The sequence below is a fragment of the Cetorhinus maximus genome, chromosome 2, assembly GCF_964194155.1.
Source record: "Cetorhinus maximus chromosome 2, sCetMax3.hap1.1, whole genome shotgun sequence".
Classification (NCBI taxonomy): domain Eukaryota; kingdom Metazoa; phylum Chordata; class Chondrichthyes; order Lamniformes; family Cetorhinidae; genus Cetorhinus; species Cetorhinus maximus.
In genome coordinates this window covers 30885468-31129260 of record NC_135880.1, presented here as the reverse complement: position 1 = coordinate 31129260, position 243793 = coordinate 30885468, and the positions used below count along the sequence as shown (strand labels likewise).

At 42.7% G+C, this 243793-nt stretch overlaps 4 protein-coding genes and 1 pseudogene across 8 annotated transcripts; 2 read left to right on the top strand and 3 right to left on the bottom strand.

Annotated features, from left to right (window-relative positions):
- Positions 1-1461: 1461 nt before the first annotated feature.
- On the bottom strand, positions 1462-94570 carry LOC144693029 (cytochrome c oxidase subunit 7C, mitochondrial pseudogene; annotated as a pseudogene). The gene is made up of 2 exons (XR_013579445.1): positions 94317-94570; positions 1462-1492 (listed from the first exon to the last, which is right to left on the bottom strand). The product of XR_013579445.1 is annotated as a cytochrome c oxidase subunit 7C, mitochondrial pseudogene (transcript).
- On the top strand, positions 2184-37992 carry cfap97 (cilia and flagella associated protein 97). 3 transcript variants are annotated; one of them, XM_078562288.1, is made up of 4 exons: positions 2184-3545; positions 9944-10206; positions 32820-32949; positions 37606-37992. In XM_078562288.1, exons 1-4 carry the CDS (start codon positions 2465-2467, stop codon positions 37665-37667), a joined length of 1536 nt encoding a protein of 511 aa, XP_078418414.1. In that variant the 5' UTR covers positions 2184-2464; the 3' UTR covers positions 37668-37992. The 3 variants fall into 3 exon arrangements, with proteins under 3 accessions (XP_078418414.1, XP_078418433.1, XP_078418424.1); XM_078562307.1 differs by having other exon boundaries at positions 2204-3215; XM_078562298.1 differs by having other exon boundaries at positions 2204-3281.
- On the bottom strand, positions 59878-69548 carry LOC144692982 (ADP/ATP translocase 1). The gene is made up of 4 exons (XM_078562205.1): positions 69331-69548; positions 64575-65061; positions 63460-63600; positions 59878-60510 (listed from the first exon to the last, which is right to left on the bottom strand). Exons 1-4 carry the CDS (start codon positions 69439-69441, stop codon positions 60353-60355), a joined length of 897 nt encoding a protein of 298 aa, XP_078418331.1. The 5' UTR covers positions 69442-69548; the 3' UTR covers positions 59878-60352.
- LOC144693001 (EF-hand calcium-binding domain-containing protein 6) lies at positions 82204-202135 on the top strand. Of its 2 annotated transcripts, XM_078562255.1 has the most exons (19): positions 82204-82287; positions 100720-101060; positions 124363-124469; positions 128926-129026; positions 129134-129211; positions 134843-135016; positions 135989-136126; positions 152430-152572; positions 155533-155675; positions 156424-156620; positions 159102-159209; positions 163464-163529; positions 186240-186350; positions 192830-192944; positions 194097-194221; positions 194429-194672; positions 195244-195416; positions 200390-200546; positions 200994-202135. In XM_078562255.1, the coding sequence occupies exons 2-19, from the start codon at positions 100721-100723 to the stop codon at positions 201249-201251; spliced, it is 2778 nt and encodes a 925-aa protein (XP_078418381.1). In that variant the 5' UTR covers positions 82204-82287; position 100720; the 3' UTR covers positions 201252-202135. The 2 variants fall into 2 exon arrangements, with proteins under 2 accessions (XP_078418381.1, XP_078418371.1); XM_078562245.1 differs by lacking the exon at positions 82204-82287 and having other exon boundaries at positions 100336-101060.
- A 22079-nt stretch (positions 202136-224214) lies between these two features.
- helt (helt bHLH transcription factor) lies at positions 224215-226304 on the bottom strand. Its single transcript, XM_078557637.1, has 4 exons — positions 226278-226304; positions 225864-225968; positions 225621-225717; positions 224215-224696 (listed from the first exon to the last, which is right to left on the bottom strand). Exons 1-4 carry the CDS (start codon positions 226302-226304, stop codon positions 224215-224217), a joined length of 711 nt encoding a protein of 236 aa, XP_078413763.1.
- Positions 226305-243793: the final 17489 nt, after the last annotated feature.

The following is a 243793-nucleotide window of genomic DNA, read 5'->3' as shown; positions in this document are numbered from 1 at the left end:
TAACACTCTAGGACACCAGCCGCAATGATTGTTACCGTGGTTTTGCCAGTCTTGTCTTGCCAGCCCTTTGTGACACATACATACATTTTTTTCATGGCTATTGACGACAGTCTGATCACATTGTTTTCCTATCAGATTGTTTGCTTCAAATGCCTTCTAATGAATTATCTTAATTGGGTTGAAGTTCATTTTTAAATGTCACATATTAGTATCCATCTTTGATGAAAACTAGAGTGTAATTGAATCATCACAAAAAGAATCAATGCTTCAATGTGCACAATACTACCTCAGTTGAACCTATCATTTATATCGTATAAACTGATAAAACGATTATAATGTCCTTTATGCTGACTTTTGTATCAGGTCAGTTTTAATTGTAACCACTAAAATCTCCCCATTTTTGAAAAAAAACTCATATACTTGCCTTGGAGGCAGTACAGCAAAGGCTCACTAGATTTGGCTCCTGGTATAAGAGAGTTGTACTATGAAGACAGGCTGAGTAAATTGGCCCCATACTCTCTGGAATTTAGAAAAATGAGAGGTTGTCTCATTGAAACATACAAGATTCTGAAGGGTGGACACTGAGAGGCTGTTTCCCCTGGCTTGGAATCTAGAACGTGGGTGTAGAACTTCAGGATAGGTGGTCAATTATTTAGGATTGAGATGTGGAGAAATTTCTTCAGTCAAAGGGTTGTGAATCTTTAAAATTCTCAGAGTGCTGTGAATGTCCTATCTTTGAATAAATTCAAGGCATGGATGGATAGATTTTTGATCCCTCAGGCAATCAAGGAATATGGGGAGTGGGCTGTAAAGTGGAGTTGAGGCAGGTCAGCCATGATCGTGCCAGATGATGGAGCAGGCTCAAAGGTACTCCTCCTTTTATGTTCTTAATTGCCTTCTTGGAGCTGCATGAAGGCACAGTCTATCATCACATTCAGCGATTCACCACTGGACTTTCTCTCGTAGCTGGCTCACCCCAGGGCCCATAAAGTTTGCAACATGGCTTGCCACATCTTCTATGAAGTTACGGCAGTGAAGCAAGCCAGAAAAAGCTCTCTGCGTCTACAACAACTTGTCATACCTGTTGCCATGAACTAAAAGGAGCAGGACGACCCATTCCTGATGGAGGAGCCAAGTGACAAGGAGGAAATGGTCTTCAGCTCTGAAGATTAGTCCAACAATGATGAATTTCCCAGATAAATATCTGATTCTCAGCTCACCAATATAACAGGTTTAGTCCATCCTTTAGATTCCCAATTTCAGTACACACGAAGATGGAGCAGGAGTAGGCCATTCAGCCCCTTGAACCTGCTCCACCATTTAATAAGATCATGGCTGATCTGACAGTAACATGAAATCTACATCCCACCTACTGCCGATAACTGATTCGCTGCCGATAACCAAGAATCTATTCCACCTCTGCCTTAAAAATATTCAAAGACTCTGCTCCCACCACCTTTTCAGGAAGAGAGTTCCAAAGACTCATGACCCACTGAGTGAAAAAAATTTGCCTCATCTCTGTCTTAAATGGGCAACCTCTTATTTTTAAACAGTGACCCTGAATTCTAGATTCTCCCACAAGAGGAAACATCCTCTCCACATGCACCCTGTCAAGGCCCCTCAGGATCTTATTTGTTTCAGTCAAGTCGTCTCTTACTCTTCTAAACTGCAGCGGATACAAGCCTAGTCAGTCCAACCTTTCCTCATAAGACAACTCACCCATTCCTGGTATTAGTCTGGTAAACCTTCTCTGAACTGCTTCCAATGCATTTACATCCTTCCTTAAATAAGGTGACCAATACTGTACACAATACTCCAGGTCTCACCAACGCCCTGTACAACTGAAGCATAACCTCCCTACTTTTTTTAATTCAATTCCCCTCACAATACATGATGACATTCTATTAGCTTTCCTAATTACCTGCTGTACCTGCACATTCGTGTACAATTATAATCGGCAGTGGCACTGACAACAAGCTTTCACACCCTCAGCAAAACACAGATATCGGGCGGTTAAACAAATTCAATACCATTTACAGAGTGCAACGAATTTCGAGAAGTGAACTTCCAGGAATAGGTAGAAGCTTCCACCTCCTTTTTGTCATTGATGCACCGCATAGCAAAAGCGGAACACTTGTTCGCGGCGCCGCGTTTCCGGGGAAGACTGACTGCGGCGCACGGCGCAAAGGGAAGTGACGTTGTTAGTAACGTTCCTAAGAAACCGGAGCCGAAGACGAAACAACTGTTAAAATAATAAGGGGGAGAGAGAGGATAACGTGGGGGTTGGGCTCAGGGTTAGAGTGTGCGTGACCGGAGAGGTCAGCCTGGGGGTCAGAGGGCGAGTGACGGGGGTCAGAGGGTAAATTGACGAGGGGTCAGGCGGTAAGTGACGGGGTCAGATTGTGAGGCCTTTGGACGGCGGCTGCAGCAGTGGAGCCGAGCAGCGGGCACTGAACGGCCGCCCATGGATAGCGACGCGAACCTGGAAGAGGAGGTGGATCACTCCTTCTTCGACAGCGACTGCGAGGGGGACGCGGTCGGGGGGATCAAGCGCAGCAGCCCCCGCCCCCGCCCCCGGACGCGGCCTGCCAGGTCCGGGAAGCCGGGCAGCGCGGCTGGAGAGGGCCGGACGAGCCGGAGCCGGCGGGGCCAAGGAGCGGCGGAGACTGGCCCTGAGGTCGCGGCCGAGGACAGAGCTCGGCCGGGAAGCTCCGCTTCGTCAGCCCCAGCCTCCACGTCCGCCTCCCCCTCGCCCCCAGCCTCCCCGTCTCCCTCATCACCAGCTTCCAACTCGCCCTCACCCTCAGTCCCTGCCTCTGCCTCTCCCTCTCCCCCAGCCTCCCCGTCCTCCTCCTCCTCATCCAGTGGAAAAGGGACCAGTTTCCCAGAGGAGCCCCAACTGAAAACCACAGGCTCTCCCAACAGTTCGGCAGATGAAGCAGGAAGTAGTGAAGAAGGACAAGGGGATATTGAAGCTAGACCTAGTTCCCAGAGGAGTGTGCCTGGGAACCACTCAAGGTCTGATGAAGCTGCTGATTCCGATCCAGACTTAGACATTGTCGGTTCCAAGTTGGATTGCTCCTCCTCATCTTCATCGGGGAAACAGTCTTTATGTGCCCCCGCATCCCAGCGCAAACCCAAATCTTCCTCAAAGTCAAGGAAAGGGCATATCAAAGACTCCCGCCAGGGCAAGAACCAAGATGACGACGCAGAGGGTACAGTAACTGACGTGACCGCTCTCTCGAGTCCAGATAGCAGTCCCATTCATACTGTTCGCCGATGTAAGCAATCAAAAGTTAAGTCCCGCAGAAAAAAGAGCCACAATAAACAGGAAAATATTAGCCAGGAAATCTACAGCAGCCTGGACTCGTTAAGCTTTGATAGGGAAAGGGGTCAAGGGAGGGAAAGATCACGAAGGCAGAGGGAAGCCAAGTCTAGCAATCTCTCTTCAAAGTCAGATTCTTTGGAGCCCAAGAGGTTTTGGAGCCCAAGACATAGCCAGAAGATCCTCAATGATGCCACTGACCTAAACCAGCTACTGAAAGGTGAAACTTAAATGTTTCCTTTTGTAAAATGAAGGCTAGTTCTTATGCCATTAATAGTATTTATTTCAGTTCTGGCATGGATTTGATGGGCCACATGGCTGCCTCCTGTGTCATAATGACTCTTTAAGAAATGGGAGCAGGCTGAAATACCCTGGTTGATCTTTGACCTCAACTCCACTTTCCTGCCTGATCCCCTAGCGTCCAAAAATCTATCTATCTCTGCTTTAAATATACCCAACAATAGAGCATCCACAGCTCTCTGGGGTAAAGAATTCCAAAGATTCACAACCCTTTGAGTCAAGAAATTTCTCCTCATCTCAAATCCTAAATGGCTGACCTCTTATCCTGAAGTTGTAAACTCCCCAGTCAAGGGAAACAGCCTCTCAGTATTTACTCTTGTCATGCTCACCAGTTATTTTTCATGTTTCAACGAGATTACCTCTTAATTCTTCCAGGGAATATAGGCCCATTCTACTCAATCTCTCCCACGATGAATGGGTTCTCCTATGAGGAATCCATCTAGTGAACCTTTGTTGCGTTCCCTGTAAGGCAAGTATATCCTTCCTTGGGCACAGAGACCAGAACTGTACCCAGTGCTCCAGGCGCGGTCTCACTTCTACAATTGCAGCACGACTTCCTTACTTTTGTACTCCAACCCTTTCTTTGCAATAAAGGTCAACATACCATTTGCCTTCCTAATTGTTTGCTGTACTTGCAAGTTCACTTAGGAGCCCTTGCAAAAGAAACACAAAATCCCTCTGAACGCCAACACTGAATAGTTTGACCATTTAAAAAATATTCTGCTTCACTATTCTTCCTACCAAAGTGAATAATAATCTCTCATTTCCCCATGTTATACTCCTTCTGCTGCCTCCTTGTCCACTCACTTCATTTGACTTTACTAACAGCAACAACTTGTCTTTAAGTAATGCCTTTGATCAAATGTCCTAAGGCTCTTCACAGGAGCATTATAAAGCAAAATTTAACACTCAGCCCCTTAAGGCCATATTAGGGATCATGGCCAGAAACTTGATCAAAGAGGTAGATTTAAGGAGTGTCTTAAAGTAGGAAAGAGGGGCAGAGCGCCTGAGACATTTAGGGAGGGAAATATTTCCCACCCAGCTTTGTATCATCAATTAATTTGGATTAATTACGCTTGGTGCCTTCATCTAAGTTACTAATATAGATTGTAAATAGCTGAGTCCCCAGCACTAATCTTCGTCACACTCCACTAATAGCAACCTGCCAATCCGAAAATGACCCATTTATTCCTAAAAAATAGAACAATACTAGTAATTGTCCAACTGTGAACCCTATCCTATATAATCTATCTCTACATCAATTAATATATTGCAAATCTAGTACTTTCTGTCTGCAAAACCTTACTTTTCTGTGCAGTGGTCTTGAGGAAACATGATGTGCAGCATTTATACCCTTCTGCCGGTGATGCTGCTGGAGCATCTCAGTTTTGTATCCTCCAGCCCCTCGTCCTGTATGCAGAAAAACCCAGATGTACCAACCAGCTGTACTTCACAGCTTCCCAAAATTTAATGTTTTACTGTAATATAAAATCCAGATGTTAAACCAGATGAGGTCAGAATGTATCGCTGTCTTTAAATTAGGAACTGAAGTATGTTTGAGTTTTAGTCCAATTAGCCTTGTCTCTAACCTCTCCCTTGAAAACTATACTTTGTCTTGACTCCCTTTGTGTAATGCCAAGGCATTACCTTAGATTGATTGTCTTGAAAGACAATTGGACATTCTGATGTGTTTTTTCTGCCACAGCTATACTTTTGCAAATTTCTATTTTGTCACATTTCAAGAAAAGTTTTTAAAAAAAAATTCTCCCTGATCTTTTCAGGACCTCATTACTTTTAAATGTTCCTCTGTTCACGTATGTGTTTGTCTCTGCAGAACATTAAGAACATAAATAGGAACAGGGGGAGACCATACAGCTCGTGGAGCCTGATTGACCGTTAAATATGGTGATGGTTGATGTTGGTTTCCACTCCACTTTCCCATCACTCCCCATATCCCTTGATTCCCTGAGAGACAAAAAGTCTGTATATCTTGGCCTTAAAGGGATGATGCTGCATCCACAACCCTCTGTGGTAGAAAATTCCAAAGATTCACAACCCTTTGAGTGAAGAAATTTCCCTCAAGGAATTATCCGTTATCAAACTGAAGAAACAATTTAACTTGTCACTAGCTATAATGAGCTTATTACTATCAATGCCGTATAAGGTACAAGGAAGACACTACACTTTAATGGTGTGGCAATATGTTGTTTGTGATGTTTATTTAATGCCTTCAATTTTTCCACCATTATCACCACCTCTGTTGATGTACTATATTACCTTGTTAAAATACCCTCCCCTGATGTGCAGCAACAGTATCCAATTGTGCTGGTTGGTTGGGTGGTTTTAAGTGAGCACCTGAAAATTTCATATGCCCACCATTAAAATGTGCTAAAATCCTGGTAATGATAAATGCATCGCTAGTGTGGCAATTGAACTTTTACGCCCACCATTACATTTTACTAAAATTCTCCTGAAAACATTGTCTAAATTTGCATTTGAGCAATTTTATTTGCTGACCAAAGACTGGTTGTAAAACATTTTAAATTATGAACTTCAAGTAATCTCAACGCTATTGTTTAAGGAGCTGGAAAGGAGAATAATAAGCAGCAATTCAAAGGTAACAGTCTCTGGATTGCTCCCAGTGCCACACGCTAGCGAGTATTGGGTCACACCTCAACATGTCTTTGCAGGGCGGTTTGATTGTGCTGTTGGGGTGGGTTTAAACTAATTTGGCAGGGGGAATGAGAACCAGGATGTAGCATTAGGAGAAACAAAGTGCACAAAGGCCTGGGCGAGCCAGATAGCAGAAGAAAAAGAAACATTAAGGTATTAGATGGGGTCAAACTAAGGCAGAATATACAAGAAAGTCTACAGTGCATGCACGAAGAAATGTGGTTTAAAAAAAAGATTGGTGAGCTATAGGTGCAAATAGCCATTTGGCAGTATGATGTTTGGTGATAACAAGAGACCTGACTCAAAAAAGGTCAGGACTGAGTACTAAATATTGGCTAGTGTTCAGGAAAGAAATGAGTGGTGGTAGTATTGTTTAAGGAGAATATTACAGAGCTAGGGAGAGAAAAGGTGTCCTGGAGGGGGTCAAGGAGAGAATTTATTAGGTTAAGAGTTAAGAAACAAAAAAGGTACCATTACACCATTAGATGTATTCTATAGGCTGCCAATTAGTGGGAAAGATATTGAGGAGCACAATTTCAACGAAATAATGAGGTGCAAGAATTTATAGAGCAGTGATAATGGAGAGCTTCAATTATCCTAATATAGACTGGGATAGTAATAGTATAAAGGGTAGAGAGGGGGAAGAGTTTCTGAACTGTGTTCAGGAGAGTATTCTTGATCAGTATATTTTCAGCCCAATGAAAGAGGAGGCATTGCTGGATTTGGACCTGGGGAATGAGAGTCAGTAGGGGAAAATTTAGGAAACAGTGATCTTAATAAAATAGGTTTAGGTTAGCTATGGAAAAAGGAGAGGGGGCAATATTGAGTAAAAATAGTTGATTGGGGTAGGGGCAATTTCAGCGGGTTGAGAGTGGATCTGTCCCGAGTAAATAGGAATCAAAATATGGCAGGCAAAGTAGTAATTGAAGAATGGACTGCCTTTAAGGAGGAGATGGTTCAGGTGCAGGTGATGTACATTCCCACGAGCAAAGGTAGGACAACTAAAACCAGAGTACCCTGGATGCTGAAAGAAATAGAGGGTGAGATGAAGCAGAAAGAGGGCACATATGGCAGACGTCAGGTTAATAATACAAGAGAACCAGCCTAAGTACAGAAAGCTCAGAGAGGAAGAGAAAAAGAAAATGAGATGTAAAGAGAGAGTATGAGAAGAGGAATCCAAAAGTCTTCTAGTCCTATATACCTAGTAAAAGGGTAGTCAGAGCCAGGAAGGACAAGAATGGGATCTCTGTGTATAGGCAGAAGGCTTGGCTGAGGGACTACGCGAGTACTTTTGTCTTCACCAAGGAAGAAGATACTCCCAAAGACGTAGTGAAAGTTGAGACATCTGAGATGCTGTATGTGCTTGAACTTGATAAAGAAGATATATTAGAATAGCTTAAAGGTGATGAGCTGCCAGGATCCTATGAGGTCATTTGAAGATGCTATGGGAAGCAAGGGTGGAAATTGCAAAGGCACTTAGCATAGACTTCCAGATCTCCTTAGGTACAGGGATGGTGCCAGAGGACTGTAAAATTGCAAATGTTACAGCCTTGTTCAAAAGTGGGTGTTAGTATAAATTCAGGAACTAGAATTCAGTCAGTTCAACCTCAGTGATGGGAAAACTTTTAGAAATGATAATCCAGGACAAAGTTAACAGCCACTTGGAGAAATATGGATTAATTAACAAAAGCCAGCACAGAAAAAGGCAAGTTCCTGATTGAAGCCAGCTGCTGAGAGCCTGTTCCTGCCTAGGGGCTGAAACCTGAGACCTGTTACAGCTGCCTGGGTGCAGTGGCCTGGAGCTGCGAGGCCTGAGGCCTAATACAAGTGCCACGCAAGAACACAAGAAATTGGAGCAAGAGTAGATTCTTTGGCTCCATTCGGAAATGGTGCCATAGTGGTAACATCATTGGATTAGTACTCCAAAAGGCCAAGGCTAATGCCCTGGGGACATGGGTTCAAATCCCACCACGGCAGCTGTTAGAATTGAAATTCAATTAATAAGTCTGGAATATGAAGCTAGTCTCAGTAATGATGACCACAAAAACTGTCATTAATTGTTGTAAAAACCCATCTGGTTCTCTAATGGTCTTTAATGAAGGAAATCTGCTGTCCTTACATGTGACTCTGGATCCACAGCAATGCAGTTGATTCTTAATTGCCCTCTGAAATGGTCTAGCTAGCAACTCAGTTCAAGGGCAATGATGGATTGGGGCACCAGATGCTGGCCCTGCCAGTGATATCCATGATCTGATTATGGCCTAAACACCATTTTCCTGCCTACTACCTCCACCCTCCCCCCACCAACCCTTGCTTCCCTTGTCAACCAAAAATCTGATTAACTCAGCCTTGAATATATGCAATGAACCAGTCTCCACTGCTCTCTGGGAAAGAGAATTCTGAACACTAACAACCCTCTGAGAGAAGAAATTCCTCTTCATCTCTATCTTAAATGGGCAATCCCTTGTTTTGAAACTGTCCTCCTTAGTTCTAGATTCCCCCACGAGGGGAAACACCCTCTCAGCATCTACTCTGTCAAGCCCACTCAATCATACATGTTTCAATATGTCTCACTCTTAGTAATAGACCCAACCTGACCTCAATCTTTCCTCATAAGACAAACACCTCAAATAGGCCTGTCGACAACGTTAAAACACAGGGGACGGTAGCAGTACGGATACAAAGTTAATTGAGTGACAGGAAACAATATTGGTAAACGGTTGTTTTTCATTGCTTTTTTTGATATATTAATGACAGACTTGGGTGTAGAGGGCACAATTTCATGATTTGCAGTTGACACATAACTTGGAAGTGTTGTGAACTGTGAGCAGGACAGTGATAGACTTCAAGAGGATGTAGAAAGGCTGGTGGAATAGACAGACATCTGGTAAATTAAATTTAATGCATAGAAGTATGAAGTGTTTTGTTTGGAAGACTGAGGAGAGGTGCTATAAAATAAAAGAATTCTGAAATGAGTACAGAAACAAAGGGACCTGAGGATATATGTGCACAAATCATTGAAGGAGTCAGGACAGGTTGAAAAGGTAGATGGGATACTGGGCTTTATAAATAGAGGCATAAAGTACAATAGCAAGGAGGCTGTGGCGAACCTGTATAAAACACTATGTGCCTCAACTGGGGTATTGTGTCCAGTTCTGGGCACCAAGTTTAGGAAGCATGTGAGGGCATGAGACGGTACAGAAAAGATTTGTAAGAATGGTTCCAGGGATAAAGGACTTCAGTTACGTGGATTGGTTGGAGAAGCTGGCGTTGTTCTCTTTAGAGAAGGTTGAGATGAGATTTGCTGGAGGTTTTCAAAATCATGAGGTCTGGACAGAGTAGATACGGTGAAACATTGGTGGAAGGATGGAGAACCAGACGATGTAGATTTAAGGTGATTGGCAAAAGAACCAAAAGATGAGGTAAAACTTCTTTACATAACAAATGATTGGGGTTTGGAATACACTACCTGAGACTGTGGTGGAAACCGATTCAACCTTGGCTTTTGCAAGGGAATTAGATAAGTACCTGAAGGGAAATAAAATTACAGGACTATGGGTAAAGGGAGGCAGGGGAATTGGGAGCACAAGCTCAATTGGCAGCATGGACTCCTTCTATGCTTTAACCATTCGATGTTTCTTTCAGCTATGATGCATTTGGAAAGGAGAGAGCTGCGAAAAATAGTGGCTGATTTTCCTGTGCGGAAAGACAAGAAAAACTACACCTTCAGTAATGAAGAAGCAAAGCGGATTGATCATGAAAATCAAAGATTGTTACACGAATTGACCCGAAAAGCCACAAAACCAGTAGTTGTCACTTCAAAGGCAATCGTGCCTTCACCGGTCCGAGTCTACCACAGCACTGTGAACAGACAGCGGGAGCAGGAGAGGATCGAACGAGAAAACTTGGTGAGTAATCTATGTAGCCCAGAGACAGAGAAGCAGGAATGCCTAGAAAATTTGAAAAGGTACATAAGGTCTCTGCTGAGTTAGCCTGTCAGAAAGAATGATGTTGTGATTCAGTCAGTCTCAGCCGATCAGGATTCGTGAAGCCTCCACTCGCTGTGGTTGAACAGTGCACTGATACTCTGTTCAGGCTCATGCATGTTGAGTGATTAATTGAGCAAAACAACAGGGGGATGCTGCTGCTCAGGGAACCATAGGAAACCAAGAAGGATAAAATAATGAACAAAAACAAAAATTGCTGGAAAAACTCAGCAGGTCTGACAGCATCTGTGGAGAGGAAGACAAGAGTTAACGTTTCGAGACGGTATGACTCTTCATCAGATGCTGTCAGACCTGCTGAGTTTTTCCAGCAATTTTTGTTTTTGTTTCAGATTTCCAGCATCCGCAGTATTTTGCTTTTAAAATAATGAACACTTTGGTAATGTTTTTTAATTCAACAGATTTGGTAGAACATGAATAGTTTAATTTTGATCAAATAACTTGGAACTTTTTTTGTAGTGTTCCATATGCCTTGTCTGAAAACACAATTCAGTTATAAATCTAATGCACCCATAATCGGGTGTAATGGTTCACAATTTGGATTATTTACATTTAAATGTGTAGGGTAACTGTAGAAATGGTTGTGTGAATGTCTTTATGCGCAGTAATAACATGGACAGTAATTAAACCCAAAAGTTAAAACAGTACTCAATAAATGGCATATAATACTTGACATTGGAAACATCATCACTGTAAACAGTATCGCTACAGTGGAAGTGGATATCACAGTTGGGGGGTTTTAAAAGCACAGTTTTCTTATTTGTTTTAAGAATTAGATTGACACCTCTAAATAGTGGATTATTCTCTGCCAATTTATTAAATGATGCATATAAAGCAGCATTTAAAACTTGTCTTGTCTTAAGGTAATTAATCACACAACTATGTTCAAGGGTGTAATCATAGGGGTGAACTAAAAACTATTGTTGAGGTCTTTTTAGACAAATGCCGATAGGACCTGCTGTTATGTTCTTGGTTAGCAACAGGGGGTGCTAACATTCGACAAGTAAATGCTATTCATATAATTCTCTCTCTAATGGAAGAGTGCACCAGGATCAGTCCTTTTTGGATTGCTGAGAGGAGTGAAGAGGTGAGAAAAATTCTTTGCAGGTGGCAGAAACAGTGGAAGACAAACTGTTGAAAGTGGAGTTAGGTGGGGTGGCAGGTGAGGACATGGGGGTTGGAGAGAACCCCATCACATTTCTGAGAAGGAGGTGAGGACAGAAATAAAGGAAATGGGATGACCAAAGGTCTTAACAACCTCTCTTTCCTTTCACTGGAATCCTAGTTGGTGGAACCTGCTCTACTTCACCTGTTTTTCATACACCCCATTCTAATTACCTGTCTATTTAGTTTTTCTCGCATTCTCTGTATCTTGTATATGCCTTTTATTTTTCTCGTTATGCTTCTTTTTGTCTCCTGTGCATTTTATTTCTGAACTTCAAACATTTTGTGTCCCCACCATAGCACTTTATAGGCTTTTCTATGCATTTTCCTGTGGGAATGTTGGTAGTGGTCTGTTTCTCTACCTCTATTCTGTTCCTCCTTAAATGCTGGTAGCCTGTAATAGTCTTTTAGTACTGAAGAAGATTTTATATTTCAAAAGTTAACTTTCTTATTCATACATGGGATGCAGGCATTACTGGCAAGGCCAGCATTTATTTCCCATCCCTAATTGCCCTTGAGACTGTGGGCCTCCGCCTTGAACTGCTGCAGTCCATGTGCTATTAGGGGGGGAGTTCCAGGATTTTGACCTAGTGACAGTGAAGGAGTGGCAATATAGTTCGTAGACGGGATGGTATGTGATTTGAAGGGGAACTTGCAGGCGATGGTGTTCCCATGCATCTGTGATAGAGGTCACAGGTTTGGGAGGTGCTGTCGAAGAAGCCTTGGTGAGTTGCTACAGTGCATCTTGTACATAGAACACACTGCTACCACTGCGTGCCTGTGGTAGAGCGAGTGAATGTTTAAGGTAATCAATGGTGTGCCAATCAAGCGGGCTGCTTTGCCCTGGATGGTGTCAAGCTTCCTGAATGTTGTTCATAAGATTGAGAAATAGGAGTAGGCCATTCAGCCCACTGAGCCTAATCCGCCATTCAGTAAGATCATGTCTGATCTGATTATGGCCTTAACTCTACTTTCCTGCCTGTCCTCCATAACCCTTGATTCCCTTGTCAATCAAAAATGTAACTCAACCTTGAATATATTCAATGAGCCAACCTCCATTGCACTCTGTGGAAGAGAATTCCAAAGACTAACCATCCTCTTGAGAGAAGAAATTCCTCCTCCTCTACAGCTTAAATGGCAGACCCCTTGTTATTGAACTATGCCCCCTAGTTCTAGATTCCCCTATGAAGGGAAACATCCTCTCAGCATCTACCCTGTCAAGCCCCCTCAGAATTTTACATGTTTCAGTAAGATTACCTCTCGTTCTTGTTGGAGCTACACTCATTCAGGAACATAGAGTATTCCACCACACTCCCAACTTGTGCCTTATAAATGGTGGAGAGACTTTGGGTGGTCAGGAGGTGAATTACATACCACAGAATATCCAACCTCTAACTTGCTGTTGTAGTTGCAGTATTTATATGGCTGGTCCAGTTCAGTTTCTGTTCAGTGGCAACCCCCAGATGTTGATAGTGGGGATTCAACAGTGGTAGTGTCATTGAATGTCAAGGGGAGATGTTAGATTCTCAGTTGTTAGAGATGGTCATTGCCTGGCAGTTGCATAGCATGAATCTTACTCGCCACATCAGCCCTAGTCTGAATGTTGTCCATTAGACATTGTTGCATATGGGCACTGGCTGCTTCGGTATCTGTGGTTCTGAATGGCACTGAACATTGTGCAATTGTCAGCAAATATCCCCACTCCTGACCTTATGGCAAGAAGATCTTGTTAAAGCACCTGAAGATGTTGGGCCTAGAACATTACTCTGAGGAGCTCCTGCAGCGATGTCCTAGGCTGAGAAGAGTGGTCTCCAACAACCACAGCCATCATCCTTTGTACTGGGTATGACTCCACCACTGGAGAATTTCCCCCTGATTTCCATTGACCTCAGTTTTACCAGGGCCACACTTGATCAAATGCTTGATGCCAAGTGGTCATTTTCACCTGACCTCTGAAATTCAACTCTTGTCCATATTTGGGCCAAGGCTGTAATGAGGTCTCTCTCACATTCATACTCAGTCCTGGCAGAACCCAAACTGAACATCAGTGTCTGCAGAGAGGAACACAGTTAACGTTTTGAAACGTTAACTGTGTTCCTCTCCGCAGATGCTGCTGGACCTGCTGAGTTTTTCCAGGTATTTTTATTTTTGTTTTGGATTTCCAGCATCCGCAGTTTTTTGCTTTTATCTGAACATCAGTGTGTTGTTTATTTGGTGAGTAAGTGCTGCTTAATAGTGCTGTTGTTGACACCTTGCAACATTTTGCTGACGATTGCGAATAGACTGATGGAGTGTCCTGCTTTTTGTGAACTGAACTTAACTGGGCAATTTTTCACATTGTTGGGTAGATTCCAGTGTTGTAACTTATACTGGAATAGCTTGGCCAGAGGCATGGCTGGTTCCAGTGCACAAGATGGCTGGAATGTTTTCAGGATGCATATCCTTTGCTGTAGCCATTGTACTAAGCCATTTCTTGATATCATGCGGAATGAATCAAATTGGCTGAAGACTGTCATCTGTGATGCTGGGAGCATCAGGAGTAGTCCTGGATAGATCATCATTTCAGCATTTCTGGCTGATGATGGTTATGAATGCTTTAACCTTCTCTTTTGCTCTTACATGCTGGGCTCTGCCATCATTGAGAATGGGCATGTCTCCTCCCATTGTTTAATTGTCCACCAATATTCCTGACCAGATGTGGCAGTGGTGCAGGATTTTGATATGACCTTATAGTTGTTGGATTGGTTAGCTCTGACTATAGCATGCTGTTTACCATGCCTGTGGTCCTGTGTTACAGCTTCAAGTTGGCACCTCATTTTTAGGTATGCTTGGGGCTGCTCCTGGCATGTTCTCTTGCGCTCCTCATTGAGCTAGAGTTGGCCCAAGGAATATGCTGGGCCATGAGGTGACAGAATTGTGGTTGTATACAATGCTGTTGCTGATAGCCCACAGCACCTCTTGGATGCCCAGTTTTGAGTTACTAAATCTCTTCTGATTCTATCCCATTTAGTGTGATAGTAGTGCCACATAACATGATGGATGGAGGGTATTATCAGAGTGAATGTGGGACTACATTTTCACCAGAACTCTGTAGTGGTTACTCTTACCAATGCCGTCATGGATAAGTGCATCTGCAACAGGCGGTTTGATGAAACAAGATCAAGATGGTTTTCTTTCTGACATGTTGTTTCTCTTACCACCTGTAGCATTCAGTTTGAGAGTGAGAAATTTAGTTTGGAAACATCTGTGTTATAAGGGTAATTACAAAGGAATGAAGGCAGAGTTGGCTGGAGTGGACTGGGAAAGGAGTTTAGCAGAAAAGACAGTTGATGAACAATGGTAGGCATTTAAGAAAATAATTCATGACTCACAACAAAGATACATCCCAGTGAGGAAGAAGGATTGTAGGAAGGGGATAAACCAACCATGGTTAACCAAGGAAGTTAAGGATAGTATCAAAGTGAAAGAAAAAACATACAATGTGGCAAAGATTAGTGGTAAGCCAGAAGATTGGGAAAGCTTTAAAAACCAACAGAAGATGACCAAAAAAATAATAAAGAGGGAGAAAATAAACTTTTAGGGTAAACTAGCATGTAATATAAAAACGGACAGTAAGAGCTTCTTTAAATATATAAAAAGGAAGAGAGAGGCCAAAATCAATAAAGGCCCCTTAGAGAATGAGGCTGGGGAAATAATAATGGGGAACAAGGAAATGGCAGAGGAGTTGAATAAATACTTTGCATCAGCCTTCAGGTTAGAAGACACTAAGCATACCAAAAATACTAAATTATCATGGGGCAAAACGGGGGAGGAAATAAATACAAGAATTATCACTAGAGGAAAAAGTACTAGGGAAACTAATGGGGCTAAAGGCTGATAGGTCACCTGGACCTGATGGGTTGCATCCTAGGATATTAAAGGAAATAGCTGCAGAGATAGTGGATGCACTGGTAGTAATCTTCCAAGAGCCCTTAGATTCTGGAAAAGTCCCAGAGAATTGGAAAACTGCCAATGTAACACCCTTATTCAGAAAGAGCGGGAGGCAAAAAACAGGTAACTATAGGCCAGTTAACTTAACACCTGTCATTGGGAAAATGTTGGAGTCTATTATAAAAGATGTAATGGCAGAGCATTTAGAAATGCATAATCTAATCAAGCAGAGTCAGCATGGCTTCATGAAGGGGAAATCATGCCTGACAAATTTATTAGAATTCTGAGGAGATAGTAAGCAGGATAGATAAAGGGGAACCAGCAGATGTAATATATTTGGATTTCCAAAAGGCGTTCGATAAAGTACCGCACATAAGGCTACTTAATAAGGTAAGAGCCCATGGTATTGGGGGATATTAGTATATTAGCATGGACAGAGGACTGGCTAACTAATAGAAGATAGAGAGTTGGGATCCGGGGGTCATTTTCAGGATGGCAACCTGTAACTAGTGGAGTGCACAGGGATCACTGCTGGAGCTGCAATTATTTACAATTTTTATTAATGACTTGGATGAGGGAAATGAATGTATTATCGTCAAGTTTGCGGTTGACACAAAAATAGGTGGGATGGCAAGTGATGAGGATGACAGAGTCTACAGAGGGATATAGACAGGTTAATTGAGTGGGCAAAAACTTGGCAGATGGAATATAATGTGGGAAAGTGTGAGGTTATGCACTTTGGCAGGAAGAATAGAAGAGCTGAATATTACTTAAATAGAGAAAGACTGAAGAAAGCTGCAGCACAGAGCGATTTGGGGGTCCTCGTGCATGAATCCTAAAAAGCTAGCATACAAGTTCAGGTAATAGGTAAGGCAAATGGAATGTTGGCCTTTATTTCAAAGGGAATGGAGTATAAATATAGAGAAATCTTGCTACAACTACACAATGCAGTAGTTAGACCACACCTAGAATACTGTGAACAGCCTTGGTCCCTTTATCTAAGGAAAGATTTAATGGCATTGGAGGCAGTCCAGGTTGATCTCGGGTATGGAGGGATTTTCTTATGAGGAGAGGTTGAGTAGCTTGGGCCTGTACTCATTGGAGTTTAGAAGAATGAGAGGCAGCCTTATTGAAACATATAAGATGCTATGGGGACTTGACAGGGTAGATGCTGAGAGGTTGTTTCCCCTTGTGGGAGAGCCTGGGACCAGAGAGCATAATCTCAAAGTAAGGGGGTGCCCACTTAAAGCAGAGATGAGGAGGAATTTCTTCTCTGAGGGTAGTCAATCTGTGGAACTCTTTACCGCGGAGGGCTGTAGAGGCTGAGTCGTTAAGTATATTCAAGGCTGAGATTTTTAATCAGTAAGGGAATCAAGCGTTATGGGGAAAAGGCAGGAAAGTGGAGTTGAGGATTATCAGATCAGTCATGATCTCATTGAATGGCGGAGCATACTCGATGGGCCGAATGGCCTGCTTCTGCTCCTTTGTCTTTTTATGGCCTTATTATGCTGCAAGGCCCAGTCTGGCAGATATTTCCTGACTTAGAAATATATCGTCATTCCTTCTCTGTCGCTGGATCAAAATCCTGGACCTCCCTTCCTAATAGCACTGTGGGTGTACCAACACCACATGAACTGCAGCGGTTTAAGAAGGCAGCTCATCACCACCTTCTCAAGGGCAATAAATGCTGGCCCAGCCAGCGAAGCCCGCATCCCATGAATGAATAAAAAAAGATATGTCCTTCAGTGCTCAACCAGCTTAGTCAGTCTTGGTGCTACTAAGCTTCTCTTGGTGATAAACATTGAAGTCCGCCACCCAGAGTGCATTTTGTGTCTGTGCAGCCCTCAGTGCTTCTTTCAAGTTGTGTTCAACATAGAATACTAATTCATCAGCAGAAATGGGCTGGTTGGTGGTTTCTTTGCCCATATTTGACCAGATACTGTGAAATTTCATGCAGCCCAGAGACAAAATTGAGAACTCCCTTGCAACTGTGTACCAATATGCTGCCACTTCTGTTGGTTCATCCTGCTGCAGGATGGTAATGGAGGAGTTTGGGAATGTTGGCTGGAAAAATATAATTTGGTGAGTATGACTATCAGGTGATTGCTTGACTGGTCATTTTGGCACAAGTCCCCAAATGTTCATAAAGAGTTGTAGTGTTGGCTGGGCAAGGTGTGCCTTTGTTGTCTCTGGTGCCTCAGTCCATGCCGGGTGTTCCATCTGGTTTTATTTTTATTGTACTTTACTGTTGCAGTTTGATCCAACTGAGTGGCTTGCTAGGCCATTTCAGAAGGCTGTTGAGAGTTAACAACATTGCTGTGGCTCTGGAATTGCATTTAGATCAGACCGAGTAAGGATGTCAGATTTCCTCCTCTAAAGGACATTAGTGAAACAGATGGGTTTTTATGACAATCTGGTAGTTTTCATTGTCACCATTGCTAAGACTTGCTTTTTATTCTAGATTTATTTATTTCATTGAATTTAGATTCCCCAGTTGCCATAGTGGGATTTGAATTTGTGCTTCCTTTCACTAGTCTAAGCCTACTAGTCCAGTAGCATACTAACTATGGTACCATTCCTGCACTGACTGCCAGGTCCTCTCTTCCCAACTCACAATGGCCAGCCTTCCCGGGGAGGAGAAAGAAAACATTTCAAAGCCACTCTGAAGCTCGCCTTGAAGCGCCACAGCATTGACGTTAATGACTGGGAGGAGCTTGCTACCAATCGCTCACCGCGGACGCATAGTGGCATCAGTGTGTACTATCTACAAGATGCAATGTAGCAACTCACCAAGGCTCCTTCGACAGCACCTTCCAAACCTGCATCCTCTACCACTTAGATGGACAAAGACAGCAGATGCTTGGGAACACCACCATCTCCAGGCCACACACCATCCTGACTTGGAACTACATCTCCATTCCTTCATGGTCGCTGGGTCAAAATCCTGGATCTCCCTTCCTAACAGCACTGTGTGGGTGTATCTACACCAAATGGACTGCAGCAGCTCAAGAAGGCAGTTCACCACTACCTTCTCAAGGGCAATTGGGGATAGGCAATAAAAATGCTGGCCTAGCCAATGAAGCCTCACGCCCTGAGAGAATAAAAAAAGGCAGCAACTTGTCCGTCAAGCTGCATCATGCTCCAAGTCCAAACAACCTGATGATGAGGCAGAGCAATGGAAGAGAATGAAATAAAACAAAGCAAATCCTGCACTCCAGATCCCACTACCTCATTGAGTGACCTGCCCCACATGTCCAAAGGTCTATGGGTTGTGAATCAGCCTCTTCAGTCACATGAAGACCAATGGCAAAAACTGAGTAGACGCATCCTCAAATTGGGGGACAGTTGAAGATGACTGACACATTTTCCTGAAGGATGCCGAGTGTCTCCAGTGTTGCTGTTTTTATTTTCTGAAAATTGTGGATTTATAATGGTTTCCAAAGACAATATTCTTGACAATCAGATTGAGTGGAACAAAATCCCTTACAAGTATTATGTATAAGTGGAGAGAAGCTCATGACTTATAGACATCTGTTTTTAGAGAGCTTCTTCCATGCATCATCAAACTCTGTCAGCCGTGACTCAATTGATAACTGTCTCACCTCTGACTCTCCAGTTTCCAGGTTCGAGTCCCATTCCAAGACCTGAGCTCAGAAATTAATGCTGACACTCCAGCGCAGTACTGAGGGAGGCCCTTTTTGCCTGCTCAGGTGGATGTAGAAGATCTTATGGCACTATTCTGAAGAAGAGCAGGGGAGTTATCCTTGGTGTTCTGGCCAATATTTATCCCTTAATCAACATCAAAAAAATGGATTATCTGGTCATTAACACATTGCTGTTTGTGGGAGTTTGCTGTGCACAACTGGGCTGTCACCTTTCCTACATTGTAATGGTGACTACACTCCAGAAAGTACTTCATTGGCTGTAAAGTACTTCAAGCTGTCTGGTAGTCATGAAAAGTGCTATATAAATGCAAGTCTGTCTGTCCTTAACCCACTTGTAAGCGATACTTATTTTTTTATGTGGGTTTTAAAGTTGTAAGTTTGTCTTTTTGATTGCTGCTCATCATTGCTGTGGATTTTTGCCATGCAGTCCTTTTAGATGACAGGAAGAAGGCATGTTTTACAACATGGCAATAACTCAGGGTAATAGTAGTCCAACTGTCATAATTGTTGCTTAAAATACTGAATCATTTTTGAGGGTTTAATATACTGCTGTATGCTTTGGAATAGAAATTTAATGCAATAAATTGACACAAAACTGGATGGGAGGGTGAGCTGTGAGGAGTTTGCAGAGATGCTTCGGTGTGATTTGGACAAGTTGAGTGAGTGGGCAAATGAATGGCAGATGCAGTATAATGTGGATAAATGTGAGGTTATCCACTTTGGTAGCAAAAACAGGAAGGCAGATTATTATCTGAATGGCTATAAATTGAGAGAGGGAAATATGCAACAAGACCTGGGCGCCCTCGTACACCAGTCGCTGAAGGTAAGCATGCAGGTGCAGCAGACAGTAAAGAAGGCAAATGGTATGTTGGCCTTCATAGCCAGGGGATTCAAGTACAGGAGCAGGAATGTTTTGCTGCAATTATACAGGGCCTTGGTGAGACCACACCTGGAATATTGTGTGTAGTTTTGGTCTCCTTATCTGAGGAAGGATGTTCTTGCTGTAGAGGGAGTGCAGCGAAGGTTTACCAGACTGATTCCTGGGATGGCGGGACTGACATATGAGGAGAGATTGAGTCAGTTAGGATTATATTCGCTGGAGCTCAGAAGAATGAGGGGGGACCTCATAGAAACCTACAAAATTCTAACAGGACTAGACAGGGTAGATGCAGGCAGGATGTTCCCGACGGTGGGGGAGTCCAGAACCAGGGGTCACAGTCTGAGGATATGGGGTAGACCATTTAGGACTGAGATGAGAAATTTCTTCACCCAGAGAGTGGTGAGCCTGTGGAATTCGCTACCACAGAAAGTAGTTGAGGCCAAAACATTGATGTTTTCAAGAAGGAGTTAGATATAGCTCTTGGGGCGAAAGGGATCAAAGGATGTGGGGAGAAAGTGGGAGCAGGCTATTGAGTTGGATGATCAGCCATGATCGTAATGAATGGCAGAGCAGGCTCAAAGGGCTGACTGGCCTACTCCTGCTCCTAGTTTCTATGTTTCTATGACACACCCATTAATATCAACAGTTAACATTTTGAGATTTTTTTTAAAATCAAGCACACAAACTAAATGCAGCATGGTGCCATAGTCTTTTCTATTTTACCGTAGAAACTCAAACACTTTGGTCCTCTTCATGGAAACACTGCTTATGATTTAGCACCATATTCTGTAAAATCCTTCCCCTGTCTCTTAACAGCACGATTGTAGTTAATGCTGAGTAAGAACATAACATAAGAACTAGGAGCAGGAGTAGGCATTTTAGCCCCTCGAGCCTGCCTTGCCATTGAGTATGATCATGGCTGATCTCATTTCGGCCTCAACTCCAATTTCCTGCCCTCTCCCCATAACCTTTCAACCCGTTACTAATTAAAAATCTGTCTATCTCCTCCTTAAATTCATTCAGCGTCCTGGCATCCGCTGCACTCTGAGGTAGTGAATTCCACAGATTCACAACCCTTTGAGAAAAGTAATTCCTCCTCACCTCTGATTTAAATCTACCACCCCTTAGCCTAAAACTATGGCCTCTCATTCTAGAATGCCCCACAAGGGGAAACATATGCCCCACGTCTACTTTGTCTATCCCCTTTAACATCTTATATACCTCAATTAGATCTCCCCATATCCTTCTAAACGCTAGCGAGTATAGGCCTAAACTGCTCAATCTCTCCTCAAAAGACAAGCCCCGCATCTCTGGAATCAATCTAGTGAACCTCCTCTGAACCGCCTCCAATGCAGCTACATCCTTCCTCAAGTAAGGGGACCAAAACTGTGCGCAGTACTCCAGGTGCGGTCTCACCAATGCCTTGTACAGTTGCAACGACACGTCCCTATTTTTATACTCTATTCCTTTAGCAATAAATGCCACAATTCCTTTGCCTTCCTTATTACCTGCTGTACCTGCATAGTAGCTTTCAGCAATTCATGCACAAGGACACCCAGATCCCTCTGCACTGAATCATTCTGAAGTTTCTCTCCATTTAAATAATAAGTCGTCTTTTTATTCTTCCGACCAAAATGGATAACCTCACACTTATCCACGTTAAACTCCATCTGCCAAATTTTGGCCCATTCACCTAACCTGTCCATATCCATTTGTAAATTTCTTATTTCTTCATTGCAACTTACTTGCCCACCTATTTTGGTGTCATCTGCAAATTTAGCTATAGTACCTTCTATCCCTGAATCTAAGTCATTAATATAGATTGTAAATAGTTGGGGCCCAAGAACCAAACCCTGTGGCACCCCGCTAGTTACAACTTGCCATCCAGAAAGAGACCTATTTATCCCGACTCTCTGCTTTCTGTTGGGGCACACAACTGGGCAATTGAGCGTTGTGGAATTGGGTCTAGTGTGCATCAGTGAGCAGGGAGTTATGAAAATCTCAGCAACCTGACAACTGTATTTCTTCAGTTACTTATATTTGCTTATCTAGTAATGAAGCAGTTATAGATCTGATGAAAATTTGTTTTGAGGAGATGGAAAACTCAGTCTTCGATATTTATGAACAAATGTTCACATTAACCAAATATCCCTACTGCACGCTGTTAGATATGAGAAATCTACAGATTTTTTTCAGTTTGTATTTCAATATCTAAAATGTAACTGTTAAAGATTGAAATGAAATCTAGTGACATTTGCCAAAATTGCATGCTGGCTTTTACAAAATTGCTGTTGTATTCTGTAGTACCGTGGACAGTATGAGATTATATTAGCACCTGTTAGTCTGAAGGTTGTCATGACCTTCAACAGACATGCCATACAGTGAGAGTTGATTTTGATTGGACCATGTGACGCCAGACCTTTAGGACTCGGTCATTATGGTCATAGCCTACAAACGGGTCACAAGATCCTTTATCCCAGGCGCACTCATAAAACCTTTCAGGTCTGTTCTTGCAGTCTTCTGTTCAGGCCTGCTCAGAGTGACATTTTATTTTGAAAATTAACTTAGGCAAAAAGGTTTGTATCAGATGTAGGTGCAGTTTCTGTTAGATATGAGAGTTGCATACAAGTTGTTGGCTTTGACAATATCACTCCATGTAATGGTTATGTGGCATAAGTGCTACACTATAGAGGAAAAAGAGCCAAAAATTGAAAGTTACTTAGCTAACAACAGGAGTTGCGACATTAGAATTGGGAATCTGCTTGATCAAACAAAGCTGACTTGGATATATATTGAAGGGGAACTTGCCTGCAACTGTATAGTGTTGAATTACAGAGTGAAAATTTCAATAACTCTAAACTTTATTTTATTAATTAGAATTAAAACCTTTTCTTGCTGCAGTAATGTTTAACTACCACCACCTAGAGGTGATCTGGGAACAGAGCTTTGTGTCAGAGTTTTGGTTCATGGACTTAACGCCACTGTCATTTACACAGATTTCCACATTGTACACGTTGTAGAGACAAGGGCAAGGAACCCATTCACATTGCCACAGCGCCGTGCAGCAACCATAGAATTGTATAAAATCTACAACAGAGAAATAAGCCACTCGGTCCAATAGCTGTATTTTATGTCAATTCTTATACTCTATATGGACCTCCTCCAACTCTAATTACCTGTTTCCACTCCACCCATGTTTTCTGGAGAGAGTACAGAGAAGATGTCCAAAAATGCTGCCAGGGCTTAAAAATTGCAGCTATGAGGAAAGATTGGATAGGCTAGCGTTGTTTCCTTAAAACAGAGGAGGCTAAGGGGTGACCTAATTGAGTGTACTAGGTGCTGAAAAGTGAAGTAAATGAGCGGCTAGTTTCTTTTTCATCTTTTCTGATCAACACAGACATGATGGCTGAATGGCCTCTTTCTGTGCTATAACATTTCTATGGCTCTATTGGAATTTAAATGAGAATATTGACAAAATGTCAAATTATAAACCTATAATAATGCCCAGTGCTTAAGAGATATATGGTGACCTCGTCCAAGGGGAGGCCATGATTCTGGGAATGGATGTAGGTATAATGTAGGAAAGGAATTTCAGGTTATTAATATAGTCCATGGTATATTTTATAACTGAGAACAACTGGTGAGGAAAGAGGGGAGGAGAACGTATTAGTTATCAGTGTTGTACAAAAAAAGTTGTATTACAATTCGCAATAGTAAAGCTACCATTTAGACTAAAAGTTTTAATCCTTACTCTGAGTACACAGAAGTTTTCTTGGTATTGCAGTTCATGGCTCTGTTCTAAGATTAGTGAAACAAAATACATGTGTTGGCCATCCCATGCAGTCCCACGTGAATGTGATATGTCGTCATTATGTAACCAAGGCTGTTGCCTAAAATAAGACTGAAGTTGATGTTCAGTAAGAGAAAGCCGATGGTGCATGAAGCAGTACAGCCCATTCTTGCTGGATTGTGTATCTTCTTTCCTATGCTTATTTTGAATGAGAACGTAGAGCACCAGATGCTTCTGAAATAGGACTTTTTGCTTTGTTGCGAAGAAGGCAGGAACACATTGTTTCAGAAGAGCAGGAGGAGGAGAGTGCTGAAGAACAAAATTAATTCTAACCCTATTTATTTTATTCAGAGAAGCAATATAATTTCCATTCTAGGAAAGTAGAAACCAGAAAATATCTGTTGCGTTTTTATTCACTCTACACTGTAAGAGTATAACCAGTCTTGAATCGATCTGGTGAAATTATATGTTGAAAATAACGTCATGGCATTGCATATTGTCTTAAGCATGTAATGTAAAGCTACAAAACTTGTATCCTTGCAGTATTTACTTTCTCCCAAACTCCTTACAAAAATCTGGGACAGTGCTCAGCCTCTCAGCCAAGAGTGGGTCAGATGGAACAGTTGTTAGAGAATTTAAAATTCTGTTGACTTATCCAACCTGTCCAGGTTTCCTACCAGCTATGACATATCAACACATTTGGTTTCAAATTATTAAACTCCAGAAAATATCACATTAGGCTGCATACAAGAGGAAATTAAAAAACTGCTCTTTAGCTTGTAAGGTACCATCATTGACACACTGCAGCTGCCTAGAGGGCAATGCAATAGCAAATAAAATAAAGAAAAACAAACATTGGGACGCCACAACACCAACTTGCAATTATGTACTGCCTTTAATGTACAAAAATGTCCCAAGGTGCTTCAAAGAAGTCTAGAGAAAAGGTGGATCCAAAGAAAGAGTGATGACTAAAGGATTGATGAAAGAGGAGATGGTTTTTAAAGGAGGAGAGGGAAGCACAGAGCTGGGTTTAGGGAAAATGCTGCTTAGGCTGCTGAAGCCATAGATTACTGTGGTAAGGCAAAGGGTAGGGTGGGGTGGCTGAAGGCAAATGAGCGTTTTGGGGAATGGTAGCACTAGAGGAGTTTATAGAAATGGAGAGGGATGAAGGCATATACAGCAATTTAAATACAAGAATGAGAATTTGAAATTCGAGGCATGAAGGAACCAGGAGCCAGTATAGGGTAAGCAAGGATATATGGCGGTGAATGGGCCAGATTTAAAGGATAGGATACAAACAGGATAGAAGCAATGAAGTTTTGGATGAATGGAAGTTTGTGAAGGCTGGCTAGGAAAGCACTGAAATAGTCAAGGCTAGGATTTTGGATTGAGAATGGATGCGGAGATTATAATTGACAGCAGTTAACAGGGATGTGTCTCCTGTACAAACATTCCTAGTTCTTATAGCCTCTTATGGCTTGGAAGTGCATATAAAATGCACCTTGCATTCATCTTTCTCCTCTCTCCTGTTTCCAGTGATACTCTGAAGATACCACTAGCACATTACTCAAATACCTTATTATTTATACCCTTATACATTTCTGTGGATTTACCACTACATTGTGCTTAATGTGACCTATTAGCTTATGCCAACATCCCTTGTTTAAAATCTTGCGACTGGGGAAAGAGTCCTGTGGACAGGAGATCCATTTTTTGCTAGCTATAGACAAAAGAGACCATGGCGTTGTGGTAATGTCACTGGACTAGCAATCCAGATGCTCAGGCTAATGGTCTGGGTCATGAATTCAACTCTACCATGGCAGCTGGTGGAATTTAAGTTCAATTAATAAATCTGGTGTATAAAGCTAGCCTCAGTAATGGTGCCCTTGAAACTATTCTCAATTGTTGCACAAACCCATAAAGGTCTAATGTCCTTTAGGGAAGGAAATCTGCTATCCTTACCTGGTCTGGCCTGCATGTGACTCCAGATCCACAGCAATGTGGTTGACTTTTAACTTCCCTCTGAAATAGCCTAGCAAGCTACTCAGTCCAAGGGCTTTTAGGCACGGCAACAAATGCTGGCCTTGCCAGTGATGCCCACATCCCATGAAAGAATAAAGAAAAAAAGTGAAGGCGTAACTGGATATGGTGGTATAGTGGTTATGGTACTGCTTTGGCAACTTGTGCAACTGAGTAGAATCAGTATGGTAATTTGTGGGCAAATACTAAAAACATGACCACAAAAGCTACTGAACGTCATGAAAGCTCAATTGCGTCAGTAATGTCCCTCCTGTCTGGCCGTAACTGAGTAGTCCAAACTATGTGTTTTACCCTTAATGCTATTTGAGGTAGTACAAATTCTGACAGTAACCCACAAAGAAGGACCACCAATGTCATTTCAGGGTAACTAGGAATGGGCAATGCATGTTGCTTTGCCAGTGCCCCCACATTCTGAGAACAAAATTTTAAAAATGTATAACCTGTGTTCCTGTGCAGTGACCTATGGTATTACTCTCATGAAAGACTGGTGTCCAACCACATCTGTAATTTAGTTGTCCTTATCCTGTCAGCCTACTTGGCGGTGATTAAATTGTGTTCAATCCAAGGAGTATAGATACCTTCTCTTTGTTGCTTTATGAAGGCCAATAACTAGTGCTTAAAGTACACATAATTCTCCTGTAACTTGTAGCATGTCCCTAGAAATGGGAATTAAAATGCTACCTTGTCAATTAAGAATTATTTGCAGATTGTGCCTCAAGTCCACCTCGTAACTAAAACAATTTTAATTTCTGGAAGATTTTGGTGTAACAACACAAAGTTCACTGTTCTCCAGTTGCTTAGTTTGTGATTCAGTTAAAGATAATTAGTTGCTTTAGAGCTGGGATGTGTGCACAAGCATTTAAAGTTTACTACAGAAGTGTAAGTCACATTTTTAATGTGTTCTAAGATTTCATATTCTGGAATGCACTAACTCCCTGTACAGCCTATTTCAGGCAACAGCGCTTCCTCTGGCTTGTGCTTAGCTAGTTATTTCCATTTGACGCCAAAAAATCTGGCAGCAGACATGAACGCTTGTGACATGTACCTTCAGATCCAAAGTGATTTTAACTCTTGGTGTGCTGTGTACTTTAGAATTAAGAACGTGGTTTTAGAGATGATAGAATTAAGTACAATTTGTTTGTAGTTCTAAAATTAATTTCTTGACTGTTCACAGTTTGAAGTTCCAAATAAAAGTTATTCGTTTTGAAATTTGAAGATTGTGAAAGACGAAAATATTGACATTAGAAATAGTTTAATGATATGTAGGCCACTACTGTGCTTTATTGTTTCAGTTCTTCAGATGCCACCCCAACTTTCCTATGTCACAGCCCTTTCCATTTAACTCACGTATTGCTTTGCTTAGGAATCAAAGCAGATGTCTGTGTTTGTCCAGCAAAGCTATATGAGCAGAAACTATTTTCTGTAATAACACACAAAGGGGGTAGAGTTTCTGCCACTTTGTGCTAGCATTATCAGGGCAAAGTAGATGAAATCACCTGAAACAGTGCAAAAGATTGAGTAATCTTAAATTACTTCAAGTTTCTGTCTAAAAGCCATTTTGCTTGAAGCTGGCCCCACTACAAAACGGGTCACGACCTTGGATAGAAATAACAAGCATGGCGAGTTTCCACCAATTGCGGCCTCTTCAAAATGAGCTTGTTTTTGCAGGGCATAGGCACTAGTCAGAATATTTTTAAAATGTTCACATATTATGAAATATTTAATTTACTAAAAAGCTAACTTTTGTACACCAGTGAAACTGGTTAAATTGCTCAGTATAAATGTTTTGTCATTTTCACTAATTTAACATCAGGTTACTCCGGTGGACAACCAGACATTCTTATTAAAAATGCTTTTTTTAATTAAACCCATTTTCAGTAGCATTAATAAGACTGCACCAAATTACCACTCTTGACTACCTCAATGAGTGTGTTTAATGCAAAGGAAATATTGCACTGACTGATTGTGTTGGCCCATGGAAAAATTTATACAAATGTCTTCGCAGATGAGTTTAGGCCAAAACTTGAACCAGAACTTCATTTTGGAAAAGCAGTGCAATTTCAAGCACAGCTGTGCCAGTTTGCCAATTGCACGCAAAGTGGACACTCTAACCCAAATAATTAAGCTTACTTTCTATTAAAGTCTGCATGCATGTATGTTTGACCTGCGCAGGGTGCACTTAGTGGAAGCAGGATAAACTAGCGTTGTGCTTGTGGAGCTAACAAATATAGTAATATAGTAGCTCAGGAAGCTATAGCCTCACTGTGTAATGGCCGAAGCTTTAACATGTATAACTTTCCCCATCAGACCATTATGACCCTGGGGTAAATTTGAAATATTTAGCTGAGAATTTAAAATATTTGACAGACCCTCAAGCCTGCCCAAAGGTAACATGTAAATAAAAGCAAAGCTTGTATTGAGACTACATTTCTTCATTACTGTCAACTCTGTCCAAATTTGTTTTTGAAATAAAAGAATCAGCAATTCTGACCCAGACTTAGGACATTGCTCAGATAGTTATCATATTTTTAAAAAGTTGAATTGCATTGCACATCCAATGATTTATTTGGGAAGTACCACGTAATCATGATTGCTGAGTTTTGATTGCAACACAACTCAATGTAAAGATAATTGTGTTGATGGTTTTAAATTATCAATGCACTCTCAAGTAGTACCCAACCTAATTCGTTCAGGTGAATAAAAATCAACTTCAGGAGAAGGCCCTGTATGAGAACATAAGTACTCATTAGAAGCAGTTCATCAAATCACAAACCTACTTGTGTCAATTTTAAAGATGGCATCAGCTTTTGTTAATGGATAACGAATTAAAGCTCTGCTGAAACCAACTAGATTAAGGAAAGGAAAACAGACGAGTAGTTTAATTTAACTAAATAATTCTTATTTTTACTCTAAAACACTTTGAAGGAAGTTGCTGTAAGAGTATAAAGTGCTGCAGCCCTGTCTTTTTCCATAGTTGGCTCTAGTATTGTATGGTATTTAACACCTCTGCTTATTATTGGTTTGACTTGCATGTAGAAAATGAATTCATTTTATTCCATTTTTCTATATTTATTTACCAGTTGATGAAATTGGCTGTAGCGTTAAATCACTAATGGCATTGCTCTCTACAGATACTAGGTTATTTTTTGGATATACAAACCCTCTGTACTCAGTCAAGAGACTTAATTCTGCTACTTTTTTCATGGTAGCTACTGGATGTGTTCCAACCTGGTATAACATTTGCAGCAAGCTTCTACTATCATAAGATTTGAATAATCATAATTTAACTATATAATATCTATGGCATAGTCATTGTGATTACATGATATATTTTTTAAATTTCTGTGACCCATTGCAGAAAATATTACATTTCTTATTCTAATTCTTGGGCAATTATTTAAAATAAGACCAGATAAATGTACAAGAACATGAAAAGTGGCCAGTGGGAGCATATGAATGGATATGTTAAAGTAGTCTCTCCTGCAAATTATTTATGTATTCTGTGTTGGCCCTGCTAATGACAAAATGCCATTTCCATTGTCTGGGCCTGATTGCACTCCTCTATTGTCCTACTGATTTTGGTCTCAACCTCCTACTCCCAATACCACCTTCTAGGTCATTAATAAAGACCGTGAAGAATAGCAGGCCTAGGACCAATACTGGGGATACTACTAATAATATGTCACCAAGCTGAGCCATATCCATTAACTGCTTCTTTCTGATTGTGGAATTGGAACCAATTCCTGATTCAGCATTTCAAATTTCCTCAAGAACTTGAGAACATAAGAAATAGGAGTAGGCCATTTGGCCCATCAAAGCCTGCTGTGCTGTTTTGTAAGATCATGACTCATTCCAGACCTCAACTCTATTTTTCAATCCAATCCTTGATTCCCCTGAGAATCCAAAAATATATCCACCTCTGCCTTGAATATATTCAATGACTGAGCAGGCACAGCCCTCAGGAGTAGAGAATTCCAAAGGAATCAGAACCCTATTAAGCGAAGAAATTTCTCCTCATCTTGGTCCGAAATGGCTGTCCCCCTTCCCTGAGACTACACCCCCTAGACTCTGCAGTCAGGTGAAACAGTCTCTCAGCATCTAAACTATCGAGCCCCCCTAGAATCTTACATTTCAATGAGATCACCTCTTATGCTCCTAAACTCCAGAGAAGTTTAGGAAGCCCATTCTACTCAATCTCTCCTCAAAGGACAACCCTCTCATCCGTTGAATAAATCTAGTAAACCTTTGCTCTCCCTCTAATGTCAAGTATACCCTTCTTCGAATGTGGAAACCAAAATTGTACACGGTGCTCCAGGTGTGGTCTCACCAAAGCCCTGTACAATTGCAGCAAGGCTTCTTTACTTTCATACTCCAACTCCCTTGCAATAAAGACCGATATTTGCTTTCCTCAGTGCTTGCTGTATCTACATATTCATTTTTCTGTTTTATGTACAAGGACATCCAAATCCCTCTGAACACCAACATTTAATACAAAAACAGAATTACCTGGAAAAACTCAGCAGGTCTGGCAGCATCAGCGGAGAAGAAAAGAGTTGACGTTTCGAGTCCTTATGACCCTTCAACAGAACTGAGTAAAGTTAGGAGAGGGGTGAAATATAAGCTGGCTTAAGGTGGGGGGTGGGGTGGGGGGAGAGAAGTTGGGGGGGGTGGGTGGTAGTAGGGACAAGCAAGCAGTGATAGGAGAAGATAATCAAAAGATGTCACAGACATAGGAACAAAGACGTGTTAAAGGTGGTGATATTATCTAAGAGAATGTGCTAATTAAGAATGGATGGCAGGACACTCAAGGTACAGCTCTAGTGGGGGTGGGGTGGAAAGACTGACCGGGCATTACAGGTATAGATTTAAAAATAATGGAAATAGGTGGGAAAAGAAAAATCTATATAAATTATTGGAAAAAACAAAAGGGAGGGGGAAGAAACAGAAAGGGGGTGGGGATGGGGGAGGGAGTTCAAGATCTAAAGTTGTTGAATTCAATATTCAGTCCGGAAGGCTGTAAAGTGCCTAGTCGGAAGATGAGGTGCTGTTCCTTCAGTTTGCGTTGGGCTTCACTGGAACAATGCAGCAAGCCAAGGACAGACATGTGGGCAAGAGAGCAGGGTGGAGTGTTAAAATGGCAAGCGACAGGGAGGTTTGGGTCTTTCTTGCGGACAGACCGCAGGTGTTCTGCAAAACGGTCGCCCAGTTTATGTTTGGTCTCTCCAATGTAGAGGAGACCGCATTGGGAGCAACGAATGCAGTAGACTAAGTTAGGGGAAATGCAAGTGAAATGCTGCTTCACTTGAAAGGAGTGTTTGGGCCCTTGGACGGTGAGGAGAGAGGAAGTGAAGGGGCAGGTGTTGCATCTTCTGCGTGGGCATGGGGAGGTGCCGTAGGTGGGGGTTGAGGAGTAGGGGGTGATGGAGGAGTGGACCAGGTTGTCCCGGAGGGAACTATCCCTACGGAATGCCGCCGGGGAGGGTGAAGGGAAGATGTGTTTGGTGGTGGCATCATGCTGGAGTTGGCGGAAATGGCGGATCCTTTGAATGCGGAAGCTGGTGGGGTGATAAGTGAGGACAAGGGGGACCCTATCGTGTTTCTGGGAGGGAGGAGAAGGCGTGAGGGCGGATGCGTGGGAGATGGGCCGGACACGGTTGAGGGCCCTGTCAACGACCATGGGTGGAAAACCTCGGTAATTCTGTTTTTGTTTTGGATTTCCAGCATCCGCAGTATTTTTTTGTTTTTACCAATTAATAGTTCTTCCCACTTAAAAGCATTGGAAACCCTATTTCTGACCCCGATCAGACGAAAATAATGCACAGTTACCTTCCTCTGATTTTTCTGAGTGATCTTCCAATGGAGGATCCTTTACATCTGACCCGGTGCAGCAAACCTGGTAGAGCACAGTGCGGAGAATCAGTGCAGAAGCCACGTCCACTTTTTACAGCACTAACTGCAGTATTTTGGTAAGCAGAATTTAAATGTCCCAATGCTGCTTTGAAAATAGCTATGGAGAGGAGGTAAGAGGTTAGGGTAGCAGGTGGGTGAGGTGGGGGAAGCGGATATGGTGGCAGGTAGGTGAGGTGGGCGAAGCAGGTAGTGTGGCAGATGGGTGAGTGGGTTGGGGGGGGAATTAAGTGTCAAGTGGCAGAGGCTAGTCAGGTCAGGCCTGGATCTAGTCAGGGGGGTTGCCGTGGGTTGAGGAGGTTGGGGGTCAGTGGGGTGAGTGATTGGGAGGTCAGCTGTATAGTTACCCAGGTGTTAGACTAGGTTTTTTCTTGTCTAGCATTTCGTGGAGATTGATCCAGATAGCAAGTCAGAACCATCTGAACGTAACTCAAGAGTTGGAGACTTTTTCAGAAGGTCCCAGGGAGCAGGGGAATTGCCCATCGGAAGTTCAAACTTCCCAGGCAATTGCTACAGAGTCCTTGCATTAAAGACAGGACGATTTGGGGCATTCTTTTCTATTCTTCCTGCCAAATTGAATAACCTCACAGTTCCCTTTATTTTACTCCATCTGCTGCTTTGCCCATTCACTTGACCTATCCATATCCGTTTGTTAACTCAGCATCCCCCTCACAGCTTACTTTCCCACCTAGCTTTGTTTTATTTATTCTTTATGATTAATCTTTACTTTTATGAGAATATGGACCTCATCTTTAAAATTGTTTCCATGAGACAAGGTAGCCACTGGAACCAATATGGTGTTGACTAATTGCTGTGGGAATTCAAGAACTGGCCCTCTAGTGAACATTTTAATGTATGTCATAAACCATTTAATCTGTTGTCAAACATTTCAACTTTTTGGTTTTTGCTCTTTGTTAAAATTTAAATACACCTTAGCTGATGTCCGTTCTATGACAATATGTCACTTTCAATTCTCAAGAATTGATATAGGTGGAATCACAGCAGTAATATTAATAGTTTTAACAACAGTTTTGTGCCATTCTAGTAATTCTATTCATTATTATAATGGAACAATATGTTGCATGTTCTGTGAAATGAAAAGTGTTTGTATTAAACTTGACTACCGTTCTGAAAACTGCAGGCTTTTCTGAAGAGATTGGAGGCAGTGAAACCAACTAAGGAGCTGAGGCGCTCTAATCAGCTGATGGATTACCAGCGACAAATGTCATTCATGGAGTCATCTTATTCACAGCGAAGCAGGCCATCAACAAGTGGGAACATATCACGTTTGTATATTTAAATCGCACACTAGAGTAACATCATCTGTAGTGGCATTCCATATACACTTACTGTTCTTTGATAATTGATAATGGTGCTGGAAAGAGATATGTTGCCGTAGCTTTTTGTCTTGTGTACATTAGGACAGATGCAAGAATGCCAAATTTCAAATGATCACAACAATTTATACTACAGGAGAAAAGGGTGCTGATTGGTTGGTAAGTCGACTCTGATTGGCTGAGGTATTGCCATGGAGAATGCAACAGGGAACTGTTGACTCTGCAAGCTTCTGGGAATTCGAAAAAGGCCCAAGGCTCGAACATATTCCTTTTGCTTGCAGAGAACAGGTCCCTGTGTATGAATGCATGTCTCTTCTAGTAAACATGAATGAGCCATGTTATGAGCTCGACTGATTATCTTAATTGATTCTTAGTGTAGCTCTTAGAGCACTCAGGTTTCTTTAGCAAGTGCTGCCCAATCAGGAAATCGCATCTAACAATAGTAGTTTTGTTTTGAGTTTTGCAAGTGTAGGATGATTGAGTACAGTCTGTTCTATCTATTACGATCAACCGAAGGAATAGGCTGTTTGATTCAATCAGCCAATCGTTGTGACGTATGGCCTATATACCTGGCGTTGCACTGGCACTGAAATTCATACACAATGTTGCTCAATTGTGTAGTAGGCAGAATGTCTTTTTGGATTGATGGCAGCGTCTTGTTATTGGAAAACTCGCATAAACACTGCATAGTAACAATGTGAAACAGCTTACTTAACCTGTTCAAATTTTTTGAGATATTTAGCCTTTCCAGGGTAATTTGAGATAAACTGGGCACTTCTCATGTCTAGAAGTGGCAGTCTTGGTGAATTTGCGTGTTACACAGCAATCAATGATGAATGGAATACTCAGTAAGAACTGGCTGTAGTAATTCACTCAATGCACGTATGGGCTGCCGGAGACACACACAAGTAATGTCCCATTCTGCCCCATTTTTTATCAATGACCAGTTCTGCACAGCATGAATTGGTCAGTTCTTAGTGAGTTTTCCATTTACACAATAAAGGATTCCTTCACCTTTGCAAAGACTATACGTGACCAACATATTGATAGCAATGTCTTGTCTATGTGCTCATTCGACCTTGTGGGCTTATTTATGAATGTGCTGCTGAAGGAAGCCATCGACATTTGCACCACGTCATTAGATCATGGCAATATAGACGTGCCACCATTTTCTGAATCTATTTATTGAACTTATGAACTTAGCAACTTATGTGGTTGAGTTCAGTTTTAATGTGACCACGTGTGCCCAAATAGATGGTGCAGCCATGGGATCCCCTCTAGGTCCAATGCTGGCTAACATTTTTGTCAGTTTCCATGGGAAACGCATTTTGATGGATTGAGCCTAGGTGATATGTTCATGATCTTTGAATCTGCAGCTGCATGTAAGGATTTCTTTATACACCTTAATACGCTCCACCCCATGCTTAAATTCACTTTTGAGATGGAGCAGTCTAACACTCCCTTTGCCTAGTCGAGAAATCCCCAAATTAGTTCTCCACTACTGTCTACCACAAGCCTACCTTCACTGTCAATATACAATCCCAATATGCATTGGGATTGTTTTGGCTCCACGCGCTGTAACATTGTCCTTATCAGAAATCATGTGAATGGCACCCTGGCAATTTTCTCACCTTGCAAACTTAACAAAGAAATAGAGCGCATCAAACCTATCCTGCAGGATAGTGGCTATCCTGATCAGATCATTGCTGTGTATTGTGCAAACATGCAAATGAGCCTAAGGCTGCCAGATTCGGACCTGAAAAGTGCCTGGTCTACCTCAAATTACTCTGGAAAGGCTAAGTATCTCAAAAAATTGAACAACAGGCGAAGCAAGCTGTATCACGTTGCTGCTGTGCAGTGGATATGCGAGTGGTATTTTCCGCTACAGGATGCTGTTTGTCCAAAAAGACCTTCTGCCTACCTCACAATTGAGCAATGCTGTGCATGAATTTCGGTGCCATTGCAATGCCAGATATGTGGGCCATACCTCCAAACGATTCACTGATTGAATCAAACAGCATGTTCCTTCGGTTGTTCATAATAGACAGAATACAGACTGTACTGAACCAGCCTGTGCTTGGAAAACCCAAAACAAAAACATGTACTGTTAAATGTGATTCTGTGTTTGGGCAGCACTTGCCAGACAATCCGCAGTACAGTAATAGCCAATTAATATAATCAGTTGAGCTTGTGACGTGGCTCATTACGCTTGCTAGAAGAGACATACATTCATACCAAAACAAAAGGAATATGTTCAAGCCTTGCACCTTTTTTTGGATTACCCAGGAGCTTGGGGAGTGGAAAGGTCCCTGTGGCTTTCTCCATGGCAATGCCTTGGCCAATCAGAGTCAACCTGCCAACCAATCAGGATCCTTTTCTCCTGTAGTATAAATTATTGTGACCTTTTGAAATTTGGCATTCTTGCGTTTGTCCTGATGAGTGCACGATGCAAAGCTTTGGCAACATATCTCTCTTTTCAGCAATATTCAAGTTCTGTACTACCAAGTGACTGTTTGATAATGAAATGCTTCCTTTCTCCACCCTCAAACATTCTGTGTTTACTGTACCACAGTTAGCAAGAGAATTAATACAACTTTTTTTTAAACAAAGCAAAAGATCAAAACTAAGAACAATACACATTATACAGAATAAATCATGATCAAGCATTATCACTAAATAAAAAATATGTTGGGTCACTTTGGTACTTGTGTTCCTTGAGATAGATGCATGTTTGCAGCACACAGGAACAATACAACTGGATAGCTTTGCAGGGCCATGCAAGACAAGGGGAATATGTGCCCATTTAAAACAGACAAGACTATAATGGACAGTAAAGACATAGGCCTGTTAAATTTTTATTTATCTATTTTTCTACTGGGGAAAGAGTTTAAAATAAAAAGCAGTGATGGGGAATTGAAAATAAGCCAGGTGGGGGGTAGGTTTTAGTGAATTTAATGTAAGTTTTTAAAAATTGTGTTAGATAAAATCATGGTGCTTGAGACAAATTCCCAAGACCTAATGGTTTCCCTTCCAAGGAATTAAAATAAATGTGTAAGGAAATTATAGCCATGTTTGTCACAATCTTTCAACGTTCCCTCAATTTAGGAATCATGCCTTTGAATTGAAAATTTGCATTATTTTATAAGGGCTTGAGGGAGAAGCCAGGTAACTACAGATCAGTCAGTTTACCATTAGTTGTGGGGAAGTAATTCAAATTTTATCAAGGACAGAGTGACTGAGCACTTGGACAAATATGAACTGATGATTAAAGGGTGTCAGCATGGATTTGTAAAGGGTGGCCATGTCTTACACATCTTGTTGAGTTTTTCATGAAAGTCACACATGGTCAATAGGGAAGCGTGAAGGAATGTATTTTGGAAGTAAAAATGAGGAGAGGCAATTTTTGCGAAATGGTCTACAAGTTTAAGCAGAGTTGCAGAAATAGACCGAACTAACCCTCCCGAAACAACCCCCCGCCAACTACCCTCCCAAGCACCCCATGACCCGACCTGAATAGCGCCCCCCACCCGAACCAACTACCGCACCCCGCATCAGACCTGACTACTCCTCCCAAACTGACAGGACTACCCTCCAGACCTAATTACCCACTCACCCACATATGCACTTCACCCACTCTACCTACCCCACCCACCCACACCCCTACCTACCCATTTACTCACTCACCCACTCACTCATCCATTCGTTAACATTCAGACTGGATCTTTTAACTTATCATACGGCAGCTAGTGCTGTAAAAAGGGGGCGTGCTCTGACTTCCCCTGACCCTACTCTGCTCCGATGGAGTTCCCCTGTGATCCCAGAAGAAATGTGCAGCAGTGTTGGGTCGGGGGAATTTTCGAGCGCAGTGGCTGTCCGACCATCATTGTGCTGCTCGGAGGACCCAGGCCATGGAGTACAGAAGGAAGGAAGTTATGTTAAACCTTCATAAATCACTAGTAGGTCTCTAATTGGAGTTGCAGCATTGTGCCCTATTCTTGGCACCACATTTTAGGAAGGAAGTCAGAGCCTTCGAGAACCTGCAGAGGAGATTTACTAGAATACCAAGGCTGAGGGACTTCAGCCATATAGAGATACTTGGAGAAGCTGGGACTGTTCTGAAACCATTTCCACTGGCAGAAGTGTCAGTAACCAGAGAACACATTTAAGATAAGTGACAAAAAAATTAGAGGTGAGATGAGAAACCCTGCTTCTCTTGTTTGAGATTCTCATATTCGGCAAGAAACAAAATAGGTAGGATGTCCTGCATTGTGCCAAGCTTTTGAAACCTGACGCAGACTTCCATTAGATAGCAAGTTCACTTCCATGGCATATCATCAAATAGAAATGAACTGTTAATGGAAGTTAATGCCTCCCTCACTTTGTATATCCAGCAGTTGGATTTGGAGTGATGCTGGAAGCGGCATTGCAGATATGCCCAGCAGCTACCAATCCCCTCAGTTGGAGTTGAAGTTGTACAAGTATGCAAAGGATAAAATGGATCAAAACAAACTCCAAAGTTAAAAATCATTGTATTCTATTTTAGCATTCATCTGATGCTACTTTTTAATACACATTTTCTCTTTACTCTAGGACATAGTTCAAGATCATCCAGCCGCAAGAATATTCATCCAGTGTCTAATTCAAGTGCCTGAGATTCAGCCAAATCATCCAAACCTCTTGTGCAGCCTAGTCATAAATGTTTAACTGAACTTAGCTATTTGCTATTGTTAAGTGACTTGTGTTCTGAGGCCACATACTGTATGTTTAAAACCATTCTTAAACTGTATTTTAAACATAAACCGAGCTTCAATATTTCTGTCAAGTTGAGGTGTGTTTTATAAGTGTACAATGTGATGTGATATATCTGCTAATAAGTTTTGTATAGTAATTGACATGGTTCTGAGCATTTTTATAATTGAGCATTAATTTGAATAATTAGCCCAATATTATTTCTAATAAAGTGTGAAATTTACAGTACTTCAGTTTTTTTTGGAAAACATTGTTTGTAATAGAGCATAGTGTTATGCACAGTTGAAACATTTTAAATTGATCTAAGACTTGATTGCATATGCAATTATTCCCAATTGTGCTCTACTGTACTGACTTTCAGCAGGCAAAATTATCTTGTGAATAATAATTGGAGGTGTTAATTTAAACTATGATATAATGGTGTGGTGGACGTTGGGCCTGGGGTTCAATTTGTGCTTCTACAGATTGAGCAGGTTGGACTGTTCTTGCTAAACAATATATTCACAGAATTGTGACAACACAGAGGGAGGCCATTCAGCCCATCGTGTCTGCCACACTCTGAGCAAATCACGTAGTGCCATTCCCCAGCCTTCTCCATGTAACCCTGCACATTCTTCCTATTCAGGTAACAGACTAATTCCCCCTTTGAATACCTCAATTGAACCTGCCTCCTCCACAGTCAGGCAGACGTTAGCCATTTGCTGTGTGAAAAAGTTTTTGTCATGTCGCTTTTGTTTCTTTTGCCAATTACTTTAAATCTGTGCCCTCTTGTTCATGATCCTTTCATAAGTGGGAACAGTTTCTCTCTGCCTACTCTGTTCGGACCTCTCATGATTTTGAATACCTCTATCAAGTCTCTTCTGTCAAATCTGCTTTCAGCCTTCTCTTCAAGGAAAACAGTGTTATCCAGCCTATCATCATAACTGAAGCTCATCTCTGGAGCCATTCTCATGAATCTTTTATGCACTCTCGTCAATGTCTTCACACCCTTCTTAAAGTGCGGTGCCCAGATCTGGACGCAGTACTTCAGCTGAGGCCGAACTAGCAAATTATACAATTTCAACATAACCTCTTTGCTCTTGTACTCTATGCCCCTGTTAATAAAGCCCAGGATACTGTATACTTTACTAACCGCGCTCTCAACCTGTCCTCCCACCTTCAATGATTTAGACACATATACATGCAGGTCTCTCTGCACCTGCACCCCATTTAGAGGTTACCCTTTATTTTATATTGTGTCTCCATGTCCTTCCTATCAAAATTAATCACTTCACGTTTTTCCACATTGGACTTCATCTGCCACTTGTCCGTTCATTCCACCAACTTGTCTATGTCCTTTTGAAGTTCTACACTATCCTCCTCTCAGTTCACAATACTTAAGTTCCATTGCATCTGCAAATTTTGAAATTGTGCCCTATACGTCAGGGCCCAAGTCATTAATGTATATAAGGAAGAGCAAGGGTCCCAACACTGACCCTACAAGCCTTGCTCCAGCCCGAAAAGCATCTCTTAACCACTGGTCTCTGTTTACTATCACTCAGTCAATTTCATATCCAGGTTGCTACTGTCTCTTTTATTCCATGAACTATAATTTTGTTCACAAGTCTGTTGTGCGGCACTGTATCAAATGCCTTTTGGAAGTCCATGTATACCACATCAACAGCATTGCCTTCATCAACCCTCTCTGTTACATGTTAACAAAACTCCAAGTTAGTTAAACGTGGTTTTCCCTTAACAAATCCGTGCTGGCTTTCCTTAATTAACCCGCATTTGTCCATATAACTATTAATTTTGTCCAAACATTTTTCCAAACCTCATGCAGACAGCTCCACATTGATGTGCCAATTATGAGATTAGTATCAGTATATGAATGAGATTATGGCTCAGGTGATAAATGTACAATTGAAGAAAATGAACTTTGTAATATGTACAAACTGAGGATGTGGACCAAAGCAGCAAGGCAGAGGTCTGACGTTTGTGCTGGAGGGGAATGTTTCTGAGGCACTTGATGCTGATCTTGGATGTTGTAGCCAGAGTCAATCAGCCAGACTTGTGGTCTGGCCAATGACCAACTGCACATTGGAGACTTTGAGGGTGGGAACATTCATGGTCAACTTTATATAAGTAACATACAGCAAGAATTACAAATCCCATGAAGGGTCATCATGACCCGAAACATTAACTCTTTCTTTCCATAGATGTTGCCTGACCTGAGTGTTTCCAGCATTTTCTGTTTTTATTACAAACCCCATGTTGGGAGTTGGTGAATTTGACATTTCAGTGCAGTACTGAAAAGAGTGGTTGGAGATGTCATTCCATGGTTGAGATGTTAACCTGCCTGTTCAGGTGGATGGTAAACATCCTCTTTTTCTATAATAAAGTAATAAATAGCAATTGTACATTTCATGTTTAAATCTATAGCTTTGATAATGTTTCCCTCTTTGATCAGACAGCAGTTTATCTGTTTTTTTGAAACTAATCAGTCTTAAGATTTACCTGGTTTGGGATATTGTTTTTAATGAATTGCCAGAAGTCTTCTGATTTGTTAGCAATCTTCTCATTTCTGGTGAACATTATTGTACAATACCAGGAGAAACTAGGGTCAAAAATCTCGTGTCAGGAAATTGCTAGCATCTATGATTAAGGATAGGGTAACTGAACACCTTAAGCTATCAACTGATCAGAGAGCCAGCATGGATTTGTAAGAGGTGGGTCATGCCTGACAAACCTGATTGAATTTTTTGAAGAAGTGACTAAATTAGTGGACAGGGATGTCTGTGGATGTTTTTATATGGACTTCCAGAAGGCATTTGATAAAGTTTCTCATAAGAAACTATTAGCTAAAGTTGAAGCTTATGGAATGGAAGTCAAACTATTGACCTGACTACAGAGAGAACGGAAAATGGGCCGGTACTCTAATTGGCAGGATGTGACTACTGGTCCCCTACAAGAATCTGTGTTGGAGCCCCAATTGTTCACTGTATTTATTAACAACTTGGATACAAGGCCTTCTATCCCATCATCTAAGTCTGCTGATTACACAGATAGACGATATTGTTAGCAATGTAGACGGAAGCTTAAATTACAAAGCGGTATTGATAAATTAAGTGAATGGGCAAAACTGTCAAATGGATTTCAATGTAAGCAAAATTGAGCTCATCCACTTTGCTGTACTCCAGATAGCCAGGTGGTGAAGCATAGATCTGGAGCCTAATTTTACGCACTTACAGGCTTTTATTTATAGGAGCACATATTAAAAACATGCACCTCCTAACCCCAACCACCACAGTTTCCGTCTGCTCCTATATATAGAACTGTGAATCCCAGTTAATGCCCATCACCTGAATACAGTTAAACAGAACAGATACTCTTTCTAAAGAACAATTAGAATTCATGCGCAACCAAAAATGTCAAATCAAAAAGCTTCCATATTTTGTGAAGTATTACATTGTGTGACATCACTCCTCTAGGACACCTAACACTTTCTTCATATCTGTATTTCTTTTAGTGAAGCAATCTGACAGTTTCTGGCTTGAATCCATCCATTTAATTTTAGAGTCTTCCATTCTCTCCAGCATTTGTTTCAACCGGGCAATGTCAATCTGTGACCTTTTCACACTTTCAAGCCTGACTCCCGATTTTAAATTCTACTCTAATCTTAATAACACATTCATAAAGTGTACATTATCCCACATTGATTTAATATTCAATGGGCACGCTGTCTTCTGTACACCCAGAGAGAACTCTGTAGAGAATCTCATTTAAAATCATAGTCATTTATGGCACAAAGGAGGCCATTCGGCCCATCAGCTCTATGTCAGCTCTTTGTAGAGCAATCCAGTCAATCCCACTCTCCTGCTTGATCTCTGCAACCCTGTGAGTTTCAAGTGCGCTTCCAATTTGCTTTTGAAATCATGGATTGTTTCCACTTCCACCACCCTCATGAGCAGTGTGTTCCAGGACAATACCACTCACTGCATAAAAAAGTTCTTGCCCACACCCCTCCTGCATCTCTTGCCCAAGACTTTAAATTTGTGTCCCTTAGCCCTTGTACCATCAGCTAGTGGGAACAGCTTTTCCTTGATCATCAGTCACAATCTTGTACACCTCTTATCAAATCTCTCCTCAATCTCCTTTGTTCCAAGGATAACAACCCCAACTTTTCCAACCTAACATAAATAAAATCCTCCACAACACTGGAAGCATTCTGGTAAATCTCTGCAATCTCTTAAGGACCCTCACATCCTTTCTGAAGTATGGTGACCGGAACTGGGTGCAGTACTCTTTGGGGCCTAGCCAGCTCTTTATAAAAGTTCAGCATAACTTCCCTGCTTTTTGTACCCAGTGCCTCTATGAAGTAAAAGGTCCCAGCTGCCCAGCAACTGCTTCCTTCAAAGATCAATGTAATTGAACCCCCAAGACCACCTGTTGCTGCACATTCTTTAGAGCTGTGCCATTAAGTCTATATTGCCTCTTCCTATCCCTTCTGCCAAAATGCATCACCTCACACATTTCTGTATTAAATTCCATCAGTCACTTGTCTGCCCATTCTGCTAACCTGTCTACGTCCTGCTGCAGGCAATTCACATCATCCTCACTGCCCCTCCTCCAAGTTTGGTATCATTGACAAATTTTGCTCTATATTCCAACATCAAAAACATTTCTTTATAGCAAAAATAGGAGTGGTCCCAGCAGTGACCCATGGGGAACGCCACAGCCTACCTTCCTCCAGTCTTAAAAAAAAACATTTACCATGACTCACTGTTTTCTGCCCTTGAACTAATTCTTTTATCCAATTGGACACTGACCCTTGTATTCCATGAGCCTCAGTTTTGTTAACCAGCCTTCAATGTGGTACCTTGTCAAAAGCTTTCTTAAAATCCATATATACAACATTCACTGCATATGTTTTTTTTCATTTGTTCATGGGATGTGGGTGTCATTGGCTAGGCCAGCATTTATTGCCCATCCCTAATTGCCCTTGTTCAGAGAGCATTTAAGAGTCAACCACATTGCAGTAGGTCTGGAGTCACATGTAGGCCAGACCAGGCAAGGACAGCAGATTTCCTTCCCTAAAGGGCATTAGTGAACCGTATGTTTGACAAATAGAATCCTATATATACAAAAGCCACACAGTAAGAGGTGGGGATTTTTAAAAATCTTTCATCAGATGTCATTGCTGGCAAGGCCAGCATTTGTTGCCCATTCCTAATTGTCCTTTAGAAGATGATGGTGAACCACCTTCCTGAACTGCTGCAGTCCATCTGGAGCAGGTAAACTCACAGTGCTGTTAAGAAGTGAGTCCTACGAATTTGGTCCAGGAACAATGAAGGAATGTCGATATAGGGGCAAGTCAGGATGATGTGTGGCTTGGATGAGAACTTGATGATGGTGATGTTCCCATACATCTGCTGCCTTGTTCTTCTAGTTGGTAGAGGTCACAGATTTGGAAGGTGCTTTCGAAGGAGCCTCACTGAGTTGCTGTAGTGCATCGTGTAGATGGTACACACCACTGCCACTATGCTCCAGTGGCAGGATGAGGTTTCCAAAAGCAAATAAAAATCAAATAAAAGTTTTAAAATTTAATTAATAACATGTCCCTGCTCATGTTTTATTACATTCTTATTTTCTTTTTTTTAACAATGTTTCATGTCCCTGAGGCATTTCTGTGCCTCAGGGAGATTATGAAGCGCTCACTCGCGCACATGCGCAAAGTTCACGCTCATCCTGCTCGTCCTCCTACCCCCGCTCGCGCAGGCAGCCTTGAGCGCTACCACTTGTGTTTCACGCTGGGCGGGCCTTAATTGGCCCATCAGCGTGAAATCGCCTTTCAGCCTCGATTGCAGGCAGCGGCCGGCTTCCTGACTGCCCCCGCTGAGCCCGCCCACCAAGGGCAAAGACTCTGCCCCAGGTTACTAAGGGAAGTTGGGGTAGTGATAGCGGAAGAGTTGTCATAATCTCGTTTAGATACAGGGAGAGTGTCAAAAGATTGGAAAGTGGGAAATGTGACACCCATATTCAAGAAAGGGTGTAAAGACATTTGTCTTTACTACAGACCTGTCAGCTTAACACCAGTGGTGGATAATGTTTTAGAAATTATAATCTGAGGGAAAATCAACAGTTACATGGAACAGTTTGAGGTAGTTAAGGAGAACCAATATTGATTTGTAAAAGGAAAAACCTGTTTGAATAATATAATTGGTTTCTTTTGAAGTAACAGAGGGTTGGTGAAGGGACTGCAATGGATGCTGACTCTGGATTTTGAGAAAGCTTTTGACAATGTGCCACATAAGAGGCTGGGCAACAAAATTGAGGCTCTTGGATAAGAAATTGGTTCAAGGACAGATAACATTGGAGTTGTGGTAAATGGTTATTTTTCACACTGGAGGAAGGTAGAAAATGGTGTCCCCAAGGTTCGAGCTAGGGCCACTGCTTTTTTGTCATATATAAATGGTGTTAATATTGAAATACAAAGTAAAATTTCAAAATTTGCCAATAATAAACTTTGAGGTGTAGCACATAGGATGATACCAATCGACAGGAACACGATATAGGTGGACGAGCAGATGGACAAAGAAGTGGCAGATGGAATTTAACACAGAAGTTTGAGGTGATGCAGAAGGAATATGGAGAGGCAATATGGGACTTAATGGCACAGTTCTAAGGAGTGTACAGATATGTGGGACCTGAGGGTTCATGTGCAGAGACATTTGAAGGTGGCATATTGAGAGAGTGGTTAGCAGGGCATATGTGATCTGGGCTTCATAAACAGAGATATTGAATATAAAAGCAGGGACACTGAACCTTTATAAAGTTCCAGTTAGGCCACAACTAGAGTATTGCATCCAGTTATGGTCAGAATACTTTAGGAAGGATGTGAAGGTCCTCAAGAGGGTATAAAAGGAAATTTACCAGAATGATTCCAGAGATGAAAAATGTTAGCTACAAGGTGAGGTTAGAAAAGCTGTAGTTTTACTCCTTGTTGCAAAGGAGGTTGAAGGGAGATCTGATAGACGTCTACAAGGCTATGGTAGGTTTAGATTTTTTTTCATTCCTGGGATGTGGGCATCACTTGCAAGGCCAGCATTTATTGCCCATCCCTAGTTGCCCTTGAACCACTCCAGACCATATGGCGTAGGTATACCTACAGTGCTGTTAGGGAGGGAGTTCAAGGATTTTGACCCAGCCACAGTGAAGAAATGGCGATATATTTCCAAGTCAGGGTGGCATATAGCTTGGAGAGGTACTTGCAGGTGATGGTGTTCCCATGCGCCTGCTGCCCTTGTCCTAGATGGTAGTGGTTGTAGGTTTGGAAGGTGCTGTCTAAGGAGCTTTGGTGAGTTCCTGCAGTGCATCCTGTAGATGGTACACACTGCTGCTACTGTGTGTCAGTGGTGAAGAGAGTGACTGAGGAAGGGAAGCCAATTAAGTGGGCTGCTTTGTCCTGGATGGTGTCAAGCTTCTTGAGTGCTTTTGGAGCTGCATTCATCCAGGCATATGGAGAGTATTCCATTATACTCTTGACTTCTGCCTTGTAGATGGTGGACAGGCTTTGGGGAGTCAGGAGGTGAATAACTTGTCGCAGGATTCCTAACTCCTGACCTCTTGTAGCACAGTATTTATATGGCCTGTCCAGTTCAGTTTCTGGTCCATGGTAACCCCCAGGATGTTGATAGTGGGGGTTTCAGTGATGGTAGTGCCATTGAATGTCATGGAGGGATGGTTGGATTCTCTATTGTTGGAGATGGTCATTGACTGGCAGTTGTGTGGCACGAATGTTACTTGCCACTTGTCAGCCCAAGCCTGGATATTGTCCAGGTCTTGCTGCATTTGGACATGGACTGCTTCAGTATCTGAGGAGTTGTGAATAGTGCTGAACATTGTGCAATCATCAGTGAACATCCCCACTTCTGACCTTATGATGGAAGGAAGGTCATTGATGAAGCAGCTGAAGATGGTTGGGCCGAGGACATTACCCTGAGGAACTCCTGCAGTGATGTCCTGGAGCTGAGATGACTGACTTCCAAAAACCACAGCCATCTTCCTTTGTGCTAGGTATGACTCCCACCAGCTGAGAGTTTTCCCCCTGATTCCTTTTGACTCCTTGATGCCACACTCAGTCAAATGCCACCTTGATGTCAAGGGCAGTCACTCTCGCCTCACTTCTGGAGTTCAGCCCTTTTGTCCATGTTTGAACCAAGGCTGTAATGAGGTCAGCCAGTGTTGTAGCTGTACTGGAACAGCTTGTCCAGGGGTGTGGCAAGTTCTGGAGCACAACTCTTCAGTACTATTGCCGGAATATTGTCAGGGCCTATAGCCTTTGCAGTATCCAGTGCCTTCAGCCATTTGTTGATATCAAGTGGAGTGAATTGAATTGGTTGAAGACTGGCACCTGTGGGGACGTCTGGAGGAGGCTGAGATGGATCATCCACTCAGCACCCCTGGCTGAAGATTGTTGCAACCACTTCAGCCTTATCTTTTGCACTGATGTGCCGAGCTCCCCCATCATTGAGGATGGAGATATTTGTGGAGCCTCCTCCAGCGAGTTGTTTAATTGTCCACCACCATTCACGACTGGATGTGGCAGGACTACAGAGCTTAGATCTGATCCGCTGGTTGTGAGATCGCTTAGCTCTGTCTATTGTATGCTGCTGACGCTGTTTGGCACACATGTAATCCTGAGTTGTAGCTTCACCAGGTTGACACCTCATTTTTAGATATGCATGTCATGCCCTCCTGCACTCTTCATTGAATCAGGGTTGATCAGGCGAGGTGACAGTGACTGCCCTTGACATCAAGGCAGCATTTGACCGCCTGTGACATCAAGAAGCCCTAGCAAAACTGGAGTCAATGAGAATCAGGGGGAAAACTCTCCCCTGTTTGGAGTCATACCTAGCACAAGGAAAGATGATTGTGGCTGTTGGACGTCAGTCATCTCAGCTCCAGGACATCACTGAAGGAGTTCCTCAGGGTAGTGTCCTAGGCCCAACCATCTTCAACTGCTTCATCAATGACCTTCCTTCCATCATAAGGTTAGAAGTGGGGATGTTCACTGATGATTGCACAATGTTCAGCAGCATTCATGACTCCTCAGATAATGAAGCAGTCCATGTCCAAATGCAGCAAGACCTGGACAATACCCAGGCTTGGGCTGACAAGTGGGAAGTAACATTTGCGCCACACAAGTGCCAAGCAATGACCATCTCCAACAAGAGAGAATCTAACCATCACCCCTTGACATTCAATGGCATTACCATCACTGAATCCCACAATATTAACATCCTGGGGGTTACCATTGACCAGAAACTGAACTGGACAGGCCATATAAATACTATGGCTACAAGAGCAGCTCAGAGGCTAGGAATCCTGCAACGAGTAACTCGCCTCCTGATGCCCCAAAGCCTGTCCACCATCTACAAAGCGCAGGTCAGGAGCGTGATGGAATACTCTCCATATGCCTGGATGAGTGCAGCTCCCACAACATTCATGAGGCTTAACGCCATCCAGGACAAAGCAGTCCACTTGATTGGCACCAAAACATTTACTCCCTCCACCACTGACGCACAGTAGTAGCAGTGTGTACCATCTACAAGGAGCACTGCAGGAATTCACCAAGGCTCCTTAGACAGTACCTTCCAAACCCACGACCACTACCCACTAGAAGGACAAGGGCAGCAGATAGATGGGAACACCACCACCTGGAAGATCTCCTCCAAGTCACTCACCATCCTGACTTGGAAATATATTGCCATTACTTCATTATTGCTGGGTCAAAATCTGTGAACTCCCTCCCCAACATCACTGTGGGTGTACCTACACCGCATGGACCGCAGCAGCTCAAGAAGGCAGCTCACCACCACCTTCTCAAGGACAACTAGGGTTGGGAAATAAATGCTGACCCAGCCAGCAAAGCCCACATCCCGTGAATGAATTTAAAAAAATCCTCTGGCTTGGTGGTAAAGTAGTGTGGGGGATATGCCAGGCCATAAGGTTACAGATTGTGTTCAAGTACAATTCTGCTGCTGCTGATGGCCCACAGCGCCTCATGGACAGCTGCTCGATCTGTTTGAAATCTATCCCATTTAGTACGGTGGTAGTGTTACACAACACGATGGAGGGTATCTTCAATGTGAAGTCAAGACATAGTCTCCACAACAACTGTGCGGTGGTCACTCCTACTGATACTGTCATGGACAGATGCATCTGTGGCAGGCAGGTTGGGGAGGATGAGGTCAAGTATGTTTTTCCCTCTTGTTGGTTCCCTCACCACCTGCCGCAGACCCAGTCTAGCAGCCATGTCCTTTAGGATTCGGCCAGCTTGGTCAGTAGTGGTTCTACCGAGCCACTCTTGGTAATGGACATTGAAGTCCCTGACGCAGAGTCCCTTCTGTGCACTTGCCACCCTCAGTGTTTCCTCCAAGTGGTTTTCAACATAGAGGAGTACAGATTCACCAGCTGAGGAGGAGCGGGGAGGTAGTAGGGCGCGGTATGTGGTTATCAGGAGGAGATTTCCTTACCCATGTTTGACCTGATGCCATGAGACTTCATGGGGTCTGGAGTCAATGTTGAGGACTCCCAACATAACCCCCTCCTGACTGTATACAATGTGCTGCCACCTCTGATTGGTCTGTCCTGCCGGTGGGAGAGGACATACCCAGGGATTGTGATGGTGGTGTCTGGGACATTATCTGTAACGATAGATTCTGTGAGGCTATGTCAGGCTGTTGCTTGACTAGTCTGTGAGACAGCTCTCCCAATTTTGGCACAAGCCCGAAATGTTAGTTAGGAGGACTTTGCAGGGTCGACAGGGCTGAGTTTGCCGTTGTCGTCTCTGGCGCCTAGGTCAATCCCCTTGGTTTGATTCCTATTTATTGACTTTCTAGTGGTTTGATACAACTGAGTGGCCTGCTAGGCCATTTCAGAGGGCATTTAAGAGCCACCTGTAGGCCAGACCAGGTAAGGACAGCAGATTTCCTTCCTTCTCGAAAAGGCAGCAATCAACAATGGTGTCATGGTCATCATTTGGACTTTTCATTCCAGATTTTTATTGAATTCAAATTCCACCATCGCCTGTGGTGGGATTAAAACCCCAGCCCCCAGAGAATTACCCTGCATCTCTGGATTACTAGTCCAATAAGAATGCCACTATGCCACTGTCTCGCCTAAAGAATAGGAATCATAATATACTGCAAGAGTTCCAGAAGGGTCTAGATGGAACCGATGGAGCAAAGAGCATATTTCTGCTTTTAAAGGTCCAAACTTGTTAATTCCACAAAGAATAAAATTTGATGCCAAAAACAGAGCAAAATAACACGAGTCTTTCTCATTTGTTCTGGTTGGAGTTCTGTATATGTATATGTGCTGGAATTGTACCATTGATTTTCACCAGTGAAATCGAGCTCTTAGCTTGTGAGCTGAAAGGATGAGTGAGTGTAGTTCTGTCTGATCTGGTCCTTATTTTGAAAACTCACTGTCTACGAGGTTGATGGTAGAAGAGACAATCAATAATTTCAGAAGGAAATTAGATAGGGACTTGAGGGAAATAAACTTGCAGAGCGAAGGGGATGGAGTCAGGGAATGGGACTTACTGAGTTCATACCGCTCTCTGTAGAGCAATCCCATGAGCCGAATGAATTGTTTCTATGCCGTAATGACTCTATGGCTCTTTTTCAACAGAGTACTTTTAATAACCCTTTTTTAAATTCTTTTTTTAAACTTCCCAAGCTAAAGGACAAAAATGTGCCCCATTCTGACCCATCAGGAATGCTATGAAGCCAGCTACACTAGAATACCCATCAGGAAGATAAACATTTGAAGCATCGCTAAAAATGACTAGCTTCATGTTCTTCAGATCACCCAAGCTTGGGAACTGAAGTACACATTTATCCAGATTTAATATCCTTAATGTTTTATTTGACCTTAAAACATTCTCTTCTTTAGGGTGTTTCATTATAGTACCTAATGCCAAAATGTCAAAACTAGAATGTTTTCTGGTCTGGATACACAACCTGTTCTACTGTGCAATTCTCTGCCCAGTAAGAATACCACTATGTCAGTGCCTCGCCTGCTACCATTCCTTGTGGTTATAAAAGCTAGACCTACTTTGCTTAATATCAAACCCAATATATTTAAAAGCTCCACAAACCTGACTTCCAATTTTAAATTCTACTCTAACCTTAACATATTCCTCAAATTCCACAGTACCATCCCATAAGAGATCAATATGCATCATGAAGGTGAAAACAGAAAATGCTGGAAAAACTCAGCAGGCCTGACAGTATCTGTGGAGAAAGAAACAGTTAACGTTTCAAGCCTGTGTGGCCGCACTGAAGAAGGGTCACACAGACTTGAAACATTAACTCTGTTTCTCTCTCCACAGATGCTGTCAGACCTGCTGAACTTTTCCAGCATTTTCTGTTTTCATTTCAGACTTACAGCATCCGCAGTATTTTGCTTTTACCATGCACCATGAAGATGCCTGACTGTTTTCCTTTATGATACCATGAGATCCGCTTTTAGTTCAACGCAACCTATTTTCAGCAAAACAGATCTCCCCGATAAATAGCATACCCTGGAAGCATTATTCAGGCCGTGGACACATTTGTTTAGTTTCCAGAATTTTCTTTCTGCATCTGCTGCTTCTTAAGGCAGTTTCAGAAACACTTGTCTCTGGAAAGTATAACCCTGCAGAAATGCGGCGATTGACTTACATTCCCATGAATCTGGCCAAAAGAACCAAAATGATTTTAAAAGTTACTTTTCCAGCTGTGGAAGAGTCCACTGTAACATCTGTATCCCCCAGTCACTCTTCAAAACCCTTAGCTACTAGCCTTGCTTTAGCCTCAAGTCCCATCTGCTAGGATTAAGTACAAATCCACCTAACCCACAAAACTGGTTGCCCCTTATCTCGTACCTCAAAAGAAGCTTCAAACGTTCTCCAACTACCTAACTCCCTTTGTTTTTCCTCTCTTATGCTTTGCACCTGATGACATTAATAAATGTCTAACAAAATGAAAAATATCAGGTTTTCTTCAGAGGATACAGTAATGCCCTGGCTGAGTAAAGTACATCAACTGATATTGCAAAATTAATTGTTTATCATGCTCCACATCAGGTTTCACCTGTGCCTTTCTCATAGCTTTACTCAACAGCACAGGTATCTCACTAAAGAATATATCAGCAGTTATAAAATGACTTATTCCATCTATTTTACATTGAATTACAACTCTCTTTGGTGACCTCAAGGTGTTGTCACCACCAAGCCTAAAGTAAATAGTACTTTTATATTTCTTAACCATGCATCAATGCTCATTACTTAGTGAATCAGGATAACATTTTAACCAATCTGTCCCACATACTGTTGAAGTACAGGCACCGTCTAATTTTTTAAAAATTAATTTATGGGATGTAGGCATCGCTGGCTGGGCCAGCATTTATTGCCCAGTCCTAACTGCCCTTGAGAAGGTGTTGGTGAGCTTTTTTCTTGAACTGCTGCAGTCCATGTGGTGTAGGTACACCCACAGTGCTGTTAAGGAGGGAGTTCCAGAATTTTGACTCAGCGACAGTGAAGGAACGGCGATATCTTTCCAAGTCAGGATGGCGAGTGGCTTGGAGGGGAACTTCCAGGTGGCGCTGTTCCCATCTATCTGCTGCCCTTGTCCTTCTAGATGGTAGCAGTCGTGGGTTTGGAAGGTGCTGCCTAAGGAGCCTGCATATTTAAAAGAGTCTATTAACACATTCAACACAGGACTTAAATTCCTTGTGATCCATATAATTTGCTTGGATTTGTCATTATCTTCACCCTCTTCCTCAGAGTTCTCTTAATCATGTCGTTTTGAGGAGCCTGCCTCTTCATTTAGGGCAGTTTACAGTATAAATGATACTTAATAGATGATTCATGTGTGGCTTTAACTGTTCCTTGGGCATTCCTGGGATTCATTTGCCCATTATCATTGTTATAAATTTGTCTTCTGCTGTAATTTAGACCTGCTAAAGGTGCTTTCATCCTCATTTTGCCTGTCTTTAATCCTTCCATTATATTGACACCTGCATCCAGTATCTAGACTATTTCAGAATCTTGTATTCATTGAGCCTTCATTCTTTGTGTTATAGCGGAATGTGTCATTTGTTCCATGATGTCTGAAGGAAATGGCTGTGCCCCTAGGATTTATTTTAAGGCAACAGGCATCTGTTCATTAGAATCTCCTTCTCAGAGAACCAAATACCAGTTATAACCAGTTGCCTGTCCATATGAGACACCATAGCACAGTCCAGTAACTTAAACACTAATACCTTTCAATCCAGGAATCGTCAAATTAAACTTTGTCAACCTTTCATGCAACCAATAAAAGTCCATGATATATTTTTTCCATAGAATAGCCATCCTTTTTCTGAAATCTATCAAATTCTGACTATGCCTCATAGGTCATTTTGCCTTAAGTACCATAATGAAACACTCTAAAGAAGAGAATGTCTTAAGGTCAAATAAAACATTAAGAATATCAGATAATCTTTCTTATAAATTTCATTGAGTAATTTTATTGGAAGGTTCAAACCTTCATCACCATCCAACTGACAGTTATTCATCTCACAAAATACTTCTGATTTTACTTTTTGTAGAATTGGCAATGCCGAGGCCACATCTTGTTTTCTCTTTGATAGAGTTATAACCTGTGTCCACATAACCTCTTCATTTTTCCAGTGGTCATATGGTTCACAGTTGGAGAATTTCAGAGGGGAATCACACTCTGACAAATTTGCACTTGCTATTTTCGACTAGTATGGCCACTAAGAATTTAGCTTTATACCTGAGCAGGTTTTTCATAATTGCCAACCTTCACCTTTAGGCAACCATTCTCTGTTACCATGTTCAACTCTAGATAGCCAGTTAGTGAAGGATAAAACTAGAGCCTAATCTTTATACACTTGAAAGCTTTTATTTAAAGACACACATTACAAATATGCACTTCCTGACCCAACGACCACAGTATAAATCTATCATAAATACGAGCCCAGATAATGTCTGCCACCTGAATACAATTAAACACTCAATGAATATACAATTAATCCACTTTGGACTTGAAAAGAATAGAACAGGGTACTTTCTGAATGGTGTAAAATCATAAACAGTGTAGGTCCAAAGAGACTCCAGGTGCACAGATCATTAAAACGTCATGTACAGGTATAGAAAATAGTCAAAAAGATTAATTATGAGTCTTTTCTATCTACAGGACTAGAATACACAGGGATAGAGGTCATGCTTCAGCTGTATAAAGACCTGGTTAGACCTTACCCATAGTACTGTATGGAATACTGCACCTTAGAAAGGATATATTGACCTTGGAGGAAGGGCAGAGCAGATTTATCAGAATGATACCAGGATTCTAAGGATTAGATTACGAAAAGAGATTGCAAAAACTAGAATTGTATTCTCAGCAATTTACAAAGTTAAAGGCTGATTTGGTTGAAGTTTTCAAGGTATTAAGGGGAACAAATAGGATGGATAGGGAGAAACTATTTTTATCAGCCAAAAAGCCTAGGACTGGTGGGCATAGTCAAAACTTAGTGCCAAGCCCTTCTGGAGTGAAATTAAGAAACACCCTGCAAAGAATGGTAGAAGTTTGGAACTCTCTTCCACACATGGAAATCAGGGAAGTTAGTTAAACATGATATGCTCTCGATAAATCAGTATTGGTTTCCTTAATTAGTCCACATTTGTCCAAGTGATTGTTAATTTTGTCCTTTTCCACTGCTGAGGTTAAACTGACTGGCCTGTAGTTGCTTTGTTTATCATTTCACCCTTATTTGAATAAGGCTGTAACATTTGCAGTTATCCAGTCCTCTGGCACCGCATGTAAGAAGTACTGGAAGATTATGATCAGTGCTTTCACAATTTCTACACTTGCTTCCCTCACCATCCTTGGATGCATCTCATCTGGTCCTGGTGACTTATCAGCTTTAAATATAGCCAATCTAATGCTGCCTCTTTATTAATTTTTAGTAATCCAATGCCTCAACTACCTCCTCTTTCACTATGATTTGTGCAGCCTTTTCTTTCTTAGTAAAGAACAAATGCAAAGTACTCATTTTGTACCACAGCCATGCCCTATGCCTGCTTGCCAAAATCAATCTTTTTGCTACCTAATCAGTGCCAGTCCTCCTTTTACCACATTTTTACTGTTCATATGCCAATTGGAGACTTTTGGATTTCCTTTTGTCTTATAAAGCAAGATTTGATACAGAGTCAATTGAAGGGAAGTTAGGGCAGGTGGCCAAAATCTTGGTCAAAGAGGTAGGTTTGAACAGTAAGTGAAATGTGGAAAGCAAGGTAAGAGAGGCAGAGAGGTTTGGGGAGGGAAGTGCAGAGCTTAGGGTCTAAGCAGCTGAGGGTAGAGCACGGCACAGCCACCTATGATGGAGCAATTTCAATTTGGAATGCTCAGAAGGCTAGGCTTAGAGGATCAGACTGTTGGCGATTGGGGTATGATCTTCAGGACTGCTGAACTGTGAGGATCATGGAATCTTTTCAAAGAAAGACCAATCCAAGGGAAAAAAGCGAAGGACACCAACACTTGCTCTCTCATGAACGGGAAGAGGATAGATTAGGATTTGCTCATAAATCTTCTGCTCCCTCTTAGCACACTGGAGAAAGGCCTGAGAAATGCAGCATCTTCAACTCCAGTGAAGAATTCCACAGCTATATCATTCACAGTTGCATTGAGGACGAATAAGGTATTCAACCGCTAAGATACAAGTGAATCTGGACAACAAGAAGAAAAACGACAAAACTCCCATAGGCATTGCAGGAAACAAAGAAGATATGACTTCCCGACAACACTTCAAAATGACTTTCACTTTCCGTAGGCACTTTCATTGCCACACTTTCCTCGGTGTGAGGCTGCTCCACTGTAGGCAATGGGAAGACTGTGCCAGGATAAGAAGATAAGACAACAACATTTTCAGCAATGGAATGAATCTCCAGAATGACATAAAGACAAAATGCTTGTACAGGACTCCTAAGCTATAGAAACTCTGAAGGTTTGGCCTTGGCTTCTGCGCTGAAGGACAGTTTTAATGGGAAGAAGGTTTTCCGATGAGACTGAAGTGTGAGCATCAACTTACTTTCACTCAAGCTACCAGGCTGTAGCAACATTCTGACAGTGTGATCCTCTATGGAATCAAGCATGCTGTTCTCCCTGGATAACTCTTCATGGTCAATCGGTGAGATACAAGGCATTGCATTGGTGGGTTCAGTGGGACAAAGATACGAATGCTGCTCTACCACAGCAAACACGACTGACTCCTCAAAAAATAAACCAGAGACTTCACATGCTTCAGCAGCAGGTTCGAATAGCACACCAACCTCTAAGACCTCATCTTCTGACTAATCACTTGATGCTCCAATGGCTTCTTTCTCATGATCTTCTTCAGGAAAGAACCAACCCAGGACCAAAAGATCTTCAAGTGGATCGCCAGTGGCTACTGCAGTGCATTCTGTACCTGCACCCTCTGGTTTAGCTTCAAAAAGAACTAAGAGATCCACAATCGCAATCTCCACCGGAGGTCTAGTGGATGCTGTCCCTGTGATGGACAGTGAATCACGGCTCAATGAATAAACCTCATCAGCTGCTGTAAGATAAAAATCCATCGGTTCTACACATGACTTTGGAAATCCCTCCATGAAAGGCATCCAGATGTCCTGTTGTACCTGCTTTTTCCAGAATGTGCAGTTGTATACAGACATCTCTACTCATTAAAAATATGCTTTGATTGTAGACAACAATGAGGGTTGTGACAATTTGTTGCCCCTTGTACTGAAGGATGGTGACTATCTGACTTTTTAACCGGAAGATTTGTGCCGCCTGGACCTTGCAATTTAATACATGATGGATCGAGGGGTACTGTTTGGAGCCAGTCCAGGTGATCAGCTAGTATTGTAACTCCAGTTCCAGTATCAATTTTAAAGTCAGGGTTAAAGCCTTTAACTTCCACTGTGACTGACCAATAGGTTTGATCATGACCAATTACTTCTCCGAGGAATTCTGTAATTTTGTATCCAACATTATTTCCAATTTCTTGAATAGGAATAGTTTGCATTTCATAAACGTCTTCCTGTCTTTTGCCTGTATTGAAATTGTTAGGCTAACAGAACTGCTTGAAGTATCCGATCTTTACGCACTGGAAGCACTCTGTGCCCCCAACTGGGCAATCCCAACATCTGTGCTGTTTCTTCGCGCTGTAGCGTAAGAACCTTAAGATGGCTGCTGTAGGGTTTCCCGCCCTTTCACCTGTTTTGGCATGCTTTTGAGTGGTGGGGCTGCCACCGTTGGGTCTGCCCAGCTAATGGAGTCATCTAGAACCTTGGTGTCACGACGGATTATAGCCTGATTTAGCTTCCTGAGTAAGCCAGCCTTGCGTATTGAACTGCTTGATTGGGGGTGTGGTCGTCTTGCAACTGTACAAAACCTGAGAGCTTTTCACCGTGGACTCCAACAACAATGTGGTCACGAATATGTTCCTCTTTTAATGCACCATATCTGTAAGAACTGGCTAGGCAATATATGTCTGTAAGAAATAACTCGACGGATTCTCCTGGTCTTTGGGATCTCTGAATAAATTGTGCTCACTCACTCCCGAGGTTTCTTTTCAGACTGAAATATGTGCTGAATGCTTTTTGGGCAGTCTCTTCTATCCCCTGTCTCAAGAGGACATCATCAGCAACAGGTCCTACGGCGCAGAGGAACAAACTAACCTGGTTCTTCTCTCTAGGCATGCTATCCCAATGCTGCTCAATACCTTAGGAAGTGTTTCTTTCATATCTCCCAGTGTTGGCCTCTCTGTGGGCCCTTGAGACTTTTGAATAGGCGTGGAAGGGGCAGTGACCGTTCGCTGGGTGCTGACATCGCTACTGCTTCTCAGTGTCACTCCCTGATAGGTAAATGTTCAGAGTCTTACTTCCAACAGGTCTTCTTTCACTTTCTTGCCATGGATGTTTTATCGATGGCACCAAACCATTGTTACATTGGTGTTGCTACCATGTTTAGTGTGTTGGCCTACTCTATACTGGGAAGGTTTCCCTTTTACTATGAGTAACTCTGATCTGACTCAGGTAGCCTACTTCAAACTACTTTATTAACACTATATACAGAGTAGGTACATAAAAGCAAAATATTGCGGATGCTGGCAATCTGAAATAAAAACAGAAAATACTTTAAAAAACAGGTCTGGCAGCATCTGTGGAGAGAAACAGAGTTAACATTTCAAGTCCGTATGACTCTTCCTAATTCACTGCCTTAGAAGGACATCTACCTACACTGTTCCATCTGCTCTACAGAGTGTCTAGCACATGACTGCTGATTTCACTGTTACATCATGATGCACGTCACTAACTCATTACCATTACTATTAACCCATTATACTACAAGGGGTGCTTTGGAGTAGTCAAGTCTTAAGTTAATGAAGGTGTAATTCAGGGTTTCAGCAGCAGTTGAGCTGCGACAGGGGTGAAATTGGGCAATGTTACGAAGCAGCACCCCTCCCACAAACATTCACTCCCTCCATCACTGACGCACAGTAGCAGCAGTGTGTACCATCTACAAGATGCACTGCAGGAACTCATCAAGACTCCTTAGACAGCACCTTCCAAACCTGTGACCACTACCATCTAGAAGGACAAGGGCAGCAGATAGATGGGGACACCACCACCTGTAAGTTCCCCTCCAAGCCACTCACTATCCTGACTTGGAAATATATAGCCGTTCCTTCACTGTCACTGGGTTAAAACCTTGACTCCCTTCCTAATAGCACTGTGGGTGTACCTATACCTCATGGTTCAAGAAGGCAGCTCACTACCAGCTTCTCAAGGGCAATTAGGGGCTGGGCAATAAATGCTGGCCCAGCCAGCAGTGCCTATGTCCCATGAATGAATTTTTTAAAAAAGTGGTCTTAGTGATGGCACCAATATGTGGTCAGAAGCTCATCTTGGGGTCAAATATGACACCACGGTTGCTCACAGTTGCTAATTTTAGACAGATGCCAGGGAAAGGGGTGGAGTCGTAGCTAGGGAATGGAGTTTGGAGCAGGAACCAAAACCAATGGCTTCAGGCTGAGTCGTTGAATATATTTAAAGCTGAGTTAAATTTTTGATTGACAAGGGAGTCAAGGGTTAGGGGGACAGACAGGAAAGTGCAGGTGAGGCCACAATCAAATCAGCAATGATCTTATTGAATGGCAGAGCAGGCTTGGGGGGGTGCCGAATGGCCTACCCCTGCTCCTAATATTTGTTGCTTTTGTTCTTGCATTCCCAATATTTAATTTGGGGAAATTTCTGCTCATCCAGAACTGGAAGTCAAACTAGCAGTGTGGTAATTTAGAGACAATGGAGAGATCGAGAGAGATAGTGTTGAGCTAACCAGGAGCTAATGTAGGTCAGTGAACACAGGGGTGATGGGTGATTGGGTTTTGATGAGCATTAGGATATAGGCTGCAGAGTTTTGGATGACCCCATGTTTACCGAGGATGGGAAGTGGGAGGCCATCCAGGTATGTTGGAATAGTCAAGTCTAGAGGTAAAGAAGACATACATGACAGTTTCAGCAGCAGATAAGTTGAGACAGGGGCAGAATCTGGTAATGTCACCGAGTTGGAAGTAGGTGGTCTTAGTGATCATGCAGATATGTGGTCAGGAGCTCAACTTGGGGTCAGATATGACACTCAGGCTGTGAACAGTCTAGTTCAACCTCAGACAGTTGCCAAGTAGAGTGGGAGGGAGCACTCACTAAGTTGAGTCTGTCAGTGTGGAGGCTTAGCTGAGTCATGAGTGCTTTAGATCTGATTTGTAATAAGAAGTTTTTTTGTCCTTTCCTTCTAATTCACTGCCTTAGGAGTAGGCCATTAAACCCCTTGAGCCTGTTCCACCATTTATTTGGATCATGGCTGACCTGTATCTCAACTGCATTTGACTGCCTTTGTTCCAAATCCCTCAATTCCTTGGAAAAACTCAGCAGGTCTGGCAGCATCGGTGGAGAAGAAATCAGTTGACGTTTTGAGTCCTCACGACCCTTCGGCAGAACCACCTAACTATACCTCAGTTCTGCCGAAGGGTTGTGAGGACTCGAAACGTCAACTGATTTCTTCTCCACCGATGCTGCCAGACCTGCTGAGTTTTTCCAGGTAATTCTGTTTTTGTTTTGGATTTCCAGCATCCGCAGTAGCTTTTAGCTTTTTGTTTTTATCCCTCAATTCCTTACTCACTAAAATTAATTTACCTCAATTTTGGTGGCTTCATTTAACCTAACCATCCACACCATTTTTGAAGAACAATTTGCAGATTTCCAGTATGCTTTGTCTGAAAAAGTGCTTCCTGATTTTAGTCCTAAATGATCTAGCTTTAATTTTAGGATTATGATTGTTGTCTAGATTTCCCCACTAGAGAAAGTGGTTTCTCTAAACCTTTTAACCCTTTTATCATACTAAATGCCTGAATTAAATCACTCCTCAATCTTTTATCTTGGGGAGAACACAGCCATGTTTATGCACCTGTTTGCATAATTCAACCATTTAAGCCCAATTACCATTCTGGTGAATGTGCACTGAACCCATTTGAAGACCAATATATCTTTCCTGAAGTCTGGCACCTAAAACTGAACAAAATACTCCAGATGCTGTCTAACTAAGGTTCAATTCAGTAGCATCACTTCCTCACTTTTAATTTCCAACTCTTTTGCGTTAAAAGCCAACAATTTACTTGTCAAGGTAATTTTCACAATTTCCTGATGTCAATGTTCGAGTCATTGTAATTGTTTGACTTAAATGCAACATTTCTTCAAAATAAATTCCTGTCTTGCCTTGTAAACTCTTTCTTATCCTTCCTGTCAGTTATCACATGGCCTTCCACAAAGGCAACATTGATGGTTATCTAATTTCATTTCAAATTGCTCTAGCTATGATGCAATGGATGCCTCTACCTCTCCCGCTCATCATTCACCATTATTCACTTTTTTGCTATAATTCCATTCTTGATTCATCAGTGATTACATAAAGTGGTTTAAAAGCATACACCATATTCACAACTATACATATGTTTCAAAGTTGTTGAGTCAATATAAACACCAGCTCAATTCAAAACAGGAAGTTTTATTGAAAATTGTATACATTAGGCAGTCTTAATAAATACATTTGATTTAATTAGGACCATAAATACATTTGTTTGGTTAGGATCAATTCTAAACAATGTGCATATCGGTAGTAATTAGAATATAACCATTCCTGGAGTACATGTATTAAATACAGAAATTCATCACCACCCACAAAAAAACTGGTAAAGCCATAAGTGAAATATGTACAGTTTGCATGGGGATAAGGCTATGGAATTTAATACATGGATAACAAACCCAAAGGCTCACCTTGACTTTTTATTAATGCATAAATCCCTTTCACATTCATTCTGACTCCCCAACCTGCAACTGTTTTTGTTCAGATATCTGAATCCTCAAAGGTACAGTCATGATTGTTAAAACCATTGTTCCTGCTACAATAAATTACAGTTTTCTAACTTTGTGTAATTTTCAGTGTTGGGAAGGAGTTGGACCTTAGGCATATTTCTTTATTTCATCGTACAGTACCAGTACAAAAGCACCACCCATTCCTCTCAATACATTCGACCAGGCACCTTTGAAGAAAGCTTTACCTCCTTCATCTTTTAAAATTTTCCTCCAGCAGTCGATTGTGCCCGAATACATAATATCAGCTGTTAAGACATTACAACAATAATGTTAGAATATATATTACCCGCTCATAGCAAAATATACTCTATTCACTGGTAAAGATGTGATGGATCCCAATGTTTCTTCTCTCAGACGAAATAAACTGGCCAGTTTTAGTACATGCAGAACTCAATCATTGGCGTCTAGGTATTTTTTTGTACCTATATAGTCTTAATGTCAGTAAGGGAGAGGGTTGTGGGGCGGTTAGCTCAGTTGGCTAGTGTGTGGTTCAGAGTAACACTAACAGTGCGGGTTTGATTTCTGTTCTGGCTGTGCTTCGTACATTTAGGACCTGCCCTCTCCACCTGCCGTGAGAGCGGAAGGCAACAGCAAACAACCACTGACAAAAACTTCCAAGCAAATAGCTCAGGATGAAGTATCAGCAGACAATGAGTCAAGGACCTGCCTTTGGGCAGAGGATACAAGGCATAGTCTTAATATTAGATTTCCTCCTTTTAAGAATGCACAATAATGAATACGAAGGAATGAGTACAATCTTATAATTTAACTTAAGAGTCAAAGAAGAGAACATTTTGAATGGTTTGTATATCACTTGTACAGCATAATTATTTAAGTAACTGGCATGTTGATAATCCACTTCCACTGACTCACTGGTATTTTATAATAAATAGTTTTCCAATATTTTTATTGTTGATGGTGGGGTCTAATTGGTTTTAGTGATGGTAGTCAGTGGACTTATTGCAGACATATTCTATATCCCTCTTTAAAATAAATTATTTCAGCTGTATATTCCCTATTTTCCTAATTTTCTTGGTCTTCCTGCACCATCCTGTTCAAAAGGATGCACATGTTACCTGTTCTGAGGTGCCTAATACTAAGTCTGTATTGTCAGCCATAAGGATATACTCAACAACTAGAATGGTTATGTCTCCCTCCTTTTCTATGGGGAAGTGCCTGGCTCAACTGAGATCAGTAACTCAGAATCTGGGGAATTTTAGGCACAAACTTATAGCAGAGTGCTTTGGAGCCCTAAAGGTGTAGTGCTCCACGTCTTTGATGCAAGATGATGGTCAAACATAGTATTAATGCCCATGCCACATTATTAATGCTAGTTTATCCAGAAATGATCTGTAACTGGTCATCAGAATATTGTTTCAAGTATATTAAGATTTATAATTCAATAAGGTTCAGAAAAGCATTTTGTGTTAACTGCTATTTTAATGCGTTTAACAAAATGTATCAAATAAAGGTACATTGTCATCTTTTTCTAACCCACCAATGAATGATTTTCTCGTAGTAATTATATAAATGCAAGTTGTTGTAATGCTAAATGGAGAAGATACAAATAGTAACATTGTTTATTTTATGATTCTTCACTTAATAATGAGTGTTAAAGACTGATGTCCAGCTGGTTCAGTAGATTGAGCCTTGGCTTTTCATCTCTGGTCTGGATTTAAACCGAACTCAAAGTGATGCAACAAAAACTTCCTCTGTCTACAGCCTGTAAGAGCCCCCTGTGTGAAATGAGTTTGAGCAGTCTCATCCTAGTTTCCAGTAGGCTTGGATCCACAGCATTAAGTGGCAATCTAACTGTGAGAGGCCCAAGGGCAGCAGGAGCCCGAAGTGAAAAAACGTCGTGGGCAGGATTTTATCATCGGCGATCGCGTCCGCGCCTGCCCGCGATTGGGTCAGCTCCGCCCGCCTGACGAATGGAAAATTCAGCCCCGTGTGTGCAGTAAGGATTGTTATTAGCACCAATAAAGTACAGCAAAGGAAAAAGGCCATTTAGACCATTATGCCTGTGTCTGCTGTTGGAATTGAGACACATTCCTGAAGAGAGTCATGTTTCTATTTCTGTGAGTTTCTAAGTTCCAATGCCTCCTTCTGTGCTTTAATTTTTTCTAGGTTTTAAACATGTTAAGACGCGTCATTCATTTTCTCAGGAACACCCCTTCATCTTTTGGGACCATAATATGTTGGTGTTAATACTCACAGCATTGTGTTACTAGTGAGTTTGCAACAATGCTCCTAATGCAAAAAATTCCTAATCTTGCTCATGAAGTAAGGTCAAACGTAGCACACAGGAGGGTGAAAGAAATCTAGAAGATATTGTGCAAAGAGGACTAAAGAATGGTATGGGGAGAGGAGTGAGGAAGAAGTGCATTTTAAAATATGGGAGAAACTCATATAGATATGTGTCATCTGTTAAGAAAGCAAATACAGACCAGAGACACGTTTGCATTCAAGTAAGAGGGTTTCTGCGTTCAGTAAAATAAACATGGTAGTATATGTCTGGATTAGATTTACCTCAGGACTCAACTGTTGTGGCTTTCAAACCTAAAGTACAAGTCACAGGCTGCAGTGTAAATTGCTGCACCGTGTTGTAAGAGATGGTGGCGTAGTGATCATATCAGTAACCAGTACCCCAGGCTAATGTGTTGGGAGCTGGGGTTCAAATCCCATCTTGGCAGCTGGTAGAATTTTTAAAAATGAAAGCTAGTCTCAGTAGTGGTGACCATGTAATATCATTGATTGTCATTAAAAACCCATCTGGTTCACTAATAGTTCTGCCCTCCTTACCTGCTCTGGCCTACATGTGACTCCAAGCCCACAGCTACGTGGTTGACTCTTAACTGCCCTCTGAAATGGCCTAGCAAGCCCCTCAGTTGGGCAACAAATGCTGGCAGTATCCCACGAAAGGAATAATAAAAAAAACAAGCTCAGTTAAAGAAGAAATGCCCGTTTGGCATGTCTCCGATGTTTCTGAGACTGAACAGGCTTGGCAGTCTCAAAGGGAAAAGCTGAGAACGGGAAAGCAGCAGTATAACTCCAGTCAATGCGATTGCTACACCCTCAGAGGTCGTTTTATTATTCAATCGCACAGAGAGGTTTTAAGATGTATGTGCGTTACCTCATTTTACTTGCAGTTAACTATTTTTCAGCAGATTAAAATTGAAAGGATTCATTCTTACCACTCTTACGACCCGACTGCATCATCATGCGCCGGCGGACAGTGTCAAACGGATAAGACACCAGGCCTGCCACCGCTGTCACAGACTGGGCGATCATCCAACTGATCAGAATGTGCACGTTCTTGGGATCCGGCATCATACCTGAGATTAAAAAAACTCAAGACTTAACAGCCAGCTCATTCGTTTGATCTTCACTGATAAATGACAAACTTGACTGGTTTCTTGCAAATACGTTTTTAACAATGTCTAATGACTGACTTTCATCGTCAGCCTTTCTGGGAATCAGGTTGGATGGACGCAGGCAGGTGGAGGAAAAGGCAATTTGTATTGAGTGCCGCCTTCCCCCCCCGCCTGCTCTCCAGCCAGCGGGACCCTGTCATTCACTGCTCCTTAGTTGGCAAGACCCCACCATTTCATTACCCGTCCCCGAGATCTGATCGTTAATAGATGGGGTAACTGTACACCAGTGTGGCACCGTCATAGTGTGCGGCTTGCAGTTAACAGTGTGAATGGACTTGGACTTGCTGACATGGAGCAGAGTTACCTTAAATAGGTGATCATAACTTTATAACTGGAAATATGCATTGTCTGGCTGTGTAAAGTGGATGCCAGTCAAGAGGATATGAAAAAGTGACGGAAATCAATAAAAAGGGAGTTTTATCCACTGGGTAAAACATTAATGTGTAAGAAAGATATTCCTGAATAAACACATTGAACTCTTCTTCCATTATCAAGGGAATAGCACAGAGCACGTCCCCCTTCCGAATCTAGCTTAAATGTTTGGGGTCCTTTAGGACATGTAATAATTAGCTAGAACTTTCTAAAATACCTTAGCAGATGAGGTTGACGAGCCCTGGCATAACGGGGTGAACATGAGTCGGTTTTTTAAAAAACTAAAATAATCCATAAATTTTAATAAAAAATCTCAGCTGTTTCTAAGGGGATTCCTGATTTCTGCGTTTTTCTAGAGATGGGAAATGATTTTGGTGAAGTCCACTTTTCAAATGCATCATTGTAAATTAAAATTACTGCGATGAGTATGTGTGTGTGTGTGTGTGTGTGTGTGGAAGTGTTTCAGGACACATGGGCTGCAATCCCTACAGGTCCCTCCTCACCTTTCGCTGTGTCGTAGATGCCAAAGTAGGCAGCTCGATAGATGATGATGCCTTGGACCGAGACGTTGAATCCCTGGTAGAGGCCCTTGATGCCATCCGACTTAAAGATTTTCGTGATGCAACTGGCCAGGCCAGTGAACTCTCTCTCGTTCAGGGCCTTGCCCACATCGGCTGCCAGCCGCGTTCGGGCGAAGTCCAGCGGGTAGACGAAACAGAGCGAGGTGGCACCGGCGGCTCCGCCCGACGCCAGGTTCCCGGCGAAGTAACGCCAGAACTGGGTCTTCTTATCGACGCCCCCGAGGAAGATCTGCTTGTACTTGTCCTTGAAGGCGAAGTTGAGAGCCTGAGTTGGGAAGTACCTGATCACGTTGGCCAAGTTCCCACGCCAAAACGATATAAATCCCTGCTCTTTGGGAATACGGACCACACAGTCTATGATTCCCTTGTACTGCATTTCTGCTGTAATCTGTTTGCTGGCATGTTGGACCTGAAAGAGTTTTTTTAAAAAAAAGTTTAAGAAATCATCGTTACCTCAGGCTCTTGCGGATTTTGATCCTTCCTCATATTATTAACCTGGCATTACAACCTCGTCCTAAAAAAAGATTCGAGGAACATTATCGCCCGATAGCAGAATGCGTGGCAGGAATTGAGGAATCGAGAAAGAGAAGGATTTTGTACTTGTATAACTCCTCTCACTGCCTCAGTCAATGAAATATTTTTTGTGTTGGAATATGGGGGAACGCGTCAATTTGGACGCAGCAATGCGATAACTGACTAGTTCATTTATTTTACTGATGTTTCTTACAATCCAACGTTTCTGCTAACATGTTGCGAAACCTGGTTCCGACTTGACCTCCAATCTTTCCATTTTAAAGAAATCAGAATGTCACTTTGTTTGTTCTTTCACAGGATGTAGGCGACGCTGGCTGGGCCAGTATTTATTGCCCATCTCTAATCGCCCCCCAGAAGGTGGTGGTGAGACGCCTTTTTGAACCGCTGCAGTCCATGAGGTGTACGTACAACCACAGTGCTGTTGGGGAGGGAGTTCCAGGATTTTGAGCCAGCGACAGTGAAGGAAGATTCGGGAAGGGGAGCTGCACTCATCCAGGCAAGTGGAGAGTATTCCATCATACTCATGAGTTGTGCCTTGTAGATGGTGCCTGGATGAGTGCAGCTCCCACAACACTCAAGGAGCTTGACACCATCCAGGACAAAGCAGCCCACTTGATTGGCACCACATCCACAAACATTCACTCCCTCCACCACCAACACACAGTAGCAGCAGTGTGTACCATCTATAAGATGCACTGCATGAATTCACCAAGGCTCCTTTGACAGCACCTTCCAAACCCGTGACCTCTACCACCTAGAAGGACAAGGGCAGCAGACACATGGGAAGGCCACCACCTGGAAGTTCCCCTCCAAGCCACTCACCATCCTGACTTGGAAATATATCTTATTTCCTTCACTGTACCTGGGTCAAAATCCTGGAACTCCCTTCCTAACAGCATTGTGGGTGTACCTACAGCACATGGACTGCAGCAGTTCAAGAAGGCAGCTCACCACCACCTTCTCAAGGGCAATTGGGGATGGGCAATAAATGCTGGCCCAGCCAGTGAAGCCCACATCCCGGAAATGAATAAAAAAGAATGATGAGCTCTTGTGTCACCATCATGTTACCCGCCTCCTAAGTATATGACCTTTCCTGCTGGTTAAAATTAAACGTCAAGGTCAAACAGTATAATGGAAGCTGACCTTCACTGTCACCTTTTCGAACTGCCCTTGATATTGATGGATACATATTCAAGCGTTTTACTACGGAATCCTTAACAGTTTTAAAACCAAAGATGAGAGGCGCTGAAGTGAGACCAAAAAAAAAACAGGGACCTGGGGAAAATTTGGAAAACACCCAAGGAAGCCTGCTAACTCCGCACTCGATATAATCCGCACTCAACATATCTACACAATGGCAAAGTCATAGGGTCACACAGCACCCCTTCAGCCCATGGTTGGTTAAATCTAGAGATGATGCTGATGCTGGAGAGTTACGCCTCCACCTGAATCCTGCAGATGTATCTCCACAAAAGTGAGGAGTCCTCCTGGCAGCAGGAAAACCCATCAATCTGCAAAATGGGAAGAGCTCTCTCCCTCTCTCTGCATTTATATGTGTCTGCTAGGCCGTTTTAGCCTGGAAATGAAACATCCAGAGGAGACCTTGTTAAGATTCATGGGATAATGAAAACAAACCCCAAGCGATCCTGTCCTGTCAGCTATGTGGGAGCAGTAGACAAGAGAGCATAGGTTCAGGACTATGGGAGGCAAGCTGAGGTCAGAAATGAGCAAGTTATCCCTTCACACAGAGGGCGCTTAACAACTGGAACTCGGCCGCCGGGAAGGGCATTGGAGAGCGGGACACTGGATCGATTAAAGAAACAGCCAGACGATGTGCTGGGAAGAGGGTAGAATTGGTATTCTGAAAGAACTTTCATTTTTCACCTTGTGAACAAGTGCGCAGTCATTTGGAAAGTATCGAATATAGAAAGATCTATCTGAGAAATAAAGTGCTGGAAATACTCAGCAGCTCAGGCAGGTGGTGGGGTGGGGTGGTGGTGGGGCGGCGTGGGGTGGTGGGAAACAGAGGGAATGTTTCAGGTGACCTTTCATCACAACCCGAAGTGTCACCGAACTTGTTTCTGTCTCCCCAGGTGCTGCCTGAGCTGCTGAGTATTTCCAGCACTTTCTGTTTTTAGTTATTTCAGATTTCCAGCACTATCCTGCATGTGTAACAAATAACTCAATGGGCCGATGAGCTCTGCTCTGGGCTGACGACAAACTGCGCCGCCGTGGGTAAAATGCGACCAAAGGGCCTAAACTTTACCCCTTGACAGGAAGGGCACAGAAACGGGACCGGCTAATTCAAAGCGTGCAGCTCTATTCTTCAACGTGAACACCAAGCCGCCGGTTTGCTGGCTCACCCACGGGTGCTATACAAATGACGCGTCAGCTTTCATTGAGAAGTTACAACAGACAAATCCTTCCAAAGTGAACACCAAAGTGCCGGGTTTAATGCCTGTGACAGTCCAAACAGGGACCTGATGAATTCGAGATTTTGGTGTGTACGCCCCATAATCGACAACCCGGAGTTTTTTTGGGAACTTATCACCGAAACAGCATCAGGACTACTGGAGTCAGTGTTCGGTTCCCTGTGCATATTTTGCCAAGCAACAATTCTACATATGAAATGACATCTTGTGTGACAAGGCTGCTGCTATTATCGTCTCTCTCCGGCCTGGCGACCCATTCGTCCTCTTCCATCTGCAGTTAGGGCTGTTTCTGTCTCCACTTAGACCCATGTGATGACCCAGCTCCATGTGATTTTCCATCTCCAGTTTGCCCATGGCCATATTTCGCCGAATTTGATTTAATTTAATTAAACAAAAAGTTTAATCCCGATCCATTAGAGGTGCTGGATCCGTTTTAATAGATTGGATTACATCGGATATAGGGCACAGAAACAAGCCATTCGGCCCGACCAGTCCATGCTGGTGTTTATGTTCCACTGGGGCCTCCTCACATCTTTCCTCATCTGCGTCCAGCATCTAATCAAATCCGCTCCTGTAAAAGTTGCTCGTGAGAAACCAGCGGAGACTCACTGGAGTCTCAGCGTTTGGTTCAAACCCTGATTCTAAAAACGGAAGCTGGAAAAGAATCCAGTGAGTGAATGAGACGCGCGCTTCTTTTTATAGCCAGTCACTTCGGCTACCGTGGTGCTCTTTGACTTGGGCCAGTAAGTTTGCAAGCTCTTTGACAACCCTCTATTCCCTTCTCCCCCATTGGCTTGTCTAACTCCCCTTTAAACGTATCAATGTCATTCCCTCCAACCACTCCCTCTGGTAGTGGGCTCCACATTCTCACCACCCCTTTGGGTGGTTGCCTCTGAATTTCTCATTGGATTTCTCGGTCCTATATCCATGACCTCTACAGTTATACTCTTTCCCACAAGAGGAAACATTCTCTTGACTATTGGTACAAAACTTTTGGATGATCCCCTCACGCTGTAGGGGGTAAAAATGGAGAGCAGACACAGTGACTTGCTTCTCTGAAGAGAATGGAAAGTCCATGGCGCTTGAAATCGGAGAACCCAATGGGCTTCCCAAAGAGCCTCTGGCGCTCCAGTTGGGACCAGTTGAATAACATTCCTATGGGTCCTATTTTTAAAACGGTGATTCGGTGTCAGTTAAAACCCCCATGGTTTATAACACCCCCCCCCCCACCCCCGTTTATAAACCCCCTGGTTCATAACTGCCCAGGCAAACCAGCAAAATCAAGCCAAGGTCCAGCAGAGTTAGGAAATGGCCCACCCCCCACATGTCTCCAGCAAATCTGCTCCTGTAAAAGTTGCACGTGAGAAAGCAGCGGAGACTCACTGGAGTCTCAGCGTTTGGTTCAAACCCTGATTCTAAAAACGGAAGCTGGAAGATGATCCAGTGAGTGAATGAGACGCGCGCTTCTTTTTATAGCCAGTCACTTCGGCTACCGTGGTGCTCTTTGACTTGGGCCAGTAAGTTTGCAAGCTCTTTGACACGACTTCTCTCGGCTTTACCAAAGTTGCTTTGGGGCGAGGCCGTTCATTTCAACCGGAATCGTGGATTTCACGGACCTTGACTGAATGTTTTACAACTCCAGCTTTATTCGGTGATATATATTTATACACACACACACACACACACACATACACAAGTTCTGTCCCTCTTACCTGCAACAGCAATTTCACCCTCTCGATGGGCGCTACTGCCGTCTTGGAAATGGCAGCGGCAATCCCGCCGGCCATAAAATCCTTGATGAAGCTGATCGCGTAGTCACCCATCTGGCGGGTTAAAGGACGACCTTTCCGGCGAGGGAAACTGAAGAGGGAAAGTGCACGCCCGCAGCGACCTCCGGGGATATTTGCAGCGGACCAAATGGACGTCTCTCCTCCTTCACACCTAATATAAGCGTCCCATATATCGCGAGAAGGGAAACTGGGGCAAGAGCCGCTGCGCCGAGGGCTGGCACCGCTCGCATTGGTGCGATTCCATAAATTTCCTGTGTCACAGTTCAGAAGAGGCGTCGTGATTGTCAAAAAAAAAGGATAGCGGAGTACACTGGGGACATTTAAAGGACACCTTTGATCAGGAACAAGTTTAAATAGTCACAATGTCGTGACCCTGTGGCCGCAAACGCCGCTTGGCTGTTTAATTTGGTCAAATATTTAATAATCAGTAACCGTTTTTCGAAGTTCTGTTTTTGATTAACAATTTAGTTAACAGTTAACCAAATATTCAAAAATAAATACAAGTTAAAGGTTACAAAGCGAAATAACTTTAATAAAGCGGTGTCCGCTTCGACGAAATAGTCGCCTTAACTATTTTTAATGTTTTAATTTTTTTTTGCATGACATTAGAGCTTTTGATCTCTGAGATTAAACTGCACTTTTTGTCCATTTCTTTTTTTTTTAAAAAAAAAGCAGCAGAGTGTAGCTGGGCTCCGGTGTAATGATAAGTTCACTGGGTATAAATGCTGTAGCTGGTGGAAGTTCAATAACACGGCACAATGTGTAACACAGGGAGATATGAATTAGTGCGAGTCTTCAGTTATTGGCATTGGAAAGAAATGCCTGGGGAAAAGGCGCCAGCGAAGCTCAATTCAGCCAACCCGACGTTTGAACCTCGATGTGTGGATACCGTTTAACTACAATGATCTTCGGAAAATCGTTGGATTGTCACTTTTGGTTGTTGCGCTTGACTTTGGACATGTCCTGCAAACCCTGAACGGTATGTGGAGAATGCTCAGACTGTATTTGGCCCCCTAACTTGGCCCATTCCCGCAAGGCCTGGCCATATATTTCTGTATATGGGTCCGTGAGGCTTATTTACAACGGGTGGCGGTAACTGTGATATTTATAGGGCGGAGTAACGATTTCCACAGCCAATTGGAAACGCGTGGACCTGCATTTGGCCAGGCTAGAGTAAAACAAACACCAAAGAACCCTCACTTAAGAGAAGGGAAATAAAGATTGACGTTAAAATGTGAAACCAAAGCGAGTCGATACCCTGAGATAAAAGCAAAATACTGCGGATGCTGGGAACCTGAAACAAAAACAGAAAACTCAGCAGGTCTAGCAGCATCTGTGGAGAAAGAAAAACGGACTCTCCTCTAGTAAGGACTCGAAACGTTAACTCTGTTTCTCTCTCCACAGATGCTGCTAGACCTGCTGAGTTTTTCCAGCATTTTCTGTTTTTGTTCTAGTAGATACATTGTCCTGCGATGTGTAAACTTGGACTTGGTTAAAGAGGTGATGAGCAAGAGATACACAGCACTGGAACCTGACTGACATGCTGGGAATGCCAGAATAAGACGGGTTTGAATGTTTTGAGCTGCAGTAAGACAATCTCTGTGGAGATTGAATGCACAACACTACGTCATATGGATGAAAAAACTGTCATGGGAGTCATCAAACCGCACACATATGGTAACCAAACAATGGCACCCACTCGTGATTAACGTGAAACGTAAGTACATACGAATTGGGAACAGGAGTAGGCCATCGGCCCCTTAAGCCTGTTCCCCATTCATTAAGATCATGCCTGATCTGATTGTAACCTGCTTACCCAAATAACCGTACACCCTCTTGTTAATCAAGAATCTATCTACCTTAAAAATATTCAAAGACTCTGCTTTCACCGCCCTTCGAGAGAGTTCCAAAGATTCACGACCCTCTAAGAGAAAAAATGTCTCCCCATCTCTGTCTTAAATGAGCGACCCCTTATTTTTAAACCGTGAAGCAACTCAGATATCCAGGGAGGTGTAGTGCTCGCGTGAGGGTGAAAGGATGCTGTGAACTTGCTGCACAGGTTTCCTTTGATACAAGGGGGAAAAAATCCATAATACTTACAGAAACACATTTGGACAAGTTAACTTCAGTGGCAGGAAATACAGAAAATGGTCACCCGCCATGTGCATGTAAGAATATCTACCACATCGGCTACTAGTCTGCACATGGTAAAAAAAACTGTTTCAGATTATGATTCCAAAAAAGATAATGCACATCATAAAATATCCAAAACGTGGAACTTCGCCTGTTGTGCCAGCAATGCTTTCAGAAAGTCTGATTTCACACAGCAAGAGTACTCCAAAAGAAAAATGACCATCAAATCCTCCTCCTTCCTCCTCCAGTTACCACAGACTTCCAATGGCTTGGTCCATAATTATGCTTGGCAAAGTGCTGCAGTCGTTTGCCATTACCATTTGCGGTATGCCTGACCAGGAAACTCTCCCAGTCTTACTGCCTGCCATCAAGTGTTTTGGAAGGATTTACAGGCTGATAATCAACCTGTTTGGCTAAGGTATAAACATACCTTCCATGGTCATCAAGTCCTAAAGTGGGATTTGAACCCAGAACTTCTGACCATAAAATAGCTGTCAATGACATTGAAAGTGAATTGACACTGCCTGAAAAGCAGGAACTAAAGGGCACAAAGAAAGCCATGACTGAAGCTCCAACAAGGGGACGGCAAGAATTGGAGAAGCTCAGGGAGGAACAGTTATTCAACCAACATCTACAAACATCTTCTTGATGCCAGCATCTCCTAAACGGCCATTTGGACCACGAACAGTTTTGTGAAGTTTCTCATCTGATCCATTGTAACAGTTCCCAAGAAATCCAGACAGTCAGATGCACCTCTTGCTGCTCTGGGGAGTTGGCCAAGCATGGCTTATTGGAAGTAAAACTCCACAAAGCATTGACCTAGAACACAAAACAACATTTTCTTAAAGCTCTACACAATTATAAACATTTAACATAGTGAGCCATGTGCTAGTGATTTCCATATGTTTATGTAGTCATACTCAGATTAATACAAAAACAGAATTACCTGGAAAAACTCAGCAGGTCTGGCAGCATCGGCGGAGAAGAAATCAGTTAACGTTTCGAGCCTTCATGGCCCTTCGGCAGAACTGGAGCATAGTTAGAAGAAGGGAGAAATATAAATTGGTTTAAGGTTGGTGGGGGGGGGGGGGGGGGAGAGACACATTGAGGGTGTGGTGTGGTGATTGTGGAGATGAGGAGATAATCAAAAGATGTCACAGACAAAAGGGTCAAAGAGGTGTTGAAGGTGGTGGTATTTGTCTGAGAAAAGTGCTAATTAAGAATGGAAGACAGGATATTCAAAGTACAGCTCTAGTGGGGGTGGGGTGGAAAGACTAAAGGTTTTAGTTTTAGATTTAAAAATAATGGAAATAGGTGGGGAAAGAAGAATCTATATAAATTATTGAAAAAAAAGCGGGGGGGGGGGGGAAAGAAACGGGGTGGGGATGGGGGGAGGGGGAGTTTAAGATCTAAAGTTGTTGAATTCAATATTCAGCCCGGAGGGCTGTAAAGTGCCTAGTCGGAAGATGAGGTGCTGTTCCTCCAGTTTGCGTTGGGCTTCACTGGAACAATGCAGCAAGCCAAGGACAGACATGTTGGCAAGAGAACAGGGTGGAGTGTTAAAATGGCAAGCGACAGGGAGGTTTGGGTCTTTCTTGCGGACAGACCGCAGGTGTTCCGCAAAACGGTCGCCCAGTTTGCGTTTGGTCTCTCCAATGTAGAGGAGACCGCATTGGGAGCAACGAATACAGTAGACTAAGTTAGGGGAAATGCAAGTGAAATGCTGCTTCACTTGAAAGGAGTGTTTGGGCCCTTGGACGGTGAGGAGAGAGGAAGTGAAGGGGCAGGTGTTGCATCTTCTGCGTGGGCATGGGGAGGTGCCATAAGTGGGGGTTGAGGAGTAGGGGGTGATGGAGGAGTGGACCAGGGGTCATCTCCACAATCACCACACCACACCCTCAATGTGTCTCTCTCCCCCCCCCCCCCCCCACCCACCTTAAACCAATTTATATTTCTCCCTTCTTCTAACTATGCTCCAGTTCTGCCGAAGGGCCATGAAGGCTCGAAACGTTAACTGATTTCTTCTCCGCCGATGCTGCCAGACCTGCTGAGTTTTTCCAGGTAATTCTGTTTTTGTTTTGGATTTCCAGCATCCGCAGTAGCTTTTAGCTTTTTGTTTTTATACTCAGATTAATGTTTACCAGTTAAAATTGTTGAGAGCGATGTTGCCTCAGCAAATTTTGGATATCCCAATAGCTGACAGGAAAGAAAATAGTCGAACATAATGCACCTGTAATAATGCTGCTTTCATATTCCTCAGAGCTAACTGGCCAGTTAACCAACAGAGATGTTGTTACACAGCAGTGGAAGGTGTAAAACTGGAAAGTAATGCCACAGCAAAATTTGAGAAAGGTCTAATTCACAAATTTTTGTGGATTGTGTAATGAAGAAATGGGCTGACCTTATTGATGTGCCCAGGTAGGTGACAAATGCACATTAGCAATACCAGCAGTAGGCAATTCATTACCGAGTATTACATTTGGGCTTGATAACTGGGGAGGTTTGGAGTTCCTTCTATGAATTAAGAAAGGGCACCAAAATACTGTAATCCAATTTGGCCTATTACTGTTTCATCAGTCTACTCTCGCTCATCAGCATTGTAATAGAAGGTGTCGTTGACAGTGCTATCAAGTGGCACTTAGACAGCAATGACCTGCTCACTGATGCTCAATTTGATTCCCTCAGGGCCATTCGACTTTGACCTCATTACAACCTTAATCCAGGCAATGAGAAAAGAGCTGAACTCAAGAGGTGAGGTCAGAGTTACTGCCCTTGACATCAAAGTAGCATTTGACCGAGTCTGGCATCAAAGATCCCTAGCAAAATTGAAGTCAACAGGAATCAGGGAGAAAACTCTCTACTGGTTGGAGTCATACCTAGCACAAAGGAATATGGTTGTTGTTGTTGAAGGCCAATCATCTCAGCTCCAGGACATCACTGCAGGAGTGCCTCAGGCTAGTGTCCTAAGCCCAGCCATCTTCAGCTGCTTCATCAATTACCTTCTCTCCATCATAAGGTCAGGAGTGGGTGTGTTCACTTATGATTGCACAGGTTCAGCACAATTAGCGACTCCTCAGATACTGAGACAGTCTATGTCCAGATGCAGAACAATCTGGACAACACTCAAGCTTGGGTTGATAAATGGCAAGCAACAAATGTGCCACACAAGTGCCAGGCATTGACCATCTTCAACAAAAGAGAGCGTGGACATCTCCCCTTGACATTCAATGGTATTACCATTGTCGAATCTCCCATTATCAACATCCTGGGAGTTACCATTGATCAGAAAGTAAACTGGACCCGCCATATAAACACTATGGCTACAACAGCAGGTCAGAGGCTGGGATTTCTGCAGCGGGTAATTCACCTCTGTCACCTCACAGTCTGTCCACGACCCTTTGAGAAAAGTAATTCCTCCTCATCTCTGATTTAAATTTACCCCTAAGCCTAAAACTAAACAAAAAATTGGAGTTGAGGCCGAAATTAGATCAGCCATGATCGTAATGAATTGCGGGGCAGGCTCAAGGAGCTGAAGTCAGGAGTGTGACGGAATACTCTCCAATTGCCTGGATGAATGTAGCTCTAACATGTTATAAACACAGAGTTTATAAGTTTTTATAAGGCAGATGTAGTTTAATGTGGATAAGTGTGAGGTTATCCACTTTGGTCAGAAGAATAAAAAGGTGACTTATTATTTAACTGGAGAGAAACTTCAGAATGCTTCAGTGCAGAGGGGTCTAGGTGTCCTCCTGCATGAATTGCTGAAAGCTAGTATGCAGGTACAGCAGGTAATAAGGAAGGCAAATGGAATTTTGGCATTTATTGCTAAAGGAATAGAGTATAAAAATAGGGAAGTGTTGTTGCAACTGTACAAGGCATTGGTGAGACCGCACCTGGAGTACTGTGCACAGTTTTGGTCCCCTTATTTGAGGAAGGATGTAGCTGCATTGGAGGCAGTTCAGTGGAGGTTCACTAGATTGATTCCAGAGATGTGGGGCTTGTCTTATGAGGAGAGATTGAGCAGTTTAGGCCTATACTCGCTAGAGTTTAGAAGGATGAGAGAAGATCTAATTGAGGTATATAAGATGCTAAAGGATAGACAAAGTAGACGTGAAGCGGATGTTTCCCCTTGTGGGGCATTCTAGAATGAGAGGCCATAGTTTTAGGCTTAGGGGTAGATTTAAATCAGAGATGAGGAGGAATTACTTTTCTCAAAGGGTCGTGAATCTGTGGAATTCATTACCTCAAAGTGCAGTGGATGCCGGGGCGCTGGATAAATTTAAGGAGGAGATAGACAGATTTTTAAATAGTAACGGGGTGAAAGGTTACGGGGAGAGGGCAGGAAATTGGAATTGAGGCCGAAATTAGATCAGCCATGATCGTAATGAATTGCGGGGCAGGCTCAAGGAGGTGAACTGCCTACTCCTGCTCCTAGTTCTTATGTTCTTATGTTATGTTTTGGGACTCTGTATAAGTTTGAAGTAAAATGGATTAGTGAAGGGGGTCATGTAACTTGTTCTGAATTCTGCCAGACAAAAAGCCTGGGTGGCCTGGTTATTAATAGTTACAGTGAAGGCCATATTGATTTACTGGGAAGAAGGCGTAATATGTTCACATCTGTAAACAATGACTACAGCATCTCTGATAAGAGTTAGTCTCCAAGTTTCATATGGACGTGTTAGGAATGTCACGTTTTGTAAATAGTTGCACTTTAAATAGTCTATTTAATTTCAAGACAGAATGGGTTTTGGGGTCTAAAGGATAGCATTTCTATCTGGATACAAACCCATGTGATTCACAATGCCATCGAGATGGGCTTTGGGAAGGTAGAAATCCATAGGAAGACATTCCAGGATTGGATGGCAGGCTTTCTGAAGAGATCCCTGAACCTTGCAGACATGATCAACCTGCAAGAATCTGAGAGAGAGCAGCAAGATAGAGGCAGCCAGTCTCTATTGGTCACCATGTAGAATATGGGTGGGAGCTCGTGTTCTGATTGAAGTGACAAAGTTCATGAGGATTTAAATCAGCTGGAAGATTCACCTAGCTTTGGCTTCAAGGAAGGAACCTTCACCATGAAAGTCAGTTCAGGGATGAGAAGTTATTCTTCTGGAAAAGGGAAAAGGAAGCAAGCCATTGGCAGCTGAGAACAGCTTTGAACTGGTTCCTGGAGAATGAAGTGTCCATTTAGGGGACAGAGGAAAGTATAAAATTGGAGGGGGATTTTCAGTCATTTTAAAGGTTAAATGAGGGATATTTTCTGTAGTTTAGAGTATAAATTGCCTACTGCATAGTGACAATGGAGCATTTAGTTGTTTATTACAGCTTGAAATTTTATCCTGTGATCCTTCCAGTCTTTGGAAATTCAAATATCTTTTTAAAAGTTATTGGTCTCTGTGGGGATCATAACAAACAACACTCAAGAAGCTCGACACCACAAAGCAGCCTGCTTGATCAACACCTCACCCGCCACCTTAAACATTCATCCCCTCTACCACCACTGCACAGTGTGTACCATGTACAAGATACGCTGCAGCAACTCACTTAGGCTCCTTCAACAGCGCCATCCAAATCCGCAACCTCTACCACCTCGAAGGACAAGGGCAACAGATACAAGGGGATCTGAAAGTTCCCCTGCAAGCCATACACCACCCTGACTTGTAACCATATTACCAATCCTTCACTGTCACTGGATCAAATCCTGGAACCTCCTTACAAACAGCACTGTGGGTGTCCCTACACCACATGGACTCCAGTGTTTCAAGAGGAAGCTCACCACCACCTTCTCAAGGGCAATTAGGGATGGGCAACAAATGCTGGCCTTGCCAGTGACACCCATATCCCAAGACTAAAGAAAAAAGTCAAGATCTTCCACTTCTCTTAATAGCGCAATAAAGCATATTTATGATGAAGTAAAGTTTGACACTTCAAGACTATCTACATTGACTGATCAGACACCATCAAGACAAATCCAAATTGCAGCATATCCCTTTCTTTTCCATCTTCTTGGCAGTGTTGGATTGCAGAGTAAATTAATTCAACAATATAAGAACAGTGACTGGCCCTAGTTTTTGCATTCGTTGCTTCGTTTTATCTTTTCCACATATGGTAAATATATAACCATAACTGAAAAATGAGATTAGCTTGGAATAGGCTCAAGCATGGAATAAAAAGGTTAAAATCTCTTCATTGGGACATCTTTCAGACACTGGCCCAGGATTTTCCTGTCAACAGGGTAAGAGTAGTGTTGCACTGAAACTTACCACAGAAATTTGCACACAAGTGACTTAGGTTGATTCTACACCAAAATCCCTTGGTGCAAATTTCCATCATTCGTGCCACTCCCAAGTTACTGTTCTCAGCTCAATACCATAGCTCCGTCCCACTCAAAAGTTTCCTGCATTTATACCAGTTCTGAATGGGCATAAATTTACACCCAAAACTTGAGGCGCAGCTGGAAGTATTTCTGCTGTATTGAAGTAAACTTTTTAGGAATCTTTCTTATTTCTCCTTACTGAGTTTTGCGCTGTGTTTTCTATATATTTGAATGCTTTTTTTAAATATCACACCAGAACCTGTTATATAAAAAAATGTTGAACAGAACGTTTCCTGTCTCTGAGTACCAGGGAGGTTTAGGTGGACATGAAAGATCCCATACTGCTAGTTGAAGAAGGGATCTTGTTGAACATTTCACCCTCAAGCAATACCTCCAAAAACAAATTAGCTGACCATTCATCTAACTTTTATTTGTTGGTTCTTCTGCTTCAAAGTTTCAACACAGCTGTTATAAAAATGAATAAGACACAGGAGTTTAAAACATCACAGAATGGGTATAGCACCCACTACTGTGCCTGTGTATTAACGTAACATGAGTGGAGGGTAACCTGAGAGTAGAGAGGTCACAGGAGGTTTATGATCCACATAACAATCCACCCCAGGAAATTTACCTGTTGTACCAAGGGCACAGTGAAGTATTGGATTAGGAGGGAAGCTCTTACTGACATGTGTCCTTCATCAATCAAGTCTTGCAGGGGCAGCCAAATAGTACCAGTGGCAATTAAAATTTCAAGCAAGTAGTGCTCCGTAATACACAGCAGAATACCTAAAAGGCTAAAAGTGGAATTGCACCAGAAAACCTATGAGAAGGAACGCGCACAGGCGGCCTGTTTCTGTGTTGTAGATTCTATGCAATTCTTCACAGGCAGTGCCACAAAGCTGATGTACCAGAAAGGCAAGGTCATATTTCAAACATGAAGCAAAAAGTTGCGATTGCTGAAAACATCTGTTCTGACGAAAGGCTGTCACCCAGATCTTTTTTGTCAAGTTGTTTGTTCACTCCAGACCTGTTGTGTTCTCTCAGTATTTTTAGCTTTTTGCTTCTTTGGAACTTTGAAGGGGATTATCTATTGTCACAGCTTTCGATTTTGTAGTGGGTGTTTCTTTGGAACCAAAGCTATTGGTTACTGTTGTAAATGTATTATTCATCTCAACAACACCAAACAGAATAGTTGGTTATTCATCTCTTTGAAATTTTTGGGGCCTTTATGTGTGCAAATTGGCTGTCCATGTTTGGAATGCATTATAGCGATTCCAAATATCTAAAAAAAAATTGAATAATATGTTGCATGTAAAATAATCTGCTTTTGTTGATTTTGTCTCACTAGAGTGCTTTTCAATCATCCCTTTGTTATGATCACAGCTGAGATTACCCCTGGACAAGCCTGATACCAGGGTGGAACCCAGCTCAGTAGATCCTAACTTTTATTTGTTTGTTCAGATACATAGAGAGGGGCTACTGAACAGAGTCACCGAAGTCAGCTAATGAACTTATAACAAAAGCATGAAACATTTATTAAACAAGAAAAGATGAACTATATTATAATACTCCTTTATCCACAACTATACATTTACAGATATAAACAGATTTGTAAGGATAACACAAGTTACAAAAGCTATCTTAATGTTCTCAGTAAGTACACCGTCCAGGTAAACCAATTGGCAACCTGTGATCAGACACACCACACTCTGAAACCAAGTGGCAAATGCCACCCCAGACAGATGCTGTGGATCTCTCCTTAACTCCCCCCAGACACTTGTTACATTGTGAGCCAACCAGCCTCACTGAATTCCATCTTTCACACGAGGGTCTCCAATCTCCACTCTCCAAGGACTCGCCTTGGAATCTTCTCCCAAATTGATGCTTTCTCTCTGACGCCCTCTGCAAGGGTTCACCTCCAGGGTTTCGAACTCTTCTTCTGATGTTCCTCTCCCCGGGTCACCACATGCATTCAAGCTTTCTTCCACGCACTCTCTCACCGACTCAGCTGCCAACAGTACACCACTGCTTCACATGCCCACAGCAAAGAGCTACAGACCTTCAGCCATCTCTTTGGACCTTCTTGTCTCTTGCAGGCTGTTCTCACTTTAAATCTGCTTTCTGCAGCTTTTTCCTCTTTAAAGTTGAAGCTTGGAGCCTTTCTCTCTGCCCCTCACTCTTAACTTCACTTAACAGGACCTTTTCCAGATTCCTGAACTTCCCTTTGACCAGAAGGTCTGCTTGGGACTGTCTCCATTCCCCTGGATTTTGGGGCCTTTTCTTTGGCTTGGGGCTGGCTATCTGTCCCCTTTTGCTCCAGGTACTCTGGCAGGTACTTTCAACTGACTTTACTCAAATAGCTTCCAAATCAAACTGCGGTTTCTAGTTTCATCTGTGTGATTCTGTGGAAGGGACCTGCCTCTCTGGGCCCCTGTTGCTAGGCAACAGCCCAGGTTTTTAAAAAAATCTTGTTTGTTTAACTTAGCTTAGAGTCGTAAAACTCTCATTAGAAATGCAGGCACCTTTTAAAGTGAAACTAAAACTCAATTTGACCTTTCTTAACAGACAGATACAGAAATACATATTAAACTTAAACTTTAAAGGTAAAACTCATTCCTAACACCCACAAATACAAATATAACTTACTCAAACTATCTATTTTTCCTAACACCTTAAAATGATAGGAGAACAAATAAAATAATGCATGCAAGATCACAGTATCTTGTACATATAATCAGGTCTCTTAACTGTTACTTTCACTCAGTTATGCTATTGTTTAACTAGATATTAGGCAGTAATGGTGCCCTCCAGAACATAGAGGATAGGGAACGAAATTCACTTTCAAAGGTATTCAAAGAAGCTGAATGCCAGAAAATATCTAATGTAGACTTGAGAATTTGTTACAGGTTTATTTTCTTTTATTTTGGAGAACCTAAACTTTGCTTTGATAGTTAAAATCCTTATAGGTTTCAATACATGCAGATGCATTGTCAATAAATGGAACTGAGAGAATAAGATCTGACAATGTATTTCCCATTATTTGTGCAATAGCAAAGCTGGATACCTGGGATGCCTGTTAGAATCTGACACCCAATGTTGCTATGGTGGCAAAGGCGGTGGGGGGGGCTTCATTTTTTTAACAAACAGAACTCTAATACCAACTGTTTGGAGAGTGGTCAATGGCACAGGCTGGGGGCTGGTGGGGGTGGGGGTTGGGAGGATCATTGTGGTGGGGAGAGGGGAGGTGGTGAAATTTAAAACAGTTCGAAACTTTTTTCAACGTTTCACCAGTAGTTCAGAAGATGCTGACATCTCGATGTTGCAGATATCTCTGTCCACACACCAACCAGGCTCCCTGGCAGAGGCCGGGGAGACTGTCTGCAATATATTCCTAACCTTGAGGCTGGATGATTGTCCGGGAGCCAGGGCATATTTTGTGATGGAAGTCCCTTCATAATGGATCTCTGCCCCAAATCCGCAAAAGTGCAAAATTGACACCAATATATTTGAGTATAATTGTACCCACAGGCTGATTTCCCATATCGTGGCATATAGCTGTAATATTTAAACTTCTACTGCCTCGTTTAAGGTCACAGTTTGAGTAAAAATCCAAACAGGCCCTGAGATCAATGATAGGCTATTGTTGGAAATTGCTGTAGTTTGGTAGCAGCTTGGCTTGTCTCTTTGTTATCTTGTCATTGACAACCTGTCCAGGTTAGCTTAAAGTCAGAAAGCCGCTGAAATTAATTTGTTTCTTTCCTTATTTTTGAGTACATTTTGGTTAAGATTGTTCAGCTATGACTTGTGCTGTTTTATAAAAAGCATGATGTCTGGAATGTGACATGCAGGCAAAGATTTTGCATAAAAGTAGATATTGGTTTCCCCTTTTTTAAAAACACGTTAAAGTGAATCAGAAATCAACCATTTCCAGTACTGACAAAAGTGGAGTTCATACCAGACATATTATTTATAGGTTATATGTTACTGTATATGTTGTATGTTATTGTACAGGTCATATATTATGCATAATGTTCCCTCCAATTTTCTCCTCCACTCCTAAGCTAATCAAGGTAGATTTTCAGGTAATGGTAAAATTCAATGCGGAATGGTTAAGAACTGAATAAAATCTTAGTTCCAGGTGCAGCTTTGGATGTCTACAAGGAGGTAGCTTAAGGGCAAGATTGGAAAATTGTAATTGAGATGAAGTTTAATGGGATGCAGGAACTTAAAAGAATGTACAGTAGCAGAATATAGCAGGGGTTGGTGCAGCAGATGTGGAATGGAATTCTTAGAGCCTTTGGGTCAGCTCAAAAGGCATTTCAGTCTGTTCACAGCCTTTGCAAAGATTTAAGGAGCAGAGGGGATAGAAGAGACAAGCAAACATGAAGTGAAAGGAAGCCCAACAAGGAAGCATGAAATAGAGTCTGCAGGTGAGTGACAAAGTGGCTCAGCATCCGAATCCCTATTTGATTGTTGCTGAAGTGGAGGTGGTACAGCCTGAGTTGTTACAAAGAGAGGGACTGGCTATCACTCCTTGGCAGCCTTTCTCTAGGTCAACACTGCAGCATTTTTGGAAGGAGGTGGAGTCAGTTTTGAGGCCACAGCAGACTGTCACTATCACAAGCTATCCTACCCTTACGGTGATTTCCTTGGAACAGATGAGGCAACTCTGCATTTGGTTTTCTGCTGGTCTACAACCAAGTAGGAAGTTCTCTTTGGTTGTTGCCAGATGGGTATGTCTGTGCCTATGAGCATGTTTTTAAATACTCACAGATGTGGTATATCAGCATCTATGGACAAGATGTATCAGAACCAGTAGATGTGGTGGTCAGTACCTGTAAACATGCGTGTCAATACCTAGAAATGTGGTTGGTAGTATCTTGACAGTGTGGCCAACTAGGTTATGTGGCTGTTGATTCAGAAAGCACAATTAAAATATTACATCGTGATTGGGATATTTTTGAAGAATCACACAGCATTAGGTTTAGTCAGACCTTTATATATCATATCTGTACCAGTGTGTTTCTGTCACAGGCTCCTCTGGGAATTGTCATTTTTCATGTACTAATTTGTTGCCCAAAGCAAGGTGTGTGTATTTGTGTCCAAGTTATTGGTGGGTATTTCTTCCTCCACAAAACATACATACAGGAAGATTCCCTTTGGGAAATTGTAGAGAAAGAAGGCAGCAGCGGAACAATTGCCACAAATACTCCTAAAAATTTAAGAAGCTGTAGAGAAAATACAATCCCCCGCTCGCCCCCACCACCAACGAAATCATTAGGTGGAATTTTATGTTCCATGTTCAGGAGCATTTCCTACATTGTGGAGCATATTGTGTGACTTGATGACATTCGGCACCTTACCTAATGTCATCATGCTGGTTTTAGATAATACCATGCACGGGCAGGTCAAAAAGTTGGGAATCCACCCACGTTATTCAAGTATCAATTTGAATGTCTATTGAGGCAATTATCAACCACTCTGACTGAAATAATACGGGCGGAAGGCAATAATACGCCATCAAGGTCAGATTGCCATCAGATGGGAAACCCGTTTTTTTAAGGGCTAGCTTGGTTGGGCGGATTTTTAAAATGCAGCTGAGAGCAAAGTCTTAGTCTTGCAGTTCAGAAACCTTCAGCTGCATGGAGTGCTCATTTCATGGGGCACAGTAGAATTTTGGATATTGTCTCTTCAGGAGGACTCTCCTCTCATTGAGAGGGGTCTTCTGAAACCTTATTTAAGGTTTCAGAAGACCCCTCTCAATGAGAGGTCACAAATGGTGGGTCATGCAGGTGGGTGCCGGGTATATATTCTCAGGAATTTTCACATTCCTGATCTTTTCGCCGGCCCGAATGCATTTAGTCTACACAAATATCTGATATGAGAAAAATATGTTGAGTTTGCACCCTCATTTTGTCAAATCCAGTGTTCCATTGGGTTACTAAATACCCCAAATGTGCTTTGTATCCAAATTGGGAATAAGTTCCTACAGGTCCTTGAGGTCAGAACCAGTTCAAAGACCAGGTTTCAATGGCCAACAAATGGGCATGTGTTCATCATTTTCAAATCTCAATGCCTATCAAAACATACCAAAGATACTTTTCTTGCCCAGAGGTTTGTTCAAATGTTCCCTATTGTTACATTCACATTTTTAAGACAACCTTATCGTCGCGATCAACGTAAGGGGAAGAAAGAAGCACTTCATGGAATGGGAGGGGTGGGGAGAGCTAGAAATTGGGGGAAAGGGAATGGGTCGTACATGTGTTGATATTGTCTCCTACAAGTCAGCTCTGACAATCAACTATAGACTAAATGGGTAATTTCCAAACAAAGAGCTGCAAGGTTGGATTCAGAAGCAAATTCAGAAGCCACTGAATCCAACATTCTTTTCTCACATGAAAACTCCAAAGTCAGAATTAGTCCATTTCTAGCCTAACCTGAGCTTCAGTCTACTGCATAAATTCCCACATCAAGTGTATGTACATCAGATTGGAAATTAGGGGCTTATTGATCACATGCCAACATGATTCAGTCACATAATAGGGAAAACTCAAATGGACCATTTGCAAAGTACTACAAAACAGCAAGAGATTTCTCCAAATAGTTGAACAATCAATTGCTTTAAATAAATACAGCTACTTAACACTGAAGCACACACCATTACCTTCACTTTCAGTTGTAGTTTCCTGATGGCATTGCATTTCAGTGTAGGTACTTAGATACAGTACACCACTGTTTGCTCATCATTCAGTCCAATCCAAAGTTTACACATCTCCAGGAAACTGGAAAGACATATGGTAGAAGTGATATAGGGTTTTTGAAGTGCAGTTTATTAAGCAAATCTGTGCAGCTCGTAACTATTTTATCAAGATACTTTATATTCTAATTTACCCTTTTGTGCTATAATTTAGCAAAAGAAGCAGTTTATGGGGCTCAATGTTTACATAAATGTCAGAACACATCAATAAAAATGATTTGTTTGTATTGTTGGCAGAATTACAATGTTAAAAGGCATCCGCCCTCACGCCTTCTCCTCCCTCCCAGAAACATGATAGGGTCCCCCTTGTCCTCACATCACCCCACCAGCCTCTGCATTCAAAGGATCATCCTCCGCCATTTCCGCCAACTCCAGCATGATGCCACCACCAAACACATTTTCCCTTCACCCCCCTGGCGGCATTCCATAGGGATCGTTCCCTCCGGGACACCCTGGTCCACTCCTCCATCACCCCCTACTCCTCAACCCCCACCTATGGCACCTCCCGATGCCCACGCAAAAGATGCAACACCTGCCCCTTCACTTCCTCTCTCCTCACCGTCCAAGGGCCCAAACACTCCTTTCAAGTGAAACAGCATTTCATTTGCATTTCCCCTAACTTAGTCTACTGCATTCGTTGCTCCCAATGCGGTCTCCTCTACATTGGAGAGATCAAACGTAAACTGGGCGACCGCTTTGCAGAACACCTGCGGTCTGTCCGCAAGGAAGACCCAAACCTCCCTGTAGCTTGCCATTTTAACACTCCACCCTGCTCTCTTGCCCACATGTCTGTCCTTGGCTTGCTGCATTGTTCCAGTGAAGCCCAACGCAAACTGAAGGAACAGCACCTCATCTTCCGACTAGGCATTTTACAGCCTTCCGGACTGAATATTGAATTCAACAACTTTAGACCTTGAACTCCCTCCTCCATCCCCACCCCCTTTCCGTTTCTTCCCCCTCCCTTTTGTTTTTTCCAATAATTTATATAGATTTTTCTTTTCCCACCTATTTCCATTATTTTAAAATCTATACCTTTAATGCCCGGTCAGTCTTTCCACCCCACCCCCACTAGAGCTGTACCTTGAGTGTCCTGCCATCCATTCTTAATTAGCACATTCGTTTAGATAATATCACAACCTTCAACACCTCTTTGTTCCTTTGAATGTGACATCTTTTGATTATCTGCTCCTATCACTGTTTTCTTGTCCCTACAACCACCACCCCCCCCGCCCCAACTTCTCTCCTCCCACCCCCCCACCTTAAACCAGCTTATATTTCACCCCTCTCCTAATATTACTCAGTTCTGTTGAAGGGTCATGAGGACTCGAAACGTCAACTCTTTTCTTCTCCGCCGATGCTGCCAGACCTGCTGAGTTTTTCCAGGTAATTCTGTTTTTGTTTTGGATTTCCAGCATCCGCAGTAGTTTTTTGTTTTTATCTCTAATGTTAAAAGGTTGTTTTGTATCAGGTAAAAACCATGGTTTCAGACATCATGCAGCAGCTATAGTAATGAGGCAATAGTGCGTCGCGAAACTGCTTCTGCAGGAGCACAGTGTATTAAAGGTTAGGATAAGCTCAATTAATCAAGCAAAGAAATATTGGCATGAGACCGCAGAAGCAATAAATCAGTATCACTGTTTCCATACAGATCTACTGTGAGCAGTACAAAATGAAAGGGTGCAGTTACTTTGTTATTGGTCTGTGTACTTGCAAAGACAATGTTAGAGTTCCTTTCCAAATTTTATTACTAAGTATTGAAATGCAAACATCTTCAGTATTTTCTGTAACTAAATAAAAGATAACTGCCACCTCTGCATAAAATATAATTCAACAGGAGTTCAAATATCAGCCATGAGCCTGAAGTTTAAGCACTTGTTCATTACCTGAACCATCGGACTGTTAATTATAATATATACTAGATAATCCATTTTCTTTTTTTTAATAACCATGTAGTCATTTAGCAGTACAGAGCTTGAGTATTGCTGAAAAAGAGACATGCTGTTGAAACTTTTCCTTTTGTACTCATCAGGACAGATCAAAAGATTAACAACAGTAAAGGGAACAACAATTTATACTGCATGAGAAGAGAGTGTTGATTGATTGGCAAGTGGATTCTGATTGGTAGAGGCGTTGCCATGGAGAATGCAGCAGGGAACAGTTAGCTGCCAAGCTTTTGTTCAAATTCAAACCAGACAGTTCAACTCTGATTGGTCAAGGCATTGCCATGGGGAGTGAACCAGAGAATGACCAGGCTTATGCAAGGAAGAAGGAGAGACAGGCAGAAATAAAGAATGAAAGAAATACAGAATGTTCTTCATTACATCTCTTAGAAATATCTCAGTGCGCCACCTATGACTAATTACTTTGAAATGCAATTCTTACTGTTATGTAGTTATTAACAAATGTAACGACAATAATACTAATGAAGAGTATAAATTAAAATCAATTCTGGACAGCTGGCTACTTCTGATTCATGAACAGATATATTTGGAAGGTTAAGAATGTGAAGATATTTCTAATAAGAAATAATTGCAACAGAAAGAGGGTAAGGATGAAATAGGAATTCAATGGATAACTAAGAATTTGAGCCCAAGATGCTAGTTACAATGAAGGAATGGGGGAACCGGTAGACGTTATATGCTTGATCTGTTCATCCTTTTATCAAAGGAGAGTTTGTTCTAGAAATCTTGATAGCAAATCCTTTGCAGGAACAGAGTATTCTTGAAATAGTTCATGAGCACGACAAAATCTAGTCAATATATTGTGACTTAGGGAGTTAAGGTATTACATTCCTTAAATCATGGTGCTTGCATAGGAAACAGAACCATGATAAAATGAAGAAAAAAGCCTTTGCTCTCCAGTTAAATGGATTACCATTATGCCAATTTAGGTGAGGAGACAAGACTTATTTAGAAGTCAGATTAGACAATATATAGATGTAATTTATGGCAATTCTTGTACTCTGATGCCTTTTGGCACTGACCTCAATCCAAGAACACTCTAAGATGGGAATTCCCAAGTAAGAATACATTGCCCTGAACACAAGAGCACAAGAATTAAGAGCAGGAGTAGGCCATTTGGCCCCTCAAGCCTGCTCTACTTTTCGGTAAGATCATGGCTGATCTGATTGTGGTCTCAACTCCACTTTCCTGTCCGCCTCCCCATAACCCTTGACCCCTTTGTTGATCAAAAATCCATCTAACTCAACCTTGAATATATTCACTGATCCAGCCTCCCCTGCTCTCTGGGGAAGAGAATTCCGCAGCCTAACTACCCTCTGAGAGAAAATTCTCCTCATCTTAGTCTTAAATGGGGACCCCTAATTTTTGAACCATGTCCCCTAGGTCCAGACTCCCCGACAAGGAGAAACATTCTCTCCCTGCATATATAGTATATGTAATCTTTCCTCATAATCTAACCTTTGGCGTCCTGGTAACACTCTGATGAATTTGCATCACACTCCCTCCAATTTGGCTAATATATCCTTTCCAAAGTGTGATGTCCAGAACTACACAGAGTACTCCAGATGTGGTCTAACCAGGGCTTTGTATTGCTGTAGAAAATCCTCCTTCCCATTATATTCTAGCCTTCTAGTTAAAAAGGCTAAAATTCCATTATACATTTTGATTACTTTTTAATACATGGTTACTACCTCTTTATTCATTTGTTCATGGGATGTGGGGCTTCGCTGGCTAGGCCAGCATTTATTGCCGATCCCTAATTGCCCTTGTTTAGAGGGCATTTAAGAGTCAACCATATTGCTGTGAGTCTGGAGTCATATGTAGGCCAGACCAGGTAAGGTTGGCAGATTTCCTTCCCTAAAGGACATTAGTGAAATTTAATGGTCTGTGTAAATGGATCAATAAATCTCTATGGCCTTTCACTGTTCCTACCTTTTCATCGCTTAAATAATACTTAAATCTGCCCTTTTATGATGGATGACCTCACACTTACATGCACTTGCCACAATTTTGCCCACTCACATAATCTATCAATATTTCTTTTAATTGTACACTCTGGTTTATTCGACTTAATATATCACTAATCTTTGTGTCAGCAGCAATCTTGGATAATTGTTTTCCATTATGTTCTCTAACTCATGAATAAGTATAGTGAATAGTTGAGACTCCAGCATAGGTCCTTGTGGGATATCAGTAGTCACCTCCTTCCTATTCAAGTACTTACCCATTATTCTGAAACTCTGTCTTCTGCTATCTAATCAAACTCCTAACCAGGTTAATGATTTCCTTTCTGTGAGTTTTGATTTTAGATAACTGTATCTTATGAGGAACCTTATCAAAGGCTTTCTAGATGTTCATATACACCGCATCCAGAGACATCTACCCTATCTAATGCAACTTTTAACCTCAAAAAATTCAAGTAGGTTTGTTAGACATGACCTACCTTTTACAAAGTCATGTTGGCTCTAACAGAGTACTCAGGAAGGAAATTAAAGGACGAAGTCGAGAGTTAGAATGACAGGCCAGGATTTTACAGCCCCTCCCACCCAGTGGGAAATTATGGTCCCGTCAAACTGAACGGAGATTTAAATGGCTCACCGCATCCACTGGGGGCCGACACGCCATGGCAGGGCCGTAAAATCCTGGCCATGGATTTGCATGAAGAGGGCTCTAATTGTGCATTTTGCTGGTTATAAATCAACTCTGTGCACAGTTCTTCAGATTAGCAAATGTCCTGGAGGGGATTTTTCCACTTTTCTTATAGAGGATTTTGCACTAGATTCATTGAAAGGACATCTATGCAATGGTAATAGCTGATTCCTTATAATTTTGGCAGGTATTTCTATATTACCTATTGAAAACATACTTTTTTATGGTTATTCAAATTCTCAGATTCCCAAGGTGGAATTTGAAATCACAACATATGAATTATTAGTCAAGACCGCTGGGTTATTAGACTTAAACACTATCGCACCATACCCACTCCAGGGAGATCTGATATAGATAATTAAAATAATGAAGGGACTAGGCTGTAGACACATGGCAGTGCAACTATGAATCTTGTGCATTTAACACCAGATTAAGTGAGTGGCGTTTAGTAGTATTGTCCAGTATCATTGTCTAAAATCTGAACAGAATCATTGCGTGAGCCCCTGTAAGGCAAACTCTGTCTCTGCCTCAAAACACATGCTATGAAAATGTAAATAAATGTATTAAAATTTTTTAATATACTCTGTGTATCTGCAATTATTGTACCATCTAATCTAAAATGTAGCATTATCCAAAAAAGCATGTAAACTTTACAGAATTAAAGATAAATTTTTAAGATGATTCTGACCTATTGCTCCGTGGCAGGTAGTGAGGGAACCAACAAGAGGGAAAACATATTTGACCTCATCCTCACCAACCTGCCTGCCGCAGGTGTATCTGCCAATGATAGTATCAATAGGAGTGACCAATGCACAGTCCTTGTGGAGGCAAAGTCCCATCTTCACATTAAGGATATCTTCCATCGTGCCAAATGGGATAGATTTCGAACAGTTCCAGCAACTCAAGACTGGGCATCCATGAGACGCTGTGGGCCATCAGCAGCAGCAGAACTGTACTCACCCACAATCTGTAACCTCATGGCTAGAAAAACCTCCACCAAGCCAGGGGATCAACCCTGGTTCAATGAAGAGTGCAAGAGGGCATGCCAAGAGCAGCACCAGGCATACCTAAAAATGAGATGTCAACTTGGTGAAGCTACAACACAGGACTATTTGCGTGCCAAACAGCACAAGCAGCAAGCAATGGACAGAGCTAAATGATTCCACAACCAATGGATCAGATCTAAGCTCTGTAGTCCTGCCAGATCTAGTCGTCAATGGTAGTAGACAAATAAACAACTCACTAGAGAAGGAGGCTCCACAAATGTCCCCATTCCCAAAGATGAGACAGCCCAGCACATCAGTGCAAAAGATAAAGCTGAAGCATTCGCAACAATCATCAGCCAGCAGTACCGAGTAGATGATCCATCTCAAACACCTCTGGAGGACCCCAGCATCACAGATGCCAGTCTTCAACCAATTCAATTCACTCCGCGTGATATCAAGAGATGGCTGAAGTCACTGGATACTGCAAAGGATACTGGAAACTGTTTGTGAAGAGAATGCTGATTGGTTGGCAAGTGGCGTTGGCATGGAGAATCCACCATTGATGGTGACTGACAATTAACTGCCAAGCATTGTTTGAAATTTAAACCAGGCAGCGTGACCCTGATTGGTGAAGACTGGTGGATCGTATCAAACAGCATGTCCCAGACACTGTCCACAATGGGCAGGGTACAGACCGTACCCAACCAGCTGTGCTTGCAAAACCCAAAACACAGTGTCCAACATTAGATGTGATTCCGTGATTGGACAACATTTGCTAAATAATCCTCAATGTGCTAAGAATTACACTAACGACCAATTTAAGATTGTCAGTTGGGCTCGCAGTGTGGCTCATTTGTGTGTACTGAAAGCTACACATATTAATACACAGGGCTCTGTTCTTTTCAGAGAGAAAGAACATGTACATACACTGCACCTGTTTCAGTTCAACAAAATGGGAGACAGCCATTCATTGACTCATTCCTCAGGGCAATGCCTTAACCAGTCAGGGCCAAGCCGCCTGGTTTAAATTTCAAACAATGCTTGGCAGTTACTGTTAGTCACCATCAGTGGTGCATTCTCCATGGCAACGCCACTTGCCAACCAATCAGCACTCTCTTCACATACAGTATAAATTGTTTTTTACCCTTTATATTGGTATTCTTGCGAGTGTCCTGATGAGTGCAAGATGAAAAGCTTGCCATCTGGTTCACTAATGGCCTTTATGGAAGGAAATCTGCTATCCTTATCTGGTAGGCCTACACGTGACTCCAGACCCACGGTAATGTGGTTGACTCTTAAAATGCCCTCTGAACAAGGGCAATTAGGGATGGGCAATAAATGCTGGCCTAGCCAGCGATACCCACATTCTATGAACGATTAAAAAAAAGCCTCTTTTCAGCAACATCAATGCTGTGAATTTTACTCCTTGTCTATTGAGAAACTCTACAGGATTAAACTGAGATTTTTTTAAAGAGAAGTTCTCATTAATATAACAAATGTGCAAAGAAAATGAAAGATAGAAGACAGGAAAAGTCCAGCTGCTCAATGGAGTCTATCTCACACAGTCATGGTGGCCTAAACATAGTTGAACACTGACAACACTGTCCACCACTCACCATAGTTCAAGTGATCTCCTCAGAGAGGCAAACAGATTTAAGTAGAGTGAATATTGACACCTCTGCAAATGGGATGATGCCCATATGTGTGATCTCGCTCCAGCCAGGCCCAAATGTTAGTGCTTTCCTGTGTTGAAGCACTATACATTGTTGAGTTCTGCATTTAGCCATATTGAGAACTTCAGCAGAGAGCTTAAATATGATAGTCAGTCTACAGTCTGACTGCTTCAAATTGCACATTAGACATACATGCAGACTTTATTTCATTTTGACTTTGCATACAGGGGTTTCTCACCATCTCTCTCAAAGCATTGGCAAGAACTGGGGCTATGTTTAACATCTGACACAATTTTAATTGAAGGGTCCCATCAATGGGCCTTTGTACAATCCCACACTGTAGTGATGACTGCATCAAGTTACACATTCCCGGCAAAGTTTAGGGTGATTATTGTCCTCCCACTGCCTGGCAGTGCAACCATGAATGTTGTTAATTATGTCAGGTGGTGTCACTAAATACAGACATTATTGGGGAGACAAAACTCTGAAAAACTTCTCTCCATTGCCTATCCCCCTTAGGTGATTATTACTAGCTCAAAATCCCACATTAATCACAATTTAAATTACGTATTATCCCACATACCTTTTATGTACAGTGATTTCTGACCCTGTGAGGAACTGGTCTAGGTCTATTTTGAAGATTCTGAAGTGAACCTGTAAGTGCCTGTAGCTTGTTCCAAAAGTTTACTATGCTCTCAAAAGAGAAGAGCCTCCTGACATCCCCCTTACACAACTAACCAATCTAATTTCATAATCTATCAACATGTCTACAGTCTAGTCCCTTCATTATTTTTGTTGCCTATGGCAGATCTCCCTGGAGTGGGTATGGTGGGATAGTAGTTAAGTCTTGTAATTCAAAGGTCTTGACTAATAATTCATTTATTGTGATTTGAAATTCCACCTTGGGAGCCTGAGAATTTGAATTCAGTTTGAAAACTATGGAAACAAAATAAAGCTGCTATCGGTAAAAGCATTAATGAGGCTTGTTGCGATGTCCTTTAGGGAACATCATCTGCTATCCTTAACCAATCTGGCCTATATGTGATTCCAGTCCCTACCGGTGTGATTGACTCTTAACTGCTCTCTTAAACGGCCTAGGAAGCCATTCAGTTGTATCAAGAAAAAACTGCAGTAGTTGAAGAAGATGACTACTCAGGGCAACTAGGGATAAGCAATAAGTGCCAGCCTTTCCAGTGATGTCCACATCCTGAAAATGAATTTTAAAATCAATGAGTTGTCAGTGTTAAACTTCACTATGGGTCGATGTATTTCAAATATTCTAAGTAGACTCAGTCTCTTAAGTCTATCTGTTTATTTTATGTGGGTATCATTCTTTTGGCTCTTCTCTGATCCTTTTGCAAAGCCTCACTATCATCCACAATTGAGCCATAATTAAGGGCAATGGTGTGCATCTTGGCAATGCAACTTAATATTCTATTTGCATTGGCTATCACTTCTTAGCAGTGGTCATGAACTTTGTGGTAAGACCTGTAGAGCAGAAGCATATTTGCCATTGTCCTGTTCATTTGCACAACACTACATTTATCTAAATTAAATGATACTTGCTAAACACAGGCCTATCACATCAAAACCTGCATGGAATAGTTTATTCTCATCTACAGTCCTAACACTCAAACAGATCCTCAAGCTTGTGGACCATTTCCCACAACACACACTTTAAGGTCATGAATGAAGATAGTGAAAAAGAACATTGATCCATGTGAGATACTATTGGTAACAGGCCTCAAAGGAGATCCACACTCATCACTAATCATAAACAATGTAGCGAGCTCTTAATCCACTGTAATAATTTACCAATTTTTAAAAATTCATTCATGGGATGTGGGCTTCGCTGGCTGGGCCAGCATTTATTGCCCATCCCTAGTTGCCCTTGAGAAGATGGTGGGGAGCTGCCTTCTTGAACCGCTGCAGTCCATGTGGTGTAGGTACACCCACAGTGCTGTTAGGAAGGAAGTTCCAGGATTTTGACCCAGCGACAGTGAATGAACAGCAATATATTTCCAAGTCAGGATGGTGAGTGACTTGGAGAGGAATTTCCAGGTGGTGGTGTTCCCAACTATCTGCTGCCCTGGTCCTTCTAGGTGGTAGTGGTCGTGGGCTTGGAAGATGCTGTCTAAGGAGCCTTGGTGAATTCCTGCAGTGCATCTTGTAGATGGTACATACTGCTGCTACTTTGCGTTGGTGATGGAGGGAGTGAATGTTTGTGGATGTGGTGCCAATCAAGCGACTGCTTTGTCTTGGACGGTGTCCAGCTTCTTCAGTGTTGTAGGAGCTGCACTCATCCAGGCAAGTAGGGAGTATTCCATCACATTCCTGACTTGTTCCTTGTAGATTTAAAAAAAAATCTGTTAATACTTCTATTTACATGAACATCTCACTGGAAAGATTGACAGCGAAGACTCTCATGAGGACTTAAGCTGCACAGCAGACATCACACTACAGTTGACTTGGAGTTCTCTTGAATAACAGTCTCATTTCTTGAGCATTTGGTGCCAGACTAAAACAAATGGAGCAGAAAAACCAGATACAAAGAATATTGCCATCATCACCAATAGCCTCCACTTGTTCTCCACAGAAAATGGCAAGTTCTTTCCTGGGCTTTCCTCATAGTGTGATCTGCGGATCAGCGAGGTACTGAAGTTATGGACTGTGCGTGCCCACAACATGTAGATGGTGGACAGGCTTTTGGGGAGTCAGAGGATAAGTTACTCATAGCATGATTCCTAGCCTCTGACCTGCTCTTGTAGCCACAGTATTGATATGGCTAGTCCAGTTCAGTTTCTGGTCAATGGTAACACCTAGGATGTTGATAGTGGAGGTTTCAGTGATGATAATGCCACTGAACATCAAGGGACGATGGCTGGATTCTCTCTTGGTGGAGATGGTCATTGCCTGACACTTGTGTGGCGCGAAAGTTACTTGCTACTTGTCAGCCCAAGTCTGGATATTGTCCAGGTCTTACTGTATTTGGATATGGGCTGCTTCAGTATCTGGGGAGTTGCAAATGATGCTGAACATTGTGCAATGATCAGCGAACATCTCCACTTTTGACCTTATGATAGAAGGAAGGTCATTGATGAAGCAGCTGAAGATGGCTGGGCTTAGGGCACTACCCTGAGGTGAGAGTGACTGCCCTTGACATCAAGGCAGCATTTGACTGAGTGTGTCATCAAGGAGCCCTAGCAAAACTGGAGTCAATGGGAATCAGGGGGAAAACTCTCCGCTGGTTGGAGTCATACCTAGCACAAAGGAAGATGGTTGTGTTTGTTGGAGGTCAGTCATCTCAGCTCCAGGACATCAGTGCAGGAGTTCCTTAGGTTAATGTCCTCGGCCCAACCATCTTCAGCTGCTTCATCAATGACCTTCCTTCCATCACAAGGTCAGAAGTGGGGATGTTCGCTGATGATTGCACAATGTTCAGCACCATTCACGACTCCTCAGACACTGAAGCAGTCCATGTCCAAATGCAGCAACACCTGGACAATATCCAGGCTTGGGCTGACACCAGGGGTAACTCACCTCCTGACTCCCAAAAGCCTGTCCACCATCTACAAGGCACAAGTCAGGAATGTGATGGAATACTCCCTACTTGCCTGGATGTGTGCAGCTCCTACAACACTGAAGAAGCTGGACGCTGTCCAGGACAAAGCAGCCTGTTTGACACCACATCCACAAACATTCACTCCCTCCACCACTGACGCACATTAGCAGCAGTGTGTACCATCTACAAGATGCACTGCAGGAATTCACCAAGGCTCCTTAGACACCACCTTCCAAACCCATGACCACTACCACCTAGAAGGACAAGGGCAACAGATAGATGGGAACACCAGCACTTGGAAGTTCCCCTCTAAGTCACTCACCATCCTGACTTGGAAATATATTGCCATTCCTTCACTGTCGCTGGGTCAAAATCCTGGAACTCCATCCCTAACAGCACTGTGGGTGTACCTACACCACATGGACTGCAGTGGTTCAAGAAGGCAGCTCACCACCATCTTCTCAAGGGCAACTAGGGATGGGCAATAAATGCTGGCCAGCCAGCGAAGCCCACATCCCATGAATGAATAAAAAAATACCCTGAGGAACTCCTGCAGTGATGTCCACATATCTGCCACCAATTCCACAAGATTCTACCTTGTATGGTACATAACTTAACGTGAGGTATCTCACCAAAATCTTTCTGAAACCCTGTGCAGCATATAATTGTCTTTATGTTTACCTTTGGCCAACAACCTAGTAACTCAGCCACTTCCACTACAAATGATTTTTTTTTACTTTACAGTAATTGGAGTTTTTTTTTACCCCCAGTAATTGCAGTCTGACATCTTCCTACCCCATGTCTGAAGCCAAGGCTCAATGAGTTGAAATTGGTGTAGTTTTTTTGACAAACAAGTTAACACATTTGTATGAGGTTCATCTGGTTACAGTTTTAACACAGGCTGGTGGAAGGAAAATAAACATCAAATGTAATGAAAAGAAACAAAGGATGTGATTGCACTGGAGAGAGTGCAGAGGAGATTCACCAGGATGTTGCCTGGGATGAAACATTTAAGTTATGAAGAGATGTTGGATAGACTTGGGTTGTTTTCGTTGGAGCAGAGAAGACCTAGGGGTGACCTGATTGAGACGTACAAGATTATGAGGGGCATGGACAGGGTGGATAGAGAGCAGCTATTCCCCTTAGTTGAAGCGTCAGTCACGAGGGGGCATAAGTTCAAGGTGAGGGGCAGGAGGTTTAAGGGGGATGTGAGGAAAAACCTTTTTACCCAGAGGGTGGTGACGGTCTGGAATGCACTGCCTGGGAGGGTGGTGGATTTTAAAAAGTACCTGGATGAGCACTTGGCACGTTGTAACATTCAAGGCTATGGGGCAAGTGCTGGTAAATGGGATTAGGTAGGTAGGTCAGGTGTTTCTCACGTGTCGGTGCAGACTCGATGGGCCGAAGGGCCTCTTCTGCACAGTGATTCTGTGAAAGTAATAAAGCTGTTTGGTGAAGCTGAGAGACCTAGAAAAGAAATGAAAGCAAACTAAAAATCCAGGGGTCAGTGAGTTGTCAGTATTAGACCTCCAACACTGGATCAATAATTTTCATATGTCCAAACTATTGAAAATACATCAAATAAATTAATGAAACAGCTTTATTGTTTCCTAGCTTTGCCTGGCTGTGTTCACACTTTAATATATACAGGAAACCAGGCAAGAAACAGACTGGTAGTGAAAGAAAAATACAGAAAAAGAAATGTGGTGTACAGCAGGAAAGAGGCTGGTCATGGTGCACAATTCAAATTGTGAAAGGTCTTTCTTCATGACTTAAAGTAATCAAATTGAACAGGTGACTACAAGCTCTGCTGCCAAATATAAAGAATAATATTGCTTTGGTGTAAAGTGATACAAAGATTAAGTACAATTAGTGGCCAAGTATCAGGCATGTTTGCTGATGAATTCAAGGTAAATCTGGAGTCATGGAGCCAACATCCAAACAACAAACACAACCATAGATACTGTGCTCTCATGACATTTAACCTCCATTGCATTTATTACAATCGTATCTGATTTTTGCAGTGCAAGTTGGCCCTTCCTTCTAATTTTATCTCCTATTTCGTAAGCCATTAAAGGTGGCAGGATAACATAAATCATTGAAGGTGGCAGGACAGATAGAGAGAGCTGTTTCTAAAGCATACAGTATTCTAGGCTTCATTAATAGAGGCATAGATTACAAGAGCAGGGAGGTTATGATGAACTTATATAAGACACTGGTTAGACCTCAGCAGGAGTATTGTGTACAGTTCTGGGCGCCACACTATAGAAAGGATGTGAATGCTTTGGAGAGAGTGCAGAAGAGGTTTACGAGAATGGTTCCAAGGATGGGACATTTCAGTTATGAGGAAATGTAGAAGTTGGGACTGTTTTCCTTGGAGAGGAGAAGGCTAAGAGGAGACTTGATAGAAGTTTTCAAAGTCATGAGGAGTCTGGACAGAGTAGATAACGAGAAACTGTTCCCGCTTGTAAAAGATCGAGAGCCAGAAGGCACAGTTTTAAAGTATTTTACAAAAGAAGCAAATGCAAGGTGAGAAAAAACTTTTTCACACAGCGAGTAGTTATGGTTTGGAATGCACTGCCTGGAAGTGTGGTGGAGGCAGGTTCAATTGAGGCATTCAAGAGGGCATTGGATAATTATTTAAATTGAAACAATGTGCAGGATTACAGGGAAAAGGCAGGAGATTGGCACTAAGTTAAAATGCTCAGAGAGCTGGTGCAGACACAATGGGACGAATGACAATTCTGTGATTCTGTGAAGTGGCTTATTTCCACGCAATAACTTACTTCAGAAGGATCTAGTTCAATCCTAGTTTTTAAAGACATTCCTTTGAGCAACTCTGCAGGTCAGCCCTTGATTTATGATTCTTAAACTCTGATTTCTGAAGTCTTGCTCTAAAAAGAATGCAGGATGAGCACCACATGCACTGAAAATCATCTCAGAGGATCTGAGCCAGATGGCATGGGTCATCCTCAGTGCTAATCTGTGAGAAGATGTTATAGAGATAGATAGGTTGCCATATGGGATATATGAGATATATAGATTACCACTGGGGAGGTATGAGATATATGAGATATATAGGTTACTATATGAGATATATAGGTTGCTTTATGGGAGCAGATCATTAGGTTCAACCAGCCAATGTTTACCCTCCACACATCAAATAACTAATAACATCTACCTAACCTGTTCTTATATCTCTTTAACCTCTTTCCCTGCAACTCCCTAGAAAATCCAACCTTGAATATTGATATACATTCTGCATCACCCACTTAAACCTCAAAGTGAATTCCAGAACCTCAGAACTTTTTTTTCATTCATTTATGGGATGTGGATGCTGCTGGCTAGGCCAGCATTTATTGCCCATCCCTAATTGCCCTTAGGAAGATGGTGGTGATCTGCCTTCTTGGCCCGTTGCAGTCCATGTGGTGTAGATACACCCTCAGTGCTGTTAGGGAGGGATCTGCAGGATTTTGACCCAGCGAAAGTGAAGGAGCGGCGATATATTTCCAAGTCAGGATGGTGAGTGGCTTGGAGGGGAACTTCCAGGTGGTGGTGTTCCCATGTGTCTGCTGCCCTTGTCCTTCTAGACGGTAGCAGTCGTGGGATCAGAAGGTACTGTCTAAGGAGTCTTGGTGAGTTCCTGCAGTGCATCTTGTAAGTGGTACACACTGCTGCCACTGTGCATCAGTGATGGAGGGAGTGAATGTTTGTGAATGGGATGTCAATCAAGCAGGGTTGCTTTGTCCTGGATGGTATCAAGTTCCTTGAGTGTTGTGGGAGCTGCACTCATTCAGGCAAGTGGGGAGTATTCCATCACACTCCCGACTTGTGCCTTATAGATGATGGACAGGCTTTGGGGAGTCAGGAGGTGAGTTACTCACAGTTACTCATGGTTAGTCCAGTTCGGTTTCTGGTCAATGGTAACTACCAGGATGTTAATAGTGGAGTGATGGTAATGCCATTGAATGCCAAGGAGCAATGGTTAGATTCTCTATTGTTTGAGATGGTCATTGCCTGGCACTTAATTGTGTGGCGTGAATGTTACTTGCCACTTGTCAGCCCAAGCCTGGATATTGTCCAGGTCTTGCTGCATTTGGACATGGTCTGATTCAGTATCTGACACTCTCTGTGTGAAGAAGTTTCTCTTGCCCTTTACCCCAAACCTCTTACATTTAATTTTGTATCTATGACCCCACAACTACTGGAAGCAGGCTACTTCTATCTAAACAGTTTCATCCTTCCATAATTTAAAAAAAAACACTATGATATAGCTCCATAATCTGTGATGTTCTAACACAACTGATGCAGTTTTACACATCTTTCTTCATATTTATCTTTCCTCATACCATACAACATTTTAATGAGCTTCACACAACACAGCACTAGACTGAGTGGCACTAGGAACATCAGTCTTATCCTTTCTGGCATAGAGGCCTCTGGACCAATCAAACATTTAAGGCTTGAGGTCTGTACTGAATGAATAGTGGAATGACATCTGCAGATTCAAAATGACACAATCACTCCTGCTCTCCCACTAATTGTGGGCACTCAGATCCAGGACCAGTCACAAGCCAAATGCCTGCCCCACCCCCTGTTCTGTTGGCAGCTCATGTAGCCTCTCCAGTTCTTCCAGTTAACTCTGTCTTCCTCTCCACAGATGCTGTCAGACCTGCTGAGTTTTTCCAGCATTTTTTGTTTAAGAACAGCTTGAATTGCCCCCAAGTTCCCTTCCGACTTCTCTGTTTCTATCTGTGAAATAGCCAGCTTAGTTGATTCATGCATGTTTTCATCTGCAGATTTTGGAGGCAGTTTCAACGTTATTAATACGCCTCTGTTTCTATTGTAGTTAGTATTCACTTCATCAGTTGTCCCCGATGCATCTGGGTTTATTCAACCAGCTAGTTGCTCAAATACTGTTTCTCAAAGCTTAAAACTCGAGACCACTTGAGCTCGCCTGCGCTGCAGTAATAAGACACAGATTGGTAGTGCTGCTGTAAAAAATGGCATTGTTTGTAGTTCATTATCCCAGTTTCCCTGTGTGTGACACTGCCTGAGCCTTACTCCCTCCTGCTTTCTGAATGCAGAAGCAATTTAATGAAAGGGATTTGGGCTTACTCTGTCGCCTATAGCAACGCCTGCTTGTTGATCCAGAGGCACGAATCTTTTGAGTCGCTAACTCTGGGAAAGTTGATGCAGTCTGGTTACATTTCCCTGGGAGTTAAAGTTAACATTTTTGATCCTCGATTTGATTTCTTTTTCTTCCTTACTGAGGATGGCAACTTTAGGTGGAGTGTCCCGACCCCTCAGCCAGGCTTCTCCCCGGCTGCAGCATATCCAGCACCCGCTGTCCCGCCTCGGGGACCCAGAGACTATCAGTGTCCGGGGCTTCTCCCGGGCCAGCGACAAGCCACTGGCCGATCCGCCCCTGGTACCGGACAGGCCGGCACTCAGTGACCGCAGTCGTGGCAAAGAGCCGATGGACTCGCCTCACAGCGGCCGCCGCAAGGAGCTGGAGCCCAACCGGACCCCCCGGGGGTCGCTGCACCACATCCCCGAGGGCGTGGAGGTGACATTCGGGACTGACCCTGACAAACCCCGGCTGCCCATCTTCGGTAAGTCGACTCTCGGGATCAGGGGCACAGTTGGGCGAGAGAAGTGGCAGAGGTAACCATACAGACTCAGGGAAATATACTGACACGGGGAGACGTACAGACAGAGACAGCTGGACAGAATAAGGGGAAAATACTGACACAGGGAGGTATGGTGACAGAGACAGCTATACAGACACAGGGAAATATACAGACAGAAATAACTGTACAGACATATGTATGTTCAGTAGTTCTCATGAAGAGGCCCCGAGCCTTGTTTGGTGGAACATTAAGTGTTTATTCTAAACAATGTACATATATACAGGGTATTGCCCAAGCTATGAGCTAACTCCATGCTTGCTTAGAGGCAGGTCTTTGTCCAGTCCACAACTGACCCTAGTCACAGGTCGTGTGTCTGTTTACATCGCACTGTGTACGGTACTGTTTCCCAGTCCCACATTAACCCTTGTTATGGCAGATACCCTTATACTACACCTCCCCCAAGTCTTTACTTAATTTATATTACAATCGTGGTACCCCTTCTCCCCTACTTGTCTTTAATTTTATAGATTCAGATGGTCTGGAGGCTTGACAATTCTTCCGGATCGTATTCTGGTCACACTCAGAGGAGTGGTGGGCTCTGATCTGGGTAACCTTTGTAAGTTCTGAGTTTGAGCTCTAGTCTGTGTTTCTGGCGCTTGGTTGTCATCTTCTGATATGCTTTTTCTGCTCCTTGCAGTTGAACTTCTCTTTGTCAACTCCTCATTTATTCTGCTGAGGGGACACCAGCTTGTCCTGTTCTATCCAGAGAGGGTGTTCACTCCATTCATTCATGGTACAAACCTGGTTTTTCTTTTCCCGTGTGGTCTGCTGTGGTCTTTGTGGGTGTTGAAGATGTCTCTCCCTGTCGTTTGGATGTTCCTTATCAGTGGGCACCTTGCAGGTTGGCATTTATCTCAACATTGTGTTCTTCCACGTGCCTCTGTGCCTCACTAAGGTGGCAGGTTGATGGTCACTAGTTCCTTGCTCCAGCATCATTTTGCAGCTTTGTGTGTTAGCTGGAGGTTGCAGTGTCGGTGCCGTGGTGGTCACAACTAGCATGACAGCAACTGTTGGAGCCTGGGGTTGGGGCTCATTTTTCTGTTGCTGCTCATTTTCCTTCCACTCGAGGTACAGTGGTAATTATCTCAAGGTTTGGCTGGTCTGTCCAAAGAGGAGCTTCTGCCACTTGCAAAGCAATTGGTCAAACTGGCTCTGCGAAGAGTGAAGATAATTCAGAGCTGAAGTTCCAGTCGAGAGTCTCTTTCCTGGTGGGCCTCTCGGGAACGTGCAGTTCCATGTATTTGACGACGGAGGTTGTTTTGACATCGCCTGCCATTTCAAGAAGGTTAAGGGCCACACAGGCATCTCTAATCAAGAGAGGCAAAGATTGGTTTTGGATGATGTACATGACATTGAATATTTGCTTGTTGCCATACCTTAGTAGTTCTAGGATCATGCCTATGACCAGAAGGTGGATTCCTCCAGGCCATTAGAGTGGTTTGCCTAAAATAAAAACAGAAAATGCTGGAAAAACTCAGCAAGTCTGACAGCATCTGTGGAGACAGAAACAGAGTTAACGTTTCAAGCCTGTATGACCCTTCTTCAGAGCTAAAGAGAAGTAGAAATGTAATGAAATCTATACTGTTTAAGGGGGTGGAGCAGGTGAAGCTGGATAGAAGGCCAGTGATAGGTAGGGGCAAAGGAAAGATTGACAAAGATGTCATGGACAAAAAGACAAAGGGAGCGTTAATGGTAGTGGTGAGGGCTAAAGAAGATGCTGATAGTGGCATAAAGGTAAGAAAGCAGAATGTGTTAATAGCAGAACAAGGGCCAGCACACTGTGAAAGAACAACATGGAGCACGTAACAGATGGTCCTCTTGGGGGTGGGGTGGGGGGAGGGGGTAGTGGTTGGGGAAAAAGGATGGAAAAAGGGATAAAAGGGGATTTTAAAAAAGGGATAAAACAATGAATAAATTAATAAAAATGAAAATAAGTGGATAAAAAAATAAAAAAACATTTTTAAAAAGGGATTTAAAAAGGGGTGAAGATAGAGGAGAGTGTTCATGGTCTGAAGTTGTTGAACTCAATGTTAAGTCCGGAAAGCTGTAAAGTGCCTAGTCGGAAGATGAGGTGCTGTTCCTCCAGTTTGTGTTGAGCTTCACTGGAACATTGCAGCAAGCCAAGGACGGACATGTGGGCAGGAGAGCAGGGTGGTGTGTTGAAATGGCAAGTGACAGGAAAGTTTGGGTCATGTTTGCCGACAGTCCGAAGGTGTTCCGCAAAGCGGTCACCCCGTCTGTGCTTGGTCTCCCCAATGTAGAGAAGACCACATTGGGAGCAGGGAATGCAGTAGACCAAATTGAAGGAGGTGCAAGTGAAACGCTGCTTCACCTGAAAGGAGTGTTTGGGCCCTTGGATGGTGAGGAGGGAGGAGGTAAAGGGGCAGTTAATGCACCTTCTGCAATTGCATGGGAAGGTGCCGTGGGAAGGGGATGAAGTGTTGGGAGTGATGGAGGACCAGGGTGTCCCGGAGGGAACAGTCCCTACGGAATGCTGACAGAGGGGTGATGGGAAGATGTGTTTGGTGGTGGCCTCATGCTGGAGTTGGTGGAAATGGTGGAGGATGATTCTTTGAATGCGGAGGCTGGTGGGGTGAAAAGTGAGGACAAAGAGGACCCTATTCAGTATTTAGGAAGGACAGACAAAAAGGAAAAGGCGGTGGAGTTGCATTGCTGGTTAAAGAAGAAATTAACGCAATAGTGAGGAAAGATATTAGCTCCGACGATGTGGAATCTGTATGGGTAGAGCTGAGAAACACTAAAGGGCAAAAAATGTTAGTGGGGTTGTATATAGACCCCCAAACAGTAGTGGTGATGTTGGGAATGGCATTAAACAGTAAATTAGAGGCTTATGCAATGGAGGAACATTTGTAATTATGGGTGACTTTAATCTGCATATAGATTGGGCAAATCATATTAGTAACAATACTGTAGAGGAGGAATTCCTGAATTGTATACGGGATGGTTTTCTGGACCAATATGTTGAGGACCAACTAGAGAACAGGCCATCCTAGACTGGGTATTGTGTAATGAGAAAGGAATAATTGGCAATCTAGTTGTGTGAGGCCCCTTGGAGATGAGAGAACATAATATGATAGAATTCTTCATCAAGATGGAGAGTGACTTGGTTGATTCTGAGACTAGGGTCCTGAATCTTAATAAAGGAAACTACGATGGCATGAGGTGTGAGATGGCTATGGTGGATTGGGAAATGTTACTTAAGGGGATGATGGTGGATAGGCAATGGCAAATGTTCAAAGAGCGCATGGGTGAACTGCAACAATTGTTTATTCCTGTCTGGCGCAAAAGTAAAATAGGAAAGGTGGCCAAACCATGCCTTACAAGGGAAATGAGAGGTAGTATTAGATTCAAGGAAGAGGCATACAAATTAGCCAGAAAAATAACAGACCCAGGGATTGAGAGCACTTTAGAATTCAGCAAAGGAGGACCAAGGAATTAAATAGGAAGGGGAAAATAGAGTACAAGAGTAAGCTTGCGGGGAACATAAAAACTGACTGTATAAGTTTCTATAGGTATGTGAAGATAAAAAGATTGTTGAAGACAAATGTAGGTACGTTGGGGAACAAAGAAATGGCTGACCAACTAAACACATACTTTGGTTCTGTCTTCACAAAGGAGGACACTAATAACATACCAGAAATGTTGGGGAACACAGGGTTTAGTGAGAAGGAGGAACTGAAAGAAATCAGTATTAGTAGGGAAATGGTGTTGGAGAAATTGATGGGATTGAAGGCCGATAAATCCCCAGAGCCTGATAATCTACATCCCAGAGTACTTAAGGAAGTGGCTCTAGAAATAGTGGATGCATTGGTGGTCATCTTCCGAGATTCTATAGACTCTGGAACAGTTCCTACAGATTGGAGGGTAGCTAATGTAACCCCACTATTTATAAAGGGGGGTAGATAGAAAACAGAAAATTATAAACCTGTCAGCCTGATGTTGGTAATGTGGAAAATTCTAGAGTCCATTATAAAAGATTTAATAGCTGAGCACTTGGAAAATAGTGGCAGAAACGGACAGAGTAAGCATAGATTTATGAAAGGGAAATCATGCTTGACAAATCTACTGGAATTTTTCGAGAATGTAACTAGTAGAGTTGATGAGGGAGAACCAGTGGATGTGGTTTATTTGGACTTTCAGAGGCTTTTGACAAAGTTCCACATAAGAGATTAGCTTGTAAAATTAAAGCGCATGGGATTAGGGGTAGTGTATTGAGATGGATGGAAAACTGGTTGGCAGACAGGAAACAAAGAGTAGGAATAAACAGGTCTTTTTCCGAATGGCAGGCAGTGACTAGTGGGGTACCACAGGGATCGGTGCTGGGAACTCAGCTATTCATAATATATATTAATGATTTAGATGAGGGAATTGAATGTAATATCTCCAAATTTGCAGATGATACAAAGCTGGGTGGGAGGGTGAGCTATGAGGAAGATGCAGAGATGCTTCAGTGTGATTTGGACAAGCTGAGTGAGTAGGCAAATGCATGGCAGATGCAGTATAATGTGGATAAATGTGAGGTTATCCACTTTGGTAGCAAAAACAGGAAGGCAGATTATTATCTGAATGGCTATAAATTGAGAGAGGGGAATGTGCAACGAGACCTGGGTGTCCTCATACACCAGTCGCTGAAGGTAAGCATGCAGGTGCAGCAGGCGGTAAAGAAGGCAAATGGTATGTTGGCCTTCATAGCGAGAGGATTTGAGTATAGGAGCAGGGATGCTTTGCTGCAATTATATGTGAGACCACACCTGGAATATTGTGTGCAGTTTTTGTCTCCTTATCTGAGGAAGGATGTACTTGCTATAGAGGGAGTGCAGTGAAGGTTTACCAGACTGATTCCTGGGATGGAGGGACTGATATATGAGGAGAGATTAAGTCGGTTAGGATTATATTCACTGGAGTTCAGAAGAATGAGGGGGGATCTCATTGAAACCTATAAAATTCTAACAGGACTAGACAGGGTAGATGCAGGAAGGATGTTCCCGATGGTGGGGGAGTCCAGAACCGGGGGTCACAGTCTGAGGATACGGGGTAGACCATTTAGGACTGAGATGAGGAGAAATTTCTTCACCCAGAGAATGGTGAGCCTGTGGAATTTGCTACCACAGAAAGTAGTTGAGGCCAAAACATTGATGTTTTCAAGAAGGAGTTAGATATAGCTCTTGGGGCGAAAGGGATCAAAAGATATGGGGAGAAAGCGGGAGCAGGCTATTGAGTTGGATGATCAGCCATGATCATAATGAAAGGCGGAGCAGGCTCAAAGGGCCAAATGGCCTACTCCTGCTCCTATTTTCTATGTTTCTATCATGGTTCTGGGAGGGAGGGGACATGGGTTGGACACAGTTGAGGGCCCTGTCAACCACAGTAGGTGGGAAACCTCGGTTAAGGAAGAAGGAAGACATGTCAGAAGCGTTGTTTTGGAAAGTGGCATCATCAGAACAGATGCGAGGGAGGTGAAGGAACTGGGAAAATGAGATGGAGTCCTTACAGGAAGCAGGGTGTGAGGAGCTGTAGTTGAGGTAGCTGTGGGAGTCAGTGTAATGAATATTGGTGGACAGTCTGTCACCAGAAATGGAGACAGAGAGGTCAAGGAAGGGAAGGGAAGTGTCGGAGATGGACCATGTGAAAGTGATGCAGAGGTGGAAATTGAACCAAAATTGATTAATTTTTCCAGGTCCAGGTGAGAGCATGAATGGCACCAAAACAGTCATCGCTGTAGTGAAAAATGAGTTGTGGGAGGGGGCCTGAATAGGACTGGAACAAGGAATGTTCCAGATACCCCATAAAGGGAAAGGCATAACTGGGTCCCATGCGGGAACCCATAGCCACACCTTTTATTTGGAGGAAGTGAGGCAATTGCTCAGTGAGAGAACATGTTCAGCCAGACGGAGGAGAGTGGTGGTGGAAGGAGATTATTTGGGCATCTGTTCAAGGAAGAAGCGGAGAGCCTGCAGACCATCCCGGTGGGGGATGGAGGTGTAGAGGGATTGGACTTCCATGGTGCATGGTCCATGGAGGAGGTTGGGGCCAGGACACTGGAAATTGTTGATATGACGTACGGCATTAGAGGAATTGCAGATGTAGGTGGGAAGAGACTGGACAAGGGGAGATAGAATGAAATCAAGATAGGAAGAAATGAGTTCCGTGGGGCAGAAACAGGTTGACACGATGGGTCTACCAGGTCCGTCATGTTTGTGGATTTTGGGAAGGAGGTAGAAACGGGCTGTCCGGGCTTGGGAGACTATGAGATTGGAAGCTGTGGAAGGAAGATCTCCAGAGGAGATGAGGTCAGTGACACTCCTGGAAACAATGGCTTGATGTTTGGTGGTGGGGTCATGGTCCAGGGGGAGGTAGGAAGAAGTGTCTGAAAGTTGGTGCTCAGCCTCTGCGAGGTAGAGGTCAGTACACCAGACAACACCAGCACCACCCTTGTCAGCAGGTTTGATAACAAAGTCAGAGTTGGACCTGAGAGAATGGAGTGCAGCAAGTTCAGAAGGAGACAGATTAAGAGTGGGTGAGAGGAGCAGAGAAATTGAGACGGCCAATGTCACGTCGACAGTTCTCAATGAAAAGATCAAGAGCAGGTAAGAATCCAGAGGGAGGGGTCCAGGTGGAGGGAGAACACTGGAGGCGGGTGAAAGGATCTGTTGAACTGGGGGTGGACTTCTGCCCAAAGAAGTGAGCACAGAGATGAAAGTGGCAGAAGAAGAGTTCAGCATCATGCCGAGCCCAGAATTCATTGAGGCGAGGGCGTAAGGGTATGAAACTGAGTCCTTTGCTGAGTCCAGAAATTCAGCATCAGAGAGGGGAAGGTCAGAAGGTATGGTGAATATATGGCAAAGGCTGGGGTTAGAAGAAGGGATGTGGTCAGAGGGACGGGAAGGGGTGGAAGATCCTGGATGGATAGTAGAGTGGTGTGCCTGTCGGTCACAGCCAAAAGTTCCTTACCTGCAAGGACCATAACACTGGCTCCCATGTCCCATTTGAAGTTGGTGAGGTGACCATTGACTGAGATGTCTGCATTCCAAAAAGAGAATCCAGGGCCCTTGACCTCACCCAGGAACCATGGCTGGGCCTCTTCCTGGTGTGGTACCTCAATGATTGCCCACCCTCTTGTGGTTGATTTGGGCATTGCCAAATAGATCAGTGCTGTTGGTGGATTTCAGACTGTCTGACTATTTGGATGGCCTTTTCTAGAGTCAGATTTTCCATGGCCTGCAGTATGCCCAAAAGGGCATTGTCTGGCACTCTGACAACAATCCTGTCCTTTATGAGTTCTGACTTAAGGACACCAAAGTCACAGCCTTGAGCTAATCTGCATAATTCATGTATAAAAGATTCAACCAGTTCTCCAGGCTGTTGGAGACACTTGTTGAATGTCGCTCTCTGTAAAATTTTGTTGCTTCTTAGATTAAAATATGTATCTTGTTATGGACAAAGAAATAGACAAATTGCAAAAAAATGTTTTGGATTGTGGGAGAACGGATCTTAGTAAAATAAGGCAGGATCTGGCCAAGGTAGACTGGGAACAGCTACTTGTGGGGAAATCTATAGAGAAGCAGTGGGGGGCGTTCAAAAAGAAAATGGGGAGGGTATAGGCTCAACACGTTCCCTCTAAGGTGATAGGAAGGAGTAACAAGCCCAGAGAACCATGGATGACCAGAGATATTCAGGATACGATGAGAAGGAAAAGAGAGGCTTTTAGCAGGTACAAGGGAAGCAAATCAGCAGAGGCATTAGTGGAGTACAGAAAGTGCAGGGTGGAGCTTAAGAAAGCAATTAGGAGAGCAAAGATGGGATATGAGAAAGCTCTGGCTGGTAAAAGTAGGGAAAATCCCAAGATGTTCTATAAGTGTATCAATGGGAAGAGGATAACCAGGGAAAGAATAGGGCCCATAAGGGACCAAGGGGGCAATCTATGGGTGGAGCCAAAGGACATCGCTAGAGCGTTGAACGAATACTTCACATCCGTCTTCACCCAAGAGAATGAGGGTGAAGGTATGGAACTCCGGGAGAGAGACTGCAAGGTTCTTGGGCAAATTGATATAGGGAGTGACAAGGTTTTGGCGGTGTTGGCAGGTTTAAATGTGGACAAATCTCCAGTTCCAGATGATTTGTGTCCCAGACTGCTGATGGAGGCAAGGGAGGAGATCGCAGGGGCTGAGACCCAAACTTTTAATTCCTCTCTGGTCATGGGGTTGGGGGGGTGCCAGAGGACTGGAGAACAGCTAATGTGGTTCCGCTATTTAAGAAGGGTCGTAGAGATAAGCCAGGGAACTATAGGCCAGTGAGTCTTACGTCAGTGGTAGGGAAACTATTGGAGAAAATTCTGAAAGAGAGAATCTATCTCCACTTGGAGAGGAAAGGTTTGATCAGGGATAGTCAGCATGGCTTTGTCAGAGGGAGGTCATGCCTAACAAATTTGATTGAATTTTTTGAGGAGGTGACCAGTTGTGTAGATCAGGGTAGTGTAGTTGATGTAGTTTATATGGATTTCAGCAAAGCCTTTGACAAGGTCCCACATGGGAGACTTATAAAGAAGGCAAATGCACATGGGATACAGGGTAATTTGATAAGGTGGATTCAAAATTGGCTTAGTTGTAGGAGACAGAGGGTGATGACAGAAGGATGCTTTAGTGACTGGAAGCCAGTGTCCAGTGGCGTACCACAGGGATCTGTGCTGGGTCCCCTATTATTTGTCATTTATATAAATGACATAGATATCTACATGGGGGGTGTAGGATTAGTCAGTTTGCGGATGACACAAAGATTGGCCGGGTGGTTAACAGTGAGGTTGAGTGTCTTGAGCTACAGAAAGATATAGATGGGATGGCCAATTGGGCAGATAAGTGGCAGATGGAATTTAATCCTGAAAAGTGTGAGGTGATAACCGTGGAAGGAATAATTTGACAAGGAAGTATTCAATAAACGGCATAACACTAGGAAGTTCTGAGGAACAAAGGGACCTTGGCGTGTGTGCCCATAGATCTCTGAAGGCGGAGGGGCATGTTAGTGGGGAGGTGAAAAAGGCAATATGGGACACTTGCCTTTATCAATCGAGGCATCGATTACAAGAGTAGGGAGATCATGCTGGAGTTGTTTAGAACCTTGGTGAGGCCACAGCTGGAGTACTGTGTGCAGTTCTGGTCACCACATTATAGGAAGGATGTGATTGCACTGGAGGGGTGCAGAGGAGATTCACCAGGATGTTGCCTGAAACATTTAAGTTATGAAGAGAGGTTGGATAGACTTGGATTGTTTTCGTTGGAGTTGAGAAGACTGAGGGGCGACCTGATCGAGATGTACAAGATGATGAGGGGCATGGACAGGGTGGATAGGGAGCAGCTGTTCCCCTTAGTTGTAGGGTCAGACACAAGGTGACATAAGTTCAAGGTGAGGGGCAGGAGGTTTAGGGGGGATGTGAGGAAAAACTTTTTTACCCAGAGGGTGGTGACGGTCTGGAATGCGCTGCCTGGGAGGGTGGTGGAGGTGGGTTGCCTCACATCCTTTAAAAGGTATCTGGATGAGCACTTGGCATGTCATAACATTCAAGGCTATGGGGTAAGTGCTGGTAAATGTGATTAGGTAGGTAGGACAGGTGTTTCTCACGTGTCGGTGCAGACTCGATGGGCTGAAGGGCCTCTTCTGCACTGTGTGATTCTGTGACTTTAGAACTTCATCAAATTTATCTGATTTATTCCTTGCCTTGCAATATTATAATCAGCTATTGGACCTACTGAATAAAGTAGTGTATTTACTTGTTCAGTTTCTGGATTTTTATGTAACCCTGAAGCTATCATGTATCTTAAGAATCTTTTCCACCAACATCCCCAAGTTTCTGTTTGGTCTGGCCCTTGGATCAGCCCAAATTGTTCTGGTAATGTTGTTTTGTTGTCCATGGTTGCTTTAAAGTTCAAGTGAGTACAGCTTTAAATGCTGTGCCGGTTTTAACGATGGCACCACAGCAGCTGTTTTTCTTCCTGCGCTTGTCACTATTTGGTGAGCCCCCACTGCAACAGTGATCCTGACCTCTTTGTCTTTAGTTTTGTGCGGTGACTTACTCAATCCCTTCCCTGCGATATCGGAGGACTTGTGGGCGTTCTACAATTGATTCTCTGCTTTGGCTGAGGTTTTTAAACTTGCTGCTTCTTATTTTTTAAATGAGCTCGGCCGCCACATGGTATGGCACTGATTCTGAAGCCAGGACGGCCGTGGGTACTTTCAGAAACATGCTGCTCTGACATTTGTACAGCTCTGAAGTTTTTTACTAGCCCTGGCTTAGAACTGAATTTTCTTTTGCTCACCCTTGGCTAGGTCCTTTGACTGCACTCTGTAGGCATTCACAATGGACCTTCAGCAGATCTTGTGGAGCCCTCAGTCGCACAGTGGAGTTTATTTCTTCTACCTTTCTGCTTCCAATTATGCAATGGAGCTTCTTTGAGGCAATCTCCCTCTGTGTCTTCACTTCAGGTGCTTTCAGTCAGGTCAGAATGCTGTTCCGTTAATTTTCCAGGTTTTGAATTTCTGCTCCAGCTCCTCTGAGGTTCTGGGTTTTTCCATTCGCTGCCACCATGTTGTATGTTGTATGTTCGGTAGCTTTCACAAAGAAGTTCTGAGTCTTGTATGGTTGAACATTAAGTGTTTATTGATAGCACATAACTATGTACATATATACAGGGTACAGCCTAAGCTATTATCTAACTCCATGCTTGAGTCTACGCTGTTCTCTACCCAGTCCACACTGACTCTAGTCTCAGGTCATGTGTCTCTTTATATCACACTGTGGGCGATACTGTTTCCCAGTCCCACTTTAACCCTTGCTATGCCAGATGTCCTTATACTACAACACAAGGAGATATACTGACACAAGGAGATGTACAGATACAGAGAGATATACAGGCAGAGTTAGTTATATAGACACAGGGAGATATACTGATGCAGAGAGATGTACTGTCACAGGGAGGTATACAGACAGAAATAGGGACTGGGATTTTCTGGCCTCATCGTGGGCAGGACCCACCGCGGGCGAGGCAGCGCCCCAGCCAGAAGTTCATTGACTTGTGGCAGGACCGGAAGATCACGGCAGTGGGCAGGTGCGGAAAATCCCGCCCAGGTATACAGACACAGGGAGATGTAATGACACAGGGAGATATTTCTGACAGTGATATAAGCTATACTGACTCAGAGCGAGCTACACACATAGTGGGGAGTATATGAACACAGGATAATGGGGGCATGGTGCGGGGGAGGTTCACTGACACATCCTGATTAATTAGCTTTCTGAGCTGCCAGTTTTACTTCACTTATGTGAACTCTATGGTGATTTCAGTTAACTGCAGAAAGCTTGATGCATGTTACAAGGGGCTGTGTCCTCATATTGATGCACTGGATGTGGTTTTGTTCAATGATTAAACTCCAGACAGTGTAAGAAGCCAAATCTTAGCTCAATAAAGTGAACTTTATTTATTTATACAATTAATATATGAAAACTGATCAATAGGAGGTTGGTGAAATTCTAGTTATTCTGCAGTTTTGTAAGCTGCCTGACTGTGGATGTCTGTAGACGGTAGAAGGTGATGCAAACTCACAAATGGACAAAAGAACGTCTCTTTCGAACCTGAAAAGTGCTCGGTCTACCTTAAATTACCCTGGAAAGGCAAAGTATCTCAAAAATTTGAACAACAGATTAAGCAAGCAGTTTCACGCTGCTACTATACAGTGGCTACGCAAGTGGTATTTTCCATGAATGGAATGCTGCTGTCAGTCCAAAAAGATGTTCTGCCTATTGTACAATTGAGCAACTTTATGTATGAACTTCAGTGCTGGTGCGATGCCAGGTATATAGGCCCAATGTTTCAGCGATTGGCTGATTGCATGTTGCTTCGATTGTTCATAATAGGCAAAGTACAGACCGTACACAACCAACCTGTGCTTGCAAAACCCAAAGGGTAGGTTTTAAGCAGCACCATAAAAAAGGAAAGAGCGAATAGAGGCAAAGGGGTTTAGGGAGGAAATTCCAGGGCTACAACCCAGGCAGCTGAAGTCATGGCTACCACTGGTGAAGCAATTAAAAGTGAGAATGTTCAAGAGGCCAGAATTGGAGGAGAGCAGATACTTCGGTGTGTTGTGGAGCTGGAGGGGATTATAGAAATAGGGAGGAGGGGTGAGACCATGGAGGGATTTGAAAACAAGGATGAAAATTTTAAAATTGAGGTAATGCTTAACCAGGGGCCTGTGTATATCGGCAAGCACAGGGGTGAAGGGGACTTGATTTGAGTTAGGTCATGGATATCAGAGTTTTGGATCACCTCAAGCTTATGGAGGATAGAACATGGGAAGCTGACCAGCAGGGCAATGGAACAGACAGGTCCAAAGGTAGCAAAGTCATGGAGGACTGTTTCAGCAACAGATGATCTGAGGCAGAGAAGGAGTTGGCCAATGTTACAGAGTTTGAAATAAAAACAGAAAATACTGGAAAAGCTCAGCAGGTCTGACAGCGTCTGTGGAGAGAGAAACAGTTAATGTTTCGAGTCCGTATGACCCTTCTTCAGAGCTGAAGAGTAGAAATGTGATGAAATTTATACTGTTTAAGGGGGAGGAGCAGGTGAAGCTGGATAGAAGGCCAGCGATAGGTGGGGGCTAAGGGGAGATTGACAAAGATGTTATGGACAAAAAGACAAAGGGAGTGTTAATGGTAGTGGTAAGGGCTCGTAGTCTGTTTGTTGTCAAGAGTTTGAAATATGTGGTCTTCATGACAGCACAAATATGCAGTTGGAAGCTTAAATCAAGCTCAATTAGGACGGCAGGGTTGTGAACAGACTGATTAAGCCTCAGACAGTTGCCTAGGCAAAGGATAGAGTTGGTGGCAGGGACCACAGACAATGGCTTCACTCTTCTTTATATTTAGTTGGAGGAAATTTCTGCTCATCCAGTGATGGATGTTAACAAGCAGTGTGACAATTAAGGGACAGTGGAGGAGTCGAGCGAGGTGGTGGTGAGGTAGAGCTGGATGTCGTGAGCATACATGTGGAAACTGATACTGTTTTCGGATGATGTCACTGACGGACAACATTTGGACAAGAAGCAGGAAGGGACCAAGGATAGATCCTTAGGAGAAATTAGACCTGCAACTGGATAGATCAAAATGGAATGAGGCAAGTGCAGTCCCATCCAACTGGATGATGGTGAGAAGCATTGGAGGAGTATGATGTAGTCAACCGTGTCAAGGCTGCAGACAAGGACCTGTTTTGCAAAGTCAGGAAGAGGTGACAAGAGCTTCATGATTTACAAAGATCTTCTCAGTTAGGCAATGAAAACCCATTATAGCAACAGCAGGGCATAAAATGCTACTAAATAAATTGATAAATACACAGAACTGCAAAAGCTGGAAATAAAAACCGAAAATGGTACACATGCACATAAGCATGCACATGCACATGCATGCATGCACACACACACATGCACACATACACATATACACATGCACACACACACACACACACATACACACACAGTCCGTTAGCATCCAAAAAGAGAATCGACAAACCAACACCTTAGGCAAAAACCTCTGTTCCCCAACCTCAGTAGCAACAACAGCTTGAATTTATATGTTGTTTAACAGGAAAAAGATCCCAAGGTGCTTCACAGGTACATTATCAAATAAAAGCGAGCCAAGTAATGAAATATTAGGATAAGTGATTAAAAGCTTGGTCAAAGAGGTAGCTTTTAAGGAACATATTAAAGGAGGAAAGAGAAGTAGAGATGCGCGGTGGCGAAGGGAATTTCAAAGCTTAAGGCCTTGGCAGATGAAGGCAGATGAAGGTGATGGAGTAATGAAGATCATGAATTGTAAGCAGCCAGAATTGGAGCGACACAGAGATCTCAGAGAGTTGTACTGCTGGAGAAAGTTACAGAGGTAGGGAGAGACAAGGCCATAGAGGGATTTGAAAACAAGGCTGTGAATTTTAAAGCAGAACTGAATTGTCAAACTACCTACCCTTCCCCACAATGTTGAAAGATCTGTTGTCAAACCCTATTGTCACTGGACACGTAACGCTAATTATTTTCTTGTAAATTTTGATTTTTTTTTAATGTTATGTTACAAATCTTATTTGTAATAATAAGTCCTGAGCTTAGTGAAGAAGCTGGACACCGTCCAGGACAAAGCAGTCCGCTTGATTGATACTACATCCACAAACATTCACTCCCTCCACCACCGACGCAGTGTGTACCATCAAAAGATGCACTGCAGGAATTCACCAAGGCTCCTTAGACAGCACCTTCCAAACCCACGACCACTACCACCTAGAAGGACAAAGGCAGCAGATAAATGGGGACACCACCAACTGGAAGTTCCCCTCCAATTCACTCACCATCCTAACTTGGAAATATATCGTCGTTCCTTCACTGTCGCTGGGTCAAAATCCTGGAACTCCCTCCCTAACAGTACCCTAACACCACATGGACTGCAGTGGTTCAAGAAAGCAGCTCACCACCGCCTTCTCAAGGGCAACTAGGGATGGGCAATAAATGCTGGCCCAGCTAGCGAAACCCACATCCCATGAATGAATAAAAAAAACTAGCTAGCATGGATTTTAAAGAGGAAAATCTAGCTCAACCAACCTTCTTGAATTTTTTGAGGAGGTAACAAAGAAAGTAGACAATGGTAATACAGTAGATGTAATTAATCTGGATTTTTAAAAGACTTTCAAAAGGTGCCCCATAATGAACTAATGAATAAGGCCAGAGAATTTGGAGTCAGGGGACAAGTGGAAGAATGCATTGCTAGCTGGCTTCAAAACAGAAAGCAGAGAGTAGGAGTAAAGTGCAGTTATTCAGAGTGGCAGAAGGTGGGAACTGATGTTCCACAAGGATCAGTGCTGGGACCATTGCTGTTCACATTTTACATTAATGATTTAGACTTTGGAATCAAAAACATAATTTCTAAATTTGCGGATGACACCAAATTGGGAAGATTCTGAGGAGGACTGCAACAAATTACAGGAGCAATAATAAACTTGCAGAAATGGACAAATAATTGGCAAAAGGAGTTTAACACAGATAAATATGAGGTGCCACATTTTGGTAGGAAGAATAAGGAGGTCACTTATTGCTCGGCAGGTTCGAGTCTAGGTGGAATAGAGGAACAAAGGGATCTCGGAATGCAATTACACCAATCACTAAAATTTGCGTCACAGGCTAGCTAGGCATAAAAACAAAACAAGCACTAGGTTTTATTTCTAGAGGGATAGAATTGAAAAGGAGGGAAGTTATGTTAAACCAGTATCGAAAATTTGTTAGACTACATGTATAGTACTGCGTACAATTCTGGGAGCAATATTATAAAAAGGATATAAAAGCAGTGGAGAGGTGTAGAGAAGGTTTACTTAGGATGATACCAGAAATATGTGGGTATATTTTTCAGGAAAGGATTGACAGGCTAGGTCTCTTTTCTCTTGAAAAAGATGGCTAACGGATGACCTAATAGAGTTCTTAAATTTTTAAAAATTCTTTTATGGATGTGGGTTTCGCTGCCTAGGCCAGCATATATTGCCCATCCCAAATTGCCCTTGAAAAGGTGGTGGTGAGCTGACTTTTAGAACCGCTGCAGTCCATGTGATGTGGGTACACCCAGAGTGCTGTTAGGGAGGGAGTTCCAGGATTTTGACCCAGCAACAGTGAAGGAACGGCGGATACACCTCAAAGTCAGGATGGTGAGTGGCTTGGAGGGGAAACCCCAGTTGGTGGTGTTCCCAGCTATCTGCTGCCCTTGTCCTTCTAGATGGCGGCAGTTGTGGGTTTGGAAGGTATTGTCTAAGGGGCCTTGGTGAATTCCTGCTGCTCGTCGGTGGTTGAGAGAGTGAATGTTTGTGGATGTGGTGCCAACAAGTGGGCTGCTTTCTCCTGGATGGTGTCAAGCTTCTTGAGTGTTTCTGGAGCTACACTCATCCAGGTAAATTATGATGGACTTTGATACAGTGGATACAGAGAGAATATTTCCTCTTGTGGGGAAGAACATAACTAGGGGCCATCAATATAAATAGCGACCAAGAAATAAAATAGTGAATTCAGAAGAAACTTCTTTACCCAAAGAATGGTGAGAGTGTGGAACCCACCACCACTGGGAATGATTGAAGCCATTGGCATGAATGCATTCAATGGGAGGCTAGACAAGCATATGAGGGAGAAGATAGAGGATTAGGGATGGGCAATAAATGCTGGCCTAGCCAGCGACACTCATATCCCGCGAATGAATAAAAAAATGATGACAGATTTAGATGAGGAAAGATGGGAGGAGACTCCAATGGATCATATATGTCGGCATGGGTTTGTTAAGCTGAATGGCCTGTGTCTGTGCCGTATAGCCTATGTAATTCTGTGTAAAGCAAGATACCCGAAAGAATTAGCAAAACCATTTTGAGCACTTTCATTGTTTTTACTTGGTAGGTTATGCTGATAGACAATTCTGGGTTGGCTTCTTTCATTTCTTTCATATATCTTCAGTAGTTTTCATTGGAAGTTTATCTACATGCTGTGCTCTTGTTCAATCAGTGCATTACCTCCCTGTCCAGTTCAATTTTGCTGCTGATTTATAAATGAAACATTGAGCAAAATTCAGGTGTAAGCATCAAATATACTTTGCATAACAAGTGGTGTGATATAGAAAAGTGGCCTGAGGGATGATGTAGAAAAAGTGGAATAAGAGATGTGACAAAGTGTTCATTAGGCACAAGTTAACAATGCTCTATGCTCCTAAATCAGAGGCTGATACTTTATAAGGGCAGGAGAATGATTCTGCTACTAAAATGTAGGTTTGCATCCCTTCAAGGCTACGCTCTGCTCTCCACTATTGAATCAATGCTTTTTAATATATGGCTACCAAATTCAAATTAGTTTGGTTGTTACTTTGGTCAGGGCACTTTGCAGATTGGAATGTATTTCTCAGGCTGTTGCTCAGGAACAACCAACATTTTAAGATTGTTCTGCATCAGTAACAATGTGTAATGCCAGGGTATACGTCCACATTGAAGTGCCATTTTTAATATATTGACGGATAGATAGGTAATACTGAAAGTATCAAGAAGACGAAATAAACTAACAGTTGTATAGAGTTTGTTCTCTATTTTAAAACATAGGGCAGAATTCTCCGGTCCGTGAGTGGGGGCAGGGCCCACTCGCTGATGCATAAAATGATGCACAGTGACATCGGGTGGGCGTCCGGATGTCACCGCGCGTCATTTAGATTTTCAGTTCGGCGGGCGCGCAGCTGACTCAGCTGCGTACCTGCCGAACTGTCAAAGGCCTGATAAGGCCATTTAAATAGTAATTAATTCAATTAGCTGCGCTGCCCATCCAACCTTAAGGTTGGCGGGCAGGCGAAGAGCCCAGGCGGCCTTCACATTTTTCATGAAATCTCACCCACGGGCGGGATGAATTTCATGAAGTGTTTTAAAATCTAGTAAAAATTTAAAAAACAAAATTGACATGCCCCAGATCCTGTGACACTGTCACATGAGGAGACATGTCTTAAAAGCTTTTAATTTCTTCAGGTGCCTCAGGGATATTTCTGTGCTCTTTCATGCACATTCCTGACTCAGTGAAACACGCCCCCCCACCCCCCACCCTTACCGCACAGGGAGGGCTCAGCGTTTCCGGGTGAGCGTCACGCTGGGTGGGCTCCCACAACACCAAAGAAGCTGGACACCGTCCAGGACAAAGCAGCCCACTTGATTGGCACCACATCCACAAACATTCACTCCCTCCAGCACTGATGCACAGTAGCAGCAGTGTGTATCATCTACAAGATGCACTGCAGGAATTCACCAAGGCTCCTTAGACAGCACCTTTAAAACCCATGATCACTACCACCTAGAAGGACAAGGGCTGCAGATAGATGGGAACACACCACCTGGAAGTTCCCCTCCAATTCACTCACCATCCTGACTTGGAAATATATCGCCGTTCCTTCACTGTCGCTGGGTCAAAATCCTGGAACTCCCTTCCTAACAGTGCTGTGGATGTACCTACACCACATGGACTGCAGCAGTTCAAGAAGGCAGCTCACCACCACATTCTCAAAGGCAATTAGGGATGGGCAATAAATGCTGGTCCAGCCAGCGAAGCCCACATCCCGTGAATGAATTAAAAAAAAGCTTATTAGAGCAACAGTCTGCAGATTACGAGATAGTAAAGCAATATTAAATGCTTATGAGCTTGTCCCTGAAGCTTATCAGTTGAAGTTGAAGTTGTAAGAAAGAGACCTAATCAGACATTTGTGGGATTTGCAAGAGGAAAATAAATTATCTGGGATCAATGGTTCAGGGCATTAACATTAGACAAGACTTTTGAAAATGTAGGAGAGGTTACTGTTATGGAAGAATTTATAAATAGCATTCCAATAAACATTAAGACAGATTTAGATGAAGGACAAAACAAAAAGATCAAGGATGCTGCTGTTTTAGCCAATACATATGATATTTCACACAAACAGTTGAATGTAGGAAAAGGGTCATATGGAAATCAGCAAGGGCATTGGAAAACCTAGTGATGGTAAAAGTGTTAGTAATAAGGATAAAGCTGAAAGACGCCAGTCTATTAAAGATGGAAAGGTGGAAAGTAGAGATGATGGAAGGAAAGTGATATGTTACCATTGTAATAAGGTTGGACATACGAGATCAAGTTGTTGGAGGTTAAACGGGAAACCAATTGTGGTGGCAGGAACTCAGAAAAGTTCTGGAAGTAAGAATACTGTGGGCTCTGAGACCCAGAGGCAAGAAAAACCAACGGTTTTGCACAGTTGGTGCAGGAAGAATCAGTGGTAGCTAGAGAAGTGGGAAAGTGTTCACAATTTACCCAAGGGAGTTCTGAAGGGCAGGTTGCAGAGATGTTTAAAGATTTTGAATGCAAAGGGAAAATACATGCATGTGTACCGGGAAGAGCAGGAAAGGATGTCAAAATTTTAAGGGGTACAGGTGCTAGCCAGCCCTATTGTCCAGAAGGGTTATTCCAAGGGAGTCCAAAGTGAAGTCCAACCTGTTTCATTGTGTAAGGTAAATTTAAAAAGTGATTTGAAATCAGGAGAGGTGATTGTTGGGGCAGTAGAGAAATTGCCCATTGCTGGGGTTCATTTTATTGTAGGGAATGATATAGCTGGATCACAGATATTGACTAGGCCTACTGTAGTACAGCAGCCTATTGAGACACAATCAACAGAGGTTTTACAGAAAGACGATCCTTGATTGTTTCCAGATTGTGTGGTGACGAGGTCAAAAAATGCACAGGTTTAAACAGGAAGAGTAAGGATCTAAAAGACAGGGGGAGGATGCTGAAATTAAGTTTGCTGGATCAATTTTTGAAAAGATTACTCAGGAGGAGAAGATTAAAGAGGATGAGGTGTTTAGTTCAGTGAAGTTAGTGGAATTACAGCAAGGGGATCCAGATTTGAAGCAGTTATTCTGAAACAGAAGGAGAATACATTCCACAGTGTTATTACATTAAGAACAAAATGTTAATGAGGAAATGGAGACTGCCTCATGTTCCAGCAGCAATAGTGCACCAAGTAGTAGTACCATCTGTGTATGGAATGAAGTTTTGAGAGTTGTTCATGAAATTTTAATGGCTGGACAGTTGGGAATTAGGAAAGCTAAGATACAAAAACATTTCTATTGGCCTGGACTGTGCAAAGATGTAGTCAAATTCTGTCAAACATGTCACACATGTCAGGTGATAGGAAAACCTCAAACACTAATTCAGCTGGCACCTTTAATTCCAATTCCAGCATTTGAGGAACCTTTTAACAGGGCCCTGATTGATTGTGTAGGACTCCTCCCTAAGGCTAAGGCAGAATCGTCCATGCCCACTGGTGTCAGGCGTGTTCGGTGGTCTGAGCGGACAATATGGCAAAAAAGCCAAAAATTGGTTTCACGACGTCATGAAACCAGTTAGCGATCGCCCTAAAGGACATTAGTGAACCAGATGGGTTTTTACGATAATTGACAATGGTTTCATGGTCATCATTAGACTTTTAATTCCAGATATGTTATTGAATTCAATTCAATAACTCGGGGGCTGCAGTCTTTTTGCCTTTCGGGGCCATTCTGTCTTCCAGGATGCAGCAATCATGGGTTGGAAGCACTGAGAGGTGTGCACTTGGCTGGACTATAAACATGGTGCCCAGTGTGATGAAGCGGCGAGGTGATGGCGTGGCTGGTGAATGAGAGCCTGCCTGCCATTGAAACGGCAAGTTTCCTGGGAATGCATAATTAATGCAGCGGGTAAAATGTCTTTTTACCTGTCTGCTACTGCACTTAGTGAAAATGTGGGATGATTCCACCCTAAAAGTGGAAATCAGTACTTACTGCCAATCATGGATGTGTCTATGAGATTTCCAGAAGCAATACCTTTAGGAAAATTACAGCAAAGGTGATTGTAGAAGAGTTGATCAAATTCTTTACAAAGTATAGATTACCTAAAGAAATACAGTCGGATCAGAGTTCAAATTTCATGTCACAGCTGTTTAAAGAAGTAATGAAGAGCCTAGGAGTAAAGCAATTTAGGTCGTCAGCCTATCACCCTGAATCACAAGGTGCCTTAGAAAGGTGGCATCAGGCTTTAAAGACTAGGAGTAGAGCATATCGTCAAGACTATCCGCATGACTGGGATCGAGGGATTCCATTCTTGTCGTTTGCTATTAGGAACGTCCCTAAAGAGTCAACAGGGTTAAGCCTTTTTGAGTTAATTTATGGTCATGAAGTAAGGGGACCACTCAAACTGATTCAGGAGATATTAGTGAGTCAAAGTTCTGAGACAACTCTCCTGGATTATGTGATGAATTTCAGAGCCATATTAAGTAAGGCATGTGAGCTGGCTAGGAAACAGTTAAAGATATCTCAACAAGTGATAAAGGCAAAGGCAGACAAAAGGGCAAAGGGCCGAAGTTTTGTGGCTGGGGAAAATGGTGATAGTATTGTTGCCACGGAAGGTGAACTGTTGACGGTGAGGTTTAGTGGACCTTGTCAAATTGAAAAGAGGCTGAGTGAGGTAAACTACATAGTAAATACCCCAGTAAGAAGGAAGAGTCAGCAAGTGTGTCATGTAAATATACTCAAAGATTTCTTTGACCAAGAGAATAAACAGGAGACTCTTTCAAGTTATCAACAGTCACAGATTGCAACTCTTTCGAGTACAATCACAGTTCTTGGTTTCCAGAAGTGGGACATGAACCCACAACCCCCAATTCAAAGGCGAGGGTGCTATGAACAGCCACAGCTGACACCTCCAGAATAAACAGGAGGAGGTACTGGTGTTGTAAATAAGGAAATGGGGGTAGAAATTAAGGATTCTGAAATTGACCTTGTTCTGATTAAATTGGACAATGAGGAGATACCTACAAATCTAAATGTGATGTTGGGTTACCTTCCAAAAAAGTGTTGGAGTGACTTAAAAGAGCTTTTGCAGTCACAGAAGGCAATTAGTGGAAATAAACTGGGGAAAACAGATTTAGCTATACATGATGTTGTTGTGGGGAATTCAGAGTCAATAAGACAACACCCATATAGATTAAATCCAGTAAAAGTAGCTTAAGTGCAGAAAGAAATTGACTTTATGGTTCAAAATGACATCGTAGAGCCCAGTCACAATAATTGGAGTTCACCCAATGGTGCTGAAACCGGATGGATCACAAAGATTATGTATTGATTACCGAAAAGTGAATGCAGTAACAAAAGCTATTCATATTCAGGTTCATATCCTATTCCGCGATTGGAGGATTGTGTCGAGAAAGAGGGGCAGTCAATGTTTATCACAAAAATTGACTTGCTGCGAGGATATTGGCAAGTACCCTTATTGGAAAGGGCAAAAGAGATATCAGCTTTTGTGATGCCATGTGGTCTATATCAATGCAAAGTAATTCCCTTTGGAATGAACAATGCACCAGCAACATTTCAGAGACTAACAAACAAAATGACTGAGGGATTGAGAAATTGTGCTGTGTATATTGATGACTTAATAGTATTCAGTCAAATGTGGGAGGAACACTTACAACATTTAAAAGAACTGTTTGATCGGCTGCAGGAGGCCAATTTGGTTGTGAATTTGGCTAAAACTGAATTTGCGGAAGTGCAAGTTGCATATTTAGACCACACTGTTGGACATGGTCAAGTGGCCCCACAAAATGCAAAAGTAAAAGCTGTTGTGGAATTCCCAGTGCCTACAGCAAAATGGGAGGTTTTAAGATTTCTAGGTATGAGTGGATTTTATCGGAAATTCATGCCAAACTTCAGCAGTGTGTTTGCTCCGCTGACTGGATTATTAAAAAAGAACAGAAAATTCCAATGGACACAGGAGCGTCAGAATGTATTGGACAGTTTGAAAGCTGTACTAACAACTCCACCTATTCTATCAGCATCTGATTTTACAAAACAGTTTAAGTTGGCTATTGATGCCAATGATGTGGGTTTTGGTGCTGTGTTGCTACAAGAAGATGAACTGGGAATTGAGAAGCCGGTAGGATATTTCTCACAGAAGTTGAATGTGCACCAGAAGAAATATTCAACTATAGAGAAAGAGACTTTAAGCTTGGTGTTAGCTTTGCAGGCGTATGTTACAAACAGTTCTTTAGAGACAGTTATGTGTATAGACCACCATCCTTTGAAGTTTCTGGGAAAGTTTTGGGACAAAAATGCAATACTGTTTCGGTGGAGTTTATTATTGCAACCATTTAACTCACAAAATTTACGTGTGGCTGGATAAGAAAATTTGATTGCAGTTGCATTGTCAAGAGTTTAAAACTCAAAGGAACTTGGATATTGGCAAATGGAGAATGGACTGGAATGAACTCTATTTTTACAAAAGATTTGTGTATGTATTTTCATGGTTAATGTATGTACACTAGAGTATAATAGTACTTTTGGGGAATATTGTGTTATTCTGTGGAAAAGGGCATGTGCGTGTGCGCGTGGTCAGAGGTAAAAAGAAACATGTTTGCATCTTGCAGGAGTTCCATAGGTAAATAGAACTTGGCCCATAAGCCAAGTTTTCCTCTGGGATTTGGTTTGCAAAGCAATTAACACCGGCTATGGTCATGACAACGCCTGCCACTAACGGGCATGGAAAATTCCACCCATAATGTTTGATGATTATATTATAGTAATTCAGATAATATAGACAGCCTTATATATTTACTTATAACTTACTACTGCAGGTCAGCGAGCAGATTTGGAAGGTCGTACTGAGAGCAGAATGAGCCAGAATAGCAGGACAAGCAATAGATCCCGCCCTGGGACCCAGGTCAGGATTGAAATTGATGAGGTATGTATTAGGATATAACTGTCTTTTCTCATGCCATATTCATCCAATGAAGGTAATTTCCTTTTTCACAATCCTTTCTCTTTCGATGGACTAAGACACAGGAAAGAAATGAAAAACCCACTTACGTAATGCAAATTCATTTGTGGGGAGACGTTGACTTCTGGGCAACTGACTGGCAGAGCGAGCTGGTCACCCATCCATTCCAGTGGCAAAGTGCCTCTGTCATTTTTGAAGCCTCGGCCTCATTTAAATTCAGCAGGTGAGCTGCAGGGCATCAAACAGATGTCCCAAACACAGCTAGCCAGGTTCAAGATTGAAAATCAGGCCGGAGCTGCTGCCAGCAAAGAAAGCTGTGGTGGGGGAGGTTGGGGCGAGTGTTTGCAATCGTGGAAGTTTGGGGGTCGTGAGATGGAAGCAGCGTAGATTACTTTTGTGGGTCCCAGAGGTGCAGTCCTGCTCCCTTGGGTTCCGCAAAAAATAATTGATGGCCTTCTGTCTGGTGGGCCTTTTCTCTTCCACCACCCATAGAATTACGGAGCCTATTCTGTGGTAGTTCCGACCAGTACCAATGTAAAATGGCAACCAGAGCCTTATTTATATCATAGCATGTTAAAAACAGTCTGCTGCCTGAAATAGGTGGGTTCTTCGGACATCCACCAGTAGGCCCCTTTTAAAATAGTGCCAGTTGTATCACCAGAGCTATTGGGGAGGTAAGGGTTACTGACCCCATTTTGAAGATGTTAGCGCCCCATTAACACTTGGCAATAGCGCTCAAAATTGACCCCACGTTTACTCCAACAAGTAGAAGCATTCATTGTGACTCTTAAATATGTAGAGGCCTAATATCTGTGATCTTTCTGACACTCTCCTTTTCTAAGTGTTGCCAAAATGCTACAAAGAAGAGCTGGAAATTTGTCTGGCACTTGAATACACTGGATCCCAGCCTTCACTGCCAGTTTTCGTGGACTTTATTTGGGACAGCCTTTGTTCATCCCAAGCAAGGCCTCTCTGAATCAAAATGGATATGGTCAGGTGGGTGGGAACTCCCGGTCAGTGAGTGTCATTGCTCGGGAAATTGCAGAAGGGCTTATAGGCTGGGTGAACTAAGTAAAGCAGCCTTTTGGCTGGTAGAATTGAAGCCCACTTGGAAGGCTAGGCCTGGATCTGACCTGAACCTCTGGCAATGTTTAAGTTTTTTGCTTTTTAGTCCCCTTAAAATTGATATGGTCTGGGGTTGGACGTCATGAAGGCTGCAGCCACATCTTTGGCATGGACAGCCCTGTTGGAATTGTGCCCTCCCCCATCCATCCCTATGGGCATGTGACGGAGATATGGCCCAATGCTACATGCACTTGTCAGACTATTAAAATTAGGAACCCATCCCTAACAGAATCATAGAATGGTACAGGACAGAGGGCTGTTCAGCCCACTGTGTGTGTTCTGGTTCTTGCATAGAGCTATTCAATTAATCCCGCCTCCCTGCTCTTTTCCCATATCTCATAATTTCCCCCTACCAGTGTTTATCTAATTCTCCTTTGAAAGTTACTGTTGAATCTCTTTCCGCCACACTTTCAGACAGCGCATTGTAGATCACAGCGACTCATTGTGTGAAAAGCTTTCCTCATGTCGCCTCCAGTGCTTTTGGCAATCACTTTAAAACTGTATCCTCTAGTTACTGACCCATCTGCCACTGGAAACAATTTCTCCTCGCTGGCAATATTGGGCAAGCGGCCCATAATTTTCATCCGTTATGTGAAAACATAAATATTGTGGTTCCCCATGCAGGATTTTGGAGACGTGCTCCCTGACAAGGATGATCATGGAGCCTCCCTTCTTGTTCTTTGTTAATTTTGCAGTATGTCACTTCTCCAAATAGCGCAGGCCTTTGTTTGAGCTGTTGTGATGATTGAGTTGTAGCATGGCAGCTCAATGCGTAATTGCAACCTTGGACCATCCTGAGTTAGCTGATTTCAGCCAAGGAAATGTTGGGGACAACATAATTGGTTTCAGGGTTCCCATGCTGGGAACAAGGAAAAATCGACATCTGATCACTGCCCAGTGAACGCTTCTGGAAACTGTATATGAAACTGTCACATAGCTCGCTAAAACCCAATAAGCAGAATTGCACATGAAGACTAACCATTAGGAATATGCTCTGGAGGGCTACTGGTACTCATTGAAGTACACTCCTGCCTCAGTCACTGCCTTCTTCGGAAGAGGTGAGACAGGAAGCTTGCCGTGCTTCTTAAATAGCCCTACATCAAAAAGAAATGTCTTTCATAACTACTATTAGAGATATGGCTTATCTGTTTTGGATCCCATAACTTACTCTAATTCAAAAAGGCAGTTCCATTTTCATTTTGGAAATTCCAATTATACATGTATGATGTTTCCACCAATCTTACTCTGAAAATATGCCAGATGGTCAGGAGAATCCTAGAGGAAACTCCTGAGCAGGTAGTGCTCACAGGCTTCCCACAGCTACTATAATAAGACAAGAAGACAAACATTAGGATCAATTACATTGCTAATGGCCTTAATTGGCCTGTTAATTGTTGGTGGGCAAGCACAAGAGTCAGCAGCGTGCCCGCCGACAATTAACAGGCCAATTAAGGCCATTCACAATGTAATTGAATCAAATTTTTCGCTGCCCGTCCAGCCTTAAAATTTTTTATTTTTACTTTTTTATACCTTCGTCCCCCTGTGGCAGCTCTGAGCCTCAGGGAGCTTTTCCTGCGCACACTCACGCGCATGCGAGAACTTACGCGCTCGCCTTCCTCGCTACAGCGCGCGTTTCACGCTGGGGGAGGCCTTAATTGACCCTCCAGCGTGAAACCGCAATCTGACCCTGATCACGGGCGGTGGGCGGCTTCCCGACTAGGCTCCCGCCCGCCCCCGCCGAGCCCACCTGACGAGGTAAAGATTCCGGCCTAGGATACTGGCTCCCTGACACACTTTCAAATCATCATTTGTGTTCACAATCTATGTAGCTATGTGTATGTCTGTGTGAATGAATGAGAGTGGCGGTGGCAGGGGTGGGGGGGGTGGGAACAGACAAAAGAAATAAGATGGTACTAGGTTAGTGACAGGCTTACTGCTTTCCCATTCTGTTCTCCCCCCCCTATTCTGATACATCGGTTTGTCCAGGATAGTCTCCTCCAAACAAGACAGAGGTTTTCTTCTGCTGGGATCTGTTTCCTTGAATCTTGTGCCACCTTGTGGTAGAGTGGTATAGGTAATCTTAGGATAATGAAAGCTGTAAAAGCACAAGTGTCACAAGGTGACAGACATGTACCCTATCTGAAAGCTAAGGCGCGTGTCAGCAAACAACCATGCATCAGACGGCTGGCTTGCCTTAGAATCATTTGATGAGGCTTTTTGAAAGCTTTGGATGATGTGTGTATGTCAAGCTGTTCACATGTACAATGCACCTTGACTACCTTGGTGAGATAAGGGTGCGTGTGCAATACGATGACACGGCTATAAGATTGTGTGGGGTTATTTAGGAACAGGAGTAGGCCATTCAGCCCCTCAAACCTGTTCAGTTATATCATGTATCTTAACTCCATCGACCCACATTGATTCCATTATCTTTAATACCTGTGTCTAATTTTTGGTTTGGCATTAGTGAGCAGGAAATGTGGAGTTGGTTGCCAGGCAACATTTCATAGCATGGAATCCTACCTGGTACATCGTACTGTGTGGGAATTTACCATGACAGATTCTTTAGTGTGTGCCATCACCTTTGCATGTTCTGTGGGTACTGTAGACAGAAGTGAGCCTGGCTGCCTTCCTGGCTCACTCATGTGGCCTCAATTTGAGGCCGGTGGGAGTTCAGGAGTGCGGGGGCAGGCGCTTCAGGTTACCCTACTTGGGGGCCATGGGCAGAAGAGCAGGGTGCACCTCCATCATTTGCTCCCTTTCCAGACTGGGTGACCCGCACCACCCGCATCCCCCCCCCCCCCCCCCCCCCCCCCCCAACAACCCGTGTACTCCCTCCGCACCTTGATTTGCCATCAGGGTCCCCACATCCCTGCCCCCACCTCCCTCTCCCCTCTCCTGTCACCCCACTCTCCGTCTTCCCCGCTCCTCTACCCCTGAATGAGGGGTGGAAGTCCCACCTCCAGCCGGTGGCTGCGGGGCAGCTGACAACAGCAGAGATGTGTCCCCTTTTGACTCTTCTGAAGGTAGGGCAGGAAACCCAGTTACGTTTGCCCAATGTGTTTCAAGGAACAACTATTATGTCTGAAATCCGCTGTTAGTTTACACAACATGCACATCTTACATATAGGAAGGTAGGGCAGTCGGCTGTTCAGCTTTTCAAGCCTGACCTGTACCTCGAGTGCATTTACACATCTTAGCTTCATATCCCTTGATACCCTCACATAATTAAAATCACACAGTTTAGTCACATACTGTTCATGGCTGTTACCTCAATTCTTGTTATATTTTTCAGCTGGAACATCAGCTGCGTGAGAAAATAATATCCAGTGGTTACTTGGCAATAAAACAACTCTTTAAAGCTAACAATCCTGAAGGAAGAGGACAGCTTAATAGGTAAATCGGTTCACTGTCAACAGACAGTGAAAACAAGCTGTGAAGATAAGCATGTCACCAGCATAAAGATGTAACGCCATTGATTAATAGATTCTCCATTCTCCTAGGGACATTCTCCTTATGGTGCTGACAAAATTCCTGGGACGATTTATCGCTCCAAGACAATTCCAGCAACTCCTTTTGAGGTGGGTAATATGAGGAGGGATTTATTTTAAGGAAGAAGCAGGAATGTGATATTTGACTACTCAATTTTAAGCAGCCAAAAGGATCATTTTTTCCCTTATTCAATTTTTTCCCGACATTGGTCTGTGTCTGGGTGCCAGTTTTCAAAAGCATAAAATTCATTGAGAAAGAAAGACAGGGGTTGGATTTCTGAAGGTGGTGGGGGAGATGAGGTGATGTGCTTTCTCCTAATCGTTCGCTGTAACTTTGGCACATAGCTGGAGCAACCCAGGGAGCAAATTTCTCTGGGAATTTTACCAATTGTCCAATTTTGTTAGAGAAGCAGTGGAAATCCTAGAAACTGTAAATGGTGTTCCGTGGGAGAACCCCATAGAAATTCAACCCACAGATCAATAATCTCAACTACGCTGTCTGCAACCCTCATCGGAAATGTGCCGTTCATTGATTTTTCTGACGTCTGTAAAGAAAAGGCTTGGTAAAGATTTCAAACAGTTTTATGTTAGAATTATTTGGTTACATGAAAACAAGGTAGGTATAAATATTGCAAACAGTGCTAAAAGTATAATATCATTGAAATGTCAATGGAATATATCATGCACAACTACAGAGCTGTAAAAGGAATCATATACCAGTGTTATACAGATACCACACACCAGTACAGCACATACAGGTATTGTACACCTATACTGTATGGATATCATATACCAGGACAGTACAGATATTTTACAATGGTACATATAGGTACCAATCTGGTGCAATAAGGATATCATACAGTACAAATATTGTACACCAGTACAGTACAGGTTTCAATCCTGCACAATATGGAGTTTGTACTGCATAGCTATCATATTCCAGTGCAGAATATATAGAGTACACCAGTAGAGTATAGAGATTGTACACCAGTACAATATGGATAAAGAATACAAGTGCTGATCTATACAGACTTCACTTGGCCTCTTCTTCAGTTTTAATTTTGTTTTTAATCTCTTTATTTAACCATGGCCACCTGAAATTCAAAATGGTCTCATTTTTGCTCATGCTATGTATCTTTCCTGCAACTTTGCAATCTTTTAAACATCTCATTGTTGCTCTGCAGGCATGTGTGCCAATTTCGACCTCATCTCAGCTAGTTCATTCCACACTTTTTAAACATCTTTCCTAGTCCAATTTGGTGCATTACTTTCTGCACCAGACTTTGCCTCTCTATCTGGGGCTTGAACCTTTTTGCACTGTGGTTACTATTCCCAAGGTGTTCATCCCCATTTAATTTGTCCATGGTGTCCACTGCTTATACTATACAGTGGGGGATGCCCATTGTGTTCATACTGGCTCTTTGAAAGAGTTATTCAATCAGCCCCACTCCACTATTCTTTTCCCAGAGCCCTGCAAAAGTTTCCTTTTCAAATTTATAACCAATTCCCTTTTGAAAGTTTCTACTTCCTCCACCCTTTCAGGCAGCACATTCCAGATCACAACTCGCTGTCCTCTGGTTACTGACCTTCCTCCCAGTGCAAACAGTTTCTCCTGATTTACTCAATCAAATGCATATTTGAAGATGTTGCATGAGGAGGATGCGAGAGGAGGACCTTGAGACAGGCAGTCAGCAGCACCTAGAGGAGAGTGTGAGAGGAGGACCAGGGACAGGCAGCCAGCAGCACCTAGAGGAGAGTGTGAGAGGAGGACCAGGGACAGGCAGCCAACAGCATCTAGAGGAGAGTGTGAGAGGAGGACCCTGGGACAGGCAGCCAGCAGCATCTAGAGGAGAGTGCGAGGGGAGGACCCTGGGACAGGCTGTCTGCAGCACCTAGAGGAGAGTGCGAGGGGAGGACCTGGGACAGGCAGCCAGCAGCACCTAGAGGAGAGTGTGAGAGGAGGACCCTGGGACAGGCAGCCCGCAGCACCTAGAGGAGAGTGTGAGAGGAGGACCCTGGGACAGGCAGCCCGCAGCACCTAGAGGAGAGTGTGAGAGGAGGACCCTGGGACAGGCTGTCTGCAGCACCTAGAGGAGAGTGTGAGAGGAGGACCCTGGGACAGGCAGTCTGCAGCACGTAGAGGAAAGTGCGAGGGGAGGACCTGGGACAGGCAGCCAGATGGTCTACACCTGAACAGTACTGGGATGAATATCCTCGCAGGGAGATTTGCTAGTGCTGTTTGCTGATGAGGGTGCGTTTAAACTAGATGGGCAGGGGGATGGGAGCCTGAGGGCAAATTCAGAACAGGAAATGGGAGATGGAGAATCAGTGAGAGACTTTGAAAGACAGAAGCAGCACAGGTTAAAAAATGTACAGCACAGGAATATGGCAGTGTTAAAAGGTATATATGTAAATGCAAGGAGTATAGCAAATAAAACCGATGAGCTGAGGGCACAGATAGACACATGGCAGCATGATATTGTTGCTATAACAGAAACTTAGCTTAAGGAGGGGCAAAAATAGCAGCTCAACATCCCAGGATATAGAGTTTTCAGACAGGAAAGGGAGGGGGCTAAAAACGGTGGGAGTGTAGCATTATTGATTAAAGAATCAATTACAGCTGTGAGGAGTGATGATATACTGAATGAGGCAACAAATGAGGCCATATGGGTTGAGCTCAGAAATAAAAAAGGGGCAGCCAGACTGCTAGGATTGTACTAAAGACCCCCAAATAGTGGAAGGGAGTTAGAAGAGCAAATATGTAGGCAGATTGCTGAGTGAAAAAGTAATAAGGCAGTAATGGTTGGGGACTTCAACTCCCCTAATATCAATTGGGATATGAACAGTGTAAAGGGCACAGGGGGCGTAAAATTCTTGAACTGCATTCAAGAGAAGTTTTTTTAGCCAGCACGTAACAAGCCCAACGAGAGGGGGTGCAATTCTCGATTTAGTCTTAGGAAATGAAGCTGGGCAAGTGGATGAAGTAGAAGTGGGGGAGCAGTAGTAGTGGAGAACGTGACCATAGTATAGTTAGATTTAGCATCATTATGGAAAGGACAAAGATAGAACAGGAGTAAAAGTTATAAATTGGGGGAAGACTAATTTTACAAAGCTGAGAGGTGAGCTGGTGAGAGTGGACTGGATATAGCTATTAGAAGGAAAAACTGTGTCAAATCAGTGGGAGGCATTCAAAGGTGAAATTCTACAGGCACAGTGTAGACATGTCCCCACAAAGAAAAAGGGTGGTACTGCCAAATCTAGAGGCCCCTGGTTATTCAGAAGCTTACAGACCAAGATAAAGCAGAGAAAGAAAGCTTATGATAGTCACAAAAGACTTAATACTGTAGAAAGCCCAGAGGAGGATAGAAAGTATTGGGGCAAAGTAAAAATGGAAATTAGGAAAGCAAAGAGAGGATATGAAAAAATATTAGCAGGTAAAATCAAAGAAAATCCTAAGATGTTTTACCAGTACATTAAGAGCAAGGGAATAACTAAGGAAAGGGTAGGGCCTATCAGAGATGTACATGGTAACTTGTGTGTTGATGCAGAATATGTGGGCAGTGTTCTCAATGAGTAATTTGTCTCCGTCTTTGCTAAGGAGAGGGATGATGCAGATGTCCTAATTAAAGAGGAAGATGTGAAATATTAGATACACTAAGCATAGTGAGAGAGGAAGTACTGGGGGGACTGACATCCTTGAATGTGGATAAATCACCAGGACTAGATGGATTGTATCCCAGGCTGTTGAAGGAAGCCAGGGAGGAAATAACGGATGCTCTGAGGATCATTTTCCAATCCTACCTTGATAAAGGTGAGGTTCCAGAGGATTGGAGGTCTGCGAACGTTGTACTATTATTTAAAAAGTGTGCGAGGGAACGGCCAGAAAATTATAGGCTGGTCAGTCTGACTTTGGTGGTGGGCAAATTATTGGAATCACTTCTGAGAGACAGGATAAACTGTCACTTAGAAAGATTGATCAGGGATAGTCAGCATGGTGTTTTTAGGGGAAGATCGTGCCTTACTAACTTAATAGAATTTCTTGAGGAAGTAACAAGGAGGATTGATGAAGCTAGTGCAGTGGATGTTGTCTACATGGTTTTCAATAAGTTATTTGACATGGTCCCACATGGCAGACTGGTCAGGAAAGTGCAATCGCATGGGATACAGGAGAAGGTGGCAGGTTGGATCCAAAATTAGCTCAGTGACAGGAAACAAAGGTTAATGTCGATGGATGTCTTTGCAAATGGAAAGTGGTTTCCAATGGTGCTCCACAGGGCTCAGTGTTAGGGCCTTTGCTGTTTGTTGTATATATTAATGATTTGGACTTAAATGTGGGAGGCACGATTGGGAAATTTGCAGATAACACAAAAATTGGCCGTGTGGTTGATAGTGAAGATGATATCAATGGTTTGGTTGACTGGGTGGAGAAGTGACAAATGGAATTCAATTTGGAGAAGTGTGAAGTAATGCTTCTGGGGAGGGCAAACAAAGCAAGAGAATACTCAATAAATGGGAAGTTATTGAGACGGGTTGAGGAAGTGAGAGACCTTGGAGTGCATGTCCACAGGTCCTTGAAGGTGGCAGGACAGGTGGATAAGGTGGTCAAGAAAGCACATGGAACGCTTCCCTTTATTGGACGAGGTATTGAATACAAAAGAGGGATGTAATGATGGAACTGCATAAAACACTGGTTAGGCCACAGCTGGAATTTTGTATACAGTTCTGGTCACCACATTACAGGAAGGACATAATTGCTCTGGAGAAAGTGCAGAGGAGATTTGCAAGAATGTTGCCAGGGCTTGAAAATTGCAGCCATGAGGAGAGATTGGATAGGCTAGGGTTGTTTTCCTTTGAACAGAGGAGGCTGAGGGGTGACCTAATTGAGGTCTACAAGGGGCCTAGATAGAGTAGACAGGAAAGACTTGTTTCCCCCTAGTTGAGGGGTCAATTACCAGGGGGCATAGATTTTAGGTGATTGTTAGAAGGATTAGAGGGGACATGAAGAAAAGCTTTTTCACGCAGAGGGTAGTGGGCATCTCGAATTCACTGCCTGAACTGGTGTTTGAGGCTGAAATGCTCAACTTATTTAAAGGGTACCTGGATCTGCATCTGAAGTGCTATAACCTGCAAGGCTACAGACCAGGTGCTGGAAAGTGGAATTAAAATGAGCGGCTAGTTTCTTTTTTCTCTTTTTGACCTGCGCAGAGATGATGGGCTAAATGGCTTCTTCCTTCTCCGTAACTTTTCAGTGGTCCTATGGACAGCAAAGAGCCTTCTGCAACATCCCACTGTCACACAGCCTGCAGATACAATGCAGGCTCAGACATGAGTCCTTGGTCAAGGAGCTGGAGGGATGCCAGAAGCTGTGGAATCATATTGAAGCGAGAGGTTACTATCAGATCAGCTATGATCTTTATTAAATGGCGGAGCAGGCTCGAGGGGCTGAATGGCCTACTCCTGCTCCTTGTCTGTGTGTTGGAATGGGTCAGTGCCTTAAAACAGAGAGGGGGAAATGGGAGAGAAATGAGCAAAGGGAAAACCAGGCCACCTCGGTGCAAAACCTATATGTGAAAGATCAGATATGAAACCAGCAATAAGTGTAAAAGAAATAGCTACAATACCTGTTGTAGAGCAAAATGATGAAATGAAGCAACATTCCTGAGATGGAAACATAAAACAATGCAATCGTTCATTTATGTTTTTAACAATTGCTGTATTCAGGTTCAAACTGAATGAAAGAGCGACCATTAAATGTGAAGACTTTTATGCAGCAGCTAGAGACCCTATCTCCACAGGAGCAGCCTCGTGGCTTGATCCCGTCAGCCGACACAGCGACAAGGCTCTGGTGACGGCCTCCCAGGTGCGCTCGCAGCTTAAGGAGAAAGTAAAGCAGAGGTAGGAATATTGCCAGAGACTATTCATCTACTCAGCTGATTCACGTGCAGCTCTTAGAAAGTAAGACAGCAAACATTTTAAATGTGTTTTTATTTATTTATGTATCAAAGAGAAGGCAAGAAAGAGCTTTTATTTCTCTTGTGCCTTTTGCATGGGACTTCTTTGCATGAAGCACTTTTGATGCGCAGTCACTGTTCTGATGTAGGAAATGCTGCAGCTAATTTGTGCACAGGAAAATCCCACAAACAGCAATAAGATGATGACCAAATGATCCATTCTAGTGATGTTGGTTGGCCAGGACACTGGGAAAAAGACCTTATAAATTCAGCAAAGGCACAAATTATTCCAGTAACACTACAGTGCAATACCAATCACCCACATGATAATTACTCAAATTGATTGGTTATCTCAGTACATAGCCGTTGTAACATGATTGCTGCTCCAGGCATTTCCTGAAGAGGTAAATTTCAAATTTTCATTCTCTCTTTTTTTTAAGCTCAATTGTTGTGTTCTGTTTCAAATTCTGTACAAATAGTATGTTTTAATTCACTACTAAAATGTACCTGACTGCAAATCCGTATTAGCTGCATATACAAGTATAAAGTTGAACCTGTTCAAATTTTCCTAATAAGTATAACCGCATGGCCCTGGTACCATTCTTATAAACCTCTTTTACACCTTCTCCAGTGCCTCCTTTTCATAATATGGAGATCAGAACTGTGCACAGTATAACAAGTGTGGTCTAACCCAAGTTGGAGATGGCTTTACAAAGAATGAAGAATTCTTATTCCTGACATCATGAATCTTGCAGTTTGAAAAGCAGTAACAGAAGGGTTTATTTTTCAGAACTGATTAAATGTGAATGTCTTACTGCGTAGGTATTATATGAAATCTATATACATCTTGGTTCTGTTATAAAGATAATTTTCCACGATTCTATTTATCTATCTGTATTGCCCTGTTTAATGTTAGGCTTTTAGACCTGACTGAAATTCTGCCTCAGAAGAACATTGAAGGACCGGTTAGGATCCTTGTTCCCGAATTCAGGGACATGCTGAAGCAACTGGGGTATCACATGGAAGATGAAGAGTTTGATAAATTGTGGAGAAGGTAGGCATGGGTAACTCATCTGACCCTTTGCCCTCATTTAAAGTTCAAAATAGAAAGTATGCTTATGAATATTTTTTTAATTCGCTGGCTAGGCCAGCATTTACTGCCGATCCATAATTGCCTTGTTTAGAGGGCATTTAAGAGTCAACCACATTGCTGTGGGTCTGGAGTCACATATGGGCCAGACCAGGTAAGGACAGCAGATTTCCTTCCCTAAAGGACGCTAGTGAACCAGATGGGCTTTTACAACAATCGGCAATAGTTTCATGGTCTTCGTCAGACTTTTAATTCCAGAATTTTACTGAATTCAGATTTCACCATCTGCCGTGGTGGGATTCAAACCCAGGTCCCCACAGCATTACCCTGGGTGTCTGGAATACTAGTCCAGTGACTATACCACCACCTCCCGCTAAATAGATAGCACATAAATGCTTAACACATTCATTTGACACCATGTTCATTTGTTCCTCCACTACTATAGTAAAAATATTAACCCATGGATTAAAGTTTCTGTTCAAATACTAAACAAAAGAATTTAGTGTGAATGCAGTGGTTCTTTGTTCACTGGCATCAGCATTGCTTAATTTCAAAGTTTTTGAATTAACATTTTAAAGACAATTTTGGCATCAAAAATGTCTGGTACAAAAAGTTTAAAGAAGCTTTGCGTTTGATTTATGGTTTCTTTCTGCTGATTTTTCTGTTTTGCTTTTGATGAGTGAAGGCTTGGAAGAGCTACTAGGGGGCCAATTTTGCAAAATTGCACTCCCTGCAAGGAGCCTCAATTATTGGGTCAACATATGAGAGGCGGAATCATCCATGGCCGCTGGCATTGGACGTGTTCGGCTGCATGAGTGGACAATATGGCAAGAAGGCCAAAAATCAGTTTCGCGGTGTTGTGAAACCAGTTTGCGATAGTCCGCTCACCCCGCCAATGGCGGGCCGCGTTTCCAGCCCTCAGACTTTGGGAACCTCATTGTAATACATACGCATATCATTATAAGCCCAGTTCGCTGGAATCGTTCCCCTCTCCACTGAATCGTCCACCCACGCCGACATGTTTCACGACAACATATAAAACGCATGCACTTGGCGGGCTGCACTTTGAAGGGAACTCGGAGGTGAACGCACAGTAACATTGTGGAGCACTTGCTCAGGTCGCCTGTTGGACTTCATGGTTGGGGTGTGTTGAGGGCGAGGGGTGGTGCAAGGGCTGCCCTGCGGTTGAGGGAGGCAAGGGCTGCCCTGCGGCTGAAGGTAGCTCAGAAGCATATGCGGGGTGTGGGGGCTGTGAGCGAGGGAAGCGGCCATGCATTAGGGACACCTTGAATAAAGTGACCATTCCTTTGCAGCTGAGACAGTTCAGGCGCAGCCACATTGATATGATTGGAGTCAGGCCTCGAGCTTATCTGTCCACTCAAGCAATGCAGAGAATCATCAAATTGCCACCAAGTGCTCCAGAGCTTTTCACCCCTCGGACACAGACTACAAACTACTGAGTAAATGAGAACATTTGGCCGACAGAGCACGTTGTACAATCTCCTTGCTAAAACTGGTCATGGAGCAGTCACTGGTGGAGGCACTCACAGCGGTTTGCAATGTCGTCATCCCAGTTTGGACCAGTCTCCCCCATGGTTCAAGCTAACAGTGCAGCCTTGAAGTGCGGGTTAGGAGAATGCCTGTGCCTGAGCTGAGAGCACAGCATGCAGTCCAATGGGCAAAGCTGCCACCAGTCGGTCAGGTGGAGTGGAGCGGAGGTGGTTGAATTTCGGGCAGCCATGCAGCGCACTAATCTCTGGCCATCCAAGTGGTGGCCAGCAGACTCCAGGAATCGTTAAGGGGCCTTCAGACTTAACCAAGACAATTTCTTAGTATACCCAGGCTAACCCACGTGTCTCTCTCTTTCATCCTGCAGGAGGAGTACATCAGGGTCATGGAGCCCGGTGAACTAGCTGTATGCCTCATGGCCTACAGAGAGCAAAGACAACTCAGAAGAGAGTGACTGAGCCGCCTGGCTGTGCAGAGGGAGGAGCAGCACCCTCTGGAAGAAGGGGCGGTGGGGCTCCCGCACATGCCACTGAACAGCCACAGTGAGCTGTTGCTGGTCAGTGCCTAGCTTGACCCAGGGTCTATAGACATCACCTTTCATTCCTGCAGATGACCGAGATCCAGTGTCACTGAAGACTGCAAGTGTCTGGGGAACCGGTCGGCCACCTCTGCCAGCTGCTGCAGGATTTGGTGCCATGGGGCATGGAGGGTATCCGCTGTCAGTGGCCATGAAAGTGACTGTGGCACTCAATTTCTACATCAGTGGCTCCTTTCAGGGCTCCACAGGTGATCTCTGTGGGGTCTCACAAGCCTCCACCCACAAAGGCATTCATGAGGTCATGGATACCATCTTTGTGCAGGCACACAACACTGCATTTCGCCCGGAACCAGGACAGTCAGGATGCAAGAGCGATTGGAATTGGAGGTCCCAGGATTCCCTCAGGTACATGGTGCCATCGTACACACATAGCACTCAGATCTCCATCACAACACACGGTCAACTATGTCAATCACAAGGCGTTCCATTCGCTGAATGTGCAGCTGGTGTGCGACTACCACAAATGCATCCTGCAGGTCTGCATGGTTTCCAGGGAGTGTCCATGACTCCTACACCCTCAGTCAGTCTCAGATCCCTGATGTTTTCCAGGGTCCACAGAGGCTGCAGCGATGGCTCCTCAGGGACAAGGGCTACCTGCAGACGACGTGGCTGATGGCAACCGTGCGGAGGCCTCAGACTGCAGCAGAGTGAAGGTATAAAGAGGTTCATGCTGCAACTCACAACTTGGTGGAGCAGACCATCGGGATGCTGAAGATAAGGGTCCGGTGCCTGGACAAGTCTGGTGGAGCCCTGCTATATAGTCCGCAGAGGGTGTCACACATCGTCATCGTCTGCTGCACATTTTACAACCTGGCGCTGCAACAGAAGAGGAGCTGGCTGAGGAGGAGCTGGAGGAGCTGGAGGAGCTGGAGGCTTCCTCTGATGAGGAGAACGCCGATGGGGGTGAGGGTGAGGAGGTCCTCGAAGGCGACGATGACAGGGATGAGGCCCTTGCCCTTGCATCTTGGCTAGATGAGGCAGGCGCACTCAGGAGGCCCTCATAGCTGCTAGGTTTGTGAAGGATGATGATGACATGCAGTGAGGAGACACCATAGATCCTCACATTCCATCCCTGAACGTTTGACTCCAATCTGGCTAATGGCAGCGCACATACCTTCTGACATAATGCTCCTGTCATGAAGACACAGTGAAGGCCCTAATAATCGCTCGAATGCAGGAGGATAATGATGATATGCAGTGAGGACACACCATGGATCTTCACATAGCCTCTGAGAATGTCTGACTCCTGTCTGGCCGAGGGCAGCTCACTTATGCTCTGTGATCAAGGTCATATCATAGAGATGCAGCCAGTAAACTTCAGAAGCATCTGATCCTTTGTCTGCCTTCAGCACCTGAACCCCTCAGGTGCACAGCATCACTGGTCACAGATGCTGAAGGGATGGGGGCCAGCCCCATCTTAAAGGTGCTGAGAGCACACGGAGAGAATGACGGAACTCTGTGACGCCCGCCCACAATATTCTGGCAGCAATGACAAGCACCATCGAGGTGCAGGCATCATGAATGTGTTCAGGGAGTGTGAGGCCGGAGCATCGCTTTGGTCTGAAGGCTACACAAAGCACAGGGACGAGGCCCTGGACTGAGACACCTGCCTTTATCTTGTGCAGAAAGGCTTCACATCTGAGTGACACGAACACTGCTCATCAGAACAAGGAGCCATAGGCAGGGAGACATTCTTGGGAGTTTATTGACAATAGTGAACATTATGTACAAGTGATTAACACCCCCGTGCCCAGGCTGTGCAACTACACCTTCTTAACTTTCCTAACCTTGCCAGTACATCTTGGTGCTCCCCAGCCATTCACAGTGGAGCTGCTACGCCCTGTCTGTGATGACCTTGGTGGGCGTCCTCTGGAGGGCTGAGACCTGGAGGGTCCTGGCTTGCTTTCGGGGTCCTGCTGTCTGGCAGTGGCACCCTCCTTGGCCTGTGGAGCTGGAGCTGCTGAGGCCACAGGAAGAGGGGATTCAGATGGGCTGGAGACTCCCAGAGTCACCTGGATGGATGGCCCCAGGGGGTACACCTGCTGATCCTCTTCCCTATGGATGCCTAAGGGCCCCAGCCTGACTCCTTGAGGTGAAGAGGTAGCTTGAGTGAGATCGGGTTGCGCTACAGCCCTCTTGCGTTGACACCTTTCGAGGACAACTATGGCATCAGCGATGGTGTTGAGCTCACGCAGCAGTCCAGGAGTGACATCCTGGTCAAGGTCTCCATGGCGGCTGCCATCCTATCAATGTTGACCTCGGTGCGTTGCAATGCCAGCGCTATTGAGTCGGCCTGAAGACGGACGGACTGTTCCAATGTGCCTTGCAATCTGAGGAGTGCAGCAGACATCCCTTCCTGATGTTCCCGAGCTTGCCTTTGCAGCTCCAGCAACTGTGACATGACCGAGTCCAGAGGCTCATCATCTAACTCGGACTCAGCAAATATTTGGTCTCCAGCAGTCCTCCCAGTGCCGGACACCTGGGAGATCCCTGCCACTGCTGCTGCAGATCAGACAGTGTAATGTGCTCACCAGATTGTGATCCTGAAGCTACTCTAAGGCTAGGTCCCACTGAGGTGTGTGTCTCTGCGCTTGTGGAGGGTGTGGGTGAGCGCTGTGATGGGACTTCAAAGGAGGATGCCTCCAGCTCCCTCTCCAGAGGTTTCTTTGGAGCTTGATTGGAGGCCTTGGGTCCTGGCCTCTGTCAACTGTTTCCCAGATGTTCCTGCGAAAGCAAGGGGAGATAATTAGTGCATGGCAGTGGCCTGTGAAACAGGACACATCACTCACAGCATGGTTATCTGATGGATGTTGCACTGCTGGACCCTCACTTAGTAGAGCACTGCCAACCTCACCGTCAGTGCAGGACTGGTCCAGATCCTCCCGGTTAGCTGGATGGCTGTTTTCAAAGTCTGTGAGGACCTTGATTTCAGACATTCCTCATCCTGTCTGCAACCTCTCCCTGTTGTTGTGTACCAGCTTGTCCTGCATGAATAGAGATGGAGAGAGTGTAAGCAGCATGCCTGCCAGGTCAGATGATAAATATGCCTGGCATGTGCGGGTGGTGAGTGGTCCCATGGACAGGATGAGGACAATGACGGTGTGTGTGAAAGAGTGAATGGTGATGTCCCTTGAACTGGCAGTGAGTGAGGGCCCTGTGGATGTGTGATGGGCTTGTGAGTGTGTGAGTTGAGAGTGTTGAGAAGTGTGGCTTACCCTGTGGAATGGAGATCATTCATCCTCTTGTGGCACTGGGTGGCTGTCCTCTTTTGAAGGGTGTTGGCACTGACCACTGCTGCCACCACCTTCCATGCTGGATTGGTGATATTACTGCCCATCCTGTGGCCAGAGAGGGAGTAGAGGACACCACAGTGTCTTTGAACTTGGGGGCTGCAGTCTTTTTGCTTTTCGGGGCCATGTCTTCTTTGCAGCAGCCGTGGGCTGGAAGCTCTGAGATGTGTGTGCGTGCAGCTGCACTTTAAATGTGGTACCCAGCGTGATAAAGCAGCGAGGTGGTGGCGAGGCGGGCGAATGAGAGCCTGCCCACCATGGAAACGGCATGTTTCCTGGGAAGGCATAATTAATGCAGCGGGCTTGGGACGATTCAGCGTGAAAAGCCACCAATGCCACAATTAGTCCAGACCTGCACTATCCATAGATTGATTGATGGAAAATTATGTGGCGCAAACACCAAGGTCGACTCTGACTAATTTGATAGAATTTTTTTGAGGAAGTAACATGGAGATTTGAAGAGGGTAGTGCAGTTGATGTGGTCTACAATGATTTTAGCAAAGCTTTTGACAAGGTCCCACATGGCAGACTGGTTAAAAAAATTAAAGCCCATGGGATCCAAGGGAATATAGCAAGCTAGATACAAAATTGGCTCAGTAACAGGAACTAAAGGGTAATTGTTGATGGGTGTTTTTTTGACTGGAAGGCAGCTTCTAGTGGGGTTCCGCAGAGCTCAGTACTAGGTGTCCTGCTCTTTGTGGTATATATTAATGATTTGGATGTAAATGTAGGAGAAAAGATCAAAAAGTTTGCAGACAACACAAAAAGTGGCCACGCAGTCAATAGCGAGGAGGATAGTTGTAGACTGCAGGAAGGTATCAATGGACTGGTCAGGTGAGCAGAAAAGTGACCAGTGGAATTCAACCCAGAGAAGTGCGGGATGATGCATTTGGGGAGGTCAAACAAGGCAAAGCATTACACAATAAATGGGAGGATACTGAGAGGTGTAGAGGAAGTGAGAGACCTTGGAGCGAATGTCCACAGGTCCCTGAAGGTAGCAGATCAGGCTGATAAGGTGTTTGAGGAGGCATATGGAATCCTTTAATTTATTAGCCGAGGCACAGAATATAAGAGCAGGGAGGTTATGCTGGAACTATATAAAACATTAGCATTAGTTAGGCAACAACATGAGTACTGTGTGCAGTTCTGGTTACCCCATTGCAGAAAGGATGTTAATGTTTTAGAGAGGATACAGAGGAGATTTACGAGGATGTTGCCAGGACCGGAAAATTGCAACTCTGAGGATTGTATAGGCTGGGGTTGTTCTCCTTGGAATAGAGGAGGCTAAGGGGAGAATTGATTAAGGTGTACAAAATTGTGAGGGGCCTGGATACAGTGGATGGGAAGGGCCTATTTTCTTTAGCAAAGAGGTCAGTGATGGTGGGGGGGTGGGGGTGTGGGGGGGTGGTTGGTGGGCATAGATTTAAAGTGATTGGCAAAAAGATTAGAGGGGAGATGAGGAAATATTTTTCACCCAGATGGTAGTAGGGGCCTGGAATTCACTGCCTGAAAAAGTAGTAGAGGCAGAAGCCCTCAGATCATTTAAAAGGCGTCTGGATATGCACCTTGAGTGCAGTAACCTGCAGGGCTAAGTACCAAATACTGGAAAGTGGGATTAGGCTGGGTGGTTCATTTTTCAGCCAGCGCAGACTCAATGGACCTACTGCCATAAACTTTCAATGATTCTATGTGATTTCTGACACTGGCCCTGTCAAAGTTCACATAGTCATGGGGAGATGCCCTATTTTGTACAACCAACACCTGCACCATCAGGGCTGCATTTGGGGAGCTTGTACACGAAGGAGGCAAGAAAGCCAGAGAAGGGTGAATGCTAGATCCCTCCTCTCCCAACTGGAAACATCCTCAAACTGCTCCCTCTGGCCCTCGTTTAATAGGTGCTGTATGTAAAAAAAAAATTAAGAAATTGTTTCCTCTTTGTTGGTCTAGTCCATAATCCCAGCCTGATCTCCCATATTGCACCCTTTCCATTGCTGAGAGGATTGTTGTACTGAGTTCCATTGCAAATGCAATACCTGTACCATCTAAGGACCTAGAAAGCAGCAACTGCCAACCTGGAGAGACACCCACCCAGGCACTGCTCCCTTTTATACGAAACATCTTGTGTGGGGTGGTTGGAGGCTCCATCCCCAACAGGACATCCTGCAAATTCCAGTCAAGGTTGTAATCTGGTGGATCTGGATCATGTTCAAATTTGTAGCCTCCCCCGCATTGCATTCCAAAAGACGTTATAGTAGGAATACACCAGAAGGATTACAGATTTTTGGAGTCTTGAGTCTCTTCTCTCTCACAGTGGCATTCTGTAACTCCTCTAAATTGTCTTGAACCCTATAGAAAAAGCCCATTTTAAACAATGATGCAACTTAGGAACATAGAACTTAAAAGCAGGAAAATGCCATTCGGCCCTTCGAGCCTGTTCTGCCATTCGATATGATCATGGCTGATCTGATTGTGGTTTCAAATTTTCTGTCTGCCCCCCCGCCGCCATAACCCTTGCCTACCAAAAATCTATCTAACAGCCTTGAATAAATTCAATGACCCAGCCTCCACTGCTTTCTGGGGAAGAGAATTCCACAGACTAATGACCCTCTGAGAGAAAAAAATTCTCCTCATCTCCATCTTAAAAGAGAGACTCTTATTTTTAAGCTGTGTTCCCTAGAGCTAGTCTCCCCAACGAGGGGAAGCATCCTCCCAGTATCCACCCTATCAACTCTCCTCAGGATCTTATGTGTTTCAATAAGATCACCTCTCATTCTTCTAAACTCCAATGGGTAAAGGCCAACCTGTTCAGCCTTTCTTCATAAAATAAGCCCTTCATCCCATGAGTCAAGTGAACCTTCTCTGAACTGCTTCTAACACAATTATATCCTTTTTCAAATAAGGAGACCGAAACTGTACACTGAGGTACACTATCTCACCACGGCTCTGCACAGCTGGAGTAAAACTTCCCTACTTTTATATTACATTCCCCTTGCAATAAATGCCAACATTCCATCTGCGTTCCTAATCAACATGTACCAGGACACCCAGATCCCTCTACACCACAGAGTTCTGCAGTCTCACTCCATTTAAATAGTATACTGCTTTTCTATTCTTCCTGTCGAAATGGACAAGTTCACATTTTCCCACATTATACTCCATCTGCCAAATTTTTGCCCACTCACTTAACCTATCTATATCCCCTTGTAGACTCATTACCTCTCCTTGACAACTTACTTTCCTACCTATCTTGATGTTATCTTCAAATTTAACTACCACACATTCGATCCCTTCATCCAAGTCATTGATATACATTGTAAATAGTTGACACCCCAACATTGATTCCATGGCACTCACTTGCAACTTGCCAACTGAAAAATACCCATTTATTCCTACTTCCTGATTCCTGTTAGCTAACCAATCCTTTATCCATGCTGATATGTTACCCCATACACCATGAGCTCTTATTTTGTATAGTAACCTTTGATGTGGCACCTGGAAATCCAAGTGCACCACATCTACAGGTTCCCCTTTATACACTTTGCTTGTTTCTTCCCCAAAGAACTCTATTGAATTAGTTAAACACGGTTTCCCTTTTACAAAACCATGTTGACTCTGCCTGATCTCATTATGATTTTCAAAGTATCCTGCTATAACTGCATTAATAATGGATTCTAGCAATTTTCCTATGACAGATATTAGGCTAACTGGCCAATAGCTTCCTGTTTTTTTTATGTCTGCCTCCTTTCTTGACTAAATATGTTAGCTTTGCTATTTTGCAAAGTGGCGGGACTCTTCCAGAATCTAAGGAATTTTGGAAAAGTATAATCAGTGCCTGTCCTATCTCTGCAGCCACTTTATTTACGATCATAGGATGCAGGCCATCAGGTCCTGGGATTTGTCAGCCTTTGGGTCTAATAGTTTTCTCAGTACCTTTTCCCTATTGATGGTGATTGTTTTATGTTCCTCCTTCCATTTCACCTCATGATTTTAAAGTATTTTTGGGACGTTTCTAAGTCTTCTGCAGTGAAGACAGTAAGACACAAAATACCTGTTCAACACCTCTGCCATTTCTCTCTTTTCCATTGTCAATTCTCAAAACTCACTCTCCAGAGGACCAACTTTCACTTTAGTTACTCTTTTCCTATTTAAATACTTATAGAAACTCTTACAATCTGATTTTATATTACTAGCTAAAATTCTCTCATACTTTACTTTCTCCCTCTTTATATTTTTGGTCATTCTTTGCAGGTTCTTAAAATCTGTCCAACTTTCTGACCTACCACTATTCTTTGTAGATTTTTTCAGCATTTCTTTCAATTTGCTGCTATCCTTAACTTCCTTATGTAGCCATAGAAAATGAATCCTTCTCAAAGAGTTTTTCTTCCTCACTGGGATGAATCTTTGCTGAGAGTTATTAAGTATCTCCTTAAAAGTCTGCCGCTGCATCTCTACTGTCCCACCTTTTAACCTAGTTTCCCAGTTCACTTTAGCTACCTCTGCCTTCATACCCTTATAATTATCTTTATTTAGGTTTAAAATACTGACATTAGACCCACATTTCATCCCTTCGACTGAGCGTGAAATTCTATCATATTATGATTGCTGTCACCTAGAGGCTCATTTACCATGAGGTTAATGTTTCATCGCTCATTGCCAGATCCAAATAGCCTGCTCTCTGGTTGGCTCTAGAATGTACTGCTCTAAGAAATTGTCCCAAATACACTCTATGAACTCATTTTCCAGGCTACTTTTTTCAATCTGATTCACTCAAACTACATGTAGGCTAAAGTCACCCATGATTATTGCGGTACCTTTCTCACACATCCCATTTATTTATTCCTGTATGCTCGGTCCTACAGTGTAACTACTCTTAGGGGGCATATAAACTACTTCCACAAATGACCTCTTAAAATTTCTATCTCATATCTCTACCCAAACTGATTCTACATCTTGCTGTTTTGAGCTAAGGTCATCTCTCACTATTATACTAATGACATCCTTAATTAACAAAGCTACCCCACCAGCTTTTCCTAGTTTCCGGTCTTTTTGAAATGTCAAATACCCTTTAATATTCAGGTCCCAGCCTTGGTCACCTTGTAACTATGTCTCTATAATGACTATCAGGTTATACATATTTATTTCTACCTTTGCTAAAGATTCATCCATTTTGTTACAAATGCTGCGTGTATTCAGATACAGAGCCTTTAACTCTGTCTTTTTACCATTTTTGCACTCCCTGGCCTTATCTGCTGGTGCTCTCTTAAGTTTGCATACTCAGTCCCTTCCTGCCACACTCTGGTAATCATTGCTCAAATTGTTCCCCTGCTCCATTATCTCATTGTTTCCTTTGATTTACCATTTCTCCTATCAATTAATCCCACACTACCACAACTTAGTTTAAACTCTACCAGCCCTACCACTCTAGTTATATGACTTGCCAGAAAACTGGTCCCAGCATGGTTCAGGCAAAGACCGTCCCAACAGTACAGCTCCCACTTTCCCCAGTACTGGTGCCAGTGCCCCATGAATCAAAACCCATTTCTCCCACACCAGTCTTTGAGCCACGCATTTAACTCTCTAAGCTTATTTACCCTACGCCAGTTTGCTCATGGCTCAGGTAATAGTCCAGTGATTATTATCTTTGGGGTTCTGCTTTTTAATTTAGCCCCGAGCTGCTCATACTCCCTATGCAGAACCTCTTTCCTATTCCTATATATGTTGTTGGTACTCACATGGACCACGACAGCTGGAACCTCCTCCTCTCACTGCAAGTTCCTCTCCAACCCCAAGCAGATGTCTTGAACATTGGCACCGGGCAGGCAACACAGCCTTCTGGACTCTTGCTCTTGGCTGCAGAGAACTGTGTCTAACCTGACTATACTATCTCCTGTAACCATTACATTCCTATTTACTACCCCCAACTTGAATGGCTTCCTGTACCATGGTGCCATGGTCAGCATGCTCATCCATCTTGCTCTCATCCATACAATCTTTAAGAACCTCAAATCTGTTTGAAAATTGCGAGGGCTAAGGATCCTCTACTTTTATCTTCTCAATCCCCATACCTGCCTCACTTGCAATCACACCCTCCTGTCCCTGACCACTGACCAAATCAGTGTGACTGCCTTCTGGAACAAAGTGTCCAGGTAACTTTCCCCTTACCTGATGCATTGCAGTGTCTGCAGCTCAGCCTTCAGCTCAATGACTCTGAGTCAAACCTCCTCAGGCCATAGACACTTACTGGAGATGTGGTTAGCTTGGATCACATTAGCGTCCACTGGCTCCCACATCCTGCAGCCACAACACATCACCTGCCCTGTTTTCCTATAGTGTGTTCATTAATTTACTTGTCTTAATTAATTTATAATTACTAACCCTGCTGCTATTAAGTTGTACTACCCCTAGTAAACCTTACTGCTACTAATAAAACCTTACAATTGCTAATGAGTTACCTGAGTTTTGGAAGATAGATGAGAAAAATACTCACCAACCAATCATTTACCTGTTTCCCTGTGACATCACACTACTTTTTCTCAGCATGCAGTTGGTTAGAGTCACAGACTGGCCCAGCTCTTTTGAACCCTGAAGCTGCTCTCCTCTCGAGCTCTTTTAGAAATGAGAGGTTGTCCACTTTGGCATAAGAAATAGGAACAGGAGTAGGCCATTCGGCCCTTCAAGCCTGCACCGCCATTCAATAAGATTATGGCTGATCTGCCCCAGGCCTCAACTCCTCTTTCATGCCAGCTCCTCATAGCCCTCAACTCCCCGATATTTCAAAAATCTATCTCCTTGTTAAATACTTCCAGTGATCTAGTTTCCACAACTCTCCGAGGTAAAACAGGAAAGGTGGCCAAACCATGGCTTACAAGGGAAATTAGAGATAATATTAGATGCAAGGAAGAGCATACAAATTAGCCAGAAGAAACAACAGACCTGAGGATTGGGAGCAGTTTAGAATTCAGCAAAGGAGGATCGAGGGATTGATTAAGAAGGGGAAAATAGAGTACGAGAATAAGCTTGCAGGGAATATAAAAACTGACTGTAAAGGTTTCTATAGGTATGTGAAGAGAAAAAGATTGGTGAAGACTAATGTAGGTCCCTTACAGTCAGAAACAGGGGAATTTATAATGGGGAACAAAGAAATGGCTGACCACTAAATACATCCTTTGGTTCTGTCTTCACAAAGGAGGACACTAATAACATAACAGAAATGTTGGGGAACACAGGGTTTAGTGAGAGGGAGGAACTGAAAGAAATCAGTATTAGTAGGGAAATGGTGTTGGAGAAATCGATGGGATTGAAGGCCTGATAATCTACATCCCAGAGTACTTAAGGAAGTGGCCCTAGAAATAGTGGATGCATTAGTGGTCATCTTATGAGATTCTATAGACTCTGGAACAGTTCCTACAGATTGGAGGGTAGCTAATGTAACCCCACTATTTAAAAAGGGAGGCAGAGAGAAAACAGGGAATTATAGACCAGTCAGCCTGATGTCGGTAGTGGGGAAAATTCTAGAGTCCATTATAAAAGATTTAATAGCTGAGCACATGGAAAACAGAGGCAGAATCGGACAGAGTCAGCATGGATTTATGAAAGGGAAATCATGCTTGACAAACCTACTGGAATTTTTCGAGGATGTAACTAGTAGAGTTGATGAGCGAGAGCCAGTGGATGTGGTTTATTTGGACTTTCAGAAGGCTTTTGACAAAGCCCCACATAAGAGATTGGCGTTTAAAATTAAGCGCATGGGATTGGGGGTTGTGTATTGAGATGGATAGAAAACTGGTTGGCAGATAGGAAACAAAGAGTAGGAATAAACGGGACTTCAGTGACTGGTGGGGTACCGCAGGGATCGGTGCTGGGACCCCAGCTATATACAATATATATTAATGATTTAGATGAGGGGGCTAAATGTAATATCTCCAAATTTGCAGATGACACAAAGCTGGGTGGGAGGGTGAGCTGTGAGGAGGATGCAGAGATGCTTCAGTGTGATTTGGACAAGCTGAGTGAGTGGGCAAATGCATGGCAGAGGCAATATAATGTGGATAAATGTGAGGTTATCCACTTTGTTACCTAGCAAAAACAGGAAGGCAGATTATCTGAATGGCTATAAATTGAGAGAGGAGAATGTGCAACGAGACCTGGGTATCCTGGTACACCAGTCGCTGAAGGTAAGCATGTAGGCACAGCAGGCGGTAAAGAAGGCAAATGGCATGTTGGCCTTCATAGCCAGAGGATTCGTGTACAGGAACAGGGATGTTTTGCTGCAATTGTGCAGGGCCTTGGTGAGACCACACCTGGAATATTGTGTGCAGTTTTGGTCGCCTTATCTGAGGAAGGATGTACTTGTTATAGAGGGAGTGCAGCGAAGGTTTACCCGACTGATTCCTGGGATGGCGGAACTGACATATGAGGAGAGATTGAGTTGGTTAGGATTATATTCGCTGGAGTTCAGAAGAATGAGGGAGAATCTCATAGAAACCTATAAAATTATAACAGGACTAGACAGGGTAGATGCAGGAAGGATGTTCTCGATAGTGGGGCAGTCCAGAACTAGGGGTCACAGTGTGAGGATATGGGGTAGACCATTTAGGACTGAGATGAGGAGAAATTTCTTCACCCAGAGAGTGGTGAGCCTGTGGAATTCGTTACCACAGAAAGTAGTTGAGATCAAAATATTGTATGTTTTCAAGGAGGTGTTAGATATCGGTCTTGGGGCGAAAGGGATCAAAGGATATGGGGAGAAAGCGGGAGCAGGCTATTGAGTTGGATGACCGGCCATGATCATAAAGAATAGCGGAGCAGGCTCGAAGGGCCGAATGGCCTACTCCTGCTCCTAGTTTCTATGTTTCTATGTAGAGAATTCCAGACATTCACTACCCTTTGAGAGAAGAAATTCCTTTGCATCTCAGTTTTAAGTGAGTGTCTCTTTATTCTGTAACTACGTCCCCTAGTTCAAGATTCCCGCACTAGTGGAAACATCTACTCAACATCTACTCTGTCAAGCCCCCTCAGAATCTTGTACATTTCAATCAGATCACCCCTCATTCTTCTAAACCCGAATGAATAAAGGCCTAACCTGTTTAGCCGTTCTTGATAAGTCAACCCTTTCATCCCAGGAATCAGCCTAGTGAATCTCTTTTGAGCTGCCTCCAATGCCAGCATATCCTTTCTTAAATACAGGGACCAAAACTGTACACAGTACTCCAGGTGCGGCCATACCAACACGTTGTATAGTTGTAACAAGACTTTCCTATTTTTAAACTCCAACCCCCTAGCTATACAGGCCAAAATTCCATTTGCCTTCTTAACTACTAGCTGCACCTGCATCCTAACCTTTTGAGTTTCATGCACAAGAACACCCAGATTTCTCTGTGCTTCACCTTTTTGGAGTCTCTCTCCATTTAAATAATAGTCTGCCTTTTGATTTTTCCGACCAAAGTGCATGACCTCACACTTTCCTACATTAAACTCCTATCTGCCAAGTTTTTGCCCACCCACTCAACCTTTCCATATCCTTATGTCCTCATCACTACATACCCCCCCCCACCTATTTTTGTATTGTCAGCAGATTTGGAAATATTACACTCTGCCCCCTCCTCCAAGTCATTAATATAGTCAGTAAATAATTGAGGCCTTAGGACTGATCTTTGTGGCACTCCACTAGTTATATCTTTCCAACCTGAAAAAGACCCATTAATCCTGACTCTCTGTCTTCTGTGTGTTAACCAATCCTCAATCGATGCTAATACATTAGCCCCAATACCGTGAGCTTTTACCTTGTGCAATAACCTTTTATGTGGCACCTTATCAAATGCCTTCTGGAAATCCAAATACACTACATCTACCGGTTCCCATTTAAAACTCTGCTAGTTAGATCTGCTTCCTGGTAGAAAGATTAGAAAAGCAGAGTATTATCTAAATGGAGAGAGACTGCAGAATGCTGCAGTACAGAGGGATCTGTGTGCCTTTATTGCAAGGATGATGGATGCGCAGAGCATTGGTGAGACCTCACCTAAAGTACTTGCGTACAGTTTTGGTCTCAATTAAGGAAGGATATACTTGTATTGGAAGCAGTTCAGTTAAGATCCACTAGCCTGATTCCTGGGATGATGGGGTTGTCATATGAGGAAAGGTTGAGCAGGTTGGGCCTATACACATTGGAGTTTAGAAGAATGAGGGGTGATCTTATTGAAATATATAAGATTCTGAGGTGGCTTGACAGGGCAGATGCTGGGGGGATGTTTCCCATCAGAGGGGGAGGGGATGGAATCTAGAATTAGGAGACATTTAAAAATAAGGGATCTCCAATTTAAGATGGGAATGAGGAGGAATTTCTTCTCTCAGAGGGTTGTTAGTCTTTGGAATTGTCTTCCGCAGAGGGCAGTGGAGGCTGGGTTATTTAATACATTTAAGGCTGCGCTAGACAGATTTTTGATTGACAAGGGAGTCAAAGGTTATGGGGCATTGGCAAGAAAGTGGAGTTAAGGCCACAATCAGGGCAGCCATAATCTTATCGAATGGCGGAGCAGGCTCGATGGGCCAAATGACCCGAGTGGTTCGGGTCTGGAATGCACTGCTTGGAAGTGTGGTGGAGGCACAATCGAGACATTCAAGAGGGAATGTTAGATGATTGTTTTAATAGAAACAATGTGCAGGGATACAGGGAAAAGGCAGGGCAATGGCATTAGGTCACAATGCTCATTCGGAGAGCTGGTGCAGACATGATGGGCCAAATTGCCTCCTTCTGTACTGTTAAAATTCTGTGATTCTTGGTCCTAATTCTTATAACCTTATGAACTAAATCTATGATCTTACCGTAGATAGTTATCCCATTCCTTCACCCTGTCACTTTCCATTCCAACAGATATGATACTGATGGTCTTGGTGTTATTAAAGGAGATGTGCTAATGAGGAAACTTGGAAATGAATTCAGGAATGGAATGGCACACAACAGTGAAGGGTCTGCTCGAAAACCATCTGATCAAATGAGTTTAGAAAGCTCAGCAAGTAAGTGAGGACTGGAGAATTGCAAACGTTACACTCTTGTTGCAAAAAGATAAGCCCAGCAACTACAGGTCAGTCAGTTCAACTTCGGTGGTGGGGAAACCTCTAGAATCAATAATTCAGGATAAAATTAGTAGTCACATGGACAAATGCGGGTTAATTAAAGAAAGCCAGCATGGATTTGTTAAAGGAAAATAGTGTTTAAATAACTTGATGGAGCTTTTTGAAGTGGTAACAGAGAGGGTTGATGAGCACAATGCTGCTGATGTGGTGTATGTGGACTTGCAAAAGCCATTTGACACAGTGCCACACAACAGTCTTGCCAGCAAAGTTATAGCTCATGAAATAAAAGGGACAGTAGCAACATGGATATGAAATTGGCTGAGTGACAGGAAACAGAGGGTAGTGGTTAATGGATGCTTTTCAGACTGGAGCAAGGGTTGTAGTGGAATTCCCCCAGGGGTAAGTATTGGGACCCTCCCCCTTCCTGATATATATTAATGACCTAAACCTTGGTGTACAGGGCACTATTTCAAAATTTGCAGATGATACAAAACTTGGAATATTGTGAACTGTGAGGAGGATAGTGTAGAACTTCAAAAGGACATAAACAAGTTAGTGGAATGGGCAGACAGGTGGCAGATGAGGTTCAATGTGGAGGAATGTGAAGTGATTCATTTTAGTAGGAAGAACATGGACAGTTAACATAAAATAAAGGTCACAATTCTAAAGGGAGTGCAGGAGCAGAGGGACCTGGGTGTATATGGCCATAAGTCATTGAAGATGGCAGGACAGGTTGAGAGAGCAGTTAATAAAGCATACAGTATCCTAGGTTTTATTAATGGGGGCATGGGTTCAAGAGCAAGGAGGTTATGCTGAACCTGTATATGACACTAATGTGGTCTCAGCTGGAGTATCGCGCCCAGTTCTGGGCACTGCACTAGAGGAAGGATGTGAATACATTGAAGAAAGTGCAGAACAAATTCACGAAAATGGTTTCAGGGATGAGGAACTTCAGTTATGAAGATAGATTGGAGAAGTTGGAACTGTTTTCCTTGGAGGAGAGAAGGCTGAGAGGGAATTTAATAGAGGTGTTCAAAATCATGAGGGGTTTGGACAGAGTAGATAAAGCGAAACTCTTCCCACTTGTGAAAGGATCAAGAATGAGAGGGCACAGATTTAAAGTAATTTGCGAAAGAAGCAAAAGTGGTATGAGAAAAAAAACATTTCACACAGCGAGTGGTTAAGATCTGGAACGCAGTGCCTGAGAGTGTGCTGTAGCCAGCTTCAACTGAAGCATTCAGAAGGGCACAAAGTGAATTGCTCATTCGGAGAGATGGTGCAGACACGATGGGCTGAATGCCCTTCTTTTGCCCTGCAACAATTCTGTAATTCTGTGAAGTGCCTGGTCTATCCACTAAGTTCATGTGATGTGCACATTGTGTGATATAGCACATTGGAGCTTCACAGTCATGTGTTAATTTTATTCTAAGCTGCCCAACCTGAAACACCCCACTTCTGTCTTCTATTGGAAAAATGGTGTCCGATCCGACCCCATCAGCTTTTTGTCAAGTGGGTTAGGTTAAAATTACCCCCACAGCGTGTTGCAGAATGGCAGAATGTGACTTGTGCTCATTTGCCACTCTTTCATTTAGATTTGTGGGATATGATGCATGTCAAAAGGAACCTGCGATAAACCTAATGAACTGAATTTGTCACTATTACAGAATGCAACACTACATTATTGATTATGAAAAGACCTCTGCTGAAGCTGTACAAACCTCTGATTAGGCTACAACTAGAGTGTTACATCCAGTTCTGGTCACCACACTTTAGGAAAGATGTGAGGGTCCTTGAGAGGATGCACAGGAGATTGACTAGTATAGGTCCTGGGATGGGGGATTTTAGCTACAAGGTTAGGTTGGAGAAGCTGGGGCTGATCACTTTGACGCAAAGGAGATTGAGGGGAGATGTTATAGAAGTGTCCAAGGCTATGACAGGTTTAGATAACGTAGACAAAGAAAAGCTGTCCCCATTAACTGATGGTACAAGCACTAGGGGGCAAAGATTTAATGCTTTGGGCAAGAGACGCAAGTGGAATGTGAGAACAATCTTTTTTTATGCAGCAAGTGCTAATGACCTGCAACTCGCTGCCTATGAGATTGGGGAAGCGGAGACAATGAATGATTTCAAAAGGAAATAGGGTGGGCACTTGAGGGAAATAAATTTGTAGGGGAATGGGACTGATTGGATTGCTCTGCCAGGGTGTCTTCATGGACCAAATGTCCTTCTTCAGTGCCGTAATGATTCTATGATTCAATGACTCTATTACTCATATGAATGGCCTAGTGGTAGAGTACAGGGCAGTTCAGTTCATTTTATATTCCAGTTCATTTATTCTCACTGAGGATAGAAAGAAGGTGTGGCAGGAGATTCTAGAGTAATGTTGACAATCTACGTAGAATCTGTCCTTCTGCAGAAATACCCTAATGCCCGTGTTTTTTCCAATATGAATATAAATGTAAGTTGCTATTAAAACGTTTGCAAAGAAGAGGTGTTAAGGTAGAACTGCAGGAGATGGAATGTAATCCTAAACATTTACCTCCCAAGCACCAACACATCTGCTTTCATGGTGCATTTGGAGATCCTGAAACCACTGAATGAGATGGGAGCTCAAACTATCAAAATAAATTAAACCAATTGTTGGAAACGTATAATTAGCAGGTCTGGTGTAATTTTCACCAATGATAAACTCATCTGAATGGTGGAAACAGCTCACATGCTAACAATCGCATGCAGGAAGCCCAGAACTTGACAGTTTTGTCAGACGTTCCAAAGGAGAACAAGTTATGAATCTCTAGAGGACATAGCAGCCTGAATGATATAAATAAAACCCAGAAAATTGGAGAGTGTCCACAAGAGCGATGTAGCTATTCTAAACTGTTCATTACTGTTCTTTCCAGGACTGACTAGGACCCTGACCAAAGCAGAACATGAGAGGAAAGCTTCTCTTCATATTGAAAACTGGCTAAAAGATAAGTTCAGGGAAGGTTATAACCTCATGAAAGAAGAATTTGAAAAGTATGACCCAGAGGGAACAGGCAAGGTAAGAAACATTTGGAGTGGCTTTTATCTGAATTCTATCTAATTATCTACCTGCCGCCTAATTATATCTCTAGTCCTTCTCACATCTTCTGGGTAAGAGACATGTAGTGTAATTTTATTACAGCTTGTGTAAACATGTCTGGCTGAAATTTGAGCTGAAACTACTAGCCTCAGGCTGACAATTGTGTTGCAGGTGAACTCTCAGACAGCTCTGTAACTGTCACAAGAGTTGAACCTTTAAGAACCCATGGACAGAACTTGCTTTACTTTCTTAAAGGTGAGTACTGTTGCCAAACTATTAGGTACAGTATAACCAGTGAAAGTTAATGCATACATTTTTTTATTCTTTCATGGGATGTGGACGTCGCTGGCTAGGCCAGCATTTATTGCCCATCCCTAATTGCCCTTGAGAAGGTGGTGATGAGCCACCTGCTTGAGCCGCTGCAGCCCATGTGGTGTAGGTACACCCCCAGTGCTGTTAGGCAGGGAGTTCAAAGATTTTGATCCGGTGACAGTGAAGGAACGGCGATATATTTCCAAGCCAGGATGATGAGTGGCTTGGAGGGGAACTTCCAGGTGGTGGTGTTATTGCCCATTTGCTCTCCTTGTCCTTGCAGGAGGTAGAGATTGCAGATTTGAAAGGTGCGACTACCACTTTGTACCATTAACAATTCAACGGTTTAAAAATTATTTTAAGCCCTATCTTTTCTACAAATTGACAATGTATTTTCCTCTATTTGAATTACCAGGTATTACACAGGGACTTTCTGTCTGTCCTGGCAACCTTTGACCTACACCTGAAAGACGAACATTTTAACCTTTTTTTGGCGCGATGCAATCTCGAAAACAGCAAATTTGGGATCAAATACATTGACTTCCTTAGAAACTTCCAGGACAGAAGTGAGAAGGGAATTCCGCATAAAATTTTGAACAACCCGAAGCACAAGTTAGTGGGTTCTCTGTCCTAACAATGTATGTTTGACTTTGCCAGATCACAATTCTCCGCCCTTCTAAATTTAGAAAACTAAAGAAAGTCAACTTCAAAAAAAGCTGACTGGCAAGAAAACCCTTGGCTTGTGAGAACAAGGAGTCATACAATCTTTGAGATTTAAGCTGTGGAATGTAGGTACTAATTCCCTCCTGCTGATGAGTGGCATATCTCCAACTAGTTACATTTATATTTATATATCATCTTACCACATCCTAAGAATTTCTCAAAGCACTCAACAACCAGTGGGTCCCTTTCGAAGTATAAGTCACTGTTGATATCTAGGAACTGGCAGTGGCCATTTTGCACAAAGCAAGATTCCACAAACAGATGAATGACCAGGTAATCACTCTTTTGGTTGGGCAGGTAACGTGGGGAGCTCTCCTTTAAGTAGTATCATTGGATCTACCCGAACAGGTAGGCAAGAACTCAGTCTCACGCGAGACATGGCACCTCCGACAATCTTGCACTGGCAGTGAGTCTCAGGTCCACGTTGAGACTTAAATCTACAATCATTTGCCTCAGAGATGAGAGTGCTACCAGCTGAATCAAGTACATGAATGAATAAATCCAAATGTTGAAAGTAAGTACCTTTCTAAGGGGTGTGTCTTGCCATGTTCTCACTGCAAGTTTTGAATTTTTACATGATCATCATGCAAAACATTTCACAATTCATATGCTTTTCAACTGAAAAAAAAATATTTGGATTTTCTACAGACTACCAGACCTGTATTTCATCTAAAAGTTACCTCAATATTCAACCCATTTCCCTCGCTTCCCACCCCCAACTCCTTACTAGACCAATTGACTAATGATTTCAGACACGTTCATTTAACTTCATTTAACTCCCTGGCCTTTCAAAGAGACACTTTCTTTATAACCTGGCACTCTACTCATCTCCAGTTCATCTGTGTTTTGTGCTGTTGCTTGAGGGAAGGATGTTTGAATAGTGCCATGGGGCATGTTATACTCACCTTAGCAAGTAAATGGAGTCTTGATTTAACATCTCATCTAAAAGGTGATATTTCCAACACCACAGGTACCTCTTAGTAATGCACTCAAGCATCCATCTAGATAATGTGCTCAGACCCAAGTAGGGTTTGTTTGAACCTGCAATGTTAAAGTAACCATCTAAGGATGGAGGTAAGAGCCCTCTTTTCAGTTCCCAGCACAGCATGGGAATCTCCATAGATCCTCAGCAAACATTGGCTGGCATCAAAATGCTTCTCATGGTGGTTCTACCAGGTATAGCTGAGGTGTGTTTCTGCACAAATATGCAGGTTTTGCTTAGTGGTTCAGTGAGTCACAAGATTCAAGTTCCGTTTCAGCAAATAATATAGGCTTACACTTCAGCACTGAGGGGGTACTGCAGTCTCAGAGGTGCCATCTTTCGGATAAGATATTAAACCGAGGCCCCATTTTCATCTTTAGGTGCGTGTAAAAGATGCCATGGTACTATTTGAAGAAGAGCAGGGAGCTCTCCCTTGGCCAATATTTATTCCCTAATCAACATCATTTAAAAAACAGATTTACTAATCATTACCTCATTGCTGTTTGCGCACAATTTGACTGCAATTACATTACAACAGCAATTATAATTCAAAAAGTACATCATTGACTGTAATGTCTTTCTTCCAGAAAGGAAGAACTTACATTAAACAACCCCAGGACATTCCAAAGCACATTACAGCCAATGATGGACATTTTAAAATTAGTGACTCTTATATTGTTGCTCCAATCATATTCTGGTATTGGAATGACTGACCAACTCTGGGATATTATGGATAGTGAGCTTTGGGTATGGAGTAGATCACTCTCAGCAAGTATATTGGTGTCTCTGTGCCAAACCTAGGAGCAAGAAAGGCCTGCCAAATAGCAGTACGATATCCCAGCACTAATTCCGCAGGAAAGATTTCAGAAACTGGCCCCAGTGGAAAATGGAAACCTTGTTTTTTCTTCCATATATGTAGAAAAATTCATATTTGAATGACACGAAACCTAGAAAATACTCGTATACTCTGATGTGTCTGGATCAGGAATACAGTTAAGGCTGGCTGCTATAATGGAAATTCCATTGGCCATTTGATGCCTGATGAATCTCCATTATTCAAGGGTGAACATGCGCATACATACACAAACACATGCACACACACACCTGCATGCATACTTGCACACACACGTGTGTGCACACACATGCACCTGCACACATGCACACACACCCACACACATGCACACACACATGCACCTGCAGACGCACACATGCATACACGCACACACATACAAACACACACACATGTGCACACACATGCACCTGCACACATGCTCACACACATGCACCTGTACACACATGCCCACACACACACGCGCATTTATGTAACATTTTTAATGGGATGAACAAGCAGTTTTACTAATTTATTAATGTACATACTTTGTTTCTAGATTCAACTATGAAGGGAGTGTCAGCCTGTGCTCCACGGTAACTGCAATTGAAGCAAAACTAACAAGCCTCTTTCAGTCAGACTTCCTGGCACTTTTAGCCACCTTTCAGTAAGTACCTAACTGCTCTACATTCCATTGAAAACTAATTTAACCCTTTTACCAGTGCAAGTGGAGGTTTTGAACATGCTTCCACTGGATAATGTTGACGGAACGATTTTGTACAACTATTTACTGGCGGGTTAGAGCAGGGAATGGAGGCAGTAGGTGGATTTTAAAGGAGCTTTGTTTCCACAAAGAAAGTACAGATCAGTGCGTCAACACATTAGATACATTTTCTTTCTTCTTTCATGAGATCTACGCATCGATGGCAAAGCCAGCATTTGTTGCCCATATCTAATTGCCCTTAAACTGAGGGCAGTTATCAGTCAACCATATTGCTGTGGGTCTGGAGTCACATGTAGGCCAGACCAGGTAAGGACAGCAGATTTCCTTCCCTAAAGGAAATTGGTGAGCCCGATGGGTCTTTACGACAATTGATTACAGTTTCATGGTCACCATTACTGAGACTAGGGGCTGGATGTTCCGGTTCTGCAGTGCCCAAAGTCAACGGACCTTCTGCTGGTCCGTCAAAATATCCGTCCCAGCTGCTATGATTCCCATGGCGGGCGGGACCAGAAAATTTGGGCCTAGCTTTCAATTCCAGATTTATTAATTGAATTTAAATTTCACTAGCTGCCGTGGTGGGATTTGAGCCCGTGTCCCCAGAGGCTTAGACTAGGCCTCTAGATTACAAGTTCGGTGACACCACCATCTCCGCCTACATGAAATGCTTTATAAAAGTAAGGCTTAAGATGATGCATTTCTTACCATTTCCAGGCAACAGTTCACTGACTCCACATCATTTTCACTGCACTGACATGCAGTTGATAAAATATATTCTGCCTAAACTTCACACTTCAATATTTGGAGTATTATTTCACTGCCTTCCCAAATTTTCATCCGTTATTCATGCCTGCGATGCATCCGCCACTAGAAAATATTCTAGGAGTTTGCTTTGTCTCTCATGCTGGTGGATTGCAACAGCCACATTTAAATTACTGTAAAGTAAACCCAAGGGAGGGAGCGAGTTGATATAATGGAGGCCGGGTCACCTATTTCTACTAAAAATAAAACCGAGCCATGATAGGCTTGTTAATTTAAAACAATCACTACCTCCACGGTTATTTTGACAGCTGTGGATTACATTTTCCATTTTCTTTTGCTTGTTTTTTTAAATTATCAGCTGCTGAGCAATGATATGATTGAAAACAAAGAGCCCTCACATCATTTACTTCGAACCTGCTTGTTGCTTTACCACGTTCTAGGCATTGAGGTGGGAAGGACTATAGTTAGTTAAATCTCTGGTTAGACCCTATCTGGAGTTCTGCGCTCATTTCTGGACGCTGCACCTCAGGAAAAATATATTGGCCTTGAATGGGGTGCCATGCAGATTCACCAGAATGACGCTGAGTCTAAAAGGATTACATTATGAAGCCAGGTTACATTGTATTTCCTTGAGTATAGAAGATTAAAGGGTGGTCTAATTGAAATGTTTAAGATGACTAAAGGGTTTGACAGCGTAGATCGGCCAAAACTGGCAGAACTTAGCTTGGCTCTGGACAAGGGCCTCAATCAACAGCCATCTGATTTTGGGCCGGAAGCACTGTATTACATTCTACCAGATATTTCTAATGTATTCTCAATCACATTTTCCTATCAGTAGTAGCCTTTCTAACAGGGGGAATGTAATTTCCCATCAACCTGTTAAAATAAAGGACTGCCTCAATCAAATCATTAACAATGCAGTAAAGTACCTTCCGGATCAATGATATTACTGATGTGGTCCTTTATTTGTGCTACCTTTTCTTCAGTAACAATTTCTTTTAAGTTCGTCACCCAGCCCTTACCTCACACTATTGTGGGAGCCAGGTGTGAAGGCCTGCTCCCAGTCCTCGACTGATATTTCTTTGCTGGTAGGATGGCTCAATTAACTCCTCTTCTCTATATGTGGTGCAGCATCTCACTTTGGTCAGCATCTTTTCTGACAGCCTGGACACCTCACATGGAGAACCTTGGCCACAGAGTGACAAACTTAGTCTGACCCATCGGGCAGTCCCTGAGCTGTTAGCCCTGTGGCATGAGGAAGAAGTGGCCAGAATCAAAGTTGTTAGTTTTCCTTCATAATTTCAAAAACCTTTGATTAAAAATTAAAGCACATTGGATTGGGGGTAGTGTATTGAGATGGATGGGAAACTGGTTGGCAGAGAGGAAACAAAGAGTAGGAATAAATGGGCCATATTCTGTTTGGCAGGCAGTGATTAGTGGGGTACCGCAGGGATCGGTGCTGGGACCCCAGCTATTCACAATATATATTAATGATTTAGATGAGGGAGCTAAATGTAATATCTCCAAATTTGCAGATGACACAAAGCTGGGTGGGAGGGTGAGCTGTGAGGAGGATACAGAGATGCTTCAGTGTGATTTGGACAAGCTGAGTGAGTGGGCAAATGCATGGCAGATGCAGTATAATGTGGATAAACGTGAGGTTATCCACTTTGGTACCTAGCAAAAACAGGAAGGCAGATTATTATCTGAATGGCTATAAATTGAGAGAGGGGAGTGTGGAACGAGACCTGGGTGTCCTTGTACACCAGTCGCTGAAGCTAAGCATGCAGGTGCAGCAGGCCCTAAAGAAGGCAAATGGTATGTTGGCCTTCATAGCGAGAGGATTCGAGTACAGGAGCAGGGATGTCTTGCTGCAAATATACAGGGCCTTGGTGAGACCATACTTGGAAAATTGTGTGCAGTTTTGGTCTCCTTATCTGAGGAAGGATGTTCTTGCTATAGAGGGAGTGCAGTGAAGGTTTACCATGCTGATTCCTGGGATGGCGGGACTGACTTATGAGGAGAGATTGAGTTGGTTAGGATTATATTCGCTGGAGTTCAGAAGAATGAGGGGGGATCTCATAGAAACCTATAAAATTTTAACAGGACTAGACAGGGTAGATGCAGGAAGGATGTTCCCGATGGTGGGGGAGTCCAGAACCAGGGGTCACAGTCTGAGGATATGGGGTAGACCATTTAGGACTGAGATGAGGAGAAATTTCTTCACCCAGAGAGTGGTGAGCCTGTGGAATTCGCTGCCACAGAAAGTAGTTGAGGCCAAAACATTGTATGTTTTCAAGGAGGAGTTAGATATAGCTCTTGGGGCGAAAGGGATCAAAGGATATGGGGAGAAAGCGGGAGCAGGCTATTGAGTTGGATGATCAGCCATGATCATAATGAATGGCGGAGCAGGCTCGAAGGGCCGAATGGCCTACTCCTGCTCCTATTTTCTATGTTTTTATGTTTCTATTAGGTCTCCTGCACTACAAACGTGTCTCATATATTAAATTCTTGCTACCCAGAATATGCACATGTGTATAACCTTTCAATGGTTTCAATGGTGATATACGTTTGTGGGAGATGGTGGCAAAGTGGTAATTTTTAAAAATTATTATTCATTCATTGGAATGTGGGCTTTGCTGGCTGGGCCAGCATTTATTGCCCATCCCTAGTTGCCCTTGAGAAGGTGGTGAACTGAGTGGCTTGCTAGGCCATTTCAGAGGGCATTTAAGAGTCAACCACATTGTTGTGGGCCTGGAGTCATGTGTAGGCTAGATCACTAGTCCAGTCACAATACCAATATGCCACTGGACTAGCCAGCCAGAGACCCAGGCTAATGCTTTGGGGACATTCGTCCACCATGGCAGCTGCTGGAATTTAAATTCAGTCATGGTGACCATGAATCAATTGTTGTAAAAACCCATCTGTTTCACTAATGTCCTTTAGGGAAGGAAATCTGCCATCCTTGCCTAGTCTGGCCTACACGTGACTCCAGACCCACAACAATGTGGTTGATTCTGAAGTGACCTCTGAAATGGCCTCAGTTCATGGGCAATTAGGGGTGGGCAACAAAATGCTGGCTTTGGCAGTGATGCTCACGTCCCACGAAAGAATAAAGAGACATTGGGATAGGGTTGACGCCTGGCGCAATTAGCAGTCTGAGTGCAAGCTGTGCTTAAGATTGCACTAGTTTTCTGAAATGAAGAAATTGTTCAAATTTCTTCCCGAATTCCAATTTGCATATTGCCAAACAGAAAATCTTCCATTAACCAGCATACCTGATAAGTGTGTTAGAACGTAAACCTTTATTATTTTTGAAATAATAATAATAATAATTAGAAATAATTCTTTGATATATTTAAGAATGGTAATAGTTCTAAAAGATAAGTAAAAAAAGACTTTGACAATCTCACTGAATTTGTTCTTTGTAAATTACAGCAAAATTGACAAACTTGGAAGGAATGTTATCAGCCAACAGGAATTCCGAGCTGCCATTGAGAGCAGGTACTTTCTGATAATCATGGTGTAATAATAAATGAAGCATATTTAATATTTTTGAAAGCACATGGGAGGAATCATACAATTTCAGTGAGTGACAGTAACAGTTATCTGGACTGTAATATTTGTACCTATGTGATAATTACCATCGAGCTGTCGAAAGGTGAATAGGGAGAAGTCAACTGATGTATTCTCTCTAACTCCCACAGTTACTATTCCCCTGCTGCAGTTTGTAGAGGAATGCTCACATTTCTGCCCTCAGCTTGCTACAATCTTCTAGTGAAGCTCAATGCAAGCTGAGTAACAGCACCTCATCTTCTGATAAGGCACTTTGCAGCCTTCTGAACTCAACATTGAGTTCAACAACTTTGGACCAACTTTGCACCTTTATTACAATGAAAACACCTCAGTTTTCGAGTGTCACTTCTACCCTCAGCACCTTCCTTTCTGGTCTGAGGAGAAACTTCCTGAGAATTTCCAACTGCTCCTTCTCTTTCTTGACTAACTACCTTCTTTTCACCTTCCCACTTTCTATCCTTCTCTGATTTCAAAGGTTGACAAGAAAAGGTTTTGATCTATGGACCAGCTCATAATCATCAGCTATCTCTGCTGCTTGCCTTGCCGTTTTAACCCTCTGTTCCTCCAAATGAGCTCTCACTAACAAAGGGATTGAATCTTTAAATTATTCCAAAAGAATTATTTCTCTAAGAGCTGCATATAATTGTTTCTACCTTTAATACCCATATCCACCGGTCAAAATTACTTTGTTTTACTCTCTCAAACTCAATATAAGTTTGACCAGGCTGTTTCCTTTTACTCCTAAATTTCTGCCTGTGTGCCCCAGTAACCAACTCAAATGCACTCAAAATAGCCTTTTTCACTGCCTCATAATCCATCGATATCTCTTCTGAAAGCAATGCATATATCTTATGAGCTCTACCTACCAACCTAGACTGTAAAAGCAATGTCCAGATTTCTTGTGGCCATTTCACCTGCATAGTTATCTTCTCAAATGAAATAAAGAACACCTCTAGATCCCTTTCCTCAAACTTCAGAAGTGCCTGCAGAAATTTAAACATCTCCCCACTGGGTTTTAGATTGGAAGTGGTCATTTCCTCCTCAGAACCTCCCTCAGCCTCTGAGATCTCTTTTTTAACTTCCAGCTTTCTGAGCTGATATTCCCTTTCTCTTTCCTTCTCCCTTTCCTCCACTGCTAATTTCTCCTCCTGAAGATCAAGTTTTCTCATTTCCATTTCCCTTTGAAATGCTTTCTCTTTTTCCTGTTCCATTTCTTTCGCCTCCAACTCACGTGTTTCTTCATTCGCAACTGAATCTTAGCCAATTCAACTGACTCACTAGCTTCAGGTATCTCTTCCAATTTCAAATGCTGCGCTATTACTTCAATTATGTCTGATTTCTTTGCCCCTTCGGTTAAATCTAATTGCAACTTATCCACCAATTCTGTTAATTTAACTTTAGTTACTTCTTGTAAATCAATCAGAGTTACATCTTTTACTCCCAGAAAAGTCTTAGCAATGGATAAAGCCATATTTGCAGTCTCATCACTTTAAAATCCCTCACTCCAAGTCCTGATTTAAATGTGCTTCTCGCACTCATAGGCTTAAGATTCACCAACTCCAAACCAGTCAGGGAATTCCAAAAATCCCATATGAGCCCCCAGTTTTGTTACGATATGACAGGTGATATGTGCCAGGCAGACCAAATCCACAAGGGAAATTTGGCCGCACTATCACAACAGTTTTGCAATTTGTATTTATTATGAGAAGATTTGTACACTGAATTCAGAAGTAGTGAGTCCACTAATACCTTTAGTGATTTTAAAAATTAAATTAAAACATTTATTAACAAAAGAAAATAATTCAAACACATAGATAAGATTAGTTATTTGATATTATAACAAATCCCAAAATTCCAAATTAACCTGAGTCCCGACTACATACCCCCTTTAAGACAACAGTCCAAAATAAGTTTTAAATTTAAACAAGCAATCCAGCAAGGTTACCACATCCCTCACTCACCAGTGGAATTCTAAAGGCTTTTAACACAACTTTAGTTACTGGACACAGCAGACTTCTGCAAAAGTGGCTAGAGGCTTTTCCCCAAGGCTGCTTTACACGGTATATCTTTCAAGATGTTACATGGCCAGACCCCCACAAAACCTTCCATCCTTGTTTATATATGTTTCTCTCTCTTTAATGTGTAAAATCCCATTGTTCTACCTGTCTTTGGAAAGTTACATTTTCCATAATATAAAAATCTTTCATGTTGCCAATATGGTCAGTACTTTTGGGAAAAATAAATATACTATTTGGCCTTGCTTATCTTGTTAAACATCCTACCATCCCTTTGAAAATCAAACAGCTCCCCACTTATCTTCAAATGCAAATTTTATTCACACCTTATCTACTGACCCTTATGCCCTTGCTCACTCATTAGCATTTCAAATACCCTTTTGATCATTTCCACCTTGCAGTCTATCTGACTCTAATTCAATTAAATCAGTCACACAGACAGAACCATTCACACTCATACCCATAAGCCTACCTTACAATATCCCACAATACTATTATGGAAAATATGATAGTTTCATAACATTTTAGACAGTGCTGATCTTTATTCTGCTATTAACATCTACTCTGGACCAAAACTTTAGCAATACTATCATTACCTCTCCCTTTGTCTTGTGTTCCATGTTCCAACCAATCACTGACCTTCTATTTTGCTCCACCTCACCACTTTTTCAACAGCCAAACCCATCACATTTCTACCTCTCTCTAGTTCTGAAGAAGAGTCATATTGGACTCGAAACGTTGACTCTGTTTCTCTTTCCATAGATGCTGCCAGACCTGCTGAGTTTTGCCAGCATTTTCTGTTTTTATTTCAGATGTCCAGCATCCGCAGTATTTTGCTTTTGTTTTAGGAAATGTTGTAGCCAAGCAAAACACAGCAAGCCGCCCACAAACAGCAACATGATAATGACCAAATAGTTTGTTTTAATGATGTTGGTTAAGGAATAAACATTGGCCAGGACACCAGGAATGACTGCCCTGCTCTTCCTCAAAGAGTGCCATGGGACTTTTATATCCACCTGAGAGGACAGACAGGGTCTTGCTTTAATGTCTGATCCAGGAGTGCAGCACTCCATCAGTACTGCATTGGAATGTCAGCCTAGATTCTGTGTGCAAGCCTCTGGATGAATTTATTGCTATGGGGGTTATTTAGTGGATTCCTTTAATTCCAGTCTTTAGCTTCAGAATCCTAACCAAATGCACCTGAACATTTAAAGACATTATTTAAATGTGTGTATTTTGTACTACTCATTGTGTTGTCCATTAAAAGGGTCCATTAAATAACTGTTTCAGAAAAATGCTGAGCATTTTGAACTGTATGATTTTGAGAAATGAATTTCCATAGGCTTTTGCAGTCACTGGGGGCTGGTTAGATCAGGTGGCTAGGTGTCTAGTGCGTGGTTCAGAATAATATCAACAGTGTGGGTTTGATTTCTCTTCTGGCTGAGATGCACTCAGGGCCTGTCTCCTTGCCTGGTCCCTAGAGAGTGAAAGGCAATGGCAAAAACTGCCAAGGAAATGGCTCAGGATGAACCATCAGCAGACAATGAACCAAGGACCTGCCTTTGGGCAGAGCATGTGGGAATCACATTTGTTACTGTTACACATGTCTGTTAAGAACTTCTTTGGATTTGAGCTGATTTTACTTTTATTCTTTCACGGGATGTGGACGTCACTGGCAAGGCCAGCATTTGTTGCCCATCCCTAATTGTCCTTGAATTGAGTGGCTTGCTAGGCCATTTCAGAGGGCAGTTAAGAGTCAGCCACTTATGGCAAAGCAATGGAGGTAGAAAGATCCCAGGCGTGGACTAAATTATCACATCTCAGCCAGGTTAGGGGAAGGGCCTTTCCATTGGCCTCAACATGTTGAGAAGAGAAAAGTCTGTCAGGTTCCTGCTCCTGACTGTTATCCAGTCTCCCTGTCAGAAGATTGATGGGGCTGAATTTCCTCAGCTGTGTTTCGAAGTGCAAAATCAGTGTAAAAAAAAAGAGGGGCAGATGCAGCCTCAGGACAGCCATGGAAATGAGGTGGAAGGGCCTAACTAGGCTTGCCATTGATTTTTTCTCTCCAGGTACACTGGGTGAACAGGGGCGCCAAAAGAAATTGGTGTTTGGCCCTGTGGATTGCAAGGGACATGGGGATAACAAAATGAGGGAGGCCACAAAGAGGCCTTTATAAAGCCTCCGCAGAGACCCTGGGCCTGGAAACCTGCTGGCTGCTTCTTTTGAACAGCGGCTTGAAAGCTCCAAAAGCCAAAAGACATTCCCACTGCTTCATGCATCTTAGGCATGCAGCAGCAGCTGCACTGCTGCCCTAGTTTTTAGGTGCACGGTCTTGCAAATAATTTGACCCGTGGTTAGCAAAGGTCCAGTTGAAGGGAGCAATCAGCCTCTTTGTGAAGATGCTAACTGAGGAAAGGATGATGTTTGGCTTGTAATTCAATTAGACTGCACATGCTCACAGTCTAGACTCAAATATGGGGATGGATTTTATAGGGGGACGGATTGCCCCACCCCAACCTGTCGGCAGCTCGCGGATCAGAAATCCGGCCGCCCCGCAGGGGCCAAATTGGGACTTGCACCCCCATCAGGCATGTATTTTCTGCCGAATACTTGCACAGACACAGGGGGCAGAAGTTTTAGCTTGGCGGGTGGGCATGTGCCTGGCCCAGCAAGTGTGAAATGTGCGATAGTTTGGTCGGTGGGCACGCACCGGAGCTGGCACTGCTCCCGCTGACAATTAAAAGGCCTATTAAGGCCACTAAGTTAACAATTGACTTTAATTTTTCACTGCCTGTTCAACCTAAGGCTTGCATTTTTTTGGAAACCTCATCCACCAGCGGGATGAGGTTTCCAAAAGCAAATAGAAATAAAATAAAAATTTTATTTTTTAATTAAAAACATCTCCCTGCTCATGTGACAAGAGTATATCGCATATCACGCTGGGTGGGCCTTAATTGGCCCTCCCGCATAAAATCACAGAATGCTGCCAATCACAGGCAGCGGTCGGCTTCCCAACTGCCCCCGCCTGTCCCTGCCGATCCCGCACGTCAAAGGCAAAATTCTGCCCTGGGTTTGGCTGAGTCTTAAATTTAATGTTTTATTGAACAATGTCCCGAATACACATGCTTCTATGATTCGTTAAATAATACAGAAAACCACAAAATTAAAACGACCCGTCCCCAGTACAAAACCTTCTGCGACTATCTGAAATTAAAGCCCCAATTCCCAGCTGAACCCTTCTGCAATTCGACCGCGGTTCCCAGTTAACCCAAAATGAAGTCACTATGACTCGGTTTAAATCCTACAGAATGGAGGCAAAAAAGCACTACGCTTTTGTCCCAAAACCTTACAAAACCCTCAGACCAAAATCACTATGATTTGGCTGAAAACACTTACAATCCCCAGCATGGCTGGCCTGTTGGTTGTTGATTGTAGGCCCTGAGTCAAGGTCCTGACTCTTCCGACTGTAGCAACCACGCTCTAATTTATAATGATTCAACTCAGACGTATCAAACATCTTTCCTGTTGTTCCTGCTGTTCCAATGTCCAGTGGTTAGCACTCTTAGTTTATTCCACACATAGTGCAAGTGAATATGATCAGCTCATGCTGGTTAAAACAATACAGCTTTTCCATGGAAAATGTATCCCAGGGGAATATGAACAGTTCACATTGTTTAAACAATACCGCTGTTTTGAGGCAATACAGTAACGGCATCTGGCTCCCGGGTTGATGAAGGTTCGAATGACCCTATTCCTCTCCTCGAGAGGAACCAATCATAGTTGCAATACCAGACTCCAGTACCATTGTCCATGATGCTGGCCTAAGTTGTATTACAATTTCTTAATTGTATTATATCGATGGCATGTTTCTTGTACCATTGTATAGGGTAATCAGTCTCTTAATTGTATTAGCCACTGGCAGGTAATGGCATTCCCTGGTACCATTGTCCCATCATAGCAATCAGTCAACGTTCGAATCTTTTTGATGAGCCACTGTCTTTCACTAAATGTCGGAATTAACCCCTTGCTGCCCAGCCCTGTGCTATTGACTTTGGTACTTTATGGTTCAAAACATGAGGTCAAGACATGTCCATAGGTTTGGATTTTATATTCCATAGATTTCCCAGTTGGATGGGGATTCCAATACATTTCCTCCTCCTTTTGTTTCTTTAAATTTGATATCCACAACACAGAGTTCTGCCACTGTGCATACTGCTGGGATCCCTTTAAATAATTGGCCTTTGTTCGGGTTTCTGACTGATTCACCCACCAGCTGCATCAAGTTGGATGCCAATCCCAGGGGCACCTTCTTAATTAGCTGGCTCCCCCGCAAAATTCACCTGGAAGACCCACTACTCGCAGGGTCAGGTCACCAGCCTGGATGTGGGCCCACGCTCCATCAAAAACTACGTCTGTAAGATTCTGTCCATTCTCTTTGGGACACAATAATAAGCATGCACTCCATTCTCTAACATCATTGTTCAGGGTTCTTTTACATTAAAGCTAATATATAAATTCAAGTTATTTTTTAATCACTCAGTAACATTATGAAAACTAATTGCACACATTGCTGCTCTGTAATATCAGTGAAGTGCAGCACTATGATGTTAGATATATTTTTCACTGTAGGAGAGTGAGTCAACTAATAATTCCTTCGTGGCCTCCCTCCTCCTTATCTCCAGTTCCACACCCACCCAGCCCAGCTCTCCTCCTGCTGCCACACCCTTCACTCTGCTATTGGTAGCTGGGCCTTCATTATCTAGGCTCCACTTTCTGGAATTCCCTCTCTAAATCCCTCTATCTCAAGCTCCTCCTTTAAGATACACCTTAAAACCCACCTCTTTGACCAAGTTTTTATTTGCCCCTTCTTTTGTTCAGAGCCTTTTTTTTTATTACAACTCTCTGAAGCGCCCTGGGATGTTTTTTCTATGTTAAAAGCACCGTATAAATATTGAGGGAAAATACTTCTTTAATTACTCCAAAAAGAAAGCAGTGACACTCAATTACATTATCTAACCCTCCATACTGCTGCCAAATAATATCATGCAGCATAAATGTTTCACGCTCAGCAATCCAACTAATAATTTACTTTGTCATCTCAAGACTTCCACTAGGTGGCAGGTTAGCGCTTTCTGTGTGGGTGGTTCTCGGAATGAGTGTTTTTCTCTTTAAGGATCAGTTTCTGAAAGCGGCTGAGGACGCTCATGGCTAATCTCAGCTCAGTGCATTCTTTTGCAGCGTCTGCTCAGAGCTGCAGATGAGCCCATTCCTGAATTGCTCATTTTCACATCGAAGGGTTAATGACTTAATGAGAACACAAAGAAAAGAAAGGCTTGCAGTTATATAGCACTTTTCTTGATCACCGGACGTCTCAAAGTGTTTTACAGCCAGTGATGTACTTTTGAAGTGTAGGCACCTGTAATGTAGGAAACGTGGCAACCAATTTGTGCACAGCAAACTCCCAGAAACAACAAGATAATAATGACCAGATAATATGTTTTTAGTGACTGTTGATTGGGGGAGAAGTACTGTCCAGGATAATGAGGATAACTTTGATGCTCTTCTTCAAAATCATGCCATCAGATCTTTGACATCCAACTGAGGTCAAACAGGGCCTCAGTTTTTTTTTAATTCATTCATGGGATGTGGGCTTCGCTGGCTGGACCAGCATTTATTGCCCATCCCTAGTTGCCCTTGAGAAGGTGTCACCTGAAAGATAGCACCTCTGGCAGTGTAGCACTCCCTCAGTACTGCACGGACTGTCAGCCTTGGTTTTTGTGCTCAAGCTCTGGAGGGATCTTGAACCCAGAACCCTGTGGTTCAGAGGTGAACATGCACTCATTGCTGTATCTTCAAAGTAACCTGTGCTGTAAACTTCTACCTTAACTTTGTGATTGCTAAACTCTTTAAAAAAAAAACAGGATTTATTAAATAGCTGCATTTATTTTGTGGTGTATTTCTTTTTATCCATATTCCTTCTGTTGACATCCTACATTATACACCAACCCTGGTTATAAGTAAGCATGCAACCTTATCCTTCTCTGCTCTTCTTGCCACTATGGACCGGACTTTTGGCTCTTGAGTCGGGAACACAGAGTCGGGAAATTCTCAACTCTGTAAACCCGACTTGGGAGAAAATCCCCCGGATGTTCTAATTTTCATTCCGGGGTGGGGGTTTGGGGGGGGTGACAGGTGTTAACAGGAGTCGAGCCCGCTCCATCCAGAAAGAGTTTGGAGGCAGCTAGAGGGGTTGCTGGGTGCAGAAATGGGCTGTGAAAGGTTTGCTTCGGCATTCCAGGACCCTCTCACCTCCTCCACACACTCCCCATGCCCCATCCATGCCAACATCCCACCCGAGATAGATAGGTTCTTGATTGGTAAGGGGATCAAAGGTTACAGGGAGAAGGCAGGAGAATAGGGTTGAGAAACTTATCAGCCATGATTGAATGGTGGAGCAGACTCGAATGGCCTAATTTCTGCTCCTATGTCTTATGGTCTTATGGTCTAACTCCCCATGGACCCTCATACCCTCCATGCTAACCTCTGCCCCTCTGCCCACCCCCATGGCCCTTTATACCCCCTATGCCAGCTTAGTGTCAACCCATACCTCCCACCCACTACCCTTTGCCCTTACACCCTACATGCCAACTCAGCCACTGTCCACCATGAGCAGACTTCAGGACCCATGCTGAGCTGAATTAAAATAAAGCTCTAAGTGTCTATTGCAGACCTTTTAAAGAAAACACTCATTCATAAAAATCCCATTCAATACATTTAAACTCCTGCAACTACTTAATCCCTTATAAAAGCAAACATTTCATTCAAGTACTTAATCCCTTAAGAAAATACACATTTGTATTCATAAGTCCCACATCAAAGACTTTATAACCATTTGGAGCTGTCAATCCAACTGTGAATTGGCAGGCACCACACTGTGATAATGATAGGTTGTGGAATCAGCCATGCAGCACTAGCCCTATAATGATAACCCTGAGGCTAATGCCAGAGTGAAGTCTGAAGAACTGATTTTTTTAAACTGCAGATTTAAATGCCTGGAAAGCTTGACAGCTCCAAAGAGCTTATCCACTTTTTATGCACATTCATGTCTACTCTTACAAATCCAAAAGGGCACCTTATCTTTCCAAAAGAGCACCTTAGCTCACCCAAAGGGATACCTGGACCTTTCCAAAAGAGGTCCCACAACCTATCCAAGAGGGTATCCTACCTCTCCGAAAACCTCTGGCAGCTTTATAAAGCCCACAAGTCATTTCTTTGGACATCCCACTAATGACAATTGGATCTGTTTGAAGGCAGCTGCAGTTTTCAATGTGCAGCTGTCTCCTTGAACCATAAATGTGCAAACCACAACCCTTCCCCCCATTGCCCTTCACTGCACCCACCCACCCCGCCACCACACCACACCCCCCGCCCCCCCCACCACCTCCCTCCCCCCATGCCCCACCCACCCAGTGAAAATGGAGTACGCTGGGTTCAGAGCAGGCTTCTGGAGCTAATTTGGTTAAGACAGACACCCTTTCCATGAAAATCCAGGCCAACATCATTAACCTTAAGGAAAGAAACCGCAGTTGCAACTAGTGCTGTGATTTTTGCTTTCTACTGTGGGGGCACCCTTTTGCTTCTGCAACATGATTTTCCTGCAACAGCAGGAATATGAGTGATAATTAAGGGTAATTGTAGCGTAGGCCTTTGTTGTAGGACCCCGGAGCACAGCAGGCCACAAAAGTTTAGCTACCTTAAAAAAATGAGTGATCTTTTAGTGATATTCATTACAAAATTCTTATTTTTAAGACAAAAACACAGGGCAATTAGTACATTATAGGTAGAACTTTTATTGCCGTGGGAAAGTGTATTGAGAGTGATTTTTTTTCCAGATACTTTAGGTCCTGAAGAGCTTGTGAGGTGGTCAAGATGGAGCCTTAAGCTGAAACTTTGGTTCAGCCTGTGTTTACCTCAGGATGCCACCTCGGTAAAGGAGTTGAAGCTTGCACTAGAAACAGCTGCTTGGAGGATCATTAAGGGACTGACCAATGCTTAGGTTGTCTGCTCATTGAAGAGGCTGCGTGAGATTTTGGTGCTTAGCGCTTGATCTAATGCCCTTTCCTTACTGTGACAGCTGATTAGAAGTAAAAATGTCATTGCAGAGGATTTGGAGCGTTATTTAAAAGTTTACCATCTTGAATTTTCACTTACTGCTGGAGGTTTAGAGGGGTCTCCTGAAAAAACATTGGAAGACTTTCTGGGACACTTCTCCAGACTTCACCAGTGCTTTATCAGCACTTTTTCTGGAAATTTCCTTAGAACTTCACCTAAAAAGAGTGAGTGCTGTGCTACTGTATGGCTGGAATTTTCCAGCCCACTCTTCTCCACTGCCCCCCACATCTCCCCCTCCCCCGGGGGGTTCCCCCATGGCAGGGCCAGCGAGCCATTGAAATCTCCATTCACATCGGCAGGACCGGAAGATCCTGCTAGCGTGAGGGGCTGGAAAATTCCAGCCTATCTTACTGAAAGCCGGATAGGATTCACCAGGAGAAAGTGAGTGCCTGGTCATTGGCATCTTGCTTAGGAGCCCTCCTTGATCTGCAGGAGGAGTGGAAGGAGAAGATGAGGCCAGGCAGAACAGCACCAACTGCTGCAGGAGAGAGGAATGGGAGAGTGAGATTGACTCATTTCTCCCTGTGGGTCGTGGACATCCCTCCCCCTCTGGGCTTCCTCCGCCAGGATCTCCAGTGCCGTGTCTAAGCACCTGTGCACCTCCTCACTAAGCTCCTTCCACTCCATTTTGATGGGTTGTGAAAAGACACTGGTCTTTTTGCGGGGCCAGTGGTGCTTGAAGGGTTGGATGTTTGGGTTGGAGGTTTCTGCGCCCCCTCCGATGCCTCGACTTTGCCTCTGCATGTTCCTGACGAAGCCGCTTGATGTGTTCCGTGCCATCCCGCATGAACTGTCTCTATTTTGGCCTGTGAAAAGCCAGAGTTGGCAGGGATGTTTGGCCTCTTCAGGAATGCTTTGAGGACATCCCTAAAATGTTTCCGCTGTCCTTCTGGGAGTCTCCTGCCGCAGCCAAGTTCCAAGTAGAACAGTTTTTTTGGAACTCTGGTGTCAGTCACACGAACCACATGTCCTGCCCAGCGGAGCTGGTTCTGAGTGATTAGCAACCCAATGCTGGGCAATTTGACTGGGAGAGGATGTTGGACCACCTTTCTTGCCACTGGATTTGGAGGATCTTGCGATGACACCTCTGGTGGTACTTCTCCAGTGCTTTGAGGTGCCTGTTGTAGCTCGTCTGAAGTCTCCAAAGGATATAGGAGCATGGGGATCACTGCTGCCCAGTAACCATGACCTTAGTCTCGGGTTTGAGATACTGGGCCTCAAATAATCTTTTCCTCGGTCGGCCGGAGGCTGAGCTTGGATATTGGAGGCAATGATGAATTTCATTGTCTATGTCTGCCTTCACCTAGGGGAGGCTCCCAAGAGCTCACCCTCCTGATCCCCTCTCCTGCAGCAGTTGGTGCTGTTCTGCCTGGCCTCATCTTCTCCTTCCACTCATCCTGCACACCAAGGGGATCTCCTAAGCAAGATGCTCAATGACCAGGCACTCCCTTTCTCCTGGTAATTCCTATCAGGTTTTCAGTAAGATGGAGTAGCACAACCTTTTTAGGTGAAGTCCTCAGAAAATGGTCCACATTTTCCAGGATCTCGTGACTGATCTTAATTGATGGGGGAAATGCTTTTCTGAGGGGCTGGCTGGAAGAGGACCTTAGTTTTCTTAAATGAAAGGTCCATTTTCTCATATGCTTCAGAGAAGGAGTTGACGATGTTCCTTGCACTTTTCTTAAATTTGAACTCCCAATACTTCTTTTCAATTGTATTTTGCGTGTCCATTTTTTGGTACTTTGGTCATGCTGAGGGCTGGAGGTTCCAAGAATTAGAGAGCTGAATGTTACAGATATAGGATATTTTAGGCCATCGGGACTATTTTCAGGCCCACAACTGGCCATCAGAGCAGCCGCCTTTTGGGTCAACCTTCCGGAAGGAGGCTGGTTAGCAGGTTACCAGATTCGCCATCCAATTAGGGAGAGCGGGCAGGTTGAGGAGGAGGAGGAGGAAGGGCCAATCGGCGGCAGGGTTAGTCTACTGCCAAGAAGAAAGCCTCAGCTGAGGGCTTCAAAAAAATGACAGATGGAACCGGCAGGCATCTCAGCACCCTGAGCACTGCCCGTGAGAGCAGCCTCCTCAGGAGCTGCCCTTGCAATGGCAAGCCTCTGCCTATGGATGCCGTCAGGCTCGCTGTTTGCACCACTAAATGGCCAGATGGCACCCTAATTTCATGCCATTCCGATCTCCCGCTGTGCAGCTGTGTCCTCTGAGTAGCCAAGGCTCTGACACAACACGGTGCGCTGTGACACTGTCAAAATTGCATTGCCATTGGGAAATTGCTGTTAATTGTCTATTTAACAAGCTTAATTGACTTCCTCTCACTGCCAGGCAGGTTGTCACAACTCAGAAGCAGCCCGTAGGAAAAGCGGGAAGAGGCAGAAACACATCAGGGAACCAGCACAACGTCTTCCTCCACTACTTTCCAGATGCCCCCATTTCCAAACCTGCCCTGTTAAAATTCCAATCTTAGAATCAAAGAACAGTACAGCACACAAGGGCGCCATTCAGCCCATCAAGGCCGCACCTAAACATTGACATGCTTGTTGAGAACTTGCAGAAGCCTTCTGCAGCTGCACAGGCCAATCAAAAATGGGCATTTTACTGGCAGTCAGATGATAGTGAGCATAAAGAAGAAGATTTCAAACTATCACCAAAGGAAGATAAGCAGAGGTCCAGGGGTCAGCCTGGAGAGTTGGGTAGTTTTCAGCCAGATTTTGAAGTCACCCTGAGAGGAGAAGGGGTGGGGTTGGGAGAAGGGCATGGGTTGCATGTGTGGTACTGAATAGGCAGTTATCTCAGCAGGGAGGGGGAGGCATTGCATGGGCCTCTTGCTATTTGGAATGCTTCAGTTTATGTGGCTTAGTTTAAAAACTGGATTTGAGGTAGCAGATTACATGTGGCGGAACATTTTAGTTACTTGAAATAAGGCTTGTGTGTATTAGAAGACTTGACACAAGGGCAGAATAGGCTGACAATAGGAGGTCTGCTTTATGTCCAGGGTGAAAAATCGCTGAACTTTAGATGAACACAGTGTGCTTGTAACCACAGTTGAGGATGAGAAGTCCCATCGGCCCAGTTAGCTGGGTAGTTGGCACATTAGAATCACCATTGTCTGTTCAGATCCAGTTTCTGACCAGGGGATGTTTGTTAGGGGCATGTTAAAGCACTCCAGAACCACAATATAATTTTTAAATTGTTAATACTTTTGTGAGGCTGAAAACCCACCTGATAGCAACATGTCTGATAGAGAAGAATTTGAGAAAACAGGGCTAATGAGCTAACTACAACCAGATATTTTAGGCTGACTTTTCAATAGGGAACTGTACAGAGACATATACAGAGTTGCGACTGAAAAAAGTGCCAAATTGCAGAGTGCTGTGAATGAGAATTTCTATTAGAACTATACATCTACAGGCAGCTACAAAAGCAATTCGGTGTGGCAACAATTAGCACTGAAATCTCTGTAAAGAATATTGGGCAGTGGCAGGACATGCCGAATTTATTAATACATAGATGTCCTATATTTTTCTAATGATTGTAATTAAAATATTTACAATTATACTATATTACACACATGCATTGCAACTATTATACAACAACGTGAAAGATTTAGCCTCCACATCTCCATTGCCTGTCAATTTTCTGTGTATTCTTAGAAATGACTGCCACAGCATGAGGTGACAAATCGTGCAAATGGGTAAAATAGCCCCCTAATCGTCACTCATTAAGCTACAAAGAGAGGTTAAGCAACCTAGGATAGTATTCCCTGGAATTTATAACATTAAGTGGGGTTGGGGGGATATGATCTAAGTTTTCAAGATATTAAGGGGGACAGATAGGGTAAATAGAGAGAAATAAAACTATTCCTACTCTCTGGGAGCTCTAGCACGAGGAGACATACCTAAAAATTAGATCCTGTTAAATGAAACACTTGTTTCTCTTTATTCTGATAATCGTGCAAGGAGACTATAAAGCAAGTGGTGCAAACTGCAGTACACTATAAAGGTGCAGTAGCTCCATTACAACATCCTAAACATGTTGACTCAGTGTAGAGTATCAATTAAAGGTGCTGAATACATATGAAAAATAACTATAAAGAAAGTCAGTTGGATTTATAAAGTGCGATGTCAGTTTACTGCACTTTTATTGTGCAGAGAGTTATATGCAAATTAAATTTAGATATACAACAACTTATATTTAAATAGTGCCTTTAACATAGTGAAAGGTTGCAAGGCATTCACAGGATCGTTATAAAACAAGTATGACACCGAGCCAAAAAAGGAGATATTAGGTCGGATGACCAAAGGATTGGTCAAAGAGGGAGGTTTTAAGTAGTGTCTTAAAGGAGAAAAGTGAGGTAGAGAAACAAAGGGTTGTAGGGAAGGGATTCCAGGGCTTGGGGCTTGAGAGGAAAATTTCCAAGTGGTGGTGTCTGGTCTTGTCCTTCCAGATGGTAGCGGTTGTGGGTTTGGAAGGTGCTGTCTAAGGAGTCTTGGTGAGTTCCTGCAGTGCATCTTGTAATTTTTAAATTTTTAATTTTGATTTCTTTTGATTTTCCAAAATTCTCTAGATTTGGGGAACATTCCATTAGATTGGAAATTAGCAAAAATAACTCCTTTATTCAAAAAGGGAGACAGAAAGCAGGAAACTATAGGCCAGTTAGCCTAACATCTGTCATAGGGAAAATGTTAGAAGCTATTATTAAAGATGTTATAGCAGGGCATTTAGAAAAATTCAAGGCAATCAGGCAGAGTCAACATGGCTTTGTAAAAGAAAAATCATGTTTAACCATTTTATTGGAGCTCTTTGAAGGAGCTCCTGTGGATAAAGAGGATGTATTGTACTTAAATTTCCCAAAGGCATTTGATAAAGTGCCACATCAAAGGTTATTGCAGAAAATAAAAGCTCATGCTGCAGGGGTAACATATTGGCATGGATAGAAGATTGGCTAGCTAACAGGAAGCAGAGAGTTGGCTTAAATGTGTCTTTTTCTGGTTGGCAGGATGTGACGAGTGGTGTGCCACAGGGATCAGTGCTGAGGCATCAACTTTTTGCAATTTATATGAAAGACTTGGATGAAGGGACCGAAGAAATGGTTTCTAAATTTACTGATGACACAAAGATAGGTAGGAAAGTAATTTGTGAAGAGGATGTAGGGAGGCTACAAAGTGATATAGATAGGTTAAGTGAGTGGGCAAAGATCTGACAAATGGAGTATAATGTGGGCAAATGTGAAATTGTTCACTCTGGCAGGAAGAGTGAAAAAGAGGCTTATTACATAAATGGTGAGAGACTGAGGAGCTCTGAGATTCAGAGGGATCTGGGTGTCCTAGTGCATGAATTACAAAAGGGTAGTATGCAAGTACAGCAGGTAATTAGGAAAGCTAATAGAATGTTATCATTTATTGTGAAGGAAATTGATTAAAGAAGTGGGGAGGTTATGTTTCAGTTGTGCAGGGCATTGGTGAGACCATATCTGGAGTATTGTGTACAGTACTGATCTCCTTATTTAAAGAGATGTAAATGTATTAGAAGCAGTTCAGAGAAGGTTTACTAGACCAGGAATGAGAAAAGGTTGGACAGCTTAGGCTTTTATTCACTGGAATTTAGAAGAGTAAGAGGCGACTTAATTGAAACCTTTAAGATTCTGAGGGATCTTGACATGGTGGATGTGAAGTGGATGTTTTCTCTTGTGGGAGAATCTAGAACTAGAGGTCACTGTTTAAAAATAAGGGGTTGCTCATTTAAGACAGAGATGTGGAGAAATTTTTTCTCTCAGAGGGTTGTGAGTCTTTAGAACTCTATTCCTCAAAAGGCGGTGGAAGCAGAGTCTTTCAATATTTTTAAGGCATGGCTAGATAGATTCTTGACTAACAAGGGGGTGAAAGGTTATCGAGCGTAAGCAGGAATGTGGGGTTGAAGTTACATTCAGATCAGCCATGATCTTATTGAATGTCAGAGCAGGCTTGAGGAGCCGAATGGCCTACTCCTGCTCCTAATTCATATGTTCGTATGTTTTGTAGATGGTGCACCTGCTGCCACTGTGCATCGGTGGTGGAGGGAGTGAATGTTTGTGGATGTGGTGCCAATCAAGCGGGTTACTTTGCCCTGGATGGTGTCAAGCTTCTTGAGTGTTGTTGAAGATGCACTCATCCAGGCAAGTGGAGAGTACTCCATCACACTCCTGACTTGTGCCTTGTAGATAATGAATTGGCTTTGGGAAGTCAGGAGGTGAGTTACTCGCCACAGGACTTTTAAAAAAATCATTCATGGGATGTGGGCTTTGCTGGCTGGGCCAGCATTTATTGCCCATCCCTAGTTGCCCTTGAGAAGGTGGTGGTGAGCTGCCTTCTTGAACCGCTGCGGTCCATGTGGTGGTAGGTATGCCCACAGTGCTGTTAGGGAAGGAATTCCAGGATTTTGACCCAGTGATTCTTAGCTTCTGACATGCTCTTGTAGCCACAGTATTTATATGGTTAGTCCAGTTCACTTTATGGTCAATGGTAACCTCCAGGATTTTGATAGTGGGAGATTCAGTGATGGTAATGCCATTGCATGTTAAGGGACAATAGTTACATCCTCCCTTGTTGGAGATGGTCTTTGCCTGGCACTTGTGTGACGTGAATGTTACTTGCCACTTGACAGCCCAAGCCTGGATATTGTTCAGGTGTTGCTGCATTTGGACATGGGCTGCTTCAGTATCTGAGGAGTCGCAAATGGTGCTGAATATTGTGCAATCATCAGTGAACATCCCCACCTCTGACCTATGATGGAAGGAAGGTCATTCATGAGGTAGCTGAAGATGGTTGGGCCAAGGACACTACCCTGAGGAACTCCTGCAGTGATGTCCTGGAATTGAGACAATTGACCTCCAACAGCCACAACCATCTTCCTTTGTGTTAGATGTGACTCCAGCCAGTGGAGAGTTTTCCCCCTGAATCCTGTATTGGTTGAGCAGTTAGATCCACTGCCTCAGCTCATCCGCTGCTGAAACACTCATCCATACCTTTGTTACCTTTAGACTTGACTATTCCATTGCTCTCCTGGCCCATCTTCCACCCTGCATTAACTTGAGCTCATCCAAAACTCTGCTGCCAGTATTCTAACTTGCACCAAGCCCTGTTCATCCATTTGCCTACTGACTGACTTTGGCTCCTAGTAAAGCAACGACCAGATTTTAAAATTCTCATTCCTCCTCTATGGCCTCACCCTTCCCTATCCCTGTAATCTTCTCCAGCCCCAAAACTCTGAGATAGCTGCATTCTTCTAATTCTTGTCTCTCCTCTAATTCTGGTCCCTTGTGCATTCCCACTTTGAATTGCTCCACCATTGGTCACCGTACGTTCCTTCACTTTTGCCGCACCAAAATCCTGGAACTCCCTTCCTAACAGCACTGTGGGTGTACCTACACCGCATGGACTGTAGCGGTTCAAGAAGGCAGCTCACTGCCACCTTCTCAAGGGCAATTAAGGCTAGACAATAAAATGCTGGCCTAGCTAGCGACACCCACATCTCATGAATGAATAAAAGAAAGGATGTTGGACAAGCAGTGTGACAAATTACAGATAGTGGAGGGGTCAAAAGAGGTGATGGTCAGGAAGAGCTGCATGCCATCAGTGTACATGAGGAACATGACAGGTTTTCAGATGATGTTACCGAAATTCAATTCGCAGATTTGTGACGATAGCTTGATGGTCAATACTTTGAAATCTGATCTCAATCTTATGGCATTATACACAGAAGTGGCTAAAGCTCACTGCAAACAGGATAAAGTTAACAAAAATACCCATTTAACAAATAGAATATCAGTAAGTCACAGTGTTTGAAAACAATACTGTATCAAACTGTCAGAATTTGTTTTTAAACCAATAACTGCCTCAAAGTTATCACTGCCGATTGTATAGAAGATGCCTGAGGAGCTTACATTGGACTTTGACAAATCGTACAATTTAAAATAAAACTTCAGGGAAACAGTATACACCAAAGTAGTTTGATCAGCCCGCCAAACATTTGGCATTATCAAACTTAGCAATAGGAATGTTTTCAAATGTGACAAAGACTGTATTTCTGAAGTAGGGCTGCAAAATTGTTCTGTTATAGTGAGGTGCAGTGGAACAGCCACAAACCCTGCCAGCACCTGGATATGGCAAGTTCCAGCCTTACACTGGAGTTCCCAGCGGCCTTGGTTGAGGGAAGATCCTCTGCTCACCACAAACAAGATCACTGATAATGAATGGTTCGGGGTTGAGGCTGCAGCAGAGGTGAACAACACTGGCAATAGCTGCTTCCTCGATCTCAAAGAGGCTCAAAGAATTTGTCAAAGAGTTTAATCAGAAGTTATGAAGATGGTACACTAAGTATAATGAGGCATTCCTGTGTCTTGAAGGACAGAAGCAGGCTCACTAGGGACCGCGGGTGTGTGAAATCCAGGCAAGAGGTGGAGTCAGGGCTCCTGAAAGATTTGAGGGGTGGAGGGCAGCTTTGCTCCCGCCCACACACCACCCCCCCCGCCCCCCCCACCCTTCCCCCAACCTGGACAAAACACCCTGCGTTTCCAGAGCTTCAGCAGGGTGGAATGAGACAGATGTGCTCCCACTCTGCCAAAAACCCAATGCTGTAGACCTCCCTTCAAACCTGTTACCTTCTGTAGATTCTACAGTGACATTCAGTTTCTATTTATGCCTTCATGGGTTCGTCGCTGGAAGGCCAGCCTTTGTTGCCCATTCCTTGTCCTTGAAAAGGAGAAGGTGAACCACCTTCTTGAACTGCTGCTGCCTATCTGGTGTGGTGCACCCACAATGCTATTAGGAAAATTCAAGGATTTCGATCCAGCGACAGCGAAGGAACAGCGATATAGTTCTAAATCAGGATTGTGTGTGGCTTGGAGGGGAACTTGCAGGTGGTGGTATCCCATGCATCTGCTGCCCTTGTTTTCTCGGTGGCAGAGGTCACGGGTTTGGAAGGAGGCTTGGTGAATTGATGCAGTGTATTTTGTATTTGGTACACACTGCTGCCACTGTGTATCAGTGGTGAAGGGATGAATGTTTAAGTTGGTGGGTGGGGCCGATCACGTGGGTGCCAGTATCGGGTGTAATTCTTGCACAATTGCTGGGATTGCACTTCCATGGATTTATGGGGACAATATTTTTGCAAGTTACCATTTTAGAAATTGCTGCAACTTGAGTTTCTTGTGTGACAACCATGACACATTGTTCCAAGGCCACACTAGTTCTCTAACATCTGTACACTGGAACCATAAATATTGATGAGTTTGACCAATTTTTTGAAAATACACGGAGCTATCCAGTCCCAAAGGATTGCGGCTGTCATGTTCAGTAGCCTTTTGATGAGAAATAAAATAGAACTCTGGATCAGCACCTGAAAGACAAAGTGAGATTAATGGACAAGATTTTTCTGTAGCATTTAACTGCATCTGCCATTAGCTAGACTTTCCTTTGCACTCATCATTGCAAAGTATTTTTGTGCTCTAAGTTATTAATGGCACAGTGATGGGGAAACTGAGCGTTTGGAACCAAAATGAACAGGGCAAGCAACTGTGCATCTCCTTAACCAATCAGATTGAAGGACTGTGAAGGAAATGTAAATTAGATTGGGTGAATTCAATGCCAAATCAGGTACAGGAAGAGAAATAAAGAGATGGAAGCAGAGAGTTAGAAAAGAGAAAGTAAAAGTTGAGAATATATTCATTTAAATTTTACATTTTTGAAATCTCCAACAAAAATTAAAACCTGGAGGAATGAGAGACCATACTTATAATAGTTAATTTTCAGTGCCAGAGCAGATGATTGGCAGTAATTAACCATTGTCACGTTAAATGGGTACATATGCTGGAAATAACAAGACTTTCTCTGGCAAGTTTAATTCATATCTACTACACAAATACAAAAATGTCATATTATTCAATGCATTTCAATGATGAAGCAAGCCATTTTTGAAAAACCGCTGGGACAGCAATGTTTGGATATTGATGTTTAACCACAGATCTGCTTCTCCCCTGAAGCTGCTGTACCTTTTATTCTTAAATAATGAAGAGTGCCTTTTGCCTCACCAATATTTTGACAGAAAAAGCTAACTCATTATTTTGTATGGGGCCCCTTTTCAGATGAGTTCCTACTGAACTCTGAAACCACTGTAATCCGATGCCAACATCAGACATTCCCAGGTCAGACATAGCACAACTAGGTGCAAAGTGAAATTCTCTTTACCTGTGGAGGGAGTGTTGAATGGAATCTTACAGGCATCAGTGTTTGAACTTCTATTGATTCACTACCAGGATGTAACAATTGGCATGCCACTGTTTTGTGGGTTTTTATGTTCTACATAGATGTGATTTGGAAAATGTTAAAAAGAATAATATTGGAATTTGCTGATGATGCCAAATTAAGGGGTGCGGTTAACTATTAGGAAGGTTACAGGAGACCAGAGGAGTAAACAGATATATGGGAAATGCAGTTCAACAAGGATAAGTCCGCTGACTCTTTGAGGAAATGAGTAGAAAATAGAAACAAAACCTAAATGGGAAAATTCTCAATGGAACGGAGAAATATAGGTCTGCAGATACACATATCTTTAAGCGAGATTTCAGTGGGACAAGTTATGAAAAGGCCAAATGGGATTCTGGACTTTGTATATCAGATGATTGAATAAAGGTAAGGAAGTGATAATTAATTTATAGACCAAATTGATTCGGACATAGTTGGAGTACTGTGTGCAGCTTTCTACGTGCCATTAGAAAAAGAACATTGGAGCCATGGAAAAAATACAACACTGATTCACTATGAAGTGAGTTTGGATAAAAAATGGAAGAACCTCAGTCTGTCTTTACTGAAGCAGAGAAAATTAAGAAAATGTCTAATAGAATTTAAGATCATGAAAGAGTCTGCGAGGGTAAATAACAAAAGATTATTTCCACTAGTCAATGAATCAAAAAGAGCGCTAAAAATGTATAATTAATATTAGAAGCATTAAGATCATTTTAACAAAATAATAGATTCAATCACAACATTAGAAAATGCAATTAAACACATGAAGAAAAAAATATTAAAATATTCAAAGGGAAAAATGGAATTGAAATACATAGCTCCAATGTGGAACTAACAATAACGTATGTAACCTGGGCAGGTTTAACTTTATTATTTGAAATATTATTATTTTAATTGTTTTTTGTTAGTTGAAAGTTTGCTTCAGGATGAAAGATGGAAGGTGAAATGCATATTGTTGAATTCACACCACTCTCCAAAACTCTAATATTGTTTCCTCTCCTAGTGATGACAGGTTGAATAAAATTTAAGTTAAAAGAGTAAAATTGGGGCAGATCTCACAGTCCCAGCAGCCCAGTTTTAGTGCAAGCGGGCACATCCATTTTCCAAGAATGTTTAAAAAAATTGAGAAATAAGTTTACAAAGTCCTTAGGAGACTCAAGTACTGATGGGCACTTTTAAAAAGCAGTCACACTAGGCTGGAGCTATAGTTCCTCTGTTGCACACTTTCTAGAGATTACCAATTGAAATGGTCTCAATGCCTTTGGGAATAAGATTCCATAGGAACCTTGGGAGGGAAAAGATCTTTTGTAAAACTATGCTCTTAGCTATTTAGGTAGTCTATACTTAAGCGATGCCAATGCGTGGTAATTTTGATCCACTACTGAGGGAGCTTCCCCTGATTTAGGTTTGTTTCATTCGTGGTCTATAATGAGGTGCCTAGTGTCTTATAAAGACTGTGAGGACATATTGAAAAATATAAAATGGCATGTTTTGCTGAAACTGCTTGGTTTTTGTACCTGTGGATCTCCAGAGGATGGGACAATAAGATATTCAGGCGGCATTGTGTCGTCTTAATGTAGGTTTCTTAAACTGCTATTGCATTGTACTCTGGGTTATGCTGTTCTATTCTTGTTCAACAATTGTAGAATATTGAAGCTATATTCCATTTTCTTCTGTAGATCTATTATAGTAAGAATATTTAGTTAAAACTCTTATGAAGTTATCCCCATATGTAAATGGGGATAAATATCTTAGGTGTTCAAAAAGCTCCTGCCACTTTCCTAAGTTTTAACATGCTGACTAAATCCTTTTGGAAGCCTTTTCATAGTTCACTTGTTTAAGTTAGTATGAGTGGTTAACTGCAATGAATAACTTCATAAGCTACAAACCCATCTGATTTGTTTGGCTGTATAGTATGGATCTCCAGCCATCAGATGGGCTATACTTACGGATGGATTGCCTAGTAGAATTTCTTTCTTTTTGAGATCTGGAGCCATCAAAACCCTGATTAACCTCTGATATTCATGTGGTGCTCTTGATCTTGAAGACAGATTCTGTAACAAAAAGTTAACGGCTGCCATATGCCGAGTGTTTTGTGGGTAGTGCTGACCTGAAAGTGAACTTGCTCTTTGACTGCTGTTTTCTTCTTTTTTTCCTTGCAGGTTTGGTGTGGAGATTACTGATGAAGAGTTTGAGCTGCTCATTGACAGAATCTCCCTTGATGAAGACGGAAATGTCCGGTACCCACAATTCATGGCCATGTTTGACTCTAGGTATGGCTTTATTTCTGGTTCTTTTTGGGGGGCAGATTTGGAAACCCTTTTAAACTCTAAGCCAGCATCAGAATATGCTTTAAATTGACACAACGTATTTAACTCATATGCTGCTTTGACAGCTTTACATATCTGAAATCTGTTCAACTTCAATCTGAGGGATCAATGAACCTCTGTCTTGATTGTTACAATATTGTGCATAGTGCATCCAATTCCTTTATGTTTCTCCACATTGTGACTTTTAAAGCAGTGGGAATATATTTGTTTATATTCATTTGAAAGTTAAGTCGAATTTCTTTAAGGAGTACCAATTATATCCATCGTTCCTTGGCAAATTATTTCACTTTACTCAGTGTGGATGGTCTGAAAGGAATAAAACTGATACAATCACACTTATCAACATGATAATATTATTACAGGTCAAAGAATACTAATTCCCCATTGTTGTTAACCTAACAGGTGTATCAGGAAGAAAAAACATGAGTCAGCAGTAGTTGAAGAACAGCCCTTTCAAATAAAATAGGCCAATGCCCCTTGTCTTTAAAATAGCATACCAACTCTTGACAAGGAAGTGAACTAGATGAGCTCTGAATGTTTTAGTACACTCACCCTCACAAATGAACTGCATTTGAACTGAATTTACTTTAAATAATTGCTGTAAAATGTAAAATACAGTTTTATCCATGAGATGCAGCCCTTCAGAAATAGCATTCATGATAAAAATATCAACATGTGAAACCTTCTCACAATCACTCTGCTTTTCAATTCTTATTGAGTGCGGGATTTAATTCAAATTCAATTGGTGATGACTGTTATAAAACATGAGAGATACATAAAAGCTAAAACCTTCTTCCACCGTTAAATGATCTTCCCAGAGGCCTTAGACTTTGCCTTTGTGTGGTCTTATTTTTAATATGTAAAAGTATCCAGTAAACAGCTGGTGCAGTGAACACTAAGTAGATATTAAACGTGTGTGGGAACTGCGGACAGAAAATCCAAACCGATTTAGATTCAGTGCACTGGTTTTCCATTTTTTTTTTATTAAAAAGGGGAAAAAGTGACTGTTAGAAATGCTAGAAAAAAGTTAGCACTGGTCAGGCTTGGGGTAAACAATAGCACAGTGTTGTCGCGGGCTGCTTCCAGGACCTTGATATTCTTCCCATGTCAGTATAACCACTACTGGGAGGTAGCTCGATTCAGGATTACCATATCATTAATAGTATCCATGACTTTTGTTCAAAGGCTACTTGTGTGATGTTGCCTTGTGGATGAAGCTGCTTAATCCTCTGAGCCGCAGCTGTAGAGAGGGGCTTCTTCAGAGCCGCCCACACTGACTTCCCTGTCCCCCTAAATCGATTCAAGAAAAAAAAAACAGACAGAAACAACAATCAACTCAAACAGAGTAAAAAGAAACATCCATTCTACACTTCCACATTCATCCACAAACCCCGATCCCTGCCAATGTTCTCCATTCATCCCATCTCCAACATCCCCATCGCTACTCGGATGGTGGCCGGCTTAGCTCTGTCCAAAGAATTTCTCTCTCCACATATATCTTTCTTTTTTCCATCTCTCTGTCTCTCCCCGCCCCCCCTCAACTTTCTCCGTGTGACAAATGTTCAACGTGTAACTATTAGCCTCCCTGAATCACGCTGCGCTGTTTTATTCCACTTTTGCCCCCCTCCCGCCCCCCTTGAGGTCGTGTCTTACACGGAGTCCCCACTGTGGCTGGCAGCTTTGGGTCAGCAATCTTTAAGACAGCAACATGGGCTGAAATTTTCCACCCTTTATTATTTCTTCACTACCGACCTTCCACTCGGGCTCTCGCACTGCAGCATCTCCGGGGGCTAATAGCCCCACTTGGGTCATTTTCTAACCCGACCATCGCACACCTCATGTCAAATTAGCCCCCCAACCCCTGCAGCAGAAGTAGACAGATATGGTCTCAAATGAATGCTAATAGCCCGCCTTGTGAACAATGTATTTAGCTAGCCAGCCTAATTTTAGAAACAGCGCATGTAGTTGTAGTCTCGAAACAAGCCCCACAGAAAACACTGTAAACAAATTGTCTCCACCAGTTTTGTTTGCCTTCGGTAATTCTAAATAAGAAAGAGTGAGCCTGTTAAAATGGAAAGTGGCTCTAGAAGCTAAATGAAAGCTTTTGCTCTGCACTGCTGTTCCAAGAAGGACTTTATTTCAACGGATTGCTCACATATTGCTTCTCGTATTCATTTGCTAACTTGTCACATCTCAAATAGTCTCCTCAATTTCCTCGCTGAATGCAAAAAAAAACGCCACTAACGCTATTCTTGCCAGATTTCTGCGGTGGTTTATCACACAACACACACATTTCTTTTATTTCCAGTTTCTTTCCTTGCACAGGGTCTAAGCTTGATCGTCTGTTCGCAGAGAATGGAGCAAATGGACGCAAAATTCCAGCTTTATCCGCCCTAAAATGCGTCCTTTTTCCCTTCTGACAGCCCCCAACACCTGCATCTTTGCACCCACTTTGCATGGAGACCGAGGTGCCAATCGCAAATACATATATTAATAAATTAACAATGAACAAATCATTTAATCCTGACCGCCCTGTGCCCTTGCAATTGTGATTTGGTGTTCTGAAGCAATTTTGCCATTGGTAATTATTTCGATAAAGTCCTCATTTACTTGCTAAGTGTCAGGCTAATTTCGCATTGTTTTCGCTTGGTTAAATCTGTCTGACCCCGGGTCGCCCCCTGTAACCGTGTCTCTCGTGGAGACTCCGAGTGATCCTCCTGTTCAAATAGATGGAAAGTGTCTGTCATTAGCCGTGGACAAAAGCTTCCACGTTTGCAGCTAACAGCTTCCCAAAAGCAGCCACACCGTTCACCCAAGCGCAAGAAAAACTCATTTAGTGATGTCTTTTGTTTTTTCTATTCATAGGAACTTGTAGGGTTGACTGGTGTCAAGTTTGTCAGGTGTTGGATCTGTTGAACTGCCACTCTTTTCACACATGATATGGCGACTCTATCAGCAACCAGGCTTCCCTCGCCTCATGCCTCGCCTCTCTGATAACCTTTATGTGCAGACCTTTTCAACATCATGTTAATGAGTAAATTCCCCTGTTACTAGGGACCAGACTACTTTTAATGCACACGGCTACTAAGGTCACTTTCCTCTTAGCATCAACATTGTCATTAGTTGAACCTGAGAGATGAATGGATCAGGGACTGTTTGTATTGTAGGTACTGCCCATTCCAATTCAATGGAGACTTCTTAGTGACAGACAATGATGGAAGAACAGTGCAGTGTTTGTTGAGGAAGGCTTCTGAGGATTTTATTGGATCAGATGATAATTACTTAAGAAAAGCTGAACTTGATAGATGATTAGAAAATAGGTGATGGTCAAAAGTTTGCTTCAGGATGGAAGATGAAATGCATTTAATAATTAATTTGCTCTGTCATCTCCTGTGCTTTTTAGTGCTACGATAGTTAGCCACTTCTCATCTGTAACAGATGCAACAATTTCCCTGTCAGCTAACATCTATTTTGAGGTGAAAAAGATTTATGGAATTCAAAGCAAATGATAAATGGCTATTAGTTCTGTAACAGCGGGTGACAGGATGGCATTTTACCAATGGTTTATGCTATTTAAAGGAAGTATAATTTTTGATGGTGTGGATATACTCGTGTGATGCTGCCAAGTGACAAATACAACTCAGAGTCAGGCTGTAATCTGACCTCAGTGGTCTAAGGAACTTTGTGGCAGGTAGGTTCCATATCACTTTTGCTTGATGCCAAATTTAATGTAAATCCAGTGCACTGTGCAAAGTGGTTTAAAATGTGATCAGTGGGGCAGGGTCCCTTGGTCCTCCAGCGATACTTTGTAAGCTTACAGCAAGTTATTTTAATATTGAAAGAGCAGACTTTAAATCAGGTTCTCTAAACATTTAAAATGTACACCTGAGAGCAAAGCTCTGCTTGTGTATATCACCTTGCTTGAGTAATACCATTCAGCCCTGTGACAGTAACAACATGCATTTACATAGCACCTTTAACATAGTAAAACATCCCAAGTTGCTTCACAGGAGTGTTATCAAGCAAAATTTGATACTGAGCGACATAAGGGAATATTAGGACAGATGACCAAAAGCAAAAGGTCAATTTGGTAGGTTTTAAGGAGGCGCTTAAAGGATGAAAGAGAGGTGAAGTGCTTTGCAGAAGGAATTCCAGAGCTTAGGGCTTCACCAGCTGAAGGCTTGGCTGCTAATGGTGGAGCTATTAAAATTGGTGCCACACAAGAGTCCAGAATTAGCAGAGTGAAGTTATCGCAGAGGGATGCAAGGCTGGAGGGGGCTGCAGTGATAGGAAAGGGTGAAGTCATGGAGGGATTTGAAAACAAGGTTAAGAATTTTAAAATTGAGGCATTGCAGGTCAGCAAGCACAGGAATGGTGAGTAAACAGGACTTGGTGCAAGTTAGGATAGAGGCAGCAGAGTTTTGGATCGGCTTATGTTTGTGGAGGGTTATGAGCTCTAGGAAAGGCAAGAACAGCATCATCAAGGGAGGTCCATCACCACATAGCTCCCCTCCATGTACTGTCCTGGCTTGACACGTATTACCATTCCTTCATTATTGTTGGGTGAAAATCTGCCATCACCATGGAAGCACTGTAACCACAAGGGCTGCAGTGGTTCAAGGAAAAGGCTCACCAACACCTTCTAAGGTAATTAGGAATAGGCAATCAATGTGACCTTGAGTGTCATCCAAGACCAGTGAACAAATGTATTAAAAAGCATATATGTGCAGAGCTCTCTCATTTAGTCTCATTTAGTACTTTTGGATATGTAGCTTCCATCCATGGGGATATATTGGTTTCGAGTCCTTGAGCTTTTTTTTGGAAGTCCATGAAAGTGATATCCAATCATTAAGTTTATCTCTTTTAATGGCTTGCTTGTGATTGGCAACTTTTCTAATAAATAATTTCAGGAAGTAATATTTTAATCTCTTAACTACCTTTAGTTAATCATCAGCTTCATCTCATTTAAATCCTTAATGAGTCAACATTCTGATTAAATGGTCCTCTTACTATCACATATTTAATTAAACAACATAAAAATTACAACATGGAAATGGATTATGTGGTCCAACTGATAGATGCTTTCCAAAACACTTTGGCAGTTCCTTGCAGTCCATTTAATTTTTGAGGTCATATTTTCATTTAATATAAACTTGCGGGTTTGCTGCAGTTTCCCCTTTCTTCACTCAACTTTTCCTTGCCCCCACCCACCTGCTCTTCCCCTGAAGGGCTGCCAACCTTTTTAGATTGCCCTGGAGTTTCAAGGAATTAGAGATCAGCTCCCAGACACTGCTGTGAGCAACCTGAGAAAAAAATCATGTGGGGGTTGAAAATATGTATCATAGATGGAAAGATAGGCTGTTTGACTGTTTGGGAATGTTTAATTTCCAACGGGCGTGAAAAAAACTGCTGCGTGAATGGATGACCAATGGTCTGAGTGTATGTGTATTGTTGGAGGCAGAAAGTCATATAACCAGAATTGTAATCCTATTCCCCTCCCCGCCTTCCATTTCCCCTCCCCTCACTGCTTCTACTTACCCCCTACACCCCATTCCCTTCTCCCTTCCTGCTCCTTCCATTTTCCTCCCCATCCTCCTTCCCTCCTCCTACCTCTCCCTCCCATTTTTTTTTGCTTTCCTCTTCCTCTCTCTCCCCCCTCTCTCCCCCCTCCTCTCCCCTTCCTCCCTCCCTCTCCCCCTTTAACCCTACCCTTCTTCTCTTTTCTGTTCCCTCCGATTGCCTGCCCCCACCACCTCAACTCACCCCTCCCTTCCTTCTCCCTGGATCCAATCTGCTTTTGCTGATGGTTATGGTTGTTTGAAACAGTTCAGCTGCCTCCCCTGCTCCTGCTTGGCCACAACTCTCCTCTAACCACCTACAATGGCTTTTCCCTCTCCCCCCCCAATGATGTGACCTCCCCTTAACTTTTCCCAACGTTTCCCTCATCCAATACTGTACCTTTTTCTTTGCACCTTAACTTCGAACTCTGCTCTACCTTCTACCTATGATCTCCAAGTTTCTCTGCCCTCCTCCTTTCCCATAATCTCTAAGCTTGATTTTTTTTCCTTTATATCACCTCCTCCACCTTACCTCTATCCCTCTCTACTTTCCCTCTCCACACTTCTCTAGCTTTGCTCTGTAAGCCTCGTACCCTCAGAACAGCAGTCCTCCCTCAGCTCGGGTCCAATTATCCTCATCCCTCTAACCCCACTTGGACTGTGGAGTCCACTTATTTTTAGTTCTCAGTGCCATAGGAAATTCAGTCGTCTTCTGTAGTAAGTAATACAACATTTTAAATGTATGGATAAGGAAGTTCCCCATCCAAGTCCCTGGGTATCATTGGGAGGAGACAGCAGAAGGCTCTACTCTGTCATGTTTTGTTGCAGTTGAGGAACAATAATTAATGCATCCACTTTCAACAGGAAAGGAGTTTCTAGCCTTTTTGATGAGACGATATCAAGGCATAAAGGACTTCACGAGAAACAGTCCTCCAACCAGCTGGACGAAGACAGGAGATATGGTAGAACCCCGGAGCAGGTGCTGTTTTTATATTATCTCATACAGAACATAAGACCAAAGGATGGAATCATCCCAGCTGCACATAGGCAGCTTTGGAGGCTGGTGGGGTTGGGGAGGTAGTTTTAGAAAAGTGCCACTGGGTCATCTACACAACACAATGCCACCTCCAAGCGATCTTAACAGAGGTGGAGTCACCGGCTACCTGCCCAGCAGCAGCAGGTGGCCAGTTATCGGAAATTAAGTGCTTACATGAGTCAGTCTGGTGATGCTGCAGGATCTGGGTGTCGGACTGGTCCCCAGGTGAGGCCAAAGCCCAGTAGATGACTGGAGGTGGCCTCGGCAGCAGGCCAGAGGGCCTAGAAGACCCCTTTTAATTCCCCCCCATCCCAGAGCCATCCTTTGGAAGGGCTCATTCTCCATAATGATAGTCTGGTAGCTGTGGCCACACTTGATTTTTAAAACTTCAATAGCTTTCAGAAAGCACCTTCATCTTGAGGTGCCCTCACAGTCACCCACCTACCGCAGCAGCATCCAGCTCCCCTGGTAGGGTAGGCAGCCTCCCAGAGCCTCGAGTGCTGCCATTGGCAATCCCACTTGCGCAGCCCACCTGCCATCCTTAATTGGAAAGGGGTCCCAGAGGCAGCCTATTAATTGGCCAGTTCCACAGAATCACACAGACAGATAGCCATCAGAAACCGTTGCGACTCAGAAATAGTCACAGTTTTATTTTAAAACTAAGGCACTAAGATTCTGCCCAAACGTATCCGACTATTATTTATGTATCAACCTTCATTAAGACTTTCTCGCCAGTTTTAGTAGCAAATAACATGTGAATTGAAAGTGTTTAGTTAAACTTGATTTGTAATAATGTCCTTGTTCAAACATTAGTACAATGAATAGGGCACATAATGATGTCTCAGAGTTGTTGATAGGTTATTGCCTGACGGCTAAGTGATAGATGTTGACAGGTTCAAAACGTGCCCAGCATGTGATTATAGAACCTCAACTATGAAAATTAAAACCTTATGTGTATCTCTTTACTGCTACTGGACTGGACAACTGGACTGGACTAATGTTTACTCAGGAACATTCCCCAGGAGGGTATTTTACAAATGGAAAACATGCTGCTTAACTCAAAGGCTTGGCTCTGTTTTTTTTCCCTCTGCACAGCTCTTCCAGATTATTAAAACTCTGTTATATAACCAGTATCAAGAGGTTGAGAAAGAATTTGAAGAGCTGGATGAAATAAATTCAAGGCGGCTGAACCATGAAACTATGTACCGCCTTCTGAAACGGTAACTTGATGTGTATATGAGGAGGGAATAGGGCTGGCAAGACAGAGGTATTAATCCCTCTAATGATAATAGGGTGACATTCAAAAGTCTTGCAGGGAATTTTAGAACTCGTTGCTGATCACTCGATTCCATGTAACGTAATGTTATTGCTTTATTTCCGAAGGGGTAGACCAGACCGACTTTTATTTTCTCCCTGTTCTCTGCCAGGTTTGATATTTGCCCAGAAGTAACTCGTGGCGAGATTCGCAGGCTTTGGCAAACGCTGATCACCAACCAGGATAAGACGTTGGATTTCCTGGAGTTTGTGAGACATTTTGGCCACTCTCCTAAATCCGCCTGTTTCCCCAACGCCAAAATCAGCCCTCCGAAAAAGGGAGACTGCGATTTTCGAATGCGCTCGAAGAACCTCAACTGTGCATCTGACATCCTGGTGGACAGTGTTCGTGCCAAAGTGAGGATCTCAGCTTTCATTCCAACTGCATGTTCCTCGCTTTTTAATATCCAGATAAATATGGTGTTTATAAAGCCCTTGTGCATCTTTAAACTTTACTAACTTTGAATGTGCTCCAAGGTTGAAATAAACTATAAACGACAAATGGAAACTTAATTCATCAAGGGTTTTTAATGTTGGTATTGTTGTTAATGATGTTGAAAGTGATGGAAAATGACACAGGTAGGAGAAAAGGTGAATTGGCAGGAACTCTGAAAGATATGCCACAAAAGATGGCAGTTATATTGAAGCCTTGGACCTTCAGCTGTATTATATTATAACTTACGAATTACGCTTTCGTATGTGCTTAGTTTGCTTCTACCATGTGTGCATCCAAAGTTTAAATTTGCAAAACTGCAGCAGTTCAAGAAGGCAGCTCACCACCACCTTCCCAATGGCAATTTGGGATGGGCAATAAATGCTGGCCTAGCCAGCAACACCCACATCCCATGAATGAATAATAAAAAATACCCTCTATGTAAGGTAACATTTAACCAAGTTGACATTGCTGATTTAACTTTTGAACTTGCAGGTGGACTACTTGTGGGACGATCTTAGAAAAGAATTTCAGGAGCTTGACCCTTACTGCACTGGCTTTGTGAGCAAGGAAGAGTTTAAAGATATCTTGACTGAGCTGTGTATGAATTTGAATGAATACGAGTGTGAGATGCTGGCAAAGAAATTCGAAATCAATAGAGATGGCCGGTAAGGTCAACTGTGTTCACTCTCTGCATTAGCACTCGCAGCTCAGGGAGAGGGGGACGTACAGGGAGACTTGAAAATCTCCTTTAGTATATTTTGGAGCTGAGACACTCAGACGCTCAGGTTTTAGAGTGGATTGTTAAATTGCCCAGGAAATTAAACATTATTTTGGAAGAGCTGACAAGGTTAAGCAAGGTTGGCCTTAGACTGGCAGTGATGTGAACAGACCAAGAGTGGAAATGGAGCAGACAAACTGATAAGTCCAAAATAACATAGGACTGCACAGAATTTACAGCAGAGAAGCAGGCCATTAGTCCCAATGTGTTTATGCTCCACCCCAACTTCCTCCCCCACTATTTACTTCATCTATCCCTCTCAACATATTCCTTTCTCCCTCGTGTACTGATCTAGCTTCCCCTTGAATGCATCTGCGCTATTGGCTCCAACCACTCCATGTGGTAGCAGATCCCACACTGTAGCGCGCAAAACTTTAGCTACAGGATTTAGCAGTTTCATGAATATTTCCAGAACGAAATGTTTACACTTTATTTTTAGATAAAAAAGAAAGACGTGCATTTATATAGCACTTTCAAAGCACCTTACAGCCAATTAAGTATTTTTTAAAGTGTCGTCACTGCTGTAAAGTAGGAAACGTGGCAGCTAATTTGTGCTCAGCAGAACTTCCACAAACAGCAATGCGAATCTCCAGCAGTTAGTCTGTTGTTTCTGTGATGTTAATTGTGAGATAAACATTGCCCAAAACAGTGAGAATAACTCCCGTGCTCCTATTCGAAATAGTGCCATGGGATCTTACATCCACCCAAGCAGGCAGATGGGACCTTGGTTTAATGTCTCACCCAAAAGACAGTGTAATGCTCCCTCACTACTGCACTGGAGTGTCAGTTTTGGTTTTTCTCCTTATGCCCTGGAATAGGACTTGAACCTGGAATGTTGCGATTCAGAAATAAGTGTGCTATCAATTGAGCCACAGCTAACACTACAAGGGGCTGTGCTTATTTAGTTTGTCTTACCAAATTAAAATTCCCTTAGTGAAACAGTTTTATGGAAACTGTGTGTATATGTGTGCGTGCGTGCGTGTTATCAAGGGATATGGGGAGCGGGCGGGAGAGTGGAGTTGAGGTAGGAGATCAGCACTGATCGTACAGAATGGTGGAGCAGGCTGGATGGGCCGAATGGCCACCTCCTATTTCTTATGTTCATTTATTATTGCCCACAATTTGACCCAAAGTGTCGGGTTTTCAGAGCAACATTCCTCACATCATCTGCGGGGAGAGCCAGAGTTACGGCCACAGACACAACAGCCGGGATTTTTCCGGCCCCGAAGAGGGCGGGACCCGCCGCAGGCAAGGCGCACCCCAGCCGGAAGTCCGCTGACTTGCAGCGCGACCGGACAATCCCAGCAGCGGGCGGGTGTGGAAAATCCCGCCCAACATTTGTTGAAGGGCAAAACAAAAACAGAATTACCTGGAAAAACTCAGCAGGTCTGGCAGCATCGGCGGAGAAGAAAAGAGTTGACGTTTCAAGTCCTCATGACCCTTCAGCAGAACAGTTCTGCTGAAGGGTCATGAGGACTCGAAACGTCAACTCTTTTCTTCTCCGCCGATGCTGCCAGACCTGCTGAGTTTTTCCAGTTAATTCTGTTTTTGTTTTGGATTTCCAGCATCCGCAGTAGTTTTTTGTTTTTTTATTTGTTGAAGGGCAACTCACTTCAGATATTAACTCCTTTTATCTCCACCGACTCTGCCTTAGTTAAATGTTCCTACTTGACTTAACTTTAAAATAATATCAAATTTAGCAGAATGTAAATGATGAGAAAGAAGCAGTAAGATATAATCATGCAACCTAAAATTATCTAACATTTCTATCAGCATACAAGTATTCAATGGTACTGCAAAATTTTAGGTTACATGATTACATCTTAATCCTTTCTTCTTTCTCATCATTTACATTCTGATAAATTTGATATTATTTTAAAGTTAAGTCAAGTAGGAACATTTAACTAAGACTTCAGCCACACTAACTAAACAAATAAACAAAGAATGGGGAGCACTGGAGTTCGCTGTAGTTCACAGTTCATCTTTGAGAAACTTTCAGTGATTGAATTAATTGTTAGGATGCACAAGAATACATGTCTACATGGTGAAAAACCTCATGTAGTAAAGAAAAGAAGAAAGAAATGTAGTCGCTGTGGCACTTTAGGGAAGTATAGAGAAATAATAGTTTAGTGGGAGACCTTCTTCCAAAGGTTACCGGAACAACATAACATTTAAAAGTTTGCTCCTGACTAAAAGGATGACAGTGAGACATGACCTGCTGAAGTTTTCCTTTATATTGCAGTCAGGAAACTGCAAAGGAAGCAACAACTTATAATTATTTAATACCCTTCATTTTCTCATCACGCCCAAAGTGCTTCATAACCAGTTAAGTAAACAACATGTATTTTTATAATATCCCAAGCTGCTTTATGGCTAATCAATTATGTTTGAAGAATTGTCTTTTTTATAGGCAATTTTATATCAGCAAACACAATAAGTTTTAAAGCAACCGCCGTGGAGATTTTGATATATGGCTCTCGTGTCCAATCTTTTTGGATCTCTAGATTGTATGCTTAATGGCACTATTACGCTAAAACTGCCAGTCTGAAACAGGTAATTACTCAGTGAGACAGGCAGATCCAAGTTAAACTGTGCTTAATTCTTTCAATTGGAAAAGCATTTCTCAGTGCACCTGTCCGGCGCTGTGTTCAACAGTAGATAAATGCCAATTCAATTTTCATGTTAGCCAAGAGTGACCATCAACTCCTTGCTTATATTGAAGAAGACTTCTAAAGTACAAAGGGACCTTTCTAAACTTGGCTTTGCAACTTCTTCTTATCGTGTCCACAGACAGTCTATACATGGCCAAGCCAGAACTGGACACATTTTTGCGCCTTGTTGTTGAATTCGGCAAGATCTGCAACAGTGCAGGGTTCCTCTAGCGATAGGCATTGCAGGAGATGTTGCATAGTCTGTGGCTCAGTCCTACATTCACAAGTTGTCGGGCTGGTTGTATATCCCCATTTGCTTAGTGACACCTTTGAACGACCTACACAAGTCCTAAGTCTGTTAAGGCACTTCCAGGTTGCCCAGTTGTAATTAGCTCCTGGGGGAAGGCTTTCATCCAGTAGAATTTCCATCGCTGGGGGTTGTTCGAGACTGGGGAGCCGGTCTTTCCACAAGGCGATGCGGGCTTCAGATGGGGTTGATTGTTATGTAACAACACTGTTCATGAAGCTCTCCCTTGACTTTAGGCGGCTGGGTGTAGGCGTATGACCATGTAGAGGGTGCCTCTCATCTGATGTTTGACGGAGTCGCTCTTTCTTGCTGGCTACCATTCTTCTTATATCAGGAGGAGCGATACCCGCCAGGATATATAGGCTGTTGGTGTTTGTTGGTTTTAAACAACCTGTGATAAGTTGGCAGCTTGCATTCAGAATGGCATCCATCTTCTTAGCATGAGATCTTTCCCAGGAGGGGCAGGTGTATTTGGCAGTGGAATAGCAAAGAGCAAGTGCACTGGTTCGCAATGTTTTCGAGCTTGCTCCCCATTTTGTGTTAGTGAGCTTATTGAAGATGTTGTTTCGTGCGCTCACTTTTGCCTTTGTCTTTTCTATGTGGTTCTTGAAGGTGAGGCATCTGTCAAGGGTGACTCCTAAGTAGATAGGGTGCTCGCAATGTGTCAGTGTTGCTCCACACCAGGTTACTTTAAGCTGGAGTTTGGCTTCACAGTTTCTGAGGTGGAATGTACAAACTTGCGTCTTTGATGCGTCAGTTGCTTCGCAACTGATGTTGCAGTTACATTGGATCCAGAGTGAAGCCTTCGAAAAGGAGCTGGACCAGTCCTTGACTGGGCCAGAGATCATACCTTATTAAAAAAAACTGATTTAAAGTGAATTTCAATATAGTCGCCTGGACTGGTTTCAATCACCGGAGGGTCTCAGAGACATATTTTCTGGATTTGCTTTCCCCTTTTAAGGTCCTGAGTGTATTTTTATGAGTTTTTGATTCTCCCTGATTCTCCACGTGCTAGGGGGTAGGAAGTGTCTGATCATCATGTTCTAGGCATTGTAAGTGTGGAGCAGCCTTGATGAAACAGCTGGTATTTTCTGCCTGTCACTTATGTGAAAGATGAAACCACTTAATATCAATACAAATAGATATTGCTGGTGGTTTTGTTACTTTTCCAACAAAATCTACTTAATCTGCAGTAAGAACGGATCTCTAAATCCTAATTCAAACCTAGCCTATTACTCATTCCTGAATGACTTTTCCTCAGAGAGGATTGGGTAGTATAATAGTGTACTGGGCTAGTAATCACAACGTAAATTGTGAAATTGAATTCAATGCATCTGTTGTGGGCTAGTATATATAGTCTTGTTATAGATTGGTTCACTAATGTCCTTCAGTTAAGGAACCTACAGCTCTTGCCCAGTCTGGCTTACATGTGACTCCAGTCCTACATTATCTACTTGACTTGTAATGTACACAGGGCAACTAGTGATGGGCGACTAATGCTGTCTTGTCAGTGTTGTCCACATCCCAAGAGCAAGCTTTTGAAAACTAATTTAGTCAGCACTGTGGATAATTTTCCAAATCCCTAATTTGCTCACCTCAGTACTTTCAAATCCAGTCGCTGACTGAAGCGACTGAGTAAATCTTTAATATTTAGGGACAACTGTTACCAAATGCAAAGAAATAAGTATTTGTAGATTCAGGTGTACCAATAGTAAAATAGTGAGTAGTGCGGAAGAACAGTGCACCATAAATCCAGTCACACCTTAGTTGTTACTTCCAACAATTTGAAATTGACTAAAAGAGGGATAAAATTTATTTGGTGTTTTAAAATGTGAGATTATCTATGCTGTAAATGTAAAAATGTTTCTCAACTGGTGATTCTTTTCTTAACCTGGCCGCCAGGGTTTCCTACCTAGACTTCTTGAAACCATTTGCAATGCGCAGGCAACAATGGCGAGAGGGAAGCAACATGGTGGCAGTGCTGCAGCATCCTAACACTCATTTTACTGAACGTCAGAGCAATGGGCTGGACACCATCACAACAAGGCTCCGGCGAAAGGTAATCTACATAAGCCGCAGAGAGGTCGGTTGTGATCTTAAAGTTCTCATTTTTGTTTACAAATCCCCCCATGGCTTCACCCCTCCCTATCCCTGTAATTTCCTTCAAGATATCTGCGCTCATCTAATTCTGGCCTCCTGAGCATTCCCAATTTTAATTGCCCCAACATTGGCAAGTGTTCCTTCAGCTACCAAAGCCCTAAGCTCTGAAATCCTCTCTCTAAACCCTTCTGACTCTTCCTGTCTTTCTCCTTTAAGATGCTCCTTAAAACCTACCTTGTTTGTGGGCATCGCTGGCATGGTCAGCATTCATTGCCCATCCCTAATTGCTCCTGAGATTTGGGATCAGGGATGTCATTATGTTGGTTTAGAAACTACTCATACAGCACCATAGACATCTTAAGATGTTAACTAAACTTAAACTCTTGCCTTCCCTTATACTGCATAGCTGCAAGGAGAGTGGAAATCCCTACGCAGAGCCTTTAAGAAGTTAGACAACACCAGCAGTGGTTACCTGACTCTGCCAGAGTTTCGCGCTGTACTCAAACTCTGCGACCTGCTCCTGAATGAGGATGAAGTCTACCATATCATGTCAAAATTTGATGAAAACATGGAAGGAAAAATCAACTACAAAAAGTTCCTGGAAGAGTCCTACAAAAAAGAAAGAATTTGTGCGGAAAACCAAGCCTCTAACAGCAAAGAGTAAATGTTGATGCTTCAGCTGAGAGATGGCAGGAACAATGAATCCAGCCCATACCGCACTGAATGAACATACCTCCATACAATGGCCGCTGTCTTTGGTGCCTGTTCTTGTCAGACTGTGCAGTACCATTGATTTCTCCTCCACAGCTGCTCAACCCTTACAATGGCAAATAGCTCAACCTTTCAGAAGTTGCCCAAGTCTCTCTGTTTTTCAATCATAACTTTAACCTAATTTGGATCATTTTGCTTTGGGGTGAGATATTGATCTGGGAAAGACCAAGCTCAGGTCACTAGCCTCAGTGACTAAGATGATAAAAGGAAAGAAAGAACTTGCAATTATATAGCAAGTTTCACGACCCCAAGAACACGTAAAGCACTTCACAGCTAATGAAGTACTTTAGCAGTTTAGTCATTGTAATGTAGGAAACACCCAGTGGATTTGCACACGGCAAGGTCCAACAATTGTCTATGAGCAGATAATCTGTTTTAATGATATTTGTTGAGATCTCCTCAAATCACAAGTGCAATTTTTACAAAACATTACTTCTAGTTTTCCCTAATGAAGAAAGTTAATGGTCCTACATGGACTACACATCCATTGTAAATTCATCTTTAGAGAGGTAGTGTAAGTGTTTTATAACAAAAGAGCAGGTTTCCAAAACTAGGACAGTTTGCATTTTAGTATAGGATGGAAGGCTAGAATTATGCCGAGGATAAATCCACCCCCCGCTCCAAACTGATGGATCATAAACTTATACCATTCACTTATGTGAATCACAAAGGTCTGAGCATCCATGGATATAAGTTATGTTATAGGAATTCCTTTTCAGTACCTTTGCTAGTTGGATATGCAATATTTTAGATTTTAAATAAAGAAACATTTATCTACTTGTTTGTGTTTTCTTCTGTAACAACAATAACCCCGAGTCCTGTTCAGAAAAGAATTTTCAGTGACAATAACCCCAAGTTATATTCTTTACACAATGTTCAGTGACCATGCGTTCTGTTCATTGCAGAATATTTCAGTCACCCACAGAAAAGAGCACATGGTATATTTAGTTTGGGGAGAAGTACTTTTGTCAACACAGTCCTTAAGTGTTTGAAATTCCCACTGACCAGGGGAATTGTACTTAATCTCTTTGCTATGCCTTCTGTCCACTGATAGTTTTTATTTCTTTCCTCCCTCTATCCCAGCTATGTAATGAGAAGTGCTTTGGCTGTACAGCTGATAAGAACATAAGGATTTAAAAAATAAGAGCAGGAGTAGACCATTCACCCCTTTGAGCCTGTTCTGCCATTCAATAAGATCAGGATTGATCTTCTGCCTCAACAACTTCTTCCTGCACTATGCTCATATTCCTTGATTCCCTGAGTATGCAAAAGTATATTGACCTCTGCCTTGAATATAGCCAATGACTGAGGGTCCGCAGCTCTCTGGAGTAAAGAATTCCAAAGACTCACAACCCTTTGAGTGAAGAAATTTCTTCGCATCTCAGCCCTAAATAGCTAACTCATTTATTCTGAGACCCTGACCACCTCTCTCTAGACTCCCCAGCCAGATGAAACATCCTTCCACTATCAATTTGTCAAGCCCCTTAAGAATTTTATATGTTTCGATTAAATTACTTCTCAATCTTTTAAATGCTAGGGAATATGGGCCTTGTCTATTTAATCTCTTCTCATTGGATAATGCCCTTAGCCCTGGAATCAGTGTAGTGAAACTTCAGTGCACTCTATCTAATGCAAGTACATTCATACCTAGGTAAGTTAACCAAAGCTGTACAACAGTACTCCAGATGTGGTCTCACCAATGCCCTTCATAATTGTAGTAAAACATCTTGCCTTTATTCTACAATACCTTCGTAACAAAGGCTAACATACCATTTCCTTTCCTAATTGCTTGCTACACCTGCATGTTAACTCACTGTGATTCATGTAGAAGAACACATAGGCCCCTCTGAATATCAACATTTCCCAGACTCTTACTAATTAAGTAATATTCTGCCTTTCTATTTTCCTTCCAAAGTGGATAACATTACACTTCTCCACATTATAGTCCATCTGTCATGTTCTTGCCCACTTATTTAACCCGGCTACATGCTGTTGCAGCCTCTGCTCCCTCCTTGCATCTTACTTTTCTACCTAACTTTGTACCATCAACAAAGGATACATTATACTTGATCCCCTCATCTAAGAAAATGATGTAGATTATAAATAGCTGAGGCTCAAGCACTGGTCCTTAGCATATCCCACCAGTTCTTTCCTGACAACTCAAAAATGACCCATTTATTCCTGCTCTCTGTTTTTTGTCTGAATAGATCATCAATTCCCCAAATCCATGAGTTCCAGTTTTGTGTAATAACCTCTTGTGTAGCACCTTATCAAACGCTTTTTGAAAATCTAAATACACAACTGTCCACCAGTTCCCCCTTTTCTATCCTGCTAGTTGCAACCTCAAAAAACTTGTCAAGTACAATTTCTCTTTCATAAATCCAAGTTGACTTTGCTTAATCATGTTACGATTTTTAAGTGCCCTGTTACCACATCCCTAATCATAGATTCTAACACTCTCCCTGCTATTGATGTCAGGCTAACTGGCCTATAGTTCCCTATTTTCTCTTTCTGTCTCTTTTCTTGAATAGCATGGTTGTGCTTGCTACTTTCCAATCCATGGGGACTGTTCTAGTGTCTAGGGAATTCTGGAAGATAAAAACCACTATCCACTATTTTCTGCAACTACCTCTTTTAAAACCCTAGGATGCAAACCATCAGGTCCAGGGGATTTGTTGACTTTTAAAAGTCCCATTGACTTCTCCAGTACTATTTCTTTGCTAATACTAATTTATTTTGGTCCCTTATTCTCTTTAGAACCTTGCTCTCATATTATTTCCAAATGTTTTGTGTCTTCCACCATGAAGGCAGATAAAAAGTATTTGCTTAATGTCTCTGCCATTTCCTTATTTCGCATTATAATTCCTCCTGTCTCTGCCTCTAAGGGATTCATGTTTATTTTTGTTAATCTCTTCCTTTTTACAACTTATTTCTATGCCTCTTGCTACTTTAATCTCATTTTCATTTTTCTCATCATCAATAACTTGTTCTTTGCTGAGTTCGAAATGCTCAATTTCCTCACTTCAGAGCATTCCTACTTCTCATGCACATGCTCAGTATGATCACGTGTCTAGAAAATATGTGTGTGTGTGTATGTTTGCATGTTAAGTTTGAAAGAACTTTGCATTCTGTCTTAATAATTAAACGCTTTGACCACCCACAACCTAACCTCATTGAGGAATATCATTTCGGACCTGATACTGCACTTCAGTTACTGTAGTGTGGGGTACAGACTGTAAGATACAGTGCTGTAATATTCAGCATTCTGATACCCAATAGTGCAATATCCCACACTGGAATGTCCAGCACTACAATATCAGCTTCTGCAATATTCAACACTGTGATATCCAGCACTATAATATCTAGCAATTTGTTATTTGGTGTCATAATATCCTGTAATATCTAATAACCCTGTAACAACCCTGTAATATCTAGCATTCTGATATCCAACATAATAATATCCAGCACTGTGATATCCAACATTGCATTATCCAGGAATGTGATATTCAGTATGATAATATCCAGTGCTGCAAGGTAGAGCACTGTAATATTCAGCAGTATGATAGCTAGCATTGTGGTATCCAACACAGTAAAGTCAAACCCTGTAACATCCAAGACTATGGTCCGTCACTATAATATTCAGCACTGCCATATCCAATTCTGAATTTCCTGCACTGTGATATTTTGGGATGTAATATCCAGCATAGTGATATCCAGCACTCTAATTTCTAGCACAGTACTATCCTACACTGTGATATTCAGCACTGAAATATTGAGCACTATAATATCCAACACTAATATTCAGCATGATAATATCCAGTAATGTGTTATTCAGCAGTATAAAATTTGGCACTACAATATCTAGCACAGAAATATCTAGCACTGTAATATCCAGCACTATGTTATTCAACACTTTAATATTCAGCATTGTGATATCCAGCACTGTAATATTCAGCACTGTAATATCCAACACTGTGACACTCAACATTTTAATGCTCAGCTGATAATATCTAGCCTTGTGATATGTGACACTATGATAATCGACACTGCAGTATCCAGCAATGTAAGATCCAGCACTGTGTTTGTTCATGAGATGTGTCACTGGCAAGACATATTAATCCCTAATTGCCCTTGAGAAGTGGTGGTGAGCTGCCTTCTTGAATCATTGCAGTCCATGTGGTACAGGTACACCCATAGTGCTGTTAGGGAGGGAGTTCCAGGATCTTGACCCAGAGACAGTGAAGGAGAGGAGATAAATTTCTAAGACAGGATGGTGTGTGACTTGGAAGGGAACTTACAAAGTATAGTGTTTCCATGCATCTGCTAGCCTTGCCTTTCTAGTGGTAGAGGTCGTGGGTTTGGAAGGTGCTGTTGAAGGAGGCTTGGCGCGTTGCTGCAGTGCATTTTGTAGATGATACACACTGCTGCGACTGTGCATCTGTGGTGGAGGGAGTTAATGCCTAAAGAGGGAGATGGGGTGTTGATCAAACGAGCTGCATTGTCCTGGGTGGTGCCGAACTTCTTGTATTGTTTGAGTTGCACTCATCCAGGCAAGTGGGAAGTATTCCATCACACCCCTGACTTGTGCCTTGTAGATGGTGGACAGGCTTTGGGAAGTCAGGAGATGAGTTACCCAGCACAAGATTCCCAGTCTCTGCCCTTCTATTATAGCCACAGTATTTATATGGCTAGTCCAGTTAAATTTCTTGTTAATGGTAACCCCAGGGTGTTGATGGTGGCGAATTCAGCAATAATAATGCAATTGAATGTCATGGGAAGATGGTTAGATTCTCTCTTGTTGGAGATGGTCATTGCCTGGCACTTGTGTGGCACAAATAATACTTGTCACTTATAAGCCCAAGCCTAAATGTTGTCCAGGTTTTACTGCATGTGGGCCCAGACTGCTTCAGTATCTGATGAGTAGTGAATGAAACTGAACACTACAATTGTCAGTGAACATTCCCACTTCTGACCTCATGTTGGAGGGAAGATCATTGATGAAGCAGCTGAAGATGGTTGGGCCTAGGGCACTACCCCAAGAACAGCAATATCCTGGAGCTGAGCAGATTGGCCTCCAACAATCAGAACCATCTTCCTTTGTACTAGGTATAACTCCAACCAGTGGAGAGTATTCCCAGTTTCCCACTGGCTTCAATTGTGTTTGGGCTCCTTGATGGCATACTCAGACAAATGTTGCTTTGATGTCAATGGCAGTCAATCCCAGTTTGGGTTCCGCCAGGGCCATTTAGCTCCTGACCTCATTACAGCCTTGCTTCAAACATGGACAAAAGAGCTGAACTCCCAGGGTGAGGTGAGAGTGACTGCCCTTGACATCAAGGCCGCATTTGACCAGGTGTGGCATCAAGGAGCCCTAGCAAAACTGAAGTCAACGGGAATCAAGGGGAAAACTCTCTACTGGTTGGAGTCATACCTAGCACAAAGGAAGATGGTTGTGGTTGTTGGAGGTCAGCCATCTCAGCTACAGGACATCACTGCAGGAGTTTCTCAGGGTAGTGTCCTCAGCCTAACCATCTTCAGCTGCTTCACCAATGACCTTCCTTCTGTCATAAGGTCAGAAGTGGGGATGTTCGCTGATGATTGCACAATGTTCAGCAATATTCACGACTCTTCAGATACTGAAGCAGTCCATGTCCAAATGCAGCAAGATCTGGACAGTATTCAAGCTTGGGCTGACAGTGGCAAGTAACATTCGCACCACACAAGTGTCAGGCAATGACCATCTCCAACAAGAAAGAATCCAACCAACTGAACTGGACTAGCCATTTAAATACTGTGGCTACAAGAGCAGGTCAGAGGCTGGGAATCATACAACGAGTAACCTCCTGACTCCCCAAAGCCTGTCCACCATCTACAAGGCACAAGTCAGGAGTGTGATGGAATACTCCCCATTTGCTTGGATGAGTGCAGCTCCCACAACACTGAAGAAGCTTGACACTCTCCAGGAAAAAGCAGCACGTTTGCAAGGCAACACATCCACAAACATTCACTCCTTCCACCGCCGATGCACAGTGGCTGCAGTGTGCACCATCTACAAGATGCACTGCAGGAATTCACCAAAGCTCCTTCAACAGCACCTTCCAAACCCACAACCACTACCATCTAGAAGGACAAGAGCAGCAGATAAATGGGAGCATCACCACCTGGAAGTTCCCCTCCAAGTCACTCACCACCCTGACTTGGAAATATATTGCCATTCCTTCACTGTCGCTGGGTCAAAATTCTGGAACTCCCTTCCTAACAGCACTGACAGCACATCTCACCTCTTTAATTCAGCTCTTTTGTCCATTTTTGGACCAAGGCTGTAATGACATCTGGACTTAAATGGCCCTGGTGGCACCTAAACTGAATATCAGTGAGCAGGTTATTGCTGAGTAAATGCTGCTTGATAGCACTGTCGATGACACCTTCCATCACTTTATTGATGATTGAGGGTAAACTGATGGGGCGGGAATTGGCGGAATTTGATTTGTCCTGCTATTTATAGACAGGAGATAGCTGACAATTTTCCACATTGCTGAGTAGATGCCTGTGTTGTAGCTGTACTGGAATAGCTTGGCTAGGGGCGCGGCTAGTCCTGGAGCACAGGTCTTCAGTGCTACAATAGGGATGTTGTCAAGACAGATAGTCGTTACTGTGTCTCCAGTCCTTTCTTGATATCATGTGGACTGAATCCAATTGGCTGGAGACTGCCATCTGTGCTCGAGCATTATAATATCCAGTTCTGTTTTACCCGGCAGTCTGATATTCAACATTACAATATCCAGCTTTGCAATATCCAGCTGTGTAATATCCAGCAGTTTAATATCAGCACTGTAATATCCAGTAGTGTAATATTCAGCACTGCAATATCCAGCAGTATAATATTTAGCACTGTAATATCCAGCAGTTTAATATCAGCACTGTAATATCCAGCAGTGTAATATTCAACAGTGTAATATTCAGCACTGTAATATCCAGCAGTGTGACATTCAGCAGTGTAATATTCAGCACTGTAATATCAGCACTACAATATCCAGAAGTGTGATATTCAGCAGTGTAATTTTCAGCACTGTAATATCCAGCAGTTTAATATTCAGCAATGTAATATTCAGCACTGTAATATCCAGTAGTGTAATATTCAGCACTGCAATATCCAGCAGTATAATATTTAGCACTGTAATATCCAGCAGTTTAATATCAGCACTGTAATATCCAGCAGTGTAATATTCAACAGTGTAATATTCAGCACTGTAATATCCAGCAGTGTGACATTCAGCAGTGTAATATTCAGCACTGTAATATCAGCACTACAATATCCAGAAGTGTGATATTCAGCAGTGTAATTTTCAGCACTGTAATATCCAGCAGTTTAATATTCAGCAATGTAATATTCAGCACTGTAATATCCAGTAGTGTAATATTCAGCACTGCAATAACCAGCAGTATAATATTAGGCACTGTAATATCCAACAGTTTAATATCAGCACTGTAATATCCAGCAGTGTAATATTCAACAGTGTAATATTCAGCACTGTAATATCCAGCAGTGTGACATTCAGCAGTGTAATATTCAGCACTGTAATATCAGCACTACAATATCCAGAAGTGTGATATTCAGCAGTGTAATTTTCAGCACTGTAATATCCAGCAGTTTAATATTCAGCAGTGTAATATTCAGCACTGTAATATCCAGCAGTGTAATATTCAGCAGTGTAATATCAGCACTGTAATATCCAGCAGTGTAATATTCAGCAGTGTAATATTCAGCACTGTAATATTCAGCACTGTAATATTCAGCAGTGTAATATTCAACAGTGTAATATTCAGCACTGAAACATCCAGCAGTGTAATATTCGGCAGTGTAATATTAGCACTGTAATATCCAGCACTGTATTATCCAGCAGTGTAATTTTCAGCACTGTAATATCTAGCAGTATAATATTCAGCAGTGTAATTTTCAGCACTGTAATATCCAGCAGCATGATATACAGCAGTGTACTATTCAGCACTGTAATATCCAGCAGTGTAATGCCCAGCAGTGTAATATCCAGCAGTGTGATATTCAGCACTGCAATATCCAGCAGTGTAATGCCCAGCACTGTAATATCCAGCAGCGTGATATACAGCAGTGTACTATTCAGCACTGCAATATCCAGCAGTGTAATGCCCAGCAGTGTAATATCCAGCAGTGTGATATTCAGCACTGCAATATCCAGCAGTGTAATGCCCAGCAGTGTAATATCCAGCAGTGTGATATTCAACACTGTATTATCCAGCAGTGTAATTTTCAGCACTGTAATATCTAGCAGTATAATATTCAGCAGTGTAATTTTCAGCACTGTAATATCTAGCAGTATAATATTCAGCAGTGTAATTTTCAGCACTGTAATATCCAGCAGCGTGATATACAGCAGTGTACTATTCAGCACTGTAATATCCAGCAGTGTGATATTCAACACTGCAATATCCAGCAGTGTAATGCCCAGCAGTGTAATATCCAGCAGTGTGATATTCAGCACTGTAATATCCAGCAATGTAATCTCAGCAATATAGGCCTCGCACTGTATCATTTGTCACCGTAATGCCCAGCATTCTCATTTGCACTGTAATATTCAGCACTGTGCCGTTTAGCACTGTGATATGCAGCACTGTAACTAACGTCCTGACAAAATGTCATTAATCTATAATACTATGCAGAATTTTCCCAGCTGTGTAATAGCGGCTTTTAAGGCAGGGGGTTTGGGAAATCAGATTAAAGGGTGCTGAGCCAGCTCCCCGGTGTGTTCCCGCCTCCTTGCACTTCTCCCTGCAGTGATGGCGTTTCAGCCGGCAGCGGCGGGAATTCAGTTCAGATATTTAATGAGCCAATTTTACCACAGCAATGCAATCTTCTGAGCATCGCACGGCACCACAGCAGCTCGGAGGAGGCGGCTGCACACTGAGAGGTCAGACATCCGATCGATTTAAAGGGTTTTAAATGTGCACCTGCATAATAAAATGGCACGGATGCTCTCTCCCAGGGTCAGAGGGTTGCCATAGATGTCTCTGGGGCTGATGCAGTGGCAGCCGCTCCCTTGGTAAAGTTTGAGTTCCTGCTGCTTGGGCCTCAGCAGCAGTCTCACTCTGCTGCCCTGGCAATGCTCGGGTCATGTATCAATCTGCTGCCTCCCTAACCTGCCCTCCCATCCCACAAGATTTTGCCGGGGAGTGCACTGCTGCATGAATGGGGTTTGGGACCCAACGCTGGAAAAAATTCCAAATGCAGAAGGTTCCGGTCATTAATTCCGTTACTCTCTCCACCAATGCAGCCCGGCCTGCTATGTATTTCCAGCAGTTCCTGTTGTCATTATAGAAATCAGCACTAAATTCTGCAGCACTGCATTATCCAGCACCGTAATATCTATACTGCACTGTAATATCTAGCTCTATAATAGCTCACACTGTGATCTCCATCACTGCGATATTCGGCACTGTAATAAAAAACACTCTGATGTCCACCATTACAATATCCAGCATTATAATATCCTGCACTACAATGCCCAGTGTTATATTATCTAGTACTTTAATGCTCAAGCCTATAAATTCCACTACTGAAATATCTAGCACCACAATATCCAGTTCTATAATATCCAGCACATAATGTCCAATTCCACATTAACTGTCACTATAATACCTGGCACTGTTATGTTCCAAGTTATAATATCCAGCACCATGATATTCAGCATTGCAATGGCCAGCATGAGAATTCCAGCACTGTAATATCTAGCAGTCTAATACCAAGCACTCCAATATCATACACTATAATATTTGGCCCTGCAATATCCAGCACTATGATATACAGCACTGTAATGTCCAGCATTGCAATACGCGGTGATGTGGTCTCTAACGCTGCAGTATCCAACATTGTGAGGCCCAGCATTGAGGCTTTCAACAGTTTAAGATCCAACACTGTAATGTCTAGCACTGTAATGTTCTTCACTGTAATATCAAATCCTGTAAGGTCCAGCTGTGCAATATCCGGCAGTCTGATATTTGGCATGACAATGTCCAGCACAGAAACTTCAGCACCGCAATATCCAGCAGCTTAATACCCACTACTTTAATACCCAGGAGTATACTATGTAGCAGTTGTATATCCAACATAGTAATGTCCAGCTGGCACCGTCTGACACTATGATATTTAACTCTAATATCCAGCACTGTAACATTTAGCATTATAATACCTAGCAACGAAATATCCAGTATTGTGATATCCTGTACTGCGACACCCAGCGTTGTAATATCCCGCGTTGTAGTATTCGGCACTGTATATCCAACAGTCATTAGACCAACATTTAGATCTTTGGCAATGTGATATTTGACACTATTATCACAGAACTGTGATATTCAGCACTTCTAAAAATTGTGAAATCTAATTTCCACCTGTTACGTCTAGTTTTACATAAAAAGGGGTGAAAATGCCGTTTATGATAAGTGGCAGCAAAATATATTTACAACCTTCACCAAACCTCAAAAGAAATGATTTTGTTTCCCTCGCCCTACCAGTGGGACATGTCCCTTACAGTTTTAAGTGGTAATAATTAAATAGACTTCCAATATTGAATTTCCCACATTAACCAACACCCCCACCGCCTCACCCCCTCCCTCGGGAAGAGATTGCCTTGAGCACAGTAGCCTTTTCATTATACCTGCTTTACCTTGCACTGGCTCACGTGGGATACCGGAGTGTACCTGATTGTCCCTGCCCTGTCTCGGACTAATGCTACTGGCAAATAGAAGGCTGCTTTATTATCCGTTTCCAAAAGTTTTTTTTTTCGTTACATGTAGAAGTTTATCTTCCAAATGTAATAATAAAATTGACATATTTTACATCTCCTGGCTGGCTGTGGTGAGGTGGTAAGTGTGAGCACCTGTATGAAGTCAGCCCCTTGACACATTGTTGATTTATCCGAAGTTTTACCACGTTGATTATTTTTTTCACAATATTGTCCACACATTTCTCATTACTTTTTTTAAAAAAGGTTTGCTGACCCGCAAAACTCGTGCACACCAAATCAGGCAGAGTGCCATTGGCGTTTAAAGTGCCTGACCGCACTCTGTTGCTGTGTTGATCGAAATGTGGAATAGTTACTTTTTCCTGGATTTACCAGCAGCTTGAATTTCTGTTTGTTATCACGGGTACTGGGGGAAATAAAAAGAGGGCTGGATCTCGTTTGGGGGCTCAATTCCTTTTTATTCCATCCTTGACTTTCTTTTTGTCAATTTTGGGGGAAATCTGTTGAGAAAAAAAAATCTGTGCAACGGAGGAAGGGGAACAGCAACTCACATTTATATGGCACCTTTACCAGAAGAAAAACGATGCAAGGTGCTCCACAGTGTGCAAGGAAGCGCAAATAATGTTATCCCTTTTAAAGGGAAGGTCATGCATTGATGTAGAAGCGCACAATTGGTGTGTTGCAGTGATTTTTTTTTGCAGGAGGTTACTCAAATACTAATACATTTAACATTTGATTTTCAGCGGAAAGTGCGCTTGCATAACGTAAGCAATTCAATTGTTAACTATTAAAGTTCCGGCCCCTCGCGTCAAAATGCAACCCAGATTAACATCGGAGAAGTGACCTCTGAAAAGCGGCCGTCACAGGATAGATGTGTCTGAATCACGGAACCTCCTCCCCTGTTAATCCTCACAAGCACGTTCAGTGTGCGGAGTGATTTTAGGATTACAGCAGCAACCTCGATGTCACTTACTTTTACCCAGCGACAGATTTTCTTTGGGGTGGGTGGGGGGGAACTTTCCGACTGAAGGTTAAACGAATTTTGCAGCGCGTTGACTAATTCCGCTGGAACTGATGCGTCCTTTATTCCAAATCCTAGGGTCCACCCTCAGTGTTACCGCATGTCAAACATCACACATATCACACAAGTCATGCATGTCAGCAAAAAAAAAAGATCAACGTGGCTATATTTTTTTTGTTGTTGCACCGGTCGAGGAGTTTCAGAGCTAACGCTGCGTTCTCCCCTTCGTCCGCCCACTCACCTCATTCAGGCACCGCGGGCGGTGGGAGGGGTGGGGGGGAACTTCCAACGATCGCCCTGATTTATTTTGATTGCATTTTCTAATAGAATACCGAAATCCCGAGCCCAGTCCGAGCCAAATCAACCAGACCTTGTGTAAACCTCGGTGATGACATTTGGTTTTAAATCCTACACATACTGAGTGGCAGAGAGGTCACCGGTCCTTTGTGGCTGAAAGAAAACAAATAAAGAGGGCGACACTGTCTCTTTTTGAAAGCCCTGTTTGCGGAACATCGCCAGTAAAACAAAACAAGCCTCCGCAATCTGCATCGGCTCTGCCCCTTCCATGGAGGATTGGTGCTGCTCAACAGATTAACGTGTCCAACCACTAGTTTGCAGCTGACACCTGCATGGCAGATTACAATAGCTATTAGAATGGGTTTCTGTCAGTCTGTGTGTTTTTTTTTTATATAAAAAGAAAGTGTTTGTGTGTGGCTGGAACACGCCGATCTATTAGCTCAGTGTACGCCTGGGCGCGCAACTGAGCTCTGTATTAAGGAAGCTATTGGGACAAGCCATCCGGGATTGAGAGCTCATCGCCTGGACCAGCAGAGCCTGCGGGACTCGGGGGCACCCAGCAGCCAAACTCAGCTCTCTCTCTCTCTCTTTTTTTTTTGTTGTTGTGTTTCCCCAGGACACAGAGGGAGCCTTTGATTTAATGGAGATGATTATTTTTATTCTCGCCCACTCAAGGGTGAAGCGCAAGGAAGCGGGGAATGTCCCTTTTCACAGCTTTTACAATGGAGCACCTCCCAGTCAAAATAAAAAGAGATAGAGAGAGAGAGAGAGAAAGAGAGAGAGAGAACACAGCGAGAAGTTCTGTGTTCTGGTGCGGCTCTCTTGGAAACCATCGCTCTACAAGTTTACTTTTTTTTAATAAAAAAAAGTGAAGAAATGAATCCTTTCTTTGTAGGAGAGGAGGAGAAAAAAACCACATTTAGTCACAATCTGGTTTGAATCAATCCCCTCGTGGGTCCTGTTTATAATCTGTTTGGAAAGATACAAATTTATCTGCTACCTCGACTTTTGCCCAGATTTGGCAAATTGGTGCTTTTGGGTCACGTAATTTTAAAGACTTTTATCCCTGGCTGGTAGTTTTGTAACGCTTGTGGCTGAAAGAGCAGACAACCGTGTCATAATCTCCTGTCAAAAGGGGGAACTCAGTACCAACTTCCATCCAAACCAACATTAATCGTCCAGTAACATAGCACGTTCAACTGGAAAATAGTGTTATATCGGCGATTTTAGTAAATAATCCTTTAATCGCCGCCAAATTGGGCTTTTAGTCTTTGGCCGCTATGGGGGCTGAGGGGGGGAGGATGGGGTATATTGTAGTTTGGTCACGGAGCAAAACTTGGGCTCAAAGCCGCCACAAAAATCAATATTCGGGCATTTGACACCTGTTGAGAAAGCACCATCCTTGGGAAATTCTTGCCCACATAAATCCTTCCCCTTTCTAAAAGTCCTGCTGTTGGCTTCTCGGCTTTCAGTGGGGCCAGTGAGCGCTCTGCTTCCCCTCCGTGCTGCATGGCCGAGCCCAGTGAATGTCCACAGGCTGCTCAACCCTGGGAGGTAGCAGACCCCAGCCGATCCCCCTTCTCACCGGGAGCGGGGAACAGTTACTGCCACGGCTAAAATCAGCAGGAATCATCACCCCGGACATTCTGATACTAAAAATTCATCTTCTTTCAGAGATGAAGAGGCTAAAGGAACTGGGGTTGTTCACCTCCTGCATTACTTACATTACAACGGCGACTACACGCTTCAAAGGTTGGGGTCAGTTAGCTCGGTTGACTAAGGGTGTAGTGCAGAATAACGCCCACAAGCAGAGCTGAGGTAGTGACATACGAATTAGGAGCAGGAGTAGGCCATTCGGCCCCTCAAGCCAGCTCGGCTATTCAATAAGATCATGACTGATCTGATTGTGGCCTCAACAACATCTTGGTGCCTGCTTCCTCACCTTGCCCCATTGTGATATCATGGCATTAACCATGATCAGCAACCCCTGGTGGACTGCAACAAAGGGTGAAAGCAGAGAAACAACCTATACCAGTCATCCACTGCAGCTGCCAAGCTACCCAGACATCTTGGATCTTCCTTGCCCCTGTGATCATGTGACAGCCGCTGAGAAAGTGGGGACGGCAGCACACGCCCTTCCTCTTCTATAGTCAAATTCCTTAGTGTGGCTTTAGCTATAATGTGTCCTTTGGAATCACTTGGACCTAGTGAAACAATGAAATACCATTACCTTTCAAAAGTATTTAATTGGTTGTAAAGCACTTTGAGATGTCCAATGGTATACTGGAAGCACTATATAAATGCAAGTTTTTATTTTCTTTCCTCAGAGCAGAGAAGGTTAAGGGGAGATTAAATAGAGGTGTTCAAAATTATGAGAGTCTTTGATAGAGTAGATAGGGGAAAAAAACTGTTTCCATTGGCAGGAGGCTCTGTAACTAAAGGGCACAGATTTAAGATAATTGGCAAAATGAAGTGGGAGATGAAGAGGTTCTTGTTAACACAATGAATTGTTATGATCTGCAATATGCTTCCTAAAAGGGTAATGTGTGCAATTTAAAAGTACCTTCCAAAAGAATATATACTTGAAAAAGAAAACTTTACAGGGCTATGGGAAATACACAGGGGAGTGGAACTAATTGGGTAGCTGTTTTAAAGAGCCAGCACAAGAAAGATGGCCTATCTGGTACCCTTCTGTGCTGTGTGATTCTATTATTACAGTATTGATAGAGCTTACTGACCATCCTCTGGCAGATCAGAAGGATAATGAGGGAAAACATTTTTTACCCTCATGCGGTCAGGACCTGGAATTATTTTCTTTATTCTTTCATGGGATGTGGGGTGTCACTGGCAAAGCCAGCAATTGTTGCCCCTCCCTAATTACTCTTGAACTGAACATTTCAGAGGGCAGTTAAGAGTCAATCACGTTGCTGTGGGTCTGGAGTTATATGTAGGTCAGACCAGGTAAGGCTGGCAGATTTCCTTCCCTAAAGCAGATTAGTGAACTAGGTGGGTTTTTACAACAACCAATGATAGTTGTTGTGGTTTCCATTACTGAGATTAGTTTTATATTCCAGATTTATTAATTGAATTTAAATTTCACCAGCTGTCAAGATAGGATTTGAACCCATAAGCATTAGCCTGAGTCTCTGGATTACTAGTCCAGTGACATTACCACTACATCACCATCTCCCCACAAATAAACTGCCTGAGAGTGTGGTGAAGGCAGGTTCAATAATGGCTTTCAAAAGGGAATTGGTTAATTACCTGAAGAAAAATAATTACAGGGCTATAGGGAAAGGGTGGGGGAATGCGAGTGGAAGTGGGACTGGATGAGTTGCTTTTGCAGAGACATGGCACAGACACAAAAGGCTGAATGGCCTCCTTCTGTCCTGTAATCAATCTATGATAATATTTTCCATTTTCTCATTCATTGTAGACATTTCCGCAAGTCTGATATAAAAATATAAATACAGCCTGTTTAATTATTAATTATGGTGTTGCAAAGATAGCCTAATAAAGTAATCCACATATTCACAGATGGCATTTCATCAGGTTTACAATGGGTTAGTAAGTTCTATGACCTAGTGCTGAGTCATTTAGACCAGGAAAGTTCCAACCATTCTTAATTTGATTGAAGCTTGAAAAGAAGGGCAGACTCAATCTGTGTTTTCAGGATATGGTCTGGAAAATAAATGAAGTTTTCTGCTTTTGCACATTATCCAGTGAGCCCTGATGAAATGCCATCTGTGAATATGTGGATAACTTTATTAGGCTATCTTTGCCATACCACAACAACTCACATCTACATGGAATATTTATTGTGCCAACATATCCTAAAGTATTCCACACAGTGGGAAAGATACATAGGCAACAAGCAGGAGTTAGCAGATAAGTTAAAGGAAGCAGCAATTGAAGAGATGTATTTTGAGAAGGTTTTTGAAGAAGCGGAGAAATGTATAAGGAAGAGATTTGGAAGAGAATGATAACTGGCATGATAAGAGCATGATAACCGAAAATTCTTTTGGTGATGGTGAAGTGGAGGGGGAGGGAGACATAGTAAACCAATACTAAAATGTAGATGCTACAGCTGGGATATGGAGTTGGAGCAGATTAAAGAAGTAAGATGTGGTTAGACCTTAAAAAGGTCTTGGGAAGAAGGTGAAACTGTTGCACTAGAGAAATTCAGTGATGTGGAAGTAAGTGGAGTTAGCACAGTATGTGATCAGGACCTTGTACAGGATAGGATGTAGGCTGTGCAAATTAGATGAGTTCCAGTTTATGTAGGGTGAAAATCAGAAGGCTAGTTATATTTGCATGTGGAAATGACAGAGGCATTGTTTTGAGTTTCAGCAGTGGTGAAGTTAGTGCAGGAACAGAGCCAAGTAATGTTATACCTCTATAAGCTATGTGGTCTTGGATGATGGGCAGGGTGTGAATGTGCATTGCTGTGGAGCAACTTTTCATATCACACCATGTAAGATAATGAAAACATACTTACATTGAATGTGGCTGGGTTGGGTGTTTCCCTCACTGTACAAAATCACCTACGCAAAGTCAGGTAGCCTTGACTGACTAGTACTCTGCTTCATCTCATCTCTAGCTGAAATTGGTGGAAACTTCCCCACAAAGAATCATGTAGTGTTAAGACATCAACTTATGCACACAACAGTAGCAAGCAAAAGGATATTTCAATTTGTGTTTATAGCTATGATTAGGAGGAGAAAAGTTAGCCAAGACCCCCATACTTGATTGCTGTTTAGTGTCCTTTTCTGTAAAGTGCACATGTAGATTGGATAAGGACATTCTTGAGCCAAGTATGTGCAATGGAGTTTCATCCTGTATTTCTCACTCAGCCCTCCCAACTTTCTTCCATGAACTTACTGATTATTTTGGGCTATGGTTTCATGGCCACCAGCAACCTAAAACAATTTGCCAATTGGCCATTTTTTGATGAAGAATAGCTTCTTGTTATTCTTTCACAAGATGTGGGCATTGCTACCTAGGCCAACATTTTTATTGCCCATCCCTAATTATCCTTGAGAAGGTGGTGGTGAATTGGCCACTTGAACCACTGCAGTCCACGTGGTGTAGGTACACCCACAGTGCTGTTCAGGAGGGAGTTCCAGGACTTTGACCCAGTGACAGTGAAGGAACAGCAATATAGTACCAAGCCAGTTTAGCGTGTGGCTTGGATGAGAACTTGCAGGTGGTGGTGTTCCTATGTGCCTGCTACCCTTGTCCTTCTAGGTGGTAGAGGTCGCAGGTTTGGAAGGTGCTATCGAAGGAGCCTGGATGAGTTGCTGCAATGCATCTTATACATAGTACGCACTGCTGCCACTGTGCAATGGCAGTGGAGGGAGTGGGTAATGGAGGTGGTGGATTGGGTGCCAATCAAGTGGGCTGCTTTGTCCTGGATGGCGTTGGGTTTCTTGAGAGTTGATGGAGCTACACTCATCCAGGCAAGTGGATCATGTCCCATCACACTCCTGACTTGTGCCTTGTAGATGGTGGACAGGCTTTGGGGAGTCACGAGGTGAGTTAGTTGCCACAGAATTCCCAGTTTCTGACCTGCTCTTGTAGGCACAGTATTTATATGGCTGGTCCAGTTCTATTTCTAGTCAATGCTTGCTAACAGCACTATCCAGAAGACATATATACAAAGATGGTAGTTTGGACAAAGTACCAGAGGACTGATGGTGTCCATTGCAATCATAATTTTAGGGAAAATATGTAGAAGAGGTAGATGAGAAATATATCAGTTAGCTCTTCAGTATATACTGTATTGAGTTTGAGCATGTCTTAGTTTTAGAAGTTGCTTTGTTGGAATGTTTTTTGGTCAGTATATATTTTTACCTTGCCTCCCTAACATTGCATCACAGAAAGGTAAATGCAATCTATTCCCCCTCAATTTTTAAATGTTTCTGTTTCAAGAAAATATGTACTGGACTAGCAGTTACGTCCACTCAGGCAGTGAAGGTTGCCAGGGTAACAATATGTCCAATTATACTATTTCAAAAATGGTACTGGTGTAATACCAGTATGTACTGTAACCCTGCACATACAAACTCCCCTTCAAAACTTTATGTTGAAGTAACCCACTGCCTAGACCCACATATAACGGTCACTTAGGTGAAGTACCAAAATACTGGAACAACAGGTGTGGAACAACCTTTAGGAAAGATAGGGGAAAGGAAAAAGGTTACAAGAAAACAGAAACTTTTATAATGTCCAATTTTAGCATTCCATGTTTGATATATCATATCACACTAATCTATATATTCTGCACAGAATATTGATATTAAATTATTAAAATAAAACCATATATAAATATACATCTGTTTCAGAAATATAATGCCAAGAAATTATATTTTTCTAATGGAATAGCTATCTAGGGGTCAGTAGGCTTAATGAATTGTGACTAAAACACAGATGACAGTATAAAGAATATTTACAAGCCAGTCTTTTCAGAATGACAGAAGACACCACTGAGAAAGAAAAGGCTATAAAAGACATCAATAAAGTTAATTCATAAGATATATGTTTTATTTCTTTGGCATTTCTTATTAAGTAACGTTACCAATGGAAACATAATGGAGATTTTATGGGGCCACAACTGTGCTTGCTCCATGCCTATATTTAAGCTTAAACAATAAGGCATACATTAAATATAACTTTAAACAAATCAATGAAGAATAGAACCAACAGTTACTTCTAAGTACCATTAATATCTGTGCACTGCAATTGAAAAGTTGTTCTACTGGCTTCCACATCTACATTAGTCATGAGATTTATTAGTCATTGGATTCATTGGTTGTTAATAGATGTTTTAGCAGTTACTATCACAACAAAGGGTTGTTAATCTGGCTAATAACTCTACTTACGATTCACGCACAAGTGATATTTATAACAACAAGTTTTATTACAATGACTGAATTGGTCTTCCATTTATATTAAACGACATGAACATAATGCCTACGTTGAAGAAGCTCTGCTCTTCCCTTCGACGGGATGTCTTTCACCTTGTTCCACCTGCCCCTCCACCCACCCCCCTTTTCAACAGCACAAAACCCATTGTATCCCTACCTCTCTTCAGTTTTGAAGAAGAGTCTCATTGGACTCAAGATGTTAACTCGGCTTCTTTCTCCACACATGCTGACAGGCCTGCTGAGTTTTTCCAACAATTTCTGTTTTTATTGCAAATAATATAAATCTTTTTCACAGGCTCTGATTACATCTGGGGCCATTCTCTGATGTCAGACAACAATACAAGTCCTGAAATGACTACTTCCATTGCCTCTATGTGGCTACATTACTATTACTATTACCTTTGCAACATGGGAAAAGCTTATGATGGGATGTCCAATTGACATTTAATGACCTCCTTGGATGCCAAGTGGAGAAAAGAGGTGCGTCCCATAACTGATCTTCGTAGGCAGGTTGATATGATCTATTCCATGGCATGGCACTCATGACCACAGTCACACTTGGGGTCAGCCCTGACCTTTGAATTCCACTTATGGAGCAAGTGGTTGCATTGTCCATGTCCTGCACAGGTTCAGCTGAACACTGTCCATTGACTTCAAGGGAAATCAAAGGCCCTTCTGTTGGGTTAGTGAGTAGGTATTGGTTCATTATACAGCATTTACCAATTCTGTCCATTTGGATAATGGGTTGATATCAGTTGCATGAAGATTAGCTACTACTTCCCAGAATGGCCGGTGTGATTCTAAATGTTTTCTTGATGGGTTTTTCAAGTTTTCATAGGTGGGAAAGTTGGTGTTGCTCATGAGTTTTGCCATCTCATGCAGCACAATGACATTGTGGCAAATTGTAGGAGGTAAAATGTGGGACACCACTGGGAATCACTTAATTGGAGCGGGCCTAAATGTCCCTGCCTCCACAGCATTGCTCCTTACCCTGGAGAAAGCCTGAAGTTAAAGGGGACCTGATTTTATTCTTATACTGTAATACAACCTTGGCCTTTGCTCATTATATAGTTTGCAGGTTGGCTGAGACCTCAGCTTATTAGTTTTTCAGCCTTTCTCTCTCTACCCCAAACTTTCTTTATAGTACTTAGGCCAAATGTTTACCACGTCCCTAAATCTGCTGTTCATATATAGAGAGAAGGTTAAATTCCCATTCTTTCATAAATGCTTGACCATTAAAAATGCCAAAAGAAATGAATGTAGGGGTAGACTGACCGTTTAAATAATCTTAAAATATTCTAACACTAGTCAATGCAAATGTTGCCAATCATTACATTTGTGCTGTTTTGTTTTTAGTTTACATTAAAACTATCTATCAAGCCATGCTTAGAACCAGATGATTGCAAATTCGTTACTTGAAAATGGATTGTTTGCCCTTGCTCTTGGGAAGCTAATTTAATGTTAGTGTGCTAAGGATAAATGTCAGGTTTTGTTAAAAGCAAAATACTGCAGATGCTGGAAATCTGAAACAAAAACAGAAAATGTTGGAAAAACTCAGCAGGCCTGACAGCATCTGTGGAGAGAGAAACAGAGTTAACGTCCTTACCGGTTCGAAACGTTTACCCTGTTTCTCTCTCCACAGATGTTGCTAGACCTGTTGAGTTTTTCCAGCATTTTCTGTTTTTGTGCCAGGATTTGTGTTTTCCAGGGTGTAACTGATTTCGGATCTTATCAAGGTGTGTCTCAGTAAATCAGTGTCCAGCCAAGCAGCGCCGAAGCAGAAACCGTGATTCTGAATTTCACAACGGCCACATCAGACTGAAATATTGTTCTGTTTCTCAAAAATTAGTAGGTTTTCCACCTTCACAGCGAAGAAATGAATAAAATCAATTTATATCTGTGGATTCTTTATCTCTTGGAGGTCTGTAAAGGTTGTTCCGGACAGAGAGTTCGATGAATATTTTCACTTACATTTTTAACATGAGATTCCTAGCTGAATGGTAAATCTCAGTGCAACCTTCTGGCACCGAGCCAAGCCTGTCATCATTTAACCAGGTGGAGGTGAATATTGTACGCCCCCAAACCTCTACCCAAGTACTTTAATTCTATTTTAACACCTGGAGAGGGGGTGGTTAGACTCGAATGGACCATGTGTTATGAATCCCATTGTATTTTGCCTGATTTCGTATATATAATTAGTGGGACGGCCGATCCCAATCGCTGGTTCATGTGTAATGTTGTCCATCAGTACAAAGTGAGCGGGGGGAGCGCAGCGTCAGGCTGGTGAAATCCTATCATTGTTAATCAGCCAGCTCCACACACTTATCAGGGACAGGGAGCGGGAAGACTGCTTTCAGATGGTAAAGGATGAGACCCACCTACAAACGCTGCGGTTCGGGCGTTGAACGAGGAACACGGTGCACGAAGAAATCACCCTTTAGCGGAGCGACTGAACCAGATTTGCAAAGAAAGCGTGGATTTTTTACAATACATTGTCCAAACAAAAAACCCCTCACAAAAACCAATGAACCACGTGCAAAGTATGTTAAACGCAGACCTTGTGGCTTTTGGTTAGTGAAGGGGTCCAAACTAAACCGGGCAAGGCATTATTGGAGGGATTATCAGTGCTCTAGGCAAATAGAATGCAAATTCATCGTTATACCTGTCTGCCAAAATTAGTTCCCAATCACTAATTTCGTTCTGGACTTTGCGTCCTTGGTGTCACTGAAAAATGGGTAATGGCCCGAAAGGTAATGGAGGGTATTTTATTTGTGTTTGCCATGTCCATTTCCACAGCCGGTACGGTTAATTCTTCAGGTTTATGGAGTTGACCCTGTTGATATCACTTTCCTTAAAAAGGTGTGAACGGAGCTGTTTACTGTGTCTGGATTAATACGCACCGGGATATAGCAATTCCTGCAGTCCACATCGTACACGTAGAGGCTGTAAACGACACTGGGGTTTTTTGTTTTGCTTTTAGGTAAACCATTTAAATTACAGAATATTTGAAGACTGAAGCAATTTGCTTTCGGTGCAGTAGTTCGGATGACAGGTGGAAGAAACGCGTGTGTTGGATTTGCGCAAATGTCCAACTTCCCTTCAGAGCAGGAGAGCTGCGGGGAATGGGGGGTGGGGAGGGGAGATAACCTCAGGAAAGCGGCGACATGGAGATGGACAATCAGTATTTTAAAATATCATGAAGATGACGACAGACTATTAGTGTTGTTTCTGGACACTTGATGGTAAATAAATCTGCCAATGCGCCAAAACAAATCAACATGACAGGACACAATAAAACTGCACTCGTTAATTATTTTACGAATCCTGATTTTATATATGCATATATAAGACGAGGCTTTCCCATCCTCAAATTTAAAGCAACTGAATTAAAATATATATTTCAGGTTATAGCTCCTGCGATACAATTATACACATTTAAACGAAGCAAGGATGACGTTTATATTTTCACCAACATTCTCTAAATGGTATTCATTATCAAAATAGATATTATGACATGGAATATACAGTATAACCTGTATATACGATTGTTACATGAACCAGACATTGGAAAACTGCAGCTGCCAAAAGCCCGCGTAAAACCCGATAGATTTCAGTGAGTTATTTCATAAATTGCCTTAACTCTAAAGGACCAATTCGTAAATGGGCGATTCATGCTGAATATGATACCACGTTATAGAGTTAACTTGAGACTAAAAGTGTGCGCACCGGCTGCTCACTGCTGTGTGGCTGGGACAGAATGAGTCTAATGGGTTCTAACTGAGGAACTGCTTTGCATCGATTGAGAGCACCACCCCAAAGTCTTTTTTTTAAAAAAACTTATAAGTTTGCGTGCTGGGGGTTGTGTAGGCTAAAAGTGTTTGTGTGAGAATGTCCAATCAAGTTAATGTAATGACGATCAAGGCCTTGCACAGAGTGCAGGAAGTTGTGTTGCTGCCCTGGGTTGGCAATGGGCAGAGTCGGACTCGGGATAAAGGGGAGCCCGGGACTCCGGGCTGAGCCGTGCCAATGCAGCGGCTGTGTTCTTGCCCCTTGTTGCAATAATGATTCGTTTAAACGCGAATTTGTAAACTCTGGCACGGAGTGAAACTGATACGAATATTCTGTGTCGTGAGTGGAGATTGGCCCGAAAATGGGGTCGGTGCATCGGCGAGCTTTGGACTGCAAGAAGGCGAGGATTCGGGCGTATTTGGTGTCCTTGGTCTCCATACGCTCCACCGTGGTCAAGTAGTGGACGAGATTCTTCATACATTCGTGGTAACCAGCGTGGAAATAGTTCGCAAACTCTGTTAATAACTCGCCTACGTAAAACAAGCAGAGAGAGAAAAAAAACATTTGTTCGGGCTCTGTGTTAACAACTATATTCTTAACCCTAAACCTTTGGACACCCAAAACGCTGTTAGAGAAGTCAATGCTAATATAACAACATAAACTCAATTCATTGGTGGAAACGGTTGTAGAAATATATGCGCATTAAAGCATCAGCACTAATGGTTAAAAATTATCCCAGTTTGCTGTGAGGAATACGGTGATTTCGAAAACGTTTTGAAGTTTAGGAACGAGACAAGTCATTTCTCGGTCAAGCCTTAAGAATGATATTTCCAGTCAAATTTTCCTGATACTGGACACATATATAAAATCTGTATATCAAGGCGCAGGATGATGGAATTTTCACCATCCCTGTCTGGAGATATACTGTGAACTCTTTGGAGGGGTGAATAAAAAGGGAAGGGGTGAATAAAAGGGAAGGGGTGCCTTTGATGCGTTCCACTGTTTCAGGTTGGAAACTTGCGTGAAATGGCGGCGAAAGGGTTCACCGACCACTAAAGGTTATTAAAAATTAAATCATAAATCCAGCCTGCTTAAACGCAACAGTAATCCTGATTTGTACATGCGTAACGGCCCCGGAGCGCCACCTCAAACATGTGTAGACTGAAGTTTCACTAAGAAAACCCAGTTCAATTCAATGTAGTCCCTTCCCTCGAAAAAAAAATGGGCCAAGCATTTGGTCTTAAAGTGTAAAATATAGCGTTTATTTTAAAAGTGCACAGATACACACAAGTGCTGACGAGTGGGAAATTGAATCTCATCTACACCCAAGGTTTACGCTCAAGCACATTCAAACATCACCCCTCCCACCACTCCCAGCTTACCAAAGCTAAAGTGTTGGCATGTTCTGAAGGTTACACTCATGTTTTTAAATAGAGATGATTGTGACCCTTTACCTTTCTCTCTCCCCCTGGCGAAGTCAGCCGAGTGGAGAGCCCTCAAATACTGAACTGTCATTTCCAAAATCTCAGCCTTCTCCAGCTTGCCGGTGCCCTGAAATAAGAGACCACAATACAATCGCTGCAGGTAACAAACGACCTGCCGTGCGCCGTGAAGGCGGCAGCATCGGTGAAAATAATGTACAGTCCACTTTAAAATATATTTTTAAAAAAACACGTTGAAACAGTGTCAGCAAGTACCTGCTTTGCCAGTGCCATTGGAACAGTTTTGCCAAGTTCGTTCAGACAGCGGTTGATCCGATCTCTGCGTCTTTTCTCAATCACTTTGTGAGACACTGGAGCAGTCTAAAGAAATAACAACAAAAAAAAAGACTTGGGTCAGAGAAGGAAAATGGGAATATGGGAGCGGGACGTCCCGTGGATGAATGCGGTTTTTTTTATTATTGGGCACACCCCTCTGTGTGTGTGTGTGAAGGTGGACGGAATTGTCATTGCACTCGACTAGCTTTCAATAAAGAGGAATGAAAAAAAAAATGTACTGCATCAGCAGGGGGGAAAAAAAAGCTAGACTGCATTGTAATTTGTTAATGCCCAAAAGATACTGCTAGAAGAGAGCAGGAGGAGTGCACGGATTTTAAATGAAGGTGTTCTTACCTTGCGCTCTTTCGCTTTGGAGGACATCTTCAGACAAAGAAGACAAATTGAGCAATTAGCAGCCAAACTTTTCCCTCCGTGTGCTTTCTGCAGCAAAATTAAACGCGACTGTGCTCCTCCCAGGCTGTAACTGGCTCCTTATAAAGCGATCATTAAGGGGGCCAGTGCATTCATTGCCTAAATTATTCGACGGGATTAGAGAGCGGGGCATTGGGGAATATATGGTTAAAGAGGTGGCAGAAATCTGGGGCTGAGGTACTATAGACAGGGGTTAGCAGGGGGGCAGTCCTGCTTTGTTAATCCACGTGGCTCTTCAAAAGACACGTGATCGCTTTCCGAATATCATTTGCATAGTAATAAAAAGGCGGGAAATGCGAACTAAGGCTGGTGTCTGTCCTGATCCATCAGGGCGCAGTGCGCACAAGAAAAGAAGAAAGGAGAAAAACACACACAAAAAAGTTTCTTTTTCCCTTCTTCCACCACCCCCCCCTCCTCCTCCTCCCTCCTCTCTCTCTCTCTCTCTCTCTCCCTTTCGATTTCGCCTGTTTACAAAACTCAAGCGAGCGATCCCAGCCCTCAAGCATGTCCGGAGTCATTAAAGTAATTAAGTATGCCTTTAATAGGCTGTTCCGCGAGTTCAAGGGAAGGGGAAGGCTCTCGTTTGTTCTCACACGACTTGGTGACACATCCATTTTATGGGAGATGGCAAGCTTTTGTTTCCACTCATTATTTATTGGAGACCTCGGCAGGTGTGGGACCGGGGCTGGCACACGAACATGTCTGCTGGGCCCGCTTCAAAACCAGCCCCAGCAGACTTTGGCACACGAGGCTACCCACCACTGGATTCGATTTGGTGGGCTCAATTTGTAGCCTATTATCCTATAAGAAAATGTCTATTGAAACGAATGAATAGTTTCGTTGGCCTAAATTTTAATAATGGGAGATCTTTAAGCATTGTGGGGGGAAGAGAGAGAAAGAAAGAAAAAAAAATCAAAGGGAAAATGCAGCTGGTCTAAAAGTGTATTATTCACTGTCACCTGCAAGCGGGAGAGCCTGGAGATCCCTATTCATTTGCCTAATTTTGATCAATTTAACAAACTTTGGGAAAAATTACTCTGGTATTGTTCAAGAGGGCAAAGCTTGATGATCGAATTAGCAGCATGTTCTGATCCGGTAAATGTCATTAGAGAGAAAGAGACAATCGCCTTTAAAATGGTCCCTTTAAATGCGCCAAGTGGAGAAGCCAGGGCGCTAATATTCTAAAGACAGCGCTTTGATATGATAGGCTACTTTGCATCCCGCTTTTGCAATATTATCATAACAAAAATATTTTAACATGTGACTAAGTTAAATGGGAACAAAGCTGCTTTATTTTTTTTCTTTAACAGCGGCCTTTTAAGCAAAGTTTACTTGGCGATTGTTCAGTCTGGTGGCGTTAGTTTAACAGATTCCCCACCCCACGACATCATGACATCTTTGCGCAGGGGTTTTTAAAATTAAATAATAAAAATATGTTTTCACATTTTGTAAATAATAAACATATAATCTGTAAAATGTGATAGGAGCATTGTATTGTACCACGGGCTGGCATCCGAGATTAAGGGTGGTTTTTAAAAAAAAAATGTAAGGAGATGAATATTTACAGTCTTATGTTTATAAAGTCACTTTTGGGGGTCACGTACAAGACAAACATTTTGGTTTATTTCTGAATTAGCAAAACAAGCAATAAATAAATACACTTTATGTATGCCCATATTTTTTAAGACACACATGTCAGGAAAACAAAAATCTATTTCCATATACTGTACACTTTAAATATATATATGAACATATATATTAAATAGTGGAAAGTCTTTTTATAAACCTTTTTAAACACTTCTCTCGCCGTTTAAAATTAAGACCTACAGAAGTGTCACAGAAATCGAAATGCCTGTGGAAAAATTCTGTACAATGTAAGTTGTTATTTGCAGAGAGTGATGCCCACGACCTTTTGACTTGCCACAATGTGGCGAGCATCAGTTTGTCAGACAAATCGGTTTAGCTGAGAGTAGTGGTCTTGGCGATGAGCTTTCAATGGGAAACTGTTCTGTTTGAATTAATCTTCAAGTGAAAAAGACGAAGGTCACTCAAGCAACTCCGTCTTTACAATTATGTGGAAAGCATATTTAATGCAGAGATTCTACGAATATAGCGTTTACATTTCACTATACGTTAATGTATATTGTCTACTAACTCAAAGGCGAGCAGGAGGGAAAGCATTGCCCTGAACCATTGTCCGGTTTTGCGGAAGATTTTACAGCTTTTAAAACCTTTGTTTTACTTTCACTCGTAGCTTCTTATTTTGCGAGGTACGAATTTCAGATTTGGATTTTAGTTACCACGGCCAACGTTAGTGGACATAAGTTGGAGACGACCTTTTTGTTTATCTTTGCGCATGTGAATGTACTACCAGCTAAATTAAATATATAGAATCTTAGTTATATGGTATCTAGGTGTGTGCATGGTTATTTGTGAAGAAATAATCTGTTTTGAAGTTCCCACAAACTGTTCCTTTTTCACACATAATCAGAATGGGACATGACAGTGGAACATACTCAAAGTGCAGCGAAATACAGTTTTCAAGTGATGCTGTTAGATTTAATGTGCGATGCACCCCGCTGCTTTGCACTTTACTCTCCAAACTCCAGGGATAAGGCGGTTAACAATCTTTAGTTTCCAGTGTTCCTATAACTCCCCTAATCATTCCCACCAGTGCTTTTGAATTCTTTTTAATAATTGAAACTTTTGACTTTAGAAAGTCGCTTGGGTATAATACAGTGACTCTCACGTGTTAAGATAATAAAGGGCGCCATCGCCCTTTAAAACTCGGTGTTTTAGAGTCAGTGGGCAAGGTGCACCTCCAATGTGCCAGCTCAGCCTTTGGCTGACTGAGGAAAAGAGTACTTGAGGACCAGGGTCGCAAACCTGAGAGTGGGTCGTGGTTTACTGGACAGCAGTGATCCCCAAGCTCCATACACTACGGAGACTTGGACAACCTACAGCAGGCACCTAGAAGCACTGGAGAAATGCCATCAGTGGTGCTTTCGCAAGATCCTCCAAACCTGATGGCAACAAAGGTGGTCCAACAGCAGTGCTCTCTCCCAAGCCAACACGCTGAGCATTGAGGCGCCAATCATTGAAAACCAGCTCCGCTGGGCAGGACATGTCCTTCCTGTGTCCAACATCAGACTCCCAAATCAACTGTTCTACTTGGAACTCAGTCACAGTAGGAGCCTTCCAGGAGTACAGTAGAAACCCTTTAGGATGTCCTCAAAGTATCCCTGAAGAGGTCAAACATCCCCATCGGCTCATGGGAGACCCTGGCTTGTGACCAACCCAAATGGAGAAGATTTATTTAGGAAGGCACCGAGCACATCGAGGAATTCTGTTAGGCATAGGCAGAGGAGATGAAGAATAACAGTGACTGCAATTCAGATTTATCAGTGTCCATGTCAGCACATGTCTTAATGCAATCTATAGATGATACCCAAAATGTGGAGCAGCAGAATGTCTAATTTATTTTGCAGCTGATTGAGACCTCATAATAAAGGTGGATGGACGAATCTATTCCTTCCTGTTGTACATGGCATTCATGCAAGTCTAAATAAATATAACATATTAATATTTTTAATTAACAGATGTCCCTTTCTTCACAGGTTCCCTGAATCTTTCCCCATTCCATTCTGTGTGTTCCCAGATATAAATAAGTGTCCTGAAGTGATGCTGGGTACTTACTTCACAGTCTTCCTTCTTTCTTGTGAGAAATTGTCTTTCTCCCATGCAGTACAACCCTGGTGCTCAGCTGAGGTGACTGCATGAGTATCATGGAACCAGTCTTATCTTTTCATGATGCAGAGAACTAGTGGGCGCAAATTATCCAAGATTCATCTCTTCAAGTAAGGCAGGTGCAGCAAAGGCTGAAAGGAATGCAAGGAAAGATCAGATCCGTAACTCCAAATAGCCAAATCGAGAGTGAGGAAATAAAGACAGATTTGCAATTATATAGCATTTTTCATGACCTTGGGACTTACCAAGGAGATTTCTTTTTAGCCAGTGGAGTACTTTCGAAGTGTAGTAATAAAAACATAGAAACAGAACATTTAAGGGGCAGTAGGAGGCCATTTGGCCCATTGTGTCCATACCAGCTGAAAATGAGCTATCCAGCCTAACCTCACTTTACAATTCTTGGCCTGTAATTCTATAGTTAATGTTAGCATCTAATAGGCTCTGTTGATGGATGTTAAATACCAATAAATATGTTGAAGGTAATAAGGTGAACAGATATTGGGTAATGATTAGTTAATTATACTCAAATGTGCATTTAAATAAGAGCCAGCCAGCACTAGGGGATATTGTGTTAGAGTGGAGAAGTAAGCTCTCTGGCAAGCAATAAACAGTTTCCACCAAAGCATCCTAGTCTTAGTGCCTTCCTCACAATCAGACTTGGGAATTTCTTGACATTTGATAATAGAGGATGGTTGCCTGAAAGTGAAGATTGGAGACTAAGATTTACTCCCAGACAGAACGCCAGCATTGGAGCTTTTTTTTTTAACAGAAGTCTGTAATTGGAAACCAGGTACAGGTTGGCAGGATATATTTTTCCACCGCTGTTTTGTGAAATGAAACCTTATGATCAATGGAAAAATAAACTCCATGGCCAGAATTTTATTGCCCTGTCATGGTGGGGGCGGGGCCATAAAATTCAACAAGTTATTCTAAACTCCATTGACTTCGGCGGCATCACAAAATCCCACTGTCGTAAAATTCCACCCCATGTATGGACATGAGTTATATCTTTACTGAAAAGAAAGCAAGGGATGGCTCTGGCCTGGAGCAAGATCAGCTGTACAGTGTTCTTGGAACTGAACACTCAGGAACTGGACAATGAAGAATGTTTGGACATTCTCTTGAGATTCATGGATAAAATTTATATGAAAGATGACTTATTGAATGCCTATGAGGCTTGGTTAGACTTTGTTAAAGTTAAATAAATGGATGATTCTTCCCTAGAAGAATACATCATGGAGATTAACCAACCAGATACAAGATTGCAGCAATTCCACATGGAAATTCCTAAATCAATACTTGCCTTTAAATTAGTGGACTCTGCTAGGATATCAAACATGGATAGGTTCTTGGCTTTAACCAGAGTAAGGTTCAAAGAGAGAGATATGCTTTTAGATCAAATATCTGAAGCCTTAAAAACATTTCTGGGAAAGTCATTATTTCCGGACGTTTTTGTAGTGCAAATGGGCTCTTCAGCAGTGACACCAAAGATGGAGGATACAATTCTAGCAGCATTCTGAGACCATTCGAATATAAGGCCCAAACATCTGTGCGAAAAAAGAATTACAAACAGAAGTATGAGGACAGAGACCCTTTTGGGAGCTAAAATAGACGGTGGCAGTTGGGCAATTATGGAAGGAGGATGAACCCCAGGAATAGCCAAGGGGTGGTCAACAGATGCTTCTGATGCGACTGTAAGTATCGTTATGCATTGAATTGCCCAAAAGTTAAAAACAGGGTTCTTGAGACAACATATGACACCATCAGAGAGGTCAATAAGGGAGCAGAGATTTAAAGTAATTGGCAGAAGGATTAGAGAGGAAATGAAGAGAATTTTTTCCACCCAGAAGGTGGCGGTCATATGATGCAGCTATTGGCTGGTTCAATTGTTATCTGTTTAGTCGTAGCCAGAGAATTTCCCATACCATTACCTTTGGATGGCCTCTCCCATCTGTCTACATGCTGCCCTTGGCAACATCATCTGAAAGGCCACCCCGTACTACTTCACCACCATCATCTCTCTCAACCTTTCCATGGCTTCTGATTTGTCACACTGCTTGTCCAATATCCGGTATTGGATGAGTAGAAATTTCCTCCAATTAAATATTGGAAAGACCAAGGCTGTTGTTTTTGGTCTACACCAGAAATTTCATTCCTTGGGACTGATTCCATCCCTCACCATGACCACTGTCTAATGCTGAGCCAGGCTGCTTGCAACATTGCTGTCCAATTTGACCTGAGCTGAGCTTCCAACCCCATATCCATTCCATCAACAAGACTACCTATTTACTCCTCTGAAACATCACATACCTCTCTGCCCATACCTTAGCTCATCTGCTGCCAAAGCCTTCATCCATGCCTTTGTTTTCTTCAAACTCAACTATCCCAAAGCTGTCCTGATCAATCTTCCATTTTGCACTCTGTGTAAACTTGAGCTCATCCAAAACTCTATTGCACCAAGCCCTGTTCACCCATCATCTGGGTGAACTTACTGCTTACCGCTTACCGCTTACTGACTTACATTGGCTCCTGGTCTGGCAACACCTTGATTTTAAAATTCCCATCCATGCTTTCAAATCTGTCCATGGCCATGTCCTTACCAATCTCTATAACCTCCTCCACCCTACAACCATCTGAAATCTCTGCACTCCTCCAATTCTGGCCTTTTGTGCATTCCTGATGTTCTTCGCTCCACCGTTGGTGACAATGCCTTCAGCTGCCTAGGCCCTAAGCTCTGGATTTCCCTCCCTAAATCTCTCATTCTCTTTACCTCTCCCTTCTTCTTTGAAGTCTACTTGAAATCTACCATTTTGACCATGTTCTTGGCTACCCATCCTAATATTTCCTTATGGGTCGGTTTACGACTTTAAGGATGTTTTATAAATGCAAGTTATTGTTGATGTAGAGTCAGAATATAGTTAGGTGTATGCCCACTCTGTTCTCGAATACACTATGTACATTGGAAAGTCAGTACAGTTCTGAAGGTTTACTGCATTGATGAAGGTGCCATCTTTGAATGAAATGTGGAAACAAAGGTGCTGTTTGCCTAAGCTGATGGCGCTGTTGAAAGAAGAGCAGGGGAGATGGTCTGGCCAGCTCAACTGGTTATTCATCCTTCAACTAGTAATTTTGTCTAATTTTGTGCAATCTTGCTGTGCAATGCTTTTGGCTGCATAATTGACTACATTTCAAAAAGTTATTTATTGGCTGTAAGATCCTTTGGGATGAAAGGGGCTATATAAATATAAGTTCTTTCTTTATTATGTCTGGCAGTCTTCTAGTACTTGTACTGTCATTTTTGTTAGGATGACCACACAAAACCACTTTGCACTGATGCAAAAGTAGCTGTATAAATGTATCCAGGGTGACAACAGGTTGACCAGTAGGATGGTGAATTGAAGGGATTAAAAACTCAGGGTTATCATGTACAAAACACAGGAGGAAGTTAGAAGAATTTTATTCACAAAGTGGGCAATTGAAATGAGTGTTTTATAGCAAATGGCCATTGAGGCTGTAACTATGAGACAATTGAAAAGGAATTAGATAAGCATTTGCAAATGAAGAATATAAAATAATATGAGGAAAGTTCAGAGGACTGGGCAAAGAAGAAACAGCTCAGGGTGGAGAGCTAGTACAGGTAGAATGGGCTATATAACCTCTTTGTGCTGTAAATTGTATGATAATTTTTGGATATAGCACTTGATCATGGAAAGCAAATTGGGAAAGGGAATATGTGAGGGCAATTAAGTAGCTAGCAATGAGTAAACCTGTTATACCATGATCTAACTAAATGGTGGAGAAAGCCTGAAGAGTTGAATGAACTACTCCTGCTCCTATTTCTTATGTTCCTATGTTTGGGACATTATGCTGGTTGGAGATGATAAACTGTCTTTCGTAGATCCTTCCACTACGTTGAAGAAGATGTCTGCTGAGGAAATTCTGGGGTTCAGGACAAAAGTGGCTGGAAGGCATTACCTGGAGACAGATATGTGAACAAGTTAGAGCTCCACACCTAACATGATTCGGTTGCAACAATGCAAATAGTCTCCATCAGAAGCTCTGAACCAGCAACTAGGAAATGGCCAGTCAATGGGGTATGGCATGTGCCCATGTTTTGATGAGCACTAAGGTGAATAACATACTCGTTCATTTTAAGGATATTGTGCCACTCACTGTGTCACTCAGGTGGAGTCTATGGTATTTGCTCCCCCACTGATGAGAGCACAAACCAAAATTTCTCAGCTGCTTAATGACCAACTACTGACTATCCTGCTCAAGGTGGGATGAATTTGGTTCCAACCCAATTTGTCTCACAACAGGAAATTAGAAATGAGTTGATTCTCTGTAGTCTAGTCAGTGATCTGATGCCAGAGGCTGCTCTGCTCCAGGGTGCTACTAATGCTAATCAATCAGCCTGGTTTATTGATGGTACATGGTAAGTTAAGTTGATCACAAGAGGGGCGGGATTCTTTCTGCTCAGCACCAAATAATAATGCAAACTATTGTCACAATGGGTAAGAGTGTTTATAACTGGGTGAGCAAGGGGAAACTTATCAATATTTTGTGCTTGTAAGCTTTATTTTATTCAATTTATTCATAGGATATGGGTGTCGCAAGGCCAGCATCTATTGCCCACCCCTAATTGTTTTTGAGCAGTTGGTGGTGAGCCACCTTCTTGAATCACTATAGTCTATGTGGTGTAGGTACTCCCACAGCACTGTTGGGGAGGGAGTTCCAGGATTTTGATCCAACAACAATGAAGGAACAGTAATGTAATTCCCAGTCAGGATGGTGTGTGACTTTCAGGTGGTGGTATTCTCATGTGCCTGCTGCCCCTTGTTCTTCGAGGCAGTAGAGGTCATGGGTTTGGAAGGTGCTGTTGTAGAAGTCTTGCCAAGTTGCTGAGTTACCAGTAGATGGTACAACTGAAGACATGGTGCACCAGTGCTGGAGGGAGTGAATGTTTAAAAAAAAAGAAAAAAAATTTGCATTTATATAGTGTCTCTTCATGACCACTGGATGTCTCAAAGCATTTTACAGCTCAAGAAATAGTTTTGAAGTATAGTCACTGTTTTAATGTAGGAAATGCAGCAGTCAATTTGTGCACAGCAAGCTCCCACAAACAGCAATGGGACAATGACCGTAAACACTGTTTTGTGATGTTGATTGAGGGATAAATATTGGACAGGACACCAAGATACTGCCTTTGTTTTTCCTCAAAATAGTGGCATGGGATCTTTTACATCCACCTGAGAGGGCAGACGGAGCCTCAGTTTAACATCTTCTCCAAAAGATCGCACCTCCGGGGCCAGTGCTGCATGCCCTCAGTACTGCACTGGAGTGTCAGCCTTGACTTGTGTGCTCAAGTACTGGAGTGGGACTTGAACCTGGAGCCCTGCGACTCAGAAGATTAAGGGCTACCGACTGGTCAGGTAAGATGGTGGATGGGGTGACAATCAAGTGGGCTGCTTTGTCCTGGATGGTGCTGAGCTTCTTGACTGTTGATGGAACTGAATTCTCCCAGGCAAGTGGAGTATTATCCTGACTTGCGCCTTGTTAATGGTGGGAAGGCTTTAGGGAGTGAGGAAGTGAGTTACTCACTGCACCATACTCAGCTTCTGACCTGCTGTTGTAACCACACTATTTATATGGTTAGTCCAGTGAGGTTCCGGGTCAAAGGTGACCCCAGGATGTTGAGGTGAGGGATTCTGCAATGGTAAAGCCATTGAATGTCAAGGCGAGTTGTTTAGAGTCTCTCTTGTTCAAGATGGCCATTGCCTGACAGTTGTGTGGCTCAAATGTTACTTGCCACTTATCCAAGCCTGAATGTTGTCCAGATCTTGCTACAGGTGAGCATTATTATCTATGGAGAATGGAACTGAACAAGGTTCAAAAATCAGCAAACATCCCCACTTCTGACCTTATGATGGAGGCAAAATCATTGATGAAGCAGCTGAGGATGTTTGGGCTGAGGACACTATGCTGAGGAACTCTTGTAGCAGTGTATTGGGGCTAAGATGATTGGCTTCCAACAACCACAACCATATTCATTTGTGCTAGCTACAAATCTTTTTTCGTAGGACATCCCTTGGGATGGAGGATGACTTTCTTCCACTCTGATGGGTTTTCTAGGTGGCTGATAAGGCCAATGTGCCATCTGCACACTCTGCCATATGTGGGGTAGGTAGTGTTTGGAAGGTTGGGTAGATGAGGTATTTGGAAGTTTGTGCGCTCTCTCTCTCTGTATGTTCCTGGCAAAGTCTCATGATGTATTCGGTGCCTTCCCGAATGTACCTCTTCCATTTTGGCTTGTCACAAGCCAGGTATTCCCATGAGTTGGCAGAGATGTTTGACTGAGTTCTGAGTAGAGCAGTTGTGCCGGGAGTCTGGTATCAGGCATTCAAACTACATATTTTGCCCAGTGGAGCTGTTTTTGAGTGATTAGCATCTCTGTTCTGGGCAAGTTGGCTAGGAAGAAGATACCACTGTTGGACCGCCTTTAATGCTACTGGATTTGGAGGATCTTCAAGGTACTGCTGGTGATCCTTCTCCATTGTTTTGAGGTGCCTGCTGTATGTTGTCCAAGTCTCCAAAGCAACCTAGAGGTTAACAACGTCTGAATAACACACCAGCAGTAATATTTAGCCATAATGTTTTGGAAGACTGAGTGCCCAAACCTATCTCTCCAATATTTTGTAAAGTAGATTCAAGAATATAGATGACTATCTTCAGCAAATTTGCTGACATGGAATAATTTAAGACTGCGCTGAGTTCAGCAGTGGGGTTCTCTGCTGTTTACCAAACAGGACTATAAGATTGTAAGATGATATAGAATTTGTACGGCTTGCTGATATTTTTTGCGATAATTTTTCTTGAGTGCTCCTCATTTTGATTGCTAGATTTGATGACCATCTTAACTATTTGCTTGTCTCAGGATTTTCATCTCCTGCAATGCTTGAGTGGCAATAATGTCCAACAGGCTTTGTCTCACATGAGCAACGCATAACCAACTGTAAAGAACCATGAACTTACATTGTTCCAGGTGGAGGCCGAGGATCCCATTTCCTGGCAGGGCCAAGAATTCCAGAGCATGTATGAAGCTTGGCAGCATGACAGGCTATGCAGGCTCCATTCTAGCTTTTTTGCAGTTAAAGGGCTTGACCATTTGAGTATCAGTAGTGCGCCTGCGTGGTGTGAAAACAATCACAAGATCCAGTTCAGTGCCATAACAAGGAGATCCAGGACAGAGAGAGGGAGAACCCAGAGAGAGAGACCACAGGGGAAGGAGCCACCGGGAGGTGACCACTGGTAACAGCCACCAGGAAAAGAAACCACTGGAAGAGGAGCCAGAAGAATAGGCTCGTGGCAGCAAAAGTGCTACTGTTGGCAGGCTTCAGGTAGTGAGGGCATGGGAGGTGCCCTGGAGAGCTGAAAATGCAGCAGAAGATTGGTGACTCCATGCTATGGTCCACTGGGGAAAAGGTAACCCTTTGGAGCAGTGGTATCCTCCTCAGCGTGGCTGAAGAGCTAGAGTTGTGCCTGTGAGTTGGTGCTGGAGCACAGCCTTGGGAAGCCAGTGGAACATGGTCTCAGGAGAAGAGATTAAACTATCAGGACATGAGCAGTTGTAGGGGCAGTCTGAGTTGGAATGGCTTTTGGAGGGAATTCAGAGGCTAGGTCTTTGAAAGTGAAGACTTGAAAGCCCTTGTGAGGACGACAACGTTTTTACGAGATTGTGTAAACTCACACTATATACTGACGTCTGGGCGGGTTGCTGAGAAATTCGTGGGATCTATCTTGATTGCATCTGCCATTTATTGTGCAGTGTGGTGTGTTTAACTACAGTTTGCCTGTTAGTCCACATGTATCTCATGTTAATTCTGAATGTCAGAGTATTAGATAGATATTGTAAATTGTTTTACTTTCCTGACTTTGTATAGTAAAGTTTATTTTGTTTGTTTAAAAACCATGGAATCTTGTGCATTTATTCTCTTAGTAAGTAACTGGGATTTCAACATTTGTCTACTTTAAACAAAAAAAAAACTGCTCCCTAACCAGATCCTTACACAGCACACTGGATCTTCCAAGATCAACCCTAATTATGTATTCTCAACAAGCTCCAGGCTTGGACTCGGAGCTTGCTCAATTAGGGGTGGAAATCCCAGCTGCTACAGCTGTTAAAGGGGCTTCAGTAACTACATAAAAGGGAAGTTCACTTTTGCTTGCCAGAAATTCACCCAACCCTGGAAATGGCTTGGATGGAATGGTAGCAGCCAGAATCAGTGAAATACTGCTTTTAGGAGAAGCTATCACATAGCATGAAGGAGTAAATGCACTGAGGATGGATGCTGCAATTTCCGACCTATCTGTTCCTTTTGTAAAGGTCACTCAAAAACATAGGAATGAAGAGTGTAGTGAAAGTAGGGGAAGGTGAGGCATATTTCCTTCAGAAACTCAGAGCTAGTGCCACATGTTGATGTAATTCTTTCTCCCTGACTCACTCACCTAGCTGCAGCTTCAGGAAGCGCCAAAAGGGAGAGTTGCAGCACAGAAGGAGGCCATTCAGCCCATTGTGTCCATGCCAGCTCTCTGCAAGAGCAACTCATCTAGTCTCGCTCCCTTGCCTTTTCCATGTAGTCCTGAAAATTTGTCCCCTTTGGATAATTATCCAGTTCTCTTTTGAAGGCCTTGATTGAATCTGTCTCCACCACACTCTGAGACAGAGCATTCCAGGTCCTAACCACTTGCTGTGTAAAAAGGTTTTTCCTTATGCTGCCCTTGCTTCTTTTGCAAATCATCTTAAGTCGCTAAATCCCTAACACCTTTTCTTCATGATTATATTGATGCCCTAGACTTGGATGTACAGGGAAAAACTTCAAAATTTGCAGATAACACTAAACTGGGGAACCCCACTATATACCTTTCTCCATTCTGAACATACAAACATAACAAACATGCGGATTGATAGCAAGAGAAGGCTATTCGACCACTTGCGACCTGCTCTGCCATTTGATAAGCTCATGGTTGATCTGACTGTGGCCTCTATTTTCATGTCCACCCCCTATACCCTTGACTCCCTCGTCAGTCTAGAATATATCTAACTCAGCCTTAAAAATACTCAATGACTCTGCCTCCACTGCTTTCTGGGAAAGAGAAATCCACAGACTAACAACCCTCTGGGAGAAAAAAATTCTCCTCATCTGTCTTAAATGGGAGACATCTTATTTTTAAATTGTGTCCCCTAGTTCTAGCCTTTCCCAAAAGGGAAAACATCCTTTCAGCACCCACCCTGTCAAGTTCCCTCAGGATTTCATGTGTTTCAATAAGATCACTTCTCATTCTTCTAAACTCCAATGGATATAGGCCCAACCTGTTCAGCCTTTCCTCATAAGATAACCCATTTATCCCAGGTATCAGTCGAGTGAATCCTCTGAGATGCTTCGAATGCATTTATATCCTTTCTTTAATAAGAAGACCAAAACCGTACACAGTACTCCAGGTGTGGTCTCACCAGGACACTGTACAACTGTAGCAAAACTTCCCTGCTTTAATATTCCATTCCCCTTGCAATAAATGACAACATTCCATTTGCCTGTCTAATCACTTGTTGTACCTGCATACTGAATATTAACTTTTGGTGATTCATGTAGCAGGACACCTAAATCCCTCTATACCACAGAGTTCTGCAATCTCATTCAATTTATCTGATTTGTTGCTTTTCTAGTCTTCCTGCCAAAGTGGATAATTTCACATTTTCCCACATTATACGCCATCTGCCAAATTTTTGCCCACTAACTTAATCCATCTATATCCCTTTGCAGGCTCCTTATGTCCTCTTCACAAATTACTCTCCTACCTATCTTTAATTTAGCAAATTTATCAACCATACATTCGGTCCCTTCATCCAAGTCATTAATATAGATTTTAAATAGTCAAGGCTCCATCACTGATCCCTGTGGTACTTCACTCATTACATTTGGACATTTGGATACTTTCTATCCTGTTAGCTAACCAATCCTATATCCATGCTAATATGTTACCCCGTACTCTATGAGCTCTTATTTTGTGTAGTAACCTTTGATGTGGCAACTTGTCAAATGCCTTCTGGAAATCTAAGTACACCACATCTACAAGTTCCCCTTTATCCACTTTGCTTATTACTTCCTCAAAGGACTCTAACAGACATGATTTCCCTTTCACAAAACCATGTTGACGCTGACTGATTGCATTAAGATTTTCTATGTGCCCTGCTATAACCTTCTTAATAATAGATTCTAGCATTTTCCCTATGACAGATTGGCCTGTAGTTTACTGCTTTCTATCTCCCTCCTGTCTTATATAAAGGAGTTACATTCACTATTTTCCAATGCAGATGGGATCTTTGGAAAAAAATCTGTTCACTCCTATTCTCTATTTCCTGCTACACTGCCAATTTCATACCCATGCTGCTACTGTCCCTATTATTCCATGGCTCTAACTTTGCTGACAAGATTGTTAGGTGGCCTTTTAACAAATGCCTTTTGGGAGTTCATGTATACCATATCAACCACATCGCCCTCATCAACCCTCTCTGTTACCTCAACAAAAAAACTCAAAATTAATTAAACATGATTTGCTCTTAACAAATCCATGCTGACTTTCCTCAATTAATCCACATTTATCTAATTTACTTTTTATTTTGTCCTGAACAATCATTTCTAAAAGGTTTCAAATCAGGATGATTAAACTGGCTGGTCTGTCCCTGCTGCATCTAGCCTTACACCCTTTTTTGAACAATGTGTAGCATTTGCAGTTCTCCAGTCCTGATGTGCAACTACTCTATCTATGGAAGATTGGAAGGTTATGGCCAGTGCCTCTGTAATTTCCACCCTTGTTTCCCTCAGTATCCTTGGATGCATCTCATCCGATTCTGGTGATAATCAACTTTAAATACAGCCAGCCATTCTAATACCTCCTCTTTATCAATTTTTAACACATCCAATATCTCAACTACCTCCTCTTTGACTATAACTTTGGCAGCACCTTCTTTCTTGGCGAAGACAGTTGCAAAGTACTCATTTATTACCTCAGTCATGCTCCCTGCTTCAATACATAAATCCTCTTTTAAGTCCTTAATGGCCCCACTCTTTTTACCAGCCTTTTACTATTTATATGCCTATAGAAGTTTTTTGATTCCCTTTTATGTTAGCTACCAGTCTCTGTCATACTCTCTCTTTGCTTTTCTTATTTTGTTTTCTCTCTCTCTAAACCTTTTATATTCAGCCTGGTTCTCAACTGTATTATCCACCTGACACCAGTCAGAATCACAGAATTATTACAATGAAGAAGGAGGCCATTCAGCCCATTATGTCTGTACCAGCTGTCCAAATGAGCAATTCACTTAGTGCCATTCTCCCACCTTCTCCCCATAACACTGCACATTCTTCCTTTTCACATAACAGACTAATTCCATTTTGAATGCTTCAATTGAACCTGCCTCCAACACACTTTCAGGCAGTGCATTCCAGACATTAACCATTCACTGCATGAAAATGTTTTTTTTCTCATATCTCTTTTGTTACTTAATTGTGTTAATTACTAAAATGTAAATACAATTATTTTAAACCTGTGCCCTCTCATTCTCGATCCTGTCACAAGTGGGGATAGATTCTCCCTATCTACTCTATCCTCAAGTAGAAGTTAGAATTTCACCCTTTATTTTATATTGTCTCTCCATGTTCTTCCTACCAAAATAAGTCACTTCACATTTCTTCATCTTCATCTGCCACCCAGCCGCCCATTCCACCAACTTGTCTATGTCCTTTTGAAGTTCTATACTATCCTCCTCACTTAATGTCCCTCATGATTTTGTATGCCTCTGTCAGACCTCCTCTCAGCATTCTTTCCTATAAGGAAAACTGTCCCAACTTCTCCAGTCTACCTTTATAACTGAAGTTCCTCACGGCTGGAACCATTGTGAGAATCTTTTTTCCACTCACAAAAGTGCCTTCAAAATGCCTTCATCCTTCTGAAAATGCAGGACCCAGAACTGGATGCAATACTCCAACTGAGGCGGGACTAGTTTCTCATCCAAGTTCAACATAACCTCCTTGCGCTTGTACTCTTATGCTCCCGTTAATAAATCCTAGGAAACTATATGTTGTATTAGCCGTGCTGCCAACCTGTCCTGCCAGTTTCAATGACTTATGTACATATACACAAAGATCGCTCTGCTCCTCCGTCGCCTTTGGAATTGTATCCTTTAATTTATATTGTCTCTCCATGTTGTTCCTACCAAAATAAAGCACTTCACATTTGTCTGCATTGAACTTCATCTGCCACCTGCCCGCCCTTTCCACCAACATATCTGCGTCCTTTTGAAATTCCACACTATCCTTCTCACAGTTCACAATGCTTCCAAGTTTCATATTATCCGCAAATTTTGAAAATATGCCCTGTACGCCAAAGTCTTTGTGATTAATATTTATCAGGAAAAGCAAGGGTCCCAACATTGATCCCTGAGGAATTCCACTACAAACCTTCCTCCAACACAAAAAACAACCAATTTCGTATCCCAGTTGCTACTGCCCCTTTTATCCCGTGAGATATAACTTTGCTCAGAAGTCTGTGTGTGGCACTGTTTCAAATACCTTTTGGAAGTCCATGAACACCACATCAACAGCAGTGCCTTCATCAACCCCTCCATTTTCTCTTCAAAAAATTCCAGCAAGTTGGTTAAATAGAATTTTTCCTTAAGAAATTCATGCTCACTTTCCTTAATTAACCTACATTTGTCCATGTGACTATTAATTCTGTCCCGAATTATTGTTTCTAGAAATTTCCCCACCACTGAAGTTAAGCTGACTGGCCTGTAGTTGCTGGACTTATCTTTATGCCCTGTTTTGAACAAACATGCAATATTTGCAATTCTTCAGTCCTCTGGCACCACCCTGAGTGTAAGACTGAAAAACTATGGCCAGTGCCCCTGCAATTTCCACTTTCACTTCCTTCATTATCCTTGGACGCATGTCCTCTGGTCCTGGTGCCTTGTCAACATTAAGTACAGACAGCTTATCCAATACCTTCTCCTCATCAATTGTAAACTCTTCTATTAACTGAATTACTTCCTCTTTCACCATGGCCTGGGTAGCATCTTCTTCCTTGGTAAAGACAGATGAAAAATATTCATTTAATACCTCAGCCATGCCCTCTGCCTCCATACATAAGTCCCCTTTATGGTCCCTAATCAGCCCTATTCTTTTTAACATTCTTTTGCTGTTTATATGCCTGTAGCAGACTTTGGGATTCCCTTTTATGTTGGCTGCCAGTCTGTTTTCATACTCCCTCTTTGTTTTTCTTATTTGCTTTTCACCTCCTCCCTGAACCTTGGGCAGAATTTTACACCAGCGGGATTTTACGTTCCCGCCAAAGTTAGTGGAGTTTAGAATGTCTCGCCACATTTTACAGCCCCGTCTCCACCGCGATGATGCTGTAAAATTCTGGCCCCTGTATATTCAGCCTGGTTCTGAATTGTATTTTCCACCTGACATCTGTCATAAGCACAATTTTTCTTCTTTATCTTAACTTCTACATCCTTTGTCATCCAGGGAGCTCTGGATTTGTTTGCCCTAACCTTCCCCTTTGATGGAACACACCTTGACTGTGCGCGAAACATCTCTTCTTTGAAGGCAACCCATGGTTCAGCTAAAGTT

Bases quoted from the DNA above. Each gene is read 5' to 3' on its own strand.
- cfap97 (XM_078562288.1), top strand. From the start codon at position 2,465: ATGGATAGCGACGCGAACCTGGAAGAGGAGGTGGATCACTCCTTCTTC. The intron at 3,546-9,943 runs GTGAAACTTAAA...TGTTTCTTTCAG, and splicing joins CCTAAACCAGCTACTGAAAG to CTATGATGCATTTGGAAAGG. The intron at 32,950-37,605 runs GTGGGAACATAT...TCTTTACTCTAG, and splicing joins GCGAAGCAGGCCATCAACAA to GACATAGTTCAAGATCATCC.
- LOC144693001 (XM_078562255.1), top strand. From the start codon at position 100,721: ATGGCAACTTTAGGTGGAGTGTCCCGACCCCTCAGCCAGGCTTCTCCC. The intron at 124,470-128,925 runs GTATGTATTAGG...TATATTTTTCAG, and splicing joins TCAGGATTGAAATTGATGAG to CTGGAACATCAGCTGCGTGA. The intron at 186,351-192,829 runs GTATGGCTTTAT...CACTTTCAACAG, and splicing joins ATGGCCATGTTTGACTCTAG to GAAAGGAGTTTCTAGCCTTT.
- helt (XM_078557637.1), bottom strand. From the start codon at position 226,304: ATGTCCTCCAAAGCGAAAGAGCGCAAG. The intron at 225,969-226,277 runs GTAAGAACACCT...TTATTTCTTTAG, and splicing joins CCAAAGCGAAAGAGCGCAAG to ACTGCTCCAGTGTCTCACAA. The intron at 224,697-225,620 runs GTAAAGGGTCAC...TGTTTTACGTAG, and splicing joins CGCCAGGGGGAGAGAGAAAG to GCGAGTTATTAACAGAGTTT.
- LOC144692982 (XM_078562205.1), bottom strand. From the start codon at position 69,441: ATGGGTGACTACGCGATCAGCTTCATCAAGGATTTTATGGCCGGCGGG. The intron at 65,062-69,330 runs GTAAGAGGGACA...AAACTCTTTCAG, and splicing joins GGGTGAAATTGCTGTTGCAG to GTCCAACATGCCAGCAAACA. The intron at 63,601-64,574 runs GTGAGGAGGGAC...TTTTAATCTCAG, and splicing joins CATCTACGACACAGCGAAAG to GTATGATGCCGGATCCCAAG.